The 237,655-nt window shown below is 43.8% G+C and overlaps 6 protein-coding genes, 1 long non-coding RNA gene, 1 other non-coding gene and 1 pseudogene across 14 annotated transcripts; 4 read left to right on the forward strand and 5 right to left on the reverse strand.

The window, feature by feature from the left end:
• Positions 1-26,286: 26,286 nt before the first annotated feature.
• Positions 26,287-28,922, reverse strand: LOC141275939 (E3 SUMO-protein ligase KIAA1586-like; annotated as a pseudogene).
• A 4,802-nt stretch (positions 28,923-33,724) lies between these two features.
• LIMA1 (LIM domain and actin binding 1) lies at positions 33,725-116,972 on the forward strand. Of its 2 annotated transcripts, none has more exons than XM_019934458.3 (11): positions 33,725-33,860; positions 62,573-62,714; positions 74,637-74,682; positions 84,221-84,685; positions 95,567-95,651; positions 96,776-96,924; positions 99,781-99,888; positions 104,036-104,093; positions 105,634-105,746; positions 112,992-113,125; positions 114,630-116,972. In XM_019934458.3, exons 2-11 carry the CDS (start codon positions 62,596-62,598, stop codon positions 115,636-115,638), a joined length of 2,286 nt encoding a protein of 761 aa, XP_019790017.1. In that variant the 5' UTR covers positions 33,725-33,860; positions 62,573-62,595; the 3' UTR covers positions 115,639-116,972. The 2 variants fall into 2 exon arrangements, with proteins under 2 accessions (XP_019790017.1, XP_019790021.1); XM_019934462.3 differs by having other exon boundaries at positions 105,637-105,746.
• Positions 74,219-74,291, forward strand: TRNAG-GCC (transfer RNA glycine (anticodon GCC)). Its single transcript has one exon. It is a non-coding gene; the product is annotated as a tRNA-Gly (tRNA).
• Positions 116,973-120,049: 3,077 nt separating the features above from the next.
• CERS5 (ceramide synthase 5) lies at positions 120,050-155,176 on the forward strand. 2 transcript variants are annotated; one of them, XM_019934466.3, is made up of 10 exons: positions 120,050-120,377; positions 144,389-144,494; positions 145,106-145,236; positions 145,862-145,919; positions 147,803-147,853; positions 148,544-148,636; positions 150,276-150,404; positions 150,506-150,612; positions 151,418-151,574; positions 152,613-154,277. In XM_019934466.3, exons 1-10 carry the CDS (start codon positions 120,181-120,183, stop codon positions 152,751-152,753), a joined length of 1,170 nt encoding a protein of 389 aa, XP_019790025.1. In that variant the 5' UTR covers positions 120,050-120,180; the 3' UTR covers positions 152,754-154,277. The 2 variants fall into 2 exon arrangements, with proteins under 2 accessions (XP_019790025.1, XP_019790023.1); XM_019934464.3 differs by lacking the exon at positions 152,613-154,277 and adding an exon at positions 154,291-155,176 and having other exon boundaries at positions 120,068-120,377.
• A 13,392-nt stretch (positions 155,177-168,568) lies between these two features.
• COX14 (cytochrome c oxidase assembly factor COX14) lies at positions 168,569-173,481 on the reverse strand. Of its 2 annotated transcripts, none has more exons than XM_033866738.2 (2): positions 173,104-173,481; positions 168,569-168,967 (listed from the first exon to the last, which is right to left on the reverse strand). In XM_033866738.2, exon 2 carries the CDS (start codon positions 168,957-168,959, stop codon positions 168,786-168,788), a length of 174 nt encoding a protein of 57 aa, XP_033722629.1. In that variant the 5' UTR covers positions 168,960-168,967; positions 173,104-173,481; the 3' UTR covers positions 168,569-168,785. The 2 variants fall into 2 exon arrangements, with proteins under 2 accessions (XP_033722629.1, XP_073644792.1); XM_073788691.1 differs by lacking the exon at positions 173,104-173,481 and adding an exon at positions 169,639-173,045.
• A 2,003-nt stretch (positions 173,482-175,484) lies between these two features.
• Positions 175,485-183,790, reverse strand: GPD1 (glycerol-3-phosphate dehydrogenase 1). The gene is made up of 10 exons (XM_033866737.2): positions 183,212-183,790; positions 181,684-181,771; positions 180,958-181,144; positions 180,260-180,437; positions 179,281-179,421; positions 178,576-178,714; positions 178,224-178,336; positions 177,353-177,586; positions 177,021-177,127; positions 175,485-176,117 (listed from the first exon to the last, which is right to left on the reverse strand). The coding sequence occupies exons 1-10, from the start codon at positions 183,254-183,256 to the stop codon at positions 176,021-176,023; spliced, it is 1,329 nt and encodes a 442-aa protein (XP_033722628.2). The 5' UTR covers positions 183,257-183,790; the 3' UTR covers positions 175,485-176,020.
• LOC117314257 (uncharacterized) lies at positions 179,369-182,879 on the forward strand. Its single transcript, XR_004528973.2, has 2 exons — positions 179,369-179,504; positions 182,470-182,879. It is a non-coding gene; the product is annotated as an uncharacterized lncRNA (long non-coding RNA).
• Positions 183,791-183,929: 139 nt separating the features above from the next.
• On the reverse strand, positions 183,930-195,973 carry SMARCD1 (SWI/SNF related BAF chromatin remodeling complex subunit D1). 3 transcript variants are annotated; one of them, XM_033866732.2, is made up of 13 exons: positions 195,280-195,967; positions 194,440-194,627; positions 194,127-194,169; positions 193,908-194,030; positions 193,299-193,421; positions 192,112-192,228; positions 190,719-190,820; positions 190,266-190,427; positions 190,088-190,185; positions 188,720-188,855; positions 186,999-187,121; positions 185,774-185,875; positions 183,930-184,524 (listed from the first exon to the last, which is right to left on the reverse strand). In XM_033866732.2, the coding sequence occupies exons 1-13, from the start codon at positions 195,454-195,456 to the stop codon at positions 184,474-184,476; spliced, it is 1,545 nt and encodes a 514-aa protein (XP_033722623.1). In that variant the 5' UTR covers positions 195,457-195,967; the 3' UTR covers positions 183,930-184,473. The 3 variants fall into 3 exon arrangements, with proteins under 3 accessions (XP_033722623.1, XP_033722622.1, XP_033722624.1); XM_033866731.2 differs by having other exon boundaries at positions 183,930-185,642; positions 195,280-195,685; XM_033866733.2 differs by lacking the exon at positions 193,299-193,421 and having other exon boundaries at positions 183,930-185,642; positions 195,280-195,973.
• A 661-nt stretch (positions 195,974-196,634) lies between these two features.
• On the reverse strand, positions 196,635-221,148 carry ASIC1 (acid sensing ion channel subunit 1). Of its 2 annotated transcripts, XM_033866741.2 has the most exons (12): positions 220,678-221,148; positions 219,464-219,841; positions 218,688-218,883; positions 202,065-202,215; positions 201,303-201,430; positions 200,857-201,007; positions 200,423-200,479; positions 199,803-199,956; positions 199,309-199,400; positions 199,032-199,111; positions 198,839-198,943; positions 196,635-198,682 (listed from the first exon to the last, which is right to left on the reverse strand). In XM_033866741.2, exons 2-12 carry the CDS (start codon positions 219,823-219,825, stop codon positions 198,578-198,580), a joined length of 1,581 nt encoding a protein of 526 aa, XP_033722632.1. In that variant the 5' UTR covers positions 219,826-219,841; positions 220,678-221,148; the 3' UTR covers positions 196,635-198,577. The 2 variants fall into 2 exon arrangements, with proteins under 2 accessions (XP_033722632.1, XP_033722631.1); XM_033866740.2 differs by lacking the exons at positions 218,688-218,883; positions 219,464-219,841; positions 220,678-221,148 and adding an exon at positions 204,717-207,704.
• Between the last annotated feature and the right edge of the window lie 16,507 nt (positions 221,149-237,655).

Here is a 237,655-nt window from a genome sequence, read left to right on the forward strand (position 1 = left end):
AAGGACCTAGAAGAACTAAAGAGCAAACAAACAATGATGAACAACACAATAAGTGAAATTAAAAATTCTCTAGAAGGAATCAATAGCAGAATAACTGAGGCAGAAGAACAGATAAGTGACCTGGAAGATAAAATAGTGGAAATAACTACTGCAGAGCAGAATAAAGAAAAAAGAATGAAAAGAATTGACGACAGTCTCAGAGACCGCTGGGACAATATTAAATGAACCAACATTCGACTTATAGGGACGCCAGAAGAAGAAGAAAAAAAGAAAGGGACTGAGAAAATATTTGAAGAGATTATAGTTGAAAACTTCCCTATAATGGGAAAGGTAATAGTCAATCAAGTCCAGGAAGCACAGAGAGTCCAAACAGGATAAATCCAAGGAGAAACATACCAAGACACATATTAATCAAACTATCAAAAATTAAATGCAAAAATTAAATGCAAAGAAAAAATATTGAAAGCAGCAAGGGAAAAGCAACAAATAACATACAAGGGAATCCCCATAAAGTTAACAGCTGATCTTTCAGCAGAGATTCTGCGAGCCAGAAGGGAGTGGCAGGACATATTTAAAATGATGAGGGGGAAAAACCTACAACCAAGATTACTCTACCCAGCAAGGATCTCATTCAGATTTGGCGGAGAAATTAAAACACTTACAGACAAGCAAAAGCTAACAGAATTCAGCACCACCAAACCAGCTTTACAACAAATGCTAAAGGAACTTCTCTAGGCAGGAAACACAAGAGAAAGAAAAGACCTACAAAAACAAACCCAAAACAATTAAGAAAATGAGAAAATGGTAATAGGAACATACATATCAATAATTACCTTAAGTGTAAATGGATTATATGCTCCAACCAAAAGACATAGACTGGATGAATGGATACAAAAACAAGACCGTATACATATGCTGTCTACAAGAGACCCACTTCAGACCTAGGGACACATACAGACTGAAAGTGAGGGGATGGAAAAAGATATTCCATGCAAATGGAAATCAAAAGAAAGCTGGAGTAGCAATTCTCATATCACACAAAATAGACTTTAAAATAAAGAATGTTACAAGAGACAAGGAAGGATACTACATAATGATCAAGGGATTAATCCAAGAAGAAGATATAACAATTGTAAATATTTATGCACCCAACCTAGGAGCACATCAATACATAAGGCAAATGCTAACAGCCATAAAAGGGGAAATTGACAGTAACACAATCATAGTAGGGGACTTTAACACCCCACTTTCACCAATGGACAGATCATCCAAAATGAAAATAAATAAGGAAACACAAGCTTTAAATAATACATTAAACAAGATGGACTTAACTGATATTTATAGGACATTCCATCCAAAAACAACAGAATACACTTTCTTCTCAAGTGCTGATGGAACATTCTCCAGGATAGATCATATCTTGGGTCACAAATCAAGCCTTGGTAAATTTAGGAAAATGGAAATCATATCCAGTATCTTTTCTGACCACAACACTATGAGACTAGATATCAATTACAGGAAAAAACTGTAAAAAATAAAAACACATGGAGGCTAGACAATACACCACTAAATAACCAAGAGATCACTGAAGAAATCAAAGAGGAAATCAAAAAATACTTAGAAACAAATGACAATGAAAGCACAATGATCCAAAACTTATGGGATTGCAGCAAAAGCAGTTCTAAGAGGGAAGTTTACAGCAATACAATCCTACCTCAAAAACAAGAAAAATCTCAAATAAACAACCTAACCTTACACCTAAAGCAATTAGAGAAAGAAGAACAAAAAATCCCCAAAGTTAGCAGAAGGAAAGAAATCATAAAAAACAGATCAGAAATAAAAGAAAAAGAAATGAAGGACACAATAGCCAAGATCAATAAAACTAAAAGCTTGTTCTTTGAGAAGATAAACAAAATTGATAAACCATTAGCCAGACTCACCAAGAAAAAAGGGAAAGACTCAAATCAACAGAATTACAAATGAAAAAGGAGAAGTAACAATTGACACTGCAGAAATACGAAGGATCATGACAGATTTCTACAAGCAACTATATGGCGATAAAATGGACAACCTGGAAGAAATAGACAAATTCTTAGAAAAGCACAACCTTCCAAGACTGAACCAGAAAGAAATAGAAAATATAAACAGAACAATCACAAGCACTGAAATTGAAACTGTGATTAAAAATCTTCCAACAAACAAAAGCCCAGGACCAGATGGCTTCACAGGTGAATTCTATCAAACATTTAGAGAAGAGCTAAACCTATCCTTCTCAAACTCTTCCAAAATAGAGCAGAGAGCGGAACACTCCCAAACTCATTCTATGAGTCCACCATCACCCTGATACCAAAACCAAACAAAGATGTCACAGAAAAAGAAAACTACAGGTCAATATCACTGATGAACAAAGATGCAAAAATCCTCAACAAAATACTAGCAAACAGAATCCAACAGCACCTTAAAAGGATCATACACCATGATCAAGTGGGATTTATCCCAGGAATGCAAGAATTCTTCAAAATATGCAAAGCAAGGGCTTCCCTGGTGGCGCAGTGGTTGAGAGTCCGCCTGCCGATGCAGGGGACATGGGTTTGTGCCCCGTTACGGGAAGATCCCACATGCCACCGAGCAGCTGGCCCCGTGAGCCATGGCCACTGAGTCTGCACGTCCGGAGCCTGTGCTCCGCAACAGGAGAGGCCACAACAGTGAGAGGCCCACGTACACCAAAAAAAAAAAAAAAAAAAAAAATATATATATATATATATATATGCAAATCAATGTGGTACACCATAATAACAAACTGAAGGATAAAAACCATATGATAATCTCCAGAGATGCAGAAAAAGCTTTCAACACCGATTTATGACAAAAACTCTCCAGAAAGTAGGCATAGAGGGAACTTACCTCAACATAATAAAGGCCATATATGACAAACCTACAGCCAACATTGTTCTCAATGGTGAAAAACTGAAAGCATTTCCACTAAGATCAGGAAAAAGACAAGGTTGCCCACTTTCACCACTATTATTCAACATAGTTTTGGAACTTTTAGCCACAGTAATCAGAGAAGAAAAAGAAATAAAAGGAATCCAAATCAGAAAAGAAGAAGTAGAACTATCACTGTTTGCAGATGACATGATACTATACATACAGAATCCTAAAGATGCTACCAGAAAACTACTAGAGCTAATCAATGAATTTGGTAAAGTAGCAGGATACAAAATTAATGCACAGAAATTTCTTGCATTCCTATACACTAACGACGAAAAATCTGAAAGAGAAATTAAGGAAACACTCCCATTTACCACTGCAACAAAAAGAATAAAATACCTACGAATAAGCTACCTAAGGAGACAAAAGACCTGTATACAGAAAACTATAAGACACTGATGAAAGAAATTAAAGATGATACAAACAAATGGAGAGATATACCATGTTCTTGGACTGCAAGAATCAACACTGTGAAAATGAGTATACTACCCAAAGCAATCTACAGATTTAATGCAATCCCTATCAAACTACCTGGCATTTTTCACAGAACTAGAACAAAAAATTTCACAATTTGTATGGAAACACAAAAGACCCCGAATAGCCAAAGCAATCTTGAGAAAGAAAAATGGAGCTGGAGGAATCAGGCTCCCAGACTTCAGACTATACTACAAACCTACAGTAATCAAGACAGTATGGTACTGGCACAAAAACAGAAATATAGATCAATGGAACAGGATAGAAAGCCCAGAGATAAACCCACGCACATATGGTCACCTTATTTTTGATAAAGGAGGCAAGAATATACAATGGAGAAAAGACAGTCTCTTCAATAAGTGGTGCTGGGAAAACTGGACAGCTACATGTAAAAGAATGAAATTAGAACACTCCCTAACACCATACACAAAGATAAACTCAAAACGGATTAAAGACCTCAATGTAAGGCCAGACACTATAAAACTCTTAGAGGAAAGCATAGGCAGAACACCCTGTGACATAAATCACAGCCAGGTCCTTTTTGACCCACCTCCTAGAGAAATGGATATAAAAACAAAAATAAACAAATGGGACCTAATGAAACTTAAAAGCTTTTGCACAGTAAAGGAAACCATAAACAAGATGAAAAGACAACCCTCAGAATGGGAGAAAATATTTCCAAACAAAGCAACTGACAAAGGATTAATTTCCAAAATATACAAGCAGCTCATGCAGCTCAATATCAAAAAAACAAACAACCCAATCCAAAAATGGGCAGAAGACATAAATAGACATTTCTCCAAAGAAGATATACAGATGGCCAACAAACACATGAAAGGATGCTCAACATCATTAATCATAAGAGAAATGCAAATCAAAACTACAATGAGATATCATCTCACACCGGTCAGAATGGCCATCATCAAAAAATCTAGAAACAATAAATGCTGGAGAGGGTGTGGAGAAAAGGGAACCGGAACCCTCTTGCACTGTTGATGGGAATGTAAATTGATACAGCCACTATGGAGAACAGTATGAAGATTCCTTAAAAAACTAAAAATAGAACTACCACATGACCCAACAATCCCACTACTGGGCATATACCCTGAGAAAACCATAATTCATAAAGAGTATGTACCACAATGTTCATTGTAGCACTATTTACAATAGCCAGGACATGGTAGCAACCTAAGTGTCCATCAACAGGTGAATGGATAAAGAAGATGTAGCACATACATACAATGGAATATTACTCAGCCATAAAAAGAAATGAAATTGAGTTATTTGTAGTGAGGTAGATGGACCTAGAGTCTGTCATACGAGTGAAGTTAAGTCAGAAAGAGAAAAACAAATACTGTATGCTAACGCATATATATGGAATCTAAAAAAAAAAAAAAAAAAAAAGAATGGTTCTGAAGAACCTAGGGGCAGGATAGGAATAAAGAGGCAGACGTAGAGAATGGTCTTGAGGACACAGGGAGGGGGAAGGGTAAGCTGGGACGAAGTGAGAGAGTGGCATTGACATATACACACTACCAAATGTAAAACAGATAGCTAGTGGGAAGCAGCTGCATAGCACAGGGAGATCAGCTCAGTGCTTTGCAAACACCTAGAGGGTTGGGATAGGGAGGGTGGGAGGAAGACGCAAGAGGGAGGGGATATGGGAATATATGTATACATATAGCCACTTCACTTTGTTATAAAGCAGAAACTAACCCCACATTGTAAAGCAGTTATACTCCGATAAAGATGTTAAAAAAAAAAGAAAAAAAGAGAGAATGAGCCAGATAACAGATGGCAAGAGGAAAAGAAGACTGAATAATTCTGTGACAGGCAATAAGCAAGATTAGAAAATAACAGATGCCACAAAGAGATCAAGAAGTTCAGTGATGTATAGGGCTATCTGATATATACTGTGAGGCTATTCTTGTGCTGTGGGTAAAATTTCCTTTGAAAGATATAAAAAATGATATCAGAAAATTGTTCATTTTTTCCACAATATTAACAACAATTTCGCCTATTTTTGAAAAATGATTGTAGGATATAAACTGTCTGCTAAGACTAAAATAAAAATTACAGTGCTTCCCTGGTGGCGCAGTGGTTGAGAATCTGCCTGCTAACGCAGGGGACACGGGTTCGAGCCCTGGTCTGGGAAGATCCCACATGCCGCGGAGCAACTAGGCCCGTGCACCACAGCTACTGAGCCTGCACGCATCTGGAGCCCGTGCTCCGCAACAAGAGAGGCTGCGACAGTGAGAGGCCTGTGCACCGCGATGAAGAGTGGTCCCCGCTCGCCGCAACTAGAGGAAGCCCTCGCACAGAAACGAAGACCCAACACAGCCAAAAATTAATTAATTAATTAATTAAAAATAAAAAGTAAAAATGAGTTGATTTTTTAAAAAAATTACAATATAGCAATACCATACTCTATGAATATACTTAGGGAATTTTTTGTTTGCTTATTTGCTATTTGTTGTTTTTTAAAATTAAGATGAGCTATCGAAGAGTGAAAGATGTAAAATTACTCCTAAATAAGTCTGCTTAGAAAATAACATCAACAACTGTTTGTATGACTCAAAATTATGTTAGTGAATATTTCCTGGGAAAGAATTAATGGAGATATAGGAATTACTGTTTTGTTTTGTTTTGCTTTGCTTTAAGTAAGCATAATATAATTCAGTATCCCATTTTATATCAAGTAATAATTGACAAAGATTATCAAAATAAATAAATAAAGTGAAACAAATTGGAGAAGTAATCATATATAAAAAAAAATTCCCACAACTGATACTAAATACAGAAAGAAAGAAAGAAAAATCCTACAATCTCCAGTTTACATGCAGGTTGGGAAAAATACAGTAGGGACCATCTGAAATCTCCACAAGTGTATCTGTGGTCACAGAATCTGTTTGAAAGAGTAAGGGAACATGGAGGGTCTTAGTGTTGGTAGAACCCAGTAACATCAACGATTCATGTCCAGGAGGAAATCACCCAAACCTTAGTGGGAATAGCTGAGATGTGGTCTGAAAATTGGCAGAGCAGCACTGGCAAGAGAAGTCAAAACATAGGGCTCGAAAAATTCATAGGAACAAAGGTGGCAGTCTTGAGAAGTGCCGCTTTAAGGATAAAGAGGCACTTTGGAAAGAAAGTCATGCTCTTCGGAGACAGCAGCCCGGGGTAATTGGAAGAAAGAAAAATAGTTAGTGGTAATAAGTAGTGCACTTTAAAAAAGAATAGGAGAGTCAGAAGTCTGATTAAAAAAACAAAACAAAACAAAAAAACACCAACACCCCCCTCCACGCCCCGCACACATTATCATTAAGAAAACTGCTCTTCACTATAGCAACAGAAGAGGGAGCACTTGAGCTGAAAAACCAGGAAAGGCACTCAAACCCCTCTCCATTCTCTCCAAAAGATCCATCTGTAAAAGCTGACCTAGAAAAATCCAACATATTCAAACATGAATAACAGTAACCAAAAAAAAAATCAGTATCCAGACGAAACTACTGTAAGAAAAAAACAAAAAACAGAAACAAGTCACAAGTTTTGACAGATGAAAGTATACCAGAAAAAAATGCTGTCCCAAAACAGAAACCAAGATTAAACTACAAGACACAAGTGTAGCGGATCCTGTGGTGTGCTCCCCAGATACCCACTTTAGGACTGACACCATAATACCCCAAGTTGCTGGAATGTTGGAAGCTGAATCCTTCTCTGAGTACTTCCTTTAGCCAAAGAAAACTCCCTCACCCAAGGTCTAACCCTCTCCCCAGGGTCCACCTGTCTCCAATGACAAGATGAACAGGCCCTTGCCTCAAGGAGGAACATGCTGAAGGGCCATTCCAACTTCAAAGCTCTTCATGATATGGGCTAAGACCTTTGTTGTGACTGGTCATGGTCAGTGCTGGAGCTGGCTCTTACTGGCTTGTGAGAGCCAATTAACATTTTAAGGAATTTTGCAAGCAGGTTGTTAACCATAGCCATTACTAAAACAAATTATATAAAACAAAATTAAATAAATTATATTCAAAACCAAGGTAATGAATACTCATTACTTCCTAATTATTTTACTACATTTACTATTATCTATGCTCCTGTTATATCTATTGTATCTGTATGGGTGCTACTATGCAGATTCATGTTCAGTGACTCATGTTGGTAGCTTAAAATTGGCCATGATGGAAGTATTTACATGCTGGAAATGCTGCAAATCAGGGCTTCCCGCCCCCGCCTTCCCACTCACCTTGAGAACTGGTTGTTAAACCTTCACCAGCATACCATTAATTGCAGCTCAGCTCCTCCTACTGTCCAATACTCCTTCCTTAACATTGTCACAAGTGTTGATCCCAAAGGTACTCTCCAGTAAACTTCATGTATACAAATCTCTGTCTCAGAGTCTAGTCTGTGTCCCAGGAAATGCAACCTAAAACAACAAAAAAGAGCAACTAGGAATAAATGTATCATTTAGGACACAGAGGATGGAAATAAGAATGGTGAAACAAAGAGATTATATATTTAGCTATATATCTAAGACTAAAACAAAGGTGGGAATAAGAATAGTATATAAATTTTATATGCTCTGACAATATAGTCATAACTAAAAAAAAAGAGAGATGGCGGAGAGAGAAAAGAGTAGAATAATCTCACTGATTGTCTAAAAATTTTAAAGTGGGAGTTAAAGGATGTCATTTAAAGCCAACTACTGAATATTATAAACCATAACATATTTAGGAGGACAAAAATAAACATTAAGAAAAGTAACATTATTAACTAAAATTGGATGGTGGAGGGCACACAGGAAAGAGAAGGCGGTTTCAAGTTCGTTCATTATTGCTCCAGGCAGGAGACTAATAGTCAATGTGTAAAGAAAAAGAGGACCAAGGTATTATATGAGTACTGGTATAAAGGAAATCATTAGAACAAAAAATACAAATTTTCCTAAATATCAAGAGAAGAACATACAAATAAAGGAAAGAGCAAAGAAAACCGAACACAGTTTTCTGGAAGACCATAAATTGTTTTGTATTTATAAAGATGACATAATTGAGATCAAACATAGCAGTTTTGTGTGTGTGTGTGTGTGTGTGTGTGTGTGTATACACACACATATATACATATGGGCTTACACACACATATATATGGGCTTAAATCACTTATAAGAAGAAAAAGATTTTCAGATTGACTCACAAAATAGAACCTAATTCTGGGCTGATATAAGAGAGCCTAAAAGAATGAACAAAGACGGACTTCCCTGGTGGTGAAGTGGTTAAGAATCCGCCTGCCAATGCAGGGGACATGGGTTCGAGCCCTGGTTGGGGAGGATCCCACATGCCATGGAGCAACTAAGACTGTGCTCCACAACTACTGAGCCTGTGCTCTAGATCCCGCAATCCACAACTACTGAGCCCAAGTGCTGCAACTACTGAAGCCCGTGAGCCTAGAGCCCGTGCTCTACAACAAGAGAAGCCACTGCAGTAAGAAGTCTGCGCACCACAATGAAGAGAAGCCCCTGCTCACCACAACCAGAGAAAACCCGTGCGCAGCAACGAAGACCCAACACAGCCAAAAATAAATAAATAAATTTATAAAAGAATAAACAAAGATGTACTGGGTAAAGGCAAATTTTAAAAAGCAAGGGTTATAACCTTAATACCAGACAAGGTAACATTCAAGCAAAAAAGCATCAAATGAGAAAAAGAAGGACACTTCATAGTGCTAAACGCTACAATTCACTATGAAGATATAATAGTTACAAATATCTATGCAACAAATAATACAGCAACAATTTTTGTAAAGTAGCAACTACAGGAGAAATTTGGAGAAATAGACAGAAAAATGCTAATAATGCTAATAATGACTTTAATGCCTATCTCTCAGTCCAAGAAAGTCCAAAGAAGTAATAACAAAAAAGTAAGAATTTAGGAGAACTAAAAGCAATGTTGGTTGGCTTATCTATAAGACAGATAAAAGGTTTATCAAAATTTTTACTACAAAATATTACATGATGGCATCTCAGTTCTCTATCGCTGAATAACAAAGTACTTCCAAGATTTAGTGGCTTAAAACAACACACATATGCTATCTCACAATTTTTGTGGGTCAGGAGTTCAGAAGCAGTTTAGCCAGCTGGTTCTGGATCAAGGTCTCTCATGAGGTTGCAGTCAAGATGTTGCCTGGGGCTGCAGTCATCTGAAGGCCTGACTAGGGCTGGAGGACCTGCTTTCAAATTGGTTCACTCAGTAGTTGTTGGCTGAAGTCATATGGATCTCTCCACAGAGCCTCATGGGTATCCTCAGGACATGGTAGCTGGCTTCTCCCAGAACCAATGACCCAAGAGAGACAGGAAGGATGAAGCCACAATGACATTTTATGACCTAGTCTCAAAAATACCACACTGTCATTTCTGTCACATTCTATTCATTAGAAGCAAGTCCCTAAGTACTATCCTTATTCAGGGGAGGGGCCCTACATTTTGAAGGGAGGAATATCAAAGAAATTGTGAATTATGTTTTAAAACCACCACAGATGGTGTACCAAAAGTAAAAACTTGTTTTTCTACTAAAATAAAAAATTGTTCTTTGAATATATAGTCTGCTGTCAATGCCTAGATCACGGAAATGTCTTAAATCATGAAAATACTGTGCGCAAGAACTTGTTTTGAGTCGTGCATTCACAGTAGTCATTCAAAAGGCATAGGAAAGAAAGAAAGGGAAGATTAAAAGGTTATGGCAAGAAAAGCACAGAAACTATGTTTGGTCAGCATGACTCACTAATGGGAAGCTCCACTATCTGACTTATTTGGAAGACAAATACCTTTTAAGGATAGTGCAATTTAAGATTTTGGACCTGGTCCTGTGTGAGTTTAAAGGGCTTTGCCTTGATCTAGAGCCTCAAGCAGAGGACAAAATGAGAAGATAAGTATAAATATACAAGTTGTGATTATCTCCAGTACCTCCAACTAGGATAAAAGCTACTTATGCTGGTGGCGCAGTGGTTGAGAGTCCACCTGCCGATGCGGGGGGCGCGGGTTCGTGCCCCGGTCCGGGAGGATCCCACGTGCCGCAGAGCGGCTGGGCCCGTGAGCCGTGGCCTCTGGGCCTGCGCGTCCGGAGCCTGTGCCCTGCAACGGGAGAGGCCGCAGCAGTGAGAGGCCCGCGTCCCACCCACAAAAAAAAAGCTACTTATGAAGGACCATATCTTTTTTTTTTTTTCAGTATCTTTATTTATTTATTTGGTTGTGAAGGTGAAGCTCACAGGCTTCTTATTTGTGGCAGGCATGTGGGATCTAGCTCCCTGACCAGGGATCAAACCAGGGCCCACTGCATTGGGAGTGCTGAGTCTTGTCCACTGTGCCAACAGAGAAGTTATTGAAGGACCATCTCTTTTCTCCCTTTCTTTTCTATCTAGTTTAGCTGTTCAACAAATGAGTAACCTAACAGAAATCAAGATAAAGAAATATGGTCAGTCTTTTAAGTACTAATCTATAATTACAAGAGTGCTGAAACAAAAGCCCTGGCTTCCAATTCTGCTAGGTAAACGAGCTAATTGGAGTTCATAGTTCTAATTCATCTTCTACTTAAAAACTCTGGTTTACTAAAGATCCTGGCACTCATACTTAAAAAGCAAAATCAATCAAGCAACCCTAAAGCACAATTCTATACTTCTCTAATAAATCTAATGAAAATAATCTCCCAATGAAAGGAAATAAATTGAACCCATCTGGGACTTCTTTTAGGGTAAAAAATCTGTAGATCACTATTTAGAACCAACTGCCAGAATTCAATTATCACGAACTTCCATCACATTTAAATGATTGGGATAAATAGTTTGCCTTCTAGATGAGGTCAGTTCCCATAAGGTTATGGCCTGGAGGAGATTGCTGACCTTTTCTCACTCCTTGGGAAGGCATCATTACGTATTTATTTCGGCATGCTTTAATCATACAATATTCCTCAACATCCTCTTATCCAATGGACCAAGTTCTAGGGTGTTCCTTCAATGTTAGGATCTAGAAAATGTTAATAATATTTCTGACCATTACAATAACTAAAACTTTTAGTTCCTTTTACTCCACTTTTCCCAGTTTATTTACAAAGGTAGAATATTTTTAGGACCAATTTAAGACACATATGATACAAGAGAATAACATGTTTGAGGTCTACTACACAGAGAGTATGATCTTAGGTAAGTCATCTAATCTCTCTTTGCTTCAATTTCCAATTTCTAAAGTGGCAACAGTAATATTCAATCTAAATCATCAGGTTACAATAAACAATGAATGACAATTGGCTGAGTTAATTTTAACAAAATCTACAGAACTCAAATTGTATGTTTTAATGCAAGGGTTGGCAACCTGTAACGTGTGATCCAAATCTGGCCCACGGCCTATTTTGTATAGTTCACAAGCTAAAATAGTTTTTACATGTTTAAAGAATTTTAAAGGTAAAAGAAAAAGAGAAAGGAGGAGAAGTAACAGAGACTGTATGTGGCCTACAGAGTCTAACATATTTACTAACTGGCCCTTTATAGAAATAGTTTGCTGACCCATGTGTTAGTGGATTCAGCTATCATGAAAACATTACTAGAAATAACATTTTTTGTTTGTTCGTTTTTTGGCTGCACTCTCTGCAGCATGCGGGATCTTAGTTCCAGACCAGGGATTGAAACTGTGCCCCCGTAGTGGAAATGCACAGTCCAAACCACTGGACCTCTAGGGAATTCCCTAGAAATAACATTTTTTGATAAATATAATAATCAAAATGTATATGCTTCAAAGCCATATTATGGACAGGTAAGGGCACAAGAAAAAGAACGAGGAAATTATATTTGAGATCATTCATTTAATAAGTATTTGAATGCCTATACACCAATGTGCTGAGCACTGCTGATCAATTAGGTAAATAATCCCTGCTTTCATGAATTGGAAGAAAGTAGTAAGGGAACAAATAAGCATTTACCATACGGTTTGATAAATGCAATAATAATGAGAAAATTTACAGGTTAATAAGGGATATTTTAGAAGGGATGCTTAATCTAAATTTGGTGTGTCAGAGGAAGTTTTCCTGAGGAATGACTCCTAGGATGGGACTGAAGGAGAAAGAAGATTTAATCAAGTGAAATAGGGAAAGAAAAAGTATTCCAAGTTCAAGAGAATGTCATGAGAAGATCCAGAGGCCAGACAGAGTATTGTACTTAAAGAACTAAAGGTCAGAAGAGCTGGGACCTACCCTGCAGGGAAGTGAGAGTGAAGGTAGAGAACTAAGAGATGAAGCTAAAGATACAAGCAGGCAAAAAAAAAAAAAAAAAGATATAAGCAGGCTTCAGGACATGTTGAGCGTTTTAGATTTTATACTGAGGATAATGAGAAGCCATGAATGGAATTTAAGCTGGGGAGTAACAATAAAATTTTCATTTTAGAGCACATACTCTATTGGTATAGAGAATGGACTGGGGAGGACAAGACAGAAGACAAGACATAGGGAAACTGGCTAATGAAGTTGTGCATGCCATGATCTAGGTGAGAGATGGAATGTACTGGTTCCAATTGTTACCAGGTGGGATGTACGTACCAGTTATTGAGTTACTGTCTCTCAGCTCCACATCCTTCCATTCTCTGCTTTGTAGTGCTGTTTATATTAGAACTTTACTGAACCTGGAATTTATTTTGATGTGAATAGGACAGTATTTCCTATTTTTCCATATGAATAGTCAATTATCCCAACACTCTTTATTGACCACCTCATCAGCCAGTGATCTGAAATGTCATCTTTAATCATATATCAAATTAATCCTTATAGGTAGGAATCTGTTATTAGGCCCTATATTCTGTTTCATTGATTTACCAATCTTAGCACCAATAATACCATATTGTGTATTAACTACTATAACTTTTAGAATCAGTTGGTCAAGTTCCTAGAAAAATACTGTTAGGATTTTGATTGGATTGCATTGAATTTATAGATAAATTTTGAAAAATGAGTATCTTTTAAAAAAATATTTATTTCTGGCTGCCCCGGGTCTTCGTTGCAGCACTCGGGATCTTCGTTGCTGCATTCGGGATCTTTAGTTGTGGCATGCGGGCTTCTTACTTGCGGCATGCATGCAGGATCTAGTTCCCTGACCAGGGATGGAACCCGGGTCCCCTGCATTGGGAGCATGGGTTCTTACCCACTGGACCACCAGGGAAGTCCCCAAAATGAGTATCTTTTTGACATTGAGTCCTCCTACACATGAACATGGGATATTTCTCTATTCATTTATAGCTTCTCTAATGTTTTCAATAAAATTTAAAATTCCTCCGTATCTAATATATATTTTGTTAGATTTACTCCTATCTCTTATTTCTTTTCCTTGACTTATGGGACTAAGGACTGTCTAGGACTTCCTATAAACTACTCATTAGAAGTGGTATATAGTAGATATCTTTATCTTGTTCCTGGTTTTAGAGAGAATTCTTGTAACATTTTAATGTTGGAAATGATCCTCACTGCTAGATTCAATTTACTAATAATTTATTTAGAATTTTTATAAGATTGGCCTTTTTCTTTCCTTGTTTTGGTATCAAGGCTATCATGGTCTTATGGAAAGAGTTGGAGAGTATTTCTACTTTTTCTATTTCTTGAAATGTTTACGTAAGATTTAAATGATCTAGTTTTTGAAAATCTGGAAGAACACCTATCTAGGTCAGATGCTTTAACTACAGACTGAATTTCTTCAATGGTGCTTTCAGCAGCACGTACCAGAATATCCATGTAGCAATAGCTTAAACATAAAGACCTTTACTTATTTCTTCTAACAAGAATTCTTTCCAGAAAAGAGTGTTTAATGACTGAGTGTTTTTCTTACTCATGATGTTGCTACATCTGAGTGATATTGTAACAGAAAGTGTAAAAAAGTTTGTATATATATCTGAGCAGGCTCAAATCTATGCATGAATAAAAGGAGCAGAGAAAAGAATGAGCTTTTGGAAGTCAACCAATTAGTGTGAAATATTATTTGATAGGTGTTATAGTCTAAGTTAAATATATGTACATATATGTGAATATATCTTATATACAGAATCAGAGGAAGAGCTCTGCGTATTTTTATGCTTGAGATAAATCCAATGCACTATACAATAGAATTTCTGTACATGCCAGAAAACAGAATTAGGGCCTTTGAATTCTTTTTTTGTTTTTGTTTTTTTTTTGTTGTTTGTTTTTTTGCGGTACGCGGGCTTCTCACTGTTGTGGCCTCTCCCACTGCAGAGCACAGGCTCCGGATGAGCAGGCTCAGCGGCCATGGCTCACGGGCCCAGCCGCTCCGCGGCATGTGGGATCTTCCCGAACCAGGGCACGAACCCGTGTCCCCTGCACCGGCAGGCGGACTCTCAACCACTGCGCCACCAGGGAAGCCCAGGGCCTTTGAATTCTAATCTTAGCTTGCCTTCCCTGTGACTTAAGTATGAAGTCCAAATCTTGTACTTTTCATATTCTCAAGGTCTAATACAGTGAGTAAATAATATAGAAAGTCTAATCTTCATTTTGTTCTTCATTAGAATTGGAATAGTGATACAGACATAACAGTAAGTTAGTGTAATCAGTCTAACTGATTGGGAGTGTTTTGAGTTTTGGCAGATATTCTCAAAATAAAAATTGATAATTTTTCTGCAATATCCCCAAAAAAGTACATTAAGATATCTGCACACATAATTGAGGATCTGTTGTTTGCTATAGGGATATGGAGGTCTTCACAATAAGTAGCTGGGGCATTTTGAAAAGTTTTTTCCTGCCTTTAGAAATGAAATTAATTGTGAAAGGGCAGGTGTGTGGGGAAGCAGGGAAGAGGAACCAAAAGCAACTTAAATTAGGCAGTGCCACTGTCTCTTTCATAGGATCAAGGTGGGAGGAGATGACGAGGGCCAGAATCTGGTAATTTAAGGTAACAAACTCTAATAATAAGTGTCTTTGAATTTAAAAGCTGAAGCAAGAGAGGACATAATTAAATTACATTAGGACAAAGAAGGATAGAGAAAGACTAAAAGGTGCTCTCAGGTCAGCTTTCCACTACAGCTGGGTACTGTTCTCACAGAATTCCCTAGAGAGTCTTCTACCATCAAGTGACATTTGAGGTATTAAACATGTGAGATGGGATTAGACACCTTGAGCATATGATCCTTAAGGGGCTGACAGTGCAAACTTCCTGCTGAACTAGTTTCTTATCCTAGAGTCTGATCCCTGAGCTCATCTGTTCTCCTGTTCCCCAGTAATTTTCAAACTTCTGTCAGTCTGTTACCAAAAAAATAAGGAAGAACAAACAGATCAGCTTCTGATGTGGGGTATACAATTTACCTCCAGAAAACTTCTCAACCTATATGAGGAAGGACTGGGAGAAGAGGGACAGGGATTTGATATTTACTGAATGTGTAGTATATGCTAAGCAGAGTACTAGGTCATTTAATTTAATCCTCATGACAACAATGTCAACCAAGTATTATTATTGCCAATGATGAAGCTGAGACTTAAAGAAGTTAGGAAACTTGCCCCCACCCCCAACTCATGTTAAGAAGTCAAAGAGATTAAATGCAAATGTATTCTGGTTCCAAAGCCTATGCTTATTTCACCAGAGCAAGGGACCCTCCAAGTCAATTGTTAATGTTTGAGTGTTTCCGTTCCTCTTGGTAATGCATCATCTCCCTGACTCTGGACTTTTCCACAACAGAGTGACTTTTTTTTTTAACAAAGTGACTTTTTACTGAAACAATTTAAGACTCTGCAAACTAAGAATCTGACAAAAATCCCAAAGGTTTATGAAGTTCAGTAACATTAGTGTATATGTATTTAAAGTCCTAAAAGAGTGAAAGGAAGTACACTAATCCTGCCAACAATAAGATTTTTTAAAAAGGAAAATAACTTCCTCCTTCATTTATTGGAACTGCTTGGAAGCAGAAGTCAGGAAATCCCCTTCCTTGATTTGTAGTATTTATGTTGCTATTATTCCCAAAGAACAGGTTTATTCTGCTTTATTCTTTGAAATTTTCAATATTCTTTTCATTTTTTCCTTAACAGAACATAGTTTTGGTTACTTTAAAGATTTCCACATGACAAGAGTTTACTTTACCCTCTTTTTTACATTCTGAGAAAATGAAGCTATAAGCAAACAAAAAATGCCTAATTACGTCTATTACATAAAAAAAATGTATATTCCCTACAATAACTTACTATCCTAGGAAGTACTTATGGGAAAATCCTTTAGTACACATATACATTTCCAGTTAGAGTAATAGGTGTTTGAGGAGAATGAAAATTTTTCACATGTATAGGATTCAGCCCTTTCTCATAATATCTAAGAATAACTTGAGAATACTTTCCACCAAAGTAAAATAAATTATTTTCATTACTAAAAGATTATCATAGACATACAGTTAAATGGAATATAATAGAATGTCCAAAAATAGACCAACACAAATATATTCATTTAATTTTCAACCAAGGGGCCAAAGTAATTGAATGGGGGAAAGGATAACCTTTTCAACAAATGGTGCTGGAACATCTAGATATCCATGTGGAAAAACCTTCACCCTTACCTCACACCATATACAAAAAAATTAACTTGAAATGAATCATAAAAGAATAGGTAAGAGATGAAACTACAAAATTTCTAAAACTACAAAACATAGACAAAAATCTTTGTGACCTTGGATTAGACAAAGATTTCTTAGATAGAATTCAAAAAGCACAAAGCCATAAAAGAAAAAAGCTGATAAACTGTACTTCATCAAAACTTAAAACTTCTGCTTTTTGTAGTATAGTCTGAAGTCAGAGACCGTGATACCTCCAGCTCTGTGCTTGTCTGTCAAGATTGTTTTGACTTTTTCAGGTCTTTTCTGTTTCTATACAAATTTTTAAATTATTTTTTCTAGTTCTGTGAAAAATGCCATTGGTATTTTGACAGGGATTGCGGTGAATCTGTAGATTGCCTCAAGTAATATGGTCGTTTTAACAATATTAATTCTTCCAATCCATGAACACAGTATATCTTTCTATCTGTTTGTGTCATATGCAATTTCTTTCATCAGTGTCTTATAGTTTTCTTAGTCCAGGTCTTTTACCTCGTTAGGTAGGTTTATTCTAGCTATTTTATTCTTTTTGATGCAATTGTAAATGGAATTGTTTCCTTAATTTCTCCTTCTGATAGTTCGTTGTTACTGCATAGAAATGCAACAGATTTCTGTATATTAATTTTGTATTCTGCAACTTTACCAAATTCATTGGTGAACTCTAGTAGTTTTTTGGTGGTGTCTTTAGGATTTTCTATGTATAGTATCATGTTATCTGCAAACAGTGACAGTTTTATTTATTTCTTTCCAGTTTGGATTCCTTTTATTTCTTTTTGTCTGGGAATATACAATGGAAAAAAGACAGTCTCTTCAATAGGTGATGCTGGAAAAACTGGACAGGTACAAGTAAAAGAATGAAATTAGAACATTTTCTCAAACCATATACAAAAATAAATTCAAAATGGATGAAAGACCTAAACGTAAGACCAGGAATTATAAAACTTCTGGAAGAAAACATAGGCAGAACAGGCTTTGGCATAAATCACAGCAACATTTTTTTGGCTCTATCTCCTAAGGCAAAGGAAACAAGAGCAAAAATAAACAAATGGGACCTAATTAAATTTAAAAGCTTTTGCACAGCAAAGGAAACCATCAGCAAAACGAAAAGACAACCTACTGAATGGGAGAAAATATTTGTAAATGATATGACTGATAAGGGGATAATGCCCAAAATACGTAACAGCTTATACAATTCAACATCAAAAAAAAACAACAACTTGATCCAAAAATGGGCAGGAGGCCTGAATACACATTTTTCCAAAGAAGACATACAGATGAACAATAGCACATGAAATGATGCTCAACATCACTAATCATCAGAGAAATGCAAATCAAAGCCACAATGAGATATAACCTCACACCTGTCAGAATGGCTATTATCAAAAAGACCACAAATAACAAATGTTGGTCAGGATGTAGAGAAAAGGGAACCCTCTTGCACTGTTGGTGGGAATGTAAATTGGTATAGCCACTGTGAAAAACAGTATGGAGGTGCCTCAAAAAACTAAAAATAGAACTACCACATTATCTAGCAATTCCACTTCTGTGTATACATCCAAAGAAAACAAAAACACTAATTTGAAAAGATACATGCACCCCAACATTCATAGCAGCTTTACAATAACCAGGATATGGAAGCAACCTAAGTGTTCATTAACAGATGAAAAGATAAAGAAGATGTGGTGTGTGTGTGTGTATATATATATATACACACACACATATACATATAATGGAATACTACTCAGCCATAACAAAGAATGAAATTTCGCGATTTGCAACAACATGTATGGACTTGGAAGTTACTATGCTTAGTGAAATAAGTCAGACAGAGAAAGACAAATACTTTATGTTACCACTTATATGTGGAATCTAAAAAATAAAACAAACTAGTGAATATAACAAAAAAGAAACAGACTCAGAGAGAACAAACTAGTGGTTACCAGTGGGAAGAGGGAAGCGGAGAGGGGAAGGATAGGGGTAGGGGATTAAGAGCTAAAAACTACTGTGTATAAAATAAATAAGCTACAAGGATATATTGTACAGCACAGGGAATATAGCCAATATTTTATAATAACTATAAATGGAGTATAACCTTTAAAAATCATGAATCATTATGTTGTACACCTGCAACTTATATAATATTGTAAATCAACAATATTTCAATTAAAAAATAAAAGGTATGACAAGTAAAAAGAAAAGCCAAAAAGAAAAAAAATCTTCTGCTTTTGAAAGACACTTAAGAAAAATTAAGAAATAAGCCACAGTGGACTTCCCTGATGGCACAGTGGTTAAGAATCCACCTGCCAGTGCAGGGGACACAGGTTCATGCTCTGGTCTGGGAAGATCCCACATACCGCGGAGCAACTAAGCCCGTGCACCACAACTACTGAGCCTGTGCTCTAGAGCCTGCGAGCCACAACTACTAAGCCCACGTGCCTAGAGCCCGTGCTCCACAACAAGAGAAACGACCACAATGAGAAGCCCACGCACTACAATGAAGAGTGGCTCCTGCTCACCACAACTAGAGAAAGCCCGCGGGCAGCAACGAAGACCTAACGCAGCCAAAAATAAATAAATTAATTAATTTTTAAAAAAAGAAAAAGAAATAAGCCACAGACTGGGAGAAAATACTTTCAAAGCATGTATCTGATAAAAGACTTGTATCCAGAATATATAATAATTTTTACAACTCAATAAGACAAATAATCCAATTAATAAATGGGCAAAAGATTTGAACAGATACTCCATCAACAAAGATATATGAAATGCAAATAAGCACATGAAAAGATTCACATCATTAGTTATTAGGGAAATGCAAATTAACCACGAGATATCACTACACCCACTAGAATCACTATAATTAAAAAGACTAACAATACTAAGTGCAGCAGAGAATGGGGAGCAACTAGAACTAACACATTGCTGGTGGGAATGCAAAATATTACATTCACTTTGGAAAAGTCTGGCAGTTTTTTAAAAAGTTAAATGCACATTGCAATGCAACTCACTCCTAAGCAATCCTACTCCTGAGTATTTGCCCAAGAGAAATGAAAACAGATGTCAATATGAACTGGTATATAACTGGTATGTAAACATTCATAGCAGCTTTCTTCATAATAGCCCCAACTAGAAACAACTGAAATGTCCATCAACTGGTGAATCAATAAATTGTGATATATCCATACAATGGAATACACTACTTAGCATTAAAAAGGAATGAACTACTGATACAACATGGATAATCTCAAAAGCATTGTGTTAAGTGAAAGAAGCCAGAGATGGACACAAAAGACTATAGACATTTATATGAAATTCTGGTGAAGTCAAAATTGCAATGACAGAAAACAGATTAGTGGTTGCCGGGGGCAGGGGTGAGAGATTGTGGGGGAGACTGATGGCAAAGGGGCACAGGGAACATTTGAGGGTGACAGAAATATTATATATCTGGATTGTCATGGTGGTTGCACTGCTGTACACATTTGTCAAAAACACAATGAAATGTACACTTAAAATTGATGAATTTTAATGTATGTAAAACATACCTCAATGAAGCTGATTTTTTTTTGTGGGGGGGCGGTTCGCGGGCCTCTCACTGTTGTGGCCTCTCCCGTTGCGGAGCACAGGCTCCGGTCGCGCAGGCTCAGCGGCCATGGCTCACGGGCCTAGCCGCTCCACGGCATGTGGGATCCTCCTGGACCGGGGCACGAACCCGTGTCCTCTGTATCGGCAGGCGGACTCTCAACCACTGCGCCACCAGGGAAGCCCAATAAAGCTGATTTTTAAAAAATGGTCCTCTTCCTGCATGAGAATCAGAGATTTAGATTAGACATAAGGGATTTCTGATCATGGGACATTATTGAAGATTTCCTTTCCTGGGACTTCCCTGGTGGCACAGTGGTTAAAAATCCGCCTGCCAATGCAGGGGACATGGGTTCGATCCCTGGTCCGGGAAGATCCCCCATGCCACGGAGCAACTAAGCCCGTGCGTCACAACTACTGAGCCTGCGTTCTAGAGCCCGCGAGCCACAACTACTGAGCCCACATGCCACAACTACTGAAGCCCGCGCACCTAGAGCCCGTGCTCCACAAGAAGAGAAGCCACCTCAATGAGAAGCACACGCACCTCAACGAAGAGTAGCCCCTGCTCTGCACAACTAGAGAAAGCCTGCACGCAGCAACAAAGACCCAATGCAACCAAAAATAAATTAAATAAATAAATTTATAAAGATTTCCTTTCCTTGACAATTTTTAAGAATGAAGATGAGAAGGCCATTGATTGAACTAGAATAGATTTTTTTTGAGGCAAAGAGTAAATGATACACTTATCTATATATTGGGTTGGCAAAAAAGTGCCTTCAGTTTTCAAGTAAAAATGAAAGGCACATTTTTCATTTTCACCAAGAACTTTATTATTTTTTAAAATATTTATTTAGGCTGCACCGGGTCTTAGTTGCAGCACCTGGGATCTTTTAGTTGCGGCATGCAGGATCTTTAGTTGGGCATGCAAACTCTTAGTTGTGGCATGCATGCAGGATCTAGTTCCGCGACCAGGGATTGAACCCAGCCCCCCTACAGTGGAAGCACAGAGCCTTAACCACTGGACCACCAGGGAAGTTCCTCACCAAGAACTTTGTTGAACAACGTATTCACCCTTTTGTTCCACTACCTTCTGCCATTTTTCAGGCAACTTCATAACTCCATCTTCCCAAAACTTTTAATCTTTTTGAGCAAAGAACTCTCTTTTACAGTCTTCCATGGAATTGAAATTTTTTCCATTAAGAGAATTGTGTAAAGACCGAAATAAATGGAATTCCAAAGGTGCAATGTCTGGTGAATACGGTGGATGAATCAGAACTTCCCAGCCAAGCTGTAACCGTTTTTGCCTGGTCATCAAAGAAACATGCGGTTTTGCGTTATCCTGATGGAAGATTATGTGTTTTCTGTTGACTAATTCCAGACGCTTTTCGTCAAGGGCTGTTTTCAGTTGGTCTAATTGGGAGCAGCTCTTGTTGGAATTAATTGTTCAGTTTTCCAGAAGGAGCTCATAATAGAGGACTCCCTTCCAATCCCACCATATACACATCACCTTCTTTGAATAAAGACAGGCCTTTGGTGTGGTTGGTGGTGGTTCATTTCACTTGCCCCACGATCTCTTCCGTTCCACATTATTGTACAGTATCCACTTGTCATCACCCGTCACAATTTGTTTTAAAAACGGAACATTTTCATTACATTTCAGTTGAGAATCGCATGAGGAAATACGGTCAAGAAGGTTTTTTTCGCTTAACTTATGTGGAACCCAAACATCAAAGCGATAACCAAGCTGGTGCAAATGATTTTCAATGCTTGATTTGGATATTTTGAGTATGTCAGCTATCTCCCGCATGGTTTAAAGTTGACTGTTCTCAATTAATGTCTCGATTTGATCGCTATCAACTTAAACTTAAACTCGGTCCACCCGACCGTGGAGCATCATCCAGCGAGAAATCTCCAGCACGGAACTTTGCAAACCACTTTTGACATGTTCGATCAGTCACAGTACCTTCTCCATACACTGCACAAACATTTTTTTTTTTTGCATTTCAGTTGCATTTTGACCTTTCTTGAAATAATAAAGCATAATATGCCAAAAATATTGCTTTTTTCTTCCATCTTCAATGTTAAAATAGCTCCACAAAAATTCACCAATTTTGATTTTTTTTTTTTATGCACGCTGATATGACAGCTGTCACAATACAGTCTAACAAAATTGTTTCGAATGAAGTTAAAGACAACTAAGTGCTACTAGAGCCATCTTATGGAAAAAATTGAATAAACTCTTTGGCCAAACCAATATTATATGTGATATATATAGATATGATCTATTACACATTAAATAGTAGATATTTATGTGATTCGAAAAGTATTTAGATAAGAACCACAATATTTAACTTAAATCTTCATCCTTCTTTTAAGATTTAGAAAAAAACTACTCTTGAGAGTTTAATTTTTTCATTCACAGTTATCAAAATGATTCCTTATGGGCCTACCCAAAAAGGCAAATTTATATAATACTTTAAATATATAAAGCTTTTAAGTTCAATTAAATCATAGTGTATCATACGACTACAAACTTTTTTACATTGTTTTTTAAGATTTTTTTCCCCTGATTTTTCTCTATACCTAATTTAAAATAATAGTTATTCCTGGAAAACAATGTGTAACATATTAAGATCTCTGTTGTTTTTTACTCTATACATTCTCCTAAGGCAATCTCGTCTTCTCAGGGTACTTCGTTACCATCATGTACACTGATAATTTTGACCTATATAGCTCAGAAACAGATCCAAGGTTTTCTGAGGCCTAAAGCTTACACAATCGGGAAATTAAGTTCACACAACTTAAGAAAATTAATATAGCTCTTCAAATATAGAATTCTTAGCGCCTGTCTCAGAGCCTTGAAAGGAGACTTTGCAAAAGAGACCTGGAGTAACTTCATCAGTTTCACAGCAAATCTGCCTCTGCTATAGCTGTATCTTACAGCCAGATACTTCTCTTAGCGACTATTGAACTATCCTCTAGTTGCCTACTGGATATCTCTCCTTTTAAGTCCCCCATTAAATTTTTTAAATTAATTTTTATTGGAGTATAGTTGCTTTTACAATGTTGTGTTCCTCCGTTAAAATTAACAGGCCCACAGTTGAACCTGGTTTCTCCTTTCTACTCTTCCACCACTACCATAAGGAGCTTGCTAGTTTTCCTGCATTCTCTCCAGATCAGGAAATAGCACCAGCATTCACGCAGCTGCATGTTACCTCCATATCCAAGCAAACCATCAAGTCTTGACAATTCATCTTCCAAATAATGACATTCACATCTCTCTCGTTCCATCTACTTTTCTCCAACTCCAATCCCAATCTAGTTCAGGTCATCAACTTCTCTTACCTAGATTATTCCAACAGTCACCTAATGGGTCTCCTAGCCTCCAGTTTTGCCACCTTCTAAACTGTTCTTCATGTTGCAACCAAATATGCATCTGATCATATCACTCCCTGGTCTCTGTACAAACTTCAATACGCCTAAGAAATTACTTGGCATTGTTGTTAAAAAACAAACAAACAAACATAGATTTGGGAACTTTACCCTAGTGATTTTAACTTTTTATTATTTTTATTTCTTTGGCCGGGCCCCACGGCATGCAGGATCTTAGTTTCCTGACCAGGGATCAAACCCATGCCCACTGCAGTGGAAGCGCGGAGTCCTAACAACTGGACCGCAGGGAAATCCCTACCCCAGTGATTTTGGTTCAATAGGTTTGGGGTAGCATATAGGAGTGGGCAATTTTAATACGACTTGTACGTGATTCTGATGTAGGTAATCTGTACTTTAAGGCACAATGTTTAATGGCTCCCCAGTACTCCTACAGTGGAGTTCAAACTCCTTAACATGTCTTCCAATGCCCTGTAAAATCTGGGCCCTGCTTACCTTTCTGGTTTCATGTGACTACTACTTCCTGTATTCTAGGGTTAAGCTATATTGAACATTTCCCCATTTCTAAAGAAAGCATATCCCAACTATGCTTTGTTCTCCCCAGTTGATCCCATCCAATCTATCTATCCTTCCAGTGAACCAATCAAACACACACAACCCTCTGCCTTGCTAATTCTTATTTACCATTCAGTTTAGACATAAATTCCACTAGGAAGACTTTTGAGTCCCCAACCTTTCTAAGGGCTATAACAGCCTCCTATATTTTTCCCAATCACATACTTACCTAAAGTATTCTATTAATTTATTAACTAACCCTAACCCACTGAATCACTGTCTTGTTCTCCAGTGAATTCCCCAGTGCTTGGCATTGTACCTAGCAATTATAGGCACTCAATAAACATTTATTGAATGAAAAAATGAATGACTTTTACTTAGAAGAAGTTGAATGAAGTTAAGGGAAACAAGATAAAGATTGTATTTATGCAATGGAAAATACGTACACCAATGCAGAAGTGCCGGGGGAACTACAGAAAGATAACCACAGCAAATAAGCTAGGAGGAAAATGAACAAAGGATTTGAAGAAGCAATTCACAGCAAAGAAATTCAAATGGCCAATAAGCATGAAAAAACATATTTATTCTTGTTATCAATTAGACAAGTACAAATTAAACCAATGATACTGTCATTCCATACCCATCAAACTGGCAAAGATTTATGTCTGTTAATACCAACTTTTGGCAAGGATGTAGAGAAATGAGATCTCACACTACAGATGGAAGGATAAACTGGAGGCATATACCTAGCAATTCTAGCATATAAGTACAAGGATGTCCTTTTAACACTGTTTATAAAGTGAAAAAATGGAAATAATGAAAATATCCAGCAGTGGTATATGTTTCAATGGAATACTTCAAAGCATTTAAAAATGAATTAGTTACACATATGAATATGGATAGTGCCTCACAATAAAGAATAAATAATTAATGTCAGTGGTGCAAATGTTGAGAAATCAGGAGTGAAGAAACGAAGGACCCAACACAGGAGAAAAGCAAAGGGTCATGGTATAACCATCATTTGATGATCCCAATCTGCTAACTCTTTTCCCAATAAATTTCTTGTCATTAAATTTGATACATGACCTACTACTGAACTACCATTTCTCACCTGGTACAAATTCATTAAAATGAAGCTTTTTTCAGCTTTAGCACTATTGACTGCAATAGTGGGGTTTTTTTTAGCTTTTTGAATAGTTGCAGGGAGTGTAACATTGTTTAATTCTACATTATTATCTACAAATCCCTGAAAAGTTCATGTTTAAAATTTCACTTAAATAATACAATTTCCCCCTACCAGCGATCCACTGTGAAGTTAGTTCCTCACAAGGCCAAGGAGATGGTTCTAATAAATCAAAATAATTCAAAATGCTTTGTTTCTAATAAAAGACATAAATTCATTACTTTTTAGTAACACATTTCTAGGCAGAGCTTCAAATTTATTTTTATTAAATGGAATGTCTTGGGACTTCCCTGGCGGTACAGTGGTTAAGGCTCTGTGCTTCCAGAGCAGGGGGTGTGGGTTCGATCCCTGGTGGGGGAACTAGGATCCCACAGGCCATGAAGTGCAGTCAAAAAAAAAAAAAAAAAGTTGAAAAAAATAAATGGAATGTCTTTAAACTTATCTGACTTAAATCTCCGACATGAGATTCATGCTTTCTAATACCAATTTTAAATTTTCTAAAGCTTTTATGACACACTTAATTTTTTTTAACTTTCTGACTAGTAGTTGATCTTCATTGCAATGCAATTGAAAGTAATGAAAAATTTCAAAGAATATCAATCATTAAAACAAGGTCTTGGGCTTCCCTGGTGCTGCAGTGGTTAAGAATCCGCCTGCCAATGCAGGGGACACAGGTTCAAGCCCTGGTCCGGTAAGATCCCACATGCCACGGAGCAACTAAGCCCATGCACTACAACTACTGAGCCTGCGCTCTAGAGCCCGAGCCACAACTACTGAGCTCACGTGCCACAACTACTGAAGCCTGTGCACCTAGAGTCCGTGCTCCGCAACAAAAGCCACCACAATGAGAAGTCCACACACTGCAATGAAGAGTAGCCCTGCTCGCCGCAACTAGAGAAAGCCCACACACAGCAACGAAGACCCAATGCAGCCAAAGATAAATTTTAAAAAACAAGGTTTTGTCATTTCTCCAAAGACGACATACAGATACCCAAGAGGTGCATGAAAAGCTGCTCAACATCACTAATTATTAGAGAAATCCAAATCAAAACTACAATGAGGTATCACCTCACACCAGTTAGAATGGGCATCATCAGAAAATCTACAAACAACAAATGCTGGAGAGAGTGTGCAGAAAAGGGAACCCTCTTGCAGTGTTGGTGGTAATGTAAATTGATACAGCCACTATGGAAAACAGTATGGAGGTTCCTTAAAAAACTAAATATAGAATCACCATATGACCCAACAATCCCACTACTGGGCATATACCCTGAGAAAACCATAATTCAAAAAGACACATGCACCCCAATTTACAATAGCCAGATCATGGAAGCAACCTAAATGCCCATCGACAGATGAATGAATAAAGAAGATGTGGCACATATATACAATGGAATATTACTCAGTCATAAAAAGGAACAAAAGTGGGTCATTTGTAGAGACGTGGATGGACCTAGACTGTCATACAGAGTGAAGTAAGTCAGAAAGAGAAAAACAAATATCGTATATTAACGCATATATGTGGAATCTAGAAAAATGGTACAGATGAACCAGTTTGCAAGGCAGAAATAGAGACAGATGTAGAGAGCAAACGTACAGACACCAAGAGGGGAGAGTGGGGGGTGGTGGGGATGGTGGTGTGATGAATTGGGAGATAGGGATTGACATGTATACACTAATATGTATAAAATAGATAACAAATAAGAACCTGCTGTATAAAAAAATAATAATAAAATAAAATTCAAAAAAAACAAACAAACAAGGTCTTGTAAGAAAGTAATCTTAGCTAATCTCTTTGCCAAACCAGAATAAAAAGAATGAGAAAAATGTATATATGATGAAGTATATGCCTGACATACAGCAGTGGCAGTTTGTAAACTACATGCCACCCATCTCAATCTCAGTACTAGATCAGGTTTTTTTTTAATTGTAGTTGATTTACAATGTGGTGTTATAGACCAGTTTTAATAATCTCAATTTCAAGTTCTTTAGCTACAGTTTCCAATCAACTTTATTTTTGTTAGATTGGTGATAAATAGAATAAATTTTATCCAGAATATTTTTAAACAATTGACTTCCATTTCAGATACTGAATTGCAATTGATGACTTAGTGCCAAATAATGGCTTCAGGAAAATTTTCTAACAAATTTGCAGCTATTCCAGACTTCCTTTCCACTATTGTACAAGCACCATTAGAACAAAATGCGATTAAGTTTGCTTTCAAATATTATCAAGGCCACAATCATTTAAAGTAGACAATAATGTATTAGGAATACACTCTGTTGTGGCTGACACAAGCAACAAATACAATTACCAATACAGAAATTGATTCAACTGTGCACTGCAGATAAATCACTAGGCTCTTTTCTTCAAACGTGTAGATGCCTGATCAATTATAGTACCTATTTGGCATTCTCTTCTATAATATTCTTAAATATCTTCATATAATTTCTTTTGCAATATGGTCTGCTGTTCTTGTTGCATGTAAACAATTGTCTGTGTCTATTCCATTCTCCTCTTTCAACTTTATTGCTGCCCTCACTATCAGATAAAGGTCTACTATGTTTTACTAAACTGTGAAGAGTATTAAAAACATCTATGACAGTATCAGTATTTTTTTAATTTAGTTTATACATTAAATTGGAGATTGAGTCATTAGTTGATTCTTTTAACAAATCGTGAATTTTAGTAGTCTTTAGGAAAAATCATATTCCTTAATTTTTTTTTTTCAGAAAAGTGTGCCTAGTAGTTTTATTAATACCATTTGGGGTTACTCCATATGCCCTCCATTCCTTGGACATATGAACATGCTTTTCTTCTCTCCCTCCCTAACACTGAAATATCAAACAATCCTTATATATTAGTTTATGTTCTTTTATTTCAAGCAATTTGTACTGCTCTGAAAACATAAACACTTGTCTTTTCGTTCCAACAATCTGGAAGCACAAGGTTATCTACCTCCTTTGCTAACCATGATGGTGTTTCTTCAATGACTAGTTGTTCAACAACTTTGAAATTTTTTTCCATTAGCTTAGGTATCCTACAATTTTCACTCCTATCATTTTCTGTGTCTTTTTTTTTTTTTTTTTTTTTTTTGTTTTAAACTTCATCAGATTTAAAAAACTTAATAAGTCACTCTGTTACTTTGGCATTTTAGGGATCTGGATCTGAAAAATAATTTTAAGTTAGTAAAATTCACAATACTACTTGGGCGTTAACAAAATTTTTTAAAATAATTTTAATATGATTTTAGAAATAGCATACATTTTATTTTTTAATTAAAATTTTTTTATTACATTGTAATTAGCTAAACCAATATTTTGTACCCTGCTTATAAATGTAGAGCTGGGAAAAAATAAGTCACAGATGGTATTCTTAGCTTTTGGTATTAATTTTTTTAATGCAAACTTCTAAGAATATGCTAATATTTGGTTTCACATAAAAGATTTAGAAAGTGGTATTTTGTTTCCATTATTTTAGAAATAAAAGGTACGCATCTGTGTTTTTATATATATTATATACCTATGTCATATACATTAGTATATATAAAAATATGTGTATATATAAATATGCATATATATGCCTGGTTTACATCTTTTTTTTTTTTTAACCTTTTGACCCTCCTCACCCATTTGTCCCCTATTCCCACCTCTGGCAACCATTAATCTGCTCTCTATATCTATGAACTTGTTTTTTCATTTTTTTTCCCTTAAAGATCCACATGTAAGAGAGATCATACAGTATTTGTCTTTTTCTGTATTATTTCACTTAGCATAATGCCCTCAAGTTCAATCCATCTTTTCACAAATGGTAAGATGTCATTCTTTCTCATGGGTGCATAATATTCCATTGTATATATACCACATTTTCTTTATCCATCCATCCATTGATAGACACCTAGGCTGTTTCCGTATCTTGGTTTTTGTAAATAATGCTGCAATAAACATGGGGGTGCATATGTCTTTTTGAGTGTTTTCATTTTCTTTGGATAAATACTCCGAAGTAGAATTGCTGTACTATACAGTGTCTATTTTTAATTTTTTGAGGAATCTTCATACTGTTTTCCACAGTGGCTGCACCAATTTACATTCCCACCAGCAGTGTACAAGGGTTCCCTTTTCTCCACAACCTCACCAATACTTGTTATTTCTTGTCTTTTTGATAACAGACATTCTGACAGGTGTGAGCTTTTGATATCTCACTGTGGTTTTGATTTGCACTTCCCTGATGATTAACGCTGTTAAGCATCTTTTCATGTACCTGTTTACCTTCTGTATGTCTTCTATTGAAAAATGTCTATTCAAATCTTCTACCACTTTTTAATTGGATTTTTTCTTTGCTATTGAGTTGTATGAGTTGTATCTTTATAGACTTTGGATATTACCTCCTTATCAGATATGTATTATCTCCTGTTCAGTAGGTTGCCTTTTCATTTTGTTGATGGTCTCCTTTGCTGTGCAGAAGCTTTTTAGGATGATATAGTCCCACTTATTTATTTTTGCTTTTGGTGTCAGATTCAAAAAATCATCACCAGACCTATGTCAAGGAGCTTACTGCCTGTATTTTTCCTTCTAGTAGTTTTATGGTTTCAGGTTTTACATTCCAGTCTTTAATCCCTTTGAGTTAATTTTTGTTTATGGTGTAAGACAGCTTCCCCAACACCATTTACTGAAGAGACTATCCTTTCCCCATTACATATTCTTGGTAACTTTGTCATATGTTAATTGACCATATATGCATGGGTTTATTTCTGGGCTTTCTATTCTGTTCCACTGATCTATGCGTATGTTTTTAGGCCAATGCCATACTGTTTTAATTACAATAGCTTTATAATACAAAGTCAGGGAGTGTGATGCCTCCAGCTTTGTTCTTCTTTCTCAAGATTGCTTTGGCTATTCAGGTTTTTTGTTTGTTTTGTTTTGTTTGATTCCATTCAAATTTTGGATTATTTCTATTCCTTTGAAAAATGCCATTGGGATTTTGATAAGAATTGCACTGATCTGTAGATTGCTTTGGGTTGTATGGACATTTTAACAATATTGATTCTTCCAATCCATGAGCATGGACTATCTTTCCATTTATCTGTGTCTTCTTCCATTTCTTTCATTAATGTCTTATAGTTTTCAATATATAGGTTTTTCACCTTCCTGATTAAATTTATTCCTAAGTATTTTATTCTTTTTGATGCAGTTGTAAATGGGATTATTTTCTTCATTTCTCTTTCTGATAGTTCATTGCTACTGTATAGAAACACAACAGACTTTGTGTTTTAATGGAGTCTTTAGTATGAATTTTAAACAAAAATACTAACTGTGCTTTTCGGTGTTTACCTATACCTTCAGTGTGACTTGCTATTTCTTGAATATCTACTATCAGTTTTAATTTTTTTTCAACAATATCTCACAAAATCAGACTATGAATAAATTCTTGATTATGTTCTACAGTAAGACCCAACTGTAATAGTATAACGATGAATCCTAAAAAGTAAAAAATCTTGATTATGATTTGATTCAGCAAAAAAGATGCTCACATCATTGTAGTTTGGACATGGATGCTGACTGATATTTTTGTTTAATTAAGTAGTAAGAAAAAAGCAAAACAGTGAACTTCACTGTTGGAACTTCATTCATATGTCAATGACGTAAGCAACTTCTTTACTGAACTGGATGACAGTTTTTGAATACTGGAACAATACTTTCTTAACCTTTTGTGCTACTCACAACGTCAAGGCCACAGATGTGATACATTGTTTAGTTCTGCATTATTAATATTTTCTCCACTAGCCTACTGCCTGTTTTTATAAATACAGCTTTATTAGAACATAGCCATGCCCACTTTTAATGTAAGAGTTGAGCAGTTGTGACAAAGACCATATGTACTAGAAGGCCTTAAATATTTACTAATTGGCTGTTTACAGAAAAAATTGCAAACACTTGGTCTAGAAAATCAACAAAACAATAAGCCAAGCCCTGATTTGTAGCATTTGCCAATTTCCATGGCGTAAATACTCCTATTGCAGCCAATTTCATGCTACATATGTGACAAACATACAAACATGAACAAAGTTGGACAGAAACACATACAGCATAATATAGTATTTCCATCCTACAGATACCATAGACAACCTTAAGAGTAATTAGTAAAATGAAGTTTAAAAAAGTGACGTTTTGAGGGCTTCCCTAGTGGCACAGTGGTTGAGAGTCCGCCTGCCGATGCAGGGGACATGGGTTCGTGCCCCGGTCCGGGAGGATCCCACATGCCCCGGAGCGGCTGGGCCCGTAAGCCATGGCCGCTGAGCCTGCGCTCCGCAACGGGAGAGGCCACAGCAGTGAGAAGCCCGCGTACCGCAAAAAAAAAAAAAAAAAAAAGTGACGTTTTGAGTATTTATTACCTGTTTTTAACATATTTGTTAATTTATATAACTTGTTTTTTTTTTTTTTTTTTGCGGTATGCGGGCCTCTCACCGCTGCGGCCTCTCCCGCTGCGGAGCACAGGCCCCGGACGCGCAGGCTCAGCGGCCGTGGCTCACGGGCCCAGCCGCTCCGCGGCATGTGGGATCCTCCCGGACCGGGGCACGAACCCGGGTCCTCTGCATCGTCAGGCGGACTCTCAACCACTGCGCCACCAGGGAAGCCCTATAATTTGATTTTAATAGTGGTTATGCTTAACAACTAGCTCATAAAATCCCCCCCCCCCAAATAGCAATCAGCCTTGCAAACTGGTAAAAGCCAACTGTGGTGTACTACTAGCTCTATTTTCAAGAGGCCAGGAGAACAAGGAGTAATTTGCCTGACAAGTGGCTGAGTCAAGATTCAAATCTAGGTGCAAATTTCTGACTCCGGTTCGGCTTCTTAGCAGAGAATAACGGCCTTTATTGGCTTGTTTAAAAAAAAAAAAAAAAGGGGGGGAGTGATATATACTAGGGGAACTCCACAGGTTATAGAATGCATTTTCTGCAGTACCATCCTATATATTTGCCACAAGTCTCTAACAAAACTGGCAGGCAGCACGGGAATATGAGTCTTGATGCTTGATACCTATTCAAAATACCTAGTCTGGGCTGGGTATCTGAGGGAATAAGAAAACAACTGATTGGTCTACCCATCATCTGCCGTTGGAAATTGATTAGAAATCTTCGTTAACTGCTTTAGGAAGTGTAAATACAGGTGTTTACTACCACGAGCCCCATATAGTGCTTATCGACCTACATGAATTCTGAAAAGCTTAAGAAAACTTGTGGTTTGAAACCTTACTACACGTGGGGCGCAGGCAAAGGAAAAGGAAAGGACATTCTCAAAGGGCCCTCATACAGCCACACGTACCTGGGGCAAAATGTGCGGGCAGGATGGCCAAGTGCTAGGCCTCCCAACGTACTCTAAACCTTTAGGGCACAGCTCTAAATGAAGGAATGATAAGGGCTAGAGCTGCTGGAGAACTTGGAGACCTGCCCTTGTACAACCCCTTCATTTACATGAAGAAATTCTGCTCTAGTGAGGTGAGGCGACTTGAACTTCAAGCGGTGGAACCAGGATGAATTTAAAGCTCTTTCCACTACACCCCACGGCCTCCTCTAGAACACCCTCCCTGCACAGAACTTACCCCAAAAGCACCAGGAACCTGGTTGGTGACTGGCCTACACTTGAACCTAGGACAAATCTCCTAATCGCTCTTGAGTCAAACTGTGAAAGCTCTGAGTCAGCAGGTTAAAGCCAAAGTACAGAAACACAGAACTCTACGTCGTGCAAGTGCGTAGACCCCTCAAAGAACAAAAAGCGAGACACGGGCCCTGGAAAAAGCAGCCACGCCCCTCACCACGCCGACGCCGCACCGCAGAGCAACGCGAGCAGCCGTGAGGAGGAGCACGCAGCCGGCGGCGCGCACGCTCTCCCCGAGGCCGCGCGGGAGGCGGTCTGACGTGCGCGCCCCCGCGTCGGTGGGCGGGGTCTTGGGCGGGGCTCTGAGCCGGACCGGGGCGGGGCCGCAGGGAGCTGTAGGTGTTGCAGCTGGGTCGCGACAGGTGCGCAAGGCAAAGCGCCAGGGACCCGTACCAGGGCTGGTAGCAGCGCAGAGAAAAGACCGCTGTTAGCCAGGTAAGGGCCTTCTTTCTCCACATCCTCCACAGCCGGAGAGTGCGCGGAGACCTCGAATTCCCTCCACACCCTCTTTCTCCCGGGACTTTTGGGGGTGGGGGGAACACAAGGAGCGTGAACCCCTCCCCCTCGAGAGAGGGAGTGGAGGAGCTGCTGATCCTTTGCTCTTTCCTCACTTCTGTGTACTGCGCTGGGGTTGGAGTAATTATGTAGAGCGGAGCTTTTGCTGCCTGAGGGCGGGAACTGATAGGATCCCCTCCTCTTCCAACTGGAACACTCCTTTCTAACTATATGTAACAATATATACTTTTCTGGTGTGGTGGAGGAAAGCGGCAGTTCATCAAAATTCAAAATAGTCTCCCAGGGAAATATTCTAATAATTCAACTGCTCTTTTCCATTCTCCATTTTTAGCCATTCCCTCCCTCTTCGATTTTTCTCCCCTTCCATTCAGCCTTTTGAGATATGTTGATAATATAGCAGTCCTTACAGCTGGATGTGTCACCCCAGAATCGCTATCGTGTACATATGGCACCTGTCAATACGTAGGTGTTAATATAAGGTAACTGTACACCCCTGGCTACACCTACTAAGCCTGAAGCTGTAGGTGCTAGGAGCTAACCATCTGGCACCCTTCCTTACCTCCTTACTGGTGCTTACAATCCTGGTGAGAGATATTTGAAATACTGTTATCTTTCACCTAATTCCAGTTTTCAGAAGTCTGCCTAATCCAGATGGTTCTATTGACTTGACTTTTCAAGTTAGTCAAAGATAATTAGGGAGTTATCAGCCGTTAAGACAGTGACCCTTTAAAAGGGCAGAGGTCTTCTTTTGCATTAGGTGTTCTTTCTTTTGCTCTTGATTTAAGTGGTTAAATGGAATACTTTTCCTTTGCATAGTTATTAATACTATTCACAAATAAGTATTTTAGAAACCATGAAATAACACTTTCTTCTGAGGTCTGATGTAGGCACAAAAGAAGATGACCCTCAATGAGCATTTCCTAAGCTCCTGTGGAGTTATAGCCTGGAAGAAGGATGATCATGTTTTAGGTAGACCTTCAAAAACGAGTGTGTACATATGTATTTCTTTGTTTTGCATTGATAGAACAACACATAACATGGTACTAGGTAATCACTTTAAGAATTCATTTCTTTTTTTTTGGACAAAACATTTATTGAGTGCCTCTTGTATTGTCAGTCCTGCGGATTCAAAGTTCTAAATGTTCTTACTCTAAAATAGCTTAAAATCAAATGGGTTAGGCAGGTCAATAGATACAACTTAGAGTATTAGTGAGGCCAGTGCTATACTAGAGATCAACCCAGAGTGCTGTAGGAGCACAGAGAATACAGTTTTTAAAAAATTCCCTCTTCTGCTTTTCCTTGAACACAAAACAAAATAAACAACAATAACAAAAACCTTTGAGCAATAGTGAGTGATTCTCTTCAGTCCATGTATTTGTGTCAGTCATATTCCTTACCTTATGTTCTGTCAACATTATGGCCTTTTGATAATGGGATTAGGACTTGTCATTAATTCTATGTAGTTCAGTAAATAGTTGGTGGAGCTATTTTCACAGTTCTGAATTGGGCCTAGAAGTGTTGTTATCATGTAGTCCCTGAACTCTAGAGCCTCTGGGAAGAGAATAGTGTATTGGCAACATTAGCAAAGCAGTGCCATTTTGTAAAACTTGGTCCATTGTGTAACTTTGTTTAGCTTGGTACATTCAAGTTTTGTTCCAGATTCTGGTTAAAGGTGGGCCAAATTTTAACCACCTAATAATTATAAGAAAAGAAAGCTTCAGAAGTGAAAACAATTCTATTAACAGCACATCTTGATGACAGAGGATACTTTTTCTTGCTAAGGTACCCTCAAAATGTCTTTTTCTTTCTTTCTTTCTCTTTCTTTTCTTTTCTTTTTTTTTTGGAGCAGGGGACAGGGTGGAGGAGGAAAGGGTCAGAAATGTTTGAAGATTCTTTGCAGCATTTTAATGATCTGAAGTCTGTGGTAGTCTGCAGTGTTCTTCATAAACTGCAGGCATTTAGTAACTGCCTACAGTGTGCTGGTGTTCTAGTATATAGAGGATGAACATGCCACAGTCCCTTCTATATGATTATGTTTTTCATTTTTAAAATAGAGATTTTTAAAAAAAAAATAGTTCTGATGAACCTAGGGGCAGGACAGGAATAATGACGCAGACGTAGAGAATGGACTTGAGGACACGGGGAGGGGGAAGGGTAAGCTGGGACGAAGTGAGAGAGTGGCATGGACATATACACACTACCAAATGTAAAACAGATAGCTAGTGGGAAGCAGCTGCATAGCACAGGGAGATCAGCTCAGTGCTTTGTGACCACCTAGAGGGGTGGGATGGGGAGGGTGGGAGGGAGGCACAAGAAGGAGTGGATATGGGGATATATGTGTACATATAGCTGATTCACTTTGTTATACAGCAGAAACTAACACAACATTGTAAAGCAATTATACTCCAACAAAGATGTTAAAAAAAATAAAATAGAGATTTTGAGTTAATAATACAGATGATGGTTGTTTCATTTGGCAATGAGCCATGGTACTTGATGAACACATTTCTTACCTCCTTTGACATTGTTTCTCTCTGTTCACGCTCTAGGAAAGTGGTCCCACCAGGAATTTTTGGAAAGACAGTAGGTATTTGCATGTATTTTGTGTATCTACAATGATTTTGTTGTTTACTTATGTTTTCAAGTACAAATTTTAATTATTGTTCCTCTTAGGGTTTCAAATATCTGGATTTCCTCTGGTATTTTTCTTTCTTTTTTTTTAAATAAATTTATTTATTTATTTTTGGCTGCATTGGGTCTTCGTTACTGCACACGGGCTTTCTCTAGCTGTGGTGAGCAGGGTCTACTCTTCATTGCGTTGCGCGGGCTTCTCATTGCGGTGGCTTCTCTTGTTATGGAGCACAGGCTCTAGGTGCACGGGCTTCAGTAGTTGTGGCTTGAGGCTCTAGAGCACAGGTTCAGTAGTTGTGGCTCACGGGCTTAATTGTTCTGCGGCATGTGGGAATCTTCCCGGACTAGGGCTTAAACCTGTGTCCCCTGCGTTGGCAGGTGGATTCCTAACCACTGCTCCACCAGGGAAGTCCCTCCTCTGGTATTTTTCAACATTTAGAGCTTCTGTATCAGAAAGGTTCATCAAAGACATATATACAACACAGACACAAAAGAATGTTGAGAGTGTGGGAGATCATTAGACATCTTTGCCTTAAAAGACCACCTAACCACAAATTGGGAGAATTTGTCATTATTTATGTTGACAGCAAAACTAGTTTTCAGGCATTCTAAATTCCATACACTCATAAGTAGGCGACTTTCACTGAGATTGGAATTGTACTCTTTCTGCAGATAGGAAAAAGTGTGCCTTGGTTCCTAAGTCAGGAATTTCCATAAGAAAAGACTTTTTTTTTTTTTTAAGGTTGGTATGGTCTTTCACTGTATGTTTTTTGATAGGAAGTTTAAGTACTTTATTTTGGATTGTGTACAGTAGTCTCCAGGTGATGTTAAATTACTTAACACAGACTCTTCAAGGTTCTTTAGTAACAAATGAGCGGTTGTAAGTTGAGTAGTTTCTACTTAATGGTTGTGGAATTGAGATTCTATGGTAAATGGTACTCTTGGTAGGGCTATACTGATTTGTTTATTCTGTGGCTGGAGGGAAAGTCCTTGAGACTCAGTCAAGTTATTGTGCTAATGCAGACCTCTTTTCATAAACAGGACAAGGTTTGACCCAACAATAAATCCATTATTTAACATGTCAGATGATTTCTTTATATTTGAAAATGTTTCTAGAAACTTCACATGTCCAGTCATAAGAAGTTAACATGGGGAATTCCTTGGCTCCACACTCTCACTGCCGAGGGCCCAGGTTCAATCCCTGTTCAGGGAACTAAGATCCCACAAGCCGTGCGGCATGGCCAAAAAAAAAAAAAAGTTAACATGATGCTATGAAATTTTACATTATTTTTATTTTTAAAGAATTTCTTTAATACTACTCTGAAACTAAGAACTTGCATGTTTGGGGAAAAAAGATAATAGCTTTTTTGTACTTCTGGTAACAAGTGTGGAGCTGTTTTCTCCCATATTTATCCTATAATGGAGCTCACTAAATGGAAACTTTACAATCCCTCAAACATGTTTTTTCTTGTACACCAAAGTATTGCCAATTTTTGTTTCATTACCCATAGATTAGTCATCCTGATATGCTTTTACTTGGTTTTAGATTTCCACAACCTTTTTCCCCCATAAACTGAAGCTTAAGCAAATAATTTAAGCACAGGACTTCTTTTCCTCACAGTCAATTTTATTGAACAGGTAATATTTGCTCAGATTTGATTTCCACCACCAGCACTAGAGGAAACTGATCTGTCCATGCGTAGTACCCAGTGATTTCCCTCTAATGGCCCTGTCACTGGCCTCCTCCTCGTCACTTGACAACATTTGACCAGGTGGACAACTTTTCTGTCCACTTTCATGTGGCTTTCTTGATGTGACTCTATCTGGTTCTCCATCTAACCATTTCCTTCCATGCTCCTTCATTAATTCACAGCCTTTTTGCCCCTTAAATGTGTGTGTTGGCCATGACCTGTCCAGCATCCTGTTCTCCTTATACTCTCTCCCCGAGCAATCTGATCTATTTCCATGACTTCAACTGATACCTGAATGTGAGTGATTTACAAATTAATCATCTTTAAAACCTCTTTTCATATTATATATATAATTCTTGTTTTATTTTCACATATACAAACATCCATACATATTTTGAAAATAAGAATTATATATGCTAGTTACAGAAAACCTGGGAAAAAAATAAATTATGAAGGAGACAAAATAGTCCATAATCTGTTCTGCAGAGAAGTACTGTTTGGTGTATTTCCTTTCAGTCTTTTTTTTCTTTTCCTTTGATACACACAAACACACTCACATAAACACACAGGTAACTGGGTTCATTTTATTACAGTAGATAGAGTTTTGTATCTGCTTTTCCACTTTACATTATTCCATGATTTTCCATGGCATCAAAATTATTTGAAAACAATTTTAATGGATGTTTAATACCCTATTGTATTGATGTTGCAAAATTTAACTATGTACTTGGATGTTTTGATTTTTACACCATTATTAATAAGTGAAAAAACTGAGAACAAATTTATGCATAAATCTTTGTACGAATCACTCATTATTTCCTTAGGTTAGATTCCCAGAAGTTTAATTACTGGGTCAAAGGGCATGAAAATTAAAAAGTACTGCTGTCAAATTGTGTTTTCATAAGGATTAGATCAATATTCTCACCTATGGTGATTGTGAGGGCCTCTTAGTGCATCCTTCGTTAACACTGAATCTTATTTTTTTATCTTTACTAATTTGATAAGCAAAAGTGATTTAATTTGTATTTCTCTAATTACTAGTGAGAGTGAACATTTTTCATACCTTCATTTCCATTTCTGTGAATTGTCTTTTGGTTAATCTGTTCCCATTTTTAAATGTCTCAATTTTTTTTTTTTTTTTTTTTTGCGGTACGCGGGCCTCTCACCGCTGTGGCCCCTCCCGCCGCGGAGCAGAGGCTCCGGACGCGCAGGCTCAGCGGCCATGGCTCATGGGCCCAGCTGCTCCGTGGCACGTGGGATCCTCCCGGACCGGGGCACGAACCCGTGTCCTCTGCATTGGCAGGCGGACGCCCAACCACTGCGCCACCAGGGAAGCCCAAATGTCTTAATATTTTAATTATGTTTTTTATTTGTTTGTTTGGAGTTCTTTCATTTATTTGGGGCTTTGGGGGAGGGAGTACAGGTTTTTATTAGGCCAAACTGAATGAGTGGAGTGATTAAAGCGGAAAGTGTATAGAAGTTGACATTATGGTGTTTTACATGTCCATTATTTTGAGAATCCAGAGCTTGTGATGGATGGAGCAGCACCGCAAAATGGAAAGGGTGCTGGCTTAAGAGTCAGGATTCCCAACTTAGTGTTGGGAACCAACCACTTAGATGATCTTGGGCAAGTCATTCATCTTCTCTGAGCCTCATCTGTAAAATGAGAGGATTGGGCTATTGATCCCAAAATCCATACAACCTATGTATCGAAAGGATGACTTATGAACCACTGCTCACTAGACATTGTGAAATTATTTTCTGTCCCATCCCTAACCCGGCACACATTTTAAATACATAGAGCCAAGGAAAGACTGGATGCAATAAAGGCAGTTTCCCTAGGGGTGTCAAGGCTTAGTGGAGCTTGGGGGCAATTTAATGTATTTGTACTCTCAAGACAATAGAAATTACAACAATCGGTATTTTTAGGCACTCCCGTAGGTTGACACTTGATTACCTGGTAAAGTACATCGAAAGAGCCCTGCTGATCTATGCCACAAAGCCCGATCATCTCTAGTGCATATAAAGCAAGTCTCTTTATGACAAGATGTTTAAGCTACCAAGCCAAGTTATTTAATAACTTCCCCTATTCCATACAGAAGCTATTCTTAGTGTTTTTTTCTTTGTGATTTGTATAAGCTCTTCGGTTTTTTGTTTGTTTGTCTTTAACTCTTAGTTCCGCAACCAGGGTTTGAACCTGGCCCTGACAGTGAAAGCGCTGAGTCCTAACTACTGGACCACCAGGGAATTCCCATATAAGCTCTTCGTTTTAAGAATATTAATTCTTTGTTCTATGGTCAAATGTTTAGTTATTTTAATTTCGTACATGGTATATTATTTCTTATCTATAAATCTTTTTCTTTGGGATTTTTCTGTTGCTTCTATGTTCAGAAGTCTTTTGCCATCCAGAGATGGGTTAAGTATTCACTTCAATTTCCTTCTAAATTTTATGGTTTTACTTTTTATATTCTTTAATTTGTCTTGAATTTACTTTGGAGTACCTAACCAGTATGTTTAGTGCCTTTGCATATCTTCTGAGCCCAGATCCATATTTCCAACACCTGGTAGACCATGTGGATGGTCCCTCTGCACCAGGTACCTGCGTCCACCTAATTTCCCTAGGGACAAGGATAGAAGTTGTGTTGAACACTTCCGTCCTTCTCTCCTCCCACATTTAATCACCAGCTTTGGTTGATACTATCCCAACAGTGATAATGGCTCTTCTAATTCAGCTCCCCCTTTTTTGTTAGAGTTCTTGAGCAATCCTTAGAGTTGGCTTCAGTTTTTCCCTTTCAGTCCAGACTTGTCATAAAAAAATAGAACACTGATTTTCAAAGTATGGTTTCCTGATTATCTGTCTCAGAATCACCTGGGGTGTTGGTTTAAAAAGGAGATTCTTAGGTCCCACCTAGACTTACAAATCAATGTATCTGGAGGGATGGGGCATGGGAATCTGCAGTTTTAAGTACCTGAAGAGATTCTTTTACATACTTAAGGGGAACCAAAGCCCAAGTAAATCAAGTCTAAATTTCTCTGCATGCCATTGAAGACCCCAACTTCCACACCCTGACAGCCTATTTTTCCAGGCTTATCTCTCACATCACTACCCACCCACCTGGCACTGTAGCCATACAATGATTCACGGTTTCCTGGACCCACCCTGTCCTTTCCTGCCTCTGTGCCTTTGCTCATGCAGTTCCCACAGCCTCAGACTCCCCCCTTCCCCCCCCGCCCCCCTTAAATCCTTTTTCCTTAAGAGCTCAAATAAAATGCTACTTTGAAAAATGAAGCCTTTTCTAAAGTCTTCTATTTGAATCAGTGGCTCCCTCCCCAGCCTTCGGTTGGCACTTTATTTTTACTTCATTTTTTACCTTAGTGCTGTCACTGTTTATGAATTATTGCTTCCTTAATAGATTGTAAACCTTCTAAGTGTGAGAACCTTGCCTTTCCTTTTCATTTTGCAACCATTATACATGTAATAAGCAATTAAATACTCGTAGAATACATTAAATATATCTCATGTTGCAAACACTATTGTCTAACAATGTTTGACATCACATCACACTGAGAATAAAATTAAAATCTTCTACCATTCCTTGTAAATCCTATTTAAACTGGCTCTGTCATCATTTCATACTTCTCACTCCCTAGCCATATTATTCCTGCCTCAGGGCCTTTGCATTTGCTATTTCCTTTGCCAGGAAAACTCTCCCATCTCTTCTCTTCACCTGGCTGGCTGCCTGTCTCCTCCCCATCATTCAGGTTTCACCTCAAATGTCATTCACTCAAAGAGGCCTTCCCTGGCCAGTATCTAAAGTATCTGCCCCCTTTCCTACCACCACTCCAGTTACTCTCTTTGTATTTCCTTCACAGCACTAATCACAGTGTTTAATTGTCCAGCTTCCCCAGTGGAATGGAAGCTTCATGAGAGCAGAGACCTTGTCTGTCACTTTTAGTGTTATATCCTGAGCAAATAGAGCACTGCTTGACACATGGTAAGTGCTCAAATATTTGTTGAATGAATGAATGAGCCTTGAAGAGAGACTTCTTTTAACAAGTCTTGTTTTGGTTTGCAATCCAAAGTTTTGTTGTGGTTTTTTTTTTTTTTAATGGACAACAGCTTGAGATATTTCCATCAGGGTTCAAATCAGGTAGCAGTCTCTGAGGATTTCTGAAGGTAGCAGGACAAAGGTTTGGATACTGTGATAGGCAGGATTCAGTTCCACCTGAGTGCAGGTTTTCCAAGATGTTCCCAGGATCCAGGCCACTATTTTACTACCACTGTCAGCATCTACTTTCAGGGTTATTACTGCTGGCCAATACTAGTCTATTAGCTCTCATTACATTTTTAAAAGCAAGTATAGCAAAACTAGAACCAACTGACTAGAATTTTCAAGCAATCAGAAATTTTATTCTGCTTTCCTTCTCTAGGAGAAAAATAAGAAAGCTACCTAGAATCCTCAAGGAAAGATGAAATTATTTTCATTATACTTACTACATGCCCTGAAATAGGACAGTGTATTGATTAGAGAAGTTTTTAGCAACAGTCTTAATTAACCAAGGGGTTTCTTGTTAACATCTAGTCAAACCAGACAATGTTAAGTAATCAGTTCTAATTTTTTTCCAATTTATCCTCATTGGGTAGAATAATTTTTAATCCCACTAATTTTTTTCCTTGAAACTGGCTTGAAATTTTATTAAAAATTATAATAGTTTTATAGCAATTTATACTTTTCAAAGTAGTTATACTTCTATTTTCTCACTTAATCCTCATAACCATCCCTTGTGAATTATTATCTGTTTTTGAGATAAAGAAACTGAAACCTACCCAAAGAAGCTGATTGACTTTCCCATGGAGAATAAAAGACCACTACTCAATAAATGCCTCTCAATGGCTTTTTAAAAACAGCACCATAATTTGATGTAATTTTAGAAGGTAAACATTAAAATGTAATTAAATCATTAACATTAATATGTTTGTAACCAGTCCTTAAGAAATATGATGCATAGCATTGGTTCACATAAGTAGCAAAATTGTATCACTTCTGTGACTGTGTGATTTGGTAATTCTTTATGTGACCAGCCTCGGCTATGCTTGTCCTTGATTAAAGCATTGTTCTGGGTTAGCTTCTCAGATTTTTACAGAAAGGAAAGATTAGAGAACTTGCCTAGAGAAGAGTCACTTTTCAGTAAACCTGTTTTAATTCTCCTACTTGAAGGGATTGGTTAAATTGATCTGAACTGGCTTTTAAGATTGAGCAAGTCCTGAAAAAAATACATCATCTAAAATTTCAGATAAGAAGAATGGAAGCCAGGCCCTTCCTGGAAATGGCCAGGAGTGAAACTAAGAAGCCCTGTATTTGGAGAAAACTTGATTAATTATTAAGGACAAAGGACTGGTATAAGGAGGTTATATCTTTAACAGATGCAGCCTTCTTAAATAAGTGTATATATTTCTTCTGCTTTGACATTGCAAAGAAGACTCTTTAATTAGCCACTTTGTCTTAATTAGCATGTAATTTTCAAGACCTGGGAGTATGTAGTTCATAGGCAGACACTCAATTATGCAGGTGGGTCTTTGTCAAGATATGTGGGAACTGAGAACTTGGATAATACTGTTTTTCATTCATATAGCAGATATTTATTGAGCTCCTGCACTGTACCAGGAACTGATATTTGATGCATCTGCTGTTCAAGTATGAAATGGTACAAAGGTTAAAGAAGAAACAGGAATTCAGAGTAAATCCATGTTTTGTGTAATGGCCTCAGTCAACTCTAAATTTCTATATTCTTTTTCCAGTTAACTATACTTTTCTCTAATTTTCACTTTAAATTTGAAGTTATTGACATCATTATCTGTGGGGGCTTTGTTTTGTTTTGGGTTTTTTTGTTTGTTTGGGTTTTTTTTTACTTACTTGGAGAGATTTTCCTTGCTATGTGTGAAAAAATACTGGGGAAAAAACCTCACTGCATTGGACTATGTTTGTCCTTACAGTGAGTTAATTATCAACTGGGGGGGAAGGGGGAAGAAGAACCTAGTGAATAAGTAACAAATTAGATTTGAGAGAAGAGATAGAATTAAAATTGGATTAGATCTGGTAATTCCTTAATTTAAAGGAAAAAAAAAGATCAGAAAGGTTCTTCGTCGGTTCTTCACGACCAAAAAATTTTAGACTGAAGTCAGTTTGTAAAGTCCATAATTGGGGGTTACTCTTTAAACTGTCTAAATAAGCTTTGTGAAGATTACCACAATTATGTAAAAAGCTAATGTGGGTTTCAAAAGTACAAGAAGATAAGATATTCAAATGAATGAATAAAGTAATAGAAGCATGTAAGAAAATGATAATTATATCATCTTCAACTTAGAGTTTTTACAGAGGTGTTGAGAACACCTAAAATTTGGCCCTTTCAAGGTATAATTTGACAGAGGTTTAAACTTTTTGGTGCAGAGAAATGGCGTCAGGGTTTTGAGCAGCTGTAGTTTTTCTGGTTGTAACTACCAGTTTCTCGGAAACAACATCAGAGATGCTCTTTTTTTTAAATTGCTGATTTAACAAAAATAAGTAGACCATGAAGTACAGTGTGCATTGGAACTGCATTTCTGGTTTATCCTTTGTGCTTGAGATCATTGTTTCCATCCCAGCCTTCTAAAAAATGAGTAAGAGCTAGGATCTATTTAACCTCTCTGGGCCTCAGTTTCTTCACCTGTAAAGTGGGACAATACTATTCTGAATGTGTTACTATGAGGATTAATAAATTTACATTTGCAAAACAATTAAAACAGTATCTAGTACATGGTAAATGTTCAGTGAATGTTAGCTATTGTTATTACCACCACTACTGTCAATATTTATTAAGCACTTATTTTAGCACTAAGCTAAAGGAACATCTTAGAGAGGATGAAACTAAGGCTTAGAGTGATTTTCCTAATTTTACTTAATAGATAAGTGGTTGGGAATTCCTGGCAGTCCAGTGGTTAGGACTTGGTGCTTTCACTGCCAGTGGGCCCGGGTTCAATTCCTGGTTGGGGAACTAAGATCCCGCAAGCTGGGTGGTGTGGCCAAAAAATAAATAAATAGATAGATAAGTGGTAGACTCAAGATTGGACCTGAGCTGAAAGAAACTGGGGCAGAATTGACTTAGAGGTGGAACAGGCTGGGGTATGTGGCCCAGCCGTTTCCATTTCTAGTTTTGAGACACTTTGAGAGTGGCCCAGACCACCCCCAGATACAGGGAGGATGTGATTTTCAGTAAATCATCAGAGCACCGACATTAGGGTCTGTCACGCTTTTTCAAATCCTGGCTCTGCCACTTACTAGCTGTGTTACCTTGAGCAAGTTATTTAACCTTTCTGAGCCTCTTCCTCTGAAAGACGAGAATAGTATTTATTTCATGGTATCATTAAGGATTAAGTGAATAAGATCAAATGGAATGAATGTCTTTGCATATAACTGATCCCTGTGCTAAGGTGGCTCAAACTTTTACCTGATTCTGACACAGTCATCTAGATGGTGGGTGGTTAGGGTCTATGTTTGCCTCCCTGCTCTGGCCTAATGACCCCGGGATCAAGCCAAAACTGCACTCCCAAAGCTGTTTTTACATTGGAATCATAGGGGACCCTTTTCAGAAAAATTAGACGTGTTTGGACTCCGCATGAGAGATTCAGATTCCAAAGATGATCTTGATATTCAGAGCACCCTTCCCCTCACACGACTAAGAAGCCTTAGACTGGCTAGTTGAGGGCAGCAGCTGAAGCATAACCACAGAGTGATCTTAATGCCTGGATTGTCACATAGTGTCAGTCAGACTTCTCACAGGGTTGTGCTGTGCTGGGAATATTGATGAGCAATCAAGGGGTGGGTACCCTACAGAAGAGAACTCTACAGAAACGAAGGTCTCATCTGTATAGTGAAGCAACATTTCTATTTGGAAAGAATATTAATGAGATCTGGATAGGAATCAGACACCAGGAAAGACAGCTGCTGTGAGAGGCAATTTGAATTGTACAAGGAGTTACACATGATATTCAGAAGGTCCTTGTGCAAATTTAAAAAGTAATTAAGTTGTAGAGATAATAAACAATTTATAAATGACCTTTTAAAAATAAATGTAGTTTCAAAAAGTAAGTGTATTAAGTGGCCAATATACATTTTAAAATATGCTCAACCTTCCTTATGATTAAAAGAATAAAAACTAAAACAATAATGTACCATTTTTCACATATCTAGCAGACCGGAAAAAATAAAAGTGATTAATAATGCTCAGTATGGGACTTCTCTGGTGGTCCACTGGTTAAGACTTTGCCTTCCAGTGCAGGGGGTGGGCGTTCAATCCCTGGTGGAGGAGCCAAGATCCCACATGCCTCGTGGCTGAAAAGCCAAAACATAAAACAGAAACAATATTGTAACAAATTCAATAAAGACTTTAAAAAATGGTACACATAAAAAAAAATCTTAAAAAAAATAATGCTCAACATTGACAAGGATGTAGAGAATAAGCTTTCTCATATAGCTAATAGTTCAAATATACATTGATGCAAAATTATATATAAATTGATGCAACTTTTTTTGAGGAACATTTGGAAATGTCTCTTAAAAATTTTAATACATAAGTCTTTTGAACCTATGAAATGCTGTTTTAGGAAGTTACACCTTAGATGCACACCTGAAAGTAGGCAATAGTAGAAGCATGTTCACTGCAGTCTTGTTCTTAAAAATGAAGAACCTAAAACCACATAAATGTTCATTGACACGGGCTTCATTCAATAAGTCATAAACTATTGCAGAATGAAATAGTATGTGGTACTGAAAGGTTGAGGTAGATCTGATCTGTACATCTTAATGTGGGAAGCTGTCCAAGAAGAAATAATTACTGAATAGCACATCAACATAAAACCATTACAATTTTTAAAAATGTGTGTTCACGTGTGACATGTGTTAACTTCTCTGTGCCTCAGTTTTCTCGTTTGTAAGATAGGCATAGTGATAATAGCTTCCTCATGAGCTGTTGTGAAGATAAAATGAGATAATGTATACTGAATGCTTAGAACGGTGACTGACACATAGTACTATATGTTTGCTGTTATTAACATGTATAGGCAATATCAGAAAATCTTTACTCCAAACTGTGACAGAGGTTACCTTTGGGAAGTAGAATTGGCTTGGGAGAAGGGGTGGACAAGAGCAGGTAGAGGCTTCTGTTTTGTATATTGTATATTTCCACCTAATTGATTATGATGAGCAGGCTCATCCTTTGACCAGTCACTCTGACCAAGGAAGCTAGACAGTGAAGAAAATGGCAGCTTGAAGTGTTTGTTGAGACCAGCGGAGGAGACGTTCCCCAGAAGGAAGGAGGAGGGTGAAGGAGGGTGGCGGTGTGGGGAAATGGGAGGGACGCTGATGGATTACACCTTGGCTGCTGGAACTATTTTTGAAAACTACTGACCTAATTAAAGAAAAAAAAATTTGATTGCACATTCCAACACTTATATATGGACTTATCCTTTTTGCAGTTTAGTTACGTTTATACTAAAAAAGTGAATAATGTTTAATTTGATTTTTTAAAAATTTTTATTTATTTATTTATTTATTTATATTTTTGGCTGCGTTGGCTCTTCGTTGCTGCGTGTGGGCTTTCTCTAGTTGCAGTGAGAGAGGGCTACTCTTCGTCTCAGTGCGTGGGCTTCTCATTGTGGTGGCTTCTCTTGTTGCGGAGCATGGGCTGTAGGCACTCCGGCTCAGTAGTTGTGGCTCACGTGCTCTAGAGCACAGGCTCAGTAGTTGTGGCGCACAGGCTTAGTTGCTCCGCGGCATGTGGGATCTTCCCCGACCAGGGCTTGAACCCCTGTCCCCTGCATTGGCAGGCGGATTCTTAACCACTGCCCCACCAGGGAAGCCCCTAATTTGACTTTTTTAAGTTTTTATTTTATATTGGAGTATAGTTGATTAACAGTGTTGTGTTAGTTTCAGGTGTACAGCAAAGTGATTCAGTTATACATATACATGTATCTGTTCTTTTTCAAATTCTTTTCCCATTTAGGTTGTTAAATAAAATCTGGTATGTATTTTACACTTACGGAACATCTCAATACAAACTAGTCACATTTCAAGTGCTCAATAGACTTTCTTTTTTTTTTGGCCACACCGTGAGGCTTGTGGGATCTTAGTTCCCCGACCAGGGATGGAACCCATGCCCCTTGCAGTGCAAGGATGGAGTCCTAACCACTGGACCGCCAGGGGTTTCCCCTAATTTGACCTCTGAATAGAAACTACAAAAAGTAATTGCTCAGTGCTTCCCTGGTGGTGCAGTGGTTGAGAGTCCGCCTGCCGATGCAGGGGACACGGGTTCGTGCCCCAGTCCGGGAGGATCCCACATGCCGCGGAGTGGCTGGGCTGGTAAGCCATGGCCGCTGAGCCTGCGCGTCCGGAGCCTGTGCTCCGCAACGGGAGAGGCCACAACAGGGAGAGGCCCACATACCGCAAAAAAAAAAAAAAAAAAAAGTAATTGCTCAAAGTGCCCAAAACAAACATTTGAGAAGAGATGGGTAGCTTTTCTAATAATTATGTAATTAAAATTTCAATGTTTTAAAGAGACCACTAATTTCTTTCCATTATACAATATTATAAAGAGAGTAATTTTTGCACTAAAAAAAAGTCAAACAGCTGAAGCAAAAATTACATTTATGAATTATTTTTTATCAGAGTCTAATGACATAGGCCTTGTTAAGACAATGTGACAAGTAAACTAAGCCCAAATATGTATCCTGTTAATGAAGCCTCTGGAATAATGTTTATTGAATGTGTCTTAGACACGGAGGCATACGGAGACTGACAAGATCGGGCTGTGACCTCAAGCTATGTGCTAGGCATGGTATACATTTATTATCTCCTTTTATGTTTAGAACAACCCTGTAGGGTAGGTTATCATCCTCATTTTACGTAGAAGAAGAGGGTAGTACAACGAGGTCACCATGCATCTGGTTAGCACTGGAATCAGAATTGGAGTCAGTTGGTGTTTCCATGATAACTTACTGCCCTGCCTCCAGATAACCATTGTGGGAGGATGGGTGAAGTGAGCCCTGTATGGGGGTACACTGAGAATTCTCAGGGACCTCAGTGATATCTGTCATCTAGTCTAGTGACTTTCAAACTATAATTTTTTAAAATAACAGTTTTATTGAAACATAATTCATGTAACATACAATTTACCTATTTAAAGTGTAAAATTCAATGGTTTGTGGTATATTAACAGAGTTGTGCAGCTATCACCACAATCCATTTTACAACATTTTCATCACTTCCTGGAAAAACCCCATAACCATTAGCAGTCAGCCCTTCTCCCCCACGCCCAAGTGGTAGGCCATCACTACTCTACTTTCTGTTTCTGTAGATTTGCCTCTTCTAGACATCTTCTATAAATGGAATCATACAATATGTACTCTATTGTGACTGGTTTCTTTCACTTGGTATAATTTGTTCAAGGTTCATCCATGTTGTAGCATGTATCAGTACTTTTCATGGCTGAATAATATACCTTCATATGGATAAACCACATTTTGTTTATCTGTTCATCAGTTGATGAACAATGGGAATGTTTCCACTTTCAGAAACATTCGTGGACAAGTTTATATGTGGATATGTGTTTTCATTTCTCTTGGAGATACACACACATACATGCATACATACATACATACCTAGGATTGGAATTGTGGAATTGCTAGGTCACACGATAATTATATATTTAACCTTTTGAGGAACTGCCAACTCTTTTCCAAAGCAACTGCACCATCTTAGATCCCCATCAGCAGTGTATGAGGGTTTCAGTTTGTCTACATCCTCGCCGACACTTGTCAAACTATAATTTTTTTTTAACCATGTGCCACAGTGGGAACTATTCTACATTCTTACCCAGTTTATACACATACAAACTGAAACAAAAGCTGTATAAAAGAATATTTATCTCTACTATGTGTGATGCACTCTAACATTTTCTGTTTCATTCCATTTTTCATTAACATAAACAAACAAGCATGCTGGTTCTGACCCCCTAAAATTGATTTCATGACTCATTAATTGTGACCCGCAGTTAGAAAAACTAGGCTATTTTAACCCCTTCATTTTACATAAGAGGAAATTGAGGCCTTGAGAGATGACTTGTTAAGCAGATGATAGTGTTAATTAGTGGCAGATTAAATAAAGATTAGAGCTCAAGCCTGTTGGCTTCTTGCTTTAACATCTCAATAAATTTTAGTTACCCTCATATTCAGTAGATAATAAATTGGAATTTCTATTCAGATACCGTATTTTTAACCATGTATATTTTTCTCAAGCAACGTTTTAAATTCAGCAACAAACCAATCTAGAGAAAAAAGAGTAAAAAGAATTCAACTTTGGGAAGTCCACAGTGGTCCAGTGATTAGGACTCAGTGCTTTCACTGCAGTGGGCCTGGGTTTGATCCCTGGTCAGGGAACTAAGATCCCACAAGCCTCGAGGCATGGCAAATAAATAAATAAATAAGCCGTTAAAAAAAAATCTTCAGAAAAAAAAAAGAACTCAATTTTATTATCATGAGTTATTGGTCTGCACTATATATATATATATATTTATTTATTTAGGCTGTAAATAATTGTAGCACGTGGGATCTTAGTTGTGGCATGAGAACTTAGTTCTCATGTTGTTGTGGCATGAGAACTTAGTTGTGGCATGTGGAAATAGTTGTAGCACGTGGGATCTTAGTTGTGGCATGAGAACTCTTAGTTGCGGCATGCACGTGGGATCTAGTTCCATGACCAAGGATGGAACCCGGGCCCCCTGCATTGGGAGCACGGAGTCTTACCCACTGGACCATGAGGGGAGTCCCTGCACAGTAATTTTGTGCCATCTGGGCAGGGAAGTTCTAGATGAACCTAGATGATGGGCAACAAATTTATCAGTTCAGTGACCCAGGTTCATTTTGTCCAAACCTCAGTTAACCTTTGAAGGGCAGCCATTTTTTTTACACTGCCAAATTTGAATGACAATGCAAAATTTGAAATGAACAATATAAAAACATCTTATGCTGCTGTTTTTCCATTTTTCTTGGAATACGTATAGATCTTAGACCTTTTTATTTCAGTGCTTTCCAGCTTATGATGGGGAGAGACTTCCAACACTAGAATCACTTCAAGGTTCTTGTTAAGGTGTGGTCTTCCTGGACCCTACTCCAGACCTAATGAATCAGAATTGTGGCATGGGACCTGGAAATCTGTATTTTAAACAAGCTTCCTGGGTGCTTCTTACGAACACTTGAGTGACCTACTGAATTAAGTCTCCCCCCTCTTTATTTCTCATCTTAGCTCTCTTTTAGTTTCTAGAATTACTATTTAGCTTTATTACCTGAAGAGCCAGTTATTTGTAAGAAATAGCATTTGTAAGAAAATACCTGAAATATTCCAACAGAGGGAGTGAACTAAAACAATCTGTATAGATAAGGTTACGTTTTATTATGACTGAGTTTAATGCTAGAGACCATTTTTTCGGTGGCTATATCCTCTGGTTTCCCATTATTTGGAATGATTTATCTCGGAATAAACAGACATAACCCACTGTTTTGTTTCACTTTCTTTCCCCCCCAAAGTACTAGTTTATAAAAATAGGTGAATCCAACAAATGATTTCAGATACCTGGTAAACCTCCCTTCATTTAACAAATACTTGAGTACCCACCCATGTGCCAGGCACTGTTCTAGAGTTAAAGTACAATGTGATCCAAAAAATACAGTGTGATCAATGTTGGGGTAGGTCTAGTCCTTTGGAAACTTAAGAGAAACCTCTTAGCCCAGTCTTCGGGGTTAGGGAAAGCATCTGGAGGAAAGTGTCATCTAAGCTGGGACCTATATCATAAGGCCAGGGAGGGTCTGAAGTATTTTCAGACAGAGGGAGCAACATGTACGGAGGAAGGCCCAGGCTCTTAGCCCCTATGCCATTCTCTCTTCACTATGTGTCACAGGTTAGGCATTTTTGATGAGCTAAGGTTAATGATGGTATACTCTTCAGAGAGTTGAATCAAGTGCCTGTGGTCAACACAATTAGAAAGAGGCAGAGTGAGACCCTGGAAGTCCTCTTTTTGACTTCAGACCTTGTACACATTTTGTTACCGTTATACTGTCTTTCATGCTATGTTATTTATTTTATATAAGCAAAAATTCATATGCCAGCTCATCTTTGGAGAAAAATTATCTGTGGTTAAGTAAACTTAATTTGAAGGGTAATGGTAAGAGGATGATACATATGATTTAGGCTGTATTATGTTGTGTATTTATGTGACACATGAAGCTATCCATCGTACAGTGGAAAGTCAGGAAGGTTAGGGCTTATGATACAGCTTTGGGAATCATTTGGTGTAAGTTACCTTTGATGACTTCAGCATAGGTGAGCTTACCCAGAGAGAGGAGAGATACTGACCTTTGAGTAATGTCTAGGAACAGGGGTGGAGAGAGAGAGGGAGAGAGGATTCCATGAGAAAATTGTGAATGGTTTAAAAGATAGGAAAGGAAGCAGGAGAGTTCCATTTAAGAAAAAAGGAGAAATATAATTTCGAAAATGAGGGATTAATCAACAACTCAAATGTCAACAGAGAGTGATAAAAACTGAGACATGGTCCTTGGATTTGATAGTAAGAGGTCTTCAGGAGAATAATTTCAACAGGATGGTGGGAGTAGAAGCTACACCCAAGTGGGCAGAGGGATGAATAGAAGATGAGGAAGTGGAAACAATGAGGACCCGGAAACTAAGTTTCTAAAGATGGGAGCAAGGTGAGATGGTAGTTTGAGGGGGGAAAGGGCTTAAGAGAAAAAAGGATTATTTCCTTAATCCATATATACAAATTTCCACGCACACACACCCCAGAAATGTGAGCATGTTTTTAGGGCAAAGTCAGAGGTGGAGGTAAAGTTAGGGTCTGGGGAAGATAGAAGAGTCAATATTGTGACACTTATTTTTCTCCTGACATAGGCCAGGTAGGGGGAAAGATTATATCTGAGGGTACTTTCTTCTTCTTTTATCTCTGGAATAGTAACATGTGAATTGCTTAGGGTGAATATTTGTAACTGCCTAGTGAAGATTGCTCTGATTCTTTGATGAGCAGTTTCCAGTGAAATTGCTTCTCAGTTTTACAACTTCTTTTTTCGTTACTTTTGCCCTGGATCTTAGTGTTTTTCTGTTTTGTTTTGTTTTGGGTTTTTTGGCCACGCCATGCAGCTTGAGGGCCGACCAGGGGTTGAATCCCGGCCCTCAGCAGTGAGAGCGCGGACTCCTAACCACTGGACCACCAGGGAATTCCCTCTTAGTGTTTTGTTTTGTTTTGTTTTGTTTTTTAATAATACTTTTTTGGGGGCTTCCCTGGTGATGCAGCGGTTGAGAGTCCGCCTGCCGATGCAGGGGACACAGGTTAGTGCCCCGGTCCGGGAGGATCCCACATGCTGCAGAGCGGCTGGGCCGGTAAGCCATGGCCGCTGAGCCTGCGCGTCCGGAGCCTGTGCTCCTCAACGGGAGAGGCCACAACAGTGAGAGGCCAGCGTACCGCAAAAAAAAAAAAACTTAAAAAAAAAAAGTCTATTTATTTATTTGTTTATTGGCTGACTTGGGTCTTCGTTGCTGTGCAGGGGCTTTCTCTAGTTGCGGCGAGCGGGGGCTACTCTTCGTTGCGGTGCATGGGCTTCGCATCGCGGTGGCTTCTCTTGTTGCAGATCACCAGCTCTAGGCGCGCGGGCTTCAACAATTGTGGCACGTGGGCCCAGTAGTTGTGGCTCGTGGACTCTAGAGCGCAGGCTCAGTAGTTGTGGCGCACGGGTTTAGTTGCTCCACGGCATGTGGGATCTTCCCAGACCAGGGCTCAAACCCGTGTCCCCTGCATTGGCAGGCGGATTCTTAACCATTGTGCCACCAGGGAAGCCCTCCCTCTTAGTATTTTGTTTTGTTGTGTTTTTTTTTGCGGTACGCGGTCCTCTCACTGTTGTGGCCTCTCCCATTGTGGAGCACAGGCTCCGGACGCACAGGCTCAGCGGCCATGTCTCACGGGCCTAGCCGCTCTGCGGCATGTGGGATCTTCCCGGACCGGGGCACGAACCCGTGTCCGTTGCATCGGCAGGCGGACTCTCAACCACTGCACCACCAGGAAAGCCCCCTCTTAGTGTTTTTAAGAACAAAATATTCTTATAGAGGAGATAAGAAAGAGACAAATGTTATTGGTAACTCTGACCTGATGCAAATATCTATATCCTTGCTGACCCTGGGGAATTTGGTCATTGTTACAATTTCCCCATTGTCTAGGATATATGTTTCTACAGAGACCTGGCTGAAGCTCTTCCAAGAACAGTAGCAATGATTATTCTAACATGCTATAGACTTGTATGTCACCATGTTGCTGAATAATAGAGTAGTGAGCCTTTTATGCATAGTATTTGAAGTTATTTAGTGTTTTCATTTTCTTTTTTCATATCATTTGAGTTTATCTCAGAGTTTGAATAAGCTAAAATTACTAATTCACAGTTCTGAAAAATGATATTTACCGTCTCAACTTGCCTTAGGACTATATAATGGCAGTCATTTTTTGTACTAATAGTGTTTTGGATAAAATTGAAACCTTCATGCAGTTTTATTCAAGACATATTTATAGAGTTCCTTCTATTTAAAAAAAGCAAGATACTAGGAAGGCAAGAGGCAAAGTAGATCTATCCTCTCACCTCAAGAAACTTTCTATTGAGTATGATTTATAAAATTATTATAAGGCAGAGGAAGTGACCTATGCTGATTGGGAGAAGGCTAGGGCAGTTCAGGAAAGGGTTCTTTGAGGAGGTAGTCTTTTCACTTGAGTCTTGAAAGGTGAATATATTGAGGAAGGGATAACAGTCTAAGTGTAAAGAAGAAATATATGGTGTATCAAGGGAGTAGAAACTGGCAATGGCATCATTTTGGAGATTCTAGATTTCGCTCCACATTCTATGAAATTAAGCTTCTCACCCTCAGAGAAAGAAGTTACAAATAAATAAAAGGGAATACTAGAATGAATTTTGTGATGCTAGATTGGAGTCAGAAGTATCACTATGAATTTATAGTTTAAAAATATATATGTATATATTTATAAATTTATATATAAATATATATAGGTAAATATAGAGATAAATATAGAAATATAGATGTGTATATATATATATGGGTTAATATACATACATATATTCCTAGTTCTGTCCCCTGAGAGCCTAGAAGCAGTGACATCTCCGTAGCAATGAGTACACCTAATGTCCAGATCTTGGTATCTGCAATAAAAGGAACCAGACTTCCTTGGAGAAGTGGTTGATTCCAGAGCTGGGGCAGGGCAAGCACAAGATGAATCTGAAACATCTTACAGAGCTAGAAAGTGAGGAAGTGCTTAAAAAAAATTGGTGGCATCTTGAAAGGACACCTGAGCCAAGCTGAAAGAGCTTCAAATGGCCAAGGTAGAATAATCTATGCAACAAAATAACATAACCCAGGGAATAAAATAATCCAGGAATTATCATAACCCAGAGAATAAAATAAATATCCATGAGTCTGTACGAGTATAAATAAATGATTGAATAAATAAATGAGGGAGAAAGGGTAATTCCTCCTTATAGGATAATTCTTCCTTATATAATAATTCCAATTAATAAATGTAGAAGGAATGAGGGCAACAGAAAATCACCATTGGAACACCACAGTATGGGACTTCCCTGGTGGTCTGGTAGTTAAGACTCCCGTGCTTCCACTGCAGGGGGCGCAGATTCGATCCCTGGTCGGGGAACTAAGGGATATAAAGGGAAGAAGATAGTCACTTTATAGTGGAGAAACGTGGCAGGTACCACCTTAACCAAGTGATCAAGGTTAACATCATCAGTAATAAGGTATCAAAATCATGTATCCTCTGATATGATGCACTGAGGAGGCACATCAGCTCTGTAGTAGTCTTCCCCAGATTCTATAACCTCAATCTAATCTGAGAAAACATCATATTTAAAAAAAAAAAACAACTTCTTTTTAAGAATTGAGAGATGTTCCAGGCTTATCTTGTTTTGTTTCATCTCTTTTTTAAAAAATTAATTAATTTATTTGGCTGTGTTGGGTCTTGGTTGCGGCATGCGGGATTTTTTTGTTGTGGCGTGTGGGCTTAGTTGCCCGCCCCCGGCAAGTGGGATCTTAGTTCCCCAAACAAGGATCGACCGGAGTTCAGCTGGAAGGCAGATTCTTAAGCACTGGACCACCAGGGAAGTCCCCATCTCTTTTTTTTTAATTGAAGTATAGTTGATTTATAATGTTGTGTTAGTTTCAGGTGTGCAGCAAAGTGATTCAGTTATACATTTACATATAATATCGATTCTTCTTCAGATTCTTTTCCCTTATAGATTATTATTAGATACTGAGGATAGTTCCCTGTCCAGGCTTATCTTGTATTTGCCCTTCCCCAGCTCTGTATCAACCACTTCTCCAAGGAACCCGGGTTCTTTTTATTCGAGAAACCAAGAAACCCATATTAGGGCCAGTCTACATAATATCTGCCAGTAGTCTTTAAAGTGTCAAGGCCATTCAAGGCAAGGAAAAACAGAAGAACTGTCAGAGATTGGAGGAGCCTTAAGGAGACACAACAACTAAGTGCAGTATAGGGTGCTAGAATAGAAAGAGGACATTAATGAAAAAACTGGTAAAATTTGAATATAGTTTATAGTTTCTTTGGTAGTACTGTACCAATGTTAATTTCTTAATTTTGATAATCGTACTGTGGTAATGTAAGATAAAGCTAGGTGAAAAGTATATGGAAACGTTTTACTATCTTTGCAGCTCCTGTGTAAATCTAAAATTACTTCAACATCAGGACTTCCCTGGCAGTCCAGTGGTTAAGACTCTGTGCTTCCACTGCAGGGGACTAGGGTTCCATCCCTGGTCGGGGAACTAAGATCCCACATGCCGCATGGCCCGGGTGAATTTAGTCACTTTTTTTTTTTTTTGCGGTACGCGGGCCTCTCACTGTTGTGGCCTCTCCCGTTGCGGAGCACAGGCTCCGGACGCGCAGGCTCAGCGGCCATGGCTCACGGGCCCAGCCGCTCCGCGGCATGTGGGATCTTCCCGGACCGGGGCACGAACCCGTGTCCCCTTGCATCGGCAGGCGGACTCTCAACCACTGTGCCACCAGGGAAGCCCTAGTCACTATTTTTTGTACAAAAATATACCCTTAGAGATAAATGTAGTTTATATTCTAAAAAAAATTATGTGGGAACACATTTCATGTTGCTTTTGCTTAGAATTTCCCTTTGCACCTTGAAGTTTTTTAGATTGTTTTTTTCTTTTAATTAAGTCTACAATCTATTTCTAAAAGATAACATTTTTTCTTAACAAGTGAGTTTGTACTTTGTTCTCTATTTTGAGGTTATGTTCAAGCAACTATGCCTGTTGCACAAGCAGCCATCTCAGGAGGAAAAAAAAAAAGAGAGAGAGCAAGAAAGATATGACTGAGATTGGATTTTTTTTTAAAATTGGGGTATAGTTGCTTTACAATCTTGTGTTAGTTTCTGCTGTACAACGAAGTTAATCAGCTATATGTATACATATATCCCCTCCCTCTTGGGCCTTCCTCTCACCCTACCCCTGATCCCACCCATCTAAGTCACCACAGAGCACCAAGCTGAGCTCCCTGTGCTACTGTACAACAGGTTGCCACTAGCTGTCTGTTTTACACATGGTAGTGTGTATATATGTCAATCCCATGAGATTGGATTTTTAAGAACAGGATTTTATTAGTGGCAGCTCCTTTGCTTTTGTCCCAGCCTTGTTTCCGGGAGACAATTCGCTTGGTTAGGTAAAGCTGTAGATGAATTTATTAGAGCTGGTTTCCCAAGCAGTTCCAGGCCTCACCCTAAGCAATCTCTTGAGGAAGCAGATACCTGGGGCCAAATTTCCCAGTGTGTCATTGCCCAACCCTTTATTTTCAAGGACCTTTGTTCAGAGATCTTTATATCCAGGCTATAGCTCACCCAAAGGGGTTTAGCTGTTCCACCTCAAGCTACCTGGTGTGATAAAACAACTTTGAACTGGGAATAGCTCTGGCTCTCATCCTGACTAGCTGGTGAGTTTGGGAGAGTTATCGGGTGTTTATGTGGCTTAATTCCCTTACTGTAAAAAGGGGGATTTGATTACTTGATGTCTCTCTTGATGTAAAAATCTGCCATATGTACCTGAAACGGAAGGCATCTTCCTCTTAGCAAATAGTTCCCCTTTCTATGTATCGCATTATTACTTGCTGTACCACTGTCCTAGTCTCTGAGGCTAGGTTAATCTTAGAGTTATTTTTGTTATATCTGTTTCCTTTAACTCTTGCACAAAGTTCTGCCAATCCAGCAGTTCTTCCTTCACAGTTGAAGTTTGGGTTTTGGAGTCTCACTGGATTCTGCCTGGGCCGTATGTTAGCTAGATGACCGTAGGCAAATTATTCAACCTCAATAAACCACAGGTGGCTTTTTTGTTTGTTTGTTTGTGTTTGTTTTTTAACGGAAATAGTCTATCTCCAGGAGTGTTGTAAGAATTAGAGTTAGTAAGTGCCCGATAAGTGATAGCTGCCGTCATTATTTGTATATGACAATGCAATGGATTGGATCTTAAAATCCACTGGGCTTCTGGAAAGAATATTCAAGGATATTGTAGCCCAAACTGAATACATCCTTCTGGAAGAGTTTTTTTAGGTGTTGTACATGCCCTTTTCACTCTTAACAGGATTTCTAGGATTAAGGAAGTTGTCCTGAAGTCTGAGAATGGGACTGTCATCTGAGACAGAGTGGGTGAGTTGGGGGAGATATCACACATTTAATGCAAGCCCAGAAAGCCAAGATATTCATGATGGGAGAGTATTTCAAACAGGCCCAAGGTAACTTTAAGTTTCTCTGAAATTCTTTTCAGAGCAACTTAAAGTTACCTCTGATGCTAAACTTAAAGTTATCTCTGATGCTAACCATTCTGGGAATATACTTGCCACCACACTCTTACCGAAAGATCATTTGTGTGGGTTGCAGCTAGGTGAGTTCAGAGATTTTGCTGCCCGGTTTTCGACCTTGGCTAAAGGTGATGGTCTTAATCATTACTCATACTCGTAGTGGAAAGAAAATTGACTTTGGAATCAGACAGAATATGGATTTGAATTCCAGCTCTGCTACTTTATAGCTAAGTAATCATTGTAAAGTTATTTAATATCTCTGAACCTCAGTTTCTTCATCATAAAGGTACGCTAATAAAACCAATCTTTTAAAGTGGTTGTGAGGATTGAGACGTGCTTTGCGTAACTAGATGTTTTTAGATGTTTTAAAATGTTCCTTTCCTTCTAAGAGTCTGATTTTTAACCTTTCAACTCCCTGCTGTGTATCACTAGGATTTTTCTTGCTGGCATGTGTAAAGCACAGCTCTTCATTCCTCCTCTTCTTCCTCTATGTACTCTCTGTTAGTGGCATCAACAACCTTCTAATGGTTCAAGTTCGATGATGCCACCTTTGATTCCTTCTCTCACCCTAAGTCCGTTTTATTCTAAGAACTCTCAGTTCTTTCTTCCCACTTTTCCATTCCCACCTATGCTAATTTAAACCTTGATTACCTTTCACTTAGACAGTTTTAGGATCTTCTTGACTAGTAAATAAGACTCCAAGCTTTTCCGGTCTTATCAAGTTACACACTGCTGCAGAATCAGCTTTTATTTTTTAAATATTTATTTTATTTATTTATTTGGTTGTGCTGGGTCTTGGTTGGGGCAGGCGTGCTCCTTAGTTGCGGGAGCTATGCTCCTTAGTTGTGGCAGGTGTGCTCCTTAGTTGCGGCTCACTGGCTTCTTAGTTGCAGCACGTGTGCTCCTTAGTTGCAGCTCACTGGCTCCTTAGTTGCGGCATGCATGTGGGATCTAGTTCCCTCACCAGGGGTCGCACCCAGGCCCCCTGTGTTGGGAGCACGGAATCTTAACCACTGCACCACCAGGGAAGTCCCAGAATCAGCTTTTAAAACATGGCTTTTATTACGTTACTTGCTTTTTCAGAAACTCCCAGTGTTCCACCATTGAGACTGGGTAATCCACTACAGAGCTCTTTTCTTACAGATGTGGATACTGAGGCTCAGGGAAATCCTTTTTTTCATTTGCCATGAAGGTCACGCATGTGCTAGGGAATGACACATGACAACTAGATCTCATCTCTGCTCACCCACAGGCTAGTTCTTTCTGCTGTTGGAATATGGTCCCGATTCCTTAGCGTGGTTTTCTTTGTTGTTGTTGTTGTTGTTTTGGCCATGCCGCTTGGCTTGTGGAATCTTAGTTCCCCAACCAGGGATTGAACCCGGTCCCATGGCAGTGAAAGCACTGAGTCCTAACCACTGGACCACCAGGGAATCCTATTAGCATGGTTTTCAAGGCTGTTCCCAGTGTGTCCTCATTCTGTCTTTCCCTACCTTAACTTCTCTTGCATCTAGAGTCTAACTCCATTAATGCTTTTCCTTTTTTAATGAACAAGTGTAAGAACATATATTCTGTATTTTTTTTTGATCCATAATTGATCCCTTTAGAACTGACAACATTTATACCTGTACTTACATTGGAAGCATAATTGTACCAAATAATGTCTAAAAGTGTTGTTCGGTATTTCGTGGACTTGGCTTAAAGGGTCATTATTGTGGTTATACATAATTACGTTTAACTGAATAAACAGCTGTGTCATTTTCTTGTTAGAGAAACGCCTGCCAAGGTCTGGTAGGTCTGTCAGTTACAAACTGGAAAGCAGATAGACAAATGTCATATATTATTTGATACACGCAGGTTTATTTCAAAGAACATGTGTAGAATTAAGGTTATTTTATCCAGGGAGAAGAGATAATACAAAAAACTAACATTTATTGCTTACTTATTCTATGTCAGGGTCTTTTTTTCTTTATCTTATTTATTCCTCATAAAGATACCATGAAGTAAGTACTGTTGTTATGGATGAAAAATCTGAGTTTTAGGGAGGGACACAGAGCTTTAAGTAATGAGGCCAACACTCCCATTTAGTACATGTGTCTCTTGACATCAGAGCTCCTTACCATAAGAGGGTTCAATGTTGTCTTACAACATGGGGATTTAAACAAACAAACAAAAACAACAAAACTAATGTTGTTTTCAGACAAGGCTTTAGTGGGGAGAACAGGTACTACAAATGGAAAAGTAGTGTGGTCTTTTTGGGTCACTTATCACTTACTTTGCATCACAGGACTTTTAGTGTGAAATGGTAGCCCACATTGCTTGGTTAAGCACATTGTGTGTTCTGCTGTTGTCAAGGCTGTTGGAAGCAGTGCCTGATGAACCATATTTTCTACCAGATAAGTTATGCTCTGTGGTTGTCAGGAGAGCTACAAGTAGCACTTTCATTTATATTGTTCAGTCTTCAAATAAGGAAACTATTGACTCATTTCTAATCTCACCTCCAACAAAGGTTGGAACTCCTTTGATAATTACTGGGGCAAAAACAAATAATCCAGTTAATGGATAGGGTCTAGGTGATGTCAAGGGTATGGCTGTATATATTCTTTGACTTGAAGCCAGTACTAATATATTATACTTAAAATGTTCTTCATACTACTATAATTAATGCCTAGTATTTTAAGTATATTATCTCCTTAAAACCCACATCAAAAACCCTGTAAGGGTAGGTATTCTCATTTTACAGTGAGGCAACTAAAACTGAAAAGGTTATATAATTTGTTCAAGGTTACAAAATTTTGATTTCATTTGAAGTCTACCTTGCCTTAAAGCCCATGCTCTTTGTTTTATTCTATGCTGTATCCACAGCTCTCTCCCCAGCACCAAGTGGTCATTGCTACAGAACTTGGGGAGAGAGGGCAGCCAAAAAAACTTGGATGTAGGTAGAACCTAATTTGGACCTGACTCTACAGAGATGCCAATTGTACTTCCCCTGGGATGTAACTCAGAAGAGTGGGACATTTCACTCCAAATGTGACTTTGGAACAGGCTTAAGTTCAGGGAAAGGCCAATCACTGTTTGCACAGTGGGGTCAGTCATAAAATGATGGAAACTGAAAGGGACCTTAGAGATTACCTGATCTAACCTTCTCATTTTACAGGAAACTACAACCCAAATTCAATCATCTGACCAAGGTTACAGTTTTTGAGAGAACCGGTAGAGGACTACAGTCTGCTGCTCCAGGGCTCTCTGCTCTCTCACTTAACACCACACCGCTGCCAGTCCTTGGATGCTGGAGAATCCTCTTCTGTGTCTGATATTCTGACTTTCTTTGTCACATAGGTATTTCAGTATCTGTAGACAAGATGGAATCAACTCCATTTAATAGACGGCAATGGACTTCACTATCATTGAGGGTTACGGCCAAAGAACTTTCTCTTGTCAACAAGAACAAGTCATCGGCTATTGTAGAAATATTCTCCAAGTAAGTGCTGATCCTGGTCCAAAAGGACCATCTGTCTTGAGCAAACATTACCACCTGTCAGGGAGATTGGTAAAGGAAGTACATGGTGTAAAATGGCTTTTCTGAGCACCTTCTGGATTTTAAGTACCACACAAGGCTCTGTGGAGAAGGAAGATGATGATAATCAGGATACACATTCTCTGTACTTGACTTTTTGTTCAGTTGGGGAAAGAAAGAATTATAAACACAAAAGAAATTATAAAACACATTAGTTATTAAGCAAAATGTCAGCAAGTCCAGAATGAACAGGAGTAAGGACTAGATATAAAATACGAGAGAGAGAGTGAACACCGTGGGCAGAAGCTAGTCAGGAAGGCTTTCTGGTTGAGATGAATTTTGAGGTAGGTTTTTACTTGAAGGGAGTATTAGGTGCACTCTGTGCCTGCATGGTCCAATAGGGTAGCCACTACATATGTGGCTACTTAAATTTAAATTAATTAAAATTAAAAACACTTAAAATTCAGTTCATCAGCTGCACTAGCCACGTTTCAAGTGCCAATGGCTACATGTAGCTGGTGGCCACCATACTGGACATCACAGAGGCATTTCACCATTGCATAAGGTTCTGTTGAACAGTGTAAACTATGTAGGCAGACTACAGCCTACTGGCTGCCTGTTTTAGTAAATAAAGGTTTATTAGAACATAGCCATGTCCTTTTGTGTATTGTCCATGGCTGCTTTCATGCAGCAGAGTTGCAGCAGCAGAATTGCAACAGAGACCATATGGCCCTCAAAGTCTAAAATATTTACTGTCTGGCTCTTTAAGAAAAAGTTTGCTGACCCCTGCTCTGGACCATGAGTTTTTTGGTACGAGGGCCCCTTTCCTGCGTATTTTATATCCCTAGTGTGTAGCATGGTGATTAGAACATAGTAGGCACTCAACAAATGTTGAGGGAATGGTATGTTAATAATATACCAGAGATGGTAAGCACGTTAACTTCACTCAAATAGAGATGCCATAGAGCTTAGGGCAGAGCTTACCTCACTAGTAGAGTTTGTTAATTAATGGGAAGCTATGATACGTGTAAGAGAAGAAAGGTGGTAAAGATTTGAAGAAAGTGATTCTGGAGCTATATCTAGAATACAGCTAAATACCAGTAGGAAGTTTCTGTAATCTGCACTGTCACCTTTTCTTCAGTGACAAATCCATCAACCACCTGCTCTGTGGAAAACACTGCCCTTCCATCCTGTTGACCATGGGTATCACTTAAGGTGGCATGGGGGGGGGTGAGACCGCATAGCTCTTTTACCTTCTACGTTATGCTTTTTACATTGCTTTAATTTTTATGTCAAATGTATCATTCTTATCAAAAAACGAAAATCAATAAAGCTATTTCAGAAAAAAGGGATCAAGCTCTGGAAAACTATTAAGACTTAATTCCTGACCTCAAGGAATGTAATACTACAGTTTAGTATAGTTTGTATAGTAGAGGAAGTCCCCAAACTTCCTTCATCTTAAGAATCACATGAGGTACCTGTTAATAATATGGTGTTCCAGGGAGTTCCCTGGTGGCCTAGTGGTTAGGATTCCGGGCTTTCACTGCCACGGCCCGCGTTCAATCCCTGGTTGGGGAACTGAGATCCCACCAGCCAAGTGGCGTGGCCAAAAAAAAAAAAAAAAAGGTGGGGGGGAATAATATGGTGTTCCAGTTATTGCTACACAGGAAAAAAAATCTTCAAAATTTAGTGGCTTGCAATAATGACAATACTTATTTTACTGTGAATCTCCAATTTGGGCAGGGCTTGCCTCTGTTCCCCTCACCATCCCCGGTATCTCAGAACTGGGGGCCCTAGTCATCTAAAGGCTTACTCACAAGTCAGGCGGTTGATGCTGGCAGTCATCTGGGATCTCAGCTGCGTCCATGATCAGAACACCTACATATGGCTTTTCCATGTGGCTGCTTGGCTTGCTTGGCTGGGTTCCAAGGGCAAGCATCCAGAGAGGGAGGGAAGGAGGGAACAAAGAAGGAAGGGAGTCAGGGCCAGGGGTTGTGTAGCCTTTTATGACCCAGCCTCAGAAGTTATACAGTATCACTTTTTCCACATTCTCTTCATTAGCACCAAGTCACTAAAGCTGGCTCATGTTCAGAGGGAGGGGAATTTGACTGTACCTTTTGGTGAGAGAAATGTCAGAGATTTGGGGGGACATGTTTTAAAACCATCCTAAATGGCTTCTGAGGCTCCTCCCTTAAAGATTCTGATTCAGTGTATCTGGGATGGGACCCAGGAATTTGTGTTTTTGACAAGTATCCTAGTGATTTTTACCTTCAGGGAAGTTTAAGAAGCACTGGTAATGGAAGAGAGGGACTTATGAACTCAAAGCCGTGAACTTGAACGTAAAGCAGAACAAATAAGGTTTATTGGTTCAAGTAAACGTTCAAGTAAAGGCTTGTGGAAGCTGAACATGAATAAAGGGAATAGGAAAGCAAGGAGTCAATCGAGCATGGAGAAATACAGAAGGGAGAAGGGACTGGAACAGTTCAGTTAGGGCCAGATGCTGGAAGGCCTTGAGTGCCATGCTAAGTTTAGGATTTAGTTAGATAAACAACAGAAACAATGGAAAGTTTTTATGATCGGGCTTGTATTTAGTGCCCTCTTTTTTTTTTTTTTTTTTTTTGGCTGCAGCATGCAGGATCTTAGTTCCCTGACCAGGGATCAAACCAGTGTCCCCTGCAATGAAGTGTGGAGTCTTAACCACTGAACTGCTAGGGAAGTCTCTATCAGGCTTGTATTTAGAAAGATGCTTCTGGAAACAATGTAAAAGGTATATTGGAAAGGTGACAGATTGATAGCATGGAGACAAATTCTGAGGCTCCCTTGAGAACCCAAGTGAAAGCTATTGAGGGTGGGGGGCGGGAGGAGTGGAAAGGAAGGGAAGGATTTGAGACAGTGTTGAGCTGTGATTAATGGGACTTGGAAACTCCCTGTTCTGCAGAGAAACTTCTCCACATTCTTACCCTTTTCACCCTCCCTAGCCCCACCTCTCTTTCACTGAACTTGGCTTTCCCTCGCCAGGCATTCTGTTTCTGAGTAGCGCCTGCTCTTTCTGCACATGCTTCCCTGAAATATTCTGGGGCCAGGAGTCAGGGGTGCTACATCTCCGCTACTGTTTCCCATCCATTGTTTTTTTTTTGCCTAGTTCTGAGGTTGTAAACCTGTGCTTTGAGCTCACATCTAATCATAGCATTCTTATGCTCCCCTTCAGGACAGTGGTGTGCCAAGCTCCTTGCCTTCACTGGGGACACTAGCTTCCAGCTTCATTTTCTCCTCAGTGTTTCTCAATGGGGGTGCTATTAGCATTTTGGATTAGGCAGATCCTCCTTGTGCAGGATGTTCATCTTCTTGCCTTCCTCCCAATGCTAGTAGTACCCCATGATATTGTGGCAACCAAAAAAAAGTTGGGGAGAGACCCCAATAAGATTCTCACACATTTCCAAATGTCCCGGCCAGTAGTGCCCCCAGTGCAGAATCACTGGCCTACATAAATGACCTGTCTGACACTTTGGACTCATCATTTCTTATTTATTTATTTATTGGCCATGCCACATGGCTTGCGGGGTCTTAGTTTCCCGACCAGGGACTGAACTCAGGCCCTGGCAGTAAAAGCACTGAGTCCTAATCACTGGACCCCCAGGGAATTCCCATGGACTTGTCATTTCTTGATCCTCCCTACTTCTTCAACCTGCACATTGTCTCCCATGCCCCTGCATCTAGTCCCAACCTTTTCGTCACCCAGAATCCATCTCTGAAATGTGCATCTGGAAAACCTACTCTCTGATTAGAGCCTCCTTTTCTACTTGTTCCACTTTCTTATTCCCACTGACCCTGCTCTTTGGCCAAACCGGGACACCCAGGCCATGGATGTCAGTCCCCTTCCTGGCTTCACTTCCTTCCCTGCCTAACTCGGTCGGTCACCTCAGTGAAACTCTCTCCCCTTCCTCAGTTCGCATCCCCCTGTTTTATTCTGTCATTGTCCATTCCAGCCAATTCTCAAGATAGAGGATTTGGGTCCTGTAGTAGCACTGATGAGAGGAAGTAGGAAAAAGCTACTCATTTTAGGGGCTTCTTAATCTTGCAGAGAAAAGGTGCAAAGGGACCTTAAGAGGCCACCTTCTCATAGAATAGTAGGGTGACTGTCTTTTCTCCACAAAGGTTATAAAGGCAAATGGCAGTTACGCAAAACCGTAAATCCTGAAGCCATTAATCAGAATCAATATGCCAGGTACTACACTAGACTCTTGATGGAAATCGATACTATTTCTAATCCTAATAAAAACGATATGAGGGAGGGACTTCCCTGGTGGTCCAGTGGTTAAGACTCCGCACTTCCACCGCAAGAGCCTCGGGTTCAATTCCTGGTTGGGGAACTAAGATCCCGCATGCTGCATGGTATGGCCAACAAAACAGAACAAAATAAAACAAAAAAACTATGTGAGGAAGGGATATTATCCCTGTTTTATAGTTGAGAACACTGAGGGGTAGAGAGTAACCTGCCCAAGTTAATATTTTGATTTTTTTCTGTCTAGTATGTTTCTTCTGATGCATAGGTCCTACTAATGAACTGGTTTTGAAGGATGAATAGAATTTTATTTGGTAGGCCGGGACGATGGTGGTGACATTGCGGAGGAAGGGGAGTGATAGGAGGTAAGACACAGAAATGGGACAGGACATGATGTGCACTTAGGACAGTGAAAACCAGAGAATCAGCCTGGATTCCTTCTCCAGGTTTCGTACTTGGTGGAGACATATTGCCGACACTGCTTAAGGCTTTGAGGATTCACACACAGTAGGTTCCCAAAGCAGATTGCAGGACTGTTTTCCACAAAACATACATTAATTTTTACTTCTAACACCACGGACCTGATTTTCTCTTATTTTGTAACGATCTCTATTATGGGGTTTGGAATTAATAAATCCTATACAAGCCTAGTTAAGAGACTGTAGGAAATCTCGGGAGGTTTGTGACCAGAGACTAATATAAAAATGGTATTTGGAGGAAGCTTAATCTGGCTCTGCTGTTTGTAAGATTAGCTGGGCTTTACTTTCTAACTGTTGATAATGTTTTACATGGATGTATACATAAGAGTGATTTTTCTAGCATCACAGTTTGTGTCTTATGAGTGCTTTATAACTCCAGACTTATTTCTTTTACTAAACCTCTATACTATAAAAAGCATTAAGTTTGAGTAAGGAGGATGCTCTTGAACAGTCAGTTTGAACAGCTAGCTTTGGTTTCCCTCACAAATGACGGCAGCGTAGTATAATCCTTTGCTTGATTAAAATTTGACTCTTTCGGTAGAATTCGGTTTCTTTGCAGAAGGTTCCTCTTTGACTTATGTATTTTGGGAGCTGAAGGGAATCTAGCCCAGTGGTTTTCAAACTATCTTAATTGAGTTCTTCAGAGGAACCTCAGGGGCCAGTTCTGGGAAGACAGGAAGAGCCTGTGACCTTCCACCCCAGCCGTCCTGCTTTGATCCCTTTTATATGTGAGGTTCTAAGTTATCATTTGAAAAGAGGATTCTCCGACAAAAAAGAACTACTGCTAACTTTTGTCCCATTCCTCTGACAAATAAGGAACTTGTGGTCCAGCAATTACGACTAAAGATCACATCCCAAGATAGTGGCAGAGCTTAATCCAGGACACTTAATCCCTCCACCACCGTGCCTGCCCTCCTGTCGCTGCTTCTCCCACTCTTGTTATAACTTTACCCATTCCACAGTCCCAAGAAAGAACAGGGTTTATATTTAGTTTTCTGTGACTGTTCTTCCTTCATTAAGAAAAAATTTGACCCTCAGATCTCCCTGGTTAACTTCTTTGCTTCTCTGTAACATTTTGGTGGTGAAATTATTCTAGAAGAAAATACATTTCCTAAAACTTGGGAGTTTCTTTTTTCCTCTTTTGGCTCAGTGAGACCTTTGCTCTATTTGAAGGCATACAAGCAAGAGTCATGCCTCAGGAACTCTGTTTTCTGGTCTTAGAAAAGGTTGAGACACTGTTATTACTCCCCAGATAATTTTAGCATCCTCCATCAGCTGCCTGCCTCACAGCTGAGCATTAAGGAGCAGTTGCAAGATTAAATTCTGTGTGTGAAGAGGAGACTGGAGGACAAGAAAATCTGGGAAGGGAAGAGGGATAAGATTTTAATTATAGAAATCTCATGGCAAATATTTTTTCCCTCAGATTTGTATCTTTAAAATGCCTTCACTTCTCCCCCTGTCCAGTGACCTTCACATTTTTTGTCAGAATAATGCTAGTTGCTCTGAGCGTCTTTGAGGAAAGTCTAAGGCCTGAATCCTGACCTAACACTTAATTCGGAAGTACTGTACCCTCAGCATCTCTTAGCATTCTGAGAGTCAAAATGTAAAAGTACCAAGGACCTAACTTGGAAGAAAGCAGTGGTGTGGAACCTTTCCACACCACTAGTAGTGGTGTGTATCTACTATTTAGCAAGTACTTCATTACAAATAAAGGGTGGCGATATTTGAGTGGGAGTTTCAAAACAATTCAAGACAACCATCGGTGTATACACCTGTGTCTTACAGATGCCTCAGTGCTAAAAGGGTAGGACTAAAGATGGAAACTATTTTGATCTTTCTTTAAATATACGTTTCTGTTAAGACAGTAAAGGGAAGGGAACCTCTGAGCTTATTTATCCAACTAATCACAGTGTAAATTGTTCTCCTTGCCTTGGAGAACAATTGGCTAAGAATAAACCTGTCTGCTGATTGGCTCCAGCTCTCATATATTGTATTATTGCTGTAATATACTGTAGATGATTACCCAAGGGGTGTGGAAACATAAGTTCAAGGCCAGTTCTAAGTTTCTTTCTAGCTATAATCCACTGTGTTTCTGCATTTCCATTTTTAGGGACTCTTAGATACAGTAGTACAAGTGGGGAAAAAAATATATGTACAGGGCCATTCACCAAAGCACTATTTGTAATGATGGATAACTGGAAATAATCCAAATGCCCATTAAAAGGACTATGGGTTAATAAATTATATTTATAATGGAAGAGGACTGCCAGGGTTACCAAGGACTTCTATGTTGCTAAATCAAGGAGATGTTTGTTAGCCTTTGTCTTAGATGACCCCTTACCACTTCTTCCCACATTTTTTCTTCTCTTGGCTTCTCTGGGAGTCTCTTGGTTTTCCTGTTACCTCCATCTGTTCCTTCTCATTCTCTGTTATCGCCTCTTCTTCAGGTTCTGACTGCTAAATGTTAGAGTCTCCAGGACTGAGTTCTGGGCCTTTTCTTGCACTACGCACTCTTCATAGATGATATCATATACTTTCACGGCTTTAGTATCATCTGTGGACAGACAAGTCCTAAATTTATATTGTTAGCTCAGATCTCTCTTTCGAGCTCTAGACACACGTATCTAATCACTGCCACCACCAAGTGGATGCTTTAGTTAACACGGCTAACACTGAACTCTTCGTCTTCCCCATCCCCAACTTTGCTTCTCCTTCCATTGACTCATCTGCCGGAAACCTGGGAGTCATTTTTTTTTTTTGGGGGGGGGTGGTTCGTGGACCTCTCACTGTTGTGGGCTCTCCCGTTGCGGAGCACAGGCTCCGGACGCGCAGGCTCAGCAGCCATGGATCACGGGCCCAGCTGCTCCGCGTCATGTGGGATCTTCCCGGACCAGGGCACGAACCCGTGTCCCCTGCATCGGCAGGCGGACTCTCAACCACTGTGCCACCAGGGAAGCCCCCTGGGAGTCATTCTTGACTTCGTCTTCCTCATTACCAATCCTGTTGATTCTGAAATATACCTCAAACCTATTCATTTTATCTCTAGTGCCACCACCCTGGACCAAGCCAGCATCTTCTCTCACTATTACTGCCTCCATTCTCAGCCCCCTCCAGTCCATTCTCCACACAGCATCCACTGCTCTTTTAAAAACATGGCTTGGGTCAGTGACCATTCATTGTACCTAAGATTACATTCAAAATCCTTAGCATAGCCTGCAAAGCCCTTGCCTCCCAGCATCATCTCCTGACCTCTGCCTTTATCTCAGAGTGCTTCAGCAACATTGGAGTTCTTTGTATATCTTATACACATGAGACACTGTCTTGCCTTGGGGACTTTGTGTGCTCTTCTTCTGTGCCTGGAATGCTTTTCTTGCTTCGTTTTGCTTGGCTGACTCCTTCTGATCAAACTTCAGATCTCAGCCTAAAGGTCACTTCCTCAGCAAGACTTTCCTTCGCACGCACGCACGCACGCACGCACGCACGCACATATACACACCCCACCCACCACCTTCTCAATTTGGTTCCTTTGTTAGGTTGTTTAAATATTCTGTCCTGGGCTTCCCTGGTGGCGCAGTGGTTGAGAGTCCGCCTGCCGATGCAGGGGACACAGGTTCGTGCCCCAGTCCGGGAAGATCCCACATGACGCGGTGCGGCTGGGCCCATGAGCCATGGCCGCTGAGCCTGCGCGTCCGGAGTCTGTGCTCTGCAACGGGAGAGGCCACAACAGTGAGAGGCCCGCGTACCACCAAAAAAAAAAAAAAGTTAATAATAATAATACTCCTTTTTCTTTGAAGGATTTACAGTATATATGTGTGTGTATATGTATGTGTATGTGTATATATTTGTGTGTGTGCGTCTGTGTGCATGTACGTGTTTAATATTTAAGCTGTAAGCTGCCTGAGAGCAGGAACTATGTCTCTTTTGGTTATTTCTCTAGTGCTTAGAACATATTTCTTTTTTTTTTTGGCCTCGTGGCATGGCTTGTGGGATCTTAGTTCCCCAACCAGAGATTGAACCCGGGCCCACTGGCAATGAAAGGGCCAAGTCCTAACCACTGGACCACCAGAGAATTCCCTAGAACATATTTCTTGAGCAATATTTGTTATTTTTAAAAAATGTTATATATTTTGGATGTTAATCCCTTATTGGATATATGATTTGGAAATATTTTCTGCCATTGCATGGGTTGCCTTTTCACTCTGTTGATGGTGTCCTTTGGTTCACAGATTTTGCTGAAGTCCAATTTATCTATTTTTCCTTTTGTTGCCTGTGCTTTTGGTGTCATTTCAAGAAATCATTGCCAAATTCAATATCATAAGGCTTTGCCCTTGTTTTCTTCTAAGAGTTTTATAGTTTTAACTTTTATACTTAGGTCTTTTTTTTGCATGCGGATATCTAGTTTTTCCAACATCATTTATTGAAAAGACTGTCTTTTCCCCATTAGATGGTCTTGGCATCCTTGTTGAAATCCTTTGACCGTATATGTGAGGGTTTATTTATGGGCTCTCTATTCTATTCCATTGATCTACATGTCTGTCTTTATGCCAGTATCACACTGGGTTGTTTTATTCATTTTGGTAATATGTACATAACATATTGCCTTTTTGGTAATATGGACGTAACATATTACCTTTTATATTAACATATAAAATATACCATTTTAACCATTTTTAAGTATACGTTTCAGTGGCATTAAGTACATTCACATTGTTGTGCAACCATTACCACCGTGCTTTTGTTCTTTATATAGTTGCATAGTATTCCATTGCATGAATACATTATAATTTATTTACCAGTCCTCTGTTAATGGACATTCAGGTTGTTTTCAGTCATTTGCTATCACATTTAATGCTATGACAAATAATGTAATGTAAAAGTCACTTTTGCTTGTGTGAGTATACCTATAAGATAAAATTGGCGAATCGTAACATTTGTGCTTTTGTAATTTTGTAATTCTTGTAAATTGACAAAATGCCTTCCATAGAGGTTTTATTAATTTACCCTCAGTATGTTAGCTTTTTTTTTTTAAAAGCTTTTTCTACTTGATGGATAAAAAAATGTTCTTAGTGTTGTTTGCATTTTTGTTTTGAGGCTGAATGTCCTTATTTTTTGTTTAAGAGTCATTTGATATTTTCTGTGAACTGTATGTTTATGGCCATGCCCATTTTTCTATTAAGTTGTTTATCATTTTCTTATTGATTTGTAAGAGTTCTTTGTATTTTAGGGAAATCAGCCTTTTGTCTGTAATGTAAGTTTCAAATATCTTACTAGCTTGTCATTTGATTTATAGCAGTTCTAATCCCATTTTCTTCCATAACCTATGGTCAATGAAATCCCAGAAAATTTTAGAAGTCCTTTCACCCTACCCTATAAGAAAGTTCTGCTCAGTTTCAGAGTATTACCCAGCTTGGTGAATGAGACACTGATATCTGATTACTGTTAAAATTTAAACAATAATAAGACTGGAAGAGACCTTAGAAATCCTCTCAGATACACTTAATTTCATCAACGAGGCCCAAGTAAATGAAGTGATATAGCCCAGGTTACATAGCAGGTGAGCAATGGTGCCAGATCTAGGACTTTCCTCTGGCTTCCATTTTGGATGAGGTTGTTCTGTTTAACACACACAATAAGGAAGTTCTGAGCTTGTGAAGGTATTTATGAGTTGAACGTTGGTTTTGGTAGAGGAATGGGCCCTTTCCCATACTGCTCTTTACCTTTTTGTCTCATCTCCTTTTCCTTGCCCAAATGCCTTGTGAGTTCTGAAATTCTACCTTAAGGCAGGAACAAATGGCCCGTTGAATGTGCCCTTTTCTAGGGTTGGGTTGGTGAGTTCTAGGCACGCAGGCCCAAGGAAGGCACACGGTGGGGATTCTCCACGTGATGGTGCTGCCTTCAGTGCTTGACTCAGAGGCTCTGAGGAAGCCAGGTTAAGATGGTTCTTAGTGGTTTGGAGATTCGCTGTAACCTGGATCTCCCAAGCTTTCTTTGTCTTCAAATGGAGAAAACCTGATCCCCCCTGAAAAGCCCTGGGACTTCAGTTGTTTCTCAGGGATCTTCTGAGCAAGTAACAAAAATTATAAAATAAAATGATGAAAGTAATAATAAAATTAAAATAATAAAATTATATAAGCCTGTTTATCAACTCTAAGATGCCACTGACTGTAGGCTGGGCCATTATTTTATGCATCACTAAGGAAAAAATACTGCTAATTAAAAGGACCAATGCTTGCTTAGCACAGAAACTTTTCTCACATATCACTCTTACGCATAAGTTATAAAAAGTAAAACAATTTTTCTTTAAATGGCAAATCGTAGTGTAATCTCTCTAAAGACATTTAAGTGGCATTTAAAACATGTATAATATCATCAAATACATTTAACTGAGCAAAATCAACAGTACCAACAGCATAGACTAAGTTCACACACATACAGGCAGTGTGACTACCTCTTGATCATTTGGCCGACAGGAATGTAAGATTTCAGAGTCATGAATGAGGGGGAAATGTGCAACCTAGGACTAATGCAATGCTATATCCTTTGACTAATTCCAAAGCATTTTTATGCATGTGATCTTGTTTAATCTTCCCAGCTTTATAGTACATCATTTTCTAGATAAGGAAACTGAGGCTTAGAGAGGTTGACTTGCCCGAGATCACAGTGAATAAGTGATGAAACTGGGACTTCAAAACCCCAGGCTTGGGACTTCCCTGATGGTCCAGTGGTTAAGACTCTGTGCTGCCAATGCAGGGGGCCCGGGTTCGATCCCTGGTCAGGGAACTAGATCCTGCATGCCACAACTAAAGATCTTGCAGGCCCCAACTAAGACCCAGCGCAGCCAAATAAATAAATATTAAAAAACAGAAAAAAGCCCCAGGCTTTCTGTTCTATCCAGTTGTTTACCAGCATTTGACGTCGTTGTCTTGGATCTTTCTCTTAGAGCAGATGACTGCAACAGTGCAGGAAGTGAGGGCTGCTCTGATTCTCGGCTTCTTCTGATAGAGTTGATTAAAGATAATCCCTGGCAGAGATAGGTGTGCAGAAGTGGTTTTCTTAAAGTTTGGAAGAGTAAAAATATAAATTTAATTTGAGGACATTCTCTTTTTTTCCCCCTCTTCTCTGAAGGTACCAGAAAGCAGCTGAAGAAGCAAACATGGAAAAGAGGAGAAGTGTAAGTATTCGGAAGGCCCCGGACATGTGGAACTTCACAGGCAGAGCCCACGTGGCTCAGCCACCTGCAGCCTCTGCGGGGCGTGGGCTCCGAGTCAGCTGAGCCGGGCATGTGTGCCAGCTGGTCTGACTGGTGAATCATTTGCTCAGGAGAACTTGGCTCAGGTGCAGAGACTCTTATTTTTTCCCTGAGGTTCTCCTTTTGAGCCACTTTTTCTTTCCTGAGTTAAGGATAGAAAGCCAAGTACTTTGCTTGTGGTTATAAAATGGCTTACTGCTTCTGCTCAAATTAGGCTACAGGGCTTCCCAGGCTGTTTCCTTTTTTCCAAATCAAACAACCAGAATGTTTCTCTGCATTTAAGTGGTAGCAGCTGTGCAGCTGTTGTCATTTCCCCCTGGGTTCTTTGTTTAAATCAAACCTCTTGACCCAGTCTAGTTAGCAAGTTTCTTAGCTGCAGGATCCACCAAAGGTGAAAACCTCAGAACCAGCCCTGAGCTCATACCCATGTGTACTCTCCCGCTGGCTAACTTCCAGCTGGGCTGGATAGTGTTTTTCTTTTGAGATCTTACTTGATTTAATGGTACGAGGGAAAAAAACCTCACATATTTGGGCAAGAATTCTTTAATTTGGCTGGCATTACAAAAACATCCTCCTGGCAGCTTTCAGTACCTAACCTATTTAAATTAGAACATAACATGCCCCTGTCACTTTGTTTTCTCTAAGGAGGCAATGCTGACGGTCTTTGACTTAATTTTCCTGTAATTCGAGAATGGATCCCCTCTGGTGCACTGTAAGAAAACTTACCATCATTTCACTCAGCTGCTGTTTTCTTTTCTTTCCTCCTTCTCTCTCTTGCGTGTTATTTTTCCCCTTTCTCTTTTCTTCCTTCTTTTTTTCCTTTCACTTATTCAATTGGCAAGTATTCATAGAGCACCCACTATATGCCAAGCACTGCTTTAGGCACTAATACAGACTACATCTCTGCCACCATGGAGTTTATATTCTGGTGGGAGAGGCAGACAATAAAGATGTGTCAGGTATGAAACAACCTGAAGCAGGTAAGGAGGATGAGTATAGTGGTCAAGGAGAGATTTGAGCAGAGGTCTGAGGACATGAGCTAGGGAGAAAAATAATTCAGGCAGAAGATAAGAGCGCATGCAAATGCCTCGAGGCAAGAACATTCTAAGTGTATTTGAGGAATAGGAAAGGAAATGTCATGTAGGGCCATTGTGAGGACCTGGACCTTAACTCTGATCGAATGGGGGCCTTTGGAGGGTTTGTGTGCAAAGGAGTAATGTGATCTAACTAAAATTTTTAAAAAGAGGAGGAAGAGACTAGAGGAGCAATGGCAGAAGCATGAAGACAAATTACGAGACAATTGCAGTGATTTAGGCAAAAGATGATAATGGATCGGACTGGAATAGTAGCTGTATAGGTGATGAGAAGTGGCAGGATTTATAGTGAAGGTAGAGAAAAAGAATGGCAACAATGCTTTTGGCCCAAGCACCAGGAAACATGCCATTGAGATGGGGAAGATGACAGTAAAAGCAGGTTTAGAGAAGGGGAAATATTTATTAGAAGCTCAGTTTTGGACATGTTAAATGTAAAATTCTTTATTAAGACATCCAAGTGGAGAAGTCAAATAGGAACCTGAATGTACAAATCTGGAATTGGAAGAGATCCAGGCTGGAGATGAGATGTGTGTGTATAAAAGTATCAGTGGTCTGTAAAGATAAGAGATGCATGAGATCACCTGGGGAGTGAGTACAGCTAGAAAAGAGGTCTGAGTACGGAGCTCAGGGGCACCTTGTTGTTTAAAGGTTGGAGATAGAAGGAGGAACCAGCAAAGGAGACTGAGAGGGAGCAGCTGGTGAGATAGCAGTGGCAATAAGAGAACGGAGTGCCAGATGTCCAGTGAAGAAAGTGTTTCTAAAAGACATGTTATCAACAGAGTCAAACACACAGATAGGCTGAGAACTGACTATCAGATTTGGCAATATGAAGGCCACCGGTCACTTTGTACTATTTGAGAGTGATGGGATAAAGGCCTGATTGGACTAGGTTCAAGACAGTAGGATGACAAAAGTTGATACCACAAGTATGGGTGAACATTTATGGAACATCTTTTATGTGCCAGGTGCTGAAGGCACAAAGAGGAATAAGATGTGGTCCCTGCCTTCAAGGAACTGCTTAGAGTTTGGAAAGTAGAATTTATAATCCCAGTGTTATAAGTACCATATTAAAGAAATACTCAAGGTGCTGGGGGAGAATTTAGGAGGAACTCATAACCTGGACTATGACGTGTCAAGGAAGACTTCCCAGAAGAAGCAGTGCCTGACTGAGCCTGAAGGATGACTAGGAATTAGCTAAGGAAAGGGGGCAAAAGGAGTGGCAGAGGAAGCAGCACGTGCACAGCATGGAGGCATAAGAGAACAGGCACATTGGACAGTTGAAAAGATAATTGTCCCATTCACCAAGATGGAGAATTCAGGAAAAGAAACAGATTAGAAAGTGAGGAGTGAACGGAGGAGAGGCGAGACTTCAGCTTTAGACAAGGATGAATTTAAGATGTCTATAGGATTTCCAGGTAGAACTGAGAGGTAAGGAGAGATTTCTGGCTAGAGTTAATAGGGCATGAATCATCAACAGACAGCTGGTGGGTGAAACCAGAAGGAGGACGTCATCTATAGAAAAATACATGAAGTGGGTAAAGAAGATAACCTAAGGCAGAACCTTGAGAGACGCCACCCATCCTCAGGGAGGGACTGAGGAAGAGAAACCTATAAAAAAAAAAAAAACAACTGAAGAGTGGCCAGAGAAATGGGAAGAAATCTAGGAAAAAGGGATGTCACAGAAACCATGGAAGGAAGGAATTTTGTTAAAGGGGGGAGTGGTCAGTAACACCAGATGCTATAGAGAGATCAAATGAAATAAAACAGAAGTGCCCCTTGCAATTGGCAGTTAAAAGGTAAAAGGGTGTGAACAGGTAATCAAAGAAGAAACAATAAATATACAAAAAATGCTTAGCCTCACTAATAATCAAATGTAAAGCAACTGTGAGATATAAATTGTAACCTAAACAGTTGGCAGATGTTTTTGATCGATGATATTCGGCATGTGAGGAATATTCTCATCCACTGTTAGTGAAAAGTCAATTAGGCAATGCCTATTAAAATATTAAGTATGTTTAGTACGCATTGATCCTGCAATTCTACTTCTAGGACTGATCATTGAGAGAAACTCACTAGTGAAATAAAATAAAAGTAAAAGGATATTTATTACAGGATTCTTTGTAATACTTAAACATTTGAAATAATGCAAATATCCATCGGTGGGGTAGTAGTAAATTATGGTACCTACATCCATCATACTAATATATCATATATAATTTTTTTAATTGATTATTTTAGTTTTGGCCGTGTTGGGTCTTCGTTGCTGTGCACGGGCTTTCTCTAGCTGCGGTGAGCGGGGGCTACTCTTTGTTGTGGCGCGCAGGCTTCTCATTGCGGTGGCTTCTCTTGTTGCGGAGCGTGGGCTCTAGCCGTGTGGGCTCAGTAGTTGCAGCATGCAGGCTCAGTAGTTGTGGCTAGCAGGCTGTAGAGCACAAGTTCAGTACTTGTGGCACACGGGCTTAGTTGCTCCAACGGCATGTAGGATCTTCCTGGACCGGGGCTCGAACCCGTGTCCCCTGCATCGGCAGGTGGACTCAACCACTGTGCTACCAGGGAAGTCCTCGTATATGTTATATATGATATTATACTATGTGGTTAAGATTTTGTGTAACGTGGAAAGGTCTTAAAAGCACATTAATTATTAAAGCAAGGTGCAGAATAGTAACTATAGTATGATTTTGTAGAAAAACATTGCAGATAGTGTATAAAAATAAGGAAAAAATTGAGAGCATGTGCACCAAACTGTTGGCAGTGGATATCTTGGATGGGAGGAATGGGGGAGTCAAATAGGGAAAATTAAAGCATATATTCAAGGCAAATATACATTCTTATATTGACTATGACTTCCCCCCCAATAAGTTTTGGGGTTTTTAAATTAATTTATTTTATTTTTGGCTGCGTTGGGTCTTCGTTGCTGCGTGCGGGCTTTCTCTAGTTGCGGCAAGTGCGGGCTACTCTTTGTTGCGGTGCGCGGGCTTCTCATTTTGGTGGCTCCTTTTGTTGCAGAGCATGGGCTCTAGGCACACGGGCTTCAGTAGTTGCAGCATGCTGGCTCAGTAGTTGTGGTTCGCGGGCTCTAGAGCGCAGGCTCAGTAGTTGTGGCGCACAGGCTTAGTTGCTCTGCCGCATGTGGGATCTTCCTGGACCAGGGCTCGAACCCACGTGCCCTGCATTGGCAGGCGGATTCTTAACCACTGTGCCACTGGGGAAGCCCTCCCCCCCCAATAAGTTTTTTAAATTACTTTTGTAATTGAGAAAAGTTATAAGTTAAAAATAAGATAATGGGGGCTTCCCTGGTGGCGCAGTGGTTGAGAGTCCGCCTGCTGATGCAGGGGACATGGATTCGTGCCCCGGTCCGGGAGGATCCCACATGCCGCGGAGCGGCTGGGCCCGTGGGCCATGGCCGCTGAGCCTGCACGTCCGGAGCCTGTGCTCCACAGTGGGAGAGGCCACAGCAGTGAGAGGCCCACGTACTGCAAAAAAAAAAAAAAAAAGATAATGAAGTAATTGATGATCCTGATTGGTGCTACTTCAGAAGTGTTTTGGTAGTAGAATTAGAGGGAATGGAAAGTAGTCAAGTGGAAATAGCAATTACACAAGACTGTACTTTCAACACTCTTAACTGTGAAATGTGGGAGGGAGACAGCAATAGCTGGAAGAAGACAAAGTTGAAGGATGGTTCTTTTTTTTAACAAATTTTTTATTTTAAAATAATTTTGGATTTACAGTAGAGTTATTAAGATAGTACAGAGAGCTCCCGTGCACCTCCACCTAGCCTCCTCTAATGTTAACATCTTCTATAACTGTGCTACATTTATAAAACCTGAGAAACTAACATCGGTACAATGCTATCAGCTAAACCACAGACTTTATTCAAATCTTACCAGTTTTTCCATTAATGACAGACAGTTGCTTTTAAGATCCACCAGACTTGTAAGAGACCTAATTTGTCTCCTGAAGAATAGGGAGAAATGTACATATAAATTTACAGAGGTGACTCTCCAGGTGAAAGAGTACTCACCTGAATACTCCAGGTGAAAGAATATTCATGGAAAGCAAGGTAGAGAAACATTCAGGAGCAAGTGGGTAAATTTGTTCCTTTAGCAAATACTAGGATCAGGTTACATGATCGCTTGGATTCCCAGAAATTCAGCCCTCCTTTTCTCTTCCTCTTCCACTTGCATCTAGGACACAGAAACACAGACCATTAATACGACCATCAGTTATATTTTCAGGTTCCTTTTAAGCATGGGATGTGCCACTTCTTGAAATCTGTGCTGTTTGGGCATTCATCTCCATAATGACTGGCTACCACTTTTCTGAGAAGCTCTTAGCCTAGGAATTTATTCCCTTCCTTGGAGTCTGTACATCCAGGTAGTCCGTGTTTCTAGCCCCACTGCTGTATCCTACCAAGTATCCTCCTGCTTTTAAGATGAAGATTCCCCTGCCAAGATTTCAATGTTAAAGCTCATTTGACCCAGCCTCTTGATTTTGTGGGTGGAATAACAGACCCAAAGAGAGGAAGGGACTTATCTAAGGCCCTTTCCAAGTTGAATGCTCCTGCAGAAAGGACACTGCGTTGCATCTCCTGAGTGTGTCTGATCCGGATTTAGGCAGCCGGTTATGGTCCAGAGTCAATGTCTGCAGAGATTCTCAGCCTTGCTGGATAGGATGAGCAGCATGCTGGATGTCACCTTGAAAAGGAGGATGTGGTAGTCCAGCAACCAATGGGGCCCTTGAAAACTTGTACCCTCCTTGACTTCCCACTGCCTTATTCTAGGAAAATACTTGGGAAAAAGTTAAAACCCTGACACAAATGACATCGACTAAAATTTCACCTTATTTTGTAGCCCCCGTCCCCTGCCCCAGCCCTACTCTGAAACAGTAGGCACTGTAGAGAGAGTAGAAACAACAGTAAGTGACTGGAACCCAAGTTCAGGATTTGAGAGATGACTGGCTACTGCGGTTGATCACCGTTGTGAGGTATGGCTGGGGAGTGGGGAGGGCCACTCATTTAACAATAGTCACCGCTCCTGGTCAAATACTACATTATGTGCTTTAATATAATCTCATTTATTCTCCACAGTAGCCCTGTATGGAAGTTTCCAGAAATTAAGAAACTTGCCCAGGGTCATTTGGCTGGATGGAGCTGGATTATATAAGTAATGCATGTTCATTGTAGGAAATACAGATACTATACATAAAATAGATAAGTAACAGGGACTTCCTGTATAACACAGGGAATTACACTCAGTGTCTTGTAATAACCTGTAATGGAATATAATCTGAAAAAAAAATCACTGAATCACTTTGCTGTACACCTGAAACTAGCACAATATTGTGAATCAACTATACTTCAATTAAAAATTAATTAAAAAGAAAATACAGATAAAGAAAGAGAAGAAAATGTAAGTGGCCCATGATCCACTATCCAATGATAACCCAGGCTAACTCAGTCCAGTACTCTTTTCATTGTGCTGCCCGGTCTGCTTTCAGCTCTAGCTTTTGTTCTGTGCCTTCTTCCTTCTCTTTCTTCCCCAGAAAGACTGTAGCTACTGCTTCTGCCCCATCTTTGCTTGCCTCAAGCTCTAAAGGCCTGGAAAGCTGGCATGACCTGGGTGGTGCTGCCAGGAGTGATGGCAAGTTCTGGGGCCTTTAATGCTGTCAGACCTTACAGCGCTACCCCTCCCCTACTTGTCCCCACCCCAGCACTTTTGAACTTGTATCCTTAAGAACTCCTTTTAATAAAAGAGCACATTCATGCCTCTGTTAAGATGCCCCGCTAAGGGATGTCCTCCACCCAGGTCTTTGTTTGGGACATTGCTGGTACTCCGTCACACAAATCCCTCTCTTCCAGGTCATGACAAGTAAAGTAGAGATGACAGCTTTCAAGCTGTTTACAAGTAACATCAAAATTATTTGATATTCCATAGAACCTTTTTCTTGTGATATGAAGACGATGCATAATTTTATTTTTGTATTCATTTTTATTACACAATGAAAGCACATTTATCCTAAAAAGAAAAAGAAGAAGAAAATACAAATGCCCGTGTCAACCTGTTAACATCCTGATGTCTTTTCTTCTGGACTACTTTTCTATGTTTATATTTAGAAACATATATGTGTATTATAAAATGTGATCATGCTGTCTTTTTTTTTTTTTTTTTTTTAATATTTGGCCGCGACTTGGGGGATCTTAGTTCCCCGACCAGGGATTGAATCCAGGCCCAGGCCCACAACAGTGAAAGCTCCAAGTCCTAACACTGGACTGCCAGGGAATTCCCCATGCTGTGTTTTTTTTTTCTTTTCTTTTAAGTTTATTTTTAATTTTATTATTATTTGTTTTAATTTTTGGCTGCGTTGGGTCTTCATTGCTGCGTGCGGGCTTTTTCTGGTTGAGGCTAGCGGGGGCTACTCTTTGCGGTGCGCAGGCTTCTCGTTGTGGTGGCTTCTCTTGTTGCGGAGCATGGGCTCTAGGAGCGCTGGCTTCAGTAGTTATAGCACGCTGGCTTCAGTAGTTATAGCACGCAGGCTCAGTAGTTGCGGTGCGTGGGCTTAGTTGCTCCACTGCGTGTGGGATCTTCTAGGACCAGGGATTGAAACCGTGTCCCCTGCATTGTCAGGTGGATTCTTAACCACTGTGCCACCAGGAAAGCCCCCCATGATGTCTTATAATTAGCTTTATTCACTCAAAAGTATCTTATGAGCATCTTTGCATGTCAATAAATATACTTCGATCACATGATATGTCTCTGAAAAAAGTAGTGTCCAGTTACCAAGGCAAAATGCCACTTTGATTCTCAAGGCTCCTGTTTAGGCAGGGCAGAGCAGGTGAAGTTGGAGACCCAGATGACTCATCCATTGTGTCTCAGGAGGGTGCACAGAGCCAAGAGTGCTTCTGGCAGTTAAGGTAGCACCAGCTTTTAAATTTTCTCTTTTCCAACAAGAAAACTTTTCTTGCTGCTTAAATTTCTGGTCCATACATGCTTCCCCCAATGAAGCATCTTGTCAGCTAAGATTTAAACACAAATATCAAGCAGTTGTTCTTCTGTAACTTTCTTTTTTCCATGCCTTGGTCCTACTTGATGAAGTGGCTCTCAGAGTGTATTCAGAAGAGTAATAGGGTGAGAGACTTAATTCCCAATATAGCTGCTAATCCTGTTTAATACCCCAGAGTCTTTCAGTCCTAGGTGGTTTGTCCTTTCTTAGTTGAAAGACCGGTGAGCCACAGGCTGCAGGAATGGAGGGCAAGAAGGTACTGGAGTTTGTGATTTGTTGGGAAGGTGCTGCTGCTTAATTTATTTAGGAGTGCTTTCAGAGTCCGGGACATTGAATTTTACTTCACCCAGCATGTCTCCTCTATTACTGCGGAACAACGTTGACACTTTCCAGGTTGTTTTCAATCTGTCTTATATGTACAAATTAATTCCAGTTTGACCCACGCAAAAGAGAACTGTCTTAGATGTGTAAATGTGTGTCCTTCCATCAAGAGAGGGGGTGGTAGTAGTGTTTCATATGAAGCCTGGGTATTTTTCAACCAAAGGATCTGGAAAATAGTGAATTTTCTGAAAACTGAGGATTTATACATGGACAAACATGTAGAGAAGTACAGGGGGGGAAAAGGATTAGGTTCTTATGTAAAAAATAAAATTTGATTGTTCATGTAAATCATGTCGGATATGATGATATATACATGTAAAAGTCTGGTGGCTGCTTTAAATTTCCACAAAGAGTTTCAATTCTTGATGCTACTGTCCACAATTATTGGTATTGTGTAGTTTAAGCTATACTGCATCTTTGTCTCATTTAGAAGAAAAAAACCCAGCCAGGATGTGATTTTGTGGCACGTAATGATGAACTTTTTTTTTTTTTAACATCTTTATTGGGGTATAATTGCTTTACAATGGTGTGCTAGTTTCTGCTTTATAACAAAGTGAATCAGTTATACATATACATATGTTCCCATATCTCAGTGATGAACTTTTATTAGTGCATATTTACAGGGTTTAAAGTAACTGGTATTTTGCTTTTTCTTTCTGTTTTCCCCATTAATCTCTGGATAAAAATCCCTTGTCTCCAATGTAACTATCATTAGATCTGAGCTCTCCTTTCTTCTCATTTTGTCCTTATAAGGCTATCCTGTTTTATCACTTCCTGCTTTAGCTCCTGACTTTTTCTCTCTTCCCCTCTCCCTCTCTTGCGGTGGATGCTTTCTCCATGTGGCAGGGCTGTAACTGTTCACAGCTGTCTGAAACGACAGTGGACCGGGAGCAGCTTGGAGTTTTAACTTTCATTTTACAAAGAACAGCATGTTTGAATGTTTCAGCAGGCAAGTTATAACTGGCATTCACTTTTTGTTCTTCTAGAACACTGAAAATCTCCCCCAGCACTTTAGAAGGGGGAACCTGACCGTGTTAAAGAAGAAGTGGGAGAACCCAGTGCTGGGAGCAGACTCTCTCCCAGACTCCGTGCGAAACAGCAGCACCGAGGTCAGGCATAGAGGCGACCCTCCTCCCGCTGAAGTGGCAAACAGCTCTGCCTCTGGGGTTGAGGCTGACCAAGAGGAACGAGTCCACCCCAGACCTAGAATCAAATCGCCTCCTGAAGCTCTTATTCAGTATCCGTACCCCCGCATCGAGGACAGTGAGCATCTTAAAGACCAATCAGCAGAAAGTAAAAAAATGGAAAATTGTCTGGGAGAATCCAGGCATGAAGTAGGAAAACCCGAAATAAGTGAAAATGCAGAAGCTGCAAACAAAATAGAGAAATACAATGTTCCGCTGAACAGGCTTAAGATGATGTTTGAGAAAGGTGAACCAACTCAAACCAAGGTAAGGACTGGGTGGGTTTAAAGCTTGAAAAAGCCAATTCAAGTAGCTAAACAAAGCTGTTTTTCTAGTCTAGACGGTTTGTGTAATGGTGAGTATGTGGTCAGTATGTTTTTTGATTCAAGTTAGACGAGTAGTTAATAAAAAGTCTCAAATGAATTATTTACAGAGATGCTAAGATTTGTGAGTGTGACCCAATTTCACGTGAAATCAAGTGCACACTGGGATTCAGGTCAATATCGAGAAATGAAGAGTTTGATGCTGATTGGGTTATGTGTTTTTGTATGCTTGCCCTTTTAATTTGTCTTCCTGTGCCTTTTGTCATTTGTAGCTTTGGGGGGGTGGAATTACTGCTGAATCTCTCTCTGCCTGGACACAGCTGCAGGCTGAGTGTTAAGGCCAGAGTTTAACATTAAGACTGAGGTTTAGTTGTCTCCTTGCTAGCTGAATCCTTTCTCTTCTCAACTTCCTCATCTGTGCCTTCCAACAAATGTTTTCTATCAGCTAAAATCCTATCCCAGGAAAAATCAATGAAGATAGCCAGACTAGCCGTAGCCTTCAGGAGTTTTGACTTGCAAATACAGAGGGTTGCATTTTCCTACAACTGCTAATGAAACTTGATCCTTCATGTGGAGTGCAGACCAGGTCCCCAGAGGGAATTACTTAACTAGAAAATGAGTTACATATGCTGGTGACTTATAACACAATCCAGGGGCCGCAGAGCTGGTAAATTTTTCCAGTTTTCTCATACTTTCCTGCATATCTGGCTTTGTACATGGGGTTGGTTTGTTACAACAGTCATTATAATGAAATAAACAGATCTGATGGGGAGCAAAGCCCTCATTTACTCTAGATTCTGTTTAGATGGGAAAGCAGATTTTTTTCAGCTAAGTATTGGCCCAAATTTCTACATTTGTGAAGTAATGGTATGAAGCATTTCTTCTGAGGTAAAAATTAGATAACTTATCCTAGAATCCTCAGTTATGTTTGGTGTGATGTAGCCATCTCATCTTGTATCTTGCGGTGCCTGTTACTTTTCTACCTGGAAAAATTCTTTAGTGTTCAGCGATCATCTGTTTGAGGATGTATCAATAGAAAGAATTTTTAAAGATTTGCAAAGCTAGAACCCTTTTCTCTGCATGAGTTTTTACTCTGTTTTAACACTGAAACCAGTTGGCAAGAGATGTAACCACAAAGCATTTTATGACTTTTCTTAAACTCTCATCTCTCTCAATTTTGAGTCCTCTAGGCCTGCCAACTCCCTCTTTCCCCTTTATGGTCTTAATAAAAATTAAAAAAAAAAACTTTAAAAAATTTAAATGGGAAGAAGAATTTTAAATGGAGGGAAAAAATGTCAGAAATCCTAAATAGAGAGGAAGGGTCTTTGTTGTGAGTCAAAGCACCATTGTAAGTCTCCTCCTCTCAGACCCTGTTAGGGGCAGGATGGCTGATGTCATGGCAGCACACACAATGTAGATTCAGTGCAAAAGGCTGGTACATGTCAAAACTGGCCCAAGGTAGGAAATGATTGGGACTGCAGCAAACAAAATGCTGATTATGTGCAAGGATCTGGTGAGAGACCTTTTTCTTGTAAATGTCTAGTGAAAGATGGGCCAGAATAAGCCTGTCTCTTTGTGGCTGGTCAAAGCAGAGAAAAAAATTCTCATATAAAGAAAGGTCCTACCAGCTCAGACTGGCACTCAGCCTGATTGCTAACAGTCTAAGAAGATGGAGGGGTTCTAAGATTGACCTGGGCTTTTTTTTTGGGTGGAGGTACTTTTTAAACTTCCTGATTAAATAGTCATTTGTCGTTTAATGGACTGCTTGGGGAATGTAAAACACAACTGCCCTTGGTTTTATAGCTGCTTCTAAATAAGCATCATTACCCATTTTGGAAACAGTCTAGATTACTTTAAAAATGTTTGTCTAGTATTTCAGTAAAACTGTTTAAAAAAAAGTTTTGTCTACCTTAGTTTAATGAATAACTAATCAGTTTGAAACTAGGTTATGGTTATTGTTATCATAATTTCAGCTTTAATATGGATAAGGCTTTAATCAGGAAGTTACATAATTGGATCTTTGGAAGGAAGCTCTGAGAAATATGGTGGAGACACTAGCAGTCCTTTTCGGAGCAAGAGTATACAAGTAAGAATGATTACCTCAGAGCTAAAAATTTAGTACTTCTGTGAGACAAAGGCATATATTAGGTACAAATCATGTGAATCTTTGTCTCCATAATAGAATTTTAAAGAACTGGACTAAATCTCAACTAACTAGCTGAGCAGGGTCAGGGAGCACATAGATAATGGAAATGCATGATCTAAATCTTTTATCTCCTAAATCTTTTTATCAGAGTTATTTACAGGAGGCCAAGTTAATTGGCTTGAGTTCTACTTTTCTTAGTCTCTCTTGCTCCCTTTTGTCTGAGATGGTTTCTGTTCTTGTCCACTTTTCTTCCTGATCTCTTCTCTGCAGTCCTGTTTTTTTCTCCCTCCCTGTGTAGTCTCATCTCTTTCCAGGACTCCAAGAGACGTATCCCAAAACTAGCTTCTAATCTTGAATTCTTAACCCAAGCTTCAGCCCCAATTTTGTGGTTGCCTGCCGGATCACACATCTCTTTGTGAATATCCCTTAAGCACTCAAATTCAAGAAGGCTAAAAAAGAATCCATTATCTTTCCAACCAAAACCCGCGCTACCCCTGGTGTCCCTTAGTGCATCACCATTCACCACATCTCCTGGTCTGTAAAGCTTGGGATCAGTTCTTCTCTGTGCCTGCCTCTTCTCAGTCAGTCACTTACTAAGCCATCTACATAAGTCTACACATCTCTCAAGTATGGGCCATTCTCTCCAAGAGGTCCCACATTTACTTCTATGGTTTAGCCTTATTACATCTTGCCTTGTGGTATTGCTGCAACCTTTCCTATTAGCCTCTCATTTTTTTCTTCCCTTCCATCCTCCACACTGTTGCTATTTATTTTTCTAAGCATAGTTGTAAATTACGTTATTCCCTTGATCAGAAACTTAGGATGTCTCAGAATTAATCCATATTTAATATTTGGGTCTTCTACAGTCTGAGCTCAACCTACCTTTCCAGTCTCATAGCCAATCTTATACTCAAACCCTGGATTATTCCTCATTTTAAATCAGTCATATCTTTCCCCTAATTTCTACCTCTTGAAATCTTACTCCTCAAGGTCTAGGAAGACTGTGAGACCTACCTCAGTTTTTTCCCAGATGAAATTACCTTCACCCTCCTGTAGAATTTTCTTTTTACTTCTCTTTGGTCACTTATATCATGCTTTCTTTAATAGTCATGTATGAATTTGTACACTCCCCAGTCTATAAGTCTTTCAAAGTAATGATGCTTTTATCTCCCAGTGGTCAGCACAATGACTTGGCTCATAGTGTTTATTTAGTAAAAAGGAGAAAAGAAGCTTAGAACTCAAATAACTTATAAATAATGAGAACTGATTAAAGGCTGTTCCTCACTTATCCTCTACCTTTGGTGAATAGATAGGTTATTCTGGTCAGATGTTTTAGTCGAACATGATACTTCTAATTCCTATGAGCAAATGAGCAGTGGATGGATGAATGTAACCTATAAGTTATGAGGAAAAAGAAGCCCCCCTCCCACCCCCCAGTGACATACATTGCATGTGGCTTAGCATCCCTAGCTCCATGTGTATGTTGATCTGGGTTTTACGTAGCCAGAGTAACTATTCCGGGCATTCTTTTATGAGAAAACTGGTCAAGCAGTTATAACCAATATTCAGTTATCATCATGTTGACATTTGAATCCATAATCTTCAAAGGCCTTGATGCAGTTATTCAAATCACCAAACAATGTAGGGACAGGCTCCTTAAGTCTCAATTCTTTCTGGTTGGTTCCTAACTTATCTGGTTCACACAAATCCTTGGAAAGGAGAATACAGACCAAATATTTGGAAGGTGTATTTCTACCTTCATCACCTATTTAAAGTATTGTCTTTTGCTTGGGTCAGGATTAAACCTATATATATATATATATATATATATATATATATATATACCACATCTTTTTTATCCATTCATCTGTTGATGAACTCTTAAGTTCTCAGTGTTATTTTGACCTCTCTGTTAGCGGTACATTTCTTGTAAAGACCTCCTACTCGTATAAATTAAGTTTTATTTACCTAGTTAGTAACTCTGAGTAAACCTTTGGTCTTTTGTGGTAAGACAATAATGGATCCAGATATAAAGATGCCAGTCGGGGAATCGTGATCTTTCTGTTTGTTGCCCTAAATGGCTGTCTTTGATATGTCAGTTAGAGACCAGTCATCTCTTTTCTGCTTATTTTCATGCCAGTTAACTACTTACTGGTTTCTATCCGGTTCTATTAAAATAAAATATGTTGAAAAGTAATATCAGGAGACTGGAATATTCTCTAAGCATTGGTTGGCTACATTAGAGTTCGTAGGGGCCAGAAAGACATCATTTGCCCCACAAAATCACCTTTTCTTTCTGCTACTGGACTCACTCCTGGATTAAACAACATAGGTGTGTATCCAGATAAATTGATTAGTCATTTCCTTTAGCCTTCTAATTCATTAAGGAGTTACAATGAGTGAGAAATCCCTATCAAGATCGTTGACAGAAATCCTAGAACTATAAGTGATTGTAAAATGTTATTTAATTCAGCTCATTGTTCGCAGGATATTAAAATCCCTATTTTACAGATGGAAACAGCTGACGTCAGAGAAATTAACTGATATGCCCGATGTCATGTGGCTAATTAATATCAGAACAAGAACTGAAATTGCGTAGTACCCCTTCTACCATAAACACTATCTTCATGGATATTATAATAGCTATTTATTAGATAAAAACATCTGGCCTTACGTATTTTTGAAATCTAAGGAAACCAGGAAAGAATTAAAACATATTAACAGCTGTCTTCTCAAAGACTTTAGCTTTCTATCTGTCCTCTTCCTACGTTTTATAGTCTTTTTACTGAGTAAAAAACATCAGGGCAATGAAGAGAATACACTGGAATGCAAGAGATTTGTACTGAAACTCTTGAGTTAGAAGCTTGTGAGTTTGGGAGGTTTGTTTTTCTTATATAAATTAGTCATCTGAACACACACACACACACACACACACACACACACACACCACAGTAAACCAGAAAAGGCCAAGTAAGCCTGGAAAAAAGAGTAACCTTTATCAGTTGTGCACAATGGTATCCTTATCGTTGCATAACTAGATTTTACATGGTTTTAGGTACTGTGTGCTCACTGTTTTGTGTGCTTTATCTTTGGTTTGGTCTTTTTTATATAGACCTTCCTTTGTATCTTCCTAGTTCATGTAGTTATCCTTTTATGGCAATATGTTACTTCATTATACTTTCTTTCTTTTGCGGTACACGGGCCTCTCACCACCGTGGCCTCTCCAGCCGCGGAGCACAGGCTCCGGACGCGCAGGCTCAGCGGCCATGGCTCACGAGCCCAGCCGCTCCGCGGCATGTGGGATCTTCCCGGACCGGGGCACGAACCCGCGTCCCCTGCATCGGCAGGCTGACTCTCAACCACCGCGCCACCAGGGAAGCCCCATTATACTTTTTAATCATTCCCCAGTAATTAGATTCTCTTCCAGCCTAATAAAAAAGCTCTAAGCATCTTGGCAGAAACATTTTATTTTTAGTTATGGGGGGGCTATATTACTGAATGATGTTACCGTGGTCAAAAGACATAATTCTGTAACACTGCTAGCACAATCTAAGGGCATATTTAATTCCCCAGCAGTTCCTCATCAGCATTTGGTTTTATCATTCTTATCTATTTATATTAATTTAAAAATATGAAGTATTACCTCTCCTTCCTTTCTTTTCTTCCTAATTGTAAGAGTAATACATAATTTTTATAGAACACTTAGAAATACAAAATATGGGAGTTCCCTGGTGATCTAGTGGTTAGGATTCGGGGGGTTTTCTCTGCCATGCGCGGGTTCAGTCTGGTTGGGGAACTGAGATCCCGCAAGCTGCGCAGTGCAACCAAAAAAAAATATATATATATATATATTTATTTATACATATATGTATGTGTATATATATATACACACACACATATATATGGAGAGAGAGAGAGAGAGAAATCCCCCTGCCTGGAGATAAGTGCTCCTTCTGTGTGTATTTTGTACTTAAATGAGCTGTATTTTTTCTGCGAGGGTCCCTGGAGAAGGAAATGTTTCTCTCTCAGTATTTTGAGAAATTAAGGCCAGATTTTATCTACACCATATGATCTCCATGCATAGTTCAGCAAAGTCCCATTTTTCCCTAAAAGTCATTCTTCCTCCACGCTTGACTTCGGAGGGATGAGAGAGTCTGAAGGAAGGTCAAAGTTGAATGGTTGAAGGAAATGGCTCTCAGTAAATTAAAGTGTTGAGAATCAACTTTTAAAGAGAATTTTTCCTGAAAATAAGCATACACAGGACAGGAAATCCTGCTTTTTACTTGACATTTGGGACCTAAATTACTTTATTTCTTAAAGAAAACTTTGCAGAGAAAAGAAATTCTACAGACTACTGGCTAAAAGCCCCAGACTATTATTTTCTTACCGGTAAATGTTGATGCATTTGGTTTATGGATTCAATGAAAATATTTAAGGGGTGGTCACATTAATGAGAGTTGCTGCAGTCAGCTGACAGGAAGGAGGACTTGTGGGGTGGGGTGAGGCCAAGCCTTAGGAAATTCCAGAAAGTCTTAAAGTGTCTTATCTTTTCTCTCTTAACAGATTATGATGATTAAGGCTGCCTCAGGCATCTGAATAAAAAAGATTGAAATGTAATAAAAATGTGTTACAGAAGAGTATTTCAGTATCAGAATTCCTGGTGTTTGGTTTTTTCTTTTCTTTTCTTTTCTTTTTGTGCTCCTTTACTTTCCTTGAGAAATATTGGAGGAAACCCCACCTTTTTCCTGAACCTCAGATTACCACTTGTAAAATGAGGATCAAAAATGAATAGTAAATGAATTTGAGATCTTGGGGTTTTTTTTTTTTTTTTTTGAAGTATAGTTGCTTTACAGTATTGTGTTCATTTCAGGTATACTGGGATCTTGTCATTCTTTATATTTGAGTGGTTTGGAGGTGGAAAGGTATTAAAAGAAATGCATAGTGCTTCACCCGGGAGCTCATTAAAAGCCATCTAATCTCCGAGCTGTATTCCTCCTCAGAACCAGTGTCAGTATAGCTTTGATTTCCAGAGACGTTTTTCTGTTTTTCTCTAAGACCAAAAGACTTTGCAGATTCACTTTTTTAATAGTTGAAAGAAAATAATTCAGAGTATTGAACCCTCATGAATTCTTTGCGGGGGGGGAAATGGCTATTTAACCCAAAGATTTAAATAAAAAGCTAGTGAAGATGGGAAATTTTATGCATCTAAAACCAAAGAACCTTGCAGGGCATGTGTTCTGGTTCTAAATGGTCTTGCTCTCAATAACACCAGTGTAAGAACTTCAAGCACAAACAGAAAACTAAACTCCTAGCAGGTTGCAACATGTAACACATACTCTTGGAATTATGCTTGAAATTTACCTTTGACAGAATGTAAATATTTGAAATATTGCTCCAATGTTAAGACTGCAGAACCCATTCCCTTTTGGTTTTTAAAAAAAAAGTATATTTCCAGGCTTTCTCCCTTTTTGAGCCCTGAAAATTTTAGTTTTTATAATGATCTTTTTACAGTGCAGCAGCGTTTGGAATAAATCTTTGGAATTTCCTTTAACTATCTGCAAATGAGAAATGTTTTAAAAACAGAAAAATGTGGATGGAGGGTATTCTGCCAAACTTATCTTTTCACTTTGGCTGATAATCTTCATTTCCAAATGGTAGGCTGTTCCCAGAGCAAAAATGCGTTGCATCATAGGAGTCATGTGGATGTGACTGATGTTGGTGCAGCTGACCCGAGTATGATGTGGCAAGGTTAGAGTTGCTACAGTTTCTTTTAGTTTTTTTTTTTTTTTGTAAATAGATTCAACCAATAATGTAAATAGCAAAGATGACTGGAGATGCAGTACATTAAATATATATCGAATTTGCTAGAAACTGTATTCTTTTTGGTAGGGTACAAGCAAAACAAATCCTTGGCTCTGATTTCTGAAGTGGCATATTTTCTATCTCCAAGGAGAGAGAGAGAGGGCTGGGGGGCGGGGGCGTGGGGAGGACTTGAAAAAGGGATAGTTCACTGTCTTAAACTTGATTGTTGGTTGATTAGTCCATTGAACTTAAAGGTTTAATAATTATTTATTAATGTTGAATTCAAAAGGGAGCTAAATCTTTTTTACTCTTGTCTCCTGTCATACTGGATTTCACACATCTTTTCCACGTTAAGTTATCTGGAAATAAACTGAGATTTCAATGATAGGATCTGCTTGAAGGCTCTCATGGCAAGCTGAATAAACATGACATACTGTCTGTGTTTTATGTCTGGGAACATCCTCTGATACTTACTAAGTGGCTTTCTTCAGTTACTTTTCTAGTCGTAAAATTAGAATTTGGAACTTTCATTAGAGATCTACCCTAAATTTGAGAGATACAAATGTAGTCATTTACGGGAATCATTTTTTTATTAAATAAATCTGTACCTTCCACTTTTCTATTTAAAAAATAAAAAATAGGACTTCCCTGATAGCGCAGTGGTTAGGAATCCACCTGCCAATGCAGAAGACACTGGTTCGAGCCCTGGTCCAGGAAGATCCCATGTGCCGCGGAGCAACTAAGTTCGTGCACCACACCTACTGAGCCTGAGCTCTAGAGCCCGTCAGCCATAACTACTAAGCCCACGTGCCACAACTACTGAAGCCCGCGTACCTAGAGCCTGTGCTCAGCAACAAGAGAAGCCACTGCAATGAGAAGCCTGCCCACCACAGCCAAGAGTACCCCCCATTCGCCGCAACTAGAGAAAGCCCACACGCAGCAACAAAGACCCAACATAGCCAAAAATTAATTAATTAATTAAAAAAATAAAAGCATGGTCTCTGCCCTCAGTAAACTAAGATTCCAGTCCAGTAGAGGGATGCGCAACAATTTGTTAAGCATTGTAATGGAAGTGTGACCAGGTCCTTGAGAACAGAGAAAGGGCTACTTAGATTTATGGAAGAGAGGTAGGGCAGATGCAGAGGGACTGTTGCTTAGCTTACACTGAGTCTTGAAGGAACAGGCACTGTTAGACATAGAAGGATAAAAGAGTAACTCAGGTAGAGGGAACTCATTTACAATATCATGGACCTCCCAGTGGTTTGCTTTTCCTGGAGGGTAAGCGGTAAGGAAGAGAATACCCAGAGAGGGTAGGAAGGGACCAGATCTAGAACTGGTCTTTTGTGACATACTAAGCACTTTAGATTTAATTCAAGGACTGATTAGGAATCCTTAAAGAATTTTGAACAAGAGAGTAACATAGATTTTTTTTAATTTTATTTATTTATTTATTTTTGGCTGCATTGGGTCTTTGTTGCTACGAGCGGGCTTTCTCTAGTTGCGTCGAGTGGGGGCTACTCTTCATTGCAGTGCACAGGTTTCTCATTGCGGTGGCTTCTCTTCTTGCGGAGCACGGGCTCTAAGCGCGTGGGCTTCAGTAGTTGTGGCACGCGGGCTCCAAAGCACAGGCTCAGCAGTTGTGGTGCATGGGCCTAGTTGTTCCACGGCATGTGGGATCTTCCCAGACCAGGGCTTGAACCCGTGTCCCCTGCAATGGCAGGCGGATTCTTAACCACTGTGCACCTGGGAAGTCAAGTAACGTAGATTTATATTTGGGGATAATTTTTTTGTTTTACTTGGGATAATGGCAGCATCATAGAGCCTTGATTGGAAGGCAGAAGAACCAATTAGAAAGGTAATGCAAGGACTTCCCTGGTGGTGCAATGGTTAAGAATCCACCTGCCAACATAGGGGACACGGGTTCGATCCCTGGTCCAGGAAGATCCCACATGCCGCGGAGCAACTAAGCCCATGTGTCACAACTACTGAGCCTGCGCTCTAGAGCCCATGAGCCACAACTACTGAAGCCCGCGCACCTAGAGCCTGTGCTTCGCAGCGAGAAGACACCCCAGTGAGAAGCCCATGCACCGCAATGAAGAGTAGCCCTGCTCACCACAAGTAGAGAAAGCCCGTGTGCAGCAACAAAGACCCAATACAGCCAAAAAATAAATAAATAAATGTTCCTTTAAAAAAAAAAGAAAAGAAAGGTAATGTAGTAGTCCAGGGAAAAGATGATGAAGACATGAACCAGGCAGCAACAGCAGGGATAAAATGGGATGGAGAAGGCCAACAGAAGATACTGCCATCAGGACTTGGCAGTTTGGAGAGACATCATTTTCATCTGGGACATGAGGATTCTGCTCCAATGATTGTTAAATTCTGAGGCTTTCTGGTTAAGGTGGTTAGGCAGTGATATTTCACAGAAAGCATTACCTGTATAGAGTTACTTATTTTCCCCTGGGCACCTGTGACTATGTAGTGCTTGATATTTATAATACTAAAAACACACTCTGTTGTATATAAAAACTAATATAAACGGGCTTCCCTGGTGGTGCAGTGGTTGGGCGTCTGCCTGCCGATGCAGGGGACACGGGTTCGTGCCCCGGTCCGGGAAGATCCCACATGCCGCGGAGCGGCTGGGCCCGTGAGCCATGGCCGCTGGGCCTGCACATCCAGAGCCTGTGTTCCGCAGCGGGAGAGGCCACAGCGGTGAGAGGCCCGCGTACGGCAAAAAAAAAAAAAAAAAAACTAATATAAAATCTAATCTCTACTGGATATTATTTATAAAGGAGATTTGCAGGCCTCCTTTTTGAACATTGCATCAAGATTTCCCATCCTCACTGCAAAGCTTATTGCTGGGTTTTGTCTTCCAAACAGATTCTTCGGGCCCAAAGCCGAAGCGCAGGTGGAAGAAAGATCTCTGAAAACAGCTATTCTCTGGATGACTTGGAAATAGGCCCAGGTAAGCAGAGAGTTCCATGTGTGGGAAATTTTCTAGGAAGTACTCATTAGTAACAATACCTTTTGACCTCGAAGCTGATGCTTTTAAAGGAAGAGTGGTACGAATGAAAAGAAAGGCTGCTAGATACAAGCCATTCCCAAATCTCATTGCTTTTTCCAAATAGCTTCTCTGTATTTTTAATCCAACTTTATCAACAGTAACCTGTGTTAACCAAAGGGTAACTTTGCAGGATTATAAGGGAAGTACTGTTACCGACAGTTTTGGCTCCATGGTCATCTGGGGCTTGAGGGCTCCCATGGATGGACATTATCCCCTGTCAGGATTGGTTATCCTGTATTACTGATGCTAACATAACACCTTGAGAGCAGAATTATTATGTTTTAAAGGGGGCATATACAAGCACTTCACAAAAGAAAATAAAATCAATTAATATAGGAAAACCATCAGCCTCCTAGGAATCAAAGAAATGCAAATTAAAATGGCATGGCCATCTAATTTTTTCACATGTTAAATGAACAAAAATTTCAAAATATATAACACTCAGTGATGGTAAGGGTTCTCCTTTTAATGTTGGGAAAGTAAGTGAATGTTACCTTGTAAGTGACAGTTATAATCCTGATTTCCTTCTTTGTATTCTTTTTTTAAATTAATTAATTAATTAATTATATTTATTTTCTGGCTGCATTGGGTCTTCGTCCCTGCATGGGCTTTCTCTAGTTGGGGCAAGCAGGGGCTACTCTTCATGGCAGTGTGCGGGCTTCTCATTGCATTGGCTTCTCTTGTTGCAGAGCACAGGCTCTAGGCGCATGGGCTTCAGTAGTTGTGGCACGTGGGCTCAGTAGTTGTGGCTCACGGGCTCTAGAGCGCAGGCTCAGTAGTTGTGGCGCACAGGCTTAGTTTCTTCGCGGCATGTGGGATCTTCCCAGACCAGGGCTTGAACCTGTGTCCCCTGCATTGGCAGGCTGATTCTTAACCACTGCACCACCAGGGAAGTCCCCCTTCTTTGTATTCTTAATAGAAGAGGTTGATTATATTAGATTACAATAGCCCAAAATTTAGAATCTTGAGATCGTTCAAATCACATTTTATCTTCTAATAAAGCACATTGTTTGCAATGCTTGCAGGTCAGTTGTCACCTTCATCATTCAACTCAGAGAAAAGCGAGAGTAGGCGAAATCTGGAGTTCCCACGCCTGTCAGAAACCTCCATAAAGGATCGAATGGCCAAGTACCAGGCAGCTGTGTCCAAACAAAGCAGTTCCACCAACTATACAGTATGTGTTCAGCATCATTCATTCGTTCACTCATCCAGCAAATGGTCACTGAGCACGGGAACTAAAAGTGTCTTCCAGACCCTGACCTGTGAGCCTTGGCTCCTTACTGGTCCCCAGCCATTCTCTCTTCACATAAATCCTACCCTAGCTTCATTCATAATCCTCACCATGTTCTAATCCTGACTTTGCTTTCCTAGGCCTCATTCCCACCCCACTCATTTTTTTGTGTGATGTTACCATCCAGTAATGTCAATGAGAATTTTCCTGTTGCTTTTACTTAATCTTGTTGTTAAAGAAGTATTGATAGTATTTTATTAGTTTTAACATATACACTTATTTTTGTTTTTGAGAGAAGAAAGGGAGAATACTGGAGAGAAATATTGAATATATTCAACATTAATGTGGGATGGGGTGTTTTTTGCAATTTTTATTGATATATAATTCACCTGACATAAAAATCACCATTTTTAAATATGCAATTCAGTGATTTTTAATATATTCACAAGGTTGTGCAATCATCACCACTGTCTGATTCCAGAAATTTTCCATCACCCCAAAAAAAGAAACCCATACCTGTGCAGTGATTCCCAATTCCCCACTTCCCTCATCCCCTGGCAACCCAGGGGCTTTCTGTCTTTATGGATTTTCCTGTTCTGGACATTTCATGTAAATGAAATCATACAACATAGGGTCTACTTAATCTTCACTTCTTATGATGTAATAATTTTCTAAACAAATAGAATAGTGGATAGGAAAAAGGGGGAGAAATGACAGGAAGATGACATACTCAGTAAGCACAAAAATGTATTCTAAGTAGCATGGAGGGTCTTTCCACTTTATACTTTCCTAGGCTTAACTGGCAGGAGGACACACTGAACTGTTTATTTTTTTTATTTTTATTTTTTGTGGTACGCGGGCCTCTCCCGTTGCGGAGCACAGGCTCCGGACGCGCAGGCTCAGCGGCCATGGCTCACGGGCCCAGGCGTTCCACAGCATGTGGGATCCTCCCGGACCGGGGCACGAACCCGCATCCCCTGCATCGGCAGGCGGACTCTCAACCACTGTGCCACCAGGGAAGCCCTGAACTGTTTATTTGAAGTTGCCTTTTAAATGCCATTTATTCATAAGTACACACACATATATACACATGTACACATACATATATATCTTTCAAACAGTTGTTCCTTCTAAGATTTCAAATGACAAATTATTAATCTCTTGATTGTTATTTTTTAATAAAATTGGAAGAACAGTATTCACTTTTATTTGGCAGGCTGAACTAGTGCCTGTTAGAAATCACAGTGTGTATTCCAGGAGCTGAGCCTTCTTTCCCCCACCTTATGAAGTATGCATTTTCCAATAGTATTTATTGGTGGACTAAGTCTCTAGGCAGTGAGTAATCTCATCTTGATTTTTCAGTATCGATTTAAGAAGAGATATTGTGTGTAAATCAGTAGCGAAGTGGAACATCACAGGCTTGTTATTCACTGGGAGTGTGAAAAATCAGCAAATTTAGACTTCTCTTAAAAGGCAGGTCAGGAGATACAGCAAACAGATGATCTGTGGAGCTTAATTCCCTCTGTTACAGGATTTTGCTGCTTCTCAGTGCCCTCCTGCTATAAACATTCTTACCAGGTGACTCCCTAAGTGGAAAAACCTGTTCAGTGACTTTGTTTTTTTTAACTCCTAAATAAGAGTTTCTGCATTGCGGTTCGCCTGCTCTGTAAATTTTAAGAGTTGAGAAGTCTTAAGGAATTCTTATAAAAAGCACGTTTTATCTCATCCCCAAAGAATTTCTCAGGCCTCTTACAGAGCATGGTTGTAGCAAGGCGCACTCTCTCTGGCAATGATTCCGGAGGCTGGGCTTTGAGATGGGGTCACAAATGAGTTTTGGGCTCTTGTACTGTTGGTTTCTGTAGTGCTGGCTGCCAGCTCCTCCTCATAGACGCACCTCCAGAGCTGTAGGGCTCAACCTGGAATTCCACACCTGAGTCAGTTGCACTCACACTCCCTTCGTTGGCCTTGTGGCCATAAATCGCTCTTTTTCTCCCCATGCCTAAAGGAGTCACAGAGAACAGAAGGGTAGTAGATAACTAGCAGACTAAAGGTAGGAAATGTCCGCATTCATCTACCTCTGTACTGATTATGGATCTAGTAATAAAGTCAATTTTAATATTTTGCCCCAAGTGTTCTTTGCAAGGAAAACAAATATGTTTACACTTACTCCTTCTGATTCCTTATGCCTGTTTTTTTATGTTGAAGCTCTATTATGAGAAGTAAAATAAGGTATGTCTTTAGTATACTGAATGAATTTTATGCTAAAAACATGTCTTTGAAAGTCTCACAAAGAAAGGCTGTTTTATGGTATCATTAAGTATAATTTCAATTTTTATATGTATACATCATTGCTGTCTCTCTTTCCAGGCCGGGCATTTATATATATATGGTCAGTATATTTTCTTAATTATTGGCACTTGGCATCTCCTTTCCCCTGCTCCAGAATGGTCTTTTCTGGTAAAACTCACCAGCTTTGCATTCCCACAAGCTCTGCTGCTAGAAGAGTGAATCACGAGAACATTGTATGCGGGGGGTGGTCTGTGTGTGTGTCTGTATTCTAATGAGCATCCAGTTTTAGACTAGTTGTATAAATATTTAACTCTGAGGTATGTGTCCACAAAGCTGCTTTTGTCATTTCACAAGTCAATGGGTTTTGCTTGTGAGAGTTAGGGGGTTGATTTGACTTAAAGCCTCTTAAAATAATTTCTTTTTTAACATTCCAAGTTTATTTAATAGATGTGCTATGAAGAGAATCGTGAGACTTTTTTTTTTAATTCACAGACTATTTTTATTTTGTAGAATGAGTTGAGAGCTAGTGGTGGTGAAATCAAAACTCATAAATTGGAGCAAAAGGAGAATGTGCCCCCGGGTCCTGAGGTCTGCATCGCCCATCAGGATGGAGAAAAGGTGGGTTGGAAAGTCTGATGTCCATTTGCCAGGGAAGCATGTGTTCTAAATTAGATGCTTAAAATTAGAAACGATTCTAACTCTAGGCTGTAGAGTGTCTGGGAATTTGGTAACAGCTGCCAGGACAGATTGTCTTTTTTGGAGGTCACATAATTTTGATTGGGGAGCTCTGCAACTTATAGCTGACCAAATAATGAACCTTCACTGGAAAATTCTTTTGCCCAGCAAATGCTCAGAGGACTTAGAGCTTAAGTAATTTTTAAAAACCTGGTTTGAATAGAGATATCATCTTCAAAGTTATTTGTATATTATTAATTTAACACATTTTATGTAAGAAAATGTCATTCTTTCACTTCAAAGTATTTTGAAAGCTAGGCACTATGCTAAGCACAGGCAATGCTGAGCTTAGCAACTAAATGTGAACAAACCATTCCACGTGGTCTTTACCTGCAAGAAAGCTAACAGAGTAGGAGGGAGATGAGTGTAGGTTGGCTATTGTAAAACAGTATAACAAGTGCCGTGAAAGGGCTATGAGGGGCCCTGGAAGCTTGGACTAAGGACCCTTAACCTGACTTCCTCAAGAAGGTGATATCTGGGACATCCCTGGTGGCGCAGTGGTTAAGAATCCACCTGCCAATGCAGGGGACGTGGGTTTGAGCCCTGGTCCGGGAAGATCCCACATGCTGTGGAGAAACTAAGCCCGTGCATCACAACTACTGAGCCTGTGCTCTAAAGCTCGCGAGCCACAACTGCTGAGCCCCTGCACACTACAACTATTGAAACCTGTGTGCCTAGAGCCTGTGCTCTACAACAAGAGAAGCCACCGCTGTGAGAAGCCCCCGCACCGCAACGAAGAGTAGCCCCTGCACACTGCAACTAGAGAAAGCCCGCATGCAACAACAAAGACCCAACACAGCCAAAAATAAATAAATAAATGTAAAAAAAAAAGAAGGTGATATCTGAGCCAAGTCTTGAGGGATGTGTGGAAATAGGCCAAGTGAATAAGGGGACGGTTGAGTAAGGAAAGAGAAGGGAGAAACAACAGAGGTTTGGAAACCAGAGAACCCAACCAAGATGACTTGTCTGGAACATGAAGTACCTGTAGGCAATGGCAAGAGACAGGTGGAGGGAGAGGGCCAGGTTGGGTCTTGAAAAACCCTTAAGAGTATGATTGTAGTCCTGCGTCGGAGGAAAGCCATGGGAAGGTTTTAAGCAAATCAGGTTTTATACATTTATGGTTAGATGGATGGCTTAGTTGGATTAAGTAACAATATATATGTCAGGTGAATTTATCATTTTCTCTGCCAATCCATTACCCAGTCTCGTTGGTCTTTCTGTCAATATGATAATCAAATGTTAAGTTAGATGAGGAGAGAGCTTTCAAGTCTATTACAGTGACTAATAGGAGTATAGTCATTGTTTCTGTTACACATATTAACACCCTTGAGGCCATTCTACAAAAGGTGAGGAGATAATTAAAATGGGTTAAGAGCAATAGTTCTCAAACTTATTTGATTATAACAGACTTTAAAATAGATATATTGACAGCATACCAACAGGAACTCATGAGATATACTACACACTTGGACCAAAGGAGGCACACAGAAAAATAGTCTCAGATTAATGGCTACAATATTAGACTCAAAGAATAGAACAGGAAAAAATTTAGGAACATCAAATCGCTTTATTTTACAAAACTATATCACAAATGTATTTTGAGATAATAAGACAAACTACATGGCAGTAATGTGTTTCATAATCATAAAATAATCAAATTACATACATCCTTGAAACAGTGGGCTCAGGCATTATTTCCATGTCACATGTCATGTATCAAGTGAGTTCTCTCATTAGACTGCCTGGTTTTCCCATTTTTTAAGTGGGAGATTATATCTTATGTATAAGTGATATGTTTGGAATTTTTCTTATATACTGTAAAAAAGACATTTAAGAGAAAAAAATATTCCCAGCATTGAAATCCTCCCATCTGTCCTTGGAGCATAATTTGAGGAATGATCATCTGGAAAATCATGCTTGGATTGTCCCTATATCTAATTTCATGTTTCCTTCTTGATTGTCTTCGTATTGATTTGAACCTGGAACTCTGAGCTGAATTGGAGGATCAGAACATTTTAATTATAGCCTAAAAGGGTATCATTGCAGCTGAATCACAAATTGGGAAGTGGGTGGGGAAGAGAGGAGATAAAGATAGTACATAGTCTTCAAGTATATACTGTAGGTTCATGAACCCTTGGCTGCCTTAAAATTCATAAATTTTTTCAGAGCTTCAGCTCTCCTTTTGACTCTTTGCCTAGCTTTTGTTAACCAATACCTAAGAACTATTTGAACTTCAGTTTGTTACAAAAGGACATTAATGCCAGGGTAAACTTGCCTGAAATAGAATATTTTGTCAAGGTATTGTCTTCCCGTTCTCCTCTTGTGAATGAATTTGTGCTTTTCTTTAATGAAGTGTTTGAGCAAAATCTCACATGCTCTTTCCTGGCTCTTCCTGCAGTGAAGTCATCTGGTTGGGCGTGTGCAATGATGTCATGATTGGCATTAAGTTTACCCTGCAGGTTCAAGGTGACTAAATTGGAGGTGAAAGAAGGACATCCTGGGATGGGTGCACCTCCTAATTTAGCAAGAATTGAAGAGCTTTTTATGGCCATGCACAACTTTCAGAAAATTTATTTCGTATCATTAAATGAAATAACGCATGTAAAGTGGTCATTCCAATACCTGGAACATAGTAAGCATTTAATAAATGTTAACTGTTATTATACTGGTTTGGTTTATACCATGTCACAACTCCTGTAATGAACAGAGAATAAAGGGAAAAAAATGATTACGCTGCAGTCAGCCAACAACCTAATCTCCATTGTAAATTTATTCAGTACATTAGACATCCTGATATAAACACTCAGCATCACCCATAAAATCCCTGACATCTGAATGAAAGAATATTCACGAGGAGTGCACATTGGGTCACCTCTTGACCCTTCATGATTTTTTTTGGGGGGGGGGTGGAATTCCTTCCTCATAACCTCACTAGAAGTTCTCTGCATTTCTTTCTTTTTTTTCCCTAATATTTATTTATTATTTATTTGGCTGCATTGAGTCTTAGTTGCAGCACGTGGGATCTTTGTTGCGGCATGTGGAGTCTTTTCGTTGCAGCGCGTGGGCTTCTTCAGTTGCGGCGCGCAGGCTCTAGAGCACGCACGCTCAGTAGTTGGGCTGCACGGGCTTAGTTGCCCTGTGGAATGTGGGATCTTAGTTCCCTGACCAGGGATCGAACCCACATCCTCTGCATCGGAAGGCGGATTCTTAGTCACTGGACCACCAGGGAAATCCCGACCCTTCATGATTTTGAGTGTGGAGGAAGATACCAGGAAGGCCTAGGGGCCAGTAGAAAGGAGAGAGAGCTGGTAGAAAGTACTTTTATTTAAATTTGATGCCAAATGGGGAAAATAATCACCTATACGTAAGATTTGCCATCTTGTTAAACATTGCCATTTTGAGACCAGAACTAGAAAGGGAAACTAACCTTGAAGATAATACCAAAGGTTGGTTTTAGATAAATTTGTTTTATAGCTATCAGAAGGTCTTCTGTACCAGCAAGCTTGTTTCAGCAGAATGCATTTGTTTGGGAAATAAGGAGTTAGGATAATAAAAGAATAGTTCCTATATGTAAAGACTTTATCTTGCCTTGGAGTGAGTTACAGTTACACGAGTTGTGGTTTGTGGTGAGGAGCTTTGCTCTCCCTGATAGAGGGTTTTGTTTTGTACCCTCCCCGCTCCCGCCTTTTTTTTGAGAGTACAAAGATATGGTTTAGAACTTCTTTTATAAAGGAAGATAATGCACACTTTGGGCAGTTGCTTGCAGTCTGTTATTTGTGTTACTCTGTAATTGAGAGGCATGTTAATATCCTCATAAAAGACATTTTGCTGCCTCTTGTTTAAATGCTCAGCTGTTCTGGGGGCCATTATTTCCCCCAGGCAGCCAGTGACTGACTGGAGTCAGCAGGTTTTAATGGCATTAATAGCAGTTTGCTCTTTTGTTTTTAATGTGATTCTTAATCCACCACCCCCCCCCACCCCTACACCCCACACCCCCCACCCCACCCCCACCCCGCCTTTCTTTTTCTAGGTTTCTGCATCTGAGAATAGTCTGGCAGCCCGTTCCGCACCTGCTGAGGATGATTCCCGTAAGCTTTCACTCTTAGGTCTGGTGGAAGAGGGTCTTGTTCTCTAGCCCCTGTTTGGTTGGCGGGGGTGGTCCCCAGTTCTGTCAGTGCTGAGAATGTGTAACATGTTAAACCCAGTAATGTAGCTGATCAGATCTTTCACTTGGTTTTAAGGACTGATGCTTGAGTACCCTTCACACATCCCATGCCTAAGAGAGAAGTTAAATTCAATGAAATATGATTAACTTGTGGCCAGCTGAATACTTTCGATGCTTCTCTCATTGAACTTATCCTGTCTTTTGTACCAAACCTTTTCAGGGTTAATGCTATAAAAACTATAATTTTGAAGTTTCATTTTAATAGAAGGTTGGCCAAGAAGGACTTTATTCATTAACAGGAATAAAGAATTGGTATTTGAGTAACCTTTAAAAAATATCTTTTTCTTATTTATCTAAATAGATACTATAATCCTCCCTCTGGCTAGATTCTAGATATTTTCCTGTGGGTGCTGAATTTGATCACCTTTTCATCCTATTTTGGAATCATTTTGAGCCTCTCTTCTCCCAAAGACAAAAGCCTTTGTTTTTTAATATACTATGTCCACTTTTGATTCTGATGTTCAGTGTATTATTTTTTTAAATATATATGGATGTCTAGCTTCTCCTCAGGTTAATTAGTTTACTAGACATTGAAAACTCAGCGAGAAGTTGAAGTATCAGCTAAACAGATCTCTAGTAAACCCTGCCTTAAAATTTTAGAAACTTGCTGCTTGAATCCAAGAACATTCCTTTTGCAGTCATTTTCCTTGGACTAGAAATTTTTCTGAGTTTTGACTAGGTTTGCAAAACATTTTTTTGAAAAATAAGCCATAATCGTTCAGTACTTTGTTGACATAACTCTAGATTTTAGGGAATCTTTTATGGTTCCTTAGCAACTGTGTGAATGACTTCTCTGTGCCTCTTCTGAGTTTTCCATAAAACAAATATATTGGCAGGAAATTAACTTATGCAGGTGACACGTCAATGACTATGAAAAAAACTTTATGGAGTCTTTTTCCATAATCTTCATCCATGGATGTTCGCCATAGGACTGAGTCCCAAAAAGATGGTGTCAGATTATACACACTCATATACATGAGCCTGTCTTATGAAATTTCTCCCCTCACATTCCCCCATTTTCCCAAGTTCAGTTGAAACGCCCCAGAAGGAGTTGCTGGGGTTGCTAACTACCAAAAAGCCATCAAAGTCTATAAACAGCCTTAAAAAATGACAAATGCTACAGGGCAGAAGTTTCCTTATGTAGGGAGGTTTGGATTCCCGCTGCATGTGGCAAAGGGTGAGAAAGCCTCTGAGTTAACACTTGTGAGAGAACAGAGACCAGAGAACGTAAGAGCATAGTTTTTAGCATTAGAATAATGCTTTTCTTCAACAGAAAAGCTATGTTTTTCCTGGTGTTGAAAGGACCTGTCCTTAGTGGAGGTGCCTAAAATTTGCTTTGGGGAGGAACCTTTTCTGAGCCTTCCCTTGAGGTACTATAAAATGTCTTCCTTCTGTAACTCAAGCAGGTAACTCCCAGGTTAAGAGTGAGTTCCAGCAGCCTGTGCATCCCAAGCCACTAAGTCCAGATGCCAGAGCTTCCGGCCTTTCTGAAAGTTCTCCTCCCAAAGCAGTGAAGGTATGATGGTAGTTTCTCTTGGAGCCTTGTAGACATTGGTTTACTAGTAGAGCTCATTGCATCTTTTATCTTTATGTTCATTATAACCTGTTTTTGCTTTCCTGGGGATGAAAATGCCAAATAAGGGCACACGTGAGCCAGTCACTTTCCCTGGAAATCTTGCTGCTCTTGCTTAGGTGTTTGAGCCAGGAGTGGGAAGCCTCACTGATACCGCTCCAGTCTGAAATCTGGAAAGCTCATGAAAGAAAACCCAAAGTTAAAGAAGATAACCTGACTTTTTTTCTTGTTAAGTCCAAATTCGTAAATCTATGAATGGGTAAAAACCTATACAAAGAGCAATATGAAAAATCTGTTAAAATCAGCCCATCGGATGGGAATGTGCAGTGTTACAAATTTAGTGGCTCCCTGGTCTGAGGAACTTGGCCATAACATGATTGGTGGTCAGCGCGTTTAAAGAAAGAATGTGTGCATTCCAGTGGGGGTTGACCAGTCCATTTGCTATAAAAATGGCTATTCAAATAACACTTACACTAGGTTATAATATTAGATATTAAGGAATGTCCAAAATGTTTGTACCCGAGGAAAATTTTACTAGGCTACTCAATCTGTGGTCTCCTTTCATTTACTAATTATTTTTTGTTCATTCACTAATTTTTAAAAGCAGTATTTTCCCTTTCTATGAACAAGTAAATATTCCCATAAAAATAAACAAAGATAAAAAAAAATCCAACACCTCTTTTAGGCTGCTCACCTAACTTGTTTTAATTGAATGCTTTGCTAATGCAGTGTTGATTTACCCACTTGGTTAATAACAAACATATCTTATACTTCTTTAGTGTCTTCCTCCTCTGGTGCTATCTTAAGTAGCTGGGTTTTCTTTCAAAGGTTTTAACATTTGAGAGAAACTCAATAGGTAGAATTAGTTTTAAGGTGGTTTGTACTGCCTCAACCTCATGCACACATCTGCCATGTTTCTATCGCACAACTGTAGGCATGATTGGTCTCTTGATGAAAGTTCTAATGCACAGAAAGGATGGAGATACTCTGTAATGACCTAGATGGGAGAAGAATCTGAAAAAGAGTGGATATATGTATATGTATAACTGATTCACTTTGCTGTACAGCAGAAACTAATACAACATTGTAAATCAACTATACTCCAATAAAAATTAATTTAAAAAAAAAAGAAAGGATGGAGGTAAGACATAGGTGAGGGTTTGGAACAAAGGGAGGAAAGGGGAGAATCCAGGAAAGGGGAGGTCGGGGGAAGAAGGTAAACATGAAAATTTTAGAGGAAGCAGAGATGTAAGAGGGGAGTAAGGTTTATTGAAAGGAACAAAAAGTGAAGAAAGTAGCAAGAGAAAGCAAGTAAATGAGGGAGAAAGAACTGAGCTGCGTGATGGAATCTGCACATGTACTTAACATGACCCTCTCTTCTGGCCTCAAAGTTCTGCTCATGCTGGCATCAGCACTTTTTTTTTTTTTCCAGTATCTGAAGTCCAACAAAGTAGCAAATGCCACGGGGTTAATTTCCTCTCCAACAGCAACCCTGCCCAGATGTGAGTCCTTGGGTTGTGGTTCTGGACGAAGAACAGCTAACAAAGCTGACTTGGCCATGGATTCTGTGTGACTGAGGGACTAGGGAAATTCTGTGGCTGATCTAAGAACTAAAATCTGTTCTCAAGTATATTTGAATTCTCAGTCCAGTCTTGCTTACCTCCCTCAACTGTTGGGCCAGATCTCCTGGTCCTGGGTTGGACCTTTGGGACTCCTCCGGATTCATACTCCAGGGTCTGAGCTGATGAGCAGTGTGCGAAGGAATGCACCTCACTTAGGTCTTCCTGGCACACCAGGGAGAGGAGATGGAAGAAAAGCTCCCTCTGCACCTGCCCCAGATTCATGCCTGCCTTTTTGGCTCTGGTCACCCAGCAGTAGAATGCAGACAAGCCTGCTTGCACCAGACATACACCTCAGGTTTTGAACATTGTATAAAGACTGGGGTTAAACTGGCCTCACTGCCTGTGTTTGCCCATGGTCCAAAGCTCAAATGGTTATGGTGTACAGAGCTCAGGGTGGTACCCAATCACATCTCCACTTTATTTACAGGCCATTTATTTTCTCTTCCTCAAAGTTACTCTTTACCTTCTGCAGGCAAGTATATAGATACTTTAGTGTTTATAGGAAGACCTGCTGGCATAACTGGTCTTGTGGCTATAGACCATGCAACAGAAGTTGTTTCTCAAGTCTGGGAAATTACATACAGCTAAGAATGAACTTGTTCACTCAGAATAGATTTGTGGGTCCCACACGTCCTGGTAAAACTGCTCCTTGTTTCCTGTCTGTTATTGAAAACAGGACATCTAAGGTAAAGACTCAATTCATTTCAAATTTTAGCTTAATAAAGTAAAAATACAGAAAACAAAAAAACACCCCATAAATGATACTGGTCTTTAAAAGTAAGGATTTTATCTGTTTTGAACACTGGCTAGATAATTCAGTTGATGAGACTTGGCACTAATGAAGTTGACGTTGCAGGTTCCTTCTCAAAATAGATGTTCTGGGTCTAGAGCTCAGTGGGCCCTTTCGGAAGGATCAGAACCTTTCAACTCAAGAGACCCAGAGATCTCTTAAGCTTTATGCCCTCCCACTGAAATAAGTTACTCCCTAAATGTTTCTCCCACTGAAATAAGTTACTCCCTAAATGATAAGGAAGGAGATGTGACTGGCCCTGGGAACAGCTACTGGTCTAGGATAGCCCTATCCCAGGTTCCTAGGCTGGTCCTGCTGATGGATGTATAGAGAAAACATGGCAGCCTGCATGAGAGGCTGTACCCTCTGTGCCCTGTCCCTTCCTCCATGGACAGGGTAGGAGGTTTTATGCTATTTTGCAAATCTACCAGAATTGTGCTAGAAGGGCATCTAGAATCTTTTCTCACTGCCTACATCATTACTGCTTTCTCAGAGCACTAACCTTTCCTCTACATGTAGAGCGATCTGTTTAAGGTGTGAATATCTCCAAAATGCTTTCACAGAAAGCTAGGGGAAGGGTTAAGGCTGTTCAGAGCCAGCCCAACCATTTACTGTATGGTGAAGAATTTCAATTTAATTACCCAGATATTTTGTACAAATTGTAAGGAGGAAATGAAAGGCTTTTTATAGTGTTCTATCTGAGGAATGGAGGCCTGACATCAATACAGATTTTTCTTTTGATTTCACTGTGTCTAAAGGCTAATTAGCTTCACCATTTATGGCCAGCTGCTACCTGCTCCCCTCCCACACACAGACGTGTACCCCAACTGGAGCCTTCATTAGACTAAAAAATATATATGAGACAAGAGAGTGAAAGAATGTAGATGAAGTCATAAAAATTTATTGTGAAAAAGCTTTAAGTAGATGCTGATCTACAGAAGGCCTGTAACATCCCTCAGATGGGAAAGACATGACAGTGTTTAGGGACATCAATTATTTATATATTATCGCACTCATTCCTGAATATCCTGAAGATATTATCTGCATATTTTAATTTGAAACAAAGTGAAGACTGTCGTTTGTTCAAAATGCTGTGGTGAAATTATGTTCATTTGGGTTAGTTAGCATCTGCTCCCTTCCCCAAAGCGTTTCCTTTAGTTATGGAAATTTATTCCAGGACAATTGAGAAAATACTCTATTGGGTTGTGAGTCGGGAATTCTGAGTTTTAATCTTAATTCTTTTACTGACTGTGCAAACTTCTGTAACGCATCTGACATCCTGGTACCTTAGTTTCGACATTTGAAAAATGGTGAGGGAGGGGAGACGAAAAAACATCTTACTAACTGAAAAAATATATTGGAAAGATAAAAAATGTCTGACCTTCTAATATTGGCAGTGTTTTAAAGGTGGCTATGCAAGTTCAGGCGTGCCATGACGGCCTGGACAGGGTGTGGGCCAGGCCTACCATAATGGTAGAGGTTTGGGCACTGACCGTGCTTCCTGCTGTCTGAATAGACATGGGGGCGATTACAGAAAAGTGGCTGAGAGCCCAGGACAGAGGAAATAAAGGGAATGCACAGCCACAACCACTCTGACTTGGCATATTACCATGTTGGGCTCCTCTTGTCTTTATGATGCTATAAGGGCCCTTGGGCAGCTGCCGTATTAACCTTCATTAAATAATTTGAAAAGGGTGTATGGAAAAAAGGAAGAGGAATAATGGGAATCTGGTAGGTCTGGTGAGGTAGAAGCTTGTGGTTAGTCAGATATTTGAGCTAGCAGTCCATTAATTTGATGTTAAGGGGAGGAACGCCTTTTCACTTGTTGTGGAAGGCTCCGTTCAAGAGGGAGCCACGGGGTGGGGGGGTGTCAGGTGTGGGAGGTAGAAAGACACTAAAGAATTGTTAATGAGACACTCCTTGGGTGAAGGCTATAAGAGCTCTCTCTTCTGAGCTGGTACTCTGATCTAGCCTCAGGTAGATGTGAGTGAGGCTGATTTTGCCAGGATTAGCAGTTAGTTGAAAAAGAAAGAAACTGTGGTCTTATTCTTGGATATGAGTCTGTAACTGAGTTTCAGCTCAGCTGCAGAAAAAAGCCCTCCAGGGCACACCAAATGCTGTGTATTCATTGAAGGTTCCTGTTTGTCTCTTCCAGCTTCTGCTTCCTGCTCCCGGTACCTAATTTCTGCTCCTGCCTCCACTTTCCTCCTAATGTGAGCTCAACTTGCAGCTTTCTCTCAGGTTTTCCTTTCTGTTCACTGGGCTGCACCCTTCTCCTACCGTGTGTTCTCTGTGTGTGCGTGTGTGTGTGTGTGTGTGTGTGTGTGTGTGTGTGTGTGTGTAACAGAGGCATGCTCTGTAGGCTTCCAGTCCCCTTTAGCAGAATAATACCCATTTCCTCCTCTACCATGGGAAATTTCTGTCTCCTGCTCTGTCTTTAGCGACCAGAATGAGCACTTACTCTCCTAAGTATTACAAATACAATATTCATCCTGCAACTGAAAAAGATTTTCAATCTGATAAGTAAATACATTTGTCCTATTACTTTTACATTGTCTGAATTGTGATTTGTACAGCTGCTCTCCAGTGGCTCCAGTTGTACTATTATACCCAAATTTTATTCTGCCTTTTAATGGATTTCCTGCTTGCTAGACAAGGACCTAGTCCTTTTAGAGAAACCTAATTAAATTATGCAAGGACATCTCCACTTAGGTCCTATCTTGTTAGATGTGTCCATCCATATAAGAAAAAAACAATTTCGGAATTCCTTGGTAGTCCAGTGGTTAGGATTCCAAACTCTCACTGCTGAGGGCCTGGGTTCAAACTCACAAGCCATGAGGTGCGGCCAAAGGAAAAAAAAAAAGCAAGAGAGAGAAAGAAAAAACAATTCTACAGTGAGGTCCTACTGTATAGCACAGGGAACTATGCTCAATATCCTGTAATAAGCCATAATGGAAAAGAATATGAAAAAGACTATATATATGTAAAACTGGATCACTTTGCTGTACACCAGAAACCAACACAACATTGTAAATCAACTATACTTCAATAAAATAAATTTTAAAAAAAGAAAAAACAATTCTGAGCTCCAAATAACGCCCTAATATCTGCCAGCAGCATTCAGTACAATACATTTGATCATATTTAAGTTCCTCCCTTATGCCTGGTAAACTTAAGTTGTAGCTGTGGTCTTTGATTCTTTAAGTTTTTCTCTTCTACTCTAACCCTAGGAATGGAGGGGCTGCTGTTAACACTCAGCCCTCCTCCTTCACTTTTAAATTCTTTGGTGCTATTTGGGGGCACTAATTTTATTAAACTCCCTTTTATAGATATTAACCTTTACTTCCATTTTCTACTCTCATTTTCTGTCCACATCTACTTGGAAAACCATTCCTATTTTTGCTTTACTTCCTAGTGAATCATGTGGCAAGTGAACCAGCAGTCTGAATTTTTTTTATGGGTCTATTCGGATTTTTTAATCAAAATTCTGTCTTACCCATAAGCTGGTTTATCTTAGGCTTACCTTAACCATTCAGGCCCTGGGCTTTGGGACTAAATTGTATTATTTACCACCATACCGGTCTTGGTGGCAGAGGCCGCCAAGGTGCCTGAAAGAGCTTCAGGCCACCTTAACTAAAGCTGCTTCTGCATGTACTGGTTGAGCTGTTTCTCTTGGGACAAGTCAAGAGTCACACACACCTAGGGACTTCTTACCCCCACCCCTAGTGGCCATGTAACTATTTCTTATCATGTAAAAACTTATGGTTTTGGAATTCTAGCTTTCATCAGTGCTAATACAACCTACTTTATGTAGTTTAGGACTGAGTTTACCAGCAACAGCTGTGCTCACCCCGCCCATATTCCACACTTTACAAACAGTTCATGAATCCCCGTTATGACTCACCCCCCTACCCAGTACATTAGTTTTATTCTCCATTTGGTGTTTTAAAAAGATTATAGAGCCTGTAGCTTTATTGGGCTATGCTTTCTTCTGGAATCCTAATAAAATAGTTTGTGTGTCTTTTAAAATGTTCCATTTATGTGTCAATTTTGCTTTATTTAAAAATGTTTTGTCTAGTGGATTGAGCAAGTCAAGATTATATGCAGAGGGGACTGAGAGATGCTTTATCAAAGTGTCTTTTATGAATATTTAAAAAAATGTCTCTGTGTATAACTGAGTCACTTTGCTGTACAGCAGAGATGGGCACAACATGGTAAATCAACTCGACTTCAGTAAAAATAAATAAATAAATAAATAAAAAGATTTTAAAAGTCTTTTCCTACTTCCCAAAGCCAAATGCTTTCTCTCCTTGAAAGTTACCCCCTTCAGAATCTGGTCTTTAAAAAGTCTGTTCTGCTTCTTATTTGGCGCTTGGATCAAACCATCAAACTTCTTTCTTCTGTATGTGATGACATTTTCTCCTCATTTCCTGTGCGTGGAATCATTTTGTGTGTACTTGTGTGTGTGTGTGTGTGTGTGTGTGTGTGTGTGCGGTGGTTTGTCTAAGCCTTTCTCTGCAGTCCAGCCCTAGCTCCACCCATCCTCAGTGGCTGCTGCACTTACGGCAGCCAGACAATCTGGGTAAGGAATTCAGGAGAGCCTCTTGGCTTTAGAGAGTCAACCGATAGAATTGCAGTAGGCTTACTGTTCCTCTGAGAATTGACAGACCAGGTAAGGGAGCCCTTAGATAACAAAGTAAATCCCAGGGCCCACTTCAGCAGAGTACTAACTCATCACTGCCTTTGCTAGCTAAAGTGGTCCTTTGCTTTTCCTAGAAGTTTCAGGCACCTGCAAGAGAGACCTGCGTGGAATGTCAGAAAACAGTCTACTCAATGGAGCGTCTCTTGGCCAACAAGCAGGTGTTTCACATCAGCTGCTTCCGTTGTTCCTATTGCAACAACAAACTGAGGTAAGCCAGGCCAAAACAAGCCATCTCTCTGTGTGGTTGGACCTCCAGAGGGAGTCTTTGGTTTTTAGAACACTGGTACTAAAATCTGTGGTGCTAATAGTGTGTGCTGTTGAGGACCTCTGAAGAAAGTAAAAAGTACCATTTAATGACAGGCATTTTATATCAAATTATAATGGTGTTTAGAACTTCTTGGTACTCTCACATGTTAATTTACATGTTAGGACCGAAGCTTAAATCATGTAAGTTGCAGGTAACTGCCCCTGTGACCTAATTTAGTAGAATGTTTTCCCTTGGTATCATAGAATCATACAGTTAAGAAATCTCAAGAGGATACTTGTTGAAGCCCTTGAAATTATCCCAAACACTATATAAATGGTAAAAATAGTAATAATAATAGATCCTGAAGGGCATATATTTTTCTGTATATTGCTTCATTTTATTTTCTGAGAAAATAATTATGTATCATTTCTTCCAAGTTACTCAAAGTATGGATATAAATGTGACAAATTGGGGAAATATTCCATATTAACTCATTTTAACCATAGAACCTTGGAGGAGGAAGTAACCAGGATGTCATTTCCTCCAGCCTTCCTTCCAGAGCAAGCACCCTTTCCAGCATACTGTTGAAAGATGTCCTGGCACCTGCGTGGCGCTTCTGCGGGGGTTAATACCCCACTACAGCTAGTTCCAGCGTTAGCGCTAGCTTGAAAACTTTTCCTTCTGTTGAGCCAAAATGTGCCTCTGTAACTTCCACACGGTGGTTCTTTTTCTGTCCACTGTATTTTTTTCTCCAGAGCACATTTTTCTAAATTTTTGAATTTTTATATTTCTTCTGTGGAAATTCTGTTGTTTTTATACCCCCCTTTAAAATGTGTTAACCCTGCGAGAGACACCAGATGTCCTAAAGGCCTGTCCAGCACTCTTGTTAGGGTAGACCGACTTCTGGCTACTGCTCACCATTCTCCTATTAACCATAGCTTTCCTTTATTTAATCACTGACGTCTACTCAGTGCCAAGCGTTGGGAGAGCATTATACCCATTCCTGTAAAAACATGCTTTTAAATTATAACACAGATGGGAAACTAGGAGGGAAAAGATGCAACTTTTTACAAAGGAATATCATTAAAAGTAGTTATAGGTTAGAAATACTTAGGAAATATATGAATGATCAGAACTAGGTGGGACTACCTAGGGAAGACTTCCTGGAAGAAGTAACTTTTTCAACAGTTTTGACAGAGGGGAGTGAAATCACTTGAAAATGGGAGCATGTACCAGGTGGAAGAATGTCTTGTGAAGGTTCAGACCTAGAATTGAGCATGTTTTTTATAAGGATAATAAAACAAATGTGCTTAAAAGGACACCCTCAGTGACTGATGTGCTTTTAAAGGTATTTTTCTCACTTAGCATCTTCTGAATATACTGGAGTTGCCAGGTTTCAGCCTACTGGTGTAAATAAGAGAATACATATTTGTTAACTTTATGCTCTTTTTCTTAAAAACAACAGTCTAGGAACATATGCCTCTTTACATGGGAGAATCTATTGCAAGCCTCACTTCAATCAACTCTTTAAATCTAAAGGCAACTATGATGAAGGCTTTGGACACAGACCACACAAGGATCTGTGGGCGAGCAAAAATGAAAACGAAGAAACATTGGAGAGACCAGCCCAGCTTCCAAATGCAGGGGAGACCCCTCAGAGCCCAGGGGTAGAAGATGCCCCCATTGCTAAGGTTGGTGTGCTGACTGCAAGTATGGAAGCCAAGGCCTCATCCCCGCTGGAGAAAGAAGACAAGCCAGCTGAAACCAAGAAGTTGAGGATTGCCTGGCCGCCCCCTACTGAACTTGGCAGTTCAGGAAGTGCCTTGGAGGAAGGGATCAAAGTATCGAAGCCTAAGTGGCCTCCTGAGGATGAAATCAGCAAGCCTGAAGCTCCTGAGGATGTAGATCTGGATCTGAAGAAGCTAAGACGAACTTCTTCACTGAAGGAGAGAAGCCGCCCGTTCACTGTAGCAGCTTCATTTCGAACCTCTTCAGTCAAGAGCCCCAAAACCTTGTCCCCATCTATCAGGAAAGGCTGGAGCATGTCAGAGCAGAGTGAGGAGTTCGGAGGAGGTGTAGCAGCAGAAAGGAAACAAACGGAAAATGCCAACGCCTCCGAGAAGAATGAGAGTGTGGAAAAAACAACCTGGCCAAACAAGGGATCTAAAGGAGAGGAGGCAGGAAGGAGAAGTAAGGAAGTTCACAGTTTTGAGATGGGGAGTGAAAATCTTATAGAAAATGGTGCAAACTTAGATGAAGGTGATAGAAACCTTCTCACACAGCAGTCTTCACTAGAACCCAACTCTAAAAATTGGTCTAGCTTTGCAGATAACACCTCCACTAAAGAATTCACTACTCAGAATCAGACATCCCAGGATGTGGGATTCTGGGAGGGAGAAGTAGTCAAAGAGCTCTCTGTGGAGGAACAGATAAAGAGAAATCGGTACTATGATGAGGATGAAGATGAGGAATAACAAATTGCAATGATGCTGGGCCTTAAATTTATGTTAGTGCTAGTGAGCCACTGCCCTTTATCAAAGTGATGCACAAAACAGCTGTCTTAGCATGAGCTGTAATTTATGTGGAAGTAACTTTGGAAAAGAGTTCTTGCTTCAAAAAAATCCCATACTGTGCAGCTTAAGTGAACCAATTCTAAATGCTAGATAACATTACTTAAATCCTCTCTTTTAGCAATGATGATATACACAACTGCTTTAAGGTCTTTTGGGGGTTGGGAGTGTGTATGTGTGTGTGTGGGGGGGAATATTCCAACGGATATGGTCCAGCTTCCATTGTACTCCCAAAAGACAATATGAAAATGGAGAGATGATTAGTAGTACATTGTTACACTAAAAATTCAATTGTGGAATTAGGAAACATGCAGAAGGGATTTAGGGGCCTAAACATTGTGACTGAATGCACTTTAGTATAAAGGGCACAGTTTGTATATTTTTACATGAATACCAATTTATTGTTTAGTATTCCTCTGTTAAGAGATCAAATATTTAGTCTTTAAAAAAAAATTTAGGTTAATTTTCTTACTCTGATATATATGGGGAATTTACTGCTTGCTCCGATATATATGGGGAATTTATTGCATCCTGCTTTCTAAACAACATCCTGAACTGGATTATTGAGATATAGCATAACCATCTTTTTGGAGCACCTTTTGAGCACCCTTAGTGCTTGGAGAGATTCATTGTGTCCCAAATAAGCTATGGTATTTGCCAATGCGTTTGACTACACCCCCAAGTGATTGCTTTCTTCTCTGGTGGTATCTGTGCTTCTCATAATTTACTGTAAGCTGCAATATTTTTATAAGATCTTTTGTATTTGCCATGTTGCATATTAGAGCAAAATGATGAGTTTAAAGGAGGAATAACAGAAGAAAAAAAAAAAAGCCTTAAACCACTTGAGCTCAGATCCCCAAACCCTATATTCTACTTCTGATATCCCCTTTCTGGGACACTAGTTTTTTAATACTTATAAGCTCTGAAATGTATTGATTTTTATGGCAGACAGTATTCCTAGGGTGCAATTAAACCAGTTATAGGCCTTTTGTGGGAGATGGTTTTCTAGTATTAAGGTTTTGGAACAATATAAACTTGAGTACAGTTGTTGTACATAATTGATATTCCAAATTGTATGTTGGGGGAGAGAGGTGTTCTAAGGTATAGGCTTTTCTTTATACTGCATTTTTAGAGATTTAGCTCTGATATTTTTTAGAGATGTAAAATATTCTGCTATCTTACAGTCTTGCTTACTCTGAAACATTTTTATTCAATAAAGCTTTTAATTTACACTTGAACTTTTCAATGTTCCTTTTCCATTATTATTTTACATTGTTACAGTCTCTCAGGACCTGCTTTTACCTTAGCAGTTTGGGTAGAAAAAGCAGATGGATCTGATGGGTATCAAGTGAAGAGACATGCAATGTATACTTCTCACCACTAGGTGGTAGTGTTGGGCTGATCTTAGGATTTCATCCGCCTAGAAAACATTTTTCTTGAAAATTGAAAGCAACTTGGCAAGAGAATTATTGTGTACATTCAAAATGAGCTGTTTGTTTTACCAATTCAAAATGCAGTGGTTTTTTTTATTGTTAATTGTACTCCGCATTTAATAATTTACCTTACAAGTATACCTAAATGCTAAATGGAATTTCCAAATGCCTCTGCTGAAAATGGACTTGTTTTCTACCCTGGGCAGAGGCATAGTTGGTTGTTTGTTTTCCTTGCTTGCAGAGGCAACTGCCCCAATTAAGGTACCTTTTTTAATGGGAGTGTAGATTTCCTTGGAGATAGAAATGCTTTTTGAGTCATCTGTTAACATTTTCCAGGGTCACTGTGTGTTCCAGCGTCTTGCCTGGTCTTCTAAGTGCTTGTCCGGGTACTACTATCTGCTCTTGGCCCCAACACAGGCTGAAGTCATTTAGAAAGCCCTGTTCACTGAACAGTTAATCCAGAAGTTCCTGCTGACATTTATAAAATATCCAATCTTGGCTTGAGTTTAGCTACCTTTACTCTGTGACTCACTGCTTGCTGCTCTAACCCATCCACATTGTACTCCCTATATCTACTAACCTTATACAAAAAGTCTGAGTGCCTATGGGTGGCATTAATGGGTATCAGTTGAGTATGTCACCGTATATCAGGTACTTGGGGGCTGAGATTACCCTTGGAAGAACTCCTTTCTGTGCCTTTCAAGGGCTAAGGTAGACATAGGTACAGACCGTAGAGACAAGAATTAGCTCCATAATCAATATAATAAAAGGATATTCTTATCAAGAGAATGACCAGATAACACTAAACATTCTTAGAAAACAAAAGAACAGCCAAATAAAAAGTGCTTATCATTTATTCTCTCAGCTCTCTAAATGAAGGCAACTTGTTGGACTATGTCAATGTTGACAATAGGATGATGTGAATTTTTCTGTTGGTAAAGCAGGAAAAGGGGCCAGCTTGGGACTTGAGATGGTTAAGGAGACTCTGTCCATGACTGCTATAGGGGCCAACTTAGTTCTTTTACCAGCTTGCTGGTCAGATCACTCCTGGCCAAAGTGAAACCTGTACTAAATTTGCTTTCATTACGTATTTCGTCAGCAGTATGTTTTCTAACAATCAAGAGGTTGAGAAATGGTACGTATGTGTTTTTCTGGGAATAGATCTTGAGACCAAGATCATTGTGTGTTGGCCTCTGCATGCTAAGTTAGCATGTTCTTTGTTCCTTGGGGCTCTGCTTTGAATTCCCATGGGATCAGAGAGAGTTTACTTCTTTTATTTATTTATTTTGGCCACACCACACGGCATGTGGGATCTTAGTTCCCCAACCAGGGATCGAATCCATGCCCCCTGCAGTGGGGGCATGGAGTCTTAACCACTGGACCACCAGGGAGGTCCTGTGAGTTTACTTCTTTTAAAACGTATCTTGAATATAGGGTAGTTACCATTAAGCTATTTCTGGGTTTGGACGAAAATGGCTTCAGGCAGTGTGGTTCTCAGACCAGCAACAGTGGCATGACTTCTGAGTTTGTTAGAAATGAGAAATGCACATCCATGGGCCTACCCTGAACCTCCTGAATCAGAATCTCTTTGGATGGAGCCCAGAAAACTTTTAGCAAACTCTCCATGTGGGAGATGAGAGAAGCTAATGTCTGAGCTGTGGCACACTAAGGTTTGAGAACCACTGACCTCAAGCAGACCTTCTAGTCTACTCCTTAAGGCGGCTCCTTTTTTCTCTTCTTTCTCTCCCTTTGAAACTCTTTATCTTCTGCCGCAAGCATGCCTACTAGTATAAAGATACTCTGTCCTTGGACAAGATTAGTTCTTTAATCTTTTTTCAGATCATTCTAGGTAGCCTGTGGTAATTAACCTTGTAGCCAGGTTTGAACGGTTGGCACCCAGGGTTCAGCGTTCTCCAGCGGTTGAGGGACAATTTAGAATTCAATGTTTTGAAGGTTTCTTGTCTATGGCTCCCCTCCCTGTTTATGTAGATCCACAAAAGAGTTCAATGTTCAATGCGGACATCTAAAGTTAAGGAGTTTTATAGGATAAAGCCTCAGGGCTCTGGAATCTAAAGACTTTCTAGTTCAGAAGCTCAGCTCTACCACTTGTTTATATAGCCTCGGGCAAGCTGCTCTCTGGACCTCAGTTAACTCATCCATAAAATAGTAAATACCTACTTCACAGAATGAGGAAGTTAAATAATGTGTGTAAAATGTTCGGGGCAGTACCTGGCATATAGTAAACCTCATTAAACATTGGCCATCATCTACTTTTCTTTTTCCTTTAATATTTTCCTTTGGATATCTTCCATTTCCTTTCCCCATGAGAAGAATAAAAGGATTTTTAAAAGTCAATTTTGAGGGATATACAAGGACAGGGGGTTGAGATCACGGAGGGGCACGAAGAGAGAAAAAGGGTGGGGAGCAAAAAGAACGCTGCTAGTAGGCGGGACCAGCTGAGATGGCGATAAACCCTAGTGAGAGATGGGGGCTGTGAGGGAGGGGGGAGAGAGAGCGCGAGAGAGGTATGGCCTTCCAGGGAGCAGGAACAGCTTAAGCTGGCTGGACTGAGAAGAATGTCCCCATAAGGGAGCTATGCCTGAAATAAGGGGTGTAGCCGTAGCTGGACGGGAGAGTGAGGGAGGAGGAAAATCTTCGCCGAAACCGGTAGCAAAAAGGGGCGGCACGAGCGTTGAGTGCTTGTCCGGGGCGGGACCAGGGCTGGGTGGAGGCGGGGGCGGGAAAAGGAGGGGCGTGGCCGGGATCGGGAGGCGGAGTCCCGAGGAGAGGCGGCCGGAGAGGCTGCGGTGAGGGAGGTGGGCGGGGAGGCGGGATGGGCGGTGAAGAAGCTGGGCCCCTCAGAGAAGGCGGACTGAGACGTGACGGGGACAAGAAGGGGCCGGAAGGGGGCGGCCGCCGGTCCGGCCCCGCCCAGGGGCCGCCTCCCCGCGGGTTCTGTTGGCCGTGGCGGCAGCTGAAGCTGTGGCGGCGGTGGCCGCGGGGTGGGCGTAAGATGGCGACAGCGGTGGCGGGAGCCCTGGGCCTGCTGTGGGGCTGGCTGTGGAGCGAGCGCTTCTGGCTGCCCCAGAACGTGAGCTGGGCCGACCTCGAGGGGCCAGGCGACGGCTACGGCTATCCGCGGGCCCGGCACATCCTCTCGGTGTTCCCGCTGGCGGCGGGCGTGTTCTCCGTGAGGCTGCTCTTCGAGCGGTGAGAGCCCGCGGGCGAGCGGCGCGAAGGGCTGTGGGCGCGGGCTGGTGAAACCGGCCCGGGGGGAGAGGCGGAGGTCGAGGACCGGAAGACGAGCTGCAGGGAAAGCCCGGAAGCAGGAGGCTGGGAGAGCCCTGGGCCGCGCGCGGGATGCTCCGAGGGGCGAGTTTGGGGCTTGGACATTGAAAGAGTGAGAGTCGAAGGGGACACTGGACCCATTCAATTTGAGAGCCCGGGGTGGGTGTCTCATGGGCCTCTCCCCAACCTCCAAGGATTCTGCAGACCAAGAAACTGCGAGCTGCGACCGAGAACCCGAGGCGGGAAACAAGAAAGGGCTGCCAGAACCAGGACTAGTTGGGATCATGGAAACTGAAGGGTCGGCTCAAGAGCCAGACGTTACAAGCCGAAGAAATGGGTTCATGGGAAGATAAGATTTGTGAGGGCACTTTAGTTCCAGATAGTTGAGGGGCACAGGATTAGTTAGGCCCTAAGCCTTGGTTCGTCACACCGCATGGACGCGCGCGCGCGCGCGTGTGTGTGTTTCAATAAAATTCTGCCAGAGCCCGTAAGAGAGTAGAAATCTGGTAGGGATAGGGTGTGGTGGAGCCTGAGGCTTCCAGAGTATGGAAAGGTGTCAAATTAGTTGCAGAACAGGCCTTGGAGGCCTGAAATTTGGAAGGAGGAGTGGTCATGCTGAAAGGATGGAGAGCCTTAGGGTGTATGAGACAACAGCTGTATTGAGACAACAGCTGTATTGAGCCAGCTTCTAAGTGACCATGTGTTCTTGACAAAAAGTGTTTTCACTTTTCATTGAGTGAGCGGCTCCTGTCTGCTGTCGAAGATAAAGATATCCATTGAGGACTTGCTGTGGTGATGTTACAATGTGGACTTATAGCTGTGAGTGATCTTGATCGAGTCTACTCACAGCCCGGGAAAGGTGACTTCTTTCTGCATAGGTCTCAGGTAACGAGGATGGCACTTTGACATCTTTTGTTCCTTTGGCCTATAGAGCAGGAATGCCCTTTCGAGGATGGGACTATATTGCAGATAGACTACTTTGTTACTGTCTGAAAATCTAATATTATCTGTTTTGGATTACTTCTTTGATTTGCCTACTATTTCTGACACAAAAATCTTTCAAAATATATATGTTTCCCACCATTCATCCATTATTTAACAGTGTTTATGTATTGTCGTCAAAGTGCTGTGCCAGAAGTTTAAGTATAGTCGTTGTATTAAGTATTCCTGGGGTGGAGGCACAAACCGCTTGTCCCTCTTAGGAGTAACCTAGGTCCAGGTACTCTCCACCTTCTCATCTGTATATGAGAGCAAAAAAAACATAGAGAAAGACAGTATAATGACTGAAAAGGAAAATACACAATTCAGGAGAGAAAAAAAAAGTTCATTGTCTTAGGAAAAGATTCTCTGCTTTTCATATAAATATATACTAATATGGAAATTTCCCCAAGTTAGTGGTAAGAGGAACTAGCTTGTTGCTTCTAAACACTCATTTTATATAAGCTTGCATATATCTTCATATTTCCCAGGAGTACTCCCAGGTGACTGTGAAGACGGACATATCCCCTGGCACAGCCACTGGAAAGGATCCTTTTTACCTGTGGGAATTCTATCTGAATGTTTCTGTGGTGCTCCAGTGTCAGGGGAGAAGGGATGGATGGGAATACTGATGTGAAAGCATTCTAGCATGGTATTCCTTGGCTAGTAAGGACATGTACCTTGTTCATGTCATTTTTGACCTTAGGAAAGTTTAAGCCTAGAAGCAGTCTTGCTACTTTGTTTCTCTTTAAGACCTACGACTTTAGTTAGCAATAGAAATAACAGCTGGATTACCAGTTCTTCTCTTACTGTGCTGGACTTCCATAAAGGTAATAGAAGTCACTTTTAGAGTATAGAAAAAGATATCAGAAATATTGGTTCATTTATTCTCTTTCCTACATTTTCTCCTTTCTCAAATCCTAACTACTTAGTTTCTAAAAAGTGATTCATATAATAATCATGAACTGTAAGAGCTAGAACTCCAACCTCCATTTATATAAATAGTAAACTAAGGCTTAGAAACATTTTGCAGCTTTTCAGAGGCTGCACACTCACCTGGGGGAGGAGGTAGAACCAAGATCCAGAGTGTTTTCCCCAGCCCCATTCTCTTTCCACTGTATGGTGTGGCCACTTTTCATATTCCTTAAAACCCCCTTTCAAGAGTTAAGATTTAACCTGCCATTGCTACTATTCTAGGATTTGGAGAAGAAATCCATGTACATCTTATTCTTGGTTATTTAATATAATGTGTTTGACCTGAAATTTGCATTTTTTGCTTCAAATTGTTCTGCATATATTAATGTCTTACACTATACCCTTTGATAAATTATCTCTGTGTTGTTTTAAGAATATCCTAAAGAAAAAATATAGAGTTTACAGTTTATCCTTACTTTCTCTTTCTTATCAACCACACCAAGCATTTGTTTATTTTATTATTAATATTTTATATTTTTATTTATTTATGGCTGCGTTCGGTCTTCCTTGTTGCGTGCAGGCTTCCTCTAGTTGCGGCGAGCGGGGGCTACTCTTGGTTGGGGTGCACGGACTTCTCAATGCGGTGGCTTCTCGTTGCGGAGCACGGGCTCTAGGCGTGCGGGCTTCGGTAGTTGTGGCACGTGGGCTCAGTAATTGTGACTCGAGGGCTCTAGAGTGCAGGCTCAGTAGTTGCGGTGCACGGGCTTAGTTGCTCCGCGGCATGTGGGAGCTTCCTGGGCCGGGGCTCAAACCCGTGTCCCCTGCATTGGCAGGCGGATTCTTAACCACTGTGCCACGAGGGAAGTCCCCATTTTATTCTTTAAGTTCCCACATTCCCTGGAGAGCTGTAGCCTCATCTGATAGGGACGATTTGAAAAGCCACCTGACCATATATTAATGTATCTAGCTATTTCGCTAAAGAACTGCAGATAGGAGATTATTACCTACCCAAGAATAGAGGCTTTTCCTTTGTGGGCCTCTGCTAAGTGGTTGCATTCTGGTGGCCTGCACCTTGCAAAATACCTTCGATGTGGCATGTGGTCAGTAAATTCTGATTGAATGTTTGAGAAGGGTCCACCCTCATCTACTCAGATGCCCAGAGGAGTAACTGGAATCTAGATCTTCAACATGAAATAGATGTTTGGCTAGACTGAGAGAGACAAAACTATAATTCCTTTGTTTCTGTTAAATTTCACCACACAATATTTGCATGTTGTGCACCTTTCTGCAGTTTCTTTTTCCCCACCCCCCATGCACACACTCATGCTACCCTATACCCTATCAAAAGAGAGATAAGAAACTCTTCCACCTGTTCTTTAAAACTTCTTTTAATATTACATTGATGATTGAGACCTGAGAGAATGAATAGTCCAAGCTAGGTGTGCCGTGTCTTACTTAAATTGGATCTTAAAGATAAAATTGTTTGAAATTTAATATCTAGTCCCTGAGCACTTATTCCTTGGGATCAAGTATAAGCTTGAGACTTAATATTGATATCATCAGAGCTACATAGGCTCATTTATTTTGAATATGGTATTGCAATAGGAGCTTTATGTTGCCAGGAGAAAATTGTTTGGTGAATTATACAGGAGATAGATTAGAGCTCTCCTTACTGCTCATTCATTATTCCAGTCCCCTCTTCTCTCCTGTTACTTCCAAGGCAACCTCACTGGCATGTCTAAGGAACTTTCTCAATACCATTCTCTGGCACAGGGGACTAACAGACTCACTTACTGGCCTATCTTATAACTAGAAACAAGAGCAGTGACTCACTTTTTTGTGCACATTTCTTAACCACTCATTTCATCTTCCTCTTGTAAACCTTGCTAACTCTGCTGCTTGCTGCCTTTTTTTTCTTTTTTTATTTCCTGTTCTTCCCCACTTCTGCCAAGTGGAGGAAGAAGAACCTTTTTCCTCTTCCTGACAGACCTGCTGCCTTCCTTCTAGGTCCATGTCATGTCACAACATTGTGACCCAGTATTAGTAGGTCCTCCAGACTGGAGAGAGGTGTTGGGAGGAATGGACATAGCTGCTGACTAGGTTGTAAGGGAGATTGCCCATTCCACTACATCCCTAAAGGTATTCTGTTGGGCCTTACTGAATTGTAAATCACAGAATTAAGTCAGGTTTGCAGATCCAGCAGAGTGAGATTGAAAAAGATGGTCACATGGCTCTGCCCTTATCTAAGAACCCACCTCTTAATAAGCTCCAGGTGATCAGAAGCCTTATGTGTCCCTCCTCTCTCCTGGAAAAATTTCCCTAGCCCTTTCTGTGCAGTGGGTGTTGATGCTCTGCAGACAACCCTGAATACTGTTGTGACTGAGGTCAGGTTCCTGGCTTACCCCTGGAGACAATATATTTGTCACAGAAAAGAAACATGTCAGATATTTTTGCTTTAGCCCCTTCCTGATTCAGAAAACTAGGGTCTCCTAGCTGGGTAAAGAAGAAATTAATGGGGAGAAGAGGAGGCATCAAGTGAACTCTGTACCTTCCTTATAGAGTGGGGAGGGGGAGATGTGCCTGTTTTGGCTTCCTCACCAGAGGTAGTTTTAGGCAGATAAAGCTGCTTTCTAAAGAATTCACTGAGTTTTGGGCTCTTTGTGGTTGAATCCACTCCTACTTTATCTTTGGGGAAGTTAATTGAGGTGTTGCTGCAAAAGGAGTTAACCATAGTCACTTCTAACTAAAAAAAAAATCTGAAACTCATTTTCCTAGATGCAAAGGCAGTTTTCCTAGATATGAAGAATTCTCTCTGAATTATCTAGTACTGTGGTTTCCAGTATAGGAGCCACTAGCTAGCACAGTAGCTACTAGCTTTTGGGGATTTCAACTGTGACTGGTCAGCACTGAGATGTGTTCTAAGTGTAAAATACACACCCGATTTTCAAGACTTAATGCAGGGGAAAAAAATGTAAACTATCTCAATTTTTAACATTGATTACATATTGACATGATAATATTTTGGATATATCGGGTTAAACAAAGTATATTATCAAAATTAATTTCACCTGTTTCTTTTTTACTTTTTTTAAAGCGCCTATCAGAAAATTTAAAATTACATATGTGGCTCACATTATTTCTATTGAGCAGTGCTGATGATAGTGATTCAAATAAGTATTAATAACCAAGAAGAGAATTTTAATGTAGATTCACATTTTTTTTTAACTATTTATTTATTTTTGCTGTGTTGTGTCTTCCTTTCTGTGCGAGGGCTTTCTCTAGTTGTGGCAAGCGGGGGCCACTCTTCATCGCGGTGCGTGGGCCTCTCACTATTGCGGCCTCTTTTGTTGTGGAGCACAGGCTCCAGATGCGCAGGCTCAGTAGTTGTGGCTCATGGGCCTAGTTGCTCCACGGCATGTGGGATCCTCCCAGACCAGGGCTCGAACCCGTGTCCCCTGCATTAGCAGGCAGACTCTCAACCACTGCGCCACCAGGGAAGGCCGTAGATTCACATTTGATTTATTTTTTATTTGTGTTTTTTTAAAATATTTATTTATTTTTGGCTGCATCAGTCTTAGTTGCGGCCTGCGGGATCTTTCATTGCGGTGCACGGGCTTCTCTCTAGTTGTAGTGTGTGGGTTTTCTCTCTCTCGTTGTGGTGCGCAGGCTCCAGAGCACATGGGCTCTGTAGCTTGTGGCATGCCGGCTCTCTAGTTGAAGCACGCAGGCTCAGTAGTTGTGGCGCGCTGGCTTAGTTGCCCCGTAGCATGTGGGATCTTAGTTCCCCGACCAGGATCGAACCCGCGTTCCCTGCATTGGAAGGCGGATTCTTTACCACTGGACCACCAGTGAAGTCCCTGATCTTGTTTTTAAGCACCAGAAGGTGATTAGTTCTGAGTATATTGGACCAGGTTTTAAACAGTGGGGCTTTCTAAAAAATTATAGTAATAATGGGATTTTTAAAATGTAAATCATTTTCTGAATGATTTAAATGACTAGTTATAGTCTATTTTGAGTAACTGTCGATTAACAGTGCCCTCTAGCCAAGTATTGCTCTGGAGTTTTTTTCTTCTGCATATATTTCCTCAGTCGAGTAGTTAATGATGTGTAAACAAGTTTGTCAAGTAGTTCATTGTACATGAGGTGCTACACAGCCCTGATAAGGCAATGAGAATAATCAAACTATTGTATTCTTCTCAAAACTATGGAGTTTCTTAAAAAGGGTATATATCTTGTAGTCCTTAGTTCTGGGGTAGTGTCAGCATTTGTAAGGAGTCTCAATTATAGGCACAAAGGGTCTCAAACTAAATCAGATTGTTGTGGTTGTGTTTTAATACTTCTTGGGGAAATCTCCAGTTATAGACTGAAGTTAGTTAACTTGAATTTCTACTGATTCTCCGGAAATCATTGACCTCCTACATGTAGCTGGTAGGTTATCTGATGACCCAGGAGGACAGGTGGCCACATTTCCTTGAAACGCTTTACCTTTTAGTTGAGAATTAAGTTTTTACCCATTTGTTCATCCGTTCATTTTTCAACAATTATTTATTGGGAGCTTAGTATATGCCAGATATCAAACTGAGTGCCAAGGGTAAAAAAGTAAGTCATGGTGTCTACCTGCAGGAAGAGAGCAAGAAAACCAGTGGTTAAAATAGAGTGTAATGAATGCATGCACAAGGTTAAGTCATGGGAATTTGGAAGAGGTGGATTCGGTTCTTTTTAACAGTTATTAACTGAAATACAGGCTTAATGTCCCAGTAACAAACACTTGTTTCTTGAATTATGAAGGATGGTAAAAACTTCTTAAGAAAGAGCTTTTTGTTAACCTTTTTCTCTAATCCACCTCTTATTCAACATGCATGCATTTATGTTCCTACTTTAAGCAAATGCATTAAGTAGTATAATTACTCACCCATTTAAAAAATAAATATGTTTAATGAAAGAAATGTGTGTAGGTAGTTAGAGGAGTTCTTTAACAACGAGAATCTTAGGGACCTCCAGCTGTTCTCCAGCCATACTTGGAGAACTGCTGCTACTTGCTGCTCTATAGCAAGTAAAGTATTCATTAGCTACTGTATAATAAAACTACAAGTTAGTCTTAAATTAGTTTGTGTCTGTGAAGCATTTTAATATACTTATATACTCTAAGTAATTCTTATTATCTCACGACTTACTTCTCTCATAATAAGGTAAGGTGTAAGCAGAATGCTGATCCTTCTTTCTCATCACAGTACCAAGTAGGTTCATCAGATTGCACAGTTATTAGTCATCTTAATTCTTTAAGGCCCTCTTATAGGTCTAAGTGAAGATAACTTTGATGGAAATGGGAGAAGGAGTGAAGAATAGTCTGGTATAAATCCACAGTGTATGCCTTGTCATGGCTTAGGATAGCATAAAGGTTCTCTTCTTTTTAGTTTGTTTCTGCTTTGTTTTAAGAGCAAATTGGCCAATTAAAAAAAAATAGTCCTTAAAAAAACCTGCAAAGATTACTTGCACACCGACCATGCAAGAAATGTTGGATTTGGTGGTATAGGTGTCCTTGAGAAGTGTAGTACCTCGTACACAACAGGCACATATGTGTACAACAAATGTGTATAACACATTTGCTTGTACATAGCAAATTCTGTCCTCTTAAGAATTTACTCAGAAAAAACACACTGATGTGCATGCATATGTATAGGGAATATACAAAATAATATATGGTTGGGAATCAACAGCACATAAGTGAATAAATAGTATAACTTAGTAATTCTTAAATCTTTTGTTCTCAGCATTTTTCTTTTTTTTACTCTTAAAAATTATTGAGGATCCCAAGGAGTTTTCGTAGATGTAGGTTACATATACCTCTCAATTTTTTCATATTTGAAATTGAAATCGAGACATTTAAGAAATATATTTATTATTTCATTAAAAATAACAAAAATAGGACTTCCTTGGTGGCACAGTGGTTAAGAATCTGCCTGCCAATGCAGGAGACACGGGTTTGATCCCTGGTCCAGGAAGATCCCACATGCTGCGGAGCAACTAAGCCCGTGCGCCACAACTACTGAAGCCCACGTGCCTAGAGCCGGTGCTCCGCAACAAGAAAAACCACCGCAATGAGAAGCCCGCGCACCGCAAGGAAGAGTAGCCGCCACTCGCTGCAACTGGAGAAAGCCCGTGCGCAGCAACAAAGACCCAAGTAGCCGAAAATAAATTAAAAAAAAAAAAAAGCCTATTACATGTTAACATAAATAACATATTTTTGAAAGATAATTTTCTAAACAAAAAAATATTTAGAGAAAAACATTGATTTTATATTTTTGCATATCTCTTTAATATCTTAGTAGAAGATAGCTGGATTCTCCTCGCAGGCGTCTACATTCAATCCCTTCTGATATGTTGTTTTGGTTGAAGTATATAAATAAAAGATGGCTTTACACAGATATGTTATTGGAAGGGGGAAGTATTTTATCTTTGCTACTACACCAAAACACAAGGAGTAGTTTCTTAAAGGTTGGTTAGAATCTGAAACCATATCAATGAGCTTTCCATTCATGTTAAAATCCACTGGTGTCTTACACTTGGAATGGACATCATGTATTGGTCACTTGAAAAATACTGGTTCACTAAGTTATACAGATATCCTAAATGTCAATACATTTCATTATACAGTATTAAAAAATCATAGTAATCTCAGTGTAACAATCTCATCAGAAAAACCTTGAAGTATTGGGACGTTGTCAAGCTTAAAGGCAGATATATGGTCTCTAAACTTCTAATTTTCACTTGAAAGCTTGAATTTTATCAATGGCAAGATTGTTTTTTGAAGTGACAGGCTTATTTCATTCATTTTTAAGAAAATGTCTCTGAAATACCCAGTTCCTGAATAACCGTAGTTTGTCTGTCAGTCATTCTTTGGGGTAAAAATGGTGTTCTTTGTAAAAAGTGATTTTAGTTTAGCATACAACTCAATCAGTCAAACAAGTGCATTTCTTTGAGACCACCGTATCCTTTGGTGTGCAATAAAAGTACTTTATGTGTACTGCCCATTTTATCACAGAATACTTTTTAGAAATGTACTCAAGGGTTGGCATTTAATAAAATTAATCATTTGTATTGCTTCATCAAGAACATTCTTTAGTGAAACTGGCTTTGTTGTTGTTGTTAAGTAAGAGGCTATAGCAAGAAAGAATATAATAATTACTACTGCAGTTTGGTGCCGCTGCCCTGATTTGTGCTCAGCTTCCATAAGTTTACCCACCATTGCTTTTTTGCATCATCATTGTAAATATCAACACCATAACAAAGGCAAATGTCTTAATATCATTACGAAAATAGTTTTGACTTTATGAGCCCCCAGAGAGTATCTCAGGGATGCTCTGGGGTCTGTGGACCATACAGACCCTCTGCCGTTATTGAATGAGATCACCCAGGGCTGAGAGTGTAAAGTAAGGTAAGAATCTGCATAGAACCGTGAGGAAACACTGTGTTTTAGGAAAAGGCAGAGGAAAAAGAAACCCCAAAGAAGATAAGAGGTATGACAGCCATAGAGTATTTGATAATATCAGTAGTTAGCATTTAATAAGTACATACTTTATCCCAGGCACTGTTCTAAGTACTAAACATTGAATCTTCACAGTAACTTTATGAAGTAGGTAGATACTGTGGTTATCCTCATTTTACAGATGAGAAAACTGAAGCAAGGAGAAAGTTAAGTAACTTGTCCAAGGTGACCCAACTAGCAGTGCACACCAAGAAGTCTAGTTCTACTGCCAGAAAGATAGATGGAGAGAACTAGGAAGAGTGTGACAGAAAGGAAGCTAACAGGAAAGAGCATTTCAAGGGGGAGAACATGCTCAATAATGTCAAATGGCACTAAGTGGTCAGGTAAGATGCAGGCCTGAAAAGCATCCATTTGATTTCACAATAAGGAGATCATTGACGACTTTGGCAAAGAGCAGCTTCAGTGAAGTGTAGGGACAGAAGCCAGATGAGAGAGAGAGGAAGGTTGAGGAATGAGTGGGAGTTAGAAGAGAAGTCATGAGAAGAGAACTTTTTCAAGAACTTTAGTTATGAGGTGGGTGAGAGCCAGAGGGTGTGAGGGACAGGAAGCGCTGTTTTAAGGTGGGAAAACTTGAGCATGTTCAACGTCTGATGAGAAGAAACAAGTAGAGAATGAAGCCAAAGGTAATAGAAAAAAATAGGAATAAATAGAATGAAATTTCTAATCAGGAAGAGAATGGATATAAAGCACAGGGATATTAGTTTTAGATAAAGTGGTTCTGATGCAGGAAGTGAAGGCATTCCCTTCTCAGCGGAGATTCTTGAGAGTCTTAGCTATTTCCACTTCTTTCTTCCTCCTCTTTATATCTTTCGCTGCTATAACTCATTACTATCTTTGAGTCTCCATTTTATTGGAATTTCTTTGGTGAGGGTTACCACCAGTCTTCAAATTGCCAAATCCATTGGATACTGAAATCCCTGTCTTACCTAATCTCTACCTCATTTGATACAACTCCACCGCTGACATTCCTGTCCCCTAAATTCACCTTTTATGTTGGTGTTTCCCAGTATTCTGACCTTGGTTCTCTTTTTAGTTTAGATTCCTTTCTTATGTAGTCACATCTACCCTCACAATTTTAGCTACCACCTGTATTCTCATCCTCTCACTCTCTTTTTTCCTCTTTTTTCTTTCTCATATCTTTGTGTCTGTGCCTGTGTGTATGTATCTTAAGCCCTTTTTCCAAGCTTATTTGCCTACTAGACTGTTGCATTTCAATGTTACATGGGTACTTCAAATTCAGCATACACACAACTCATCTTTCACTCCCAAATTTGCTTTTCTTATCTTATTCTCTACTTGGTTGAGGCTCCATAATCAACTTAGTTTCCCAATCCGGAAACATAGAAGGCACCCTTGATTTTTCCTTTTCTTTTGCCTCCTACATCTATCCAGTCACCAAGTTCTATCAGTTTCACTTTCTCACCATCAATTGAATCTAACCTTGCCTTTCCATTTCTATAGCCTTAGTTCAGTGCTTTGGTACTTATAGCATGGATTTTTTTTACAATAGCCTAAAGCCTTTCAGTGACTCTCCATTAACTACAGGATAAAGTTCAAGCTTAGCATAACATGCAAGGTACCTGTGACCTGGCCCCTAACTACTTGTATAGTTTTTTCCCCTGTCATTATCACCACCTCCATTCCCGATTTGTACATTGCATACTTCTCTAAGCGCTTTCTTATCTCTTTGATTTAGTACATGCTGTTCCCTCAGCCTGAGTGTCCTTTTTTTTTTAACTTTTAAAACCTTATTTATTTTTTAACGTCTTTATTGGAGTATAACAGCTTTACAGTGTTGTGTTAGTTTCTGCCGTATAACGAAGTGAATCAGCTATATACATACGTATATCCCTATATCCCCTCCCTCTTGCATCTCCCTCCCACCCTCCTTATCCCACCATTCTAGGTGGTCGCAAAGCACCGAGCTGATCTCCCTGTGCTATGCAGCTACTTCCCACTAGCTATCTATTTTACATTTGGTAGTGTATATATTGTCAGTGCTACTCTCACTTCGTCCCAACTTAAGCTTCCCCCTCTCCGTGTCCTCAAGTCCATTCCCTATGTCCATGTCTTTATTCCTGTCCTGCCCATAGGTTCATCAGAACCATTATTATTATTATTATTTTACATTCCATATATATGTGTTAGCATACGGTATTTGTTTTTCTCTTTCTGACTTACTTCATTCTGTATGACAGACTCTAGGTCCATCCACCTCACTACAAATAACTCAGTTTCGTCTCTTTTTATGGCTGAGTAATATTCCATTGTATATATATGCCCCATCTTCTTTGTCCATTCATCTGTTGATGGACACTTAGGTTACTTCCAGGTCCTGGCTATTGTAAATAGTGCTGCAGTGAACATTGTGGTACATGACTCTTTTTGAATTATGGTTTTCTCAGGGTGTATGACCCATTGCTGGGTCATATGGTAGTTCTACTTTTAGTAGTTTAAGGAACCTCCACACTGTTCTCCATAGTGGCCCCATAGTGGCTATATCAATTTACATTCCCACCAACAGTGCAAGAGGGTTAACCTTTTCTCCGCACCCTCTCCAGCACTTATTGTTTGTAGACTTTTTTTTTTTTTTGCGGTACGCGGGCCTCTCACTGCCGTGGCCTTTCCTGTTGCAGAGCACAGGCTCCGGACACGCAGGCCTAGCGGCCATGGCTCACGGGCCTAGCCACTCCGCAGCATGTGGGATCCTCCCGGACTGGGGCACGAACCCGTGTCCCCTGCATCGGCAGGCGGACTCCCAACCACCGTGCCACCAGGGAAGCCCTGTTTGTAGATTTTTTGATGATGGCCATTCTGACTGGTGTGAGGTGATACCTCACTGTAGTTCTTTTTTTTTTTTTTTGCGGTACGCGGGCCTCTCACTTTTGTGGCCTCCCGTTGCAGAGCACAGGCTCTGGACGTGCAGGCTCAGCGGCTATGGCTCACGGGCCCAGCCGCTCCGCGGCATGTGGGATCTTCCCGGACCAGGGCATAAACCCGTGTCCCCTGAATCGGCAAGCGGACTCTCAACCACTGCGCCACCAGGGAAAACCCCCTCACTGTAGTTTTGATTTGCATTTCTCTAATGATTAGTGATGTTGAGCATCTTTTCATGTGTTTGTTGCCAATCTGTATATCTTCTTTGGAGAAATGTCTATTTAGGTCTTCTGTCCATTTTTGGATTGGGTTGTTTGTTCTTTAGAGAAATATCTATTTAGGTCTTCTGCCCATTTTTGGATTGGGTTGTTTGTTTTTTTGATATTGAGCTGCATGAGCTGCTTGTATATTTTGGAAATTAATCCTTTGTCAGTTGCTTCGTTTGCAAATATTTTCTCCCATCCTGAGGGTTGTCTTTTCGTCTTTTTTATGGTTTTCTTTGTTGTGCAAAAGCTTTTAAGTTTCATTAGGTCCCATTTGTTTATTTTTGTTTTTATTTCCATTTCTCTAGGAGGTGGGTCAAAAAGGATCTTGCTGTGATTTATGTCATAGAGTGTTCTGCCTATGTTTTCCTCTAAGAGTTTGATAGTATCTGACCTTACATTTAGGTCATTAATCCATTTTGAGTTTATTTTTGTATGTGGTGTTAGGGAGTGTTCTAATTTCATTCTTTTACATGTAGCTGTCTAGTTTTCCCAGACCACTTATTGAAGAGGCTGGCTTTTCTCCGTTATATTCTCTTGCCTCCTTTATCAAAGATAAGGTGACCATATGTGCATGGGTTCATCTCTGGGCTTTCTATCCTGTTCAATTGATCTATATTTCTGTTTTTGTGCCAGTACCATACTGTCTTGATTACTGTAGCTTTGTAGTGTAGTCTGAAGTCAGGGAGCCTGATTCCTCCAGCTTTGTTTTCCTTTCTCAATATTGCTTTGGCTATTCAGGGTCTTTTGTGTTTCCATACAAATTGTGAATTTTTTTGTTCTAGTTCTGTGAAAAATGCCATTGGTATTTTGATAGGGATTGCACTGAATCTGTAGATTGCTTTGGGTAGCATAGGCATTTTCACAATGTTGATTCTTCCAATCCAAGAACATGGTATATCTCTCCACCTGTTTGTATCATCTTTAATTTCTTTCATCAGTGTCTTATAGTTTTCTGCATATGGGTCTTTTGTCTCCTAGGTAGGTTTATTCTCTGTATTTTATTCTTTTTGTTGCAGTGGTAAATGGGAGTGTTTCTTTAATTTATCTTTCAGATTTTTCATCATTAGTGTATAGGAATGCCAGAGATTTCTGTGCATTAATTTTATATCCTGCTACTCTACCAAATTCATTGATTAGCTCTAGTAGTTTTCTGGTAGCATCTTTAGGATTCTGTATGTATAGTATCATGTCATCTGCAAACAGTGACAGTTTTACTTCTTTTCCAATTTGGATTCCTTTTATTTCCTTTTCTTCTCTGATTGCTGTGGCTAAAACTTCCAAAACTTATGTTGAATAAAAGTGGTGAGAGTGGGCAACCTTGTCTTGTTCCTGATCTTAGAGGAAATGGTTTCAGTTTTTCACCATTGAGAACAGTGTTGTCTGTGGGTTTGTCAATATATGGCCTTTATTATGTTGAGGTAGGTTCCCTCTATGCCCACTTTCTGGAGAGTTTTTATCATAAGTGGGTGTTGAATTTTGTCAGAAGCTTTTTCTGCGTCTATTGAGATGATCATATGGTTTTTATCCTTCAGTTTGTTAATATGGTGTATCACATTGATTGATTTGCATATATTGAAGAATCCTTGGCATTCCTGGGATAAAGCCCACTTGATCATGGTGTATGATCCTTTTAATGTGTGTTGGATCCTGTTTGCTAGTATTTTGTTGAGGATTTTTGCATCTATGTTCATCAGTGATACTGGCCTGTAGTAGTTTTCTTTTTTTGTGACATCTTTGTCTGGTTTTGGTGTCAGGGTGATGGTGGCCTCATAGAATGAGTTAGGGAGCATTCCTCCCTCTGCTCTATTTTGGAAGAGTTTGAGAAGGATAGGTGTTAGCTCTTCTCTAAATGTTTGATAGAATTTACCTGTGAATCCATCTGGTCCTGGGCTTTCACTTGTTGGAAGATTTTTAATCACAGTCTCAATTTCAGTGCTTGTGATTGGTCTGTTTATATTTTCTATTTCTTCCTGGTTCAGTCTTGGAAGGCTGTGCTTTTCTAAGAATTTGTCCATTTCTTCCAGGTTGTCCATTTTATTGGCATATAGTTGCTTGTAGTAATCTCTCCTGATCCTTTGTATTTCTGCACTGTCAGTTGTTACTTCTTTTTCATTTCTAATTCTGTTGATTCGAGTGTTCTCCCTTTTTTATTTGATGAGTCTGGCTAATGGTTTATCAATTTTGTTTATCTTCTCAAAGAACCAGCTTTTAGTTTTACTGATCTTTGCTATTGTTTCCTTCATTTCTTTTTCATTTATTTCTGATCTGATCTTTATGATTTCTTTCCTTCTGTTTACTTTGTGTTTTTTAGTTCTTCTTTCTCTAATTGATTTAGGTGTCAGGTTAGGTTGTTTATTTGAGGTTTTTCTTGTTTCTTGAGGTAGGATTGTATTGCTATAAACTTACCTCTTAGATATGCTTTTGCTGCATCCCATAGGTTTTGGATCGTTGTGCTTTCATTGTCATTTGTGTCTCGGTATTTTTAGATTTCCTCTTTGATTTCTTCAGTGATGTTTTGGTTATTTAGTAGCGTATTGTTTAGCCTCCGTGTGTTTGTATTTTTTACAGTTTTTTCCTGTAATTGTTATATAGTCTCATAGCACTGTGGTCGGAAAAGATACTTGATACGATTTCAATTTTCTTGAATTTACCAAGGCTTGATTTGTGACCCAGGGTATGGTCTATCCTGGACAATGTTCCATCAGCACTTGAGAAGAAAGTGTATTCTGTTGTTTTTGGATGGAATGTCCTATAAATATCAATTAAGTCCATCTTATTTAATGTGTCATTTAAAGCTTGTGTTTCCTTATTTATTTTCATTTTGGATGATCTGTCCATTGGTGAAAGTGGGGTGTTAAAGTCCCCTACTATGGTGTGTTACTGTTGATTTCCCCTTTTATGGCTGTTTGCATTTGCCTTATGCATTGAGGTGCTCCTAGGTTGGGTGCATAAATATTTACAATTGTTATATCTTCTTCTTGGATTGATCCCTTGATCATTATGTAGTGTCCTTCCTTGTCTCTTGTAACATTCTTTATTTTAAAGTCTATTTTGTGTGATATGAGAATTGCTACTCCAGCTTTCTTTTGATTTCCATTTGCATGGAATATCTTTTTCCATCCCCTCACTTTCAGTCTGTATGTGTCCCTAGGTCTGAAGTGGTTCTCTTGTAGACACCATATATATGGGTCTTGTTTTTGTATCCATTCAGTCAGTCTGTGTCTTGGTTGGAGCATTTAATCCATTTACATTTAAGGTAATTATTGATATGTATGTTCCTATTACATTTTCTTAATTGTTTTGGGTTTGTTTTTGTAGGTCTTTTCTTTCTCTTGTGTTTCCTGCCTAGAGAAGTTTCTTTAGCATTTGCTGTAAAGCTGGTTTGGTGGTGCTGAATTCTCTTAACTTTTGCTTATCTCTAAAGGTTTAAATTTCTCCATCGAATCTGAATGAGATCCTTGCTGGGTAGAGTAATCCTGGTTGTAGGTTTTTCCCTTTCATCACTTTAAATATGTCCTGCCACTCCCTTCTGGCTTGCAGAGTTTCTGCTGAAAGATCAGCTGTTAACCTTATGGGGATTCCCTTGTATGTTATTTGTTGCTTTTCCCTTGCTGCTTTTAATATTTTTTCTTTGTATTTAATTTTTGATAGTTTGATTAGTATGTTTCTCTGCATGTTTCTCTTTGGATTTAACCTGTATGGTATTCTCTGTGCTTCCTGGACTTGGTTGACTATTTCCTTTCCATGTTAGGGAAGCTTTCGACTATAATCTCTTAAAATATTTTCTCCGATCCTTTCTTTTTCTCTTCTTCTTCTGGGACCCCTATAATTCGAATGTTGTTGTGTGTAATGTTGTCCCAGAGGTCTCTGAGACCGTCCTCAATTCTTTTTATTCTTTTTTCTTTATTCTGCTCCCTGGCAGTTATTTCCACCATTTTATCTTCCAGCTCACTTATCCATTCTTCTGCCTCAGTTTTTCGGTTATTGATTCCTTCTAGAGTATTTTTAATTTCATTTATTGTGTTGTTCACCATTGTTTGTTAGCTCTTTAATTCTTCTAGATCCTTGTTGAATGTTTCTTATATTTTCTCCATTCTGTTTCCAAGATTTTGGATCATCTTTACTATCATTACTCTGAATTCTTTTTCAGGTAGGTTGCCCATTTCATCTTCATTTATTTGGTCTTGAAGGTTTTTACCTTGCTCCTTCGTCTGTAACATTTTTTTTGTCGTTTTTTTTTTTTGATGGTGGTGCTGTATTCCTGTCTTACTGGTTGTTTGGCCTGAGACGTCCAGTACTGGAATTTGTAGGCAGTTGGATAGAGATGGGTCTTGGTGCTGAGTTGAGGACCTCTGGGAGGCCTCACTCCAACTGATATTCCCTGGGGTCTGAGGTTCTCTGTTAGTCCAGCAGTTTGGACTTGGAGCTCCCACCACAGGAGCTCGGGCCCGACCTCCGGCCTGAGAACCAATATCCTGCAAGCTTTGTGGCACGGTTAAAAAAAAAAAAGGAAGAAAGAAAAAAAGGAGCAGCACAATATGAAAGAGAAAAAACAAAATAGAATTAGAAATATAAAAATTATATTAGGAAAAATAAAACTATAATTGAAACAACTGCAACAAGGTAAAATAAAACCACAACAGAAAAAAGAAAAAAAAAGGGTGGGGGAGGGGGGGACAAGCCAAAAGGAGAGAACAATAACAAAGTATAAAGAATAAAATAAAATTAGAAAAATAAAAGATTTATTAGGAAAAATAAAAATATGAAAGAATCGACAGCAGTGAATCAACGATGTAAAACAGAACCCCAATCTAAAAGAGGAAAAAAGAAAAGAAAAAAAAAGCCTTGGCCATGGGGGCGGAGTTTAGGCTGGGGTGGCACTTAGGCAGGGACGGTGTTTATGGTGGGGTGGGGCTTAGGCGGGTGGGGGGTGATGTTTGAGCACGGGGTGGGGCCTAGGTGGGTGATGTTTAAGCATGGGGCGTGGCCTCTGCTTAGGACCTGTGGGGAAGAGGAGAGGCAGCATGTCCAAAGTAGGGCCTCAGGAGTGAGAAGTTCCGTAGTTTGGAGGTAGGGCGCTGAGTGAGGGTGTGTGGGTGGGGTTTAGGCCCAGCTCGTTGGAGGGGGTCTCCAAGTGTAGAGTCGAGGCCCTGGGTGGGGGTGTAGGGGCGGGGCTTGGGCTCTGCACTGCAGGAGGGAGGCTCCGAGGGCAGAGGATTAGGCCCAGGAGCCCAACAGGCTTCCTGGTGCCTAAGTGGACAGGGTGAGCAATGGCTCCGTTCCTTCGTGCCCCTCCCCCACCGTCTCCCCCAGGGTCTCCCCCATCGCCGCTGGACCCCTAACCGTGGGTGGGTCCCGCTGGGTGTAGGAACTCCTCTCCTCCCCCAGCCACCCCTTGGGGTGCTGGTGCTGGAGGTCTGGACTTTACTTTTGCTCTCCCTTCCCTCCCTCTCACTCCCTCAGGACCCGCTGGGCTGGAGGGAGCCTAGGTGGGCAGAGGATCAGGCCTGGGATCTCAGGAGGTGGGCAGGGGAAACCTAGCCACATTCCCTTTTGATCCTCTGCCCTCCCAATGGTCCCCCAATTTCCCCGTTTTCCCCTCCCCCAGCCACCCTTCAGGGGCACCAGTCCCGTCCGGCCTCCACTTCTCCTCCCCCTTCACTCCCCCCACACACTACCGGGTCACTGGGGGTTCCTCCCGTCCCTTTAGGTGTCTGTGGTCCCCCTCTGGTGCCTGGTAGGTGCCCTAGTTGTGAGGAGACGGAATTCCGCATCCTCCTGGTTTGCCATCTTGACTCCGCCCCCGAGTGTCCTTTTTACTTTCTCCTTCTCTTTCAACTCTTAGAAGTTACTTACATTTTTTGTTTGTTTGTTTGCGGTACTCGGGCCTCTCACTGTTGTGGCCACTCCCGTTGCGGAGGACGCGCAGGCTCACTGGCCATGGCTCACGGGCCCAGCCGCTCCGCGGCATGTGGGATCTTCCCAGACCGGGGCACGAACCCGTGTCCCCTGCATCGGCAGGCGGACTCTCAACCACTGCGCCACCAGGGAAACCCACTTACATTTTTTAATGTGATTGGTTTATTAAGAATTAAGTTGTAGGGAATTCCCTGGCAGTCCAGTGGTTACGACTCTGCGCTTTCAGTGCCAAGGGATCGGATTCAGTCCCTGGTTGGGGAGCTAAGATCCTGCAAGCCGAGTGGCGTGGCCAAAAAAAAAAATTCAATTGTAAAGGGAATGGACTTTCTGAATGTTTTCTATGGGATTCTGCATTTGCTTCTAAATATCTCAGCTATCTTCTCTCCATGTTTGTTTGTGTGTGTGTGTGTGTCTGTCTGTCTGTCTGTCTGTCTCTCTATGTGGAGGGTGGTGGAGGGAGTATTCAGGTTCAAAATATTTAGTTACTCAATACTCTTCACCTAATGATATACCATCTTCATCAGTCTGGATAAGACCTTTCTCTTTTTATTGTATTTTCCCCTTCTTCATCTTGTTTTCTATTTCAGTTTCTTTGATGGTTATTTTTCTTTTTTATATATCAATTTTGACATTTTATGTTTTTCCAGAAATTGATCTAAGCCAGTGCTTCCCAACCCAATCATGTTGCTGCACACATAGAAAATAATATGTGCATGCACAGTGGGGTATATGAGGCCAAAGGCTACAGACAAGGGTGTCTGGCTACCACCCACCCCATGGACCACCCTGAGAGCTAAGAGCAGTATCTCAACATAAGTATAATCCATCTGTGTTACTTTCCATGACACACTAGTTGAGAAGCTCGGTCTAGACTTTTGAATATATTTGTGTATAGTTCACATCCGTCAATGATGTTACAGTGGGTCACAAAGATAGAATTGTTGATATAGCTCTTGTCTCTGGTATGAAAAAGCAAAGCAGTGAGTAATTTCATCTTAATTAACCCAGGCTTAGATCAGCTGCTGCCATGTATCTGGAGGACAGGAAAGGGGCAGAATGAAATGGTCTCTCTAGAGTAGGACAGATACAGTACAATCAGGTTGGGTCACTAGACTTACGTTCCTTGAGTGGCAAGTGGAAAGGAGTAGTTTACCATTATAGACCACTAGGTGCCTACTTATTCAGATATGCAGGCAAAGGGTAGTCTGGTCTTACAAATTATTTTAAAACTTGGATAACATTGATACTGGAGAGGACAGAAAATCACAAGATAAGTTTGACGATGTCGTCCAGCACAGCAGTTTTCAAACTATGATGTCAGGAATTTTTACACTATTAAAAGTTATCGAGGACCCCAGAGAGTTTTTGCTTATATGGATAATATCTACCAATATGTACTGTTTTCAAAATTAACATAGAAAAATTTTTAAATTGTATTTATTAATTCACTTATAAATAACAATACATTGATTGTATTGGTAATATAACTAACGTTTTATGAAAAATTACTTTTCCAAAACAAAAAAAAATGTGAGGATAGCATTATTTTACATTTTTGTGAGCCTTTTTAATATCTGGTAGCTGTAGTCTCATATCAGTTCTGCATTCGATCTGTTGCTATATGTCATGTAAGCTGTGGAAAATTCCACTGTACACTCATGAGAGAATGAGAGAGAAAAGAATTATTATGAAACTATAGAATTATGAGAATAATTTTGACCTTGCAGAGCTCCTGAAAAGGGTCTCAGAGGTCTCCAGGCATGCTTTGAGGAGAGCTGATTTAACAGAAAGGATGAATGCTAATGCTAGGCTCTTTGGAGTTTGGCCAACCTATTTTATAAGTTATACTAAATGTCAGGTGAATGATGTAGAATGAACATATGACTAGGTGTGAACTTTCTCAAAGTTCTGATTTGAATTTTTTTTTTTTTTGGTTGTGCCGCATGGCATGTGGGATCTTAGTTCCCCAACCAGGGATCCAACCTGCGCCCCCTGCAGTGGAAGCATGGAGTCTTAACCACTGGGCTGCCAGGGAAGTCCCCTGATATGAATTTTTTTATCACAGAAAAAATTCTTTAGACTTCCCTGGTGGTCAAGTGGGTAGGAGTCTGCACTCCCAATGCAGGGGGCCTGGGTTCGATCCCGGTCAGTGAACTAGATCCCACAGGCATGCGGCAACTACGAGTTCGCATGCCGCAACTAAGAAGCCCATGTGCTGCAACTAAACATGCCACAATGAAGATCCTTCGTGCTGCAGCTAAGACCTGGTGCAGCCAAATAAATGATTAAATAAATAAATACTTAAAAAAAATTCTTTTCCAATCGTAAGTCCTTATATTTGGTTGTTTTTTTTTTGCGGTACGCGGGCCTCTCACTGTTGTGGCCTCTCCCGTTGCGGAGCCGCACAGGCTCAGCAGCCATGGCTCACGGGCCCAGCCGCTCCACGGCATGTGGGATATTCCCGGACCGGGGCACGAACCCGTGTCCCCTGCGTCGGCAGGTGGACTCTCAACCACTGCGCCACCAGGGAAGCCCTTTATATATGGTTTTGTGCTTCATGCTATAGCACAAAATCAGTGCCCAATAAATATTTGTCAAATAAACAAATTTTCTTAGAGTCTTACAGCTGTCACTGACTTGATGCCAATAGCTTTATGTCTTTCATTGAACTCTGAACTAATGAGGGCAGGATGTGAACTTAAGACAACTCTAGGATATTAAGTCTGCTTCAAGGTCTAGATAATAAAGCAATCTTGGCTTCACCCAAGTGATCAGGGTACAACCCCATCCCTGTTGTGTGAAAGAGGGTTTCTTGCTCTTCTCACTTTGCTGGAGGTACCGTCAGGGAGTACCCACACTGAACTATCTGTTCCTAGTGAAAATAATAATAGCTGCCTTTTAATGCATGTTTACAAAGTGTCAGGTACTGGGTTAGGCATGCATTATGTTATCTCATCTTTAAAATAAACCTGTGAAGCAGATACTATTATCCTCATTCTGTAGGTGAGTAGCTTTCACAAAGTCTCTTAGCTGGTAAAATCTGTCTAACCCCAGGGCCTTTAATCACCTGACTGCATTGAGGAAGAGGCCTGAATCAGGGAGTAAGAGTAGGAATTGGAAAGGCAGTTTTTTGTTCTTGGATCTACCTCTTCATTCAATTAATGTAGGTGGGAGGAGACAGGGAGAGAGGATTCAGTGCTTTTATCTCTGATACAGGCACCAACTCAACAGCAAAGAATGGCTACCTTTTTTTTTTCTTTTTTTTCTGGCCGTGCTACAGCACGGCATGTGGGATTGTAGTTCCCGGACCAGGGGTCGAACCTGCGCCCGCTGCAGTGGAAGCGCGGAGTCCTAACCACTGGACTACCAGGGAAGTCCCAAGAATGGCTGCCTTAATTACTGTTCTGGATGGTGATCAATGCTGCGTCCAAACTGAGCTCCAACAGAACAAGGGTGGAATTCACTAGACCTGTTCCTCGTCAATTGCTGAGCAACTACTGAGTACAGAACCTTGATAAATACAAAAACAGTATTCTCTGTGTTCACAAGGAGTTTAAACATGAATGGGGCTTTAAAATATTTGTACACAGAATTATATACCAGGAAGTATAAATTAAAGTATCTGTTAGCACTGGCATTTGAATAAAACTTTTATACCACCGGTGCAAAAGAGAGAAAAGAATGGGTCGCGGATGTGGCTTACTTTATCTGAATCAATGTTTCCCCATGGCTCAGGAACTTTGGTGATAAAGGTAAAAGAAGTTTTCATAGAGGAAGACAATAAACAAAGTTTCTTGTTTTCAGTCCCTCCCTTAGAGATAAATTCTGGATTTGAATGCAGATCAAGAAAATAGGTCAAGAGCATTCCATCTTACACCTCCCCGTTATAATTTCATCACGAGACTCCCTAAGATGCTAAGAGAGCTAGAACTGGTTTTGACTTATTCTGAAAGTGACTACATAAAGCTTTTCCTAGAGCTGAGGCTCATAAAAATCTATGGTTGTGTAGAACAGAGAGATCTTTCTTGCAGAGCCAAGGAATAATTCCTCAATTTTCAAAGATGTAAAAGTTATAAGTTAGTTATAATCAATGATATCACTATGGAATCTTAGAAAGAGAAAAAAATCTTTTATTTTTAAAATTTATTTATTTAATTTATTATTTTTTTTGGCTGCGTTGGGTCTTCGTTGCTGCGTGCGGGCTTTCTCTAGTTGTGGCGAGCGGGGACTATTCTTTATTGCGGTGTGCAGGCTTCTCATTGTGGTGGCTTCTCTTGTTGTGGAGCATGGGCTCTAGGCGCGTGGGCTTCAGTAGTTGTGGTGCGTGGGCTCAGTAGTTGTGGCTCATGGGCTTTAGAGCTCAGGCTCAGTAGTTGCGGCGCATGGGCTTAGTTGCTCCGCAGCATGTGGGATCTCCCCAGACCAGGGATCGAACCCGTGTCCCCTGCGTTGGCAGGCGGATTCTTAACCACTGCAGCGCCAGGGAAGCCCAAGAAAAAAAATCTTATACATCATCTCGTATAACCCCTTCTTTTAGATGACAAAACCAAAACCCAAGAATTAAGTGACTTGACCAAGTTTCTGTGACTTATTAGTGGTAGATCTGGGACTAGAATTGAGTACTAATAGGTAATTTCCTTCTTACCACTCTTCGTAGTTTCCCAGTTTTCTTTCTTCAGAGCTTCTGAAAGTTCAAAGTATTTCCGTATAGTCTTTTGATTAGGCAGGAAGGTGACCATGACCCAGGATATTTGTGTTTAGGAAGAGCTCAGTCTCAGTTCTACCTTTCCCTCCAATTAAGATCTTCTTGATCATCTGATATAAGGAAAATTACCATTTATTAAGCACTTTCCTTGTGTCACGGTCTTCATATATGTAATATCATTGTACCTGCAAGATTCATGTAAAGTAGACCCGCTTCTAACATTTTAATGGGAATATGAATCCCCTGGGAATCTTGTTAGTGCAGATTCTGATTTTGCTGGTCTGAGATGGGGTTCAAGATTCTGTATTTCTAAAAAGCTTCTAGGAAAAACCAGTAATGCTGCTTATCTGTTGGCTTTATGTTGAGTAGCAAGAATCTTAATCTTATAGATGAAAAAACTGAGCTTTAGCAAGATTAAATAAATTGCCCAAGTTCATACAGGCAGTAAATGGTAGACTAGTGATTTGATCTAGGTCTCTCTGACTCTAAAGCTCAAGATGTGATAAGGGAAGCCAGGGAAAAATGGAAAGAGAGCTTATGTTCCAATATTTCTTAAACAGGTCACTTCTCAAGTGAGTCAATGGCAGAATCCAGGACTAAATCAAAAAGTCCTGGCTCCGAGCCAAGTGTCTCCCCTTTTTCCTCTTATCAGTCCCCTAATCAGGATCTTTGCTTCATGCTTAGCAAACCATTTTTAGAATTGGCTTTTGGGTTTTCTCCATTACAGGTTTATTGCCAAACCCTGTGCACTCCATGTTGGCATCCAGGACAGTGGTCCTTATCAGGCCCAACCTAATGCCATCCTTGAAAAGGTGTTCATATCTGTTACCAAGGTAAGTGGGCAAAGAAACAGAGGAAGATTCGTGTGGGAGTTTATCCCATAGGGCAGGGGAGGATAAAAGAGCAAGTATTTCCAAGGGTAGGGATAGGATGGGATGATCTTTCACATTTGGGAAGTCCATAGAGCTATTAGGAAAACTTTATCCACTCAGGGAAATACCTTTGGGCCAGGATCCCTTAAATAAGTCAAGTTTACATACATTTGAGTTTTAGGCCTAGTAGTCACCACCACCCCTCCTTCTCCCCCAGACACACATCATATTTTGATTTTGTTTTTCCCTGCTCCAGCTCTTGTCATTACCTAGTTGCATAATCAAATGGAAATGGTACTGATAGCCTTTGCGGTTGGGTTTTAATATCTCTTTTTACTTAGCTTGGGCTGGAGGGAGAAGACCAAACAAGGATGTGTATAGATGAATGGTAAAGGTCCTTGATGTGTAAAATAGTACTTCATACTAAAACTGACTTTGGGGATGAAACCTGGAAAGAAAAACATTACTTAAGTCACTATAGTTATTGCCGCTTTGCCACTCAACTAGTCAAAGGGATTTAATGAGAGGTTTGAAGAAAAAGGGATGTTCTGACTCTGGTCATACATCTGCAGTATCCTGATGAAAAAAGGCTGGAGGGCCTGTCAAAGCAACTGGACTGGGATGTCCGAAAAATCCAATGCTGGTTTCGCCATCGGAGGAATCAGGACAAGCCCCCAACGCTCACTAAATTCTGTGAAAGCATGTAGGTGTGCAGAAGGAGGTGGGGAGTGAGGAGAAGGGTGGAGTATGACTGGACTAAGGTTTTCTTTTTGGAAATCACTTCTCTTGTTAGGATAACAGTCAATAGATGTGGAGGGCTAACTCTATTATAGGCTGGGAAGAAGAGAACTGGAAGCCTGATCACCCTTAGTTTCTTGGACATGCTTGCCCCTAAGCTAGATGTAGTTCCATTTTGTTCCCCTTTCCCAAATAAATTGGGAATGAATTCCTATACTGGCACTTACATAGGTAGATATGCATACCTACTATAATCCATTTCACTGGATTTTTGCTGATTATCCTCTGGACACCGAGTGCTGTATTTCTCATTATCATGCAAAAAAAAATAATAGGCACTATCATCAGGGAGTCTAATATGGAAGAAAAGTTTACTAAAGACAGTATACACTTGTGGAAATCTATTTTAAACAGAGGCTGGAAGATTTTTATCTCTTTGGTTTTTTCGGTAACAGTATTTGTCCCTATTATGGGAACTTAATTTCTTACCAGTAACTGTCTTATCCCCAAATCTGCTCTCTTGACTTCTTTACTTCACAGACTTTCTTTTGAGTAAATATTTATCTAACTTCTACTTCTTGCCCATCCAGGTGGAGATTCACTTTTTATTTATGTATATTCTGCTATGGAGTTAGATTTCTCTGGTCGGTGAGTCTGAACTTTCTCTGGTTCTCTGTTGGGTTCTAATCATACCTACATTCCTGGAGATAAGAGTTAAATACCTTTAGATTTTGTCCCTTACTCCCTTTTCTTCTTTTCTTGTGATTTTTTTTTTTTTTTCTTGTGATAAGCTAAATAGATTGTCTTCTGTCTGGGGCCTGACATCAGTAACCTCATGACTCTACTGTTTCTCCCATAAATAATGCTAATAATAAAAAAATTAATTAAATCAGCATAGTACGTGATGGTTTACAAAAGCACTTGACAAAAGTCCTGTTCTTTCAAGGAGGAGACATTACAGAAATCAAGTCAGTAACTCATTATAGTGGGTAAAACAGGTATTATTCCTGCTTTTCAGCTAATTGTCAGAGTCAAAGAAGAATTTCAGGCTTTTTGATTCATGAGTCCGTTTTTTTTTTTCACTGTACCACACTATTTTCCTCTAAATGCAATAATTGAGGCTTCAAAATACATGAAACATAAAGAGGCAGAAAGAAGGGAAAAGGAAGAGAATAGACAAATATACAGTCATATTTGGAGATTTTAATACTCTTCATAATTGACTAAATCACTAGACAAAAATCACTGAAGTTGTAGAAGATTTAAACAACACAGTCAATCAATTTGGCCTAATTGACATTTATAGGACACTACACCAACAGCTGAAGAATATGTATTATTTTCAAATGTACATGGAACACCAACTAAGATAACCATATGTTAGGCCATAAAATTAGTCTCAGCAAATTTTAAAATATTGAAATCTTACAAAATATGTTCTCTGACCATATGGAATTAAAATAGAAATCAAATTAATAATAAAAAGATATCTAGAGAAATATTTGGAAGTTAAACAACTCTTCTAAATAACCCGAAGATCAAATAAGAAATCATAGGGAAATTAGCAAATATTTTGAATTGAATGATGCTGAAAATACAACATACCAAAATGTGTGGCATGCAGCTAAAGCATACTTAAGAGGAAATTTATAACTTTAAATGTTTATATTAGAAAAGAAGAAAGCTTTAAAGTCAATGATCTAAGTTTTCACTTTAAGATCCAGAAAAAGAAGAGCAAAGTAAACCCAAAGTAAGTTAAAGGAAAGGAAAAAGCAAAAATCGATGAAATAGGCATTAGACAAATAATGGAGAAAATTAATAAAGCCAAAAGTTGGTTCTTTGAAAGGTTTAATTAAAATTGATAAACCCTTAGAAAAAAATAAGAAAACAAATTATCAGTATCAGGAAGAAAAAGAGGCTATCACGGGGATTTCCCTGTTTGTCCAATGTTAAGACTCCGCCTTCCAATGCAGGGAGTGCAGGTTCGATCCTGGTTGGGGAACTAAGGTCCCACATGCTGTGGGGTGTGGCCAAAACTTAAAAAAAAAAAAAAAAGAAGAAGCTATCACTACATATCCTGTAGACATTGAAAGAATAATAGGACAAGATTGTGAACAATTTAACAGTAATAAATTCAACAACTTAGATGAAATGGACTTAATTGAAACTCCATTAGAGATTATTACTTTTGACTTGTGAATCTTTGGCATGGAGATCTCGCTCTCAGTTATTAAATGAAATCATTGTCTTCCTGCCTGCCAGTTTCCTATATATTCCAGGTTGTGATGTTTCCAGAAACTATCCTAGAGCTCTCATTGCTCTTACATACCTCAAAGCATGGTTTCTCTCTTTGTAATAACACTTTCTTGTTCTAGAAGAAAAGTCTAGCCATTTAGTTACCCTAAATTCTGTCAAGAGGGATTCCTTTTTCTTTCCCAACTCTTTTGCCCCAAGCATAGAGAGAAAGGGATTATATAGATGAGCCAGGGGAGAATTCTAAGGGCTGACTTAGATTATCTGTTTTCTCTTAGTCGCCTTGGTTCTGGGACACCCGACAATGCTGGCACAGTTACCCTTATCAGGTAGGATCTGAGCCCTTTCAAGACAGGGGTCTTATGTGTGTGTGTAAGATGGGGTTGGGGAGAGTACATTGCCAGTCCTAAGGGAAGATAGCACATTTCCTTGGGATTCTTGAGGGATTAGGGACTGAGTCTCTTTGAGTCATATATTCAGGTATATATTTTTGGGGTCCCCATAAGCAGTGAAATCCAGTGATCTGTTTGTTCCAGGTTCCTATATTCACCCTAATTGGGCTGGAAAGAAAAACAGCTCCCTGGCACTTAATGAGGTGCTTTCTGGTTCATGTGTCCCTTTTGAATCCCTCAAGATTTTCTACTATGGTTCTAGTCCATAGTAGAAAAATGTCAGGGGACTGCTAACAGAGTAGAAGAAAGAAAGGCCTCAGTGTATTTAATCCCCTGAAAAGCACTAATTGCCCAGAATTCTAGACACACTAATTTGGTTGTGCTATAGTATGTGTTAACCTTATCTGATCTCTGAAAGATGAGAGCTGAAGATGTGTATGTGGAAGGGAAGAGGTTTAAGTCTCCGCACCAATCCAAGGTCTGTTAGCTATTGCAGATCTTGGAAGATGATGGAGAGGAAGGTTATTTAATAATTTGCGGTATGGCTCCTCTGAGAGGGAGAAATTTGGGGAGGTGGAATGAGTCTTTGACTAGCTGGTATTCTAACTACTACTTTCTCTCTTCCAGCCTCTCACAAATGGGCTTTATTACTATTATATCATGGAATTGGCTTTCTATTGGTCTCTTATGTTTTCTCAGTTTACAGACATTAAAAGAAAGGTAAGGACATTGGCTCCCTCAACTCCCTGACTTATTGCATCCTCCTTTCCAGCAGCTATCATCATTATTGTCATTGTGATAGATTCTCTGCCCTGATTGGGACCACAAAAGAGGGAGAAAGTAGGTTTAATGGGACTTTTAGCTCTTTGTAATGTTCTCAGAAGTGAGACCTGACTAATGATGAAGTATATTTGAGGCATTCAGGGCAGCCCAGGATGAAAACAGTTAACCGTCTAAGAAGCATACCCTTTTCCTCATTTTCTCCAAGGTTCTTACATATACAAAGCTCAGGAAACTTAGTCTGAGCTTAGTTCCTAAGCTCAGAACGTAGGGATAGTAAGGCCTGATCCAGGAAAGGCCTTGATTCCAGAAAAGCTAGACCTGGCTTTTGTTTGGCATTAGGGACCCTTGTTCCCTCTCTGTTCTCCCTTCTTGGTGACCCCACTTACTTAAAGAATGTCAGTTGGAAGGGGTTTAGGATGATTTAGTTTACCCTTTACTTACTGTTTAGGAAACGAAGATTCAGAGAAGTGAGTTGACTTGCCCACAGAGTGGCAAAGTTGGAAATGACTGAAGTTTTTTATAAGCAGACAGAAAGGGCAGAATCTTCACCTTTTATTGGTGTCCACCTGACATAATGCAGTTCCAGCAGCTCTAACCCTAATCTATCACTAACTTGTGGTTATCTTTGGTAAGGAAAATCAGGGTTAGCCTTTGTGGGAATGGATTGAAATTGATCTGGGTTATTAGTTGTTGTGTAACCTAGAAGCTTGATACACAATTCAGATGCCTTTCACCCTCCTATGATTAGTAGACACAGGTCTCCTTACTAAAATTTTATTTTAATACATGACGCATATAAAAAGGTTTGTAATACATATGTTGGTTTTAAAACATTCTAGAACGTGTATTTGTAAACTCATCCCCAACTCAAGAGCTAAAATGTACCATTGTATCTGTCTCTGTGGAGAGCACAGACTTTATATCCTTGCTTCTCTGATGCAGATTTACCTGCCCTCTCCCACCCTCTCTCCCTCACTGGGCTGGGAAGTATTTATTAGATATGTCTGATAACTCAGGTATTTAGAGATTTCTCCAGAGCTAACCTTGGCATTTGAACCCAAGGGGAAGTTTGAGCTTTAAATCTGAAAGCAGGAAGTGCTTGTAGTAAGATGGATTGTTTAGCATGTCTCTGAAATGTTTTGGAATAGTTTAGCTTTGCCCCCTTCACAAACCTCCCCTTTCTGTTAGGTCCCTTTGGTTGAAATTTCCTTCATCAAAGCAGAAGAGTCTTAGACTTCCAAGGATATCTGAAATGTCTAAGGCTTGTATGCCTGACTACCACCTGGGAAATTATTTCCAAGTGTCAGCTCAGCATCCAAGCTGTACATGTTCTGCAACTACCAAAGAAAATTGTTCTTTTCTGTGTTTTGAGCTATATTAACGTAGATTATGGGTCAGTCATTGACGTAGAGAGTTTTGGGTCAAATGTTAGGCAGCTCCCTGAGGGAGAATTTAAACAAAATGGAACTTCTAAGGGGTGGAATAAGACCTTCTGAGAACAATGCAGGACATTGAGTTGGCCAGCAGCTCTATGGCCTTGCCTTTACCTGCCTGTTTTATTTCCATTCCTTCCTAGGACTTCCTGATCATGTTTGTGCATCACTTGGCCACCATTGGGCTCATTACCTTCTCCTACATCAACAACATGGTTCGAGTGGGAACTCTGGTCATGTGTCTACATGATGCCTCAGACTTCTTGCTGGAGGTAAGACCCCAACCCCCCTTTCCTCACTATTCCTCTTTCTTTACTTTCCCTCCTGAGAACTGGCTTTCTCCCCAGCTCAATTCTTATCTTCCTTTCTCCAGGCAGCCAAGCTGGCCAATTATGCCAAGTATCAGCGTCTCTGTGACACCCTTTTTGTGATCTTCAGTGCTATTTTTGTGGTGACTCGTCTAGGAATCTATCCATTCTGGTAAGTGGTAGGGCTGTGGAGCTATGGTAGATACGTAGCCATAAACTGGTGATACCTTTCACCAGTTGAGGGAACAGACCACCAAGGTTCCCTAACCCTAAATATTGCTCTGCTTCTTCCTTGACCTAACCTGACCCTTTATGGACTCTCAAAGGACCTCATTTCCCTTGCACAATATTTCTAGTGAGGTGTAATCTAGACTGAGAGCATCCAACTCACTTAGCTGTGGCTCGCCTGACTCATCTCTGAGGAGCAGTCTTCATTTTATGCCTAAGTAATTCCTTTGCCTTCTTTTGTACTGATTACAAAATTCTCAGGCTCTTGCTTGTTTTCCTGCTCTATACCCTGTCTCCCACCCTGACCAACACACACATACACCACTCTCACTTCTACACTCACTACTTTATGATACAAAGTCATTGACTCTGTGGGTTGGAGATTCTCCTTAGTCTGAGGGAATCAGCTACCAGCTGTCCTATATGTGCCTGAGGATCTGAGTAATTCCTAGGATTATGATTAAAATTGGTGTCCCAAACTTGTGAAACTCTGTATATTTGAAGTGATTAATAATACGACTTATTCTATCAGTTGCTAAGATTTCTATATCTTCCCTTATCCCTAAAGATAGAAAACTCCATGGGCCCCTTTCTTTATTCTTTTCTCACTGTGGATGAATATCTCTGGAACTTCAACTGATAGAAGGTATGGGGAGAAAACACAAGGTTCTGCTTTCCAGGGAATTCAGCTTCATCCCTATCTGTCTGGCTTTGACTCTGGAATCTGACCATTGGCCTCCCTCTTACAGGATTCTGAACACGACCCTCTTTGAGAGTTGGGAGATGATCGGGCCCTATCCGTCCTGGTGGCTCTTCAATGGCCTTCTCCTGATCCTACAGGTTCTGCATGTCATCTGGTCCTACCTAATTGCACGAATTGCTTTCAAAGCCTTGATCCGAGGAAAGGTGAGGATGAAAGATGGCTTCTTTCTTTGGGGCTGGGTGGGAAAATAGGTATTACCCAGCAAAGAGCCTAGGGCTCCAAAGTTTCCATCTTTTCTTTAAGTATGAGTGTTTAGCCATCTAAGACATGACTTAGATGTCAGAGGAAGAATCTGCCTTCTTCCTGTCCCTTAGGAATGACCATTGTAAAATAATAAACAGGATTAGGTTTGGAGATGACCTCAACCATTTCCTACCCCTTACCTACCTACTTGGTGGATTTCATATTTTTGTTTTTAGCATGGGAACCTTTTTTCAAAGGAAATCATATGCAGAGCTCCAAGATATACACTGTATAAAAGCAGAGATGTTAGATTGCCTAGGAGTAGTTTGGTAAGTCGCAAGCCACCCCAAGATGGCCACACTGTGATGTTCAAGATATGGTTTATGTAAGGGACTAAGTACCGATCTCACCTTACTGTTGTATGAGGCAGGGGTCTTAAGTGAGATAGGTCTTTAGGGTTTCAAATACCCATCTTATGCCAAGAGCCCAAAAGCATAAAGAAAGATCATTCAGTGATAAAACTCATAACTGAATTTTGCAAATTCTGAAGCAGTCAGACTGTGTTAGCCTGCGGGCTGGGGATTCAGCCTTCGGCAATACACAATCCCAAGGGGAGGGGCTCTGGTAGAGGATACACTGACTCTAGGACAAAGGGATGGAATGTTTCCCAGGAATATATGATCCCTTGTGTCGCTATTCTTTTTTTGTTTTGTTTTGTTTTTGTTTTTTTGCGGTACGCGGGCCTCTCACTGTTGTGGCCTCTCCTGTTGCGGAGCACAGGCTCCAGACGCGCAGGCTCAGTGGCCATGGCTCACGGGCCCAGCACGAACCCGTGTCCCCTGCATCGGCAGGCAGACTCTCAACCACTGCGCCACCAGGGAAGCCCTTGTGTCGCTATTCTTTATGGCTGCAATTGGTTTCAGAACTTGCTTAGTGTGCCTGTGCATCTTGCTGTAGCTACTGGACATCTCTCTTCTCCCCTGCTCTTTCCTGACCAGGTGACCTATCCAGGAGGGATTAGACCCAGACTCTGTACTCTCCACTCTTTTCTCACCTCCTTCCTTTTTTCTATGCCTGGTGGGAGCTGGACAGTTTCATCTCTTGCATGTAAGTGTATCTGTGCTTCTGGTGTTCAGTGAAGCATGTCTGTCTGAATGTGTTTCTCTTCCTTCCTGCTTTCCATTCTGTTTCCCTGGGTTGTATCAGAGCATGTATCTCTCCTGACTCCAGCCACGGTGCCAGTCGGGTGAATGGTCACATGGGAGGCAGCTACTGGCTGAAGAGTAAGGTGGTTGGTATGGGGACTTCAGCGTAGATGGACTTGTAGGGCTGCTGACAGCCTGCTCCTCTGGGCCTCCCCGCATCTGCACTCCTGTGACTAGGGGGTGTGCAGGGCACTGAGGAGAATCAAAGAAGAAAATATTTTCACTTCTTTAAAAAACTCTGCCATTTTATATGGAGCTCAGGTTGGGCCATTGTTGAATGGAGCTCAAGTTGCCAGGTTCTTTTTCCTAAATTGAGGCAAGATTAGAGTCTACTCATTTTTTTTCCCCTTTCTGTTTTTCCTTTCCTTCCCACCCACCCACTGCCCCCCTCCTTTTTGAGCCTCCCTTTCCCTCAAATTTAGACACACTGCCCTCTGGTGGAAATTTCCTAAAGATCAGATAATCAGTTCATCTGGGTTCAGAGGTCGATAGCTATAATAAACCATAGAATCTTAGAGCTAACCAAAGCAATTCCCCCACCCCTTGGCAATAGCAATTGTAGTTTTGTTTCCTTCTCACCCCCTTCTCTTAGTTACTTTAAAAAAACAAAAACAACAAAAAAAACACATTTATTATCCTTCAGTTCGGGAGGGCAAAAGTCTGACATAGGTTTCACTGGGTTTTTCTCCTTTACTTTTATGGTCCACGGTAGAGAATCTGAAATACTGTGCTTGGTATGCAGGATAGTTTAGATTGAAAAACACTGCTGTAATCCAAATCCTTCATTTGAAAATATAGAACAAAAAGCTGAGGTTGAAAGGTAAAGATTCATAGAGAGTAGCATGATTGGGACTGGGATTTTTTACTCGCTGACTGCCAGTCTACTTTTCTTTTCACCATACTGTGTATCTTGGGGTTGCTCAAGAGAAGTAACTATCAACACCCTATGACCCTAGTCATAGGGTGTCAATAGTTGAGCCCAGGAAGAGCCCAGTTGTGGATCAGCTTTGGGGATAAAGCAAAACTCTGGATAACCAAAACTGCAGTGGCCACACCACCAGAAGATAGAAGCAATGATGATAGCCATATGTATTGTTTGTGTTGGCCTTTTCTTTTCTTGAGGTACAATAGGAGAAAGGGTGTCTGTGGAGTTTCCTTCAAACCTAAACCACAACTGGGTGAATGATTTCAGCTCTTTTAGGCTGTTCCTGAAAGATAAACTCCTCTACCAAGATGGCTACTTATTCCATTCAGAACAGAATTAGAGATGATGAGAGAGAAACCCAGAAAGCAGGCAAAGGATATTCACAACAGTCTCTGTGGTCCAGATAGTATTTTGAGTCAGGTGCCACCAGAAAGTAGGCCAGATTGGGAGCAATGCCCAAACATGGGCTCTGTGGGCTTTGTCTGTCTTATGATTCTAGAAAAGTTCTGTCCTTACCTTTTCTACCTTTGGCCTCATCCCACCCAGGTATCTAAGGATGATCGCAGTGATGTGGAAAGCAGCTCAGAAGAAGAAGATATGACCAGTAGCACAAAAGGCCCCTGTGGCCGCAGCTCCAGCAATGGTGCCGGTCGGGTGAATGGTCACATGGGAGGCAGCTACTGGCTGAAGAGTAAGGTGGTTGGTATGGGGACTTCAGCATAGATGGACTCGTAGGGCTGCTGGCAACCTACTCCTCTGGGCCTCCCCGCATCTGCACTCCTGTGACTAGGGCGTGTGCAGGGCACTGAGGAGAATCAAAGAAGCAAATATTTTCACTTTTTTAAAAAAACTCTGCCATTTTGTATTTAATAGCCTCCAGGTTCTTTCAGTAATGTTATTTGCTCTGTGTGTGCACGTGCGTGTGTGCATATGTGTGCACATGTGCATATGCATTTGTGCATATGTGTGAGTTTCGTTGCCTAGGTTGGAGCACAAGCCTGGTCCCCTTTGAACCCACCTCAATCCCAGATTTGGCTGCATCTTGAATTATGCTGGCTCCAGAGAGTCCCCTCCCTTGTTGCCCATGGCTCTTGAAGTTCTGGCCATCTGAATGGAGCAGCTAAGTTCACTCCAGGTTTCTGCACTGTTCCTCCTTTGGAGATGGAATATTTCACACGACGTTATATAGAAACAGACAACCATGAATGGATGGCCAGGATTGCTGTGGCCCCTAGCTAGGTCCCCTTCCTGCCACCTGGTAGTGATGGACAGCTGCTGATAGATACCCTGCTCTTTATTCAGTGGTACGCAGGGAGTTGGGGGGTGGGAGGAACAGGTGAGCTGAGGGCTGGAGGACAACAGCCACTGGGTGAGTTGTTAACGGTTTATACTATTGTTTACTCTTCTGTGATTAAAAGTGCTTCAACCCTCATCTGCTGTCTCAACCTCTTTAGTCACTCTGTCCCCAATCCCCTGAACCCATAATCTAATTAAGAACTTTTTCACGTCTGATTCTAGAGGCCATTGGACACCAAGTTTTTCCTTTCTGTGCATGCTGGAAAGAGAGCGCCTGCATTTTAGGGCTTTATATTTTAAGAAAAAATAAACATGTGTAGTGACCATAAGAAAAAATACTGAGCAGATGAAAGCATGTATATTACTAAAGCAACAAAGGCTGTGGTTGAAGAGCTAAGACACCTTGAGTATTTCCTGTATTTCCCATTTTATTGAATACAGAGACTGCCAGTTAACATCTTAAGATTGCAATAAGTGAGTCTAAGCAGATGTTTTCTCTTTTAGTTCTGTTTTTCTCTTTTAGCCTATGGAGAAAAAGTCTTCCTAATCTAGATTTTTCTCTAGTTGAGGTCAAGGCAAAATTACTAATAGTAGTATTCATCTCTTAAAATAGTTTTCCATTTAGTGAATATTCAGATTACCAAAATATTTCCAGATGCTCTTGTGTACATTAAGACATATGGTGTGCTTCATTGTTAGGGAGATGGATAAAAATTGAAAGAAGTAGGTTATTGTTCTAAGAATCAGATACTCATTTGATGTTCATTGACATCATTGGGATATTGACTCTACTAAACTTACTGAGTGGCTGGATTTTAAAAAGACTTACTATAGGGCATGGAAAAATTAAGTTCTAAAAAGTCTTACATAGTTATTTGGTCAGAGCTAGTCAGGAAGACTAAAAGACTAGGGTCTTACATTTAGTTCCTCAATTTGCCGTATTGTTGAATAAATTAGTAATTATGAAATATGAATGAAAATGCTTTTGAAAGTCAGACAAGGTATGTATATTGCCTTTTGAACAATTGCTTTGTAAATACAATCTGAATTAGTTGGCCCAGTTAATCTGACAAAAGATGCAACCAAGTGGTATAATAATTAAAGTAATAATTGCTAACACATAGCTCTTTATTACATGCCAGGTACTGTATTAAGCACTTTACATATGATTAAAATACAGCAAAATAGGTTAACTTGCCTAAATTCAAACAGCTAGTAAAGAATCAAACTCAGAGTCTCTGTTCTTAACCACTATACTGTAACACTTCCCAAGACTTCATATGAGGAAGAATAGTTGTTGAAGAAGCATTTAGCCAGAGGCATAGACTGATTAGAGTTAGCCTTGGATGAGTGAATTGAGATTAGGGTCAGTTATAGGAACAGGGTCTTGTTCTAAAGAGGAACTATATGCATATAGCTGGAGTGGGAGATGAGAGAGAGGTTGCTAGGGAGTTTGAATACAGAGCCGGAAGATAATAGTGTTAACGGGGGGGGGGGGGGGGGGTTGGTGGGGGGGGCAGCAAGACTGTCATGAGGCCAGCTTTATAGATGGCCTGGGAAGGTTTTATGCCTGAGAGGAAGGCCCCAAATCAGTGCAGAGCAGGTTAGATGCAGACCCATCATCCCTACCCAAGAACTAGGAATATTTGTAAGAGAAGCAAGGCATTACCTCTCCTCTGTTGAATGTAAAAGAGTTTTAACTTTATTATTTATTGAAAAGATAACATGTTTGTATAGTGCTTAACTGCTTTGAAGATGATTTCACAACATCAAAAAGTGAACTTCAGAACACTGCTGTAAAAGTAGGGATTGTTATCCCCATTCCATAAATGAATGTTCTGATTGTCTATTACAATGTAACTAACCACCTGAAAACGTAGTGGCTCGAAAGAACAATTTATTATTTCTCATGGTTTGGTTGGTTGAATGAGCCCAGTTGGAAATATCTCATGTGGTTGCAGTCAGATGGCAGCCGGGAATGGAGTAGTTTAAAGACTCAACTGAGCTGGATGTCAAAGATGATTAACTGGTCTGGCTAGAAGTTAATGCTGGCTGTTCCCTGGGAACTCTGTCGGGGCTATCAACTAACGTACCTAAACGTGGCCTCTCCATGCCTTGGGCTTTGCTCAGGTGGTTGCATTCCATGATGCAGGGAGCAGAAGTCACTAGGACCATTAAGAATGTTGACTGGGGGAATTCCTCGGCGGTCCAGTGGTTAGAGCCGCCAGCGCTTTCCCTGGTGGCCCAGGTGCAACCCCTGGTAGGGGAGCTAAGATCCTGCAAGCTGAGCGGTGTGGCCAGAAAAAAAAAAAAAGAGAATGTTGACTGGAACTGGCACACATTACTTCCACTATATCCTGTTGATCAAAGTAGTCACAGGGACCACCTAGATACGAGGAGGTGGTGAGATAGATTCTACCTCTTGAAGCAGTGGCGAGGTCACTGTAGAAGAGCATGGGGAACGGGAGGTATGGTTGCATACACCTTTGAAAAATTCAGTCTGCCACAGTTAGAAAACTGAGTCTCAGAAGTCGTTCAAAAAACACAAACATCTTAGATTGCCTATCATGTATCATGAGCTTTCGCATTATCATAATCCTAAAAATAATCATATGAGTTTGGTTAGTGGGTGATAGTATGCTGATTTTTTGGGGTTTTTTTTAAATTTTATTTATTTATTTTGGGCTGTGTTGGGTCTTCGTTTCTGTGCGCCGGCTTTCTCTAGTTGCAGTGAGCGGGGGCCACTCACTGTCACAGCCTCTCTTGTTGCGGAGCACAGGCTCCAGATGCACAGGCTCAGTAGTTGTGGCTCACGGGCTTTGTTGCTCCGCGGCATGTGGGATCTTCCCAGACCAGGGTTCGAACCCGTGTTCCCTGCATTGGCAGGCAGACTCTCAACTGCTGCGCCACCAGGGAAGTCCTAGTATGCTGATTTTAAACCAAGTTCTTCAGACTTTAGGTCCAGTATGCCTGCAGGAAGATATTTTCAGTTCAATAAAATATTTATTTAGTGCCTACTTTATGATAGGCACTGTGGCAGAGAAGCTGGGGACACAAAGATGAACAAGATCTGGTTTCTACTTCAGAGATCTCAGACTGCAGTTAGGAAAGGAAAAAAAAATGATACAATGTGATAACAACTATTCTAAATTATTCTTGGCAAGGTGGGAGAAAAGTTGAAGGTGGAGCTGGGCCATTAAAGATGAGTAGAGCTTTGCCAGGAAAACAGGAATAGGAAGGTGTTATGTTTGGAAGAGATGGGAGGATATGAAAGCTATCAGTTCTGTCTTAATGTAGACTAAAATAATCTGAGACAAACATTCAGGAATGGTGGATGAAGTTGTGGTGGTTTTTTTCTTTTTCTTTAATGCACAGCTGAGCTTCCAAGAAAGGGACACAAAAGATGCAAAGGTACTGAAAACGAGAGCAGAAGGCAAAACAGCTGATGCAGTTATTGAAGGGAGAGGAGAATATACCCTAAGGACTTGGGTTTTAATGCTGACAAGAGACAAGATTGTGGCCCCATGCAGAAAGCTGAAACTGAGACCTCCAGTTAAAGCTGGGACCCGGAAAGAGCAACAGCAAAAGGGGGAAGCTATCAAAAATTCACACAGTTGGCAAAAGGAGAAAGCAAAGAAATTTGAATGCTTGGGCTTGTGGGGTCAGGATGCTCCTGAGAATTTTCTCAATTTCTGGGCCCACACTTCATGTGAATCTGAGAACCTGAATGTATACTTCCTGTGTGGTCTGGGAAACATCACACCTCCAACCCCATCCCCAGGTAAGAACTTGCAGGAAAACTGATTTCAGATCAATTATCTATGGGACTGCTCTGGAAAGACCTGTACATGATGATGCAGACGATGTGGGATTCTTATACTACCACCAGCACCCCCCACCAAATAAAAAAGTTCCAAAAGATTTCCTCAAACCTGCAGCACATATAACTAACAAAATACAAGTATCCAGAGTATGAATAATTTTAAAAATGACAAAGCCCAATAGCAAGAAGAGGAGAGGGGGAGGGAGCAAAGGATATGCATAGGTAATTCCTAGAGGGTGTATGCCAATGGATAATCAATAAAAAGGTGATCATCCTTACTGGAAATCCATGATATGTAAATTAAAATGAATAGAAACCCCTTGACGCCAACAGAATGAGGAAATGTTGCTGGTGAGAGTACATTGACATAACTGCTTTGGAAAAGCAACTTCACAACTAGTAAAGCTAAATATTAGTAATTGGTCTTTTATAGAAACTAGTACAAGGATACTCATTGCATTGCTGTTAATAAGAGGGAAAAAGCGGAAGAGACTCAGTGATCTTTCACTAGAGGAATGGAATAAATTGATTTACTCATGTAATTGGAATATTATACAACAATTAAAATGAAGAGCTAAGTTTTCCTATTAATACGGATCTATTAGTCTGAACCAGTAGGACATATATATATTTATGTATAAATTTTTAAAAAATGTATTATAGGGAATTGGTTCATATGGTTTTGGAGGCTGAGAAATCTCAGGATCTGCAGTCAGCAAGCTGGAGATCCAGGAAGGCTGATGGTATAGTTCCAATCTGAGTCCAAAAGCCTGACAACCAGGAAAGCCAGTGGTGTAAGTCACAGTCCAACTCCATAGGCAGGAGAAGACCAGTGTCCAGCTCAAAGACAGTCAAGTAGACAGAAAGACTGCCCTCTTACTCCATCTTTTTTTAAAAATTAAAGTATTGTTGATTTATATTATATCAGCTTCAGGTATATATTTTTTAGATTCCACATATAAGTGCCAACATAGAGTATTTGTCTTTCTCTACCTTATTTCACTTAGCATAATACCCTCCAAGTCCATCTGTGTTGTTGCAAATGGCAAATTTTCATTCTTTATGGCTGAGTAATATTCCATTTTATATATATATATATATATATATATATATATATATATATATATATATATATACACACACACACACACACACACACACCACATTTTCTTTATCCATTCATCTGTTGATGGACACATTAGTTGCTTCCATATCTTGGCTACTTTAAATAATGCTGCTATGAACATTGGGGTACATATATCTTTTCGAATTAGTGTTTTCATTTTCTTCAGGTATATACCCTGGAGTGGAATTGTTGGATCATATGTTATTTCCATTTTTAGTTTTTTGAGGAACCTCCATACTGTTTTCCGTAATGGCTGCAGCAATTTACATTCCCACCAACAGTGTACTAGGGGTCCCTTTTCTCCACATCCTTGCCAACATTTGTTATTTGTGGACTTTTTGATGATAGTCATTCTGACAGGTGTGAGATGATATCTCATTGTGGTTTTGATTTGCATTTCCCTAATGATTAGCACTGTTGAGCATCATGTGCCTGTTGGCCATCTGTGTGTCTTCTTTGGAAAAATGTCTGTTTGGGTCTTCTGTCCATTGGGTTGTTTTTTTACATTGAGTTGTATGAGCTTACTCCACCTTTTTGTTCTATTCAGGCTGTTAATGGATTGGATAAGGCCCAAACCCATTGGGGAAGGCAAGCTGCTTTACTCAGTGTACAGATTCAAATATTAATCTCATCCAGAAACACCCTCTCAGGTGTACCAGGAATACTATTTAACCTTCTGTCTGGGCCTTCCGTGGCCAAGTCGACACATAAAATCAACCAGTGTGAAGGATAAATATCAGAAACATAATGTTGAATGAAAAAGGCAAGTTGCAAAAGAATATGTCCCGTTTGATGCAATTAACATTACTTTTTTTTTTTTTTTTTTTTTTTTTTTTTGCGGTACGCGGGCCTCTCACTGTTGTGGCCTCTCCCGTTGCGGAGCACAGGCTCCGGACGCGCAGGCTCAGCGGCCATGGCTCACGGGCCCAGCTGCTCCGCGGCATGTGGGATCTTCCCGGACCGGGGCACGAACCCGTGTCCCCTGCATCGGCAGGCGGACTCTCAACCACTGCATCACCAGGGAAGCCCAACAGTACTTTTTAAACCCAAAAATATATCTAGGGTACTTCTGTAGTAGACATACAGAAACATACAGCAACTGCAGGATGGATAGTGCTTATCTTTATGGAGTGGGGGGGGGTGTGGATTTGGTATGAAATTTTATTTCTGGTGCTCTTCAATAAGTTTGGAATAATTCATCATTTTTAAAAACTTTTTAAATGTAAAAACAAGTATGTGGCATTTTCAGGGAACTCTGATCTGTTGCAGTTGGATCAAAGTGGCAGGAGATGAGAATAAGAAGGTTGCTTGGGGCCAGATTGTGAAGAACCTTGACAGTCAGGCCAAAGAGTTAAATTTTAGCTGGTAGGTCATGGGAGCCACAAAGTTTTAAAGCAGTAAGATGAGTCTTCTAAAAGCAGTTGTAGAGAGGGTTTTCCTAGGACTTGGAACGTAACCTAAGAGAGATAAAGAAAATGGCTTTTTTAAAAAGGGGCCTATGAATTGGCATAGGGCAGTACACAGTAGGGTTATCTGTACCACCTTCACCTCAGCCGTCGGCATACAATTCTGTTTTTTCTAGTTCAGCAAGGTCTCTCATAGGGCAGATCTCACCAAAAAGAGTTCAGCTACAAGCCCTAAGCCTATAAAAGTAGATTTGGGATCTGCTTTCGCTCAACTGACTTCTATGAAAGACTTTTAGGAAACAATATAAAACTTTCTAGCAGCAACATGGCTTTGCTGGTAATAATTTATTATAAGGAATTGTGGCTCATGCAGTTATGGAGGTATTCCTTGTGGCTGGTCTCTTTCCTTCATTGTCCTCTCTCTCCAATAAGGTTATTAGGACAAGCTATAACCCTGCTACCAAAGCTGATCCTGACTAACACAGGGTGGGGAGAGCTATGGTGTCCCAAGCTTTGCCCATTAGTCCTTCTCTCCTGAGTCTTTGGCCTCTGAATAGTTGAAGAGACCAGCAAAAAGAGAATTCAATCAGCATATATTTCTTTATGTACATGTAAACACATTGAAAATGGTAGAAAAAATACACCAAACTGTTAACACAGGCAATTTCTGAGTAGGGAAATGGGAAGGGGTGTTGGGGTGGGACAGAGTGACAAGGGGCACTTTTATTTATCTGTATTTTAAAATATTTTCCATTGAAAATATATTCACGTATTGAGTCCTGACCTTAAGGAGTTATAAACTAGTAGATACGATATAAATGAACACAATTTTTTTTCTTAAACAAAAAGCAAAAAACCTGTTGAAGCAAGTGTGGCAATATGTTCAAAACAGTTAAAACAGGAATAAGTATATGGGTTTTATTTCTAAATTCCCTCAGTTTTTGTATATGTTTGTAACTCAAAAAATATTTTTGTTATAAAAGCTACATATGCTCATGGTAAAAATATGTTAAGTACATGACATCTCCATTCACCCTAATCATTATTAACAGTTTGGTATATAGCCTTCTAGAACCACTTGTCAGATAACCAAATGTATACAAATGTGTTTCTTTTAAAACAAAAATGAGATTATACCATACATATTCTGCTGGTTTTGACTGATAACATTCCATTTTATGGGTATACCGTTATTCATTAACTAATTCTTGAGCTTATTTAAGGCTCTTTACTATTAACATAATACTGCAAATAATAACCTTGTACGAAAATATTGTACAGTTGTGTGACTGTTTCTAAGGGCAAGAGTCCTAGCAGTGAAATAACTAGGTAAGAGGGTATAGACGCTTTAAATTTTTGATAGAAAAAGACTATACAAACTTGTATGGCCATTAACGAGAGATTGCCCTGTATTATTTAAGTATTAAAAGTGCTGTGAAAGGGGTGGTTGTTATGGAGTACAAGAGGTCTTAAATATCATGATAGGGAATTTGACCTTGACCCAGTAGCCAGTGGTTCTCATCTCTATAAAAAGCCTAATAGCATTTTTTTTTCTCTTGCATAAGGCATTTAAGGGCATACATTTCCTGACATGATCTTGGGCTGTGTCCTGTAATTTTATATGAAATACTTTGTTTTATTGCTTTAAAGAAGGTAAGAAATTTCAGTTTTGGTCTTTCTCTTTGATTTGAGGGTTGCCCAGGAATATTCCATTTCCACGTAGTTGAGAATATCATTATTTATTTATAATTTTATTGGATGTGATCAGAGCATACAGTCTGTAAAATTCCTGCAATCTGTAAAATTCCTACTTTTAAATTTGTTAAAAAATTGTTTTAAATAGTCAATCAGTGTTTATAAGTGAACTGTAGATATTCACAGAAGATCTATTCTATACTTATTATATATACACACACGTGTGTATAAGGTTTGTTGTTTGTATTTTCCATTTCTTCTCAGTCCTTACTTTATTCTTCTAGTGCTGTTCAGTCTGAACAAAGTAAGATAGACTCTCAACATAATTGTATTTTTAACCTGTTCTCCTGTATTCCTAAGAATTTTTGCTTTAGTTTTTTTCATTGCTTTGTTTGTTGCAAATTTATGATAACCACCCTTCATAATTTATGTCTTTTTATATTACCAGATGATCTCTTTATTCCATTTAGTGTTTGTTAACCTTTCTTAATATTACCATTCTTGCTTTACATTCGTTTGCATTTCTGGTATGTCTTACCCATCTATTTTCAACTTCTCTTTATTAGTGAGTATGTTTATTAGAAACTATATATACTTTGGATTTGCTCTTTTAGCCCAGTCTATTAGATTTTGTCTTTTAATGGGAGAATTCAGTCTGTTGATATTTAGTGTAATAACCGATGAACTTAATTATATTTCTTCGTCTTAATTTGACAGCAAATAAGTCTATTCTTCTTTATTAAATATAGTTCATGCTCAGTAAATACTAAACAATTGCTTGAGTTTAGGTTTTAACAAGCTTTTTTGAAATGACAGTAGGTGCTCCAAGTGAAAATGAGGTAGGAAAGGACTGAACCTAGGCAGGGAGTAAGACTGGACGGATATATATTGGCATATTACGTATTATCTACTCTATTAGAGTTCTCCAGAGAATCGGAACCAATACATTAGAGAGAGAATAAGAGTGAGGGCAAGAGAGACTGACTTATTTCAGGGAATTGGCTAACACAGTTGTAGGGACTGGGAGGTCTGAAATTTAGAGCAGGCCGGCAGGCTGAAAATGCAGTGAAGAGTTGTTGCAGTCCAAGATCCACAGGCTGGAAACTCAGGTAGGGGTTCTATGTTACGTTCTTAATGCCGAATTCCTTCTTTGTGAACTCTGTCTTTGCTTTTAAGGCCTCAGCTGATTGGGTGAGGCCCATCCATATTATGGAGGACAACGTGCTTTACTCCAAGTTGGCTGATACGTTAATTACACCTAAAAAATACCTTCAAAGCAACATGCAGACTGATGTTTGATGAAACAACTGGGCACCATAGCCTAGCCAAGTTGAAACAAAATTAACCATCACCTCAACACCATAGCAAAAAGCTGACCAAATATGAATGGATTATTTCTAAACCAGGTGGTTACAAATATTTGTAACACTCCCTTTGCTATCCTTAAATGCAGTTAACATTTAACTTATCTACTGTACACATAATTTTTAAAAATCACCATAATGTTCTAATAGTAATATAAAGGATATGTTTTAAGAATTTATAATAAAATTATTTCCACATATAAATATTGGGCATAGTTATACTAGCACTCAGATGCTTGCACTTCTGTACATTCACCATGAATACAGTGGCTACAAGTGCAGACTGATACTATCGTGTTGTGTCAGAGATTCAAATGCCAGGAACAGACTCTGCCATCAATGGCATGGTTTTTTGAAATGGTGAACAAAAGTTCTAAATAAACTACACTACAATCTCCCCTCCATTTATACAGTAATTGCATGCCTAGAGGATTCAGAGTACACTAAAAACTGTACAAAAAATACTTCATATTTATAGGTAAAAGAGGTTATAGGCTCAGCTAATTATAGATTTTTTCACTTGAATATTTATAGAGACATTTGATAGTTGTGCAGGACTTGGGACAGTATGTTGTGTAAGACTATCCCAGACATTGTGAGAATTCTGGCATCCTTGGCCTCCACCTACCAGACGCCATACCAGACGCCAGAGATGCTTCCCAATCATTGTGACAATCAAAACACTTTCACCTCTGTTGTGTGTGTGGGGTGCCACTTCTGCTGAGAACTACTGTAGTAAATAATAAGAAGCTATCAAAAGTATTTTTTCTCCCCTCAACTTTTTGAGAAATCGGAAAAAAAAAAAAAAAACAGAAAAACATTAAGAATGCTGTATGCTCTCATATTTCCAATACCCCAAATTAATACCTCTAACATTTTGTCTTACTTCAAATCTTATTTTTAAAAGAAATAAAAAATTAGAGACCTGTGACATTGTGATATAATAAATATATAATTGGTCTTAGTCCCAGGTTCTTGGCACAGAGCTTCTAAGACCCTTGGGAATCTCCAGAGTGATATATCTTTTTATTTGCTAATGAGGTTACTCTTGGTGGGCCCCTAGATAGTTTCAGGTTGGGAGCTGGTTGCCAGAGGAACAAGACAAGGCAGATTAGAAGGCTGAAACTTTCAGCCCCACATTCCCGATCTCCTGGGAGGGGAGAGGTGCTGGGGATTGGGTTAATCATTGAATGGCTGATGATTTAATCATGCTTATATAATGGAACCTCCATTAAAACTCTATAAACAGTGAGGTTCAGAGAGCTTCTGGGTGGAACACATAGAGATGCTGATACAGGGATGGGCCCTATGCATCTCTTCCATTTGGTTGTTCCTGAGTGGTATCCTTTATAATAAACTAGTAATAATAAATAGTTTCTCTGAGTTCAGTCGCGTGAGCCATCACAGCAAACCTGAGGAGGAGGTCGTGGGAACGGATCTGTAGCTGTCAGGCAAAGTTTGGGTGACCTGGGCACCCCACTACTTGTGAATGATTGAGCCCTTAACCTGTGGTGTCTGCGCTAACTCCACGTAGCTTAGTGGCAGAACTGAACTGCAGGACACAGTTGGTGTCTGGAGAGTTGGAGAATTGTTTGGTGTGGGAAAAACATATTTGGTGGTAGAAGTGTTGTGAGTAGAGGAAACAGTTTCCATTTAAGACCCCCCCCTCTGCCCTCTTCCACCTCACCTCATCCCCAATGTAACGACTACTATTGTCCTTTCAATCTATTTTTTATACTTTTATAATCACATATGTATCCATAACAACATAGAATATGAATTTCCCCATGGGTTTGTGATGTATCCTCTATCATATTCAATTTCTCACAGATACACTGATCTGTGTCTGAGTTTATTATTCTGTGCCATTGATCTATTTGTCTGCTCCTGCACTAGTACCACAACATTTAGATTACTATTAGCTTTCTACTATGTCTTGATATCTGGTAACCCCAACCCATCTTCTTTGTTTCTTTTCAAAACTGTCTTAGATACCTGTGCTTTTAAAGATTTTTTTAGAGAAAAAGTGGTGTCTTCTATAGATACTTGGCCCAGCATGGGAGCGTGAAGAGTCAGAGAAACCTTTTAGGAAAAAGAGGATAGAAAGGATGTTCCATTTAGAGAGAAAGAAAGAACAGGCATGGAGACAAGAAACAACGTGCAACCACACAGGTCATTTGATTTTACTAGAACACAAAGGGTGAGGTAGGAACATAAGGTGGGTCAAGACTTAAGGACCTCATACACCATACCAAGGAGTCTGGACTGGACCTTATAGGTCAGGGATTCTTAACCTATTGTCTGTGGTTGAGCTTCAGAGGGGATCCAAAGCAGAATGCCATAATCGAATCTGTTCCAAATAGATGTCTCTGACAGCAATGTGGCAAATATGAGGTCAAGATTGGAACTAAGACCCCTAAAAGGCTCCTGCAAAAGTATAAGCAAGAAATGACAAGGGTAGAACTGACTGAATGGATGTTTAAATGGTAGAAATTAATAAGACAGTTACTTGGTTGGGAGTAGGGTACAGAGAATAGTGTAATGAGACTCCCATAATCCTGACTTAAATGATAGTGAAAATAAGGGGAAAAAAACAAGTAGGTCCGGGAGATATGAAGGAATGCTGTTAGTCGTGGACAAGTTAGAGAGGACTATAGGATTTGAGTGGATATAGCAAGCAACTGGATATATCTGAAGCTCCAAAGGTGAACCTGGAAGATACAAATGTGGAGGTCAGCAGCAGGTGTTAATAGCTGACAGGTACCGGAGTATTAATATGAATTGTCTCATTTAATCTCAGACCAATCTTCTAACTTAGAAACTACCACTTAAGCAAGTTTATGTACTGCAAAGAAGGAAGAGGGTGAGTTAGATAACTAATGGAGCAAGGTCTGGGGTTGAGAAGGGTAAGGCTGGAGGCAGGGCAGCAGTTCGGATGCTCAGCTGTGGGCACAGGCTGGACAGGGAAGCAGTTTAGATCAAAAAAGGGGTGAAAGATTGGAAGGAAAAAAAGGAATCCAAAGATTTGAAGTATTCAAGTTCTCGAATACAGTGAAAATGAGAATATAAGAAAGCTCCTCAAAAAGGACTGATTTTACACTGTTTGAAAGTGGCACTGGGGAGCTGAGAGCATGGTCACTTTACTGTCTGTACAGGCAAATGAGAAAGCAGAGAAGGCAGTGGAGTCCCTGGTTAACACATCAAGAGAGGATGGGAGTAAATGAGTTGAGGATATAGGAATGCTGAGTTTTTAAATCATGGAAGAGGGCCTTCAGGTGAAAGGTTTAGGAATGGGGGACAAAGGTCAGAGCAGTATGTACATGAGAGAGGACAGGTGTCCAAAGGGGTTGATATTTTGGGCGATCACCAAGAATGATGTGAACAAGCAAGCCTCAAAGCTCAAAATGAAATGGTGGTGGGACTTCCCTGGCGGTCTAGTGGTTAAGACTCTGGGCTTCCGCTGCAGGGGGCACGGGTTCAAACTAAGATTCCACATGCCGCGTGGCCAAAAAAAAAAACGATGGCAAGAATATCTCTTCATAGTTGGATTTTACCTTGAATGCATCGTTTTCTTTCAAATCCTCTTCACAACTCTGCAATCAGACCTGCAGGTAGATTCTTGTGCAGTGGCACAGTGAGAAATCAACCCTGATGCTAATACTATACCCACTATGCTTAAGGAGATGGACTGCATTACTGTAGGCTGCCCAAAAGCCCTTCACATTTTAAGAACTATCCGCCTCCATTTTGTGCAATTTTAACAGCTGTTAAACAAGGGTCTCTGCCTCCTTGGCTCAGAAGTGCACATGCGGCCAAGCTGGCCAGAGAACTCCATTACCTGGACACAGTTTAATTGGTCCAGGAATGGTCACTGACCACAAAAGAGCTTTGGTCTTTACAGAGTCTTCTCAGGAGATTTATACAGATGCTGGGACAGTCTTTTCTCTGAGATCAGGAGAGCTGAGATTACTACTCCTAGAACTGTATATCCCCTACTTCATGGGTGCTAAGAGCTCAAGATATGGAAATCCAGTCTGTGACTAGAAAACTGGTAGTCAAGACCCCACCTCTGTAGTCCATACCCTGTTCAAGTAAACAAAAACACCAAGACACAGACATGGCAAAATATTTAATGTCTGTAGGTGTGCCTCACCCTCCCATTCCTGTTATGATTCAATAGCCTCTCCAAACTGACTGTACCAGAAAAAACATGGGCACTTTTTCCCAGCAGAGTTCGAAAACCATTAAGGCCCTGATCCTTTTGACTCAGAAATGATTGCAGGTGAGGTCTTTCCACAACATGCCTCAGGTCTCTCTGCTGCCCCCCAGTTCTACGGGACTCCTGAGGTCTTCTGTTCTTCTGCAGCCTGGCGCTGGGAGCTGCGCCGCTGGAAATAGTGGTAGACTCGGACACTGCAGAGGTAGCCCCCGTAAACAGTGAGGAGCATCATGGAGGTGGAGAAGGTCTTGTAGCCAATGTCGGCTAGTTGCTTGGCAGTTGGCATGTTGTCCCCTACAAAGACAGACTAGATTTAGACCCAAGGATAAGGCCTCATCTGCCCAGCCCACTTACCTGTTTAAGACCATTCTATAACTTCTCAGTTTGTCTGCACTCTATTCTGAATGGCCCCTAGACATATGCAGTCTTATACTGGAAGATATTGTTTGGGAAGTCTTAAGATTCAAAAGGGCAAATAAAGTCTGCATACGAGATACAGAAACACAGCTGGAACCAGGTGTATCTGAATGACATTACAGCTAACACCTGACCCTCCATGTTTATGGAAAGACATGACTGGTATGGACCACCCAGAAATGTTCTTAATTGGTATATTACTTTAGGCATACATCAGTTTTTCTGGCTAGTAGGGAATTTATTGAAGTAGCCAGAGATTAAACATTAGCAGTGAATTATTCTCTGTAGGAGGACCGAATGGGAGCCTTGGGCAATATCCAATTTGTTTTCCCATAAAACCATCTTATTTATGGTGCTCAGGTTCCCAGGTTAGTCTTCAAGCATCTGTTTAAGCCATAATATACTTGAAATAGTGCCAACAGTATGTTTATGTTATTTTAGTTAGACATAACCTTCTACAGCATTAATCTTGAATTCCAAACATAAAACCAAGAACCTATCCCAAGGGCTAAAATGAAACTTACTGTGTCCCCAGCAAATTAACTCACATTTGCATGAGATAAATTACTTCCAACTTAACTGTTCCCTGGACATTTCCCTGGACATTCTGAGCCAGGGAACAAGAGAAAGTTTAGAATGGGAATCTCTCATCTTGAACAAAACGTTCCTCAGTTTGGGACTATGAATGTATATTCTCAGCCTCCTCTCTGTTGAGGGAATTAAAATTAAAAGACTGAAGTTAGTGAGAATAACTTCTTTCTTAAAAGTCAAGAATATGAAAGGAGAAAAGTTCAGGTTAGCTGGTTGAGGGGGTCAGGGGTAGGGTGTGACATCTAAGTGCTTCTCAGAGTAAGTCCCATGGGCTGAACACTGCCTTTGAGCCAGTCCCTGAGGGTAGATCCCACACTGAACTGAGGCACAGCTTCCTTGAATCATAATTCCAAGTGACTATTGAAAGTGACATTAAATAAGGTCAGAGGAAGAAAACCAAATGGCACAGGGACAAGATGAGAAAGGGTTGTATTCAGGTTATCTGGGGTTTGAAAGGACCCCAAGCTGTGAGACAGTAAGAAAACACACACGTGCCACGGAGCAACTAAGCCCGTGTGCCACAACTACTGAGCCTGCGCTCTAGAGCCCACGTGCCTAGAGCCCGTGCTCCGCAACAAGAAGCCCTCGCACCGCAACGAAGAGTAGCCCCTGCTCACGGCAACTAGAGAAAGCCCGGGTGCAGCAACGAAGAACCCCAATGCAGCCAAAAATAAATAAAATAAATAAATTTATTTAAAAAAAACAAACAAAAAGAACACACATATACACACAGAGCAGGACACTAAGGTAATAAACAAGCTCCCAGCAAAGAGACCTGCAGCCTTCAACCTCCCCCTCACTTATTCTTTCTCCTCCTATCCCCCATTACCCTGGCCAGATGCTAACCAGTTATAGGACCACCTCTTCTCAGGGCTGGAGGAAGAAGGACAGGATAGTACATCTTGCCTAGAAGACTGACAGATCTACTGACAGATGAAATTTTTCTAGAACCTCATTTTCCTCACTTGTCTAATCCAACCTGAGATTTCTCCTATTTTCAAATTAACAAAAACTTTTCACAGATCCTGAGCTAAGGCAGGGCAACGGAAAAACAGAAGACAGATGAAGAAGTTATTCTAGAGGTAGAACAAGGCTTATTAACTGAATGGGCTAGGGCAAAGCTGAAAATATCTCCAAGTTAACAACTGAGGAAACTTTATGGAGTGGGATACTGCTAATAGAAGAAAGAAGAAACAGGTGTGTGTCACTGTGTGTGTAGGGGGATGGTGGTGTCAATAAGCATCAGTCAAGAAGATCATGAACTGGACATGTTAAAGTTAAGATGCTCAATAAAGGGACTTCCCTGGTGGCGCAGTGGTTAAGAATCCGCCTGCCAATGCAGGGGACACGGGTTCCATCCCTGGTCCGGGAAGATCCCACATGTCGCAGAGCAACTAAGCCCGTGCGCCACAACTACTGAGCCTGCGCTCTAGAGCCCGCGAGCCACCACCACTGAGCCCCACGCGCCTAGAGCCCGTGCTCCGCAACAAGAGAAGCCACCGCAATGAGAAGCCCGCATACTGCAACGAAGAGAAGCCCCCGCTCTCTGCAACAAGAGAAAGCCCACGCGCAGCAACGAAGACCGAACGCAGCCCCCCTCCAAAAAAAACAAGAAAGAAAAGATGCTCAATACAATATTCATGTGATGATGTCTGTCAGGCACATGGATATGCAAATTTGGAACAAATCCTAGGAGAGAGGCTAGGCTACGGATACATATGGAAGTAACAAGTGTCACTGAAACAGATGATAAAACCCAAGAGAAAGAGGCCAAGGGAACGCCAGTTTGAAGAAAGAAAACAATTACGGAAAGAAAACAGGTAGGAAATTCCAGAAACATCTGGGATGCATTTTCATTTAACTACAACAGTGGTTGAAAATCACTGCTGTATCAAGTCACTACCACTGACAGAGGTATGCTGTATCTTTGGGTGTACTGGGCCAGAATAAAAATTGGGAAACACTACTGTAAAGTGCCATGAAAACTGGTCAGATGGGATCACTGGATGGGAACAGGTGACCAGATCACAGGTAAACCTAGGACAGAAGTCAATTTAGTGCACTAAATTGGAACAGGCATTAAGTAAAAAGCATGGATTCTTAGCCAGAGCCCCAGCAGGCCCCATGAACCCCGTCCCGCGAGGTTCACGTGTCTGTGCATTTTTTCTAGGACGCAGAAAAACATTATTAGAAGGATCATAACTCCCTCTCACCCCAAAGATAAGAATTGATATTCTTGTGATTTGCTGGTTAAGCGAACAGGAGTGATAGGGCAGCAGCCTGAAAAGGTAACAAGGTCAAGTAAATTCTAGTTTTGTTTTGCTTATTGATAAGGAGATATGACTATGTTTTAGAGGAGAAGAAACGTGGCTAAACTGAGGATAAAAGTGAGGTGGATGGGATGGAACAAAATCTAGGATGGCCCAGGAAAAGATGAAATTAGAAGCCCAGGTAGAAGGATTAACCTTGGAAATGAAGAAAACTTTTGAGGTTAGCAGGAGAACATTCTCATCTGAGGGACATCCATTTTCTCAATAAAGCTCAAGGCTGGGTCTTTTATGGGGTTAGACTGAAGGTTTCAGAAAAACAGGAAAAAGAAAACAAGAACCATAATGGAAATGACATAGGGGTGCAATCTGCAAAAACCTTTTCAGATTGTGGCTCTTTTCTCTTTTTCTGCCCCCTAAACATGGGAGGACCTCAAGGCTCAGGTCTCTCCTCTGGAAAACTCATTTCCTCAAATGGATCCACCCACCTCAGCTTAGATTTACTCACTTATCTGTCTACCTTTTACTCGTGCTATAAAGGCTGCAGAGAATATGGCTTGTGTCTCAAAGGAGCTTATGGTCTGATGGGGATAAGCTATGCACCCAAAATTCTGTTAGACGAAGTGGAAGACGCCGGTGACCAGAAGAGAAGAGGCGTTTTGAGAGTTCAAAGACAAGGTGGAGGCTCAAGGAAAGTCAGCAGAAAGGTGGGGACGGGGGTGTGGGGGTTGGGCAGCTGTCGTTTTAGAAGGGTGGGCAGGATTTACACCGGTATAGAAGAGGGAGGGGGAGAGCATTCCAGGAATTGAAAGCAGCAAAGGAGCGGATCCAGTTAATCGATAAGCAGGAAGGGTGCCCGGGAAAGCTGCATTTCAGGGCGCAGCGGACTGCAAGACACGGAAGGGTCAGAGCTACTGGAGTCAGAGCGTGGAGGGCCGAGATGCGCGGTGGCAGTCACGGTGTGACAGGAACCTACAGCCGCAAGGAGCTAGCTGGGCTGGAAGCGGCGCAGATCGCGGCACAGGGTACGCAGCAACCTCAAGGGCGCCGAAGCCCGAAGACTGGGCGTGGGAGGATGCGGAAAGCAAAGGCCGGCCCGAGCGGGCGCGCCTCTGCGGACAGGCGGCCCAGGCTCGGGCCTGGCAGACGCCGTACCTGGATGCTGCCGCTCCCTCCCTTCCGACCGAGGCCTCCTGCCTGCGCGACCTCCTAGCTCAGCCGGAAGCAGCACCCGGGTCCAGAAGAGTGAGGGTACCGCCCAGGGACAACCCTGAACGCTGAGGCGCTATTGGTGCGGAACGCCACCCTTTCTCGCACCCCCACGCTCCGCTAAAGCTCTAGGATTGCGCTCCCGACGCGAGGTACTGCCCCTCGCGCCAGACGCAGCATAACCCCGCCCACCGAGACGAGAGCCCGCGCCGGCTGCAGCTCCGACTGGTTGCTGCCTTTGAACATCCGGCTTCCGGGTCAGCCGCCCTTACTACGCATCCTCAGACGAGCCTTCCTCTCGGAGAGGCCCGTTGGTTTCTGGGGGTTGTAGTCATTCTCCGTTGAGAAAGGGTCTTTGGCGACCCAAACTCTGGAACGGGAACTTTTAGGATACTCAGTCACCACAGAAGAGAGCCGGCCAATCCCCAGCCTGCGGCGCGGTGACGTCTCCGGTAGCTGGGTAGGTTCTCTCGGAGTCCGCCCTCTGGAGGGGGCTGCGCGGCCCCTACAGCCTGGAGCTGCCCTCTTACCCTGGGCAGGCCTTCAGCCGAGCTCAGGAACCCGACCCGCCCTGCGAGGCTTGGACCGCCGAGGATTGCGGCAGGTTTGGCCATGGCCACGGAGTAGGCGCGAGGGTCGAATCTCCGTAATGTTTCTGTCCCGTATGTGACCTCCCCGCTTGCAGGCGGCTTGACAAAGCCCCAAAGAAGCGCCGGGAAGGGGTTGGGAGGGGGTGCCATTTGGGGGAAGGGGGACTGCGTGGGCACCCCTGCAAGGGGCCGGGAGTGGCTGGAATGATCGACGAAGGATTTCTTTTCCTTTTTTCGTTTTTCCTCCGGCATGAGTGAAAACATGTACATGCATACGCCCTACCACATGCACTTAAGCGCCCTTCCCTAATTTGTTTATGCAAAAACCACGCTTTATTAGGTAGACAAGCCTTGTTCGAAAGCCTCAGATTCAGTTAATTGTGGAGTGAGCAAAAGTAGGCAAAGGGGGGCTTCCCTGGTGGCGCAGTCGTTGAGAGTCCGCCTGCCGATGCAGGGGACACGGGTTCGTGCCCCGGTCCTGGAGGATCCCACATGCCGCGGAGCGGCTGGGCCCGTGAGCCATGGCCGCTAAGCCTGCGCGTCCGGAGCCTGTGCTCCGCAACGGGAGAGGCCACAACAGTGAGACGCCCGCGTACAGCAAAAAAAAAAAAAAGTAGGCAAAGGTTTTTGACTATCTAAGAGGGTCGCAGCTGCAGCCTAGGGAAGGGAGCTGTCTTTCTGCCCCGACTTTGACCTCCTGGGGAAGCAGCTCCTGAGCCCAGCCAGATCTGGGGTGACTGTGCCCCTCACTCTCGCTGCCTGATCCAGGCAGCTCCGCCCTTCACTGGTAAGACTGACTTCTCAGGGGCTAGGGGCTGAGAGGAGCCTGCCTCCCTGGTTTGTCCAGGAGTAAGGGAGGGTTAACATAATGCTGGCCAGAGCCACAGCATGCCAGATGCTGCCACACAGGAAGCTGAGACCCTCTGCTGGATGTGACAGGAGCCCTCGGCCTCTATTTATAGCCAGGGGTCCAAGCTGCTGACCGGTGACATTCTCCGGCTGCCATTCCATCCTGGAGCAAGGCCACTGCAAAGCACACTCCTCTCCCTCCTCCCCTTCCTGTTCTTCCCTCACCCCAGCTGGTACGGAGGCTTGAATTTTTTTCCTCCTCCACGAGTTTCCCAGCTCCTGAGGTGCTGAAGTAGTCAATACCTCATGAGAAGGCCTTCAGGTGACAAAGGAGAGCCGGCCTTGGAATTCAGACCACAGAGATGAGGACCTGCTCATCCTCCCTTACCCACTCTCTGGCTCCCTGGCCTGCAGATACAGGAACCGGTTAGCTGCCCTGGCTGCTCTGGGGGTAGCTGAGAACTAGGGACAGGGTTTAGGAGGTAAGGGGTGGATCCAAGATGTCCTGGGGAGATAGCAGCAGGAGGGACCCAGCTGACACCTCCCCCCACTAGAGCTCCTGAGAAGGGAGGCAGGGCAATTACAAAGGTCACAGGGAGTAGAGTGATCTGAGCCTGCTGTGAAGAGGTGTAGCTCTGTCAGCAGATTAAGTTCTGCTCCCCAGAGAGGGTGCTGGCAGGGAGGGTGAGAGAGCCTTGGAAAGGTCACACATGGTGGGGTGGAGCTGGCAAAGAACTAGGAACTGGGAAGTCCCAGGAGAGAATGACAAGCCCCATGGCCAGAGATGCCAGCGTGGCAGCAACTCTGGTGCCAGGCAGCCTGGGGGAGGGGGAAGGGGATGACCAGAGGTTTCTGAGGAAACCTCAGAAGAAGCTGAGGTTTCTAGGAGAAGCTAGAAGGGGGTTGTATTTTGCGAACAAACAGAGATCCATTGATGCCATGTGGGGCCTGGCAGAGGTCTACATCAGCCCAAAAGCCCAGACCCCTCCCTGCAGCCCTCGCCTCATCCCTCTTGCAGCTGAGGTACTTCTTTAGCCATTAACTGGGCTTGAGGACAGCAGTCCTGGTCTGTGTGAGGCCTCTTTGCCTTGCCTCCCTCCCCTCCCCTCCTCCCCCCACATACTCAAAGCAGGCAGCACTGGGGCTGATTCTACCCCTCCCAGAGGACAGGGAGAAAGCCCCACATATGGAGAGGGACTAGGCAACTCCACTTCTGGTGCGATGAGGTGGCAGGAGGCTGCGGGCTGCTTGTGCTTCAAGATCTCCAGGCAGGTGGCCGGGCCCACAGGCACCTGTCCTCCAGTGAAAAGCTGAGAAGACGCTACTGTGTGGGGAGTCCCAGAGATCGTGGTGGCCAGGCACCCCAAGCTTCTGCCTGTCTCCGCTGGGGTAAAGAGGCTGCCTGGCCTGGGCCCCAGCCCTGCTCACAGATGTTCTGGATGATTCTGCAGGCAGCGAATGAATTCACCTACTGGCTGGTTCTCGTAGCATACCTTGTACACAGCCATGAACAGAGGGAACCTAGAATGGGGAAGGACAGAACCAGCTGGGCCTCCAGGCAAATCCCCTAACCCTCCACTCCCTACTCTCCCGCCTTGGAGCTCAGGCGGACTCTGGCTCTCAATTTCCCATCGCTGAGAATGTGTATTTCCTAGCCCCGGGGTTTAGGGTCAGGTTTCTATTGCCCTGCTCCCTATGGTATTGAACCCTGGCATGAACTTTTTGTTCCAATTAGGCAAGCCTCAGTAACATCAGCTGTAAAACAGGGTCAATATAACAAAGTAGTGAAGAAGTGATTATGAATTATGTGAAGGTGCTCAATAAATGCCAGTTTCCTTCTTCCCAGCCTGTTGCCCAGGCCGCTCCCTTTACCAGGAGGCTTTACCCTGACCAGCCGCGAGCCGATCTTCTGAGCCTGTTTCGTACTCTCTTGCTCTAGGATTCTTTCCCAGATCAACCAAGTTCTGCTCTGATCAGCCCATCACCCCTGCTGTCTTGTGCTCCCTGAAAAGGAGCACCTTGAAGCAGAGACTTTCCTTTTCCTCACACCTCAGCACCCAGGACAGGATTCACGGAACAAAAGGGTTGGCCTTGGGGGAGCAGCTTAGACTGAGGGTGATGGACAAAGAGGCAGAACAGTCAGAGGAGCTTATTCCTGTCCACCCCTATAGCAGAGGACAAGGAGGAAAGGACAGAGAGCGGCCACGCAGAGGGGTCCAAGCAATGTGGTATAAAGAGCACTAGACTGGAAAGAATTCAAAGACAACGAACGAGCTGGGGGACAGCGGGCATACCAGACCCTGGCCAAGCTCTAGGCTCTGTCTGCCCACTTCACAGACTGAGGAGGGTTCAGGAAGATGATGAATGGGGAGAACACTTCTGTCAGTGGTTCCCTCCATCAGTGGGGCTGGGGCAGACGCTTACTTGTCCAGCAGGCCCTTGCGCTGGAGGATGCCGTGTAGCTCCCGGGCTGTCTGGGGCCCCTGCAGCTTCTGCCCATTCAGCATCTCTTTCTCCAGCTGCTCAATGGACTGTGAAGAAAACAGGACAGGCAAATGGAAATGGGAGAGGAGGGTTGTCAGTGTGAGACAGAGAGTCTGGGACTCTGGGAGGAGGTGGGTCTTAAGAGGAAAGAAAGGCTGGGAATGTTCCCAACAATCTTAATGTCTGTGTTCAAGAGATGCCTCGAGCCACGTTCCTCTCCCTGAACACCTACAGGGGCCCACCCTCCATTCTTCATTCTCCCCAGGGCCCACCTTTCCTGTGCGGGCGAAGGCCTCGGCCACCTTGCGGTTCCGCCCTCCGTAGCAGGTAGTGATGAGATCAGCAACACCGCAGCTCTCCAAGAAGGTGGCAGGGGACACAGGGCCACTGCAGAAGAGCTTGGTGAAAGCGATCATCTCCATGAGCCCCAGTCGGATCACGGCCGCCTTGGTGTTGTCGCCAAAACCCAGCCCATCACAGAAGCCAGCCCCCACGGCCACTATATTCTTTGAAGAGTGAAGTCACGGGTGAGAAAGGATCCCCTCCCGCAGGCCCCACTTGGGGCCTTCGGCACCTGCCTCATGCCCCTCCCATCAGCCATGACACGCTCACTGAATAAGTGAAGGAAGGTGGGTGGGCTCCTCAACTATTTTCACCTCTTGGTTTTCCCACTTGCTGCACTCCCTTCTTTTAGCCTGCGCTTGTGCTTTCCGGCTCCCCAGCCCTGCCCTATACTCCATCCTTGAGGACTTTTCCTGAAAACCAGTCTTCTACCTCGCCCTCCCAACCACGGCTATTTTGTTCTATGCCCCCGATATCCATCCATAGGTCTGTCCAGGATCCAGAGTTCTGGCCATCAATCTGTCTGGGTGTCCTGGACGTCTTATCTCCCATTAGCCTGAGTGCTCCCCCTGGGCATCTCCTCTTCCCCCTGGACCAACCTTTGGAGCCAGGGACAGGGATGTCCCACAAGGGGCTATAGGGGAAAGGAAGAAGGAAGCCCAATGTCTGATGGTAAGTAATCGGCAGACTTGGTGGGGAAGGGCAGTGAGTGCCTGGAGTCCCAGCAACCTTGTACAGCTAAGCCAGGCCCTCTTTCAGGGCCTTCTCCCCACCCCATAGCTGCCTCTGAAGCCCTCTCACCTTTAAGGCCCCACAGAGCTCTACTGTGTCCACCTCTTGCACCACCGTGATGCGGAAATTGGGTGTCTGCATCAGCTCTTTCAGAAGCTGTCCCTGGGCCAGGTCCTTGCAGCCTAAAGTAGGGAGGGGATAAGGCTTTAAGAAGGGACTCTTGACTCTTCTTCCCACAACTGCCCTAAGCAGGACCTACAGCTCTTGCCGTAGGGGTGCCCCAACTCCCCTCACCTTTGATGCTGGGATCTTCTTCCTTCACCTGCCTTATGGGGAGAAGATGGCTAAGTGGGTGGGGAATATAGCCTGGGGAGGCGATGTAACTGGAGTTGCATTATCTATGTGGGTGGTGGGGTCTCACCAATGGTTGTCTCACAGAACTTCTCATCAGCCACCTCGCTGGCAATGTTGGCCCCCATCAGCACGCTCATGGGGATGCCAAGGCGCTCCCCAATCACTTCAGAGATGAGCTTCAGCCCGTTGGGGCCCTCGTCTACCCCCTGGGCACAGGATGGAGCTCAGGCCAGGTGCCTTTTATCCCCAACTGAGGGCTTCCCACCTAGAAATCCTGCCCATTGCAAATTCACTGTTCATCAATGTCCCTCCCCAAAGGTCCTCCCCTATTCCAGTGCAGCCAAAGCTAGCTGTGAGGAGAGCAGATAACATGTGAAAACGAATCCATCTGAAAACTCTCCTTCCACAACCTACTTCTCCAAGGTAATGTATCCCCGCCACATCCCTAAACAGCCCACTCCTGAGTACCCCCAACCAACTTCCATCCCAGCCACTGCTCCAAACCAGCTTCCCTTCTCAACTCCTCAAACAAGCCCACTTCTTGTATCCCCTAGGCATCCCTTGTACACCTCCTAAACTCCCCAAGATATCTGCCTCCAAACTCATCTCTTATCTACTCCCCAACCAACCTCCCCTTCCCAGTGGCCCCCCGCATCTGTTTCTCAAGCTTCCCCAAAGCCAGCTCCTCTCTTCAGAAAACTCCTGGCCTACTTCTGCTCTTTTCTGTTTGTCGCACTTCACCCACCCTGAGCCCCACAGCAGTTAGCTGCACCTTAATAAGAGATATGCCAATGGTGTCTGCCTTCAGGTGGCCCTTGAGCTGATCACAGATCTTGCCGATGAACTGATGGGGTACCACGAAGATCAGGATGTCAGCATCCACTGCAGCCTGGACCACATCTGGGACAGCCACCTGTGGGGGTGACCAGTGTTCATGGGCCTGACGGACTGCTTCTAGCCCCTGTGGAGCCCCATGCAGGAGATCTAGGAGACAGGGTGAGGCTGGTGGGGAAGAAGGAGGGCAGTTTGGGGGTTGAATCTGGAAGGGCTGAACCTGGAGGAACAAGACACTTCTATTCCTTCCGCCTAGCCATCATTCCCTCTAGGTTCCAGCTGTCCTGGGTTCTTGAGGACTCCTGGAAACCTCCTCTCAGCACTCTCCTAGCCCTTGGCTGTGGGATAGTGAGGGAGGCCAAAGGAGGTCTGGGCTTGGCAAGAGGAAAAGGCCAAGTAAGATTTCATCACCCTGCTCCTTAGGGCTCCCAACTGGGAAGGGAGAGCCCCAGTCTTCCTGCTGTCTTTCCTGCTCCCCCTTTCCAGGTGGGGAGTAAGCCACATGGATCTGACCAAAGACCTTAAGTCCAAGGAGCAGTCTCCACATCTACTAATAACCCAGTGAATGAGTAACAGGGTTAGAGCCCGAGGCAGGCACTACCCAGACTCCAAGTCTGGGGGCCAGAGAACCTGTCTTTGGTTGCCACAGAGACCAACTTCCTCATCCTCTCCCCGTCCCTCTCCTGCCTGGAAGCCCACGGGGTGGGGTGGAGATGCAGGGGGATGCATTCAGGTTCTCCCCAGTCCCAGGAAGTGCTCAGGGGAGCAGTTTGGGGGCTGTGCCCAGGGACGCCCTGTGCCTGGAGTAGCCCTCCTGAGATGCTTCTCAAGTACAGGTGGCACGTGAAGTGGCCCCCTCCCAGCAGGAAGCACCCCCTCCACTTCCCTCTCCCTTCTTATGGGGCATTGGGGCTCACCACATTGGGGGGCAACTTGTGCCCTGGCAGGTATTTGACATTCTCATGCTGTGTGTTGATGACCTCTGTCAGCTTTCTGCCCCCGACGTCTTCCTCAAACACCCACATGGTCACCCGTGGGTCAAAGCGTGCCAGCTGGGCTGCGTTGCCACCCACAATCTTGGCGATGGCTGAGCCCCTGGCAGGAGGGGGAGCACAGAAAGTGGAGGAGCGGGGGCGTGAGAGAGGAACAGTGGCGGGAGGGGACAGTGCTCCCCCTCAGGATGTCACAGAAGCCACTGGATTATTTACCTGCCACCTTCCTTGTCACCCCCTCCCCGTGACGCTGCGTCTCTCCTGACCTAGCAGTAGAAAGGAGACTCAGTTTCCTTTCCCTCACACTTTGCTGCTGGAGAAGGGGGCCAGCCTCTTGATCTCCCCCCCACCCCCTAACCCAGGCAGCCTTTCAGGCAGGGAGCACTCTGGAGGCTCCCTTCCCGTGGCGAACAGGTGCTGCTGCCGAGACGCAAGGGCCAGGAGCGGTCTGGGCATTGTCTGTCCTGCCGGGGTAGGCAGAGAAGACAGCAACAGGGGTGGGCCAGGAGCTGGAGGCATTTCCTCCCCACCGACTGCCTCCTGCCCACCAAACCTCCCTCCCTAACCTCCTGTATACTTGAGGGAGCCCCCCCCCCCCAGTACTCCTTGACAGAGCCGCTTACCAGTTACCAGAGCCTACAATGCACACTTTCTTGCCGGCCATGGTGCCGCTTCGCTGTCTGGGCCACCAGCTGGGTGCCACTCTCCCCAGCTCCTCTGCCGGCTGGGAGCATATAACTCCAACACACGTGGGTGCCGCCAAGCCCCGCCCTCCAGGGGAGGGGAGGCGGGCGCCCAGGGAGACAGAGTCTGGCAGGGCCAGGGAAAGGGAAGAAAAGGGTAGAGACAGGTGGGGAACAGGAATGGGGCCGAGACCAGGCCTGCTTTTCCTCTTAGGTTTGCCCGCTGACGGTGCTGGCACGCTGCTTCCCTCGGCCCCAGCCCAGGTCCTCAACCCCTCCCTCTCCGCAATGGTTTCATTTTAAGTTCTGCCAAGACCGGGCCCAGATAAGGAGCGAGTGCCCGGTCCCCCCCGACTCCCGTCCCCTAGCACTGGAATAAATTGTATTCAGTCCCAGCAGCAGATCCAGGCATGCCTTCTTTTCCAAGGTAGGAACCGCCCCACTTGTCCCCCCCAGGACCCGGAAAGCTGCTCTATGGGTTCATCCTCTGGCGATGACGGGTCACGTGTTGCCCCACTGCAGGGCTGTGGGTGAGTGAGGTGGGTGGGTGTGGGCCCTTTAAATAAGAGCACATAAGAGGTAAGGACCTGCTCTGGGGGCAACCCAGCCCAAGGATAAGACCCCAAGGGCCCAAGAAACAAAGCACACCAGTGGGCCTCTCCTCACCTGAATGTTTCCCAGGAAGGGGGGCAGGAAAGCCCAAAGTTGGAGGCTCTGATGCCAAGTGGCCCACAGGTGTTTTGCAGACTCTGGGCTTGAGGAGGAGGATAGGAGAGAAAAGAAGGCAGCCCAAGTGTTCACTGTCCTTGAGAGGTACTGAGCTTCCTTCACTTCTTTCTTGGGTTTCCAGGCTAACCCCACACTAGGGGCGCCCTCAGGTTAGTGGCAAGTTTGCAGAAGCCAGAAGGGAAGGGAGGCAGGACCTGGGGCAGTTGTGACCTCTGTAGAGCTTTGTGGTCTCAGATGCTGTAATCAAGAGCAAGTGGGGTGTGCGCTTCTGGGGGGAGGGTGGAAGGGACGCACAGTGCAGTTCAGGGCTCTGCATCGCCCACAGCAACCTGTTTAACTACGAGGGGGAACTCTAGTTTCTAGGCTGATGTGGAGAGTGGGGCAAAGGCCCCTTACACTCCAGCTGTCTGTGCACCTTGGCCTGGAAAGCAGATGGCACTGTGTGCTCACGTGCTGACCTCCTGGCCGGGCCAACTGCTGAGTGGGTGTTTCCATCCCCCTGGGCTGCTGCTGGCTGCAAACAGTGATAAGCACTGGGCCAGAGGGGAGTTTGTGTGCAATCACTGGGTAAGGGTTAAGTGGCCCTGAGGTCAAGACTGGGGAGAAATGGTTTCCTAACTTCTAAGGACTGCCTGGTAAAAAGCCCACCATACTCTACTCCCACGGCCAGGGAGTTCCCTTAGGGGAACATACGTGAAATCAGCAGTTGATTGTTTCTCTTAGGAACAAAATTATGCCTACTACAGAGCCAGCCCCCCCAACGACCACTGTTATTGCACTGGCACTGCGACAAAGGCACCAGTGCCAGGCTGCCGGCTGGGACCACTGATTATGGGTGATGGAAGAGAAAGAATGCTTCTGTCCCTGGCACACAGGATGAGAACCCCAAAGAACGGATGTTTGTGCATAAAATAACCTCTTGTGTTTGCCTAAATGCTTCCATCTTTTTGTCCCTACGATCATTTAAAGTAGTATGGAGACAAAGAATTTGTTCATTTATATAGGAATAAAGAATGTGCAGAGATTCAGAACTGGCCTGTCACAGGCCAATTATCTGTACCACTAGGGCTCTTTTCCCAAGAGCAAACTGCAGATTTGCTTGAAATTAATAATGGTTCATCAGCCATTCATTACACATGTAATTAGCCTGGGTGAAAACAGATGCCATTTCAATGTCCTTGACATCAATTGTTTCCACTCCCAAGTTATCATCACCCACACACACTCTTCTGCTTTCCCCACTCAAGTCTGATAAACTCCCACATTCCAGATTGGGAATAGTGGTTGTATCCTTGGTGGGTTTGACTGCATATACGCAATACTTGAGTGTTCACATGCATGGAGGCAAAAGTTAATTTTTTAACTACAACTTTGGAATGTAGTTGCCTTCACCCTGTGTTCTAAACCCCCTTCTTGAGTAGAACCAAGCTAGATAATGGCACAAAGGAGGAAAGTAAAGAACTACCAGGTGGGAAGCAGGCATATGATGGAAACTGCAGCAGAATTTCATGCTTCTGCTAATGGGACCCAATCCTGAGCAAAGTCTTCTCAACTCTACCAGTGAAGGCTCGGTTGTCCATAGCACGAGGATGACAGTGCAGCATTTCCACACCAGTCTCAGGAACTAAAATCTTACTCGGGGTTGAGAAAGTGGAACCTTAAAGAATGGCAGGCACACAGACCACAAACGTCTTCAGTCCTCACACAGCGCTGGCCCGCAGGAAGACAGGAGCCCTGGGAATCCTAGAGGAGGCTCAAGTTCATCAAGTGTAAGGGACCACAGGTACCCAAGGACAGCACCCTCGAGCCAGCAGGTGCCCTGGGGAGTTCAGAAGGACAAGGGAGAGAATGGCAGTGCCACTGTCTTGTTAGAATCTTCCTTAACGGGAACTGAGGACAGGACTCTCAGATCCAGTGATGAAGCCCACTACTCCCAACCAGCACCTGGCCTGCTTGGAGCACTGGGGCTGACAGAACAAGCTCTAAGGTGAGAACCTGAGGTCCCCAGGGTAGAAATCTTGTTTTTCACCATATCCCCAGTGCCTAGAACCACAGCTGGCATACAGCAGGTGCTCAACAAATATCTGTCAAATAAAATGAACAAACACCATGAGCATGGCTAATGGTATCGAAGAAGAAAGCTCAGGGAAGAGCTCTCCATCAGTAGGTAGGGGGACCCATCCTTCAGAAGATTCTTTTATTAAAACTGGGTGACATCGATAAGGAGACAGTACAAAAAAAATTTTGGTCCATGAAAAAAACATAGTAATTCAATTAATAAAAAGTTATCTTCAGGGACACTGCGGAGGAGTGCTGAGCTTCCTTCTCATGGTTCCAGCCCCAGGGACAGAGGCTGTCTGTCCAGTGTCACTCTGGGGAGAACCTTTCAAGGGAGGGATGGGATAATGACAGGAAGGGGAAGACAGGGAGGAAGTTCTGCTGTTCCCAGTGTGGGACAGTCAGGGATACAGGGCTGGGGCATGTGCTCGCAGAAGCCTGAGGAGGGGGTGGGGAAGCAGGGGCTTTGTCAGTTCTGCGGGTTTAGAGCCCATGCTGAACGGAATTCCCCCTCTGTGCCCAGCTGTCTCCCACCCTGCTGTGTTGAGTCTGCGAGCCTGGGACATGCTAACTCAGGGGTGATACAACCTGGAAGAAGAATTTGAGGCTCTCCTGGAAAGATGCAAAACCATCTCAGTTGCAAGGGGCCCAGATCACAAGGTCCTGCTGCTACCTGAGGGGTCTGAAGCTTTTGAGGGCAGGGGCTGGGTAGTCACAATCCTGTGAGGCAGGGAGAGGGAAGAGTCACAAACCCAACTCAGAGCTATTCTCCAGCCCTAGGCGCTTTCACTCCTCAGTGCCCTAGAAGTCACCAGTGGGTGTCAACTGGGCAGACAAGGGACAGGAAGACAGGGATGGCCCAGGGCTTTTACCCGTTTGATTTTAGGCCTGTTTCTCCATGAAAGGATGGGGGAGGCAGGGTGGAATGAATGAATGAGTCACACCTCCAAGCAACAGCAGGAAGGAACAGCCTCTGCCAGCAATGACAGTACCCTAGGTGAGGGCCCTTGGGGCTCTGACAGGGAAAGGCAAGATTCCCCCACTCAAATGCCCTGGGTTAGGACAGGTAGGAGGGAATCCTAAGAAGCAGCTACAGGGAGTGTGGTGAGAGGGAGCAATACTAAGAGAACAAACTCCAATACTGATGTGGACCCCCTACGAGGGAGTAAGAGAAGCACTGAGTCAGCAGGCCAATCCAGAGGGCTGCGGACTGACCTGGGGCTCAGTGGAGCCCAAGAACCAGGATTCCTCTAGTGCTAGAGGGCAACAAGTGAAGGGACAGTTTGCTCCAAACCTGTGGAGGGAAGGTAGGAAACTGGATTCTGTTATCAGGAAAGCCGAGATCAACTAGCTTATAGAGTGCCCCCAGGCCTGAGTCTCGGAGAAGGGGCTAAAGCTCCCACCTCCTGGGTCTCTGAAGGGCAGGATCAGTGTAGCTGGTCCCCTTGAAGACCACTTGGCCTTAGGCCCAATCCATTCAATGCACTGATTACCACTACGGGTTCTCTCTCTAATACTATCTAGAGGTCCTATGCAGACCAGGGGAGGGTACAGGCACACGGGAACTTTGTGGGGCAAAGGGAAGCTGGGGGTAGGAAGGGATGGGGTGGGAGAAGAAGAGGGTAACAGGTATCATGTGAGACCCTCTTCATTCTGGTGTTGTCCTAGAGCCAACAGCATCCCCCGGAAGGCCCCAAGCAAGACCAAGGCAGGTGCCATGAGGCAGGCAGCACAGGGCCCCAATAAAGAAATCGGTGCAGCCAATCAGGGCTGTGGGAGAAGCCCTATGTGTTTCGGATTCCCAGGGCTTGCTCTAATTCTTGTCGTCTCTGCTGCACCTAAGGAGAAAATAGTGGAGGGAGCGGAAGATGAGACAAACCAGAAGCTGGTACCTAACACCACTGACCCCCATCAAGGGTGCAGACCCCCTGCCTTTTGTCAGTTTCTCCTGTGCACCCCAGGTGCCTACCTTGGAGTAGAAGTATCGGCACACGGCCTCCTGTGCCCAAGGCTGGAAGTAGAACTCAGCTCGGCGCTCTTCCTCTGGGTTACCCACCACATCAGTCATGGTCTGAGGGAGATGGGAGGGGGAAGACACAGAAGAGACTGGTTTCCTTTCTTGCATCTGTTATGGACTGAATTGTATCCCCTAAAAGATGTTGAAATCCTAGCCCTCCCAGTACCTGTGAATGTGACCTTATCTGGGAATAGAATCTCTGCAGATGATCAAGCTAAGATAAGGTCATTAGGGTGGGCCTAATCCAGTATGATTGGTGTCCTTATAAAAGAGGAAACTTAAGACACAGAGACAGACATGCAGAGAGGAAAGATGATATGAAGACACATGGAGAACACCATCTGCAAACCAAGGAATGCCTGAAGCTACCACAAGCTAGGAGAGAGGCCTGGAACAGACTCTCCCTCCCAGCCCTCAGAAGGAACCAAACCCTGCTGACAACTTGATTTCAGACTCTAGCCTCCAGAACCATGAGACAATACCGTTTCCCTTGTTTAAGCCACTCAGCTTGTGGTACTTTACTATGGCAGCCCTAGCAAACCACTAAAACAACACCCAAAGTCGCCTCTGCTGTCAACAAGTCATTCCCTTGTTCAGGGATCCTTTCAGGCACCCCCTGTCCCTTGCTCCTCTTCTCGGGCTACCTGCAGTCAATCACCACAGAACAGGCGAGCACTGAGGACACATCTCACACATTCTGCGCTCTTTCCTACCTTCCTGCCTGAGCTTCTGGCGCTCCCCTCTCTGGGATATAACTCAAATCCCAAATTCTCCATGAAGCCTTCCCTAGCTATTCTAGCCTCATCAATCTCCGTTCTCCTTTGTATTACCTTTTTGATACTGGTGAGTTCCAATAATGTCTTACATGATTTACTACTTTTTAAATCACAGTAACATGGTTTCTCTGAACAGAATGTGTGCTACTTTGAAATAGATCAAGTTTTCCACTCTGTATCGCCTCCAATACGGTGCACAGTGACAGCACATAGTAAGTACTAGATAAACACTTGATGGTTCCACCTCCATTTCCCTACTTAATTGTAAAATGGGCCCTGGAACACACTAAAGAAAGTCTGGTCCCTCACTTCCCCCCGGCTCTCCATCTCATGCTACGGAAACAGAGCAAATGTATGCCTCACGGATCTAAGTCTCTTTACACCTGTCCCAGGTTCTTTACCTTGAGGTCCCGGCACTGGGACTGAAGCCAGTCATTGATGAAACCCTGAGGGTCTCTGGCAAAGCTCAGCATGAACTCTCGCTGGGTCTTCAGCTGATTGATAGTTTCTATCGTCTCATGGATCTGAAAGGAAGAAGGAAGCTCGTAACATTTTCACACTGGGGAAATGCAAAGTTAAATGGCAGGCAGTGTGTGACTTCTTGTGCCACTGCCAACCTAAGAACAGAGTGCAGCCCACAAATGGCACTGCTGCCCCACCTGCTCAGGTGCTCGGCATTCGCTTAGCAGGTGATATGCACCGTGTCTCTATACACCCCACGTGAGGGAAGTTTTCCTTTTAGTCTCCACAATGTCCACTGTGGATGAGGCTACATGCTAAATATTTAATCCACAGCATAAATGGGTCCTGAAACACTCTCAGGTAGAAAAGAAGTGGTACAGAGAGCTGTCTCAAAAGCTGTGGTCCGTGGGTTTTGTTCTTTGTCCTCTTCTCATTCTCTATACTCTTCCTGGCGGTTTCATCTACTTGTATGTCTTCCAGTACCACTGACAAGGTAATGAGTCCCCAGTCTGCAGACCAGAATCCATTTCCCAAACTCCAACCAATCCACCTGCTTGACATCTCAAGGCACCTTAAACTCTCCAAAACTAAATTCACTACCTTTCCCCAATACCTGCTTCTCCTCCTGTTCCCAATCTGAATAACTACAACTGTACACCTCAGCTGAAAACCTGAGGGTCGTTGTAATGCCTCTTCTCCCTCACACCTCACCCCACTGTCTCCATCCAGTGTCCAAATCCCTGCAAATTCACCTTAACACCTTCCAAATCTACCTACTCATTTCCATCCTCACTGTCAGGACCGTAAGTTTAGGCCCTCGACACATCTCACAGGCATCACTGCACCAGCCACTTAACTGGGCTTCCTTCCTCCACATCTGCCCCCATTACAGTTCACTCCCCACCATCCTGCCAGTGATCATTCTAAATGCAAAGGGCACCAGGCCCTCCAGTTTTCAGCACAAAGTCTAAGCCAGTTTTCCCCGCAAAGCTGCCTCATGACGAGGATCCTGCTTCCTTATCCAGTTTCTTTTCCCCAGCACCCCGAGCTTTATCTAACACAGTAAGCAGCTTGTACTTCTTGAACATGCCAGGCTCTCTGCTCATCTTTGGGCCTTCATATACCCTGCTCCCTCTTTCTGGAATGGCCTCTGCCCCCCAAGCCCCTAAGCACCATCCTCCTTTCTCCCCTTTCATTGACTCCCATGTCGTCCTTCAAGATTTAGTTGAGGCATCAGCTCTTCCAGGAAGGCCTCCCTGTTCTCCTTTGTGTTCCCAGAGCCTTTCTGGCTTTACTTGCATGGACTATGTCTGATAATGGTATCGCTAATAACAATAGGAGCAGCAGCTGCCACTTGTTTTTATGTGCCAGATACAATGTCATGTCTTTGCATACACGGTCTCATTTAATCCTCATAGCAACCTTATAAAAATACGTATTATGGTCTCTATTTCGCAGATCAGAAACTGAGGCTCAAAACTATTAAGAGGTATAGCCAAGGATCAGAACTCATGTGTGTCTGGCTCCAACCAGCACCAAACAGAGTGCCTAGCATTTACTGGGTGGCAGTACATTTTGAATGAATATCAAGAATCAAAAGAAGCCAAGAAGCTGTGACAGAGGGCTGGTGGCACCCAACTACCCAGGGCATGGTCCCTACCTTGTTGTCTAGAGTAGCAATCTCCTGCTGGCTGGCAGTAGACAGCAGAAAAGAATTCATCTGGGTCTTCAAGGTATCATCCACTTCCACATCAATGTCATAACAAGCTGTCTTTTTCTGATCATTCGGGTCAACACTGGGGAGGAAACCAAAGGGGCCTGGTAAAGGGCTTGTCCCCTAAGACCTAATTACACAGGGTCAAAAAGATGGTCTAAGACTGAAGGGCAAGGAGCTGACTGCGAAAGGGCACAAGAGACCTCTTCGGTGTGACGGAAAGGTTCTGTACGTTCCTTGTGGTGACAGCTACAGGATGTATACATTTGCCAAAAATCATCAAATTTTATTTTAAGTGGGTGTAATATATTGCATATAAACCTCAACAGAGTTAATTTTTTTTAAAAACTCAATGGTAAAAATTCAAATGTTACAAAAGATATCCAATGAAAAGTAAGTTTCTCCCTCTCCACAAGGAGACCATCACTACAGTATCTTCTGTATCTTTCCCCCTATTAAACTAAAATTGACCCTGAAAATGAATTCAAATAAAACACATACCACGCAAAATAAAAAGTGGCCTAACTTTAAGCCCATGAATACGGGACAAACTAGCTTCTACTGACCCAGTGTATAGGTTGTAGGAGTTACTATTGGCTGAGTGATGATGGTTCAGGGTCTAATGAAAGGAAGGCTAATTAATATGGAATAAGGGAAAGAAGGCAAAGACTACATCCAGCCAGAAGACATGCTGCTTTGAGGAGAAGGTGCCTTCCTTCACTCCATATCTGCCTAGAGATGCCCTGCTCATCCATCTTCTGAGCAGAAAGCAGATGGAGGTAATGGAGTTGGAGTCTCAGCTTGGAATGTCCTACCACCCAGAGAAAAGACAGTAGCTCATCAGTGATGAGCTGGTAAATGTCTAATAACTGATTCTCCAAAAGAGAAGAAGAACAAGAACAAGAACAAGAAGCCCTGACTTGTAGCATTTGCTGATTTCTGTGTTTTAAATATTCTCGACATGATTGATTTCAAGATGCCAACATTACATCACTGATCAAGGAGCTGGGAAGGGATGTGCAGTAGCACATCATTAGATGGTATTTCCACCATACAGACACAACAGACAGAAGTAACCTCGATAATACAAACACCAGTAAACTAATATAATAATTCAGAGATGATGAATTTTTGAGTATATATTACCCTTATTTCTAATATAATGTATTTAACTGCAAGTTTGTATAATTTAACCTTAAATAACGACTGTGTTTAACAACCTGCTTGCAAAATCCCTGAAGATTTTGAGAACTGACTTGTGCAGCTGGTGCAAGCCAGCTCCAGCACACCACTGCCTTGCGCACACATGCTTACCTGATGACATGATTAATGATGATGGGCTCTGGTGGCATAAGCAAGGCGTGGAGCCGTTGGGGGATCTCTGAAAACTTCATACGCTGAGACTCAAAGATCTGCGGGAAAGAGGAGAAGCAGCTAAGAGCACAATTAGTGCTCCAGTGGACTTGAGCAAAAGAATGGGTCCTTTTCTTACCTGCTGGAGGTACTTGTCACAGATGACAAACTCCCGCTCGTGTGGGTCCTGGAGCTTATGCGTCTTGATATATTGCCACAGTGCTTGAATGATCACTGGACGGGTCTGGGTGTGGATGCCCAGCAGCCGAGCCAGACGAGGGTCTAATTTAAACTGAGGAGGCTACAGAGAACCAAAGAGTTTGGGATGAAGCTAATGAGCTGAGTCTATGTGCATTATGAGGTGCCTGGCATGGCCATACATTCAAGCCAGTCAACAGGCATTAATGCGGTGCTTTCCCTGGGGCAGAAGAACACTAACAGGAACTCAGAAATGACCAAGACCCTATCCCTATATTTAGGGAGGCAACAGTCTGGCGGCAAATTACCCACAACTAGACTTAAACCTTTAAATGTCAGACTGCTGATGGGATGTGGCTGTGAAAGCTGGACCCCCTCACATCACACAGAATACCTGGTAATCCAGCATCAGCAGGACAGTACACCGTACATTCACGTCTCCTGGCCGCTTCACCTGGAAGCCATCTGTCTCCTGGGTAGTGGCGGTCCTGTGCCACTACAGAGAGGAAGATGTCAGGGGGTGCTCTCCCAGAGGAAGAGCTGGAGTGGGAGGGAAGAGCTTCTGTAATGACTGAATATTCAACTTTGATTACTGAAGCTACTGGAGAAGAGCAACAGCATGAGACATTTTAAAAAACTGCACATGACTTTGGGATTCCTGTCTATAAGTCGATTGACTTTTTCATTATGACTGCTCAGGGTCACATTTAAATTAGCCTGATCTTTCAGTGATAATTTTATCCACAAAAATGGATACTATACATGTGTATAGTAAAATAACATAGCTATCATCGATTGGGTACTTACTATGTGCAGGAGTATTCTAAGACATTTACTTGGATTATCACATTTAATCCCCAAAACACCCATACGAGATAGGCACCATTAAACCTATTCTACAGATGAGAAAACTAATGTTTAGAAGAGTGAAGTAAGCTGCCTAACGTCAACAGCCAATAAGTGGTGGAGCTGCTATCTGAGCTCTGGTGTGTCAGATTCTACAGTCCACGTTCTTAGCCACTATGCTCTACTGCTATAAAGTTAAGTTCAATATATTTACAAATTTCTATTGATTCTATGACTTACTTCCCTTATTAGATGGTAAAGACCTTCCCATGTCTCTTAGTGGTTGAGGTTAAGGGGCTGCAGCTACACTGGCAAAGAAAGGAGCAGGTTAAGTTCACCTGGAGCCCTGGACTGTCTTATTCTGGTTTTGACTATATCCCAAAGAATACTGTTGCTGACATAGTCTTCAGAACACTATGTAACCAGGCATTACCATAAAAAATTTTTGATGATTTGGAATGTGAATCTAAACAGAGCAGGAACCAAAAGCAAGTCCCAGATCTGTAAAAGTAGCCTTGGCACAAGGACTAGAACCCTTAGTTAACCCCCTTAATCACAGCACTTGTCACCAGGAAAAAGGTTGAATGGTGTGTGGATAACTACATCTCACCATTTTTAATAAGCAAGATGCAGAGATGGCTTGGCATCTGTAAGAGGCCTCCATCAGAATTTCCCTTGAAAGTGGGGGCAGCAACCAAGATAGTAAAATTTAAAAGGTGGGACAAGTCAGACTGCAAAAGCTCTTGGGTCCAAACAGTACCAGAACTGAACAGCTAGTGCCACCTGGAGGCCAACATGCAAACTGCGTTGGAGGAATTGTACACCTGGGGTAACCCTTTATTCATACCTTCCCCTTTCCCTAAACATTAATGTTTGGCTCCCAAGTCCATCATCCTCCAGTCATAAAGTCAAAGCAAAGCCTAGAGGACAGAACTACTCACTTCCACCAGATGGTTATCTGGCCCATACAGGTCTTTGTCCAGTTCGATCACCAAGGACTTAAAAAAAGAAGAGAACTTCCTCTTTTGTTTGGTGGCATCATATTTGGACAAGGCTGACTAGAGGAGAGAGAGGAGAGGTCACGTTAGAAAAGGTCAGAAGAAATTCCCCAAAACAAAGTCCCATAATAAAGGAACCCACAAAAGCAATGGGAAAAAAACTCAGAAATGTCTTCTGAGAACCTCTTAGGAGATGGCAAGGTAGCTGCCTGTGGATACTGAACAAGTCACAGTAGCAATGAACCCTGAAGAAGCAGCCTATAACACATACAGGGTGACTGACGTACCCACCTCATTTCCCCAACGGAAATGGGGCAAGTTAAGCCAAACCTCTGCACATAATAAAGCGAGTCTAAACAGAGAAAAGTCTGACTCTACAGGGGAAATGAATCACAGGTAATAAAAAGCCAGAACAAAAACAGCTTTATTTGGATCACATGCCACCACCGGGAGATGGACCGGACCTATACAGAGAAAAAGGAGGCTCTGACACTCAGCCCTGGTTCTCCTGAAAAATGCATTCATGCTGGCTCGCCTGTGAACAGCTAAAAATAGAGAGCCAGAGAGTATAAGGAAATGGCAGGTGAGCTTCTCCAAGGAGCTTCTGGGGTGGGAAGTTTGGGGGCTATCACCAGTCAGCTGATGTTCCCATGAAGCAACGAAGAGCCTGTCAGAGAAATCTACCCCACGTAAACTGTGAAATGTCTCCAATGGAAGCTGGGAAGATGGAGATGCCACAGTGGAGATCGAGGACCTCAAGGACTCAGAGAGGAAAGCATGGCCCAAATGCTAAGTGCAAACTCACTTGGTTTTAAAAAAAAAAAAAAAAACTAACTGAAAAATCTGCAGATACTGCCAAGTCCAATGGCTAGCAGCATCAGGAAGGAGGTAAACAACAAATCAAATCCCACGACAATAAGGTTCTCGATATGATACCACAGAGGGGGCCAAGCCGTGGGAGCCAGAAACAAAGAACCATTGTATTTTAGTACAGGGAACACAGTGACCCTCTCCCTGCTGTTCCCAACAGGAGCCGTAAGCACCAGTCAGGCTTCCTGCCAACCAGACAATACTGCTTGTTCCCAGCAGCTCCCACCCTAAATGCCGACCACAGTGGACCTTGAACTCACATCCTCCAGGAGCCGTCCTTCTACCCGAAGCTCCCAGGAAGCCACCGTCCCTTCCCCATCCTCGGCATCTGACTTAGCCGGATTGAAAGTGTTAGAAATGAAAATTCGCAGCTTCCGTTTTTGCTGAGGAAGGCAGAAACAGGATTGATAGTGGGGCTTCAGTGGTTTGATGTTGAAGACAAGGGTCTCCCCAAACCTGAAAATGACTCCTAACAGACTGGCTTACTGTCTACCCAGTCCTTGGGGTGGGTGGATGGAGATTCCACCTAGAAGAAGAGTACAGGCCACTGGCCTGAGTGCAAGTGCATTCACCAGGATGTCAGATGGACGGAGTCATGCAAGCTGCCAGGTTCCCAAGGTGGCAGAGCAGTTGTAGCAAAAACACCAACAGGGTATATTTCTGGTGCAAGAAATATCAAAAGCCCCTCCCCCTTCGCTGTTCTGTTCTTATGCTTCTAATGTAATTCTCAGTTCGTAGGCAGAAGGGAGAGATGTAATTTAAATGCCAAGGAGAGCTGTGCTACGCCTTTGATTTCCCATCCCAAGCCTGCTGAAGGTTCCCGCGTCCTCTCCTTTGGCTCTCTGCCTTGCACTCTCCTGCGTTGTTACCTTGATGGGACGTTTCAAGGCCTCCTGGATATCTAGCCGTTTCCTCATGATAGTCTGGTCCAGTTTCCTTTCAAAAGCCAAGAGATCCATATAGGCCTGGGATTCTGGTACCAGTTCACGAATCTTAGGAGCAGAAAGATATCATTGGGATCTAGAGCTGACCACCTCTATTCTCAAGCTCAGCATACCTTCAAGAAGACCTATATAGCCTGGACTCACCCTTTGAGGTAGAATTTTGTCAGCCATCTTCTTTTTCTTTGCACTGTTTGGAATAAACACTCTTATCAGGATGGGATGGAACTAGCCAGAACATGAAGACAGGCTGTCCACACCTCCATTTATAGTGAAGTGAAGGAACTGCAAAGCCTGTCTCAAGTCAGACACCCCCATCCCCCAAAAACGCAAAGAATTTTCAAGAATGAGCACCGTCTGCTGACACAGCACCACCACTTCTTGGTTGAGGGACTCCCACCACCTGCATCCTCACAGGCCTCCTCCCTCCCTCCCTCCCTCCACCCTGGGGTCATCTTACTTGTGGTTCCGATTTTGGACCGCCTGCTGCTGGACCTGCTGGATCTGCTGAGGCGCAGGTCTCTTGCGGGACTGGTCCATCCCTGACTGGGCCAGGCCAGGTCGGACTGAAGGGTTCCCCCCATAGCCAGGGGGTCCCATGGAAGGTCCCTGAGGTGTCATTCGGCTGCCTGGTAGCATACCTGGTCTCTATACAGGGGAGAGGACCCAGAGATGTCATCGCTTCCCCTGCAAACCCCACCAAGAAAGGCAAAGTGGGGGAGGCCTGAGTTCTTTGAATGAAACAAGGCTGAGGGGGTGGGGTGGAGCACAGTGGTGGGCTGGGAGGAGAGCCCTCTATCTCTGTGAAATCTAGATAACTGGAGCTTCCTCAAATACAGCCCCAAAGCTAAGACAGCTAGATTACACTCAAATTCTCCCCAGTCTATTTTGTATCTGGCGCATTGGACATCTCTAATTCCACATTTGCTCAGAGAGTACTGCCAGCTACTGTCTCCTCAGAAGCTGACCTCAATTTGCCAGCTACACCTTCTGTGTTCCTCTGGGCGCTGGAGCTGCCTAGGCCCTTTTGCACACAAGCTCTCACAGGCCCATGCTTCGCCCCACTTCTTCGTCCACCCTGGTTGTACACCCTGACTCCCCAAGAAAACAATGCCCCTGGGAGCAGATGAGGATGCTAATTGCCTCCCTTCCCTTCCCCGCACTACCTCCCTGCACCCCAACTCACGGCCCGAATCCCTCCCAGGCGAGTCCCTCCTACTCCTCCCCCCACCCCTGTCACTCCCAGGCCCCCGCACGGCCCCGCCCCCGTCCAGCGCGCCCCTCCTCCTGCCGCACTCACCGGATAGGCCGCTCCGGGCATCGGGGAGCGGTACAGCCCTTGACCCGGCGCCGGGCCCATTCGCACCGGAGGCCCCGGAGTCCCGCCCGGACCCAGGGCAGCCGCCGCGCCCGCCCCTCCTGAAGCTCCGGTGCCGCCGCTCGGAGCCACAGACTGGAAACCCGCCCGGGCCGCCATCTTTCCCGGAGCCGCTGCTGCAGCTGCACAAAGAACCGGAACCGGAATTCCCCCCGCCCCCCGCGCGCCCCCCGCGCCCCCCGCGCGCCCGCCCGTCCGCCCGGCCGGCCCGCCGGCACGGGAGGCTCGGGGCAGCGAGACTGTGGGCTAGGGGGAGGGGGGGGGACAAGCGGAAAAGGCGTGTGACCACTCCCTCCAGCCTTCACGGTCCGGGAGGGGAAAACCATAGAGAGGAGCTCTGGGATAGAGAGGCCCTGCGAGCGGGCGCCCCCAGGCCGACGGAGGAAGACAAGGATCTGGAAAGGGGGACCACAGCTCAGGGTGATGGAGTAACTGCTTCATCTTGGCGCAATGCGTTTAACTTTACAAAGCGCTGATTTTCCTTTCCTTCTCTTCCTGCTCTAAGCCCAGCGCGCTGAAGAGGAGTATGCACTGTTTACTCCATTTTACAAACAGGAGAGATGAACTCAGAGAGTAAATAACTTGGCAAAGTCAACCAACAAGTTAGCAGTAGAAGTCGAAACATAGAATCCAGATCTTCTGGTTGATAGTCCGGGGCTCATTCCATAGATAAAGTGCCTCAATAACTACCTCACGTTCGAACTTAAACCCAACTTTCCCCGTAACCTTTAACCTAACCTGCTTCTAGATTTTAAATTTATTTTGAAGTTTGACTCTGACCCCTCTCCAAAGAATCCTTTGTGCTAGGACTTCTCTTTGGGATCTTTGTTGCCTTTGACCTCTTCCTCTCCCCCTGCGCAGTGGTTCAAACCATTCCTGGTGTGATGGTCAGCCTGTCCTATCCCAGGAAGACCAGAGCATCCCTGCTCCCGCCTCCTTACTCTGGCCCTGATTGTTTGGCCCCAAGCCAAGCTCGGCTCTAAGCACTTAGTTGGAAGGCCTAAATACTATTCAAATAAGAGAAGGATGAGGGCTTCCCTGGTGGCGCAGTGGTTGAGAGTCCGCCTGCTGATGCAGGAGACACGGGTTCGTGCCCCGGTCCGGGAAAATCCCACATGCCGCGGAGCAGCTGGGCCCGTGAGCCGTGGCCGCTGAGCCTGCGCGTCCGGAGCCTGTGCTCCGCAACGGGAGAGGCCACAACAGTGAGAGGCCCGCGTACCGCTAAAAAAAAAAAAAAAAAAAAAAAAAGAGAAGAATGACACTGAAGAGGAGATAGTTAAAACCCAGTTTATTAGACCAGAGGCATGCGTCACCCATAGCCCTGCCTGCTGTTCTCCATCCGGAACACACCCTTTGGCCTTGCTCCTGCTTCCCTCTGGAGAAGTCTGATCTCTAAGGAACTCCTAGGAGCCAAGCAGGCCAATGCACAGGTGATCTGCCACAGGTCTTGTTCTGGGGTTGGAGACTGAGACAGCTGGGCAGAGAAGGCCTGTGAAGGGGCAGGGCTCTGGCCTGGGAGGAATGCCTGGTGGAGGGGGCATGGCAGGTACTCTACCTCGCTGGTTTCTCTTTAAGGTAGGAAGGGAGGGCCAGAACGGCAGAGCTTTCAACTTCCCCTCTAGGCCTGTCTCTTTCTTCCCACTACCAAACTGTACCTTACCAGAAAATATAAGTGGTGGGCTTGGGTATTAGGTGAGCAAAGAGGCCTGGGCATCCAGAAGGAGGCAAAGGCCACTGACTGAAGACCTCAGCCTCTGCCTGTCAGCACCCCGCTGCTTCAGCTGCAGAAGTCATCAACCCACAGCTCCCTCTGTCTCTGCAGATCTCAATCCCATGGGTAGGGGCTCTCTCTGTAGCAACCCCCTTCCATGGGGAGGCCACAGTCAGCTAGGCAAAGGACATTGGGGTGGGTGAAGCAGGGGTGGGAATGTTAAGGCTGCAGGGAGGGCAAAGGGTACCCAGGTTGGGGAGAGAAGGTGAGGCCAGAAAGAGGCAGAGCTTGTAATTCACAGCTTCCTTTATGTCGCCACCGAGACAGTGCGAAGGTTACAATGCGCGTGTCGTCTCCTTGTGCTTCTTAGAGGGATGTGTGTACACAGTACAGACACCAGGGGAGAATCCAACTCTTTATACAGGCGAAGGCATTCAGAGACCAGGGAGGGGGTGGAAACACAGAAGGGGAACTTGGGGTCGGAGGGTGGTTCTTAGAGACAAGAGGGGATGAAGTAGAGACAGAGTCAGGGGAAAGTATATACAGAGATATAGCAATATAGAGTCTGTATCATATAGAAATAGAAAATGCAGATGAAGTTGTTGAGAGAAGCAAATGACGTTTCGGGAGAGGACTTGGGAGAGTTCCATAAGAAAATTTATGGATGTGGCCCTCTGCAGGGGCCCCTGGGAGAGGGACCAGTGAGGTTAGGCACCAGTGCCCCTCTCCCTGAGCTGGAAGCCAACCAGCTGAATCTTTTATGGGATGGCAGAGGAGGGCCGCCTCTTGGGATATCTCTCCAGCAGCTCTGGGTGGGGGTGAACTTGTAGGTATCAGGATGTGGCCTACAGCACCAGGGCCACAGCTTGTCCCCAGTGCCACTTCTTCAGGGGATTCCCCACCCCTACCTCCCTAGAGACTTCACACTGTGTGGGGTGGTGGGGAGGGAACAGACACGACTCGGGATCCTGCCTGGAGACTTGGGGTTGGGGGCGGTCACTGGGCTGAGAGGGTCTCTTAAGGCTGGGGAAGCCCCCCCTACTAGCCCTCCCCTTCAAGGTACATTCTCTGGTGTGGGGCCAAATTCCAGACCCCGAGGATCCCCTTCACCCCCCACTGGGAGGGGGCTTTGGTGACTGGTGGCAGCAAAATGTAGGTGGACACTCAGATGACAGACAGCCAGACAGACAGAATTCAGGCTGGGAGCTGTGGGAGGCAGCATGGAGCAGAGAGGGGCAGCCTGAGGTCACTCGCCCCGTTCTCTCTTTTTAGTTTCTGTTTTAGATTAGTTTTGTTAAAAAAACAACAACAAAAAAAACAATGGGTTAGAGGCAGGGAGAGGACTCTACGGTCAAGACTCCTTCCTCACCACAGACAAGAGGAAAGGACCGCCCAGGAGTGGGGGGCTGCCTTGGAGGGGGGAGTGAGTCCCCAGGGTGGGGCAGCTGGGGGCCCCCTTGCTCTCCTAGCCCTCCCCATCTAGGCCTTTGGTACAGCGGCCTGCGGAGCTCAGCAGGTAAAGTCCTCAAAAGTGCCTCGGGCCGGATGGTGAGGTAGGATGTTGGCAGCATACGTCATCCCGGCAGGATGGCCCCGGAGGCTCTCACACGGGTTCTGGGGGAACGGCACAGGACAGGCACTGGTTATCGTAAGGGCCACAGGTGCCGCTGGGGCATGGGGGAGGCAAAGGAGAAAAGGTGGCAAGGGGGTGGTCCTGGGGTGGTCGGGGAAGGGATGGGGCGGGAGGGCGCCCCTCTCTCGCTCCCTCACGTGTCTTTTGACGTCATCCAGGCTGAGGGCCACGCCCTTGTCCGCGCTGCTCCGTTTTGCCTCCTTCTGGCACTTCCCTCGTCTGCACAGCTTGTGTTTTATCACCTGGGAGGGAGGAGGGGAGGTGGGCAGGTGGGCGGGCTTGAACCCCGCCCCTCCCGTGGCCCCGTGCAGGCGCCCCGCCCCCACTTACCTCGTAGGCGTAGTCGAAGAGCTCCAGCACAGTGAGGATGCTGGCCCCGATGAACAGACCCATCTGGCCTCCAATGTCACCTGCAGGGGGGCCCACAGGGAGGTCAGTGGGGTCAGGACACAGTGGGAGCGGCAGAGCTCACTGGGGCAGGGGAAGGCCCCTGGGGCTGGCAGGGGAGGAGGCCTTGTGGGACGGAGGTGAGCAGCCTGCTTCGGGTGGTAAGGTGTCACACCATGCCCATGGCATGGGAAGGGGACAGATGCCATCAGCAGCTCACCCAGGAGTCCTGCGATCTCATAGGCCTTCTTCTGCTCAATGGTCTCATAGTTGAGGACTTCAAAGAAAATGTCCAGCACCAGGATATTCTCCCTGCAAAGGGGTTGGGAGAGGAGACCTCGGATCAAGTCGCATCTCCGTCCCTCACTAGCTGGGTGACCTTCGCAAGTTATCCTCTCTGAATCTCAGTCTCCAATATCTATAAAACAAGATGCTGATGTGGATACCTGCCTTTTAGAGTGAGGATTAAACGCGATGGTGTAATTGAAAAGACGCTCCACGCACCAGCAATTGCGAGGTGATCCCAGTTACAAGCAATGAGGATGAAGAGAGGAGGAAAGAGGAAGGGGTGCTTCTCCTGCTTGTTCTGGCTTGATCTTCCCTCCATGCCCACCTCAGACTCTTTGGTTGCCTCCCCCATGTTATCTCAGTTTCCTCCTGTCTGCCAACCCCCATCAGAGCCCGCCCGTTACCCTTCACAGTCAGAGCCCTTACCCTATGTACTGCTCAGACTTGTTGAACTTCTTGGCCAGGTACTTGGCTGACGCTTTGCTGGGGATCTTGACCATGGACAGCTCCTTGCCATAGCGAGTCAAGTTGCAGGGCATTTCACACACACAGTACTCCTGGTCCTTCTCCACCAGGAAGTCTGTGCCAGCCAGGTGAGAGGTGCCAGTTGAGTGATGCCCTTCTGCCAGCACCTTCCCGACACGCACGTCCTGGCCCTGCCCAAAAGAGGCCTGAGCCCCCTCCTCTTTTTCTGACTCGTCCTTCACTTCGGCCCTGTGCCCAGCTGTGCTGGTCCTCACCCGGCCTCTCCATGGATATTCCTTAATCCTATATCTCATCCTCTCGGGGCCCTCCAGGGTCAACCAGCTGAGGTGCTTATGGGAGCAGATGAAGGCCACCCCTCCCAGATGACCCCTGTTCATTTTCCACAGGGGCCTCTAGAGATGCTATTCCCGGCCTTGCTAAAGTCAGACACAGGAGAGTTCAGGTGAAGCCTGATCCAGGAGTGATTTGAAGCTTCTGGGAGCTTGCTCTGAGACCCCTATGCATATGGCTGGCAGCTCCTCCTTCCCTCCCACAGACTTCCCTGGGACAGGGGCGCTCACCCAGGGCAGGATCTGCACACTCCTTGTACTGCTCTGGAGTGCAGTATGGGGCGTCCCCTAGAGAGGAGAAGAGACAGTGGTACAGGATGGAGATTAAAGCGGGCTTGTGATGCTGGTGGTACCAAAGGCCTAAAAGCTGGAAGCTGGGAGAGGGTGGGAGGGTAGGAATAGTCAGCCCCCAGTCTGTCCTGGAAGTGACCTACCCCAAAGTCCATACCCCCTGGACCCTTCTGACCCATCCCCATGGGTCCGGGCAGGAATTGAGGTCAGAGAGGCAAGAGCCCTATGGGTATGGACTGGGGCTGGAACTGGGGTGGAGAGAAGCCAGCTGGTCTTGCCTGCATGTTGCCAGGAGGTTAACATGCACGGGGTGCTGGTGAGGGGCAGTGCAGGCTGAGGGGCGCAGGACCGTGTTGGGAACTTTGGGGCCTGACCTGGCATGTGCACCATGCGGCAGTTACAGTTCTCCACCAGGTAGCGGGTCTCACAGTCGATGCGGCAGGCGGTAATGCTGTAGGAGTCGAAGAAATCCAAGTCCATGGTAACAGCTTTGCAGGTGCCCCAGGGCGGGGGCAGGTAGATGAGCTGCTGGGAGAGCCGGGGAGCTGGGGGGTGTGGGGACTTCTCCCCGAGTCACCTTGATGGACTTGTCTGACACGATGCAGAACTCAGGAGTCCTGCCCCCTCTCCCTGTGCAGCCTCTGAGGGTCTCTGAGTTTACGGAGCATCCCATCCGTTCGATGATTCATGCTCTGACTAGTCAGATGGCTACCCAGGCCCTAGCTCCCCCATCCCTCCCATTATTGGTTGCCCACCACTCCACCTCCATCATGAGCCTCCAACCACCCACCCTGGGACTGGCCTCCTGTGGCCCTCTCACCCGCTGCTCTTGACAGGCCACGAAGGTCTGGAACCCTGGGGCTACACCAAAGCCCAGCTGGTCGATGAAGGGAGGTTCATCCTGACTGTGGATCTGCACTTTGATGCCCGCTTCGAAGGACGTCTCATCTAGGGAAATGAGAGCGCTGTGTGTTGGGAGGGCTTCTTACTCCCCAACCTCCTTCAGAGCTGGGGGCACCCTACCTCTCCTGAAATAACCACAACATACACGAGACTGGGGGAGGGTAGTTAGTCCAAGGGCCCCTGGCCCATCCCCAGCCTCCTTCTGGGTTCACCAGCCCCGTGCTACCCTGATGACCCCTGAATCCTACATACTTCTTTTCTTACCTGGCTTCAGTTACGCATCTCGGTGTTTCAAATTATTTCTCACTGTCTCAGAGGCTCTCCATCTCTCCCCCTCCTTTTCTCCCTTCTCCCCCACGTCTCTCTGTCCCAAGGCCCCTGAGACCAGACAGACGGCAGGCAGCCCAAGAAGAGACGGAGTTATTTATAGAGTGAGTGGTGGCCACGAATGGAAAGGGATGGCTGGTTACCTTGGAGAGTAACTGAGCCAGGAAGTGGGAGCCAGGGTAATGTGAGTGTGGCAGGCAGGTAGAGTGGAGGTGGAGATGGCGAGATGCTGGGAGGACGCAAGGAGAGCCCACGCCCTGCCTCAGGCCCACAGTAGAGCCCAGGAGCCCCCCAACGGAGGCTGAGGCCCGGAGCCACAGGGAGGGGGGCCCCCCTGAGAGAGGCAACATACCGGTCTCCCCCCACACGGGCAGGTACTCGTCCTGCTGAATGTCCAGCATGATCTCCAGCCCATTGCCCGTCCCACCCTTCATGGTCTTCAGCCTGGGACGCCCATCTCGGCCAGAGTTGAACGTGTAGCACTTTCCGTACCGTGTGAAGACCTGGTGGGAGCAGAGCAGAGAGCCTGAGAGTCCTGCCAGTACCCTCTGCCCACCAGGGACTGTCTCCAGACCCTCCACCTGGTGGAGTTTCAACCCTTCAGGAATGAGCCCTCCTGAGCAGCCCACTCTCCATTTGTTCTCCTTCTCACCCATTCTGTCCTTTTCCCTGCTGTGTGCCCTGGAAGGCTGATCCCTGTGGGGTGCACTGCCTGTGCTCCTTTGCCACCTGGATGGGCTTCGGGTTGGGTTTGACCCATGGGAGGTATCAGTAAAGGCTCAGAGGACAGAAGGAGGGAGAGACCAGGGTATTTATCTGCAAGTGTTCTCAAGGTGGCTTAGACCCTCTGTGACCACAAATTCTTCCAAGAGGGCTCCCTGCATAGCACTGTTGCCTCTTGGTGTTCCTTTAGCTTGAATATGACAATTTCCCACTATTTCTAGGTGCCTCAGTCCCCCTCATTGGTTTCCTTAACTCTGCCCACAACTCTATAAACAGTCCCTCTGTTAGTCTTTTCGACTAAACTATCCAAGTGTTAACCTTTTTCCCGCTGGGACCCTAACATACACACCTCCATCATCTGGAGCCCCTCACTGCCTGGTCCCTCCTTGGGACCCTCTCCTCAGGCCCAGGGCCTTCTGAGACTTCTCTTCTCTTCTCCTGGATTTCACCCCGGGCATCTGGAATCCTGCTCTCCCCAAGACCAAGCTATGCTTTATAGTTTCCTCTGCCATTAGTCCCTTATGTCCATCACTGTTCCCTTATCACCAGAACCTGAACATCCAGGACCTGGCATGTTCGTCAATGCTGGCGCAGGACTATGAGGGCGGCAGAAGGGATCTCAGCTCTGGGGACAGGCCCCCGACTCCATGCCACAGAGCAGCCCTTATTGCAGCCCTGAGTACACAGCCATGGAGAGAAAAGTGAAGCTATTCTTTATGGCCCTTTCCCCACAGCTTCCCAGAATGCCTCCAGGTTCCCACAAATGGGGTGAGTGTGCTTCAACTACTGAGAGATGGTGACAGAGTCCACCAAGCAAGTCATGAGGTGAATACAGACACAGCCCAAAGAAAGAGAGAGACAGAGTGTCAGGCTAGACTGAACAGGGAGGCAGTAGGGGTTACTAGTCAATAGAGTCTTTGCCCCCTTCCCCCTTCCTAGAACAACCTCCTCCTTCCCCCTCTGGAAAAGAAAACCAGTGCTATCCCCCATTTTGTGGGTGAAGTCCAGAGAGGAGGTAGAGAGAGAACTCCTAATCCCCCAGCTCCACTACCAGGCTTTGTGGCTTTCAGCCGCAGGGTCCAGGCTGGACACGCATCCCTGCCTACCCGCCTCCTGGGGATGTGAGGGACTCCTGGTGGCTGAGGCCAGCCGGGAGCTGCAACCTTGAGCTGGCTCGGAGGGCTGTGCTGCTGGTCGGTGGGCTGTGCTGCCACCTGGTGGTGCTGCCTGAGAAGTGCCTGCTCTAGCCTTAGATCCCGAGAAAGCCAGGTTGACCCCTTCCTTGGTCCATGTTCCTCTACCTCCTGGCCTGTCCGAGGCCCTGTGGCCAAAACCTCCATGTTCCTGTCTGTCTGTAGTCAGTCCAAGATGCACTGATATGATGACACCCACCTGCCCCTGCACTAGGGAAAAGGTGGGGGACTGAGAGATGGGTGTATGGGAAGGGAAGGCCTGGCATCTGGCACTTGTAGGGGACAGAAGGGGACCTGTTGGGCCAGACGGAACTGGAAGCTGAACTGGGGAAAGGATGGGGTGCTGCTTGGTCCCTCAGCAGGGAAGGCCCTAGACTCTCCTAGTGAGGGCTTCCCCTGGGAAGAGGGTCCCTGGCCACTTAGAGCTGGAGGGGGAGTGGGGAGGATTTAGAGGAGGCCTGTTATTCTCCCTCACCACACACACACACACACACACACACACACACACACACACACACACACACACACACACACACACACACTAGGAGGAGCACAGGAAGACCACATGAGGACGCTGCTAACAGGCATGCTGGGGTGGAGGGGGGATATCCCCAGCCCTCTGCCTCCCTTCCACACCCTTCTCTTGCACCTCCAGAGACCAGGGGGCACCTGCCCCAGCTCCAGTCCAGGGGTGATAGTCAACATTGTTAAGGCCAAGCATAGGCACCCACCACCAGATCAAAGGTTGACCTCAGCGAAAGATTAAGGTGCTGACCCTGCTGGATCGCAGAGAGGTCTGGGAAAGGGCTGGACATGCTGGAGGATATTCAGGGAGACACCAGGGGCCTCAGGGCAGCAACTAATTACCAACTATGTGTTTCGAGAGTCTAACAGGGAGGGCAGTACTGGCACAGCCCTGGAAATAGAGCCCAGCTGCAGACCCTGGGGCTCCCAGGCAAGCTCTGGCCAGGCCTCTCTCACAGAGGGTGGGTGGTCCAGGTGAGGTGGGGGGGAGGCAGGATGGTTACCAGCCCCAGGAGGTGACGCTCAGGGTGAGCCATGGCAGACACTGTTGGGCACCCACTCACCACTGAGAAGTTGTGAGGGCCACAGGGCCCCCCGCAGTAGGAGCAATAGAGCAGCATGTCCTCCAGCCGGTGGCAGGAGCGATTGTAGAAGCGGTGCAGGTTAAAGGGCTCCCCAGAGAAGGCCTCGGGCCCCGGTGGGGCGAGGGGCACCCCGGGGTCATCGCTTTCATCCAGCCCCAGCATGGGGGCCAGGTAGAGCAAGTCGGGGTAGCTGAGCTGGGACAGCCGCACGGCATTGGTGTTGCAGAGGGTGACCGCCGGGAAGGCCAGCTCCGTCGTGGCCACTTCATCTAGCAGAGTCACATGTGGGTAGCTGAGGTAATAGGCAACTCGATCCCCGACCTGGCACAAGAAGGCACCCAGTGCCAGGATAAAGGCCGCTGCCCACAGGGCCTGCCGTGGCCCTGGACCCCCTTCCACAAAGATGTGGCTGGCTCCATGAAGGGTGCAGCTGTTGGCAAAGGCCACCAAGTCCATCGGTAAGTCCCCCTCTCTGGCCCCCTTCCTCTCTGCCTCCTTTTCCTTCTCTTCTCCCTCCTCTTCTGATTCTGAGTTGTCCCGCTGTTGCCGCTGGTGGGGACCCCAAACATCTCCCAAGGGCCCTGGGGCCTCCTCTCCAGAGGAGAAGGACACAGAGCAGAAGATCTGGATGGGCATCTTCTCCAGGGGCTTCCTGGCACCGGGAGGTGGGCAGGAGAACGGGGGAGGAGGCGTGATCCTAGGCAGGGTCCGGCAGTCCTCTTGCCAGGTCTGTGCTGCCTGGATGGCCGTCCTCCCTTGCCAGGGCCTCTGTGGCAGTGTGGCTGAGGTGGGGAGGGGCTTAGAGAGGAGAGGAGGACCAGCCTGCCCTGTCAGGGAGGCGGCTGTCTGAGCCGATGAATAATTGATGGCTGTGGGAAAGGGAGGCCGATGGAGATGGAGAGGAGCGGGCCGGAGCCCCTTTCCCCGTCACCAACTCCAGCAGGACAGACAGGGTCGAGGACAGAGTGGAAACACCTGAAAAGCCCGAGGGCTCCAGGGGAGATGGGACCTAGCAGAGTCCTCTGCTCTCACTGCCACGACGTGGGCCAGCAAGGGTCTCTGCCCATCCCCCAAGACACACACCCTCAGGCTCCCTCTCACCCTCCAGTCCACCTGCCCCTCGCCTTCCCACACCAATTCTGAGTCCTCTGCCCTCATTCCCACCTGGTCCAGTCATTCTTCTGAGTTATCTGAGCCCCACACTCTCTAGGCACCTCTAATTAGCCTCTAATTCTTCTCTAATTCCCCCTGACTTGGAATCTCCCCAATTATTTTATGGAGCCCCCCCACTTCTCCCCATACACCCTTACACTGCAGTTCCCCTCGAAATATTCCTCTGGTCCTCAGTTCCCTTCTGATCACTGGGCTGACACAACTTACTTTCAGTTACCTCCTGAACCCCTGGCTGCCCCGAACCCCTACTCTCTCCCTTGACCTCCGGTTTCCCTCCAGCCGTCCCTGAGACCATCGATCCTCCCCTGACCCCCACCCCCCACTCTACTTCAGTCAGCACCCCCCACCACCACCACGCTGAGCTGCACTCCCTTCTGTGGCTTGGGGGGCAGCCCAGGTTCCATTAGCAGAGGCCTCTCACTGACCACAGACTCACTTATGGCCAGTTCCTGGCACTGGGGGGAGGCACCCTGTCTCTTGCAGCTGAAAAGCTTCCTGGTAGATCACCGCTCCCCCTCCCATCTTGCCCATCCCCTAACAGTCCAGGAGAGCAGGCGGAGGAATTCTCTTCTGGTGGGTGGAAGAAACTGAGCTCAGAACCGGTACAGGGTCCTGGGTCAGGTGGAGAGTGTTGGGAATAACCTGAGGTACCCCCAAACCCTCAGCCTCGCAGATACCCCCCAGCCCCTCAGTCTCTGAGGCCCCTCTCGCTCCCAGTTGATCAGTCCCTGCCCCCAGGCCCCTGGCCCCTCTGTGTACTCTGATTACTCAGGGCCACTGGTTGAGGAACTTGAGCCAGCAGCCAAGTCTCCAGGGCCTAGAAGGTGACCTGAGGGGAGGAGAGGAGGGGAGGGAGGGAGGGGAAACTATTAACCCTTCCTCCACAGAGCCAGAGGAGGACCAGTGGGGGTCAGACAAGTCTACTTGGGCCTTTCCATTCCTTAACCATCCCACAGCCCCAGGCTCCTGCCCCCCTTTCCCTCCCCCCTCCCTGCTCCCACATCTCTTCCCTCCTCCTTTTGCATACAGAGAGCCTGGAGTGTGTTGGGGATGGCAGGCAGGGTGCCAGGTTCTAGCAGAACTGGCTGATGTGGGACTTCTGGCCTCAGCTTTGCTGCCAGGGACACAGAGGCCCTGGAAGAAGAGCAGCCTTTGAGATTTGGTCCCTCTCCCTCCTTATGCCATTGCCCTCAGACTGGTCTCCCACTCTTTTAACTAAACAACCGCCTCCCAGCTGGTCTCCCTAACTCCCTGCCTCCCTGCAGTTTCTCCCCACCTTTAGTCCATGCTATGTAATTCCGACCACCCTTCCGCATAAAGACCTTCTCTCACTCCCCAGTGCCTCTTGGTAAAATTCAACCCCCGCCACCCAGGACCTACACGGCCTTGGCAAGTCACCCTCCAGCCTCACCCCTCCAGCCCACCTAGTCCAGGGTCCAGCATCCAGTCACCATGTCCTTCTCCCATTCCACAGACACACGAGGCTCATCCACAGTTCCATGCCTTCCCTGGACTCCACCTGGAGAATTTCTACTCATTTCTCAAGACCCTACTCACAGGTTACCTCCTCCGAGAAGCCTTCCCTGACTCCACAGGGCATAATTAGTGCCCACTCAGGGAACAGACTGCAGAGTCCAGTTCTGCTCAACTCCCTCCAAGCATGAGTAGTGATCAGTAGCTCCTTAAGGACAGGGACTGTGAGAATGAAAGAGCAGGACCCGGGGCTTCCCTGGTGGCGCAGTGGTTAAGAATCTGCCTGCCAATGCAGGGGACACAGGTTCGAGCCCTGGTCAGGGAAGATCCCACATGCCATGGAGCAATTAAGCCTGTGAGCCACAACTACTGAAGCCTGTGCACCTAGAGCCCGTGCTCCGCAACAAGAGAAGCCACTGCAATGTGAAGCCCGTGCACCTCAACGAAGAGTAGCCCCTGCTCACCGCAACTAGAGAAAGCCCGCGCGCAGCAAAAATAAATACATTTAAAAAGAAAGAAAGAAAGAGCAGGACCCAGGGGCCACGTGGAGAAACAGGAACCAGAGATAAATCACTGCAGAGATGAGGAGAGACCTCCCACCTTCAGCTGTTGTCCTCAGGCTTCTCCTGTGTGAATCCGTGGGTTCTTCTTCTGTTTCCTGTCCCGTGTGCATTTTCTTCTTGCCTACGGGACCTCAGCTCTTGGAGGGCTTTGCGCATCCCCAGGATGCGTTTCAGAGGTGGGTTCCAGACTTGGGTTGGAGGTGGGCCAGCCTAGGTTGAGGCTTGGGCTGGGAAAGCTGCAGCATGCGTCCCCACACCCACTAGAGGGCATCGTTCCCCTCCTGCAGCCTTTCTGGAAGAGGAAGTAGATTGGACTTCCAGAGGGAAGAAACTAAGGCTGGGAAGCTCCGGGTGCTTCAGCAGAGAGTAGGGTGTGCACACACGGAGCAGCTTCAGAGGACAGCAAATCTGGTGTGGCTGGACACTTCTTCCCCACACGGGCACAAAGACCTACACTGCACACCTACACATCACTACACACAGACACACAGCCCTCTTGTGGGCAACGAAGACACACACACACCCCAACTGCACTTCCTCCCTCCTCCATCCTCTAACATTCTCTCCTCCTCATCTCGATCTAGTAGACAAATCCACATTTTGCACAGTAATGGGGAGGTGAGGAAAGGATCAAGCAGCACACACAGACCCCGGAGCGTACACAGAGGAGAAGTACCCAAGCAGACACGCTCGCAGAACAACCCTGTATCCAAAGATGCGACCCCTCCCCACATCACTCCCTACCCAGTACGTCTCTTAAGCTGTGTGTGGCCACCCAGTGCTTTCTGACTTTCTCCACGTCTCTTTCTGAACTCCGGTCACCCCTCACATCTCTGGAATGTCTCCTGCTTTTCGACTGATGCCTCAGGGGATTCGTATACAACCCAGCAAAATAAGCAGGTTTGAGTAATTTCACCCCATTTGACAAATGAGGAAACTGAGGCACAATGACCTGTTCAAGTCTCGCGGAGAGCAAGTAGTAGGCTTGAGACTGGAAGTAGGTCATCCCTCTCTAAATCAATCCCTTCCTTCTTCTCCATTCTTTCACTTACCCATCAAATATTTCCTGAGTGTCCATGTGCTGAGGACACGTGGAGAACAGATAAGGGACTGGGTCCTTGTGGAGCTTATTATCTAATGGAGAGTTTTTTAAAATCACAAAAATAAATATTTAATTGCAAACTATGATAAGTGCTATGAAAAAAATAATATGGTTCCATGGAGGTGAATGACAGGGGGATCTGAACCAGACTGGAAACTGAGGAAGGTTTCTCTGAGAAAGTGATGTTTGAATTGCAATCTAAAGAATAAGGAGGAGTGATTAGGTAAAGGTCTGTGTGTGTATGTGTTGGGGGGTGGGCGGTATTCCAGAGAACAGAGTCAGTGCAAAGGCTCTGAGAGGAGAGAGCTGAGAAGAAGAGGATATAGACGGAGAGCAGGCCCTTAGGGCCTTGAAGGCTGGGTAAGGATTCTGGTCCCATTCCCCATGGAAGGATTTCAAGTGATCAGAGCAGTGTTTTGAAGAGACCACTCTGGAGGAGCCCGAGGGATTCTAGAAGTCCTGTTAGGAAGCCACTGCAGCGGTCTAGGTGAGACATGGAGCACTGGGGTGGCCTGGAACAGGGGGATGGAGTAGAGATGTCTGGGAGTCAACACTGGCAGACCTGGTAAGGGAGGCGAGGGAGATGGAGTGTCAGGGGTGGTTTCTAGTTTGCATAAGTGGGTGAACGGCTCACTAGATCAGGAACACAAGTACAGGACTAGTTTGGGAGCTAAGATGAATTTGGTTTGGCACATGCTGGTTTCTTAGAGCCTTGGGGAGATCCAAGTGGAGATGTTAAGTGGGAAATTCGCCACTGAACTGATGCTAAGAGGAGAGAGCCGGGCTGAGACAGACATTTGGCAGTCGTCGGTGTGTAGATGGTAATTGAAATCACGAGTGAAGATGAGACTGCTCAGGAATAGAATATAAAGTTTTTTTAGAAGAGATAGAAAGACAAATGGCCTGATACGGCAGTATCCAGCCAAGCTAAACAGAATCCTAACCTATGACTTAACCACAGCTCCTAGTTATATATACCCAAGAGACATGAGTGCACATGGCAACCCAAAGACATGAACAGGGATGTTCACAGTAGATTTATTTGTAATAGCCCCAAACTAGTCACAACCCAAACGTCTAGCCAGAGTAGAATGGATAAACAAATTGTGCTCTATTTACATAAGGCAATACTACACAGCATTGAAAAAGCACTAACTACCGCTATACAAAACGAGACTGAATCTCACAGACATAGTCATGGGCAAAAAAAGACAGACACGGACATGTATACACTGCACGGAGGATACATATCGTCTAGGAAGTTCAAGAACCGGTGAAACTTATCTCTACTGACAGAAGCCTGAACGTGGTTAATTCCTGTGGGGTACCGTTGACTAGAAAAGGGCCTGAAGGAACTTTCCAGGACACTAGAAATGTTTTACAATTTTATACCAGTGTAAATACATACCGATGTAATATGTAAAACATTACAGTGTAAGATACACCAATGGAAAAATATGCTAATGAAACATGCATCAAGCTGTCCCATTAAATCACAGCCGCACAATTTAAGAGAAGAGGAAGGCTTGGGATTGAGACTTGAGCAGTGCGAACATTTAACGGCCAAGTGGAAGAGCATGGACTGGCACAGAGGCAGGAGTGGCTAGACAAAGGAGGAAAATCGGGAGAGTACCGTCGTTAGGAAAGAGAATAGTGCAGAACAGAGGTGGTGGTCAAACATTTTGAATGATTTTGAGACATCAAGGATAAAAAATGGTTGTGGGTTTTGGAAATATGGAGGTCACTAGCGGCCTTAGCGAGAACCATTTTGGTGGAGTGCTGAGGCCGGGGGAGGAAGGTCGCCCGAGTGGATTAGAGAGTGAGATGGAGATGAGAAAAAAATGGAGACAGCGGAATCTATACATCAATTTTAAGAATTTTGTCTGGGAAAAGAAACAGATACTGTGGGAGCTGGAGGGGGCTGTGGAGTTGAGAGACGTTTGTTTATTGGGTTTTATCTTAACCTAAAGCCTGGTACATAGTAAGTGCTCAATAAATATTAACTGTCATTATAGCTATACATTTTTTAAAAATTTATTTATTTATCTTTGGCTGTGTTGGGTCTTGGTTGCTGCGCGCGGGCTTTCTCTAGTTGCGGCGAGCGGGGGCTACTCTTCACTGTGGTGCGCGGGCTGCTCATTGCAGTGGCTTCTCTTGTTGCGGAGCACGGGCTCTAGGTGCGTGGGCTGCAGTATTTGTGGCTCGCGGGCTCTAGAGCACAGGCTCAGTAGTTGTGGCGCGCGGGCTTAGTTGCTCTGTGGCATGTGGGATCTTCCTGAAGCAGGGCTCGAACCCGTGTCCCCTGCATTGGCAGGTGGGTTCTTTTTTTTTTTTTTTTTTTTTAGAAGCCCGGTCTTTTCTTCTCAATGTCACGGTAAATCCCTTAAAGCTGACTTGGGCTGATTCTTATCTATGAACTTCACAGTACCTGGGAATTTACCCAGTAAGATTTCAGTAGCTGTGTCTCCTCTGTGTGCAGGGAACAAAATCAGGCATTTCCACATGGCCAAGTGCCTCCGCGCAGTCAGTCCAGGCCGGCAGGGCAGGTGGGTTCTTAACTGCTGCGCCACCAGGGACGTCTCTATAGCTATACATTTTAAGATGGGAGAATCTTAAGCATGTTTCAGTATCAATCGGAAGGTTCCACTGGAGGGGGAGACACCGACTACAGAGGAGGGAGAGGCAGAATCTTTAAGATAAAATTTCCATAAAGATAGAACGAGATCAGATGGTAAGAACAGGTTGAGATTTCAGCCTAGAGAAGATGGACGTTCCCCTCTGGGGGCAGATACCCAGAGGAGCGGGGAGATCTTGTCTGAGACTTCTATCTTCTCTGTGAAGTGGGAGGTGAGGTCATCTGCTGAGGGCGAGAAGGGGGCTAGGAAGGGTGGTGGTTTGAGAGGCGTAGAAAAATTTACAGTAATCACTGGGGAGAGCGAGTTGACGGGAAAACACAGTGGGGTTGCCAGGGCAGCACTGGCATGTTGATCATGAACACAATGTGATTCCAACCATGTGACTTCCTCTGGTAGAAAGTGGCTGAGGAAGCCAGTGGTGGGTCCATCTAAGGTTGGGACTTGGCTAAATGGTGCAATGAAGAGGCAGAGAAGTTACAAGATGGTGTGCTCAAACTGAGGCTGGGGTTCTTCTCTTTCGCATCCTTTTTTTTTCCCTTCTTGCCTCATCACACCACCTCTTTACAGAGCATGGGCAGCTGGGGAGCCGGGCACCCTCCTCCACCACACATCCCTGCTCCTATGGTCACACACACGAAGAACCCGGGCTTAGAAGATCTGAGGTCAAGGCACCCACTCTGTCATTTACTCGCTGTGTGGCCTCAGGCAAGTCATGTAACACCTCTGAGCCTCAGTTTCCTCATCTTTCAAATGAAGATATTAACATCTTCCTGCCTCCCAGAATTATGAGGATCACAGGAGCTGAAGTAAAGGGAATTTGTAAACTGCAAAGCGTGACAGAAAGAGAAGATTAATTTGGCGGGTATGTGCTCTGCGTGGGGCCAGAGGTTCGTGGGCACACGAGCTCTCTCCTGCAGACACATGAAGAGAGCTGTGTGTGCCCCTGTGCACATCCATCCCTGTCACACCCTGGTCCACGTCTGCATTCTCCCACTCTCAGACATGCACAGGGAGGTGCACATGTGTGCTTGCACACCTGGGGCACACGTGCAGTGTGTGGTGAGGAAGCCTGAGCTGGCTGCTCTCCATGGTCAAGGCCACTGCAGCAGTCTCTCCCCGAGGGATGTTCCCAGCCAGACACGAAGAGCCGACACACCGATCAGAGACACTCACTACTCAGCTACACAGCCCAACCTCCCAGGCCTCCAGGACTGTCAGCCACGTCAAGGGGGTGCAGATGAGAGGAGTGGGAAAGGGTTTTCTTTCCAAGAATTCAGAGGAGCTCAGAAAAATCACAACTTGCCCTCCCTCTCCCTCAGGAGTGGCCTTAGAGAGCCTGGAGTGAGAGTCTCTGTCCTTAGAGCTTCTTAAGGGAACTTTCCCTCAAGGTGACTACACCTCAGTTTCATGTTTGCTTTAAAATTTTCCACGAGGAAGATGTCTGATGCATGTGTCCAGGAAACGGTACTGCACACCCATTCTACACATGGGCCAGCGGTGGGGCTTAGCCAGAGTGGCCCAGAGGCTGAAGGACAGGCTGCCCCTCGGCAAAGAATAATTTACAAATCTATTTACAGCCCCCTTTGCTCACAGGAAATTGAGCCTAGATACTGAGAAATGGAGCCAGAGGAAACTATGCCCAAAATAGAACCCAGGAGTCCCAGACGCATCCTCCACCCAAACCAGGCTCCATTCTCCTTCGAGCTGTCTCCTTCCCTGCTTTGCCTCCCAGAATCCCCACGCCAGAGTTCTGACCAGAAGGTTCTCAGCCAGAGGGTACAGACATACTGGGTACAGACATACAGTAAGGGAAGGCTTGTGCCTCGGGAACCTGACCAAAGACCATGACCCTTGCTGGAGAGAACTAGGCTGGTCATCAGCTGGGAGAGGCTGGGCTGGGGGAGACACCACACATTCTGTAGAACTGAAGTTTCTCTCTTTCTTTCTTTTAGGCTGCGCCGCACGGCTTGTGGGATCTTAGTTCCCCAACCAGGGATTGAACCCGGGTCCTCGGCAGTGAGAGCGTGGGGTCCTAACCACTGGACCGCCAGGGAATTCCCAGAACTGGCGTTTCTGAATAGCTGAGCTGGGCTGGGGAGACTGGAAGGACCCCACCTAGATGTGGAGGGTCCTCTCATCCCTGGCACGTGATTCTCTGCTCCGAAGCCCTTCGGCTTCCCTTAGTACCACCCTCTGCACTCTGAGCCTCCCGGGAGTACTGCACGTGGCTTGAGGCTCCTGAGGGCAGGGACAGGCTCCGCCTGTTCACCGCCGCCCCCTGGTGCCCAGCACGAGGCTTGGCACTTCCACGGGCCTCTGTCGGTGACGGGAAGAAGGAATCAAGTGGAGCTCGGCACTCCCACCCCCAGCCCCTCGTGCCTACTATTCAGTCTCCCTCACCATCCCCCAGGAATTGAAACTGCCTTCCACAAAGTTGAAGCATGCTCCCAATCCGGCTCCACCCACAGCAGAAACGTTCTGACCTCTGTGCAGGCGCGCCCTCTGCTTCCTGCAAGCACACCACGTGCAGTGGCGGCCCTACCACGGAGCTCTCCGCAGGCTGGGACCGGAGAAAGCCCGAGGCTTCGAAGCACTACTCTTCCCACCCCTCCACTTCCGGCTCCGCCCCCAGAGCCGCTTACTTACATCAATTCCCTATTACTTTAGCCAACAGCCGGAGGTCAATTAACTGAGAGTAGCCTCTTAGCTGACAGCAGTCTAGGACAGGGGCAGAGTCAGAAACGGCAAGGGATGGTGGAGGAGAGGGAGGAGGTGAGAGAGGAAACTGAGTCACCTGAGGGAGGTGTGTGTGTGTGTGTGTGTGTGTGTGTGTGTGTGTGTGAGTGAGAGAGAGACCCCAATTCCCCTGGATTCTTGCAACTGGCTCTACTCCAGTCTCCTTCCAACCTCAGGCACTTCTGAGGGAGGGAGGGAGGGAGGGAGAGAAGGGAAGGGTAAGGCTGGAGGAGGTATCCAAGAGCGGCTAGGGCAGGGTGCCCCTCTTCCCACGCTAACCTCTCCACTCCAGCCTCTCCTATCCCTCTGCACCCCCTGCATGCTCCCCCGTCCACACCCCACGACAACCCCATACAAAGACCGCCGGGCTTCTGGGTGGGGTAGCCCCAAACCCTCCTTTCTTCTCTGTGTGTAGCAGTGTGGGCAGCCCTTCCCTTCAGCAGCCCCTCCACTCCCTGCCTAGCTGGAGGGAACAGACGCAGGTAGTGAGGTCGGGCCCTCCCCAGGTCTCAGCTGCTGTGGGGTGGTGTGATAAGGAAGCTCCCACTGCTAGTCCTGGCTCTCCCTGGGACCTGCCATCCCTGGCTCTTCTTGTTTAAGATGACCTCTCCCTCCAACTTCTGGGTCTCAGGATCACCCTTCTTTGCTATCAGCATCTCACCTCCTCCAGGTGCTCCAGAAGATTCCTGTCCACCTCCAGAACATTGGGGGGATTTCTTTGCCCACCTCTCCTCTGGGAGATTGCCCCCACTCCAGGGTCCCCTGGACTTTTGTCCTCCTATCCCTTGTCCCCCAATTCCACCCTCTCCTGAGAGAATCCTATCCCCACTGCATACCCACCCCCAGGATTTCCATTCTCTGCCCTCCCCTTCCATCCCTTCCAGGGTTCAGAAATGAATTCCCACTTCTCTCCCCCAGGCAAAGGCTCTGGGACTCAGCTGGAAGAGGGGGTGGCACAGGGCAGACTAGGCCACCATCTGCCAGCCCCCTCCCCTTGGTGCTGTTCAGAATTCAAGCCACATCGGAGCTCCCACTGCCAGGGACAGATAAGGTGCAGCTGGAGGCTGGCACCAGCTGCGACTGTGCTCACCCCCCTGACACCCCACCCCTACCCAGGCTTTGGCAGACAGCTGCACCCCTGGGCCCCCTCCATGGAACCCCTATCCTGCCTTGGCCTGGCTGGCCTCAAAGCGGGGTGGGAGAGTGGATCCTCAGACCCTGTTGCCCTGGCAACCAAGCACCCCACCGAGAAGGGAAAGAGGAGGGAAGAGGGGGCCTGTGGGTGGGCCTTTGGTAGCTCTTTTGGTAGCTCAGGAGAGAGCTACTGAGGCCCACCCAACTGGGCTGCTGGGGGGACACCCTTCCCATTGCCCTCTGCCTCTTCAGTCCCAAAGGGTTTTCAAGCCAGTTTCTCCCAGATTCAGCCCAGGTTCCCCCCACTCTCCCAAGCTGACCCAGCCACAGCTGGGGGATGGACCTGGCCAAACACCTCTTGGACCATGTTCATCCCCTGAGGTTCAGCTGGATTCAGAAGCACATCTGCGGGGAATGTGTGTCGCTGCTGACCCCCACCATGGGAGCTGAGGTGTCTAAGGGACCAGAGGATGCCCTTCCTATGCCCCCTGCACTGTCCTCCAGGAGCAAGATTCCTATTGTTGGATGATGGTCGCACTTGGAACCCACAAAAGAGTCCACGTGTGCCTGTGCACACTCTATTCTGCAAACACACTGAGCTGGACTCGGACCCCCAGTTAAGAACCTCTGCTCTCAAGGCAGCAGAAGATGCCAAGATGGTCTCCCCTAAGCTCTGACCTGAGAGAGAGATGTTTTCTGTCAGTGCCTCATCCGTCCAGGGGCTAGACACACGCCTCGTGTCCTAGCAGAGACCAGCAAGGATGGAGAGGCAGATGTTAACTATGGGACCAGGGAGAGGAGGGAGAAGGTGAAGCGTCAGGGAAGGGGTATCTGTGCCCCTTAGGACCAGGGAGCTGGAGGAGAGTGCCAGCGCTCTTCTTCTCCACCAGGGAGATGTCAGACATGGACTCACAATGAGACTCCCATCTGTGTAGGGACATCTCTTATGGGCAGAGTAGAAAGGGGCTGTTGAGGTCAACCTGAGAGGGCAGAAGGAAGGTCTGAGAGGTTTGGGTCCAGCTACATTCAGGGTCAGGCCTTTGACATGGGCTCAGAGACAGCAAAAACCTGGTCCCTGACAACCCAGAACCAAGAAGCGCCAGTGTTGGGCCTGTGGGATCCTAGCCATGTATTTCTCCCCCAGCAAGAGAAAGAACTCACACTGCTCCAGAACTTTGTGAACCAATCATATCTCCGTCTGACTGTGTAGGGTTGTCCCCTCAGACAACATGGACCAATCACATTTCAGGGTCTCCATTTCCATGAACCAAACATATCTTAGCATCACCACTTGGAATCTTTCTGGATGTGAGGGACAGATGGAGCCTCAACTGTATACTTTCTATGAACTCCACCTTGTTCCTTAGCACCTTCCCAGGTCGAGCCAAGCAATTCCCTTCCTCATCCAAACACTACAAACCATTCAATCTAATGGATTTTCTCTATCTTTCTTGATGGTTCCTTCTGCTTGCGTGTGGGGTATGCTGCAGAGGAGGAGGGCTCTGGCTTTCACCTCCACCGTCAACTACAGTTCTACTACCCTTGGGAATATAGTTGGTGAGCCTGGGAGCACTTTGGTCTTGGGCCCTGGGGAATCCAGCCTTCTCCTGTTTTGAGGAAGGAAAAGTGGGAAGGAAATGGCTCTTGCATCATGCTAAGCTCCCTATGAGCTTCGCTTAGCAAGGACCGTGGCTATGTAAACTTTGTCCAGCAGTATTGACCCATGAAACTGGTCTCAGATAAAGGCTTAAAGAGATTGGGAAGTCGTGTGTAACTTCAGCAGGAAAAAACAAGCATAACTGTGGTTCCAGCCTTTCTACACAGACAAATGCAGTTCATGCTCCCATAATGCTAGGGAGGCAGCAAGCAAGTGTGGGAGAAAAGGGGAGGATCTGAGAGTGGAGAACTGGGGGCAGGTATGGACAGAAAAAGAGTCCTAGGGGAGCCTGGGTTTTCGAGAGCAATTGCCAGAACTGGAAGTGGACATGATGACTCCAGGGTCAGCAGTATTAACACAAAGGGCACACTGCGTTGGGACTGAATGAGACATGAGTTCTAATCCTGCGTCTGTCACTAACTAGCTCTGCGAGCTCGGGCAACTCATTCTACCTCTGTGTCTCAGCTTGTTAAATAGAGATAATATGACTATTCATCCAGGGGATTGAAGGACAGTCTAGAAAGCATTTGGAAGAGTTCCAAGCATCACCCTCACATCTGGTATACTTTTGCATACGTGGCTGCAGGTCCTCTGGCCCCTTTCCACAGTCCCTGCCTGTTTCTAACCCACCAAGAACCTGTATGACTTGCCCATGATCACCTGGCACATGAGATGCCAGTCAGTTCCCCTAACCCTCCCTGGGGTGCTGGCTTTGAGGCAGCCCCATCTGTGTGTGGAGGGCATGAGTATCTGTGGGGCATCTCCATTTTAAGACGCAGTCTTCAGTTCAGCCATGACTGTGTACCCCAAGTCATCTCTTCTTCCTCAGACCCTGACTCTGTGGGTTGGCAAGGGGGGAACCCAATCAGACAGTGTGTGTGTGTGTGTGTGTAAAATGGCTGGGGTAGGGGACGGGTGGCACAGAGAGAATTACCTGTCCAGTCGTTTAAGAGAAAACTTCCCTTACTTCCCATGTTTCATGGTGCTTCTCAGACTTTAATTCAGACTACTTGAGGATTTTGTAAACTGCAGTTTCTAATTCAGTAGGTTTGAGAAGTGGGGAGGCAAAGTCCTACATTTCTTTCAAGGTCCCAGATGATGGTCCTTGGACCTCATTTTGAGTAACAAGGCTGCAGCTTACCCATCACCACCCCCAGCTCTGACACCTGTGGCCCAGAAGGTAAGCTTGATGGGGTCAGGCGCCCTGCCAGGCTGTGTGTGTGTGTGTGTGTGTGTGTGTGTGTGCGCGCGCGCGCACACACTATAGCCTCTCTTTCCTGCCATCGTGGACACAAGGCTGAAGCCGAGGACCTCACAAAGAGCAAATGCGTCCCTGAGCTGAACAAAGTACCCCCCTGCCAGAAGCGAACCCTAGGGACACACAACTTCCTCCCCAGAGGTCCGCCCGCTCCTAGTCTCCTCCTCCTCTGGGGGCTGGCTGACTCACACCCCACACCAGCCAGGGGGCTCACTCACCACCTTGAAGTCCTCAGCGCTGCAGACCTCCCCCCGGAAGTGGCAGGAGAGCAGCATGTCTCGAATGTCATGCCCCGCGCGGTCGTAGAACTCGCGCATGTTGAAGGGCTTGGGCTTGAAGCTGCGGAAGTTGGCCTTGTCCTGCAGTATCTCCAGCTGCTTTTCATCTGCCATCTGTGTGTCTGGTATCTCATACCTGGAGCAGGGTGGGGTGTGGTGGGGGTGTGAGCAGTGCATGGATCGGCAGGACCTTCAGTTCCTGCCTCCATTTGGCCTCCGGTGTCCCATGCCCAACCTTGCGGGGAGGGCAGCATCCAGCCCTGGACAGAGGCATGAAAGGAGAGCTGGGCGGTGTCTAGAGGATCTGCCCCGTGGGGTCTGAGAAGGCAGAGGATGGCAGTGGCTGCCCAGGGGCTGGGCATCTGAGCACGTGGGTAAGCATGGGTGGGCAGAGAGATCAGGGCAGGAACTATGGCTTTTATATCATAGTTTCTACCCTTTAAAGATGGTATGCCCGGATCCCCCAAGGGAGGAGAATATCAAGACATAGTGGCGGGAGGGTGGGCAGAGATCACTCCAGGGAGTGTGGCCATGTCTCACAGCTGGGGTCAGAGATTGGGTGCCCTTAATTGAGTGCTTGGCAGTACCCCGATCTCTTTGCTGTGAGTGGCAGGTTTGGGGGGCTGGAGGGCAGGGTGGTATGGGCTGTATGGTGGCTTAGAGAGGAAGCACCCTGACAGAGGGTCTGGCAGCTGGGATGGGTAGGAACCTCCCACCTGTTGTTGAGCAGAGCCAGCAGCTCCCCGGCGTGGTACAGGTCATTCTTGGAGACTTGGCTAAAGCGGAACTCATTGAGGTTGCACAGCGTGACAGCAGGGAAGGTGAGCTGGGAGGCAGCCACCTCGTCGAGCTTGGTGACGTGGTGGTAGTGGAAGTAGTACTGCACACGCTCGGTGCACACACACAGCAGCACAGCCAGTGAGCCCAGGAAGCAGAGGGCCCAGAGCGCCCGCTTCAGAGACAGCCGCTCGTAGGAGAAGATGTGGGCCAGGCCGTGCAACGTGGAGCTGCTGGCGAAGGCCTGGATGCTCACCGGCTGGACGCCACCCACCTCCTCCTCCTCAGCCTTCAGTTCCATCCTGGCCGAGGGGATCCTGGGGGAAGGGGATGGGGGAGTCTGTCATGGTCCTGGGATGAGAGTACACACAGCATCCCTCCAGATGTGCCCATCCCCATCTCCAGAGGTCACTGTCTCTGGTGTGCAAGCCCAGAGGTGGCTGGCTGGGGGACACACTCTCAGAAGAGGGTTCCTCCGAATGCAGGGGTTTGGGAGTCAGCCTAGGCCAAGAGAATGCTCTCGCAGGGAAGACTCCCAGGCCAGGGGAGACCCCAGATGCAGTCACCCGAGGGTGAGAGGGAAGTCCCAGTGCTCCCCCAGGCAGGCACAGGAGTTTCCTCCAGATGTGGGGTCCCTCTGGGACAGGAATGTCCACCCATCCTGGACAGGAAAACTCCCCCAAATGGGCTGAACCCGGGGTCAAGAGTTCCCGGTCAAGGGTGTCCCCAGGACTGGGCTTTCGCCCCCATGAGCTAGACCTGGGCCAGAAACCCCCCAGGCAGGTGGGGAGGGGCCCAGGGAGGTGGGGAGGGGCCCACCCGAGTCCTCACCTGCGGGTGTCTCCGGTTCTCTGAACGGCGCAGGCTGTATGTGTGCATGTTTGGGGTGGGGGTGGGGGGGGGCAGAGGGCAACCCGAGGTGGCTGCACAGAGATGGGGGCGCGGTTCCCTCTGACAGCGAGCTGTCCCCGCCCCGGACGCTCCCCCACCCCGTTCTAGCTTCTCGACGCAGCCAGATCCCCTGCTCGGCCCCCGCCCCCCTCCCCAGCCACTGAGCCGCCCCAGAAGCTGGGGAAAGCTAGAGAGGAGGAAAGTCCCGGCTTCGGGGCGCTGGGGAGTCCCGCAGCCAAAGGAGGGGGAATCGGAGACCCACCTGAGGGGGATTCGGGAACCCGGCAACCGGCGGCGGGTCCTGGGGCGCGGGGCCGGACGCGGGCTCAGCGGCTAGCCTCGGAGGGGCTCATGGCCCGGAGCGGGAGCCGGCGGCCGCCGCGGCACGCCGCGCAGAGCCCTGCAGGGAGCGGCCCGCCCGGCCCGGCTCGGCTCGGCTCCGTACGCCCGCCGCGCGCGCTCCCTCGCTCGCCTCGGCTTGGTCCGCCCGGGCTTGGCGTGGTGCGCGGTGTGCGGTGCTCTCAGCCCCGGGATCTGCAGGGATCCATCGTCCGGCCGGGAGGCGGCGGGAGGGGAGGCAGAGGGGGAGGGGAGAGGGTGCGCGTGCGCGCCTACGAGTGTCTGCGAGGCTGTCTCTGGGCCGGTGTGCGCGCGGGGCCCCCGGACCGGGGAACGGGATCGAGGGCTCCCCCCGCTGTCTCGCCCCCTCCTCCCGGCCGCTCTTGGCGGCGCTGCCTCCCTCGGTCCCGGAGCCGTCCCCCTGCCTGCGAGGCCCTATGGCTTGTGTGTGACTGTGTGTGGTGTCTGTGTGCGCGCGCGCGCGCGCGCGGGGGGGAAGGTGTCTGCCCCCAGCGTCCCCCTCCCTGCGCTGTCTCCTTCGGATCGATGCTCCTGCCTCTTGCTGCTGCTTCCTCTGGTGGCACGCGCGCGCGCGCGCACACACACACACATACACACACACACAGAGGCAAGCTCCGAGTCACACTTGACTGATTCAAGCACTTGCCCGTGTGGAGACACACACACATATACAGACCAGAGTCACACCACGTCACTCACAGCCCCACGCACCTCCCACAGACACCCACACACCCCAGAAGCCTGGCCCACAGGGCAGGAGCTCGAGAGCTTACAAGTATTCACCTGCGCTTATCCCTGCTCCCCACCTACATGTGACACTGTACACACATGTACATATATAAACAAACACGCAGCCTCGGCCACCCAAACCCCATCCTTGTAGCCTTGGCCTTGACTTGGGGAGGGCGGGTTGGCAGCTCCTCACTGCCAAACCTCTAAAGAAGGAGCAGAGAGAAGGAGGGAGAAACAGCCAGAGGTGAAGGAAAATTGGACTGAAGTCGAGAAACAGGGAAAGGGAAGGGAACGCGGGGCGGGAGGAGGGCGTAGGGTTGGGGGGAGGTGGACAGGATGAGGAAGGGATGGAAGGGGGAGCTGTACTCAGGGATGGAGCTGAATTCTGAGGCACTGAGACCAGGCCTGGGGGTAGGGGTGCTTCTCCTCTAGCTCGCACCTCTCTCCTCCTCCTCCCTCTCTAAGAGGTCTTGGGGGGCCCTCCCTATCCAATTAACAGAGAAGGAGCAATCAAAGGGAAGTTGTTAATTTGCTGATGCTCATTAGGGGCTCTTGGCACGAAGACCGTCGAGGTCTGATGGTGTCAGATGATGGGGGGGGGCCGGCGGGACCAGAATTCTATCTCTAACCACTCCTTCACTCCACTTGCGGGCTGGTGCAGCTCAGGGAGAGAAAGGTGAGAGGTGTGTTCCCAGGGTTTTAAGTTAGAATGAGAACCTGTAATGAGAAGGGGCTGGCACAGTAGAAAGAATTTGGAAGAGAAGTTGTGAGGGCTTGGGGCCACGGGGCACTTGGGAAGCCAGGGAAGGGAGCTGGAGATCCCTCGAGGGAGGGGTGGCTTAGGGTTGCAGAGGAGGGAGAGTAGGATCCATTAACTAGGTACCTGGGCAAGGCGCTACCAAAAAAGGAAGGGAGGATCTTAGGTTCTCCTCTTGAATTGGGGAGCTGTCCAGCAGCACCAGGCCTTTCCGGAGGGCTGCCATGTCCCTGGGTAGCCACTGGGTGGCAGCACCCTCCCAGGTACTTAGAATCAACCAAAAGGGGCATTTGGGAGTGGGATTTCAGCCTGGGAGGGCCCCAAGCAGGGGGACCTGAGGAAGCACTGGGCAGAGTCTGATTCCTGAATTCCAAGTGTCCTCGGGAGGAGGGGTGGACCATTTTGGAGCATCTGTAATTCCCCTAACTCCCCACCCTTGCAGGTTGAATGACACATGGAGCTTCTTCAAACGGCTGCAAATTGCTTCAGTCACCTGGGATGTTACTGAGGGAGCAGCGGGGGAGGAAGGAAGGCGATGAGATGAGGTGGAGGCAGGCAAGGACTGATTGAGGCCAAGGAGCAGCCTCAGGAGGAGTCTGGGGGAAGATAAGAGAGAATCAGGCAATCTCAGATTCCAGACCTGGTCCCGCCATTCATTAGCATGGGCAGGTCCCTTGACCTCTCTGAGCTCAGTTTCCTCATCTGTAAGATGGGGATAATATTTATTTCACAGGAACTTCTGAGAATTACATGAGCTAATGCATAGAAACTGCTTAGTACATTAACTTGTACTTAGTAGATCCTCAATAAGTAATAATTATCATTATTAGCATTAGTGTTTGAATCTAGTGGTAAAGCCACCAGTGCAGCCGACTCAGGGCAGAATCTGACAGCGGTTCTCAGCCCAGGCTGCACATTTGAATCACCTGTGGAGCTTTTTCAACTGCTGCTGCTGTAGCCCTGCTTTAGACCAATTAAATCAGAATCTCCGGAGGTGGGGCCCAGATTTCCCAACTTTTCAAGACCTGTAATATATAGCAGTCCGTCTTGAGAAACCTTGATCTTCAGAATCCACGGGTCTCAATCGAGGCTTCAGTTGTGATTCCTGGTGTGTCAGGCCCCAGCTTTAGAAGTTCTTTCTTATGTACAACCTGAGTCCCTCTTGCTATTGTTTCCTCTTCATTTGAGGTGAGATGGATCCCTGCACACATCCCCCCCATCCCTGCCCTGTACATTTCGGCAAACCTCCACTGAGGCTTTTCCTGTGTCCAGCCCCAGGATTGGCCCCGGAGACATGGGCCAAAGTCTCTCAGTTTCAGAGGAGAGATAAACATGCTGACACCCACCTGAATCTAGTCTAGCAAAAACCGAGGGAAATTGAGGGATGGGACAGCATCGAGCGGCAGAGGGGCAAGTCATACTGACAGGGGTTTGCAGCACAGGGATGAGGAAAAGGGGAAGTTGGCTTTGGTAAGATGACACTTGAGGGATCCAAGGGCTGTGATTAGTGTCACACTGCTCCCTTCTGCTTCTCTGGGCCCACCTACCTCTTATTCAGGCCTTGACAGATCCTAGCTCCTTCAGCCTCCTCCCAGCTTCTTGTCCACACTTCCTTCCTCTCTGGTCACTGCAGTCCCTAGACCTCAGTACCCTTTCTCTCCTGGGGCTGAGAGAGAAATAGGCCTGGAGATTTCCCGCCCTCCACTGCATGAGGCATCTGGCTAGGACCCACCCAGGGCTTTGGCATCATGCTGACCTGGATTCAAATCCCACCTCTGTCACACCAGCACTGTGTGATCCTGGGCAAGTTCCTTAACCTGTCTGAGCCTCCCTTTCTCCACAGACCATAAAATCTGGTTAATGCCCACAGTGATGAAAAATGTCTGCCTGGTAAACAGTAGGTGTTTCATCAATAGTGGCAAGTATTATTTTAATCCCTGAGAGGCTGATGGGGCAAATTCCCTATGGACACTTCCCTGGCAGATGGCCCCATCTGCTCTAGGTGCAGAAGCACCCTCCAGCCTCTCAGAGACAAGGGGATAAGGGGGAGGGCAAAGGGGGGGGCAAGGCCCCCTGGGACTCCTAGTCAGCTCTTCTCTGCTCCCCGTGCTTGAAATCACACATACCCCCATCTGTCTGCAACCACTACATCTGTGAGCTCAGCAAATGCAGAGACAGTTAAGGAGTTAATTAGCAGACAGTGGGAAGGGGCTGTGGACCTGAGGCTGATGAGACCCATCAACACACCTCTCCCCCACCCCTCCGGACTCCACTTTGCCCCTTGACCCTCATCTTCTCACCCTGGTCCACGCGGTCATGTCACCTCCTCCCTCATTTCTCTGCTACCCTTGCCTTTACCCTACCCCCCACCCCCCGCCTATCCTATCCTGTCCTCTCTTCTTCCCCATTCCTCTCGCTAATCTCTCCCGTGCCCCACTTAGCTTTTCCTCCCTTCCCCCCCAAATCACTGCTTTCTTCATCTTTTGGGGGCTCACCCTTTTCTCCTCTCCATGTTCTCCTCTCATTCTGGCCCCTCTTCACTCTCCACACCTTCCCCCTCTCCCCACATCACCCCTCTCTCTCCAGCATAATATGGGTCTCAGAACGTAGTGCTTTGTTCACTGGGCACCATATCTGCTACAGGAATCAGTGGGTTCAAGGTTGCCTGCTACGCTGGGTCCCACCACTGCTGTCCGGAAGGGGTCTCCTCTGATCCTCACCCACTCCCAGCACCTCTCACTCCCAGTTCTCTGGGTAGCCTAGTCTCTTTCCTGTACAAGTACACCTTTGGGGGCTCTCTCCCCATACTTCTACTGTTGCCTCTCTCTCAGGGTCTTGGCAGTTCATCTGCACATCCAGGACTACGATGGACACTTCTTTTTCCTCCCTGGGGGTCCGGCAGATGGCCACCTTTCTCCCATCACACGTCCCAAATTGTGTGTCATCATGTCATTTGGGGAGTCATGGCTTCAGAAGGAAGGGATGATCAAAGAGAAAACATAGATTAGGAGACAGAGAAAGGCAGAGAGCAAGAAGGAGGGAGAGAAACTGGAGCCAAGGCAGAGATTAAAAGGGCAGATGTGGGGAGGGAGAATGAGAGAGATTAAGACAGAGAGTAAAGGTAACGAGACGGAGAAATAGAGAATTGGAAATAAGGAAGAGACTGCTAAGATCCCTCACTGCTTTAAAATTCTGGGCCTTTGAGAAGAGTGAACGAAGGAGAAACAAAAGACCCACAGAGGACCTGGGGTTTTCTTCTTCCAGGAAACTTCCCGGGTTAGTCCTTTACGCACCCCTGATCTCCAGTTCCCTCCTGCACCAGCTGCCTTCTCTCTGTTTTGTGGGCTCTGGTTACTCTGGGAGCAGATCTGTCCTCTGTCCTCCCCTGACACCATCTTCCCAAGGCAGGGTGCTCCCCCATAGCGGGCAACGGCTATTTTGACCTCCAGAAGAGGAGAAGGGGAAGGATTGTGGACCAGGCAATCGGCCATAGACTGTGCCTTGCCCACACTCAGTAGGTGCTTTGCATCCTGGGCACCTTGAGGGCAGGGACTGCATCTCGAGCTCTGGGATGTCGGGACCTGGCCCGAGCCTGGCCGTCGCAGCTGCTCAATAGTGTTTAGTGAGTTGAATGAATGAGGAGCACTCCTGGGGGTCATGGCTGGGTCTGGGGGTTCCCTAGGCTGGAGACACCTTCCTCTCTCTGCATCACTTGGTCCTGCAGGGCACTTGTGTCTCTGAGCTGTCCCCAGCTTACAACAGTCTTCCTCTCTCCCCTCTTGCCCCCCACCCTCCTCCCACCTTAACCAGGCTTCTCTGGAAGGCGCAATCTCAGCGCCCCGGGCAGCCTGTGAGCCGGAGGAGGCAGTGCCGGTGAATAATTCATGGGGCTGGGAGGCCCTTATCTCCCAGGCCGGCCCCACCCGGGGCCCCAGCACTGGTCCGCCGTCCCGCAGCTCCTCGCTTTATCTCGACGCCCAGCTTGTAATGCAGCCCGCCATATCACAGGCACAGGGGGAGATTAATTTTCTGGTTTTGCATGGGCAGGGAGGGGAGGGGGCGTGTGAGGTGCTGGGGAGCAGAAGCTGGGATCTTTCCGATTTCAGACTCCAGCGGCTTAATCCTCTCCCAGGCCTGCGGGAAGGGGGGGGAAGAGGGTGCTGCAAGCCAGATTTCATCATCAGCGGTAGCCCCAACAGGGGGAGGAGGCAGGCGCTGGCGCTGAAAGGGGGGTTGTTTGGAAACAGGGGGAAAGCGGCCCTCAGCCTGGGCTCACAGACGCTGGGTTGGTCAGGAGCAAGGAAGGACTCAGGCCGCGTGCGGTGCACACATGGGCACATGTATGTGTACACACAGGAGCTCGGGCACATGCGCGTACCGCTTCAGGAAGTGGCAACAGTCTTGGCTGTGCCACACCTCACACAGGGCCTGGCACAGAGGAGCCTAAAAAAAATGTTGACTGACTGAGGGGCTGAATGTCTGGGGAAATGTTGATGAACTAAGCAGACACAGCTCCACATGCTCCTGGAATCTGGCTCTGCCATCTTTCCATCTGCCCCATGGGCCCTGGCCCACAAAGACTGCTGGCTGCCTCCGTTTCCTGTCCCCCAAGGTCCCTGCCGCGTCTGCTTAGCTGACACAACTACCCAGAACTAGAGGAATCCACCTCTAGTTAGTTGAGCACCTATTACACACCAGGACCTGGGCAGGGCAGCCGTGTGTTCCCCAAGATCACCTAGAAGTGGATCTTGCCTTCCAGGAGCTTCTGGCCCAACTGGGATGACCAAACACATAGGTAATTGACTCTGATGCATGACACTGAATGTGATGTTTGCCAGGAAACAATAAATAAAGTGCTCCAAGCAGGGAGAGAGTTGATGATGACCAGGAAAGTGTCTTGAGAGATGTAGCATTTGAGATGGGTTTTGAAGGATGGGTAGGAGTCTGAATTGGCTGTAATGGCATGGGAGGGAGGCATGGCATTTCAGGAATAGGAACAGTATGGAAGAAATGATGACAGGGACCAGGGTGAAGCAAAGAGATGATAACTTTGTCTGTCTGTTAGGTGAGGGGGAATAGCAAAGCAGGGAGAGGCAAGGACATAGAGGTTCCTGACATCATGTAGAGGAGCTTACATTTGTCTGGGGTGACTGGGGAGCAACTAAAGTGTTTTCAGCAGGAGGTGGTAAGATCAAAGTGGTATTGGGGAAAGATAAAGACAGCCAACATTACTGAGTTTGTGTACTGGGTGTTGTTCTAAGTCTATGGAAGGAATTCTCTCATTAAATCCTCACAACCACTCTCTTAGTAGGTAATAATACCATCCCATTTTATAGATGAGGAAATGGGGTCACAGAGGTGTTTGCTATAGAATGGGAATTGATTGAAGACAGCAGAAATCACAGATGGGAAGTTTAAGATGATAAATTCTTTAATATCTTAGGCACTTCGGGGCGTGGAGAGAAATACTCATTATTTTTTCTACTTTGATGTCCAATTTGTTAATCTTTATTCAATTATTAACATTCCCCTAAATATTCTCCTACTACTTATACAACCAATATACCAAAAACTTATAAATTTGGCAAATTATCTTTCCCCAAATATTTAAACCTTGATTGCAAACGAAATCAAACTCTTCATAAATCAGGTTTTCCTAAAAGCTTTAAACATCTTTAAAAGCAGACGAAAAGAAGAGTATTACAACAATTGCCCCCAAAAGCCATTACAAAAACAATATCATGCATTTAAATTTCTTTGTTCAATATTTCTGAGATTATTTTCTTTATTCTTATTCTTTTTCCTTCCTGGGGTAGGATTTTCCTGACTTAAACTAGAGAGTCAAGGTTTACCTGCTCCAGCAGGCTGAGGCCACAGATTGGGTTGATTAGAGATGATTTGGGACCGGGTACAAAGGTCCTGGCGAGGTGGGGCTTCCAGGGAGATTCTCCTAGACTTCATTATGCAGCCCTTTGCTTGTTTCATCAGGAACTTTCCTCTTTACACTTGGGCCAACCATAGATTTTGAATTTTCGTGTGTGACCTTAATCTCTTCCCCAAAATGACTCTGGTTCTGACTGCCTTATCTTTACAGTACAGCCCACTGTGTTCTGAGTGGGGCCTGGTCTGGTTCAGTTAAGTCTAAAGCCCTTGGTCAGTTGTTTAACTGGGACTACATCCTTTCCTTCTCATCGGCTGCTAAGACCTACACTATTGTCAGCTAGGTGCTGAAGCGAGGGTCTAAGAAGAGGCATTAAGGGCTTGAATTAGGGCAGTGGCAAAGAGAATAAAAAAGAAAGGACAGTTTTCAGACACTCTGTGAAGGCAAAACTGACTTCTATTAAATGGGAGAGAATGGCTTACCTCGGAGAATCAAATGAAAATACATGTGAAAGCCCTTTTGAACAGTATAAGCACCATTAAATCCTAGTTGTTTTTGCTTTTGTTATTGTGGTACCTTTATGAGATGGCTAAGGACGAAGCCTTAGGGAATTCACACAAGTTTAAGGGGTGAACAGGAGGACCGGAGGCAGGAAAGGAGGCTGAAAGACAAAGGGAACTGAGAAAGATTGGTCAAAGGGAAGAACCGGGAAAGAGAGAGGTCACATAGACCAAGGGGGTGGGAGGTGTCTTACGGAGGTCCAGGAGAGAAGAAGCAAAGGACTGAATAAGGGTGGGGAGAGTACAGGTGTGTCTGGAGCGGGAGAGGAAACAAAAGAGGTGAGTTATAGAAAGGGTTGGCAGATGGCTACTCCCTGGTTGCACTGAAGAGGGACTAGAGGGGAAGCTGGCGATGCAGAGGATGTGCACTTGGGGGTGGGGAGTCTGGGAAGAGGCAGAAAAGGAAGGTTGGGGTTGCCTTGGGTTCCTACAATGCACAGGATGAAGGTTCTCCACTGTGACCAGGTTTGATGAGCCTCTGCAAACTGAAACTACTTTTCAGCCATGTGGCCCTAGGCTTTCCAGCATAGCTGTCACCATGCATTCACCCTCCGCCCTTCTCATGGGAAGCATCAAAGTTTAGAACCGACAGGGTCTTTAAAGGTCACCTAATCCACCCCTCACCTTCAACTACCACCAGGAAACAGATGAGGACACTGAGACCAGAAAGCCCAAGTGGCATAAATGATTAGTGAGTGACAAAGCTGGGATTAGAGTCCCGGTCTCCTGACTCCCAAGCTAATCTATTTTATCCCTGTCACTCAACCTGGTGATCCTACTGGAGGAGGACTTGGTCCCATGACACCCAGTATCACATGGCTGCCTAAAGAGACTTTTCCAGAGAAGTAAGCTTTATTTTGCCTTGCCAGGCCTGAAAACCCTGGCATTGGCATTGGATTAGGGGGCTTGGTGGTGGTCGTTGAAGGTGCGAAGCATCAGAAAAGGTGAGCTCTGGGAATTCCCTGGTGGTCCAATGGTTAGGACTCTGTGCTCTCACTGCCAGGGCCCCAGGTTTGATCCCTGGTCGGGGAACTAAGATCCCTCAAGCCTCACCACGTGGCGAGGTCAAGAAAAAAAAAAAAAAGGTGAGCTCCTTCTGTGCTTATTAAAGAACAGGAGTGATGTTGGGGGGATTTTAAGAAACAGCAGGTAGTCAGAAGTAGGGAGATATTAGAGGCAGGAGATAGAGGCAGGGGGATGGGCTGCCCTGGGCTCAGGGAAGCTGTGGCCTAAAGCCTATGTGAAGGATTGAGAGAGAGAAGATAAAGTGGTGGTGGTGGTGGGTTGTGACCTATGGGGATGTGAAGCTGGAGACCAAGGACGTGAGGACTCAGTACAGGATGGGGTGGATGCTTTATCCAACTTGAAAGAACCACAGCCCAGTCCCCACACTGGCAGCACCTCTCTGTCTCCCTTGGGCCTCTGACCACTCTCTTTTCCCTCCTCCCTTCGATTGCTAGTGGTTATTGCTCTCCATTTGACAATTACTTAGCTCATTAATTGCCTAAAGAAGGACATCAGCCTAGGGTGGGGTGATTGGCAAAGAAAGTAATGGCGAAGGAGGACTCTAGGGGAATGGACATGGACCTGGACCTGGAATGGACTGCAGTGTGGTGGAGAAGAGGGGTCTTGTATAACTGGCTCTAGTCAGCTGGACCCCTCTGCTCAGATCTAGTTTGGAGGAACTACTTTCCAACTCTGATATGGACTGGACACCAATACTTTCACTCTCAGATACCTTGCCATCCTGATCCAATCGCGTTCTCCATCATCAGTACCACCACTCTCCAACTCTCCTCCTCCACTATCATCATCACCTCTGTAGCCATCATGGTAGGCAGCCTCTAAGGTGACTCCCAGTGACCCCTGCCTCCTAGTGTTCATGCCCTTGTGTAATCCTAACCCCTCAAGTGTGGGCTGTATTCAATGACTCACTTCTAGGGAATAGGACTCAGCAGGGGTGACGGAAGGTTATTTCAAGATGAGGCTACAAAAAGATGTGGCTTCCCTCTTGCACTGAGGAAAGCCAGCTGCCCTGTGGAGAGGCCCACATGGCAAGGAACTGAGGGAGGCCTCAGGCCAACACCCGGCAAGATCCAAGAGCCCAAGAGGAACTGAATCCTGCCAAAAATCATGAGTGAACTTGGAAGCAGATTCTCCGCCGGTGGAGATTATAGATGAGATTGCAACCCATGCTAACAACTTGGTTGCAGTCTTGTGAGAAACTTGGAGCCAGAGGTACCCGGCTAAGCCATGCCCGGATTCCTGATCCACAGAAACTATGAGATAATAAATGTGTTGTTTGAACTGTTAAGTTTTGCGAGTAATTTGCTATGCAGCGATAGATAATTAGTACAGCCACTGTCACCATCACTACCACCATCTTCAAATCATCAATATCACCACCGTCACTTACCAACACCACCATGCTCTCAAACTCACCACCATGACTGCCGTCACAGTCATCACCACTGTCACAATTATCCCCACGTCTACTTTATTACTATTTTTTAAAATTAATTAATTAATTTTGGGCTGCATTGGGTCTTCGTTTCTGCACGCGGACCTTCTCTAGTTGCGGCGAACGGGGGCTGCTCTTCATTGTGGTGTGGGCTTCTCATTGCGGTGGCTTCTCTTGTTGTGGAGCACAGGCTCTAGGTGCGTGGGCTTCAGTAGTTGTGGCTCGAGGGCTCTGGAGTGCAGACTCAGTAGTTGTGGTGCATGGGCTTAGTTGCCCTGCAGCATGCGGGATCTTCGCGGATCAGGGCTTGAACTTGTGTCCCCTGCATTGGCAGACGCATTCTTAACCACTGCGCCACCAGGGAAGTCCCCCCACCTCTACTTTAAACTCAAATGTGAATTCTGTCATGATCACCATCACCACAATCATCACTTTCAGCTACAAAAGTCTTTTTAACACCCAATATGTACCAGAGTCTAGGCAAGCCCCAAGATTAGAAAGAGGCAGGACACATAGTCTGTGCCCTCGGAGAATCCGTTGGGGACTCCCTTGGGGAATCAGGACACATTCATAAAAAGTGACTAGTAAGTTGAGGAAGTCTATGCTTATTGCCACTTTTGGTGGTAGGCAAGGCTTCAAGGAGGAGGAGGCCCCTAATCTAGGCTTCAAAGGATTGGTGAGATCTGGATGGGTAGAGGGGGAGGGGGAGAGAGGAATCAGCGTGATGTGTCAGGTGGAAAATGAAGTGAGGAGATCTGGCCAGAGGGGAGGACCACGCAGAGGAGGTGGGGTGGGAAAGGAGGTTGGAACCAGAAAAGAAGCACATGGAGGTCTGAGGCATTTGAGCTCTACACTTTCCAAGGCAGTCTCTGTGCTAAGTTGGTTAAGTGCCATTCTCTTAAAGATCTGCCCGGTTTCCCAGCTCGGCCATGGGAGCCAGGACTAAGGCTGAAGCCTCGAGCCTTCTGCTCCAGCGGGAGGCAGTGTGGAGTGATGGGACCCAGCAGACCCGAGTCAGAGCTCCTTCCAGCAGATAACAATGGGCAAGTTATTCAACCTCCGTGTCAATTACACCTGCCTCTCAGGCTACTGTGTAGACCACATATCAAATGAAAAACACTGCATGTGTTTCCAGGCAGCCTAGAAATAAATGTTAAGTCCATCCCCTAGCCTCCCTGCCTCGCACATTGTCCATCACCTGGAGGTTGGGCCGCAGTTGTCTCACTCCCATCTAGGCAGACGTGCCACGCTGCCCAACTCCAGGGGGCGCCATTCACATGTGGACACAAGGCTAGGAGGAGCTAGGAAAGAGATACTATTGACCAGCTGCTTCTAAAATCTTCCCCTCCAGAATGTCTTTCAGGACGGGTCCAGGACAGTTGACCCCTCAGCTCAGACCTGTTTGACCAAGAAATCGCCTGATGTGCCTTCCCAGAGAAGTTACACCCTCCACTCACTGGGGAGGGCAGGGCCCAGAGCCAGGATCCTAGGGCCAGAAGGAACCATCTGGAGCATCTGGTCGAAGCTCAGTCCCATTCTTCAGCCAGGGAACATACCACGAATTCCACGTAAACAAGACATGGCAACCCTCACAATTGTTTACAGCTTTCATATCACTGCTGCCCTAGGAAATAGTTAGGTCTTGTTATTTGCTTCATCCCCACTTTATAGATGAATGGGAGCTCAGAGATGTTAAGTGATGTTGCCCGAGACCACTGAAGCCATGGATGGCTGAGTGACCTCAGGGTGTCAAATGCCATGTTGTCCCCCAGCCCACTCTGTTCCCAGACTCAGAGATGCTCAGTGACTTGCAGGAAGTCTCTCGGCCTGGATGCAGTAGGGGGGTTAGAGCCCAGGCCTCCTTTCCAGCCCCTAGAGCAGTGTTCTTTCTGCTCCATCACCCTGCGCCAGTAGAAGAACTGCTGCGGGGAAACAAGTTTGGCGGTGGAAAGGGAGAACTGATGGGAGGGGAGAGGAGGGAACTGGAACCCAGCAGGTGACTGTGGAGGATCGGGTCGATACAGAGACAGGAGGGCTGGGGCACCAGGGTCCCCATTTGGCTGGGGCTGGGACCAGCCCTCCCCATTCCATCAGGCCTGGGGCTGCAGGCTGCCAGGGCTCCTCTATCGAGACCCCGGAGAGCCTGAAATCAAATATTCCTCCTCCCCTGTTCAGGCAGCCTTATTGCCATTGACAGTAAATGTATTGCTCTAATCTTTTCTCATTTTGCCAGGATGGGCTCCATTCTGACCTCCCTCCCAGCCTTGAAGGCTTCATGAGGCAGGAGGGAGGCACCGAGGTGGGAAGTGTAGGGGCTGGGTTGTAATGGGGCAGCTGCAGTGATCGCAGATTTGATATGCCTTATCTCCTCCGGAAGGCTGAAAGAGACTAGAAAATTTGGAGACCTCTGCGGGGGGACCCATCACTGAGGGTTCCCCTGGGAAAGCAGATGGGAAAGGCTTGGTGGGCAATGAAGAAACAGGGCCTAGAGCCCCAGGGAAACAGACTTCTGCAGAGCAGACAGGCCTGTGTGTGTGTGTGTGTGTGTGTGTGTGTGTGTGTGTGTGTGTGAGTAAGCTTGGGAGATGGTCCTGTTGAGATGGGGCAAGGCAGGGCGTGCCCACCCTCTCCAGAGTGGCCAGTCCACCCTGTCCATCCTGCTGTCCACTCTGCTGCCCAAGAAGCCTCTCCCCCTGGTCTTCCCTGCTTAGATGGGCACTCAAGCTTGTCAACCTCAAAAAGGCATCCTGGGAGGGCCAGAGGTGTGGGAGGGCAGGAGGAGTAGTGCTTGAGAGACACTCAGCTTGGGGGTCAGGGCTGGTGTCCAGAGCCCAGGCAGAGTGGGAAAGGGGTCAGGTAGGCTGAGTGACTGTGGGAAGGAATCTGGTGCTCAGAGCCCACTGGCGGCCCCGAGAAGGGAACAGCAGGTAAGTGGAGCTCGGCCAGGGAGGAGAAGTGGGGCAGTAAGGCAGTGCTCTGGCTCTGGGTCCTTCATTTGTTCTGCTATAATCAAGCCTGAGCGTGTGTGTGTGTGTGTGTGTGTGTGTGTGTGTGTGTGTGTGTGTCTGTCTGTCTGTCTGTCCCAGGGCAGGGCAGAGTTTGTCAAGGTGAGCACCTGTCTGTCAGTGTTCACCTTCAGGTTGAGCTGGAAACTTTTCTGGATCCTGACAGTTTATGAGTGTGACAGGACCTCAGCCTCTGGGGTATATTGTGTGGGAAACTACTTCTCTCTTCAAGGTTCTCTGGCCCTTGCCAGGGAGAAATTCCTGGTTGGAGAGCCTGAGCTGGGTCAGAACTCTGCCCAGGGTTCAGCAGATTTGGGGTGGGGTGGGCGGGAGGGTGACAGCGGAGGAGGGTGCCGGCCTCTCCTGTCCTCCCCTCTGGCTGTGAGCTGCTGCTTCCTATTGCCAGGCGAGGCAGGCCCACATCTCAGCAAAGGTCTTCTCATAATGATTCCTTTCTTAGAATCTCTGCCTGAAGCTACCATCTGTGGGATTATGACTGAACGCCTCTGCTGACCTTTCTGCTCCTCCCTGATTGCCCCCAACTCCACCTTCAGAAAGCATTCCCTGCCTCTACAGATCTCCACCTGTTCCCCACACTCCTGAGGTTCGTGCCAAGACCGCTCACTCGGGATGGCCATCCGTGCCGTGTTTGGTACCTTTTCTTTCCTCAGTCCCTTCCCTTGCCTGAAGATAGCTGAGGTGAAATGTGAGAATTTTTCTATGTGCCAGGCCAGGAACTGGAGCTCAAGGTGCAACTAGATGGAACTTAGGTGTCTGCACTGTGCTGAGTCGCCTCTGGGTCCCTTACCTCCCCCAGCTCTGGAGGTACAACTCCCTTACAGAGCCTTATGTGTAACAGGTCTCAGTTGTGGTCTCTAGACCCAAGGCCACACCCTCTCCCAGTATGGAACCACTCTCTCACGCGCGGCCCTCAGTTTCCATATAGTACCGGGATGCAGCGCCCCCTGGTGGCGGAAAGCCCCTTCTCTTTTTGTAGCTTTGTAGCGTGGCAGCTCCAAGGGCCTCCAAACGATTACCAAACTTTTTCATTCCAAAACATTTCCAAGGCCCTGACATGTTAGTAGTTGCATTTTTCTTTTTTGGCCGTTCCACGCAGCTTGCAAGATCTTAGTTCCCTGACCAGGGATTGAACCCAGGCCCCCGGCAGTGAAAGTGCTGAGTCCTAACCACTGGTCTGATAGGGAATTCCAGTTGTTGTATTTTTGATATCTGTTGATTGAGAAAACACATAATGACTGAGCTCTGGATCTCATCATTAAAGCTCATTTGTATTTTATTCATCCCCCAGCAATCACACAGTTACACAGTCAGTTAATTACACACAGATGGGTTACTCACAGTCTTTATGGAGCCAGGAGCTAAGTCTCCTGTGATCACTCCAAGGCCTCTAAATTTGGGAACCATGGATTTAAACCACTCCTCCTGTCACAGATGAGAAGACAGGCCTGGAGAGGGGAAGAGATCTGTTTAAATTCACACAACTCATGAGGGGATTGCACCAGAATTTGAATTCAGGGTAGATATTTGCCACAGAGACTGCCAGTATCGGTTCTATAGGGGCCGAAATAGGGAGGAGGCTGCAGGCAGAGGGCTGGGTGGTGGGCGGGAGAGCAGGACCATCCCCGAGAGGTGCAGAGAGAACTCCGCCCCCACTTCCTTTCGTTCAGCTCTGGTAAAACACACCTAGAGGAGATGTAAATGGGGCCCGCGGGAAGGAGATGGCAAAGGAACAAACAGAGAGTTAAGTGTAGAGGAGCAGCCCGCTCTGCTTCCAGCTCTTCCCCTATTTACCCAAAACGCACAGACTCCAGACAAGTCATTTAACTTCTCTGAGACTCAGCTTTCTCATCTGTAATATGGGAGGGAACTAGCAGTTGAACATTCCCCTCCCTGTGGGAATAATGCCTTTCTTGCTTCACAGGACTGTTGAGAATCTAATAAAATGTGTGTGAAAATTCTGGATAAATAGCAACAACTGAGGAAGGGAACTTTGCATCCATAATCTCCTTTTTAATCCTCAAATCGATCCTGTGAAGTAGGTTCTGTTATTCTCATTTAACACGGGAGACAGCAGAAGTTGAGCGGAGAGGGAGAGAGCCCAGATTTGATTCCAGGCCTGACTCCGATCACTGGTTCTTGACTTAACTTTTAGGGTTAAGAGTTAGTAGTAAGTGCTACTTGTTACAATTTACATAAATCTCTGGTCTTTTTTCAGAACCAGCTACTTTCCTCTTCGCAGCCTGTCTCCCTACAGTTCCAGCCACCTTGAATGCGAGTAGCCGAGCGTCCTCTGAGTAAAGTTCAGGCAGGCAGTAGCCCTTGCTGGGTCAGGGTTAGCTGAGGTGGACACAATGAGGAGGGGAATACAGGAGTGTCAGCGGGGGGAGAGTGCAGGGGGGCAATACAAGGCTGGTGGAACTCAAACCTGTTTGCACATCAGAATCACTTGGGAAGTTTTTAGAAAATTCCTGAGTCTCACTCTTCATGATTTTAGGCCTTGGATCCATATTTTGGATACTCATGACGAGCTGGGCATAGGAAAGGGGTGGTGAAGCTACTTTATTTTCTTGGAGGTAGCCATTCAACAGCTATTCTAGAGCAGTGCTTCTCAAAGTGTGGTACCCACATCACTAACAACAGCATCACCTGGAAATGTGTTAAAAATGCAAATTCTCAGGCCCCACCAAAGACCTAATGACCAGTGGTGCTCAGCAATCTGTTTTAACAAGAACCCTTGAGGGGATTCTGATGCATGCTTGAGAACCACTGGTCTACAGCAGGGACCTACTGAACGTCGGGTACGTTGTTAGAAGTGGGACGAGGTTAGGGTGGATGAGCTGTGGTCTCGACTTTCAAGGAGCCTGGAATCTAGTAGAGATGAGTTCAGGACCTCGATAACTACACCTCCTCCCCCAAGCAAGGCTCTGCTGAGCCTGGGCACCTGGGAGAGGCACAGGTGTGTTTCTGAAGGGGACTTGGTTCTACTAGAGTCTGATTTAATTGAACGTTTTATTCATTGTGAGAGGGTGATTCCTAGGCATGGGGCAGGGAAACCACGGATTCAGGAAGATTGTTTGTTTGTTTCTGTTTTTTCAATGAGACGGAGGAAAGAATCAGAAGAAAGAGAGGAAAGAAACAGAGAAGACAGGGAGACACAAAGTAATAATAACTAATACTTATGGGGCACTTACTATGTGCCAGGCACTGTGCTAAGAGTTTTGCAAACACTGTCTCATTTAATCCTCCCAACAGCCCTTTAGACTATAATTATCATCCCCATTTAATAGATAGGGAAATGGAGGCACAGATAAATCAAGTTGCCCATCACACAGGTCATAAGTGATAGAGATAGACCTTGAACCAGGGCCAGTATAACTCCAGAGCCCATGCATTTTACCACTATGCTTTGCTCCTTCTCTTAGAGAATAGGAAGTACTCACCTGCCATTTGCTCAAAAACCTTC

This window comes from Tursiops truncatus, chromosome 11 (assembly GCF_011762595.2).
Source record: "Tursiops truncatus isolate mTurTru1 chromosome 11, mTurTru1.mat.Y, whole genome shotgun sequence".
Taxonomy (NCBI): domain Eukaryota; kingdom Metazoa; phylum Chordata; class Mammalia; order Artiodactyla; family Delphinidae; genus Tursiops; species Tursiops truncatus.

Coding starts and splice junctions, on each gene's coding strand:
- LIMA1 (XM_019934458.3), top strand. CDS start 62,596: ATGGAATCAACTCCATTTAATAGACGGCAATGGACTTCACTATCATTG. Junction 62,715..74,636: donor ATTGTAGAAATATTCTCCAA/GTAAGTGCTGAT, acceptor TCTTCTCTGAAG/GTACCAGAAAGCAGCTGAAG. Junction 113,126..114,629: donor TATTGCAACAACAAACTGAG/GTAAGCCAGGCC, acceptor TAAAAACAACAG/TCTAGGAACATATGCCTCTT.
- CERS5 (XM_019934464.3), top strand. CDS start 120,181: ATGGCGACAGCGGTGGCGGGAGCCCTGGGCCTGCTGTGGGGCTGGCTG. Junction 147,854..148,543: donor GGCACAGTTACCCTTATCAG/GTAGGATCTGAG, acceptor TCTCTCTTCCAG/CCTCTCACAAATGGGCTTTA. Junction 150,405..150,505: donor CCTCAGACTTCTTGCTGGAG/GTAAGACCCCAA, acceptor TCCTTTCTCCAG/GCAGCCAAGCTGGCCAATTA.
- COX14 (XM_033866738.2), bottom strand. CDS start 168,959: ATGCCAACTGCCAAGCAACTAGCCGACATTGGCTACAAGACCTTCTCC.
- GPD1 (XM_033866737.2), bottom strand. CDS start 183,256: ATGAAATTCTGCTGCAGTTTCCATCATATGCCTGCTTCCCACCTG. Junction 178,715..179,280: donor TTGGCATATCTCTTATTAAG/GTGCAGCTAACT, acceptor TCCTGTGCCCAG/GGGGTAGACGAGGGCCCCAA. Junction 177,128..177,352: donor CCTTCGCCCGCACAGGAAAG/GTGGGCCCTGGG, acceptor TTTTCTTCACAG/TCCATTGAGCAGCTGGAGAA.
- SMARCD1 (XM_033866731.2), bottom strand. CDS start 195,456: ATGGCGGCCCGGGCGGGTTTCCAGTCTGTGGCTCCGAGCGGCGGCACC. Junction 190,186..190,265: donor GTGACAAGTACCTCCAGCAG/GTAAGAAAAGGA, acceptor TCTTTCCCGCAG/ATCTTTGAGTCTCAGCGTAT. Junction 185,643..185,773: donor GCCGATACTTCTACTCCAAG/GTAGGCACCTGG, acceptor TTTTCTCCTTAG/GTGCAGCAGAGACGACAAGA.
- ASIC1 (XM_033866740.2), bottom strand. CDS start 205,373: ATGCCCATCCAGATCTTCTGCTCTGTGTCCTTCTCCTCTGGAGAGGAG. Junction 199,957..200,422: donor GTGTGCAGATCCTGCCCTGG/GTGAGCGCCCCT, acceptor TGGCTGGCACAG/ACTTCCTGGTGGAGAAGGAC. Junction 199,112..199,308: donor TGAGATCGCAGGACTCCTGG/GTGAGCTGCTGA, acceptor GCCCCCCTGCAG/GTGACATTGGAGGCCAGATG.